This window comes from Alligator mississippiensis, chromosome 8 (assembly GCF_030867095.1).
Source record: "Alligator mississippiensis isolate rAllMis1 chromosome 8, rAllMis1, whole genome shotgun sequence".
NCBI classification, from domain to species: domain Eukaryota; kingdom Metazoa; phylum Chordata; order Crocodylia; family Alligatoridae; genus Alligator; species Alligator mississippiensis.
In genome coordinates, this window is record NC_081831.1 from 13275420 (window position 1) to 13551192 (window position 275773).

The following is a 275773-nucleotide window of genomic DNA, read 5'->3' on the forward strand; positions in this document are numbered from 1 at the left end:
TAAAACTTATGCTTTTGAGCCAGTATCTATAGGACATCAAGGGGTGGCTTTGTGCTAGGGGTAGAATATCTCAGCTTTGTCTGCTGTGGGGGGTGTCATCTTTTCCTCTGAGCCATCTGGAGATAGACATTATCAGGGAGAGGACAGTGAATGTGGTGAACCTCAGCCATGATCCAGCCAGCATGGGAATCCCTGTGTTCCATGTATCTAGGGTGTATATCTAGACAAACCAAATTATAGAGCTGGAAAGTGATATTCCTCCTCTCTACAGCTCTGATGTACCTCTGATGAATTACCTGTGCAATACTGTGTTCACTTCTAGGCACATCATTAGCAAATGTATTCCAGCAAAAAAACCAGGGATCTCTGCAGCTTTAGTACAACTGTATGTACCAGGCTGCGTTTAATTCTCCTCTTTACTGCCGTATGTAGTCTTGTCCTGAATCAGCAGAAGCGGGCATGTTAGCACGCATCTCTTCTGGGTTACGCTTCAGTTGGTCTGCCATTCAGCTCTGCCCTGGAACAGAACAGCTGCTTCGTAACATGGTCCCAACTGCTGTGTCAGCAACTGCGCACGTGCTCAATACAGAGATAGGGATACTTCATTGGCAGCCTAAATGGCTAAGAACAGTCAGTCAAATGCTGTTCCAAATGTGCTGGGATTTGCCCAGCAGTTTAGGCCAGGATGTGAAGAATCTCATTTACTTCACAGAGTGAGCAGCCTGTTCTGTTCTATGGAGAGTCTCATACTGGCTTCATCACCTCGTATGTCTTCTAGATTAAAGACTTGGGAGGAATGAGATTTACATATGTCCTATGTGGTTTCTTCTCTCTCTCTCAGCCTGTCTCTTGCGGGGAGAGCTGTTTGTGCAAGGGAATAATATATTTTAGCCGGGTGTTTTTTTTTGTCAGGTGTTCATAATAGAGCAGATGGGTGGAAGAAGTGCCCTTGGAATGGAAGGTCAGGAAGTCGGAGACTCAGTTCTTGAGGGAGTTTATTCCACAGGTGGGGACTGGTCCCCAAAGACAGCTCCGTCTCCATCGCAGATGAGTACAGTATATTCCACTGGGTCTGAGGAGCTGTCAGTCAGAGCCTTCATCCATATCTTAAGCTCTTAAGATATACTAGGTCCAGGCTATGAAGTAAATCCCATTTAATGAATACATGCTTATATTTATAGCTTTGAGTGTTCCCCCAGGCTCCTTCAGCTGGATATACACAGGCAGATCCCTGCACCTACAAAGAAAAGCTCTCTGCGCGGGTCCAGGATCTGGATGAGGATCAGTGCAATAGCATAGAGTGCTAGTGAGTTCACATTCACACAAAGAATGGCAACATTTGCAAAGTGCTGAGCAGGGTGGGGTGGTCCTCACCAGAGATCAGAGGCTCTTTCGTCTCAGGCAAGGCAGAAGCAAAGAGTCCTTTGAAAATAGGGACCTGATCTCCCTGTCCCTTCCTGCCCTTCCTAAGCCAGGAGAGGTCAGCAGAGCTGCAGGAATGGGGCCTGAACGATAGCTGGGGAACCAGATAATTACAGAAGATCTTGGCTGGAGATCATCTCAGAGACATAACAGTGAGCCATTCTTAACAGCAAGAGGATGAAGTAGTTACTCCAAGGATGGCACAAGATGGGATTGCCATTTCTTGAGACATTTGAAACAAGACTCATGCCAATGTCTGCAGAGGTGTCGTGGCTGGGAGATAAGAAAGCAAGGACAATGCAGCATCACTGGATCTCCAAGCTAGTGCTGGGGAAACTCTATTACCCTACTGAAGATTGATGTAGGAGCACAAGATACAGGTGCTGGAAAGCTGCAGACAACTGCTTTTTTTTTTTTTTATAGTCAGTATGGACTGTCCTAGGGATTGGGACAATCAAGGTGCAGGCCAGTTGTTTATATGCAGCTGCAGGCTGGAACAGATGAAAGGCAAGGAGTCTTTTCCTTGTACCCATTTCTTTTTTATTGTTCAGCTAGGGAGTTATGGTGGGATCAGTTCAATGCTGCCTGCAGAAGATGGCTGGGGCACAAAACCAGGGGTTTTTGTATAGCCCTCCAGCCCAGACAAATTAGTGCCATAAAAAAAGAAAATTTTCAATCCAGGTAACATTAAGGTTCTTCACCTGAGTGGAAAGTTGGGGGGGGGGGGCAGCCTAAAGTGTCTCACAAAAGCTTCACAGGGCATGAGATGAAGTCCTGCTCTGGACTTCTGCCATAGGCTGCCTGTAGTTGACCCAGCTGTGATTTGCAGCTAGTCATTCATGGTGGGAGTCAGAAGTGGCTGGACGTGATGGTCCACATGATGGTGGCCACATCCCTCCCTGCAACACCATTTACAGTGGAGAGTGGTTAGCTTGGCTGTGGCACACTGTATGGGCTGTTTGACTTGGATCATCTTTGGGATTTTGACCTGAGCAGGGTCTCCTTGCATGTAGGAGGAACCAAATCCAGACTGAATCCAGGGCAGAGCTGTGAATGAAACCCAGGAGAACAGCTGCCTCCTCCAACACCCCAAGCTCTAGACAACACCCCCACCTTCAGCTGTGGGTATAGAAGTAGTGTATGGGATGCCATACCTGAGCAGAGGAGTGGGCAGGAGAGTCAGAGCCTCTACCACCTGCTCCACATCACCTTGTCTTCAGTCGCATTGCACAAGCATTTTTGAGGCAACACTTGTGTCTCTCCTCTTCTGGATGTCTCCCTCTCTCTTCTCATCTTTTAGGAATAAAAGAGAACAAATAGATCAATTTTAGAACCAGATTTAGAAACAATTTGGGCCTTGAATCAAACCAGCCTCATCTCCGAAAAGGGCAATTATTCCCCAAACTCTCTTTCTCCAACAGAACAATGACAAAGTACTCAGAGATGGGGAAATCGATAACATCCAGTCACAGAGGCTGATAATGGAGCTATCTAAGTCCCATTAGTCAGCTACTTGACCATAACTCACTCTGAAACCTGACCACAGGGCTGGATCTGTCTTACACTGGTGAAATGATGGTGTTACTCTCCTGAAGTCAATGAGAGTTACTGCAACCAACCTAAATCTGCAACAGAGATGAGAATCCAGTCCATGGTATTTGATGCCATCCACCCTTGTTATCTTCAGCCTCCCTTTTTATTTCAGCCATCTGCCACATCAATGGCAGCCCAAAGAAACAGCATTTTGTTCCTTGATGGGGTCGCAAATGGACTTTAGTGGAGATTGGTAGGGGAACATTAAATGCACAGTCTTCAATAAATTACTCTGTGTAGGGCACAGAAAGCAATAGAAACTAGGCTGTTTGCTTGTTGGGTGCCACTTGGCAGCTCCAGATTTGCATTTAGCTCCATTATTTTCAAGGGTTGGTTCAGAGTGCTTTCAAAGAGAGACTGATTCCCACTATGGGCACTTGCACTGCAGCCACATTTGAAATTAATGGAAATGGAAGCTTGGAGTAGGACTGCTGGACACTTGGGCACTGTTGCTATTCTGTGGGCATTTCAGCTTTTTCCTCTCTGTTATTAGTTAAAGCATCTTGTGTTGGTTATTTGAGGTCGCTGTGTGTTTTTGCAGCAGAGCAACTCTGGCATTAATAAGAGTGTGTCACCGGGGCTGATTGTCTAAATCAGCTGCCAATGAGAGCAAGGCAGTTCTAAAATCTCCCATGTGGCACAGTGGCTGCCAGCAATCAAGGGTAATAGGAAATCTGCTTGAGAGAGAAGCCACAAATTACATCTATGCAGCAGTGTCAGAAGAGACTCGAGCACAGTGGAAAGGCCCCGAGCTGGCATGAGGACTGAGAAGCAGGGCAAAGTAACCAGCACCTAGCTCTATCCTGCTAGACTGTTCCTGGGACCCATGCCATTTGAATTAAAGCTAGCTCTGCTTTGCCATGAGTCACTAGGCTGGATTTAAAAGTGACCTAGCAAAGAAAGGCAGTGCATGTCACTGACAACCCTCCCTTTGGAGAGGCTTGAAATAAATGCAATTCCTTCTCCCAGTTTCACCAGAATCAAGCCCCAACTCCCAAGGTATGTAACCTGCTTACATGCCTTGGGATCTCTTCATTATCTGTGGCTTCTCTAATTCAACTCACATCTGCTATGGAAGAGCAGAAGGCTGCAGGGCATCAAAGGCAGCATGATGCAGTAGAAGAAAGCAAGATCCCACATTCTGATCATTTGGTTTCTTCTTGTCTCCATTTCCTCTCTTGAATGTCCAGCTGTGACCATTCCCTATGCCATGCAAATGTCCCACCCAATGTCTGGTTAGTGCTGATGTGAAATGGATGTGGCAGGTCCCAGGCCAGTTCCCACTGGGTGCGGATATTTCCCACTAAAATCCCCTTCTGAGGCTGGTGTCTCAGTTGGGGCCTTGCTGAGCAGAGCAGGGCTTCTTCTGAAATGGGACATAGGAAATAAAACCCTTCATGCCTACAGGTGGTGCTTCTGAGTTATGATGGAGTCACCATGGCAAGGCAGAGCATGGGCAGTGTGTGCTGCTGTTATTGCTGCCCATGCCAGACCAGCTCTTATTAATGGTTATTGGTATTGTGATAGCCCCCAAACATTTCATCCCCACTGTGCTCTACTTCACAGAGACCTCATGAAGCACTAGGGAGTATGCTGTTGCTACTCTTGTGTTACATGGAAGGAGGACCAATGCTAGGGGAGCAGTGCCAGCATGATACCATACCATGGACAGGTAGAGACATATAAAGGACAGCCCTGCACCCCAAAGAACTCATGGTCAAAGTAGTGAAGGGCCTTTCTCTGGAGAACTGTCCCCAGCAAGAGTCAGAGAAGTCTTTTGTTTTAAAAGCACTAATTGTCGCTCTGCTGAGATGAGGCAATTATTTATTTTTTCCATCCATCTTTTGCATAAAAATAAAAAAAATTGCAAAATCTCTCTTTTATACGAAAAGTTAACTCTCCCAGGGTTGCAGGTGCAGCTGAGCTCTCCTCATGCTGTCTGGGAGGAAGTGTTGTAGGAAGCTTTCTTCAGGGTCTCCAAAAAGAACTGTTCATCTTCCAAGAAATCCCGGTCCTGGGGAGAGAGAAGGGAAGGTCCACCACCAATTGTGCCTGGAACTTGTTGAGGGGAGACTCTAGTTATCCACAGACCTAGCAGCTAGGGGTGGCTGGGTAAAGGATATGTCAGATGAACATCAACAAAGCAGCCAAACTCAAACCTTGAAAGCTGAATGCACCAGAAAGAGCAGCTACTTATCTGAGGGTAACTGGGATTCTGAAAAATGTCGTCTTCATGAATCCTGCTGAGGGTGCTCACATGTGAATTTCACATGTGTGAGATGCCCATGTGCCTTTAATGGGATCTACACAGACAAGGACTCTAAGGGTGTTCCCTCTCCCCCCCAGAATGAGTGAGGCTTTTCAAAAGGGTCAATCCAGAACCCTGATTAAACAGGGAAGCTGATGGAAGAGCAGATGAGTGAGTGGAGAATCTGGAGGGGACAGACACCCCAGGGGATCACAAGGACAGGAATGAATTACCTTTACCCAATGGTCTGAGATCTCGATAGAGGAACATCCCTTCCTTTGTGGGGCCAATGAAGTTATCAAAGGTGACTATCAAAGGAAGCCCAGCTGGAGCAAGTCAGCTAGTCAGTAGCTCTGAAGACCTGGCTGTCTGATCATTTATAGCTGCAGTGGCTTTTATTTGTTAGTTTGCTTCTCTTTGAAGCATACTGGGAAACACTGCATATCTGCCTCTCAAAAGACCCTTTCCCACTACAGCACAGAACAAATGGGTTTACTGCCCAGTCATGATCTTAGAAGAAAACCCAGCCAATAGTTTGTGGCCTTGGGATCTCCCTTCATTCCCTCCTCGTACAGGCTTTTGAGCATCAGCTCAGTAGCATGCCCAGGGCTGGTGTCCCTTTTCCCATTGGATTGGGCTCTGTGGAACTGTGTTTACCCGCTCAGCTGTGTACTTAAGCAGCATCAATCTGGCATACAACTCAGAGGGACCTGGTCCTGCGGTGCCCTCAGGGATTCCTGTCTGGCCAGGGTTGTGCCTAGGTAACTGCATAACAGGAGGAGTTAAATCTGTGGAGAAAGCACAGTCACACCGATTACATGCTGTTAGTGACCTGCAACCTCCTATGTTCTACACAGAGAAAGACTAAGAGATGGAGGTAGGAAACCTGGTCTCCAAGCTTGTCTGGAGACAATAGGTGCCCCAATGTTTCCATACAACAGTAGCATGGAGGACCCTCTTCCCAGGTAGGGATGGAGGAAATTTTGGGAACTGATTAATAATGAATACATGTAACTTCCACAATTTCCTGAATCTGAAGGTCCTAGAGCACTTGACAGCCTTGACCATTTGTCTGGTCTCTCAACTACCAGTTAGCAGATGGGGCTGGTAAGAAGAGGTATCCAGCATCCCCTGTGTCTATGCAGCAGGTCCACAAGCAGAACCAGGACTAGAATCCAGGAGCACTGACTCCCAATCCCTTGCTATGGCCACTAGCCTTTGGGAACAGGATAAGAAGTTATAGGCATAAGGGAGATTTAGGTTGGATACCAGGCAAAACTTCCCAACTGCCAGAACAGATAAGCACCGGCAAAGACTATCTGGGCCAGGTAGGCCTTGGACTACTTAACCTCTCAAGGTGTCTTTCCTATTTTCTCATGATTCTAAGCTTGTTTTCCCTTTGTGAGGAAGAGGCTGCATAACCGAAACAACTTTGAGGTTTACATATGTGGGAGAGCCAGAGAACAACCCCCCTGACCCGAAAACACGAGGCTGATTCCCCTTCATGTTGTTTCCTTGCTGGGAAGTGTTTCTGCTCACAGCGTGGACAGGAGAGGGTCTTGGCTTGAGCACCTGATTTGGGCAGTAACAGCATTGGACTGTTGGGAAGCTTTTCACGCAGCTGTTCGAGCTGTCTCCTCTGATGAGCCAAGTTCAGGCGCTCCTACTCCATCCCCAGAAAGAGAGAGGAGGAAAGGCCATGTGAATGGGTTGTGGCAGTTGACAGCAGAGAGAGAAAAATGAGAGGGGGGAAAAGGGAAGGATCTCATTACCTGGTGCAGATGCTGCTCCTGCTGCTTCAATCGCTCCATTTGCTGTTGCACAACGTGCAGTCTCTCCTGATGCTCCGACTCCACCTTCCTGGCCTCTAGCAGGGCCCTCTCCCCCTCCTCGTACTTCTGCGAGGACAGCTGTGGGGCACAGGGAAGCCTGTGAGGACTGGGTGGGGAGGGGCAGGACGGCATACAGCTGGGGGCGTGCATATGGGCACCTACCTGGTAGGCCCTGCCCTGTGCTCAGGTAGGAACATGTACACCAAACAAGAAGGGTTTCCATAAGCCTGCCAGTCTCTCTCACCTTCTCTTTGCCCACCAGACGAGCAGCAGGGCCAGCTACTTCTCAGCAACCTGGGTCTCAACCTGAGCTTGGAGGGATCTCCCTTTGCTCACTGTGACTGAGTGGGTTGCTCTGTATCCATGGCCACTCTGCCATGGTGCTTTACTCCGCTGATACTGCCATCATTTCACATGGGGCACTGATGGTACCAGATATGAATCTGAGTGGAGGTGCAAGGTCCTGTTTGCCATCCTCAGCTCCTCTCCTTTCCTCCCTCCATAGGTCCTTTTGCTTTCACCCTGCTCCCTGGATCTCTTTAAAATGCTCAAAGTCAAGTCAATTCACTTCAAGGGCAAAGAACTCTCATGGCTTTTCTCTATGATGATACTAATACTTTGGGTGATGAGCTATAGGAGTTTAAAGCATTTTGAGGTCTTTATTGAGGGAGGAAGGGAGCAATCAATGCCCCCCTCCTCCCCCTTATGGACAGGGAGCCAAAGCAGAGAGAGAATTAAGTGACACACCCAAGGTCATTCAAGGAGTCTGTGGCAGAGTCAAAACTGACACTCCATTCTCAAGGCCCTAGACCACTGCTGCCTATTTCCCGCTTTTCATCTCCTGGGAGGGAAAGGAGCATGGCTCTGGATGTCCAAGATGCAATGTGGGGAGAAGGGAGGGCAGGAGGTCCTTCCTACCTTGCTCATGCTGTCAATCTCCTCTGCCCTCTGTTTGATGTTCAAGGCAGCAGTGTTGACTCTTTCTTTCTCAAGTCTCAGCTCCTGCCTCTCCTGCTCCAGCAGTTCCCTCTCTCTTGCTAGCTGCTCCTCCTTGGCTCGCAGCTCGCTGGCTCTGATCTTCAGATCTGCCTGCTCCTAGAAAGAGAACCACACATGTAGTTCTGTAACAACTTGTCCCACCTGAATGCTCTCCCCAGGGAGATTGGGGATGAAAGAGACCCAGTTCCCACATCCCACATTAACTAAAGGTCCTAGATCTGGGTGGCAGAGAGAAGTTTCCAGCTAATATGCACAGCTTCCATTTACACTGCCCAACAGAAATCTGGGCCAAGCAGAGGAAAGGTGGTGAGGTTTCCCCTTACCCCTATTTTCTTCAAAGCCCTGTCTTCCCCATGCTGCAGGGATACAAGCTTCAGGCCAGAACTGTACATATCCAGTAGCCAGGGGGGTAACCAACATCTGCTAAGACTGCAGAGCTGCTCCACAACCAGCAGCTAGAAGGATAACGCAACAGGCTATCCCTCAAGTCCTGGATAGAGAGAACATGCATGAACACCAGTGGCTAATGATACTATCAGCAATAGTGATATTAATCCTGGATTGCCAGTCCTCTTCCCCAAGTATTTATAAATAACCTGCTTTTTGGCTGCTCTAGCACTTGTGGGGGGGCAAGATTTCTGTAGGGAACAGAACTAGGACCATAACTCAAAGGATAGGGAAAGACTATGTTTTATTGTTGCCATGTGAAATCTCTGGTGGGGTGACCTGCCTGGGAAGCTGTCTGTCTGATTGTCCAGCTGCTTTATTAAATCAGTTGCCAAAGCTGAATTCAAGCCCTGCAGTGGGACTGTGTTTTGATACTGTACCTTGGCCAGAGTCATAATGGTGCCTTCCCTCTGGGAATCCATCTGCAGGGCACGGTCCACCTCCCTCTCTGTGCGCTCTTTGCTTAGCTTCTGCTGGGTGTGGAGCTCCAGCCACTCTGTGGAGAGCTTCTGCCGCTCCGCTGCACACTTCTGCATAACCAACTTCTGCTCTTCCAGCAAGGCACTCTGACAGAACACAGCATGGGGGGGGAAGAGTCCTCCAGTGAAGGGAGATGTAGGTATGGTTGGCTCAGGGTCATAGAGACTGTCATGACCAAGGAACAAAGCCACAGAAAAACACATGTCTTGCCCAAGAGGAACAAGTGTGCCTGATGTTGGTCTCAGCTTCTGAATAACATGATTTTGTAGCATTGTGGTCTATCACTAGAGTTCCAGGCACCAAATCTCAGCCTAGTACCACCTCTTCTCACGCCAAATATTCCACTCCCATTAGCTTAATAACCCCATGTGACACTGAAATCCACACAGATTTCACTCTGGGCTTGCCTCTGTTGCAAGTAAAAGCAATCCTGGCTCTGATACCATTGGAATTAATGAACTCCTGGAGACCACTGTTTGGGTTAAATGCCTCACCTTTGCCCTCTCCAGTTCTTCTCTCTCCATGGCGAGCTGCTGGGTCATGACCCTCCTCTGTTCCTCTAGCGAGCGCTGTAGAGATTCTACTTTGGATTGCTCTGCGGTGGCTCGCCAGCGTTCCTACAGTATGGAGACAGCAGCAACATGAAGGGAGCAATGCACGGGCTGTATGTGCCCATGGTGGGATTATGCCTCGAGCTGACGTTAATGCTTCACCACCACCCTTTTCTTGGGCTTCCAAAACTCCGAGGCCTGGGTTTTGTTCACCACCTGGGAAGGTTATTTTCAAACTCTCCCTTCCCCCACAAACGGCTGTTACAGGATGGAAAATGTGATTGTTCCACCCCTGCCTCAGGTCTTCTTGTTCCACCTGCTACTGGGATGTTGAGTTGTGGCTTTTTCACACCAGGTGGTCACAGTTTCCCCATTCTGTGAGAACATTATGAGAAAAAATTCCTTGAGTCTTCAACGTAGGAGTGGTTAGGACTTCATTAGGCCATTCAGAGCAAAGCATTCTTGTTCTCAAATACAGACAGAGCTGGAACTCATTTGACACAGGGGAAAGAATGGAAGCTGTGGAGCAAGAAGCCCAGACCTGAGGATGATGATGTTCCTGCCTTGGTGGGAGCCCTCAGGGAAATGTCTGCATTATATACAGAGGGGGAAAAGGTGCAGGCTCCTCCACCAGAGCCAACGCTGAATGCAGGACATAGACTGTCCACCTAAGCTCACCTGCTCCAGGAGCCGTGTCTGCTCCCCTAGCCTGGCCTCCATTTTGGCAATGACCCCTTGCAGCCGACCCCGCTCATCTTCCATATCTCTCTGCTGCTGTGTCAGTCTATCCTGCAGCACTGAGGGGGGGAAAGAGTCACATTAGGGAAGCCTACAGGGGTTCCCAGAGTAATATCATGGTCTACTATAAGGCACCTCTGTATCCACTCTAGGGCCAGAGCCTTCAAGTGCTGTGAATTGGTGTCTATCCCTTGACTCCATTGCAATTGGGTTGGTCTGTAACTTCTGAGGAAGTGTCCCTCAGTCTGAACAAGCTGGGATGGCACCTCCAGCAAAAAGCCTGTGTATTTGCAGCATGTATGTGGAGAAGCTGCTTTAAGCTTAGAACATCTTTGGCTGTTGCATTCTCATTTACCCTTGGGCATAATCCTTGTTGAGCTACTGCCATTTTCTGCAGAGAGGTCAACACATTATGAAGAAGGACACCTGATTGGGATGTAGCCAGTCAGGATTCTGCTCCTGACTTTCTCGCAAGTCATTCCATTTCTCTCTGGACCTGTTCCCAGCCCGTAAAATGGAAAAAGAACCATCTCCTTATTCTGTGTTTGCACAGCACCTGGTATAAAGAGTGTCTCGGTTCATGACAAGACCTTTGAGACACTACAGTAATCCCCACACCCAACTTTAAGACTATCAGCTGCTTGGGGCAGTGACCATCTATTGCTGTACCTGCCTGCCTTGCCACTACAAGTTGTGTTGGGGTCAAGGAGGATCACATAATATAAATAGTACTAATGGCTGTGCTAGAGAAGAAGGCTGGTACCACGGAGTTGCTCATCTCGCTGCCGGGCTCCAACCTCAAGCTCCTGTGATGTGTTCTGATGTGTAACCTCCACCTTGTGGGAGAGGTCACTCAGGTTACTGGAAAACTTCTCCATCTGCTCAATGACACCGTTCAGAGACCTGAAAGAGAAAAAAAGGCAGCGTCTTGGTCACATGGTAGCTGCATAGGTTCATGTTTTTAAAGGTGACTCTCACACCAGGAGGGCTAGGAAGATCAATTTTGAAGCAATGAGTCAAATTCTGAGTATGGCTCTGGGGAAAAGGGAGATCAGATTCCTTGGGCAACAAATTTCAGCAATTATAGCTCTATCCTGAACCTCCCCTGGTCAGTTGATCCTTATTTCTCAATGGCAGCAAATGAGAGTGACTGTTTTCTCCCTGGGGTCAGGGCGAGACCTTCAGCTTTATGGGCTGTGATAAATTTGCAAGTCAAGATCACCTTGGTCATTGAGCCAATCACTCCTTTTCAGATGCCCTGCCACATCCCCAGCATCTCATGTTCTACTCCTTGTTGGGGTCCATCCTATGTTCCAGCCCTCCAGTCACCTACTACCACCACTCACTTTGGGGACTGTCACTCAACAGCTCAGGAGGACATGATCCTTCTTTAAGCACCCTCTGAAGGGTAGCCACCTTTAGGGAAATCTATATGATACCAGCTCCAAAAAGGAGCTCTGCTTTTGAGAGACTCCCAACACAAAGAGGAAGGATTAGCTGAACTCCTTGAGAAAAGGAAGAGAAACTGAATCTCCATCACACTCTGAAAGGGACAGGGACTGGGAAAAGGGGGAAATCTTGCCGGAAAACCAAAGCTAGGTGGATGGGGTAGATGGTACCTGGTATGGGAAGTGGCACTGGTGACTGCATCAATCTCCTGATCTTTCAGTCGTTTTAGCCTCTGTAGCTGCTCTTCGTGGTCTTTGCACATTTCCAAAACGGATACCCTGTAGGACCCAAAGGGAAGGACACCTTTACCAACACTTTGCTACTTATGTTCCATATGAAGCAGGATAAAGAATCACATGGTTCTCACCACCATGGTCTGAACCCAGGTAAACGGACAGCAAAAGCTGAACTAAAGCAGCTTTTACACTGATCTGTTTTCTGGCTCCAGGTGAGATCAACTGCAAATGGTCACTGGGTAACTCCAAAGAGACATCTCATTCCCAAAAGAAAATCTTGGGAGAAATCTACTGATTCTCACCAAAGGTATGAAGAGTAGAGGAGGATTCCAGTAGAAAGTCATGACTGAGCAAACCCAAAGGCTCTTTTTGTGGAGGGAAGTCCCTGTGATTTGGAGTCCTGGCTAGAGCTGGGAGAACATTTTTGGATGAATAATTTATTCACCAAAAGATGCAATTTTGGGTTTACTGAAACTATAATAAATGTTTGTGCCGGATTCAGCCAATTACTTCACTTGCAAAACGGAAAAAAATTGGAAAAATTCCTAAGATTTTGCTTCAACAGCTTTGAAATGAGGCATTTTGATCTTTCATTTTGAAATGACACTTTGAGACCAAATTTGCCTAAATTAGTTTTTTTAAAGGTATTGAAAGTTTAGAAAACAAATCTGTTATGGACAACTCTAGTCAACGTGCAAATAATTTTTTTTGTTTTCCATTCTTCATTTGCCTGAGAAAACTGAACCAGTTTCATGTCAGGTTGACCCCAAACAATTTTCATTTTTATTTTTATTTTTAAAAAAGGTTTTTCAGGTTGCGTTATTCACATAACTCAACACCAGGCCCCAGGCCACACGCTGCAGACAGCACAGGCCAGATAAAGGCCATGCCAGGTGAGAGATGCCTCCTCAGCCTCCTCGCATTGAGGGCCAAATGCTCACAGGTAACTGCATAACCCATAATATGGGGAACAAGTGCTATAGGGCACTGTGCAGCACGGCCGATGCCGTTACTTATACCGTCAAATTAGCCTAATATTTCTTGGCCCCAATTGAACCCACTTCCGTCGGCTCCACCATTTTTTCAATCCCTTTCCAAGAGTGTTGACCCCTGGGGGATGTGAAGGTCAGGCCCTGCCCCTCTCCTCCAGGCTGGCTGCCTGTCCCTTCCACAACCTCCCTTACCGTTGCAACTCCCTCAGCCTCTCCACCTCTTGCACCTTCTCTTGCTCTAGCTCTGCCAATCGGCGCTGATGCTGGGCCAGGAGCTCAGCCTTGGCCTGCTCTGCACTCTGGCACTGGGACAGGAGTCGTGTTGCCAGCTGCTCGTTCTCCTGCCGCAGCCTCTCCTCGCGCTGACGGTAGGAGTCTTCCACCATCTTCACACGACTCCTGAAAGGAAACCCCTACGGGCTGTGGAAGTTGTTCCCAAGGTACATGGGCACTAGTAGATGCTTAGGGCTTGAAAAGCCTGGCTTAAGGATCTGCTTTTAAATGCAGAACTCAAATGTGAGTGCGAGCTTAGGAATCTGGCTGCTGATTTAATGGCAACATGCAGCTCTTGCCAAGGGTTTAACCTCTGTTGATATCGAAGTGCTTTACAAAGAAGACTGGTACCATTAGCTTCATTTTACAGTGTGGGAAAACTGAGGCATAGGGAAATTTAGTGAGTGATGATCCAAGGCATCCACTGGTTGGTGGCAGAGCTAGGGACAGCAAGCAACAGCACTGCTATTAATTTAATGATGCCCCTTCCATAGGAGGTCAGTGTTGTGATTCCCATCACAAGATGGGCCAACAGTGGCAGAGGTTACATGACTTGTTCAAAGTAACTCAGAGAGTCAATGGAGAGTCTAGAGGTAGCATTTTGAATGCCCACTTAATGGTCAATGCTTCAGCTACAGAATCAGGCCAGGTGCTGTGCACAGAGCAGGGAACTGGGGACTGGGCAGACTGGGGATACTGTGGCAAGATCCATGTGGACAAATGAAGGTAGGTGGACAACCGTGATACCTATGCGCGTTCTCAATGAGCTCCAAGTCTTCTTGGTGTCGCTGCTGCAGACTCTCCAGGAGCAACTTCTGCTGAGTCCTCTCCAGTTCCAGTTTCCGCACCTGAAAAAAATCAGGCATACACAAAGGAAAACTTCTTTTTCCTGCAGTCAGATCCCCCTAAGACACGGGTGAGCAAAATATGGCTTGCGGTCTGGATTCGGCCCACAGAGGGGCTTTGTCCAGCCCACAGTGGGTCCCTTGGTTCTACCTGACCCCAGTGCCACCTGGCCGTGGCACATCCTGCCGCCCCCTGGGCATACAGCGGGGCTGGGGCAGCTCTGTGGCAGGAATGCCTTTAGAGGCAGCCCGGGCAGCGGTGGCTCCTTTCGGTTGTTGCTGCCACTGCCTCCAGCCCTGCTGTACCCCTGCGTGCCCGGGGGTGGCAGGATGCACCATGGCTGGGCGGCACAGTGCAGGTCTCCACTGGTACCATGAGGCCGGGGACACTGGCAACGGCAGATGGAAGGAGCTGTTGCTGCCCGGGCTGCCTAGAAAGGCAGTCCAGCTGTGAAGCTGCCCCAGCCCTACTATGTGTCCGTAGTCAGGACGTGCCACGGCGGGGAGGTAAAGAGCAGGCACGGGGCACGCTGGGGCTGTGCGCTGTTGGCGTTGGTGGGGAGGCATCGCTGGGTGTGTGGACTCCAGGCTGTTGCGGGGTGGGTGCTGACTGGCTCAGGGGGGGCACGTGCACAGGGGGGCTACCATGCCCACCCTACCATACCCTCAAATCCTTCCCCACAACCACACCCTCCCCCACACACAGTCACATACCTCACAAACACCACGTCTTACATCCTCCCCCACAACCCCCACTCCCCCCACACCCACGTGCCTCTGGGGGGAGCCCCGCTCACTGCTATCCACACACACTCCACCACACACATAAACCCCCAGCCACCCTCCCGCTCCACACACCCCACAAACCCCATACCCACCCACACACACCTGCACCCCGCCAATATGTAAGAATAAGATTTTATTTTGAGCTCTTATGCAATCACCTCTATATACACAACACAAACACACACAAATCAGGACAAAATATTTTTTTAAATAAAATTTAAACATATTATTGTGGATGTTTGATTTTTAGTAAATAATTTCAGGTTTTTCTCCGGTTCCAAGATGGCAAACCCCCTTCCTAAAAGGGGTACTTCTGGAGACAAAGGGAGGGACTTTTGGTGACAAAAGTCAGGGGTTAGGGACAGTTTCAAGATGGCGACCAGGGGGTAGGGCACTTGTCAAGGGATGAGGCCACTCTTGTGGCCTTTGACAGCTCACCAAAACTCATTAAGCAGCCCTCCAGCCAAAATAATTGCCCACCCCTGCCCTAAGAGCAAATCACTGCCTGGATCACTCCTGGGATAGCGACAGGTTGGGAGGCAGGTGCCAGGAAAGCAGGAGTTGAGTTGAAAGTCTGAGGGTGGGTATCTATTAAGGTGTCCAGGCCCACTCCCTGCTGCCCTCAATGGACTTGTCACCTCTGTGTGACCCCCCCTGGACAGGAATGAACCACATCATTCCATGACTTCTACTTGGGAGCAAAATCTTGCCTTTTGCTGATACCCAGCCCAGCCCTTCTGGGAAAGTTGGTGTGGTATGAAGAGAACCATTCCTGTCTCGGCCTTCCCTGTGGCAGGCCATATGCCTCTCACCTGGCTCTCCAGCTGTGCCAGGTGAGTCTGGGTGCTGAGCAGCTCTGCTTGGTACCCTGCCACGCTCTCCCGCAACTGTGCCTGCAGAGCCACCAGCTTCTTCTCGTAGTCCCCAGTGTTCAGCAAGCTCAGGGCCAGAGGCTCGGATTGCATGAGCTGCAAGGGCAATGGAAATGAGACAGCCCTCTTAGAATGGCTCTGCCTCAGGAGGAGGCTACATCCTCACCTGGAGGAACTGTATGCTGTCCTCACCTGTTGCTGCAGTACAGCCTGCTGGAGAGAAGCCCCAGATGCGACAACCTGCAACAATAACCATAGAAAGAAAAGCTCATGTACTTCTTCTGTGGGGGAACATCTCAGCTCTGGGAACAATACCTGGATGGCAGCCATTAAAATTCTGGCTCCCCCATTCTGGGGCTGCCTTCTCTGATCTAATCTCACTGCCCAGCTGGATGCTCTCTTCCAAGAAAGCAGTTCCAAAGGCCCTGCCTCAGAAGACAGGATGACTCCCCACCTACACCCATACAGGCAAGGTGGGCTGTTCTGTCCTGTCTCATTGCTGCAGAGGGACTTGGGAATGATAAGCCTTATTCCCTAACACAGCAGTCACACCACAGCACAGGATGCAGGGAAGCCTCGATGATGAAAGCCAAGCAAGACTTGCTGGACACACACATATTTAAAAAAATGGATAATTTTTCCCTGAAATTGCTAAGAACTCTCTTATGCAAAACATCTAAATAGTGAGAAACTCGACTATCAAACTGCTTTTAACTAGGATTCATGTCTCATTATTCATGAAAAAATATAATATTTGTATATTTATATTGCTGAGATTTTCCAGGTAGGACTCAAAATATCTCAAAGATGTAAAAAATATTGATTGCATCCAGTTAGGCAGTGGGATTAGACCAGCAAAGCAATTAGCTTGATTAAGATAATTAAAACCCACAAGCTTCTTAGGAAAAAAAGAATGCCTTCCTCCCTTCTAATGATAAAGAAACTGATACACAGTGCATGCAAGTGACTGGGCCTTGAGTCACTTAACAAATCAGGGAGGCAGCAGGGACCATAACTCAGGATGCTGACTCCCATTTCAGCTTGTGTGCTTTAGTCCCTGCCCCATGGCTGTACAGCCAAGGGCACACGTGCTTAAGACATGTGTTTTCAGTGCTGTAGAGCTATACTCCTACCTGGGTCAGCATGGAAGGGCCAAGACCCTCCTGATGTCCTTGGGAGGCAGCTGCAGGGCCTGAAAATTCAACACATGTGAAGTTCAGATGTGGCAATGAAAGCAGGCCACTGTATGCAAGGACAGTGGCACAGGACTCCTTGTCTGACCCAAGAGAAATGGAGCTCTCCTAGCTTTGACTATGCCCTACTTCAGTCTTGGGAGGACCAGGCTACCATCATATAAGCTCCAGCCAAGGAAGCCAAGTCACTCCTGTCCCTACAGTCTGCATGATCTGTGAGAAACCAGGAGGTTCTCTTGGTCCAAGTGCAGCACTTCCCAACCTTTTCCTCAGCATCACCCCATTTAAACACTAGAATTTTTTTGCAACCCCAAAATGATGCAGACAAGATCAATGCCCCCTCCCCCTGTGGGCAGCACAGCTGGAGCAAAGCCCATGGGGGTGCGGGGAGGAGGATGCAGGCTGCCTGCTGGAGGTTCAGGGCTCCCTACCCTGCTACCCACCCCCAGGGGCCTTAACAGCCCAGTGGGCATGAAGGCAGCAGGGTGGGGAGTCCTGAGCTTGCAGCAGGCAACCCGCATCTACCCCTGCTCAGTGCATAAATCTTGGGGGCACATTCCCCCCCGCATGGCTCTCTTCCACGGAGTGCATGCAGCAGCAGGGAGCCAGCCTCCCTGATGCCCCCTGGATGAGCTGCCTGTGGATCCATCCTGTTCCCAAAGCCGAGTCCCACATTCCCACCCTGGCCCTGGGACCCATGCACTGGCCCAGCTGGTCAGTGCCCCCAACCCCACCCCTCCCTCCTTCATTGTGGGGCCCTCAATCTGCCCTCCCCCACCAAAAACCTATCTGGAGGGAGCTGCACTCCATGCTGCCTGGCTGCCAAGTGCATGTGTGCACACGCACATGCACGTAGCACCCCCTGCCTGATCACCCTCCTCCCACTTCCTCCAGCCCCGAGCAACCCCTTACAGGCTGGGTCTCAGCCAGCCTGCAAGGGGAAACTGCCGTTTCCTGCTTTTTTCTGTGATTTTCATCATAATTGATCAACACTGTCGAGTGTCTCTGCAAGCCCATTTTTTATTGTTGCGACCCCAAATGGGGTAGGAACCACTGCCTAATAGTTGGGCTGATTTGGGAGACAAAACATACCAGCACTGCTGGTATCACCTGAGGATGCCATTCTCCTGGACTCAGATGCAAGAGACAAGTCATGTTTTGGAGCGGTCAGCCGTGGAATGGGATAGCTGTGGGATGGATGGAGATAGATGAGTGACTGGGTGCAGCATCACAGCCCCAGAGCAGGATGTGTGGGGAGCAGAGAGAAATTAAAGGGGCATTTTCTAGTTAGCCTGAGAGACTTTGTGTTTCCCCAAGTTTAAGCCCCAATGACATGGCACAACACCAGGCCTATCCATTCCTCAACACAACAGTGTAAAGGGGCAGAGGTCAGAAATAGAGCTGCCAGAGGTGCTTTTCCTTAAAGTTGCTGCACCCCATCTCACTGTTCATGAAAACCACAGCTTTACAGAGCTCAAAATCACAGCTTTAAATGCTTGTGTTTGACACCAGGCATTTCCATTCACTTTAGTGGTTTCTATGGAGAATGGAGATCAGCAGCAGGAAGGAGACATACCCAGGCTCTTCCACCCTGATAGGCTTGTCTTCTGATGCAGCAGGGTGCTGGGGTCCTTTTCCTGAGGCATCTGGTTGGCTGAAAACAAACATCTCTTCAGTGGGAGAACACAAAATCTTAATACTAATGGACAACACCAGTGGTGGGGTCTAATCTCCCATTGCTGGTTGCAAAGGTATTCTCTTACCTTGGTGATAGAGGACATGGACAAATGTAATATCCACCAGTATAAAAAAAGGAAGTAGGCAAGGAAAACCCATAACTGAGGTAACTTCACCCAATCCAGAGAATTATCCCCCTGGGAAAAATTAGGGTTAAAACACCAGAGGCCTAAATTACACTGGTTTAGGTTTTGTCTTTGTGTGTCCATCCTTGGGTAGCCTTGCTAAAAGCTAACAGGCTACTATCTGCTCTTTTGCTGCATGGAGTAATAGCCGCCTACTCTATGAGCTACTTTGGGATAGCTGCACATTGGGCCCTTCTTGATCTCAGCAGAATTTACGTTGGTTTATATATCAATGTAAATGATCCCAGAATATGGATACATCTGTCTGGGACCAGAGAATAAAGGTCCTTTCCTTCATTTGAAAACAAACTCTTTATCCCAGCCCTGGCAGCCCAGTTATGGGAGTGATCAGCAGTCACTCTCTTCAAACCATTCAGCTGCACAGACAGAGGGAGCAAAGGCACCCTAGAGGAAACCATGACGGCATACAAAGAGGACGCTTCACTTCTAGCTCATCTGTTGTTATGCCTGAAGATAAATCCGGCCATAGCTATACATTTGGAAAGAGTTCTGTCAAGGAACCAACTAAGGTATTTTGCTATAACTCGCACTCAGCTCACTGAACAAGGCTGGATCAATTTTGCTTATATAACTGAAAAGCCCCTGATGAAGTCAATGGGACTTGACTCTGAAATGCTCATTGGGGTGAGGGAAGGGGATTCTTTACCTGGGGTGAGAGATGGGGTCTGCGTCTTTGTCCTGCACCACAGGGCCTGAGGGCCCAGCACTTTCCTCATTGACCTTCCCCTGCACCTGGGCTTTCTTCCGAGACAGGGCGTTATTCAGCCAGTTATCTTCCTCCTCTGTTGGAGCAGGTCTAGCTGCTGCTTCCTCTGCTGCTGGCTTTGTCCCAGATGGGGGCTGGCTGGCAGGGCTGGGTTGCTTGGCAGCTGTGAGGCTTGATGGCACATTCAAGGGGGATGCTGTGGAAATACCTTTGGCTGAGTCCTTAGTTGGAGACAAAGGATCCAAATCAATGAAGTCCTCATCTTTCAGCCCCAGCCAATCAGCCCCATTTTTGCTGCTTCGCAGGGGGCTCCTGGTAGGTGGAGTAGCTGGTTTGGACCTTTGATCAGTTTTCAATTCACTGATATTCTCTGACGAAAACCTGAAAACAGAAAGACTCGCACACTTGCACCCCTGAGAGAGGGTTTCAGACCCCAGCTTCCTGTTGTGGAGGCAGCATGTCTAAGGCATCAGACACGGGTATTTCTCTATGAAAATGATACCTGACAGACTGACGTCTTGACTGGCGGCCTTCTGGGGTGGAGGCCAGGGTGGGTTGGTAGGCACCAAAGGTGAAATCCTCCTCTCCCCAAATGTCTTCCTTATCTGTTTAGACAGGTGTTTGAACATCAATCTCTAGGGGTAAGTAGGCAGCACACAAACACACAACACTCACAATCATCCTCGTGTGCTCTTTCTCCTGTTTGGAGCCTTGCTAGTATTCCCTCAGGTCTTATCTCCACTAGGAAAGCTTTGAGGTAGGGCTGTAACTGGAACAGCTGTGCATGGGCACCAATTGGAGAGTATGGGGCAACTCTTCCCTTTCCCCTAAACAGCATACCCATCTTAACCACAGTTGGCACAGAATACTACTGGCAACGCCAACACCTGCCCATCTAAAGGCTTAAGTCAAACTCGGGCTGAGCGACAAGGATGGCAAGCCCTCCTAGCACAGCCATGGCTTAGCCTAGGAAAGAAAAAGTGCTTTTACTGGTATACTGATTTTCTGAGTGAAATAAGTGCGGAAGGACATTCATACTGGTATAATTTGAGATGCTGATTTTTACCATTGTAAACATACTATTATAAATATTATATTACCATTATAAAAATACTACACACACAATTATATCCCTCATGACACTGCTGTAGTTCCCAGAGTAAATCTTCCTCACCTGGCTGCTTCTGGTATTTCTTATCCAGTTTGAACTCCTTTGGTTCCCCCGTGGCTGGTCGCTCCAGGAGTTTGGCTGAAGTCCCTCGTCCCAACAACTCATCCAGCTTGGAGCGGGCAGGGCGGACCTCTTCTCTGCCAGAGCACCAAGAGTTACACACTTCTATGGCACGGGATGCAAAGGGCTGAAACACTACCTTGTGGCAGGTGAGTTAGGATGCATCAAGGAGCTGGCGGGACATTGACATTCTCTGCAGAAGCTAAGCTGCTGCTGTTGCTTTATTTTTCTCAAAACCCTAAGGGCCAGACACAATTCCACCTGCAAGGTGTTTAATTGGATGTGGGTTTCTATTCCACCCTCCCAGAGTCCCTGAGAAGCCAGCAACCTTACATACTTCCGTAAGGTGCTTTCCGGTCACCAAAGCAGCAAGGACTAACCCAACTTCTGCATGAGTGACTGCTCAGAGACTTGAGCAGGGTGGGAAAGGATCATATTTAGGAGGCTAATAGGTGGAAGAGGATCTTCCCCCAAATTTCTGCCCATATGATTTAAAAAAACAACAACTGTAACTCAACCCAACCAAGTCTGCAGTCAGCCCAGAACTGTAACTGAGAGGAGCAGACAGCCTCAAATATCTCGGCCAGGTTACCTTTTTGATCCATTTTGTAAGGAACCTAGCACAACGTGGCCCTGTACAAAGACTTAGTAATGACAATGACAAATGGGAATACTGCTAACTATTTATTTTAATAAATCAATCCTGCTGCTCTGAGATAGTGAACTGAACTCCAGTATTTTGTCATCTTTTACCCCATTTCTTCCTTTCCCCCTGACTTAGAGACAACTCCAATGAAACATCAAGGGCCCTAGCAGGGGTTCATGCCTCTGCACCCACTTAGATGCGAGGTAATATAACAGAGTCTTTCTAGCACTGCACTTCATGACTGGAACCAAGCCTCACTCCCACAGGAGTGTTTCAATGCTTCATTTCTATCTATAGCCTTGTGTACAGAAGGAAGGGCCTTACTCTTCCCCTTTCCTCTCCTGCTTCAGATCTCCCTTCAGACTCTCGCCAAACCCCAGGGCACTCATGAGGTCATCAGCATCATCTTCAAACATCAGCTCTTCCTTCTTCCGCATGGGGGCTGTTGTGTGGCCAGGCATCGAAGAGAGTGATGTCTCTGCTAAACGGAATCAAGAGCTGTTGTAGCAGTGACAGTCATGATTCCAGTATGAGTTTATCCTCCACAGGGCACTAGGCACAGTCTGGTGGGGTCCTCTACATGGTTATGCAGAAATGATTCTTCTGGGGCCAGAAACACAAATCAAAGGGAAGTGACAAAGCAGGAGGTCCATGCTTTTATTTATTTGGATTATCTGTCTTCTGGAGAGCTTGGTGAGACATTTTTAACAGCCCCTCAACTCCCAATTTGTAGAGCTCCAGATATCCTAGAAGCCTCAGCTTTGCCAGAGCTTTTCACTCCTGAACTGTAGTACTCCCTGGGACTGGCTCCCTCCACCAAGGTACATGATTGGCAGCATTTCCTGCTATAGGAATCCTGGATGTTCTCCCCTGACACAGCTCTACCAGCTAAAGCACAAACTTGACCTGTGGCCCTAGGCACAAGGGCCCCTAACTCTGCTAATCCTGAATCTCCACAGAGATACCAAATGCGCCCCAACTTGCTAATGTGAAAAAGTACCCGTCTGGGGCTAGAATAATTGCAGAATTTGAACCCAAGTCCTAGGAGACGAAAGACCAATTTTGATCCAACTGAGCAACTCAGACCTAATTCAAGGGACAGGGTGTATTTCCAGTATTTCCAATTACCTTTCCCTTTGGCTGGCCCAGTGTTCCTTTCAGGGCTAATTTTGGAGCCTGATGGAGGCAGTTTCTTGGCAGCATCTTCCTCTTCATCTGACAAAAGCCCTGTCAAAGGATCATCTAAATCTATGAATTATCCCAAAGGGAAAGAAGAAGGGAAGAAAAGACACGAGTCATTTGGAGGAAGAACTCTAGCTCTAAGAAAACAATGCACCAAGAATGGACAATCTATCATCTTTATTCTGGGGATCCTGTACAAATTAGATCAGGGTGGGCAAAATGTGACCTGTGGGCCAGATGCGGCCCGCCAGGCCATTTTATCCAGCCCACGGGGCCCCTAAAAAATATAGAAAATTAATATTTATCAGCCCCTGGCTGCTTGTCATGCGGCCCTCAATGGCTTAACAAAACTCAGTAAGTGGCCCTCTGCCCAAAATAAATGCCCGCCCCTGAATTAGATTTTGCTTCTGCTCGAGTCAACAGCACTATTTGCTGGGAGCAAGTCTGGTCCCCATGTTTATATTATAATGTAGATATATTAATATATACACACTAGCCAATTCCCCATCAAGAATGATGGGGAGGGGGTGGAGCAGGCAGAGATGGAGTCCTGTGGCCCCCCCATCCGGGCCCGCTCCCCTCTTCCCTCCTGCTGCTTGGGGTCTGGGCCTACTCGGGGGCTGCAGCATCACGGGGAGGGCAGAAGAGGGCTCGGAGCCGACACAGGGGTGGGGGATGAGTGGACCCGGGCCCGAGGGGTGGAGGTAGCCCGCTCCTCCACTCCCCCTGCCGCTGCCATGTCAGGCCAGGCTCGCGCCTCCTTCCCGTTTCCACATTGGGCCCAGGCCCACTCCTCTCCTCTCCACGTCTGCCCATGTCCACTTCCCACACACCGCCACCGTGGTGCGCCCGCTCCTCCCCACACCCCCACTGTGTCGGCCTGCATCAGTCCTGTGGTGGTGACGATGGAAGTGGGTAGGGGTGGGCCAAGGCGAGCGCTGGTGGCTTCACCCCTCCCATGGTGTCCTGACTCCATCCCTCATCCCCGTACATGGCCACCTATTGACCTGATCCAAAGCCCATTGAAGCTACTTAAGAGGCTTTCTACCCTTTTCAGCAGGCTTTGTAACAGGGAGCATAGTCTTTTGGTTAGAGTAAAGAACTGGGATGTCAGGAGACCTGGATCCCATTCCCACATCTGTGACCTCTGGCTGCTGTGACTCATTCTTGTTAGGTGTAAAGCAGATATAATCTTTCCCTCCCTTCCTCCTCTGCAGGGATGATGGGAAATTAGAAATTAATGCTTGTAAGGAACTATCCTTCTAAAACATATCCCTGCAAAGATCTGAGAGAAACTATCAATTAAAAAAGGTCTGAGGGAACATAAACCCAAACACAGTGCCCACAGAAATCGCACAAGAAGATAGCCCCAAGGCAGGCTATTTTTAAATCTGGGTTTTCTAATTACTTCCTTATTCCCTTACTTGGTTGCTTTTTAGACTCATCCTCTGCTGTGCGAATAGAAGGGAAGAAGGGACAGAGAAATGAACTAAAAGAGATCCTCACAAATACACACGTACCACCCACTTACTCTCTGGCACGTTTCTTTGGCATTTCCACGACCAATTGGTACACTCTCTCCTACCTTAGGCTTGCTGATATAATTCGGAGGCATTTGGGCAATGTATAACATAGGACTTAATTCAAGTGAATTTGGTGCTGGCAAATGGTGCCTGGAAGCTGAAGTCGGCTCTATTATGACAGCAGGGATAACAGAGGAGTCTTAGCTGCCCTGTGGCTTTGACACCTGACGTGGAGAGCCTCCCTGGAACAAAAGGGAGCTCAGGGCTTCTAGCCTACTTAAGGCTAGACCTCTCTGTCACTAACCTGATGAAAACATTTACACTGCGGACGTATTAGGAACTGCTGAAGGAGACCAGCAACTCCCATCACACAGGTACCTTCATGGTACTTTGACCTGGCCCAGATTTGAGCTGAAGACCTCTCTGATTCCTATTAGCCATCTACTCCTCCAGCAACCCTATCACTAAAGGGGATGCCTCCCTACACCCTTCCCCTTAAATTAGGGTGTTAAACAGTAAGCAAAGAGAGAGCATAGCTGCACCTGGCAACTTGGGCTACAGCAAGATCTTACCTTCAAAGGAAAACTTCTTATATTGCTGTCGGGTGGTCGGGGGAGTGGTAAGAACTTTCTTTTCAATCCTAGTTGCCAACTCTGCCACAAAAGGGAGGCCATTGACACGGTCAGAAATGGGGTTTCACATACAGGCAGGCATTAAGCTATATAAAGGGATAGCAGCCTGGTGAGGCAGTACCTGTGTGTTAAGAGGAAGACAGCTACAGTCCTCTAAAACAGAGTTAGGTGAGATCTGGGCATAACCCTTAGCTGGGCAAAATGTCAGGGGGGGGACTCTTATTGGACCACTCTGTGCTACTGAATACAAAGGGCAGATTCAAGAGAACTGAGTTTCTAGAGGGTGAGGATTGCCACATCCAAGAGACTTGGTCATGGACTAGCAATGTCCCTAAGTGTGATCCACTGACCATATTGGAGGCCCTGCTTCTAGGTAGCCAAAATAATCTTTCTACATAGGAACATCCATGCCACTGAGGGTACTCCATGTTCAAAGTCCCAGTGCACAACAGCTTCAAGCCAAGTCAATTGGAAATCAGTTGAGCTGTACAGAAAGAAAACTCATAGGCGTCCCCACTTACCTTTCTCAGTACTTGTTAGCTTCCCTGCTGGTTTTATTGGGTTTCCTGATGACTCAGTCTTCTCAGGACTCTTTGCAGTTGTCCTGCCAGGCCCAGAACCAGGCTTTTTTATGCCTAAGAGATCAGCTTCCATATTGTCCATATCCTGGAGATAAGCAGAACATTCAGGAGCACAAGGAGCTGAGCCAGGGCTCTGGAGCTCAGCCAGTAGAGAACATATGAAGTTTTGCATGATCATTAACATAGGTCAAGTAAAACCAGGTCTGTGGTATGTGATGCATTTTTTATATGCTGCCCAGGGGTGGAGACCTCAAGGCCCTGCTCTCTGCCTGGGGAGGATTTACCCAGAAGGTGGTAAGTGGATCTTCACTTCAGGCCTATTTCCCAGTCTGGCTCTAGTTCTGCTCCTAACCAGAGAAGCAATGGTAGCATGCTTGATCCCAACATTACCTCACCGGGGTGGCCCCAGGGAGAGCTAAGGGTCATGCCACAAAAAAAGCTTCTTCATGTCAGCTTCAGCAAACATGCTGGTCTCCCCAGTTTTCAGTGACTTCCAGGCAGGAGGTTTTTTACTGGACACAGATGGGAAAGCAAAGATTGAGGCTGCAAGCCTTTCATGTATGTTACATTTCGGTACTTAAAACTAAGATGCAACCAAAGACACAACAGTGTTGCCTGTGAAGAAAAGATCTGGGAAGACTGGCTGCCAGTTAAACCATGGTTAGGAGAATCAGGAATACAGACTGGGAGAGAAGTCAGAGGTTAGTTTCAACTCAGCAAAACTCTGAGAATATCAATATTTTACTCAGTTACCTTCAGGGTTTCTAGCAGAGCTTGTGGATCTGCATCCGAAACATCAGATCCCTGCATACCAGATAAGGAGAGAGAACAAACATGGGCATTTTCAGAAGCATATGGCACTAGAAGAGACTCCAACAAGCCCAGAAGACAAAGGAATGTTTTATTTTTTGTTAAATATTTTCACTTGATACAGAAAACTCCATCCTTTTTAGGCACCTATTATTTTACACCTGCTGTTCCATAGCTAGCTGTTGTCTAGTCTGAAAATGAGCAAATGAATCAGACAACCCAAGTCCTGTCCACATTAAAACAAAGTATCAGGGAGTCTGTCTGATGTGGTAACAGATAAGGTGATGTGTCTACAGATGTTAGGCCAGCAACACAGCAGCTAAGAATCCCAGTTCTGCTGCTGATTCACTGTGATCCTGGACAATTCACATCAGCACTCAGGACTTCTAAATTTCTTCAACTTGTAACATAGGAATAATAAGATGTGCCTCACTACTCAGAGTACTATCCTTGTTTACTGTTTGTCAAATGCTTTCATGAGGCTTGGGTATTTTTCAACTCTTTGAGAGAATGAAACAGTTATGGGGAAACTCTTGATCTGGGGAAATTTCCTTGATGAACTCTGGCTGTAATTCATGGAAACAGTACTATCACTTTTGCTTATTTATTCTCACTATAAAGTGTTTGGAAATTCTTTGTCTGAAGGACATTATATCAGACTAGACTATATTGTTATGCAAGTCACCCTGGTAGCATCAGCCTCATTTAAGGTTTTTACTTCTCATTTTCTCATCATCAACCCATGTCATTCCTGTTTTAGAACAATTAGAGGGACATGTGAAAAAGCTCTTCAGTCAGTGAGATTTCTACAGTCAGATTCATCTCTGGTGCGCTGCTGTTGCCTCCAATGGAGTTGTACCATGCATGACTCTGGCTCTATGTGTTCGCTACATAGCCTGTCCTCCAACCTTCTGCCTCACATACACTAGAAATCTAGAGACCATGAGGACTCTCTCCTGAAGGACACTCACCTCTGTAGCTGCACCTTCCTCAGCTGCCAGCTTGCTGAAAAAGTCATCCTCAAAAAGGGATCTGCAAGGGACAAGCAGGAGGATTAGGCACTTCTCTTCTTGCACTTCATTACTCCCAACACAGAAGGTCAAGATGGAGGTTGCTGCAGAAGTCATCTGTGGTGTGTGAAGCACATCTGACATTTAAAGTGGGAGAGGACTGGAAAAGGCCCCTAAAATGAAGGATTTATTCAGACAAGCTAGTATTTGGATGGCTGTTTTTTCTATGTATTGTTCTAGTGTTCCCTGCCTAACCCAATACAGGAGTCTTACTACATCAACAGACAAGGGGTTAATCAAGATCACAGCATGGCTCATCATTTTTAACTAAACAATATTCAGAATGAGATTTCCAGAAGTGTGAAGGCAGAGAACTGCCCAGTGCCTACTGAAATGCAGAGGGAAGAGGGCCAAATGCCCTTGTTGATCCTTAAAAAAACCATTCCCCCACAGTGATAATTGTAAATTCAGAACCTAAATTACTAGTACTAGGAAGTGAGGCCTGGGAAATGACTGTACATCTTACAGGGTGCAGACAGACCAGCATGGAGCAAGGCCTCTTTCTTCAATCACCTATTTAATGGCACAATTCAGATGTACTCACTTGTTGTTGGTCCTGGAGCTGGGTCCCCTGGGTCTCCCTCTACTGGCCCCAGAAGGCTGGGAAGGTCTGTTAGATCTAACAGGGATTTCATCTGGAAACAAGATACAGGCAGTTTGGAATGTGTGGGTGAAAGCTTATCCTGGACCAGTGGTTCCCAAATAACTCTGGGGTCACATTTCCTTCTTAAGTTTGTCCTACTGCTGTGTGCTTCTGGGATTCTGTTTTACAGAAAATAAAATGCTGATACTTCATGTCAGGACAGCCACACTGTAACCGCTCAATCAGACACTGCAGAGTTGGTCTTCATTATTTCTTTTGTTCCTTTTCCTGCATGCCTATTGCCCCTTTTCTATTTCTTCCACTAATGAGCTCTCTAGAAGTTTGTCTCATACCCTCTAGAGATTGAACAGGCTGCATGGAAAGTGAGCTGTCCTTCCAGCCCTAAAGGGGGTGCCTATAGGCCAGGGTAGAGACAGCATGGCAGGGAAAATTTGTCTGTAGGAGTAACCAACAGCATAGCTGCTCTGTGGATAAGATGATAGCTTTGTTTTGTTTAGAGAGCCAGCATCCTTCACTAGTTCCCCAAACACATGGAAAGACTACAATATAAACAGAGTTTCCTTCTCAATGCCAAGGAAGATGCGTTTACCATCGTCTCCAAGGAGGTCACCAAGCACATCACTGATGGAGCCTAGAGAAAATAGAGTAAGGCCATTGTATCAAAAGAACTGGCGACACAAGAGACAGAAAAGTTGTTTTCTGTATATTGAGATGGTTTGGATGTTTAAAACCTTCAGACTCAGGGATGAAAATTTGAGTGTAAGCATCACTAGCAAGAGGTCCTAAGTTCTCATGGCCACCCAAACAATAACTTCCACTGATGTCACTGGGAGCAAGATTTTCTCCAACCGTAACCACCAAGGCAGTTTTCCTAGTCTCTGGGGATAACCACTTTCCTAGTACGGGATATTAGGCCTGTGAAAGCGGCTAGTATTCGTTTCAGATTTGGCTGATTCGGGGGACAGTGATTTGATTTGGTGATTCAAAACACTGTCCCAGTTCAATTTGGCCGAATCTTATTTGGAGATTCGGCTGCTGCCGAATCTCCGAATCAGCCAGGTCCATCCCCTGCCTCTCTCCCAGCCCGGCAAAGGCTACCTCAGCTCCTGGCACTTGTTAAAAAAAAAAAAGGCCTGGTTCAGTGGGTGCTCCTGGGCGGGGTGTGATTCCCACTCTCCCCCACTGTGTGGGGGGCTCTACATGAGCCCTCCAACCTGCCTCTTGCTCCCTCAGCCCCCGCATAGGTGCCCCACCTGGACCAGCTCTGGTCCTTTTAGAATAAAACAAACAAACCGAAAAACCCCCGGACTCACCGCTTCTGCCCGTGAGGGGCAGGGCGATCCCCACTTCGCCCCTGCTGCCCTATGCCACGTGGGGGTTCTGCATGAGCCCCTGAAGCCCCGAGGGCACTGCAGGACTAGTAAGTCCCGGGGCTTTTCTTGGCTTGTTTTTTTCCTTAAAAGGCCAGAGCTGGCCCGGGCAGGGCACCTATTTGGGGGGGAAGGGGGGGAGGAGCAAGCAGGGGCTGGCAGGGGTCCCCCCATGGTCCCCTCCCCTGCCCCTAGTACTTACCAGCTTGGAGTCAGCTGCAGCTCCCTCCTGAAGCCACCAAGGACTGCCTGAATCATCAATGCTCTCTGAATCTTTTCCAAAGATTCAGAGAGCTTTGAATTGATTCAGTCCTTTAAATTGGTCCCCTGCTTCAATTTGGATTCGGAGATTCAGCCACTGAATTGGGCCGAATCTCCTCTGAATTGAATCACTATTCAAAGCTTTGCACAGCCCTATGGGATACTACTCACAGAGGTAATTTCATAGATTTCATAGACATTTGGGCTGGAAGGGACCCCGGAGGATCATCCAGTCCAGCCCCCTGACCCAGGGGCAGGAAGTCAGCAGGGATCATAGGATCCCAGCAAGATAAGCATCCAAATGTGTCTTGAAGGCGTTCAAAGTAGGTGCTTGAACCGCCTCCGGTGGCAGTCTATTCCAAACCTTGGGTCCTCGGACAGTAAAGAAGTTCTTCCTTATGTCCAGCCTGAATCGGTCGCAGCTGAATTTGTGACCATTCAATCTTGTCATCCCTTGGGGCGCTCCGGTGAACAGATGTTCCCCCAGATCTTGATGAGCACCCCTGATAAATATATAGGTGGCCACCAGATCACCCCCGAGCCTGCGTTTTTCCAGGCTGAAGAGTCCCATGGCTCTCAGCCTCTCGTCGTAAGGTCTGTTTTCTTGACCCCTGATCATGCACATGGCTCTCCTCTGCACCCTCTCAAGCTTCTCCACATCCTTTTTGAATTGTGGAGCCCAAAACTGGACGCAGTACTCCAGCTGCGGCCTCACCAAGGCTGAGAACAACGGGAGAATGAGGTCCTGGGATTTGCTTGAGAAGCATCTATGGACGCAAGCCAGCATTTTGCTCGCTTTACTAGCCGCCGCATCACACTGAAGGCTCATGTTCATCTTGTGGTCAATCATGTATAGTTAATGTATAGTTAACCTCTCACTTTCTTTTCCAGTGGGAACATCTTGGCTTTACGCCCACTTTATGGAAATGGGGGACTCCTCCCTAGCTTGCTCCTGCAGCCATGCAGATGAGGGCAAGCAAAACTCAGGGGCAGCCGAACCCCAAGCCTCCAGGTGCGGGCCTGTACATAGGATGCCTGCCAAATGATTTGAAAGCATCTGAAGCTCCAGGTGGGGGCGGAGGATATTTACCAGTAGTAGGGCCACATATGGTTCTTGAATGACTCATGGATTTGGAATTGATTTGGCTTGGAACATGAAAAATGTTACTTAAAAAAAAAAGAAGAAGGTTTGGGCTGAGTGGGGCTCTATGGAGAGTCCTGCCCTCACTCTGCCAAATGGGGAATTCCTTCTTTATTGCATCTCCAAGATCCTCCCATCAATCAGTTGCTGGTCACATACTGAGATTAAAAGAATCTAATGAAACTCTATACCCAGGGCATATTGAAAAATCCCAAGGGCTCTCTTTAAATCCCCACCTACCTACCTAGGCCAACTGCAATTCTGCAGGGGGGGGGCAGCATGCAATGGCCTCTGCCACCTAAGTAGGTTGATGTGGGAGATAGTAAGGTGAAGTTGACAAAGACATGCTCTCCTCTGGATCAGCATAATTCCCCAGGGCCCTTTTTATATATTACATTTATACAGCAATTAATATGCTAATCATGGCATAAAAATGGTAAAGGTACTACATGTGCACCCACTTTAAGGTGCCATAAAATGACAAACCTGCACTAAAAATGTGCTACATATAATGTAACACATTTTTAGGGCTGGTTTGTATGGCATCTTAAATTGAATGTGTAGCAGGTTGGGGCAGGGGCTGACACTCAGCTGACTTTGTCAGCTTCAGCCAGGGACCACAGTGGGGTCTCAAACCAGGCCCGATGCAGCCTGGAATCTGTGGGCGACCAGCTTTCAATCTGCCAGTGCAGAGAAGCCTGGGATAATGATGTAGAAAGAGTGCAACTGGTAGCTGATCCCAATCCCAGAATCATGCCTCCTGCCATGCACGTGTGGCATAATATAGTTGTTGGGATTGGGGATCAGATCCCAGGACAACTTTAAATTAGTATGTGACAGGAGCCTAAGAAAAGGCATATCCATCTGATTTGAGGGGTAGCTCAGAGGTTTCCAACCAGCAGGCCATGAAGGGTTGGCTGCCGGGTCACGGCATGAGCTTTAACCACTGCTAGCAACAGTTCTATGCCCAGGCCGCACCCATGCCCTGATGACTGGCTGGGCGAAAATATCCTCCGCTTGGCCAATGACTGTGACTTTAGATTTTGAAATTGGACCGTGGTAACTGTGGCTAGTCACTTCCCTATCAGCGAGACTGTTGTAACCACTAATGTCTGGCTTGTCTCCTATGTGTATCCTCTGCAGCTAGGTAGCTAACATTAGCCAGCTAGTGATGTGTACGTATGATTTTTGGCCATTGTCTCCCTCCATGTAAAAAATAAATTTAAATATGTAAATTAGATTGTTTCTATACCCGGTTCGCCAGTATTCTTTGAGTGAGTTTGCTGGTCTGCAGCATAAAAAAGGCTGGGAACCACTGGGGTAGCTGACATTCAATGCTGATTCAGCAATGATTTGACTCAAGCAATACTAACACTCTGCATGTCTGACATGGCTTTGAACCAAGGAAGTGAATCATTAGCCAGGATTCACCACCTTGGACTTCTATGATTGTCAGGAGCACCCCCAGTTTTGACCCACCTATTCTCAAGCAGACTAAGGGTAGTGAGGTGCAGACGAGGGCTCATACCTTTTAAGCCTTTCTTCGGTTTTGTAGCCTAAGGAAAAAAATAAATTTTGGCTTGTTACAAAAATAATAAGCACCGGAAGCAAGACACATCCAACAGGACTTTTCCTGCATGATGATCATAGGGCTGGAAGGGGCCTCAAGAAGCCATTTAGTTCAACCCCATGCTCAAGGCAGGATCATCCCCAACTAAACCAACCCAGCCAAGGGTCTGCACAACTTGCTCTTGAAAATTTCCAGGGATGGAGTTTCCACAGCTTCTCTAGGCAGCCGGTTCTAATGCTTGACCACTTTCACAGTCAGAAAGTTCTTCCTAATCTCCAAACTAAATTTCTCCTGCTGCAGTTTGACACCATGCTCCTAGTCCTGTCCCCTACAGCCATGGAGAACAGTTTATTCCCATCCTTTTTATAATCATCCTTCAGTTTTTGAAGACTGCTATCAACTCCGCCACCCCCCCTCCCAGTCTTCTCTTCTTCAAGCTAAATAATCCTGGCTCTTCCAGCCTTTCCTTATAAGTCATGTTACCCAGGTCTGTAATCACTTAGTTTTGTTGCCCTCCACTGAACTCTTTCCAATTTGTCCACATCGTTCTCCAAGTGTGGGGCCCAAACCTGGACACAGTACTCCAGGGGAGGCCTAACCAGTGCTGATCAGAGCAGCAGAATCACTGCCCTGTTAATTCTCTGTATCGTAGAACCACGTTAGATAACTCAGTCTAGGCAAGCCAGCCCAGATGCAACATTATTGTTATTGTCATTATTTAGATGCATGTCCCGCACTATCCAGAAAGCCTCAGGGTGGCTTACGATACCAGGTATGACACGTCCACCACGATCCCTGTTGTTTACTGAAGTGAAAGTCAGATTTTCTTGTACAATCCCGACACAATATGGGAAAGCTTCCCAGGCCAATTGGGACATGATGCATGAAATAATGGAATCTGTCCCGCATACTCCTGAAGATTACCATAAGTAACTGTAGCAAGCACAGTCCCTGCTCGGTGCTAACTAGACAGCCAGGATTTGCAAAAGTCTAGTGGTGCATTCAATCATCGCTGCCTTAGGACGGTGGTTCCCAACCTTTTTTATACTGTGGATTGGCAAACTGTGGACTGGAAGTGACTGTGGACCAGCAAACTGCGTACCGACAGCCAACCCTTTGTGGCTCGGTATTGTGCCATGGCCCGGTGGTTGGGAACCTCTGCCTTAGGGCATCACAGCAATGAAGTCTGCCCGTTTCTGTTTCTAGTTTTCATAACTCTTTTCTACCCATTGCCCCTTCATGTCACACTCACCATCTCACGGCTTGCAGGGGTCCTTTCTTCCGTGGGCTTCTGCTCACAGTCATTCAGTCTCCACCTCCAGATACGGTTTAACAACGTAATCCCGCGACCCAATCGATTCAAGCCCGGTTGGTCTAAGGAAAGAGAGAGCAAGATTTCCTGCTTCAACCTCCACATTCAGCAGGATTGCTGCGCAGCCGACTTCCCTTTCTACCCAAGACCTTTCAAGTTTTCCATCTCACCGCTCTCTATACCAGCGGTTCCCAAACCGTGGGTCACGACCCCCAGTGGGGTGCCAACAGCAGTGGATGGGGTTGCGGGGGTGGGGAGCTGGGAACGAGGGGCCACGCTGAGGAAAACGGGGTCATGCCGAGGTGAAGTTTGGGAAGCGCTGACCTAGACGGAGGCAAGGGCAGATTGGTTTTAAAAAAAAGAAAGAAAAGCGCTTGGCACTTGCAGCGAGTTGGATGGGACGACCCCTGAATGTTTCAGAGACATTGAGACGGTCAAATACCCCCACGAAAGGGGTAAGAAACACCATCCCGGTTTCAGGCGGACACGGCTGTTTGGGTGAGTCTGATATCTCTTATTAGACCGACTCAAATCGCTGGAAAAATTCTTCTTTGCAAGCTTGCGGGTATAAATACCCCTCGTCAGGCTGAGGAAGCTCTTCCTGGAGGGAACGAATAGTAAAGAGGCCGGCGGCCGGTCTGCACGCCAGGAAAGGCCGTCGGTGAGGATGTAAACTGAGGAGTGGGGGGATGATGAACTGCGGAGAGGTACCTGCGGAGTCAGGTTATAACGTGGCATAAATCCAGTGTCCATGATTTTCTGCATCCAGCAGGCTGAAGGGAAGCTCACCCTGGGTCAGTGCTGCCAACTGAGGCTCGAGGCCGGGACGTGAATGGTCCGCGGTCGGTTTTTGTGTCTTAATGACTTGTCAGGCCCAACTGCGGACCCAGGACGAGACGAAGGGAACGGTGCCGGGAGCGGCGGGGGCAGGGAGAAAACCCCGGTCTCCTGCGGGCGGAGGCTGCAGCCCGCGCCGCGCACCCCGGCGGGAGCAGGCTGAGCCGGGGCGGACCCGCGCGGTTGCCACAGCAACTGCTCCCACCTCGGCGCTCAGCCTCGAGCCTCCCGGGAGACGTAGTTCCTCCCTGAACTACAACTCCCAGCACCCCTTGCGGGCCCAACCGGATGTAGAGGCAGGTCGCGGGCTGAGGCAGGTGATTGGCGGGCTGGCATCCAATCAGTGGTTCAGGCGTACTGCGCATGCCCGGGCCCCTGGGCGCATTAGATCAGGCGCCCGTGGGGGCTAGGCTGGCTCTTAGCACCCGTGCAGCTGGTGATAACTGGGACGGACAGCTTCCCTCTGCTGTAGTCACCGCATCCACCGGGGAGCCCCTCCCCCCATACAGAATTGAAGGCTACTCCAAACAGCTGAGCAAATCATTCAGCAGCCTGGGCTGGAGTCCTGCGGGGGGGAGAGGCTTGCAGGGAAGCTGGTGGACAAGGGGCCACAGTCCTCCCCCTTCCTGGCTGCAGTGGGTGAAGCATTTCTTCAGACTGGGGCATCAGGGGCTGCCTGTGTGTTACCCCTAGTAATCCTGGGACATGTTAAGGACTTGCAGAGAGAAAGCGTGGTCTTGAAACGGGTGTAGGTTGTAGCTGTGTTAGTCTTGAAACAGCACCAGAGCTGCCAGGGCAGTGCTTGAGAGGCAGGTGTTTACTTCAAAAGACAAGGAGCCAAACTTGTTGCACTGGCACGTGGAGGAGCCGAGCTGGAAGAGCAAGAGCTGTCAAGGCCCAGTAGCCTTATGCAGGGCGGAGCTCTTTGTTCCTTGCCCATGTCTTTCCTCACAGACGTGTGAAGGAGGTTAGTTACGCAATCCCCCACCTGCATTCAGCACACTTGCTCAGGCATCTGAAGCTGGTTCTTGCTTCTGTTTTGGATCAATCTGTAGGGGTCTGGGCTCTTCCTTGGAAAAGGCCCAGAGGCATACACCCAATGGAAGGGACAGGCCATCACCAGGGAGGACTATATCTCCATTGCTCAGGATTGTAAGGGGGCTGTTAGGAAGGCCAAGGCGGAGATGGAACTGGGACTAGCAACCCGGATCAAAGATAACAAGAAGTCCTTTTTTAAATACATAGGGAAGAAAATGAACATTCCGGGTAACATGGGGCCTCTGCAGGACACGCTTAGAAATCTGGTCATCACACCAGACGACAAAGCTAACCTATTTAACAATTTGTTGCCTCCATTTTTCTGAGCAGGGACCAGGTCATCTCCCCCACCGGAATCCCAGGGTCAGAGATGACCTAGTCAGGGAACTTCTGGAGGGACTGGACATGTTCAGATCAGCAGGTCCTGACGATTTCCACCCCAGAGAGCTGAGGAAATTACCAGAGGTCATTGCAGGACCCCTGGCGCAGCTTTACGAGCACTCATGGTGCTCTGGCGAGGTGCCAGAGGATTGGAAAAGGGCCAATGTGGTCCCCATTTTCAAAAAAGGAGGAAGGAGGACCCAGGAAATGATAGGCCTGTTAGTCTTACCTCGGTCCTGGGGAAGCTTGTTGAGAAAATTATCCAGGTGCATATCTGCAAGGGGCAAGCAGCGGAGTGTATGCGTAGGGGCAACCAACATGGATTCATCAGAGGCAGGTCCTGTCAGACCAACCTGGTGGCCTTCTATGACCAGGTCACAAAAATCCTTGGACGCAGGTGTCATGGTGGACATAGTCTTTCTGGACTTTAGGAAGGCCTTCGACACGGTCTCTCACCCCATTCTTGTTAAAAAATTAGGAGATTGTGGTATCGGTGCTTACACAGTCAGATGAGTCGCCAATTGGCTGGATGGCCGCACCCAGAGTGGTGGTGGACAGGTCTTTTTCAACCTGTAGGGATGTGGGCAGTGGGGACCTCCAGGGCTCGGTACTCAGGCTTGCACTGTTCAACATTTTTATCAGCAATTTGGACGAGGTGGTGAAAAGCACCTTGTTCAAATTCACAGATGACACTAAGATGCGGGGAGAAGTGGGCATGCTCGAAGGGAGGGACAGGCTGCAATTGGATCTGGACAGGTTACAGCAGTGCGCAGATGAGAATAAGATGGGTTTCAACACTGACAAGTGCAAGGTACTGCACCTAGGGAGAAAGAACCAGCAGCATACCTACAGGCTGGGGAACTCCCCTCTTGTCGGCGCAGAGGCAGAATAGGATCTTGGAGTCATTATAGACTCCAAGATGAACATGGGCTGCCAATGTGGGGATGCAGTCAGGAAGGCTAACTGCACCTTGTCATGCATCCACAGATGCATCACGAGCAGGTCCAAGGAGGTGGTCCTCCCCCTCTATGAGACACTGGTCAGGCCACAGTTGGAATACTGCATCCAGTTCTGGGCACAGCACTTCAGGAGAGATGTGGACAGCATTGAGAGGGTCCAGAGGAGGGCCACTTGCATGATCAGAGGGCAGCAGGGCAGGCCCCATGAGGAGAGGCTACGAGACCTGAACCTGTTCAGCCTCTACAAGAGAAGGCTGAGGGGATCTGGTGGCTGTCTATAAACTGGCCAAGGGAGACCAGCAGGCAATGGGAGAGTCCCTGTTCCCCCCAGCACTACTGGGCGTAACAAGGAATAACAGCCATAAGTTGACGGAGAACAGGTTCAGGCTAGACATCAGGAGGCGCTACTTTACAGTTAGGGCATCTAGGATTTGGAACCAACTTCCAAGGGAAGTGGTGCTTGCTCCTACCCTGGGGGTTTTCAAAAGGAGGCTAGACAATCACCTTGCCGGGGTCGTTTGACCCAGCATCCTTTCCTGCCCATGGCAGGGGGTCGGACTTGATGACCTGCTCAGGACCCTTCTGACCCTAGCAACTATAAAACTATGGAACTGTCATTAGTAGAGTGCACCAATAGAGAATTTTTGGGCTGATGCTCGTGGTCAATTTTTAACAAGCCGTATTGGCCAATACCAATCTTATTGCCGATATGCAGCCAGACAGCATGGAGAGCAGCATCTGGCTGGTAAGTCTTATGGGGAAGGGCGGACTGAGGTCCCCTCTGTGCAGCGCCTGCCCCTGCTCCAGCCCCACTCCCTCCCTCACTGGCGTAGCCTTGGTCTACCCCCCACATGGCCCTTCCCTCGCCCCTCTCCCCTTCCCCCACAACAGACTTGTCAGTCAGACCCGGCTGCTTTCCACTGCTGGGCTGTGCTTCAGGCTGCCTGCGTGGTGCGCTGCAGCTGTGCACATTCACAGGGCATTTATTGGCCACATTATCAGCCACATCAGCCAAAAAAAACAGACTGCCAATGCCGTCAATGTTCCTTATATCTGTGCCGATCTGATATGAGACCGATGTATCGGTGCACCTCTATTCATTGGATTTTTTTATTTTTTTTTTAAACTAAGCATTTCATTTAGATTTAATGCCCAGTGCTGTCCTCTTGTTGGAGGTGCTACAAACCCTCCCAACAGAAATGCTGCCTGAGTGCATCTTTAACATGTTCTAAAACGATCACCAGAACCAGATTCTCAGTTCTACCTCTGAACCACAGGACTCCGGCTTACCTTAAGGGGAGGTCCTGAACCTCAAAGCTGCTCTTCATCGATTGGGGGTGGGGAGAGAGGGAGTTTCTGTAGCCAAACAAAGTCAATAGAAAACAAAACCTAAGCAAGCTCTTTTTGTCTTTTGTTGCACAGATTCAGAGAGGAACACAAAATTCTGTTAAAAGCTAAATCTTTAATCTGTTAATACAGAAATCAACTGTGCAAGTTTCATTCAGTATAAAATGGACAATTTTTAAACAGATCAGAAGTACATGGGGCGGGGTGGGGAAAGGAAGCAGAACTGCAGGCACTCCACTTGAGAGAGGTTTTTGTTTGCATGCAACACCACTGTGGATACTACAGATAAAGCTGAATGGGGCAACAAGACCCAACCCAACCAATTCTTGTTCACAAATATTGGCTTTGTCATAGGTCATTTTTGCAAATTCCGCCAGCAAATGGTGACTTTTCACCACAAATTATTACATTAGTGTTTGTAAAATGCTTTGCAGCTAAGTGCTATGAAAATGCTAGAGATTAAAACGATGGCGGAACACCCAATAAATTGCTCCCAGCTGAAATCTGCCCTTACTTTTCTGTTAAAAAAAAAAGTATCACTGTATTCTCCTTTTTGATTAGCCATCAACTGGAAACCTCAAAGACTGGAGGTGCCAAGTGGATATGCGACGGGGGTGTTGGAAAGGCAGGGGGAGGAAGGAAATAATGGAATTTCCTAGAGAAAGCTTCCTGGATAGGTTTGATTGAGGCAGTGCTCCATAAGGGGGTAATTCAGAGATGCTGCAAGAGGCTAGAATTGATGCAGAGAAGGAAGGGTGGGAACTCCTGCCAGACAGAGAATGTAGTGCTCAGGCAGACTTGAGTCATGATGTGGGGATTGAAGTGTTAGGTGTCACAGAGCTACAATAAAAGCCCAAGAACTCTCTTAACCAATGAAGCCTGGTTCCAGACCAGGTCTCCTTGCAAAGAGCAAGAAACCAGAGAATTTAAACATCAATTTTGTGTTTACGTATGAGGGCACCAGGGCAAGAGAGGCTGGTGCTAAACTGAAAACAAGAATGAAAAGGGTTGTTTTTCTTAACAATAACAATGACAAAAAAAAAATACAAGACATATGTGCATCTCAGCTGCTATTGCCTAAACATAGTTAACTACTTAGTAGTAAAATCCTGCTACCTTTCCCTGATGACAGCAACTCCTGCACTTAGCAGCTTCACTCATGCAAGCCTTGTATGCCCCTAATGCTTTCCCAAATGTTTAAAAGGTTCATTTCTTACCATGATTATAATTGCACTTTAAAACAAAGCAAACAAACCAACGTCCAGTTCCTAAGCAAATCTTCCCACTGACTCTCTTCAACTGATTTAAACAAAAAAAACCCCAAAAGCAGAATGGATGGTTACAATTATTTTCTGTCTTATTAGAATTGGAAAGATTCAATTCAGGTGCCTGAAAGGAAGGGCAGTGACATCCAATTTCTAGACTTGGAGAGTCTGTGAGTTTTCAAACATGGGGCCGGTTTCACAGCTTGGCTTGCATCGGCTTCAAGTGTTTGTGGAAAGACTCATGAACCTGTAGGAAAAAAGGGAGATCAGATAAAAAAAAAAAGAAAAAAAATCAGGTTCTTATTTGTAATAAACATACACGAGGTATCTATACATGAACTGAAGCACTGAAAACATGGCCACTTCTGGGGTACAAGAGTAACATCTGAACTTGTACTGTGGCACCACGCACAATGCAGGGAGGAGGAGGAAATCTGTTCAGAACAGGAGTGTCACCCCATGCTACTTACAAAAAGGACCACCACATGTGTAATTTCTATAGAGAACAAATACACTTAAATTCCAAAGATTTAAGAAGGATCTCATTTGAGAGAGAGTAGCTCCCAGATAATCTTGGATGCGCAAAAGACTGAGCCGACTCCAACCTGCAGTTACAAGGAGGTTGGTTTTAGCCTCTGTTAGGATACTCCTACTTCTCTAGATCAAAATTAAAGCAAATGAAAGATGCATTATACTGGCAAAGGACTGAGTTACACTGACAGGGCAGGGTCACAGAAAAAGTAAGGCTGGAAGGAACCTCAGAAGGTCGTCTAGTTCAGTGTCTCACTCAAAGCAGGATCATCCTTGACTAAACCATCCCAGCCAAGTAGCTGTTCAACCTGCTCTTGAAAATAGGGAGAGAGATCTTCCTAATTTCCAACCTAAATTTCCTCTTTTGCACGTGGGGCCATTGCTGTTAGTCCTGTCCCCTACAGCTACAGAGAAAAGTCCATCTTTATCCTTTCTACAAATCGCCTTTCAGGTATTTGAAGACTGTTATCAACACCCCTCCCCCTGCCCCCAGACTAAAAAGCCCTAGCTCTTTCAGCCTTTCCTCATAAGTCATGCTTCCTAGGCCTCTAATTATTTTTATTTTTTGCTCTGGGCTGGATGCTTTCCAATCTGTCCACATCCTTTATGAAGTGTGGAACCAAAACTGGACATGGTACTCCAGGTGAAGCCTCACCAGGGCTGAGCAGAGCAGAGGAATCACTTTCCTTAATTTGCAAATGACACTAGTTAATACAATCCAGTATCCTGTTGGCCTTTTTTGCAACAAGAGCATACCATTGGCTCATTTTCACTGTAACCTCCAGGTCTTTCTCTGCAGTACTGCAGCCTAGTCAGTCATTCCCCAGTCTGTATTTATGTATGCACTTGTTCTTGTTGAATTTAATTTGGTTGACTGCAGACCATTTTTCCCTGCCTATCCAGTTCATTCTGGATGACAGCCCTACCCTACCCTCCATGGTGTCCAGAACTGCACCGAACTTGGTGTCAAATGCAAATTTGCTAAGTGAACTCTTTCCATATTCTTTCTTGGTTTCTGGCCAAGAATAACTGTTTCCCAAGGTAAAGAAACTGCCTCGGCAGGGTTTGGCAACCTATGGCCCAGGGCTGGATCTGGCCTGTGGAACCTTGCTTGAGCACCACAGAGAAGCAGCTACGGAAAAGCAACCAAATCCCAACCTGGTATATTCAGACCCAACCTGGTATATTTTGGCCTGCCACCAGGATACATTGTTCATGCTGATCTACAGCTCATCACCCAACTGTCTTGCTTTGCTTCTGTGGTAGCTACAAACAGAAGTCAGAAATGTAGCATCTGACATTCTCATACATCTAAGAAGCAACAATGTTCATTTATTTCCTCAAATTCATACTGTGACCTATAGGCACTTTTTTCCTGCAGAGTCCTCCAGCAGGATTTTCATGAATACCATTGATCTGACCCAAAATATTTGGTTCACAACAAGAAAAATAGGAGCTAGAAAGGACTAAAGTAAGGGTTCCTTTACCTCAGTTTTGTTTAGGGGGGATTTCTTTGCCCACTCAAACATGTTCTCATAGATGTTGCCATCGTAGCGTCCAAGCACAGATCCAAGATGGGAATCATGAAAGTCAAAGGAATCGACTAGTGCTACAGCATTGGGGCGGATTATAGCCAGGAGATCCTTCACATGCTGATGTACCTGAGTAACCTGTGCATCTGTCAAAATGCCCGCCTTGAACAAAAGCCAAGAAACCAAATCAGAATAGGTTCTTCTCACAGCCATATAACCTCTCCTCCCAGGACTATATGTGAGACTGGACTGCAGGCCTGCTCTCAGGGAGGGACAACTAGTTCATCACACAATATTAAATAATAACAAAATGGCAAGCAACCAGGCTGATAAGGACAGACATGTATAGGTTTGTTTTGCACAACAAAAAACACAGGACAGCAGAACAGGACAGGACAACCTGGGTCAATGAAGCCAGTCCCCTGCAGGAAACCATGTAATAGCTATTAGTTCCAAAATGTTTCAAAAGAACATCTGCTTCAGCTGCTCCTCACACCATAAACCCCAAATGTCCCCAAAATGCTTCAGTAATCTTGGGATGTTAGTAGAAAAAACAAAAGCCTCAAAAAAGGCATAATAACAAAAGTAGCTTCTATGTAAGAGAAGGACCATTCGCCTGCCAGGCTGTTAGTAAGGGAGCCTGTTTTTTTTAGAGTACCTGTTTTAACCCTCAAAGCAGAGGTACTCTTAGCACATGCCTTGTATCACGTTCAATTCTTCCAGTTTTTGTAATTATTTTTAGCAAATGGAGCAGGGAAGAACCAGAGAAAATGCAAGAAACCTTGTTGGTATAAATATTATTTTTTCTTGCATTTCATACACCCCCAAATAAGGTGTGTACCTGGTTTTTGGGAAGGCAGAATGAAGGGCAGAAAAAAATAAGTTATGGCCCCATAGATCACGGACAGAGCCTACATCTTCATCCTGCTCACCTTCCCTTCCCCAGAAAAAAGCAAGTTTTAACCCTTTCACAGCTACTGTCAGCAGTTCTTGGCTGCTTAGGAAAAATCTCAAACTGCAACTGCTATTAAAGGACTGGACCTCCATGGGCAGATCTGTGGTTTTGAAAAGTGCTAAAAAGGAAGTCTGCAGGGTTGTGAAATAGGAAAGAGCCGCATAACTAACAGAGGAAAAAACTGCCAAAGAAAGGATAGCTTGATTAATGGAACATAAAAAACACTGAAAAGGAGAGAGGGTCATTAACACCTGCGATGGGTAATTAGCAGGAAGCAAAGAGATGATAATGAGCCTGGAAGTCAACTGCCTGAACAGAAATGCCACTGATGCTGCTGGGCAGTTGATTTTTCACTTTGGGTGGAACAGGAATCAAGGCAGAGTGCGATTGCACCATTATCCACCCTCCCCACTTTGATCCGCCCCTCCCCTCCATGCAGCTTATGGAAGGAAGAAGAAAAGGCAGAGCAGCAGCAGCTGTCTTAGTGTCTAAATGCTTCTATGCTGGGCAGATCATCAGCTTCCCTGCTTAAGACATGTGTCCCAATTTCAGAAGGCTAACTTTTGGGAAAAAGATGTGTGGTGTATCCTTCAGCACTGTTGGGGCTGAAAGATAGGGTAAAGGCTTAGGGCAGTTCACTTGGAAACTCTCACCAAGAGACATGTAGAAGGCAAAAGGTTTGAAGACCACTTGTGTTTATTTGTAAAATGGGGACTGCCCTCATTAGCCAGGGTCATGATGACACATGCATTTCTGCTGCTGTTGTCCTGCTAGTACACACCCTTTCTTTGTCACTGATCTGAAAAACAAGATAGGCCTGAACAGATGCATCTTCTACCTAACAGCCACCCATGTTTCTGGCATATGCCAAGGGCAAGCTAGTTCTATCAGACCTTCCACCAGAACAGTTCTGCTACATGACTTCTGGGATTTAGCAGTGGAGACCACAAGCTTGAGCATCTTTGTTTCACATCTATAGGACAGGGCATTTTCTCTTGTGATCTGAAAGGGCTGGAGTGAGACACTAACCTGCAGGAAGTCCCCCGTGTGCTTACTGATTCCATGAAGAGCATACAGGAGACACAGATTGGTCATGACAGCACGAACAGCTGCATCACTTATCTCCGAGAGCTTTGCTGTGAAGAGCTTCACCACCACATAGTGACAGTGTGCCTGAAAAAGAGGGATTCAGGGTTGAAAACAGCTTATGCTTGTTTGGATGCTCCCACAACTTGTTTATTTGGGCATTTCACTGACCTCTGAAGCTCGCACCAGATCAACAGAGGTTCGGTTCCAGGCATCTTCCTTGCTCTCCCTATGGTTCAGCTCCCCTTGCAAGTTCTTTGCTGCAGCTTCTACAAGCCTGTTCCACAAAGGATGAGAAAGAGAAGCTGTCTGCATCAAGGCACCACATCCTTTGTACTACAGAAGGTTAAATTTACAGAAGCCTGTGTTTTACTGATGCATTAAGCCTGGAATTACTCAAGCTCTTCCCTTAAATGAATGCAGCTCCAGAACTCACACCCATCCTGTTGTAGGAAAGGTGCAAGGACACAAAAAGTAAGGAAACAAGAATGCGTGTAACTGTTTGCGTAGATACACTCATGTATCACCCGTGATGTTTTGGACCGCCTTAGTTACCGGACTTATACAGTTTACTGGGGATGTTCAGTCCTAGTATTAATTTCAATGTTGGTAAATTTTAATATGGTTTAGATGTCAACTGAAAGAACTCAGAGCTCCTGCCAAAGGCACCATGGGGTACTTAGAATAACAGAATCTATAGAAAAGTAAGGCTGAAAGGGACTTCACGAGGTCATCTAGTCCAGCCCCCTGTTCAGATCAGAATCATTCCCATCTACATTATCCTAGACACGTGTTTAAGTGCTCTTAAAAACTTCCAATGAGTGAGATGCTACAACCTCTCTAGGTAGCCTGTTCCATTACTTAAGCTACCGTCACAGTGAAAAGGTTCATCTTAATATCTAACCTACATTTCCACTGCTGTAATTTAAGAGCCTTGCTCCTTGTCCTGTCCCATCTTAGCACACTTTGGTTGTGTTGACTGAAACGCTAAGAATCCAAAAATGGGCTGAACTAGCAGGAAGCAACATTTCTTAAAGACAGGCAGATGCTGGGCAGAAAAAAGGGGCAGAAAAGAAAAGCTCTGTAGATCACAGATTGAGAACTGCTGCACCAACAGAACAGCACAGCTTTGTCATGTATCCCCTGACACATGCATTCAAGATAATTTTACAAGGGCATAATCCAGTACACTGAATGTGAACTCACCTGGATGCCCGTACTTTATATGCTTCTACTAGGCTGGCTGGATCATTGATGTGCACGGTTGTGGGTCTTGCAGCCACTTGCTGTGGTTGGATGCGTTGCCCTGAGAGGTCATTAAGGTAGGATACCATTCCACTAACCAACTGGCCCGAACTAACCTGAGCATAACATTTAACCAGGAACCTGAAAGCATTAAAGAAAAAAGTAACTACATTGCATGATTCATTTCGAGAGAAAGAGAAGAGACATTCATTTCAGGATACAATCTACAGGGCTGCTAACAAACATGCAAGCAGGAGTCGCACACGCTTGCTCTTCTAACAGAAGCCACAAAAACACAGAAATAGAGATCAAATAGAAAGAATACTACAGGTCTGGTGATGGGGTGGTGGGGAGGGATAAGGTCTGTGCACCCATCTAACCCTATCTCCAGAATACACGGAGTACTAATGACAAGGTGGAGAGATCTCGAAGGAAGTCAGTTCACCTAGCTGTCTGCAGCATCATGACAGTGTTTTCTCCTTCGTACGTACAGGATGGAGTGAAAGTGACATAGATATCAGGAAGGCCGCTGCAACGAGAGTAGCCATGCCCACCACATGCCATTCGACATTCCTCAATGCCAGCATTGGCTATCCATGAAGTGAATGCCTTCAGCCCTGCAGTCAGTGCATGGAGCTGACAGAGAGAAGCAGAACAAGTTAGTAGCTGCCAGTCGCATCTACTGTATTAACAAGTGGTTTCCCAGGATCCCATTGATTTGTATTTCCTTCATTACCTCACAAACATACTTGCCTTCAGCTGAAGCTTGTGGAATAAATATTGTGTACTTTACACCATCTACCTGCTACACATCAGCAAAGGAAAATAAACACTAAAAACCACAGAGCTGGAAGGGACCTCAGGACCCTGGCGCCTATACACAAGCACCAAGGCTGCTCCGATGCGCTGGAATTCCAGTGGGTTGGAGCAGACTTGATTAATCAAGCCTGCTGGAGCATGGCAATTGAAACGCTTGAACAAACTTTAGTTCCAGCGTCCTCTGCCGCCATTTTTAAGTACAGGGACAGTGAAACACAGAAGACACGGAAGCACACCCTGGAGCACATGTAAAAGTGCCCCTAGAGTCCAGGGTCATCCCTACCTAAATCATCCTAGACAAGTAATTTGTCTACTCTATTCTCCAGAGCTTTGGAGAAGCTACAACTCACACAACTACCAGGCATAATGCCCAAAATAATCAAAAGCAATTTTTAACTTGTTACAGGTCAAGTAGTGGAACAAAGGCACTATCAATGACTAAAAAAGTACTTCCTGGCTTTGCAATGACAAAAATAGACTCGAGTTCCAAGGAAGAGCACCATATTCCCCACTCCAGAGGAAAGCCCAAACCCCCAGAGTCCCTGCCAATCTGATCAGGGGTTAAATTCTTTACTGACCCCAAAAATGGCAATTGGTTATTCAATTATTGTTTACTTTGTGAGATAATTTTTGTTGAGCCCAATCATACCTGAAACCTTAGTGCTGGTAAATGCCAATTTAATCATCCAGTACGTGCCTCCCTGTACACACAACGGGATTCTTTACAGTATGTACCCAAGTGCTCTGCCTAGTTAGGAAGACTAATTTAGAAAAGACTGGAGAGGCACTCTGATACACAATGGAAGAAAAAGCAATGTATTTTTCCAGCTGAACCATTAAATGTGACCTGGAAGTTGTTATATCTTATCACCCAACTGCTTCCTAATGAAAGGTACTGGCAAACTTGACACTGTTCAATGCTAGTTAACTGGAAACATAGTTCAGGCACTGCAGCAAGGGAACTGAAGTCAAGGCTCTTTCATTACTAACATTCTGGACAAGTCACTTGACTTCTGAGTGCTGGCTTTCTCATTGTAAAATGGGAATAATTCTGTTCATTTTTTTTTCAAGTACAGGGCAATAGAGAGATGAAATTGTAATGGTGTCTCCAGATAAGTCATCACCCTGGACTGAAAAAGAGCCTAAAAAAGAATAAGCCTTTACTGCTTGTGCTAGAAGGCCTGGTCTACTAGATCACAGACCACGATAAACTTTATAAACAGTGTTAAACAATGCAAAGATTTTCAAAAGCAGGATGAGTACCTCTGGCAGCTGGCTCAGGTCTCCCTCACTGATGTCTCCTGTAATGCGAAGATAAGTTTCTTTCATGTAAGCTCCAACAAAATGAAAGGCATATGCAGTTGCCAGGAGAGGAAAGAGTTTGTATTGTTGAGTCTGATAATCCAAGATCTGGGGCTCTGGCTCCCTGTGGCAAGAGAGAGAAGAGTTTAATTGCCACAACTGTCAATTCTCCTAAGAAGTTTGTTAGGAGTCCAGTAGAACTGCTGCTTCTAGTGGGAATATCTGCATGTATTAATGTGAAAGTAAAGACATGACTGAAATAAGAATGAGTTTGGAACCCAAGCATGCTGGGAGGAAAAGGGCTTTCTACTGGAAAGAGAGTTGGGTCTGTGTATTAATCAAGGTGTCCAGCAGAAGTGTCTGGCAGCTGGAAGCGTGTAGGGGCTAAGTACATGTGTGGGTCTGCTTCAGTCTCATAATTCAGAAGGTCCCCAACTTTCACTAAAGTCCTTACACTCACCCTGGCTTCAGCTCAGACTGGTGCCTTACTGCACTGTAGCGAATAGCAATGGTGCAAGCCCTGGACAGGGAGCGAGCAGAGTCACCCACGATGATGGATCGGATGAATACCATTGTCCCATAAGTCAGCTTGTCATTGAGGGGTTTCACATATGTACCATCTGGTTCAACCTAGAAAAAAAATACTGTGTTGATCCAAGACAGTTTCTCCCTCATAAAACTTTCAGTACTGCTATTTTGCTGCAGAACAGAAGACGTGTCAATTTAGCTACCAACTGGCAGTCCAACTTCAAGAATCTTATAAAGAGCATTCAGTATCATAGACTGCATGCTTCCCTTGACCCCATTTCAAAGCTTTTCTGACAAGATGAAGGCTGGAGAGACCAACATTCATTTCACATGCCTTTCAGATTTTAATAAGGAGGGGAGAACCAAGCCCAGATGTACTTCTAAATATGGTCAAACTCATTTCTATAGGTCTACATATTTTGGCATTTTCATTTATTCATTTATGGTGAACCCGAGAAAAGACGCTTACAGTTTTAGGGTATCACTGATTAGGTTGGCAATTATTGAGTCTATTGCAGCGTGGGCTCAAATCTCATTAAGTCAAGCTATGGTCTTGTCAGTTCTCATATCAGAAATTTGTCAGGAAAATCAGGGTGTTGTAACAAATATTGCCAATGCAGTGGGTGGCTCTCTTCTTAATTAGCCCTCAGGTGCATTCTAGAGGCATGGCTCAGCCTTATAAAAGTAATTCAAGACCTCACAGCATATCTCCTGAAAGGTGGGGCTGCTAATTCCTGTGACTGGCCATACTCTAACTTGGCTAATTCCACCTAATCTCTACAGTCCCTCTACAAGTTTGTTTGGTGCTTATGGTGTGTACATGGTACAGTAGCTAAACAACTGTCAGGTCCACCTCTATTGACCAATGTGACTGCATTTCATAGAGCAATGTGGGATAAAGTGCAGCTATGTCAGCAAGAAAACATACTGGAGTCCATTCTTAAAAACCACTGCATGCAAGCAGAAGGGGATTATTTAAAACAAGAAAAACTGCACAGGATACCAACTACCATTTACTAATAAGATATCTTTAATGAACATTAGATAAAACTTTGGAAGACAAAAAAACATTTTTACTACTGGCCTCAACATACAGGGTTGGTAGGGCTGTGAAGGTACCAGAACTAAAGGCTGCTATCATTTATTCCATGCACTATTCAATAGCAACGCTGGCCAAAGGAGAAGAGTTGAATCAGGCAGATGCTTAAATTAAAGGAGACATTTTGTTCTACACAGCAAAGTTGGTAGCTGTCACATAGGATCTTAAATATGGGGAATGAAAAATAAGAGGATTCCTAGCATTAGGGGGGACACTGTGGTTAGAGTTGGCTGATTAACCCCCTTACCTTGGCATACTTCATGAGCATGTTTTCCCGGGGGATACGGAAGTTATCCATTTTTAAGTAGCCATTATCCATTTCATCATAACCAAACTTTGGTCCGATGTCACCCACAGTAATACCTGCCCCAAACCAAACAATTTCCATTAGGAAAGGAGTCAGAATTAATAGACAGGCATGAGGCCCAACCCATCAGTAAACTGACACTGTAGATTTCTGGATGCTCCTGGTATTCTGATGGGAATGGCAGCTCAGGAGTAGATTTCACATGACCTTGGCTGGAAGGGCAAGGATGGAAATCAACTGGGATTTTTATAGTCCACATACAATTCCACAATAAAGGGACTGGGGTAGCTCCTTCCAAAATGAGGGTGCGGGAAGCTATCTCCACAGTACGTACAACCTGGGATTATGGGAACAAGATCAGACTGCATGCTAGCCTGCACTCTGGGGTCACCAAGTCATAAGGTAGAACCCAAACGGCTTCCAGGACCACACAAGGCCTATCCATTCATATCTGGGAGCTCCTCATTGCACTGCTATCTGAATTCAGCCTGGATCATAAGCTATATGCATTAGTAATAGTTGCCCAGCTCTGTGGTCACAGTGAATGACTCACTGTATCCTTATCCTTCCTGTACTCTCGCTCAACCCAGATTCTTACCTGGCAAGGGCTCGTGGGTGCCCAATTGCCGAATGGGTACAATGAAGGCATGCAACCCTTTGCATTGCCCCTGAGTGTAGAGCTGAGCCAGGACTATGGCATGGTTTGAGGTCTTTCCGACTGCAAGAGGAGTGGGAGGCAAAAGAGAAAAAACATTTCAATATACAGAAACTCTCTTTCCCGTACAGCAGCATCTAAGATGACATTTATTCTCCCATGCATTAAGAGAAACCTATCTGCAGTGCTAATTAAGGGTTTGATCTTAGCACTGGTTTACCAATAGGTCATTAACAGGGATCTGGGTCTTCTATTTCCAATGGAAAAAACAGTAAACCGCGGATTTTACCTCTTACTGGAGGCAAACACAGATTTCTCATTTTACCCAAGATACCTGTGGATTTTGCAGTTTTGCAACGAGCTTGCTGCAGGCTGGCAGAGTTCTAGCCTGCAGGGGACTGGGGGAGCAGGAGGAGGGTGGTTAGGCAGGCAGTGCCATGTGCATATACATACAAATGGCCCCAGGCAGTCTGGAGAGCAGCTCCCGCAGGTAAGTGCAGGGGTGGGAATTGAGGCCCCCGTAGTGAGGGAGGGAGGGAAGGAATTGGGCAGTGCCTGGGGCTTGGGGCCTAGGACCTGGGGCCACAATGCACTGCCACAAGCCCCCGGCAAGAAGTGGTATGTGGCTGCTGGTGGCTCATCCGGGGGTTGCTGCCAGGTCCCCACTACTGCACACACTCCCAGAGGACAGGGGGACCCATGCCTTCCAGATCTGCACATGGGGTGCATGCTGTGGGCTTGTGCTCCCCACCCTGCTACCCTCCCTGGGGCATCCGCAGCCTGGCCTGTGCAACTGGGTGCTACAGGGAACAGTGCATCCATGCAGGAAGCTGCTTGCCTGCAAGCTCTACACTGCCCGTGTCCTGTGCACACAACCCCACAGTGTTACCTCCACTGCAGCTGCGCAGGCAGGAGATGCATTGCCAGGGCAGCGCGAAACTTACAGCGGCAGGCAGCTTCCTGCGCAGTTCCACTGTTCCCTCGTGTGCCGGGTCTCACACGCTAGGCTGTGGAGGCCCTGGGGGAGGGCAGCAGGGTGGGAACCCACAGCAGGCAGCACACAACCCCTGCCCCATGCACATATGTGGGGGGCACGGGTCCCCCTGCCCCAGGGGAGTGCGTGCCGTGGCAGGGAGCAGCCACCCTTGCCCAAGCTCGCAGCAGGCAGGCAGCGGGGGGGAGCTGGGCTCTGCTCTGCTGCAGCAGCTGCCGCCTCCTGCCAGGGGCAAGGGGCTGTGGACCCAGGTCCCTGGCCCTATAGCCCTGGCAGCTGGGGTCCCCTTGGGCAGGGCTGGGGGAGCAGGAGCTTTGGGTCGGGGGATCGAGGGGCATCAGCAGTGCCAGGGGGCTGTGGGGAGTGAGGGGCACAAGCAGGGCTGGAGGACTGTGGGTGGGAGAAGTGAAGGGGAGGCCTGTGGGGGGCTGTCATTTTAATCACAGATTTTGAGGTTTTTAATCAGAGAATTTCCAATTTTTATTTATTTTTTAATCAGGGAAAACCAGGATCTCTGACCATTAATATCACTAGTAGCTGCATGTGGAGCAGCTACAGAATAGTCTCAGGAACAATGTACAACGTTCCTGCTTTGGCAGGACTTCTACTGAAGCAAAAGAGAGTTCTGCCTAAGTTAGGAAAGTAGGCACTTCAGGTATGAGCAAAGATTGTAGATGAACTTTGATACATCTTAGCTGGCTGACAGGTGATACAGACTGATGCGATTTCCCTCTGTGCCAATTCACTACCAGCCAGATGCAACATTTGTTACGTGGGTCTTGGATCACCACCACCTCCAGAAAGAACAGTTCTCCATTTAGTACCCAAGTTCAAATGCAAAGCACTTTCACTTACGTCCACCAGGCCACCACTTAATGGAAGTCACAGTGGGGCTGTTGAGAATGAATTCCTGGGTAGCTGGGTCATAGGTGGCAGTGGTCTCCAGGCCTCGGAGATGAGTTCCTGTAGGCATTTTGCAAATTTATTTTGACAGACATTAATCACAGCACAGAAAAAAGGAGAGAATAGTACAGCAAATCATTGAGCTCCAGTAGTGATGTAAGTTACATAACCCAAGTGGTGAAAGGAAACACTATGCCACAGTTACAAAACAGCAAGTACACAGACTGGTCATACTATGGGAGCCGAATCTAATTCTCCAGAAACATACCAGTATTTCAGTGTTCCAAGCACCTCCAACCTGACACTGCCTGTCTTTTTTTGCAGCACCAGGAACATGAGAACTTCAAACACTCCACAATATCCTTACCTGTTTTTACTGACACTGCAATCTGACTGTAAAATGAAGCCACATCCAATAAACAAATCACACACCAAGTACTAGTCTCATTACTTTATCCCTGGGGTGGGGAGGGGAAGCTGTATACTCCAGCTGATGGGAGCTGTTTCTTTCAAACAAAATCATTCATAGCCCCAAGTGAAAGCACGAGAGCACACCATGGCAGGCAGCTGTTAGATGGATAGAGACATTTCATCTAGCTAACAGTTCCATGAATTACTTCCACTGTCACATTACAAAATCTTAATTTCATACATCATTCAGGCTGAAGGCTGCTGCTGTTCCTATCAATGCTATTTTTCCATGAACAGGTATCCAATCAATCTAACAAGTCAGTTGTGCTCATCCAGCACCAGGACCTACTCAGGTGTTTCAGGCTGGCTGACTGTTACAGAGCCAGTGACTCCGCACACAGTATTTCCAAAGCTTGGAGATTTGTGGAGCACCTGCCATCCTTTCCAAAGATGGAAAGCAGCAATAAGGCAACCCTGACCATATAAAGCCAACTCCGAGTGAGAAATGCATGGGTACAGAAGACCTTTCAATCTTTTGACTGAGAGTACATCGGAGGAAAAAGAAAAATAAGAAAGGATTGATGAAAGTGTGGGTGGTGAATGTGAGTTACCCACCAGTTCTCTGATCTAGGAGTCTATCCCAAGCGAAAGAAGAGTTGACTCATTCCTTTACTACCTCTTTCAAGTACTGTACAGCTCTGTACTCTTGCCTTCAAACTGAATGCCAAAAAGGGAAAGGTGTAAACCATTCTGGAAAGTTAGGTAGGTTTACAAATAAATGAGCTGCCATGTGCTGAAATCACCAGACCCACATAAAACAAGGTATTTTCATTAATCAGTCTCCATGGAAGAGGAGCAATCAAATACACCCAGATACCAAAGTGAAGGGCACCATAAAACCATAAATAAAAGGACAAACACCGAGTGGTATAAATGTACACCTGAATTGTTAACATTTCACTGTGAAGAAACAAATTCCCCAGTCAGAGCTGCATGTGAACAGACTCTGAATAGCACACACTATTTTCTCTGCGAGGAGAGCGATCCTTCATGCAGAAAGCCACCCGTGGTAATAGATTCGAGGGAATGTACTGTACCATGGCCCATCTCGGTCTGTGCATAAGTGCCTATGATCTCCAGGTTCCAGGCCGGCATGAAGAAGCGATCCTGTTGTTCCTGGGTTGCCTGGGTGAGGAGGGTAGGAAGGAACATGCCCAGGTGAAGATCCAGAGGCTCAGGCCGTCCATGATGAATAAAGCTGTGAAGAAATGCCAAGATGGGGGGTGGCATGAAAGAAACATTATGGGATGAAGGCAAGTGTGAGATTCAGAGTGGAAAGTGAAAGAGAGAGGGGGGGGGGAAAAAGTTGTGTGTGAGTAAGAATTTAGCAAGCGTGTTTCAGGAAACCCACCAAAAACACTTCTCAAGTCTTATCATGAGAAGACTGCTTACTCTAAAAACCAGACATGCTGTAGCATGTTTTGTTTTAATGATAAGCAGGGCTGCAACTGCAACATGCCCCTTTTTGGTTTCAGCCACAGTTTACAGAGAGCAGCTTATATCTTGGAGTCGAGTTGGATGAAATCAGACTGGGGCTATTTTGGCACTGGATTACATGTTTTCATTATCCAACTGAGGTTACAGGAAGAACTGAAACCCCTTTCCACCTGAAGACCCTCTGGTCTCAGTAGCATGAGTTATGCCTCCACTTAGATGATCTAAAAACTATGCCTAGCACTTCAGTGTCATACACATCCCATTTTTTGAGTCCAGGATTAGGTTAGAATCTTATATTATTGATGTAGCAGGTTTCTTTCCATAGAGGTCCAGTGAAGAGCTCCTCCTCCATCCCTCCAACTATTCATTTAAGTCTTTAGGAACCTTTTAACAAACCAAGCAGTACTCTGCACGTGCAATCAGCCAAAACCGTGAATAAACCACAGTTCTGAGAGGAAAGCCAAGGTGTATCATTTTAGGGACCACCAGTACAAAGCCATCCCCATGTTATAACAACATGGGCTTTTGCTTCATCTAGCTCATGCCAACTTCGGTCAGGTATTAATTGACCAGGGAACTTAACAAGAACCTGTTCAGGAAGCTTTAAGTCTTTGGATACCAACACATTAAGATGTATTAACACTAGTCTCAATAGCTCTGTCTACTTACAGAGAGCTATTTTTCTTTGATCTTCACAATTCCTAGCTATGGCAACCTATGTACTGAGATCTCACAAAGCAATTCATCCACTTGGGATTTCTTGTGAGAAATTTCACGCAAGGGCATCTTAAAATAAGATTCTAATAGACCTTAAAAACAGCCAGAGAACAGGATTAGTTCTCAAATACTTAAGACTGGCTATCCTACACAATGGTTATCACAAAGCAATAAAGTAGACAAGATGTTGGTGTTGCAGAAGCATTGACCTTAAGGGTCTTCATTTGGTACCTCTCATTTTACAGCCTCAAATAATGCAGGCACCCTCTCACAAACCAGTTCTTGGTACAGTTAGAATATTTATTACATTATATAGTTCCCTGAAAGGACAACAGAGTGAATCTGGATGGCTGACAGAGCACTAGAGCATTTTAGCAGATCTAAATGTACTTCAATGGAATGCTCTTTTATATACTGTGCTTCCTTTACTTGGTTGTTTCCATATCAACCATCTAGAAGATGCATTGACAGCAATATTTTCAAAAGTCCTATGCCTTATAGTAATCCAGAATTAATGATTAGTTATCATTAGAAACAGGCTTTTTTTTTCAAAGTGAATTAAGTGCTGGCGAAAGGTTCCGACTTGACAATCAAATACTGAAATTCCTATTTACCAACAGAATAGGTACAGGATGGGTAATGGCAATACAGTGTTTACAACCACTCTTCCAACTGCCTCAACACCATGCTGGAGGAGACCTACTTTAGGGGAGAAACGAGAGAGTTTTGCTTTTGTTCCAGACTCACAATTCATCCCATATATAGCGGGACTTAAACAAATGTTTATTATGAAATGGACTGAAACCAATTCACAAAACGGTCACTTGAGAGTAACTACCACCAATCTAGGGTAAGAGTGAAGCCAGTAACCTATAGCTTGAAGGGTCTTTTTCCAAGACAAACGACAAACCACCCAACTTCAACTAAAAGTCAAGCTTGAGAACAAAAATAAAAACAAACAAAAAGACCCCAAAACATGGTAAGTGGAGCGTAGTAATTATGGATGCAGCTTGTGTGACATTAGAATAATTACCCAACAATCTTAGCAAGAATTTCAAACAGCTATACATATTATTGATCAAGAATCATTCAATTTGGAAGGCATGCTTGCTGTAAGACACTACCACCTGTATTAGTTTGTGCATGATTTCTTCATCAATATTCTGGTTAGTCACAGAGTACCGTGAAAATTACAAACACAGCCATTACCAAGCACGGAAGTGGGATAAGGTAAATGAATCATAAGCAAAGAAAAAATAAATCCATCACTTCTGTAGGAGAAAGGGAGTGAGTTCAGTGGCCATTATTTCCACTGTGTCTTCTTGATTTCATACCTTCTTTTCCTGAGCTAGTAGTTTGCTCTAGAGCTGGAGCCAAAGTTTGCAGAAGCAAAGAATTCTGTCAAGTGACTTTTTTGCATTTTTTGTCTGATGAGTAGGAGCAGCAGCAGCTGCCAAACCGCTGAGGCCCAGCCAGGGTTTGTTGTTACCTGATCCAGGAAACAATATCACATTTTCCAAGTTTGAACTCCAACAACATAGACAGCGCTGTCACCATTTGATCATTTACTGCAGCATTTCTTGCTGGGATGTGCACCATATGCAGTTAAAGATCCTCTGTGGTATGAGACGGCCCACAAAAATTCTCCTGATTCAGAATAAATTCTTGTGTTTTGACAACAAAGTTGCAATGGAGATGCTTCAGAAACAAAGGGTGCTTTGGGCAGGGTGTCTCAATAACTTGAGCTGTCACACTACACTTCCCTGCAAGCTACAGTGTTTCTAAATAAGCTTTGCTTCCTTGTTTGGGCAGTCCATCACTGCACTAGCTAAGAACTCTGCAATGTCCACATCCTAAATTCAGACAAAAATACAATTGCTGGCAGTTCCTGGTACCATATTCAATATGTAAGTCAAGTTCCTAAGGGGAAAAAACAGCTTTATCTTAAAACAAAATCAACAATTAGGAGATCGTTAGGTAGGCAGGAGGTGCTTCGTGATCACTGAAATGGTAAGAGAGGCAAGGCAGTCTCTTGCTTTCAGATAAAGCATCACTGGGCATTAACAGGTTTGTGTTTTTTTTAAGTTATAGCTTTATTTTAGTCTTTCACCCTTTAGATTTAGTTATGGAGCATCACTGATTTGTTAACTGGAGTCACAGAACAGAGGGTACCGATCAGACCCCACAGGGAACTAACCATGCCCCATTTCAGTCTGGGCGTAGGTGCCAATTATCTGCAGTCCAGAGGCGGGAGGTAGCCATTTCTCTTGTTGGTCAACAGTGCCCTGGTTCTCTACGGTGTGTGTAAACATGCCGAAGTGGAGATTTAAAGGCCCAGCAAAAGAGCCCAGGCATATTCTACAGGAGAGAAAGAGAGATTAAGGTCTTAGTTTTCTTTTACCTATGCCCCTGGAAGTGGTACGCACTAAACAGCTGCATCTTTCTTTACTGCTGATGGACTTTCATTACAGACCAAGATCAAATCCCAGTCATGTTGAAATCCTGTGCAACACTAATGGGAAAGGAACCAACATTGTTAGAATTATATATAGCTACATATAAGCTGAAGAGTAAAAGTTGTGAGTCATGAGGATCCAGTCCCATCACTGGGTTTTAGGTTCAGGAAGTGTAGCCATCATGATAAGGCTACTAATTAGGATGACTTCTGGTACTGGGAAGAAAGCAGCTTTTTCCAGTGACCCATTCTTCGTTCAGAAGTTATCTTTATCTCACATCCACCAGCAGCAGGATCGTGAACTTTATCATTCCCCTCGAGTCAACCACTCCTTCAGTGAAAGGTAAATGTTTGGAACAGGCATCCTTCCACAAAATGAAGCCTAATATTTCACTAAGCTGAAAGCGATTGAGAGGCATCTGGTCTGGAGGGAAAGCAGTATAGGCATATTACTGCAAGGGTGAGACGCAAGAGTAGAACTGCATCCTAACATACAGAATTCAAACAAGACAAAAAGTTTTAGTTCACAAGTTACACAGCATGGAATATTTCAACTTTCTCTTTGAGGCTCTAGAGAACCTAGATATACTGCCCAAATATGTTCAGCTGATACCCCAAACCTGGAATGACCAGGATAAACAGATGCACAGCACTCTTTTGATCTATCAGTTGCAATGCCTAGAATTTAGATAAATACTTAGGATGAAACTAGGCTTTCTCCCCCGCTATAATGTACCTGCAATGGGAATACTCCTTGGACCCAGATATGCCCTTAACACAGGGGTGGGCAATTATTTTGGGTGGAGGGCTGCTTACCGAGTCTTGGCAAGCCATCAAGGGCCACATGACAGACAGCCAGGGGCAGATAATATTAATTTTCTACATTTTTTAGGGGTCGTCCAGTCCCGTGGGCCGGATAGAACGGCCTGGTGGGTTGCACCCGGCCTGTGGGCCACATTTTGCCCACCCCTGCCTTAACATATATCAGTGAAGTCATAGACAGCTCATGGGAATACAGGCAGCCATACTGAGTCAGATCCCTGATATTTAGAGATTTTGGGTGCTTGTACAGGTTTTAATCCACATTAAATTAAATACATTTATAAAATTTTAAACTTGTTTATTTTGGAGCATCGCATCAGTGTTTTCACGCACTAGGTTTTCGAACAAATGAAGCTTTGGAGTGTCGTATCTATGTTTGCATGCACTAGATTTTCGAACAAATGAAGCTCTGTCCCGGGGGGGGGGGGGGGGGGGGGGGGGGGGGAGGAGAGGAGGCCCACCCACTCCATGCCCATTGCCCAGCTAGCAAACCGGACAAGAAAATAAAGAAAACTGGAAGAAATTTGAAAGGGAAAGCAATTCAAATGGGTAAACTGCAAAATAGTCGCAACACCATCTGGTGGAAAAAGAAGCTCATTACACATCTATGAGTGCCTTTGTGTTTGCACGCAATGAATTCATGGACACAATGGTTTAATTCCTGGTGAACCAAACTAAATGATGTCTGAGGAGTTTTAGTTTAATGCACCAGAAAGGCTTTTAAAGCATCTGGAAAGCCTGCCTGTGCAAACAGTCACAGTTGCAGCGCAAGAAAGGGCAAAAAACGTGGTGTGTACAAAGGCCCTTTCAGCTTGCCTCTACAATGCAGCTCATCATCAGCACTCCCCACTCACTCTCACTAGAATGAATGAGAGCAGGGCAGAAGTCTGATGTTTCAGAACTGGACCCCAGCATTATAACCAAGTCCCAGCATCATACAAAAGACCAAAAAAACCCTTACTATTAGTGATATACAAACAAAAGCAACTTGTTTTTATTTGCCAAAAGAAGAGATGATAGACAGAAATCAAGATAAGGAGGCAGAAGAGAATGGACAAAGCAAACAAGGAATATTCAGGGTCTTTAATGTCCCTGGCTGGCCAAAAATTCCTTTTCTTTCTGACTGTGCTGAACAGGACCTCAAGAAGCCCTAACACTATATATAAGCTTCCACATTACATTACACAGATGCATGCCAAGTTGAGCTATTAACCAATCTTTTTACCATTCATATACAACTATTTCTAGATGAAAACACTCCCATACGTCCCTAAATTTGGGCCAAAGTAAAAGCTGACATCATTCAACTACTGGTACTGTCCTGAACAGAAAAAGCAAAATCAGAAATGCCTAACTTTGTAAAGTCAAAGTGATCCTCATTCTGAAACAAAGAATAGTGACTCATGTCAGAACCATTCAATAGTGTACAGCTGATGAGATGAACCTCAGACAAAAGGCTGTGTCATGGGGTACAGGATGAACAAGGTGCATGATCTTGGAGAAATGGAGTTGCAGTGAGTGACAACGCTGCTCTGGTGTTAAAATCCATACCCAGCTGTAGTCATGGTGTGGGAAGTGATGCAGGATATAGAGCCCCCTCCCCTCCCACTTTTTTCCTTTTAAGTCTCTTGAAGGGATTTTGCCTCTTTAGAGTCTTAATTTCACCTCCCCACCTGAACTCAAAACAGGTGAGCAACCATCTTAAACACCTGCATGTCAGACGTTCTGGTCCCCAAAGCATCCTTCACCGGATTGAAACTGCTTGAATGGAGAATTCAGCTTTCATCCCCATAGCACCAGCTCATTAAGTACATGGCAGAGATGGCAGGGGCAATGGAAAGATAATACAGCATGCAAACTTATATTCACCTCATATAACATTCTGCAAAGGAGTAAACATAGTGTTTATTGATATCTGGTTGTTAAACAGATCAGACAGGAGTTCAAAACTGGTCTCATAGGACAGGGGACACAGGTTTCAAATAGGCATCACACAGCTAGAAGGACATTTTCTGATTAGAACCAGAGTTACATGAAAGGCATCTGAACCTTCTCTTGATCATGAGCACCATCACCATGCAACTCCACACAGGTTACTCATTGATTAACTGTGACCCATCTCAGTCTGGGTGTAGGTGCCTGTTATCTGCCATTCTCAGCCAAGAAAAAGCTATTTCTCTAGCTGGGAAGCATTGCACTGGCTCTCCAAGGTGGGAATAAACATGGTGTAACGAAGGCTAACAGGCTCAATATGAAGACCTATACAAACTCTATGAGAGAAAAGAAAGGGATCAGGTTCATAATCGTGCAACAGTGCCTCCTACAAGATTTTTTTAGCTTCAGCATTCACAGACAGCACCGTATCCCATACCGTTCCCTATTTGTGACCTTCGTCCTGGTCCCAAAAGGACAACTCTAAACAGAGCTGAGAGCAATGCCAAATTAACCAAGTTAAATAAGAACCCTGGTTTAGCTTAGCTCTGCTAAACACAAGCTGATCTTTGAATGTTGGTTGTCAGAAACCACTGAAAGAAAGTTATGAAAACAAAGGGGTGGATTATGCAACTCTCAGGACACTACCTCTGATCTACCACTTTATGCTGAGGCCAGTTCTGCAGATTTACTCATCTTAAGGGCAAAAACTGCACTTTGGACTGCATACCACTGAATGCAATCAAAACTGGTAGGTAGCAACACCTTATTCCTGGATAGCACCTTTCCTCTTATGATCCAAAAGCTCTAACAAAGTACAAAACATCCCTGCCAGACAGAAACATATTGCTACCTATTTCACCAGTTAGCAAATGCACCTAATGTACACAACTTGTCTAAAGTCACTTGTCAAGATACTGACAAAACTGGGGTTAAGGCACTTAAGTCTGCAACCTGTTAAGAGCAGAAATTTTTAAGTTGGTGGACTGGACATCAAAGCAGCACATCAGCAGCAGTAAATACATTACAAGGCATTGTTCTCTACTGACAACCTAGCTAAGCAGCTTTGCAATGCTATATCATTTTGGTACTACTAATATTAAAGTATTTTAATAAAGGAACAGAAGTGCTTTCAAAAACAGGAGAAAACCTAGATAGCTATGGGCCTGTGTAGATGAAATGGGGACCCTAAATTGAAGTGGTGGGTTTTTAAAAACACTGCTTCAACTTAGGGCCCTTTAGACCCCTGTGTTGTGCACACACCCAAACTTACCTGCCTCTCTGGTGGTGGGAGCGGTCCCTGAGCTGCAGGGGTGGGGTGGTGAGGAGCTGATGCTTCCTTCTGCAGCAGCAGCACCTCCCCCCCACCGGCACCTGCCCAGAGGCATCCAGCTTGGGCAGTCCTGGGGGACACCACTGCCATGGAGGGAAGCACCAGGCCCCCGTACAGCTCAGGCAGGGTCCAGGGGAAAAAAAAAAGAGATCGGGTTCGCTGCTTTTCTTGGACGAAGCCTGCCTTCCCGGGTGGCTGCCAGGCTGCTTGCAAGGGCTTCCTGCAGAGCCCCTGAGCTGCATAGAGCCCAGTGCTTCACTCTGTGGCTGTAGGGCAGCAAACTAAAACTCCTCAGAAGAATTTTAGTTTGCTGCACCACAAGTCATTTAAGGTGCATTATGCCGCTGAATTCGCTAAAGTGGCTGGAATTACTGCGCAATACGCCGCTGACACATGCAAACACCAACACCATTAAAGTGGTGCAAAAGCACTTAACCCGCTTTAAAGTGTCGCGTGCACATGCCTCTCATTTCGTCTACACAAGGCCTACCCTGCTAGAGCCAAGAAAATCTAAGCAGCACTAAAAGTTGAAATAAAATGAAAGGGATGAGCGAGGGACTGGACAGAAGAGAAAGATGAAGAGAAAAAAATTAGCTGATCATTTGCTCAAGAAATAAATATTTTCTGGACAGGAGAAACGGGTATCAACTTAGAGGCTGATTTTCTGGAGACAGCATTAGTGACTGGAAAACAGGCAGTGTCATGATGAGATACATACCCTTTCTACCCTTGTGTTTTCCCTCATCTTCCTGTTGCAGGCCTTCTGTTTTTCAAATTCTTCTGCCCACCATAAATTGCTATCAGTTTTGTACAATATTTCTGTTCTTCATGGATTAACTGATATAACAGTTAAAATGCATTCGCATCTAGGATTGGCACATTTACCAACTAGCACTGATCTGTTGTCCCAGGTGAGACCTAAAGAGAAAGTCAGTCTGTCACAGCAGACAAGCATAATTATGAGAGCCACAGATGAACCCTGCAAGGTGAACTTTCATCACCAACAGAAGCAAAAATCTACCCTGTTTTATATGACACTCATGGGTGAACGCTAACAAACTCAGGCACATTTCTGTTAAAGAAACCAAAAAGTAATTAACTCTCATTCTGAAACCTCCCAAAAATGCCATAACAAGTTTGATGCAAGCGTCGCATCCATGATGTAAAATACACTTTCACTTATGTGTCTCATAATTGCTTCTACAAAAGACAAATTCCACCCATTGTATTTAACCTCCACCATTTACTTTGTCTGAAAGGAGAAGCTTCAAATAAAGACAAGTGAATACTTGGTAAGGGTGGGAAGGGAACGATGGGCACTTGGGGTTAAGAAATCATTGTTCATATAAAAAGCATCCTAAAGCACTTTTCAAATTATTGCGAATGGGGTGACCACTAACCATCAAGAAACAGACGGTTTATAAATTCAGCAACAATTCTCATGAAACTGGTCATTGCATCTTAAAGGTCCTATCCACAACTGATGAGAGATTCCTTTTCATTCAGTTTGAAAATGCTTTGAGAGACAGAAACAAGACCTTCAGAGACTGTTATGCTGAAATGTGGGAGACATCATGGATGTGAAGAATATTTTAAAAAGAAAACAAATAAAACAAGCCTCTTGTATCAGTGTTATAAGTCTAGTGTAGCCAGGATCAAACTACGCTTCGGATATTGCCCTGGTCTAGTTGCCAAGTATCAAAGTTAATAATATCCTTGATATACCTGTGACCTCCATTGTACCTTGCTCATATCTCTTGCAAACACTGGGAAAGAAGCAATTAAAACAGATATCCAGAACAATAAAGGAGTTACCCCTCTCCTCCATCCAAAGCAACTAGATATCCTGGTTTGAACCCACTGGGCATGTCCAGATAAGTGCGGATGTTTGGTTTCCTGGGGACAAGTAGCAGCGGTGCACCTTGTGCCTGCTATCTGTCCTCAAGCAATGCCCATGCCACATGCGCTTTGGCACATGGCAAGTTACCCCAGGGACGGTAGCACTGGGCTGGCCCCAGCAACCTTACCTGGGGTCCTGGCAACCTCCTGGGGCTGCAGCCTCGGCGATCCTGCTGTGTGGAGCCTGACCAGCAACTGCAGTGTGACTCTGGCTCTGCTTTTCAACAGCACATGCTATCCAAGCGTGCACTGCTCCATTTTTCTTTCCCATGGGTTTTTTTGACCCCTGGATATCTTGCACACCCTTGCAGCGAGGCCTTGCAGCACGGAGAATACCAGACAGTGCAGTATGTGGTGCCGCAGACATGTTTGCGGCACCACATACAGCACAGATGAGCTCATCTGGATGTGCCCACTGATGCCATCCAATACAGTCTTCTTATGCCTTTAATGTAGCCTGACTTAAAGGGCTGGTTTGCTCTCCCTTGACTGAACAGAAGACAGGAGTCTCTGGCAGGGAATCAGGTCAGAATAAAGAGCTGCTGCACCTTTTTCTCTACCTGGGTATCTTCCTGGTAGACCTACATACGTGTAGACTGGTTGTTGTTGTACATTTTCCCTGTGATGCTCTTGTCACAAAATAGATAGTGCTGGGTTTTGTTAGCTAGGCACCAGCCAGCCTTCACAATACTACTGTGCTTAAGAAGGTGAAGTAGAAAGTCTGATTTAAATTCAGCCCTTCCCAAGGCTTGGGGATCCATCTATGATTAGATGGATTAAATGGATTAGAGTTAAAATCTTGATCTTAAAAAGAATAGAGATGTGGGACCCTAGCCCCAAAATTGTTTTTTGAAGGTTATAAACTTGTACAGGGTGGCCTGGAAGTTGCTTCAGGTGCATCAGAGGTGTAGTTGACAAATAAGATGGATCAGAATTGCAGTTTGGTGCTGGCTACCATAGACGCCAAATAGCTTCTGATGTGGTCAGTAGAAAGCTGAGGAGTAAAAGGATGATACTTCCTAGCACAGACAAAGCCTGGACAGGAAGTTTATTCAGAAACACTGTTCTGAAGAGTATCCGAGGATCTTTTACCTTTTGCTTGATAGCTGAGTACTCATAAGTAGCTAATAGGAGCGTTTGTGACATCTTAACTTCTAATACAGCACTAAAGTATATGAGGGCTCATTCCATACAAGTGTAAACTTAGTCGTGAAACCCAAGTCCACGGTCTCCTAGTTCAAAAAGGAGTGTTACCAAAGCAAGTACCATGGAGACCACTTTGATGACGGGATTTTTTCTTCCTGCTGGATGTGAATGCCACCTCCAACACTTTCCACTAGCAAATTAATGAGAAACTGATACTGTCCAGTTTCTGGACTAAACAACACGGGTTGCACAAAGCATTTCCTCACTGCTGGGCAGGGAGAGAAGAAGAAAAAGCAAGTTCTTTTCCAACTCAGTCTTTGGTAACATAGATCTTTTCAGATTACTTAGCAATCACTAACCACTCACACAGGAAAATGCATGATCCTGGTATATTACCAGAAATTACTAAACTCCATATCTGGGAATAAAATACAGTACAAGCAAGGTCCTGTATTTTCATGTTCACAACCATAAGAGAGACTGTGAACTCTCACATTATGGGATTTTAGATTTAGTTAGAATAAAAACACCCCGACTTTTCCTACTCGTGCAGCTCTCAGAACTCTGTGAATGATGTAACGACTTCCTCAGCCTGCAGAGATCTGGAAACAACACACCTGAGATGCGTGCACGGATGTCAATATGATACCGATTCTGAAATGTGTCAAACAATTTACATTTCTGCTAACAAGATCAAATGGAAAAAGCCCATGTATCACATTTCTGCTGAATACGTTAAAAGACACTGGGGCGGTTGTAATTGAGGTCACAGAGCAGAAATCTATGCATTGCAGGCAGTTTTAGGCATGAAAGGTACAGGCAGAGACAAGATAGCAAGTGCACACATATGCTATACTCATTAGTACTGCAAATGTCTACCCCTGCCTCTAGTCTCTTCTTTCACTCCACACCAATTTCTCTAACTGATGCTCATCTCTTACATTTGCTTCCAATTCCTGCATGTCATCAAGAATGAAAAGTCTGCAGTTTGGTCTGCCAGACACATCAGTTCCAAAAGCTCTCCTAGCATTTCTGTTCTGTGATGAATTCCAGCAACAAAGAATGCATCCCACTGTGTCAAACAGGATTTCTTTCAGATTTAGCTGTCAAGGGCAACAGTTTTTGGTTAATGTTGTACAGCACCATGTACTTCAATGGCATTATGTAACATAATTACTGGAAGATGAATAATGGTACAGGAAGGAGACAAATATTAACAGTCTCAGCATCAAGTACAGCAGAGGCTGCACTATGATATACAGAATATTTAGCGAATTTGTGGACCGAAAGCAAGTTCTACAGCACTTTATGATATATTTTGTGCTTTTAGAGTTCACAACATGCCAACAACAGAGGGGCAGCCAGAGATCTTGCATTTACATGCTCCAGGTAGCCACACAAAACATTCAAGTTAAGTTTCTCTCTAGATATGGAAAGGGCTTCTTACACTTTCCTTCGCAGTGTACGCCATCTTAGAAACGCTCACAGATTCTTAAGTGAGGGGAAGTAGCCTTTAAGGTATATAATTAGAAGTGCCTACAGAATTTAGAAACTTCCATCTAACTCATATGGTGCACCAAACAAATCCGCTCAGTACTACTCATGTACCTGCTGTACATATCCAGAGAAGCAAGTGCAAAGTCACAACTTTCTCTGGCATTGTTTGTGGCTTACTACAGGGCAGACAAGGTTTCTTAGAAGACAAGAACAGAAGATGATGAGAGGACCGTTAAGTCTTTCTAGATGAGCTATTAGATTCTACAAAGCTAACCCTCCCTGTGATATCACTTGGAAGGCTTTAGGTCTGTTACATGCAAAAAAACCCAACCCAACAACCTATCAGGTTATTGTAATTCAGTATTAAGGTGGTAAAATTAGAACGGAGTAAGGTAAAATTAGAGACAGTGAGCAGTAATCTGCCTAGACTCCTACATTAAATCCTATTAATGCAGCTTTGTGGCAACACTGTAAAATTTGCCAGTTGTTTTTTTTAGAAACTTAAACCTACAGAGTTAAAGTTTTGCATTCTGTGATCCCTTTTAACAGACTGTTTGCATTTCATCTTGCTTTTAAAATGAGAAAAAGGAAACTGTCTGTTGATTAAACATTAATGTTGTGAGTGTCGCATTAAAATTTCAAATTCATACCTTGGTGAAGTGAACAAAATACACAAACAGAGTTCTGTATGACTGAACAGATGATGGCAAAAAATTGATTCATCACTCCCTGTTACTGCAGATGCTGCTGCTGCCTGGAGACTTCTTTTCAAGGATGGATTAGGATAGTTGCAGCAAATCAACAACAAATTATTAAAGTTAAGGCAGAAGTTGCCAAAACAAAAATCAAGGGTGCAACCCAAAAAAGTGAAGAGGTCCTTAATTTTGACATGCCTGTCTTTTTCTTCAGTCTCTAAAGTCAAGGTGTCCAGGTACAGGTGATTTTTCCAAAGGTGTTTCACAGTAAAATGCTTACTTTCCTTTCATATAAACTGGCATAAGAGAAGGGACTATGCAGGTCTCAAAACATATACACTCCCTTCCCTGATTTCCCAAAGGACTTTGTTAGGCTCTAAGGCTTTAAAAGGCCCACTGAACCACTGAATACAAGTTTAGAAGCCACATTTTGCATCAATTGTTATCCCAATAATTCTTCATCCTCCTAAGTTGTGTCTACACAGTGCTTATTACTGTGACCACAGTTAACATGGATATAGCCAAGTCAATTTGCAGTTAGCTAGCTCAGATAATGCAGCACGAAGTTCATCAAGGGCTGCAAAAAGCTAGCTACAGTTAACTGGGGTATGTCTGCACGAGCTGTGGTTGTGGTAAGGACTGCTGTGTAGACATACCCTCAATATACACAAGCAGGTGCTTCTCAACAAGGGCTGCTCACATACCAAATTCAGAGAGCTTGCCATTTTTCTTTTGCATGAAAAAGCTTTCTGCAGTTATCATAGGATATGTGAGCTGTGGCAAGGAACTTCCTCACATTTCAAGAAAGCATGCCATTAAGTGACCAAGCACTGACAGCTTAGCTCAGCAGTTGGATAACTTTAAAGTGCCAAATGTCTGAAAATCGGGTGTTGTAAATAAAATGCTTTCATCTCCCTTACTAATCTTTCTACACGGCAAACGCAATAAAAACAGGACTTTTGTGCTTAGATATCAGAGTGGGCTTGATTTAAATCAGATCGATTTAAATTATGTTTTAAATCATGATTTAAATCATTGGTCAGGAAGCCTCGATTTAATCACTGTGGTCTACAAAAAGTGCATTCTTATTGTTTGATATCCTTTATTCATAACTTATTGAAACTTTGCACTTTTACAGAAAGGTAAGGGCTTGACTGTGTATACAAAAACTTGCAGAGACACGACAGGGCTGATGGGTAGGTAATCAGGTTTGTTCTCTCTCATCTCCATATATTGCTGTTAACAAGGATGTTATCTCTGGAGAGACAAACCCACAGTTTAAGAACTGAAACCAAGGATCACAGAGATGCTTCATGGGATCTTCTGGACTGAGCACAGAGTCCCATTGCGGAGAGTGGTTTTCTTTAATCTTTACTAATCTAGAGAGAAGCCTCTTAGGAACCCCATAAAATCAGGCCCCTAATATAGTCTATGGCCTGTTATGACCCATTTATAAACTTTTCTTAAAAGGTTACATGAATATATGGTCTCAATTAGTTTATAATTTGAAGTTATAATCCCTATTCCATGATGATATCTTTGAGCTTTAACGGGTCTTAAAATGACCTTTATATAGGTTTATTTTTTAAAAGCATCTTTAAAAAATAAAAAAACATGATTAAATAAAGATTTTGATTTTTTATAGGCTTTTTTTTAAAATGAAAAATAGTTTATTTTTATCCACACTGTTAGATGTGGAGGATCTCTAGGTACTCGTTAAATGAACCCTCACAACACTGTCATCAAGGATTATTTTTATATTATATGGAATGTTTTATTCAACATGATATAACCAATTAGTACCAGAGTCCCCACCCCCAGTCCTATGAATTAACCTCTGGCCTAGATACCCATCTTCCCTGTCTAACAGGAAGAGTCTTGAGTCTTTAGGTATGTGACAAATGAAAGGTGAAAAAAATTCAGTCTGCCCAGATGATTTCCTGGACTTTGCTCTGTTTTACCTGAATGATAGTTATTTATTATCTCAGATACAGAAAAATAAACTTGACACAAATTTCATCATCAGCTCTTATTTGTCAGCTGTAAAACAGGTCCCTTGATTCTTTCTACTAACGCAAAGCCAAAACCCTTATGTAATTATTGTACATTTATGCAATATTTGAGTAAAAAACAGAAATACAAATAGAGCTACAAATTCTACAGTAATCTCATTCATACATTAGGCAAATATAGCAATGAACTCTCTTAATGTGCACGCAGTTAATACAGAAAATTTATCTGCAAAATGTGACGAAGTTATGGCTCTCGCTGTTACATTAACATTAGAAATCCTTAATTTTACTGTCAGCACCCAGTCCCAACCCCTTTATATTTAAAGGCTTTCTACTGACTTGAGTGCTTATTCAAAAATCCATTAACCTACATACCACAAAAACAGGCCTGGTGGAGGGTTTCAAAACAAAACAAACAGACAAAAAACCTTCCTTTAAAGAGCTGACATTTTATATATTTCTGCAAATTGTACAAAAAAGGGTATCTTATGAAGAAGAAAAAAAAGACAGAAATATATGTACAAATATTATGTAAATTTACACATCTGAATGATGTTCCATATATAAAATATTGGAACATCATTCAGATGTGTAAATGTTCATTTAAACCAGGGTGCAACAACCTATGGCCCCTAAGCTGGGATCTGGCCCACAGAAGTGTGGTCTTCACTATAGGTACTTTCCCCGATACTGACACAGGGATGAACAGAACAAGCAGCCAAATTCTAGCACCTGCCCTCCGCTGACCCTGAGTGGGTTATTCCAGTCCACAGCTGGAAAAGGTTGCCTACCCCTGATTTAAGTTAATGGGTTACCAGACCTCAGATTGACTTATATATACAAGTTTGTACGTAAAAGAGTAACTGTGTCTTATGTTTAACACGTTATTGAAAACAATCCTTCCTTTTTCATAAAAAAAAATGGTCAATAACGGTTACCAGTGTACAAGGTATTCCAGGTAAGTGCGCAGTTTTAGTACAAAATAAAGGCTATGCATTTCCCTGAACTTGACTAGACACAGGGTATACTAAGTGGTTGTACCTCATTACTAACTAGCCATTCACAAGGGAACAGAATAATTAATCAAACAGCTGTTCACACTTCCTTAGCAGCTACTGTGTCAGTGCTGTATAGCAGTGCTAGCACTATGGCCATAGTTTTGGAGTTGACAGCTGCTAACGAGTTACAAAAATGGAGTACTAAGTACAAGTGCAATAGGCAGTAAACAGTGTCTAAAAGATGTTACACAAGTTACGTACTTAACCAAAATGCAAGTAGACAATATGTATGAGAATCTAAGCCAGAAGCAAAAAACTAGGCTCATATTATGTATTTTAGTGGATTTATCCAATATCCATTAACAAAGTTGACTGTATTTACATCCTGCAGACTTGTTAGCTAAGCCACAAGAGCTACTAGCTGCCATTTCTCCATTAGGATGGCTGAAACTGGACTACACTATAAAAACATTTTCATTTTAGGACAAGCAAATGAATGGTATTGGCTGCACAATGCCTTATAGTTTGCCAAGGGTTGTATTTGTGATCAATGTAATTGTAAGCCAGATCTACATTCCAGGTCATTTTCCAAGTGGCATCTAAATTGAAGCATTTCTCCTCGGAACTTCTACTGATGTTAAAAAAGATTTAGAGTCCACCAATTTCTCCTGGGAACTACTACTGCTGTGTAGGCTGTGTGTAGATGAAACGAGAGGTGTGTGTAAACCACACTTTAAAGTGGGCTAAATGCTTTTGCACCGCTTAAACAGTGTCAGTGTCTGCACGCCTTGGCAGCATATTGTGCATTAATTCCAGCCACTGTAGGAAATCTGGCGGCATAATGCGCCTTAAATGACTTGGGGCACAGCAAACTAAAACTTCTTTGAGGAGTTTTAGTTTGCTGCCCCTACAGCCACAGAGCGAAGCACCAGACTCCATGCAGCTCAGGGGCTCTGCAGGAAGCCTTGCAGGCACCTGGCAGCAGCTCTGGAAAGCAAGAAACCCAAGAAAAGCGGAGAGCCTCTGATCCTTTTTTTTCCTCTGCATCCACCCGCTCTTCCAAGCCTGCCAGCCTGCCTGAGCTGCACAGGGCTTGGTGCTTCCTTCTGTGGCAGCAGTGCCACCCCACCCCCGCCAGGTGCCTGCAGGCGGGTGCCACCTGCGGGGTGGGGCCACAGCAGGAAGCACCAGCCCCCCCTGCAGCCCAGGGACTGCTCTGCCCCCCACCAGCTCACCCTCCCTTCCCTGCTGGAAAGGCAGGTAAGTCAGCGGGGTGTATGCACGACACAGGGGTTTAATCAGCCCTACACTTCAATTTAGGGCCCCCGTTTCATCTACGCATGCCTGTAGTTAATGAATTTGACCCAAATATCTGGTCCAGCCCCCTCTGAAGCCAGTGGATTTCTAGAGCTGCAGAGTCATTATGTTAAGAAGTTAATGGAAATCTGCCTCAAACATTTTGTGTAAAGGAACTTTATTGAGAAAATGGGTCAAAGGTGCTTAGTTCCACTAGGAACTGCATTTATGACGAGCTGGAAGCTGTCCAACTTGATTGTGAAAGGTGCTGTTTGCTCACCATTGGGCAGATTTAACAAGGGAGAAATAGAAGAACAGACAACCCCAAAGCTATTCCACTAGTCACAGTCCCTCTCTCAGTTACGAGGACAGGGGAACTCTAATAGGCCTAAGTTCGATCTGAAGTAAGGAACTTCACAGAAGTGCATTAAGGCCAGAGTCCTTGCGTTACCCCTTCTACTCCTGTCCCTGTTTTCGTTAGTATTTGTCCCAAGTAACCAGTAACACGTCACTATTGGCCCCCCCATACGAAAGGAGGCTCATAGTTTCCTTGGCAGGCCTGGTCCTGCCATATCTCTGATGTGTTAAAAGTCCCTGCATCGCCCCATTAGTCATCAACCTGTTTAAGTGCGGGACCTTTACTTCTTCACGGGGAACTGCAGTGCCTATACGCCACATTGTTTTCAGCCTTCTTACAAGGCTTGGCTCTGAAGAGGATAGTTCCTGTTGACAGCTCTATAATCAGCACAAGGACATACAACAGGTTTTACCCAAGACGAGGAACTGAACCAAAGTTCACTGAAGACAAGATTTCAGTGGATTTTGGGGCAGGCGGTCAGCTTGCTTTGACACTTGACCTGCATCTGATGAAGGGAACTGAAGCTCATGAAAACTCGGGCTTTATATATCTACTTTGGTTAGTCTATAAGATGCAAAACTACCCTGCCTTCCACTTGACCTGTAGCCCAGACAGTCCCAGATGGATTTCAGGTCAACCACGTGCCTTCCTATGGCTTTTTCCTGATGGCAAGTGTTTCTCTGCCCTGGCTGTGCAGCAGGTCAACCCCATGCCTCCCAATAGGGCCCTTTTTTTTTGCTGGAAAGGGGGGCTCTGAGCCCCAGTCAGGCCGTAGGTCAGCCCCTGTGAGGGGTTTCCCTGCTGGAAAGCATCCCCAAGCCCTGGCCGAGTACCAGCTCAGCGCCCCTGTGCCTCAGCCCACCCTGAGGACAGGCAGACGCAGTTCCAGGTACCTTTTGAACCAGTAGATCTCATCGGGGTCGGCGATGCCGTACTCGCGCAGCTTCATCACCATGAGGGCGCTCTTCCGGATGGCCACCTCGTAGCGCTGGCTGCGCGACAAGAAGTTCAGGTCCTCGTGCTGGAATTCGGGGTCGTTCAGGACCAGCGCCTCTGCAGGGGGGTGAGGGGAGAGAAGCAGGGGGACCCCATTACAGCACTCGGGGCTGCCCCAGCCCCCGGGGATGGGGGGACGTGGGGTCTCCCAGGCCAGTGTCCCCTCCAGTAGTGCGGGGGGGCAGGGGGCGGGGCCCCCAGCAGTGTGGGGGGCAGGGGGCGGGGCCCCCAGCAGTGTGGGGGGCAGGGGGCGGGGCCCCCTCAGCAGTGGGTGGGGGGCCGAGGGGGCGGGGTGTCCCAGGGCATGTGGGAGGGGCCTGGGGGCTCGGGGAGTTCCAGGCCGGCGGGCAGGGGCTCCCACTCACCGATCTCGCGGCGGCGGCTCGTGCGCTCGGCGCCGCCATCCAGGACGTGGGTGAGCAGCTCCGGCTGGAAGGCGGCCGCCTCACGCTCCCTGCGCAGGTCCGGGTTCATCGTGATGGCGGCGGCGGCGGCGGCGGCTGTGCGAGCTAGTGACCGAGCCGGGAGCGACCTGCCGGCCAGGCCCCGCCCCCTCAGCCCGCACGTTGCGCCGAGCCGCCGTCACGTGACGCTCGAGTCCCTCCTTCCTCCGCCCCCTCCCCCCCGGGGGCGGGGCGGGGACGCTGCACGGAGGAACCAATCAGGGGGAGGCTCTGGCTGGGCGAGACCCGCCCCCATGTGGCCGCTGCTGAGGGGCGGAGCTCTGGGTCCCGGTCACGTGGGAGCCGGAGGCGGCGGCGATTGGACGCGCTGGGAGGCGGGAGTGGAGGTAAGGGCGCGGGGGAAAGATCCCTCCCCCAGAGCTGTGCAAGGGGGGAACCTATTTCCTTGCTATGGGTTCAGAGAAGCTGAAAGCTTTACTGACCGGGGGTGGGGTTGGGGTACATTACGTTACGTTACGTTACGATGTTGCAGAGTGAAGTAAAGATGGATGTGACGTCACTGGAACGAACTCAACGTCACTGGTTCATAGTGAGGGTGGGAAGGGACCGCAGGTGGTCACAGCTAGTCCAACCCCTGCTCCAAGGGGGACCAGCACCAACTAGCTCATCCCAGCTAAAGGTTTGTTCATCTGGGTTTTAAAAGCCTCCAAGGAAGGAGATGCCACCAGCCCTGTGGGGTTGCCCTTACCAGTGCTTCCCTACCTTCCTAAGGCCTGTATGTGCCACAGTGCTGGGTGCTTTCAAAAGTACCTGGCACTGCATTGCATGCATTTGTATAGATGGTGAAATGCGCGTCAGTGTTGAGGAAGTAGCGGTGGCACTCTTTTGAGTTAAAATACATTGGAGGTATTTTTGTTCAAAAGCCACGCTGCTGCCATTTTCTCAGCAATGATGCATATTTCACCATTTGTACAAATAGATGCGATGCAGCGCTGGGCACATCAGCTCGCATGCTCCGCAGACTTGATTAATTGAATCTGCTTTGACACGCTGGATTTCCCCGGTGTTGGAGCAGACAAAGATACGTGTATAGATGCCCCTAATTCTTCCTCATCTAATCTAAACTTCCCTTGCTGCAACGTGAGCCCATTGCTCCTTGTTCTATTATCTGTCCCCACTGAGAGCAGTCCAGCTCCATCCTCTTTTGATCCCACCTTCAGGTAGTTGAAGATTGATATTAAGTCCCCTCTCAGTCTTCTCTAGACTAAATAAGCCCAGTTCCCTCAACCTGTCCTTATAAGCCATGACGCCTTAGATTAAAAAAACGCAACTGGCTGTGCCAAAGTAGTCCAGAGATACCTGTGTTCTTAGCCCTGTTGGTGTTATGGTTTAACATATGTTTCTCTTTTGGGCGCCGGAAACGCACTCTACCGTCCCTCAGCTTTTTCACAGGGCAGCCTACACGTTGCTGTTGGTCATTTCCACACCTGAGTGAATATTTGCCTAAGTTAATGTTATCCCACCTGAGTTAAAGCTTTTAGTTGAAACTAGAAATGGACAGTAGGGCTGTGAAGCAGAAGAGAGGTTATCAGGACTGGCCAGGAGACACCAAAACGACAAAAGAAAGGCCAGCCTGATTGGTGGACCATCAAGAGCAAAGACTTTCATTATATATGTGCCTCTCTTTCAGATTCATAAAACAAAATCAAGCCTTCTTGAGCATCTTAATGCATCCAGTGCTTCACTGAAAGTTATTTCCACACCTGAGTTAATGTTTCCCACTAGAGTTGAAAGCAGTCTGTGGGAGCTGCGTTACTAGAAGTGGCTACAGCTAACAGACAGCAGGATTGCAGAACAAAGGATAGCTTGATTAGCGGAACCATTAAAAATCATTCAAAAGGAGAGAGGGTGGTTCACACCTGTAGAATGAAGAGTTTAGAAGGAATCAGGTAGATTTTAATGGCATATGAATTCAATTGATGCTCTCTCTGCTGCCTGAACAGAAAAGCTGCTGCCATGGCCAGGCAGTTGGTTTTAAACTTTGGATGGAGTAGGAATCAAAGGGGGCATGCACCAGTGGATCCACCCCTATACCTCGCTGTCAATTACTTCTACACCTGAGTTAGTTACTACACTCAAGTTAAGTTTTTTAGCTGGAGCTAAAAGGCATCTGCAGGGCTGTGAAATAGAAGAGACGTTACCAGGAATGGCTAACAGACAGCAAAACTGCAGAAGAAAAGATAGTTAATTATGGAACATAAAAAGGGTCCAATACTTATGAGAGAAAAAAGGGTCATTAATATTTGGGGAATGGAGAGAGATTACCAGGAAACGGGGAGGTGATAATGAGCCATGAAGTCAGTTGACTCCATGAGCCTCAATAGAAGTGCCACTTACCCTCCCAGACAGTTGGTTTTAAAGTTCAGGTAGAGAAGGAGTGAAAGGGTGTGGGGTGCAACTGCGCCCCGCTGGATCTGCCCTTGCCTTCCAGCCTGTTTGAAGTATTTTGCTGTCTCTGTCTTGATTAAGGTCTTGAGTGGATATGAGGGAAGCAGAGACCTTTATGTGCCCCTTCAAGCCTGGGTTGCCGAGCCAGGATTTCCACTTACCTTCCTCAAGCTCTCCAGGGATGGCATCGAGATCTTAGCTTCCTCTTCCTCCAGCCCACAACGATGTTGGCTTCTGTTTCCCATTGTCTCAGGCCTGGGTCTCTGAGGCACCTGCTCTCAGGAAGTGCATATGGGCACTGGAACAGCAGAAGGGGATCTTGGACAGAGAGATAAGCTCTAGCTTAGAAGCCATGGGGCTTTGATCTGTTGTTGGCCTTCATGGCTTTGATCTGTTCTTAGAGCAATTTGAATCAGAGCTTGAGCTGAGGAATAACTACTCCATAGACTCTGGGCTCTATGGCCCATTGAGTCCTTGTGTTGATTTAGGATAGGCCTCTTGGAGAGAGATCTCTGCAAGTCTTTGTAGAGTTCTTAAATATTGTTATGGAGCCTGACTGCCATAGATATATATTGAAGCAAACTACTTCTGACACCCTATTTTTCTCTGGATACATTCCTTATCCCTTGGAAAGTTGTGATCCAAATAATGATAAGCCCCTCTTCCTGCAGCACTGAAATGGGACAGCCCTGGAAACAACAGATCTGGATGAAGAGAGACTGTCAATGGCCTTTTATATCTGACACAAGGCTTTTTAGTGGGGAAGCCAGCCAGCAGTACTCCCTGTGACCCAAACATGGCCTGAAAAACACCCAGTGAAAATATTCAGAATTTGGCTCGTATTGTAAGCTTCATGCTGTGCCACCTGAGCATTCACCAGTGAGCCATGTAGTCAGTGTTGCATTTACATACTTCAGTGGGTCTTCAAGATCTTTTGAGAGAAGCCACAATCTAGAGGCTTGATAACAGCAGTGGGACCCAAAAGCTCATGAGTTCTTTAGCCTTAGCTTTTGTGACTCCTTGGAGGCCTCTGGCAGCCTCAGTCTATCTTCTTCAGCTTTGACACATGTAGACCTGGAATAAGTATACTTGTATTGTGCGGCTGCTGAGGGGATGCAACGAAGTGTGCAGCACTTTGAAGATACTTATTTATAGTTAGAACTTAGCAAAAATGAATTAAACATGATATGAAAGGCAAGGGTGGACCTTCGTTGTATGCATAAGGGGGACAGTTCTAGGTAAGTGTGGGAGTCAATAAAGGGAATCCTGTGAACCTTTGAACACCTGCCTTGAATTTTGTGTGTTTATAGGACTTGCAGCAGCTGTGCAAGATGCTGCTCAATCCTGGCATATATTATTTCCCTTGGGAGATAAATTCTGGACCTGTCCGGGATGGGGAAACACTGAGAACATTTGGCAGGTGAGTGCTATTCCCAGACTCCTTCCAGGCCATCTCTTTCTTTCCATAACTTCTTCCTCCCCTCAGCATTTCCTTCATATCCTGGGTGTCTCAGCTTACTTCTGAGGGCTGCTGCAGCTGAGTTTAGCAAATCAATTGTTTTCAGGTTGCACTGCTATGACCTGGCCCAGTCTGAAGCCGTCCTCACAGCCCAGCACAACTCAGTCCAGCACCAGGTCCGTGTTTGCACCAAATTTGTGGAACCATTCCAAGCCCAGCTTGGGTTCCTGTATGTGGCCTTGGGAGACATGGAACAGCGGGATGGTACGTTTTTGTTTGCCTTGTACATGGGTAAGGAACTGTTCATTTGGCACTGGGCAGGTCTGGGTGAAGGATGACCTGCCCAGGTCTAGAAGTGCTGCCAGCATGAGGGGAGAGGGGGGAAGGGTCACTTGATGCATGCTCCAGTTTAGCCTCTGGCTTATTTTATTCACCTTTTCCACCCAAAGCAACTATCCAGTCCCCCTGCACTAGGCAGGAAAAGACATCTGGGGTCCAGTGACCCCAGTGAAGAGACTGTCCAGTCTCCTTTTGAAGATTTCCAGGGTAGGTGACTGCACCACCACTGGAGGGAGTTTATTCCACAGTCTGGACACCATGACTGTGAAGGAGTTTTTCCTGGAATTGAGCCTGAAGCGTCCTTCCAGGAGTTCGTATCGATATGACGGAGAAGGGGTGGGGGCTGTGCTACCACAACAAGGAGTGGACCCCCTGCTGCTCCCCCATCTGCCTCTGGCATACCAACATCTTACAAGTTGAGGTTGGGGTGTTTTTGGCACTTTGCCCAAAAACGTTAATCTCTGCTATAGTATAATTTGCTAGGGTGCCCTGAGGATAGGCTTAGCTGTTCTCTAGAGAGAGTCTTGGAAGGGCTGTAGGGTTGCAAAAAAGCAACTGGGTGGCTTTGTTCCAGGTCTGTCAGGGAACAAATAAATCAATCACTGGATTTCTTAATTATCTTGTAGGACACTTGGAGATTTGCATTACATAAGTGACTTGCAATACAATACTACTCCGTCTGGCTTCCACCAACTATCTTAAAACACTTTGCAAACACACCTGCTTTTAATTGCGTGCTGCCATTGCAAATTATCCCCATGCTTGCAGATACGGAAATGGAACAGTCCGAGAAACTGGAGAGTCGTGTCCAGCCTGTAAGGGTCAGAACCTACAACTCTGGGTCAAGCTCCAGTTGCTTCTGTATAAAACTGTGTCCTTGGGCATCTCTGCCTTACTCTCCATGGGCTTTCCAACTCTAGCTTTCATAGATTTCATAGACATTAGGACTGGAAGGGACCTTGCAAGATCATCAGGTCCAGCCCACTGCCCAAGGGGCAGCTTTCTTTCTCCTGCTTTATGTACTTCCTGGAAGTTGCTCCATAACATTTTTCCTGTAGAAAAACTACGTTAGTTATTTTCTGTTCGCAGGTGAAGGGCCCGTGCTGAAGGCTCGAGTCCTGACATGTGTGGAAGGGATGAATTTGTCTATGCTGGAGCAAGCCATACGGGAGCAGAGGAAATATTTCCAAGACAGACAGGGGCAGGTGGAGAGCAGTGCCTCTTAGCATCCTGCTATTGCAAGGAGTTGCTGCTGGGCTGGATCCTAGCTTTAGGCAATATATCTAATCTAGCACCTGCCCTCTGTCCATAAGTTTTTTGTCATGTAAGCATCACAAGCTCCTCATCTGATTTTTGAAGTCACTGTCTCTTCCCAATCTGCTGCATGTTCTCAGAGCACCCAAAACTTGGACTTGCCTTTAGGGATCTTGTTCCTCAGAAGGTTGCTTTTCCCTACCCCCCCTCCCATTATATTCTCACCTCCAACCTTTTGTGGGTGACCAAAGTGGAGGATAACTGTGGCGTAAGCTGGTTTGTCCCTCAGATCTGCCAATACATTTCACACTGGACTGGAAATGCTCTCTGCTCTTCCAGCCTTGGGCTCACATGACTCTGTTACTGTATCACAGCCCTGATTCCCAGAACTCTCACTGTTCTGTTGTTAAGTTGGTCTAGAAATAAGATTGTAGAGAAAGAAAAACTGCCTTTCCATTCAGGAGGCCAAATGCATTGTCACCCAAGATCTGAATTAGAATTTGAGCCCAGGTCTTCAGGAATAAGTGGCCGATGCCCTGAGCCATAAATTGCAAATACAGAGCTAACCTGTATAAAGTCATAGGTGATGATCTATTTTTAGTGCAGTAGAAGTGTGCCTGGTACATTCAAGATGTACCTGGGGTAGCTCATGTATGTATCGCAAATTTGTATCAGCAGAAATTTTAGCTGTCAAGTATATATCACAGAGCCAGGCATACTCATACACCAGATGCTGCTGTGAGTTCACTGCTATCAGGATTCAAGTCCGCTAGATTAAAACTGACTCGGGTGTGCCTGTGTATACTACAAACACCCCTCTGGACTGCAGTGTAGACATAGCATGAGAGAAGAGTGGCTAGTCCTTGCCTCTGAACAGCAGCCAGAGTCGCACGCATACCCGAGGAAAGAATATGCCCCAATCCATTCCAAAACACACGTTTGCAATACCCCTGAGACAGAGTTTAACCAGTTGTTTGCCTCTAAAGAACTACAGTGGGAGAGAGTGGTATGGGGGGAGAAAAGGGGGCTTTTCTTTTTAAAAAACCAAATCTGGGGGTTTTTTTTGTTATTGTATTTCTTATGTTCTGGACTGAGATTTTCATAAATAAAGATGAAGAAAGCGTCCAGCCTGCTCCTGGGATGGATTAAAAAACACTTTTTCACCCTAGGGTGTCTGAATCTGTCCCTGCTGCATCCCCGGGGATGACATGGTATATATCGGATGGGCAATTATTTTGCGTGGAGCGCCACTTACTGAGTTTTGGCAAGCCATCGAGGGCTGCATAACAGGCAGCCAGGGGCAGATAAATATTAATTTTCTAAAAATTTTAGGGGCCCCACAGGCTGGATAGAATGGCCTGGTGGGCCACTTTTTGCCCACCTCTGTGGTAGATTGCAACCCTGCATGGGTTTTTCTTTTCAAAATAATGGGTCCATAAAAGCGTCTTTCAAGGGGACTGGACTTTGAAAGAGCTACAGCAGGAGGAGGACATGAGAAACCATCAAGGCCTGTCTAGCTTCAGGACGCCCAGCACAAACCACCTGCTTAACTAAAGCCACCCTTTTTATAAATGACAGAAAAATACTAGTAGGGGGTGGGAGAGAATAGGTCTGACTGCGAGAGAGAGAAGATCCCAAGCTGTGACAAGAACACCAAGGTCTGAGGTGAGCTAGAAAGCAGAACACACTGTAGAGCCCAATGCAGAAAATTTTGTACTCTCAGTTATTTCTTCTGCTCATCACTTCTGGGGTGAATATACAATAGGGGAAGTTTCCCAAGAAGGAAGTCAGAAGGATATTGGGGTATGTTGTGTCCCATGATACAAGCTTCCTGACACTGAGTGCATAAGATTTACCTTAGGTTTGTATGGATGACATTTCCTTGCATTTTTCTCCCACATAGTAATTAAACTCCCACAGCATTGTCCTAGCATGCTCCAAGTTCAATCTAAGCCCAGAGACAGGTTCATTATTGACTCCAAGATCAATAATAGGCCAGCAGTGGAACAAAAGGGCTTGTTTCGAGTCACTCTTAGTGTGTAGTCTTACCTTCCATGCCAAAAAACTCAGGCGCTGGGTGGGTCGTACCAGTCCATGTAGAGCAGGCCATCCTACAAAGTTAAAGGAGCATGTGAGAGGAAGCCAGAACCCAGAACAGCTAACACAGAAAGTGAAGATTAGAGAGGCCTGTTTTCAAGGCTTTACATAGGAATTGAGCCTCTTGAGACAGATTCATCAGCATTTTCCATATCAAAGGCCACTGATTTTCAGGCTGACCAATAGAGTTATTCCCCCTCGCCCCATCAATCTCTTCAAAATGTCAGAGAACGCAGCTGTACCTAGGCTGGTAAGTTGTAGATGTTAATATTTATTAGTATTGTGATAGCATCCATAATACCAGGAGCCTGTTGGGCCAGGTGCTGTAGAAACCCAGAACAAAACGTCTGGGTTCCAGAGAGCTTGCAATCTGCAGGTCTCAGTTGCTCCTTGCCAGGGAGACCACATTCATATCCTTGAGAATATCACTTGATCTTCCACTTTTTGTACTCTTTAGTTGACTATTTCCCACAACCTTTAAGTCCATAGAGAGATTGATCTGGATTATTGGAACGATGAACTGCATTGATACCACATCAGAATCTGTTTCTTCCGCTGCTGCTCACCTCTTTATGCCTTTCCCTTCCCTTCCATGCCAGCCGGCACCTGGAAGAATGCAACATGACTTTGCTGTACAAATTTCCTTCCTTTATGGGGCAGCACTTAGGCCCTCTATACTGTATTGCTTGCATATCTCCCCCTGGTGGAGAAATCAAATGGGGGTGTGAGAGTCCAGATGAGTTTTGACCCTTTAGGGACTCAGTAGATGGGAGGAAGGGCACATGGCAAGCAGAAGGCCAGTGCTGCCTGCAGACCTGGCTGGGGGCAGCTGCGTTGGTGCTGCGTACAGTGGCTGAACAGGCAAGCTCCAGGCTGCCCACGGCATTACCCAAGCAATGTAATTCCCTCGATAGCTTCTTGGGCAGGCAGATGAATGCAAATCCATCCCTTTTACAGGCTGCGGGGCCCACTGTCCATGCAAAAATTTTAGACATCAGTAAAGCACAGTGCTGTCTTTACAGCACTGGGGAAGTTAAACAGTGGTGACTGTTTTCCATAGGCATGAGCACGGACTTTAGGAACTTCGGTACAGGGTTAGTGTGGTTGGGAAATGGGTGCACACATGCACAGGCAGATTTTGCATCATAAGAAACATTGGGAAAAATAGCCAATACTATTGAACTGGTGGCTGGTAAGGAACAATATTGTGTAGGACATGGAGGCACAGAAGGAGTCTTGGGTGAAAAGCAATTTATGGGCAGGGGGAGGAAAAGGAGATGACATGAGGCAGGATCAGTTGAGGCTTTTGGTATCTAGACCCGTTCTCCAGCATATTTATCTTATAAGAACCCATTCTTTGATCAAAGAAGGGAATTTCTATATACCAAGGCATGTATTCAGAGCCCAAACCAGAGCACATAACGAATTGCAGGTATATTGGATGGGCTGCATGCATTATTTATTTGTATAGCAGCACTGCTCTAAGTGCCATTGGACTGGGAAGGCATTGTGGCATGTTGAGGCCTCATGGACTTGTCAACTGGTTATTGTGGGAGACGTGCAAGAAGGGTCGTGTATACGTGAGGCTCTTCTGGGGATATTTTAACAATGGGAAGTTGATCTGCAGGGGTTGGGAGAGGTTTGATGAGGGTATTGCGGTGGCAAGGTTTTAAGGCAATACCTTTGCTTATCTAACATTATGGTAGAGGTACAGGAGCCAGGACTTCCTCCCCTTTAGAATGCAATGCTCAGGAAAAAGGGCAAAGGGGAACCCCTACTAATGCATCGAGGGCATGTTGCAGATCCAAGGCAGCAAGAAGATACATGGACACGTTCCAGGAGGTGTTCCAGAAGGTGGAAAAGATTGGGGAAGGAACCTATGGCGTGGTCTACAAAGCTAGGAACAAGCAGACGGGGCAGCTGGTGGCTCTGAAGAAAATCCGTCTCGATTCGTGAGTGTCTTTAATCCACTAAGCGGAGACCCAGGCCACGAATTCTGAGCTGGAAGCCAGAAGATTGGGTCACCCGGTGGTAGGGCTGGGAGTGGTTTTCAAAATGCAGCTCCTGCTGTAACGTGGTTATGCAGAGCACCTCGCAGTGTGAAGAAACCATGAGAGTGCCCTGCTGGGATTGTCTGTGGCAGGTTTGGACACGTAAAGGGGGGGGAAATCTCAGTCAGTGAGAAAGCGGCAGCTCAGTCATACTTGAAAGCAATTATCCTAGTCAAGCATAAATCAAAACTTAGAGCTAGGATCCAGCCGATGTCACGTGTGGCGCATTATTGGCAAAGATTGAAATCCTGGTTACAGCCCCCCAGGGTCATCAGTCCAGCATGACTGATTGGTACTACTGACTAAAAGCTCCTAGACAGCGACAAAAAATGTACTTTAGCCTGAGAGCAACCAACCGACCTCAGATAGCCACAGAAACTGCAGGGTTTTACACTCCTTGTTGCAAGATTCTGCCTCCTCAGCCCCCCTCAGCAGGGCTTTTGCAACCCCAGTCTCACTGGTGTGGGTACACGTACACTACGTGCAAACCCTGTTGACACGCAGCTGAGTTGACCCCATCCATGCCAGTGGGACTAACAGACTCCCTTTAATTGGTCTAAATAAAGGCCTGGCTTTCAAGAGAGCTCCTCACCCAGCAAATCCCATTAGTCATTTATGGCTCTTTTTGGAAACCTGATCCCAGCTGGGTGGCTCACTCATCTTCAGCTGGTCTGACCCTCTAAGTCTGAGTCAGGTAGATAGAGGCTAATGGAGCTCCTAAGTCAAAGCACCTTATGATTTATATAGTAAGTGTCCACCAAAAAGAAAGGCTAGAATGGAAGACACCTGGGAGTTACATCCATCGGCGTCTCGCCAGTAATATACCTGGAGAACGATGGGATTGCAATGAGTGTACCATGACACAGAGCCTGTCTTCCCCACAGGGAGACCGAAGGTGTTCCAAGTACAGCAATCAGAGAAATCTCACTGCTCAAGGAACTTAAGCATCCAAACATAGTCAGGTAAGAGTGTTGCACTAAAAAACGGGTTTTTAAACCTAGTGCTTTAAGAATTGACACAGCTGATGAATAGCAGAAAGGCTTGCTTTAATAACTGCCAACAAGCTACAAAACTGACAGAAAAAGACTCTTTCCCAATATAAAATGAGGTATTAGTCCTTGTATGATCTTAGCTGCAAAGAGACCTTTACCCAATGCAGGCAGGAAGCAGTTCTTGTACAGCCTCACAGCCTGGATCCTTTGCTTATCGTTTCATAGTTTCATAGTAGTTTGGGGTCAGAAGGGACCTGAACAGATCATCTAGTCTGACTCCCCCACTGGCAGGAGCACACGCTGGTATCACACGACCCCAGACAGGTGTTCATCCAACTTCTTTTTTAATTTACCCAAGGTAGGAGCGAGGACCGTTGGTTCCAGATCCTAGCTACCCTAACAGTGAAATAGTGCCTCCTAATCTCTAACCTGAACCTATTCTCCAGCAGCTTCTGCCCATTGTTCCTTGTCACCCCAGGTGCTGCTGGGGGGAATAGGGCCCTTCCTATTTGCTGCTGATCTCCCCTAACTAGTTTGCAGGCAGCCACCAAATCCCCCCTCACCCTCCGTTTGCTGAGGCTGAACAGGGTCAGGTCCCTCAGCCTCTCCTCATAGGGCCTGCCCTGTTGCCCTCCAACCAAGCAGGTGGCCCTCCTCTGAACCCTCTCTAGGCAGGCCACATCCTTCTTATAGTGCGGTGCCCAGAACTGGACGCAGTACTCCAACTGCGGCCTGACCAATGTCGCATAGAGCAGGAGTATCACCTCTCTGGACCGGCTTGAGATGCATCTTTGGATGCACGACACGGTGCGGTTGGCTTTGCTGGCTGCGGTCTGGCATTGGCGGCTCATGTTCATCTTGGATTCAATAATGACTCCAAGATCCCTTTCCGTCTCTGTGCTCACAAGGGGGGAACTCCCCAGCCTGTATGTATGCTGTGGATTCCTTCTCCCCAGGTGCAGCACCCTGCATTTATCTACATTGAACCCCATCCTATTACCAGCCGCCCACTTCTGCAGCCTGTCTAAATCTAATCGCAGCCTCTCTCTCCCTTTGAGCGTGCCTACCTCTCCCCACATCTTGGTGTCATTGGCAAACTTGGACAACGTGTTTTCCATCCCCTCGTCCAAGTTGCTGATGAAGATGTTGAACAGTGTGGGCCCCAGGACTGAGCCCTGGGGAACCCCACTATTTACATCCCGCCAGGTTGAGTACGACCTGTCCATCAGCAGCAAGGCACCAGACTGCCATGCGTAGACCCTGAGGTGGTGCAGAGGCACTTGGAAGAACTGGATGCCTTTAAGTCGGCAGGCCCGGATGAGCTCCATCCGAGGGTGCTGAAGGCACTGGCCAACGTCATTGCAGAGCCACTGGCGGGAATATTTGAAAGCTCGTGGCGCACGGGCCAAGTCCCGGAGGACTGGAAAAGGGCCAACGTGGTCCCCATTTTCAAAAAGGGGAGGAAGGAGGACCTGGGCAACTATAGGCCAGTCAGTCTCACCTCCATCCTTGGCAAAGTCTTTGAAAAAATTATCAAGGCTCACATTTTTGAGAGCCCGGCAGGACAAATTATGCTGAGGGGAAATCAGCACGGGTTCGTGGCAGGCAGATCGTGCCTGACCAATCTAGTCTCTTTTTATGACCAGGTTACGAAACACCTGGACACAGGAGGAGGGGTGGATGTCGTATACTTAGACTGCAGGAAGGCCTTCGATACGGTATCCCACGCCATACTGGTGAACAAGTTAAGAGGCTGTGACTTGGATGACTACACAGTCCGGTGGGTGGCGAATTGGCTAGAGGGTCGCACCCAGAGAGTCGTGGTGGATGGGTCGGTTTCGACCTGTAAGGGTGTGGGCAGTGGGGTCCCGCAGGGTTCAGTCCTGGGACCGATACTCTTTAATGTCTTCATCAGTGACTTGGACGAGGGAGTGAAATGTACTCTGACCAAGTTTGCAGATGACACAAAGCTATGGTGGTGTAATTGCATAACAAACTGACACTTGAATTCTAGGAAGAAGCTAACTGTAGAACAAGCCTATTAAAAACATGTTTTTTTTAAAAAGTAAGTTATGAACTTTTTTACCAGATTTTGTATCAGATTATTGAGAAGTAGAAAGTAATTTAAAAATATTTAGAATTTGTCTATTGGAGACTGACTTTATATCTGTGGTTCTTGGACACAAGTAGTAATTTTGAGCCACGCACATGATCAGAGGTCAGGGAAGCAGACCCTACGATGACAGGCTGAGAGCCCTGGGGCTCTTTAGCCTGGAAAAGCGCAGGCTCAGGGGTGATCTGATGGCCACCTACAAGTTTATCAGGGGTGACCACCAGTATCTAGGGGAACGTTTGTTCACCAGAGCGCCCCAAGGGATGACGAGGACGAATGGTCACAAACTACTACAAGATCGTTTCAGGCTGGACATAAGGAAGAATTTCTTTACTGTCCGAGCCCCCAAGGTCTGGAACAGCCTGCCAACTGAGGTGGTTCAAGCGCCTTCATTGAACACCTTCAAGATGAAACTGGATGCTTATCTTGCTGGGATCCTATGACCCCAGCTGACTTCCTGCCCTTTGGGCGGGGGGCTGGACTCGATGATCTTCCGAGGTCCCTTCCAGCCCTAATGCCTATGAAACCTATGAAATGGGGAGATGTAGACACGCTGGAGGGCAGGGAACAGCTGCAAGCAGACCTGGATAGGTTGGACAAGTGGGCAGAAAACAACAGAATGCAGTTCAACAAGGAGAAATGCAAAGTGCTGCACTTAGGGAGCAAAAATGTCCAGCACACCTACAGCCTAGGGAATGACCTGCTGGGTGGTACGGAAGTGGAAAGGGATCTTGGAGTCCTAGTGGACTCCAAGATGAACATGAGTCGTCATTGTGACGAAGCCATCAAAAAAGCCAATGGCACTTTATCGTGCATCAGCAGATGCATGACGAATAGGTCCAAGGAGGTGATACTTCCCCTCTATCGGGCGCTGGTCAGACCGCAGTTGGAGTACTGCGTGCAATTCTGGGCGCCGCAATTCAAGAGGGATGCGGATAACCTGGAGAGGGTCCAGAGAAGGGCCACTCATATGGTTAAGGGCCTGCAGACCAAGCCCTACGATGAGAGACTAGAGAAACTGGACCTTTTCAGCCTCTGCAAGAGAAGGTTGAGAGGCGACCTTGTGGCTGCCTATAAGTTCATCACGGGGGCACAGAAGGGTATTGGTGAGTATTTATTCACCAAGGCACCCCCAGGGGTTACAAGAAATAATGGCCATAAGCTAGCAGAGAGCAGATTTAGATTGGACATTAGGAAACACTTCTTCACAGTTCGAGTGGCCAAGGTCTGGAACGGGCTCCCAAGGGAGGTGGTGCTCTCCCCTTCCCTGGGGGTCTTCAAGAGGTTAGATGAGCATCTAGCTGGGGTCATCTGGACCCAGCACTCTTTCCTGCCTATGCAGGGGGTCGGACTCGATGATCTATTGAGGTCCCTTCCGACCCTAACATCTATGAATCTGTGAATCACCACTCTCTGGGTGTGCCCAATCGGCCAATTTTTGACCCAACCAACTGTGTAGGTATCAGTGCCACAGTCGCTCAATTTATTAATGAGAATGGGGTGAGAGACAGTGTCAAAGGCCTTCTTAAAGTCCAGAAAGACTACGTCCACGGTGACACCATCATCCAGGGATTTAGTTACTTGGTCAGAAAAAGCCATCAGGTTGGTCTGGCAGGACCTGCCTTGAACCCATGTTGATTTCCCCTGGGCATGATCTCCCCTGCTGGCCCCTCACAGATGTGATCCTTGATAATTATTTCAAGGATTTTCCCTAAAACTGATGTAAAGCTTATGGGCCTATAGTTTTATGGGTCCTCCTTTCTCCCTTTCTTATAAATGGGGACCACATTAGCTAGTTTTCAGTCTCTGGGCACCTGGCCCGTGGACCACAATCGCTCGTACAGCCGGGCCAAGGGCACAGCAATGACCCCCGCCAGCTCTCTCAACACCCGTGGGTGGAGTGCATCGGGGCCCACAGATCTAAAAACATCCAGCCCTTCCAGAAGATCCCCAACTACATCTGCACAGACCCGAGGCCTGGCAGTGCTATCCCCAAGGTTGCTCCTACTTGTGGTGGGAGTGCTGTCCTGGTCCCTGACCAAGAAGACAGAGGCAAAGAACTTGCCTCTGTCTTCTCACCCATCGTCTGGGTGGCAGGATGGCTTCTTGGTCTTCCCTGGACTGCACACACCTTGCTGCAATGGTGATGCATAGGGGGTACATGGGGGTGCACATGCACCCCCTGAGAGTATCAGTGCCCCCCCTGCAAGCACCGGCTAGGGAGTGGAGTGCCACTGTGCTCCCAGAAGTGGCTGCAGCCACTCCCAGAAGTGGCGCCCCCCCCAGCTGCAGCAATCAGCCCACCCCCCCTCCCCCGGTCAGCAAGATTGGCCGTAGGGCACCCCCAGGAGGTCATCAAGACTGGCCACGGGGGACCCCCCCCTTGCCTCCCGGTTGCTGACTGGTCGCTGGGGGGCACATGCTCCACAACCCCCCGACTAAGGCAGCACCAGTTGCCCATGCCTTGTTGGCAGTTCTGTCTTGCTTTATACTGTTTAATTGTATAGCTTCAAAGCATTTTTCCTTGATAGTTGGCTGATTAGAGTCCGAACAAACAGGAAGGAAAAGGGTGACCATCGTATTACAACTGCTAAATTGCCTGGCTCCTGTTTTGGATTTGCCTAGGTGTGAAAACTTGTGTGTCTCTGCAGCCGCTGCAGTTATAGGTTAGTTACAGATGATGGGTCTCGAGTGGTCAAACAGGATGCTTAGAGGCGTTACCAGACCTGTTTTGGGGTATTAGTTTATCAGTGGGGCAAATTTGCAGTAGCTTGTGCTGGTGATGGCTTGTTTACCAAACTCCAGACATCCATTGAATGGTTGAGACATTTGTAACGCCTTAGACACTGGTTGCCTGTTTTGAGAAAGATGAGCAAGGTGCATTTGTCACGTACAGGGCATCCTTCCTGTACCTTTTACAGGTTTCTCTTGAGATGCATATTTAGTCTTTTGTCTTCTTAGTCGCTAGTTCAATTGACATGCATATGTAGTTTCCTTGCCTTCTCTGGCTCAGCTTTTTCTTTGGCTTTTTTAGCTAGACGCATGTGATGAGCGTGTCAGGTCACTGCCAACAACTTTAACCATCACTTTTATTATTTTATGGCAGGGGTCTGGTATTGGGTACCACAAGCACTCCACTGTCTCGACATCTAATGGGTTGCAAGCCATTAGCGGAGTTTGATTTTCTTGCAGCAGTCTTGTTACCACAACCCAGTCTTGCCCCAGCCGCTGTCCTGCATTATTATGCAAGAGACACTGTCCAATCTTTCACAGTTGTCATATACTGCAAGAGAAACACTGCGGGGGTCTGCTTATGGCATTGTGTTATTTGGGCTATGGCAATGAAATTTCCCTACTGCTGATTTCATTCAGTTTTGTTAGGCAGGACACTGGAAGTGGTAAATAGATGACCCCCACCTCCTGCATGTCAAGTAAAAAGGTTTGTCTATCAAATGGCAAGTGCCAAGACATTTTCCCACCACTTACAACAATTATTTTCTATTCAGTCTACCTATACAATGCATGCAATTATTTTTCAAGTGATAAAAGCACCTATGAAAGGCCCTGGGGGTTATAGGATCGTAGAAATGTAGGGCTGGAAAGGACCGCAGGAGTTCACGTACTCCAACCCCCTACTTCAGGCAGAATCATCTTAGCTAAATAGTTGTCCAGCCTCCGCTCAATATCTTCCAATAATGAAGAATCTCTCTTGGGAATCTGGTCCAGTGCTTAATCCCCCTCAGAGTTAGAAAGTTCTTCCAGTCATCCATTGTATAAAACCTTGTTGCAATCTGAGACCATTACCTCTTGTTCTGTAGGAACATTCCCGTGATACAAGGCAGTGGAAAAGCTCACAGCTCTTTTTGTAGCTGGGGGGTTTCCCGGAGGGGCAAGGTTAGAGCTCTGTTGGCTTAATGGGTTTCTTCTTTTTCCTTCTGCAGTTTTTTCCCCTCTATTCAGAATCGTAATACAAGTTTCCATCCTTCCTGGGAATTTCCTTGAGTTTTTTTGTCCTTCTGTTAACGCAAGTCTCCTTGCTGAGATCATGGAGAAAAAAAACTGCACCTCAGAAAGCATGGCTGGGAACTACCATTTCAGGACCTGTGGCATACAGACACTTCCAGATAACTGTAATCAGGGGTAGCAATCACAAGGAAACAGAACACCCTGTTTGTCGATGGAAGGCACCAGGCTCCCAACCCACAGGGCGCTGGGAACTTGCCAAAATTACCCTGAACTGCCTGGCCACAATCCTGTTTTTCTGACCTAGACTCATTTATTACTTAGAGGCTTTTCCCAGACAGTTTCTCTTCCCCCCTGCTTGAAATACAAGCACTAGTTGCTGCTCTGAGATTGACCTGCTTGGACTGCAGCAGCTTGCTGCTTCTGGGTAATGCCCCTTCCTGCTGGCTTTGTTTTTGCCTTCATCAGGCTTTCCCTGTCCTTTTCAGCGCTGTCCGTGCACCTGGCAGGAATGGGTTGCAGACCATTCCTATCCCTGCCCTCCAATCTTGCCAGCGACTGCTGCCCAGCTCCTCAGTTGCTGCTTACCTGGCAGGGGAAACACCCTGTATCTGGGTCCAAGAAGGCAGTTTTTCTTAAGCTTCCCAGGGATAACTGTTCTTCTGGCATGGTTTAGTACCCGCCAAGGTGTTGGGGCTTAATGCCTGTTTTATGGAAATGGGAGGCTTCTTGCTCCTTGTTCCTGTGGCCGTATGTATGTCTGAGGGCAGGTGAAACTTGGGGGCATCCAAACCCCAAGCCTCTGGGCTTGAGCCTTTACATAGGATGCCCGCCAAAAGATTTTGGAAATATTTGAAGCCCTTGGTGGGGGCAGAGGATGTTTGCCAGTTGTAGGGCCACTTATGGTTCTGGATTGACTCATGGATTTGGACTTGATTTGGCTGATTTGACTTGGAGCACAAAAAGTTTCTTCAAAAAAAAAAAAGCTCCTTAGCTGCTGCTCCGTCGCTGAATCCAGACCTGTTTGCACCTCTATTGGAACTGGCCCTCTGGTCTCATGTACAAACCAGTTGCTGCTACTGGAAGATGGAAGGGTTAGAGAGCTGCCAGGGAGATGCTGGGAAAACCAGAACAATTGTGTTATGGTCAGTCACTGAAGAAAAGAAGCTGAAAGAGAAATGATATAGATGATTTCCAATGGCCTTTTCTACAGCAGATGACTTCAGTTTGGCTCCAGTGGCTTAGATGTGTTTGGACCATTACTGTTCCATACTTACCATTGCTGTTATTTAGACAAATCCATGCCTGCTGGTCTGCATAGGGAGGTGAAAGAATGCAGGTGCCCATGCGGTATGTTGAGTGCAGCCAAAGGCAATAGTGACCTGCCTGCCTGAAAAAGGATCTACTTATAAAAGGAAGATTTCATCCCCTTCTCTCTCTAGGAATGTCACCAGAGTCAATGTGAGAAGCAGGACTTAAGCTCTGCTCTTCAGGCAATAGCTGTGTTTCATTTCTAGGCTTCTGGATGTACTGCACAGTCAGAAGAAACTGTATCTGGTCTTTGAGTACCTGAATCAGGACTTGAAGAAGTACATGGACTCGTCTTGGACAGGAGAGCTCCCGCTGAGTTTGGTCAAGGTACAACGTTCCATGAAGCTGGAGCGCTCCCCGGGCAAAATGCTTGTCAGCAGTATTGAGACTTGCTGCCTTCTACCAGTGAGAATCAGAACTGCTTAGCTATTTGTTAGATCTTGTTAGAGCCTTTCCTTAAGCTCCCAGCATAAGGGACCAGTTCCAATACAGAAGTCACTCAGAGCTGCAGTGTCTTAACTCGGCAGGTCAGACCCAGGGTGACTAAACCTGGTGCATCTTGTAGGGGAGGAGAGGAAACCCTCTAGGCATTGCCTTTCAGTATATTAATTTTCCCAGCCACTTCTGATCCTCTCAGCTTGTTTGACCACAAACTGAAGGTGGAAGTGTATTCAGGAGAGCTGCTAATAGTATGCTCAGCATTGAAATATTGGTTGTGCCTCTGGTATCACCACTGAAATTTGATTCCCTACTCCCCATGTAACAAGTCTGACTGGAGTTGGACTGACAGAGGTTGCATTGCTATAATGCAGTGTTTTCCAGGGAGGTGCTGCCCACATGTTTAGAGGACTCCCCTGTTTTAAGGATGCTAATTTAAGACACCCAAGTCTTCCACAATGTCCAACTACATCTGTGTCTGGAATCTCCCCTCTGTAGAGCTACCTGTTCCAACTGCTGCAGGGTGTGAACTTTTGTCACTCGCACCGAGTCATTCACAGAGACCTGAAGCCGCAGAACCTGCTTATCAATGAAGTTGGAGCCATCAAGCTGGCAGATTTTGGTCTGGCAAGAGCCTTCGGAGTTCCTTTGCGCACTTACACACATGAGGTAATGTTAGGGTCCCGTCCCATCAAAGGTGCCTCTATCTGTCCTCTTAGCTAATCTGTTTTGTTTAAATTCTCCAATTTTGTAGAAATTCGTAGATTATCCTCCAACATGCCTATCGTTAATTACCTTTGTGTTGGGCATTTAAATGCCATGCTCTGATTGCACAGTTCATGTGTCTGCTGACCCTTTATGTGGATGGAGAGGACATAGATTAATGCTGGAATTGCCCATGCCAAACGCAGGGAACCTTGCTTGCCTGACAATGAAAATTGGTTTTCTGCAGGTAGTGACCTTGTGGTACCGGGCCCCAGAGATCTTGTTGGGATGTAAATACTATTCAACTGCGGTGGACATCTGGAGCATTGGCTGTATCTTTGCAGAAATGGTACAGTGTGTTTAACTCCTAATGGTTCAGTTTATACCTTTATCACTGTCCTGGGTAAGACAGAATACACTCTGTTCACAAGAAAGGCAACCAGGAGGGCAGCAGCCTACACATGCAGCCTGTGGTGTGGGGACAGTACAGGACTGAGGTAAGGTGACCACCCGTCCCTAATTGGGGAGAACAGTCCTGCAATGGGAACCTCAAGTCATGATCCCAGGCTGCATGACTCCGGGACAGCATTTGTCCCAGATTTGCAGCCTCATGCAGGGATCCACGGGAAATGACGGGTTCCCCCTTTCAGGCTGGCAGTGTTCCAGCCTATAAGGGGCTGCTGGGAGCGGGACACAGGAGACACCACAAGCATGTGTGTGCCCACAGACATGCACATGGCTGGGAATACAGCTGGGAAATGTGGAGAGCAGCTCCCTGCAGGTAAGTCTATGGCAGGGGAGGGAGTATTGGGGCAGGGGCATCTCAAGGCCCCCACAGTGAGGGAGAGAGTGAGGCAGGGGCTGGGCATGCTGCCCATCCAGGGCGGTTAATGGAACTGGGGCAGGGAACAGGATGGAGATCTTCAAGGGGGTGGGGGGCATGGGGGGCACATGCCCTTCCAGATTTGTGCACGGGGCAGGGGCAGATGCCTGCCCTGCTGCTCTCCCCCCAGGAGCCCTCTGCTGGCTGTGCTGCCATGGCAAGGTGCCCCCTGCCCACCCAACAGCATCAAGGGCAGCGGAGTGGATTTGTGCCCCCTACTGCCGGGTGGACAGGATGTGCGCAGCCAGCATAGGGCTCCCAAGGGAAAGGCAGCAGGGCAGGTAGCCCTGAGCCTGCAGCAGGCAGGCTGCATCTGCCCCCACCCCACCCAGATCTGGTCCGGCACTGCTGGGGAGAGGCAGACACGTGTCCTGCCTTCCCCTTCTGAAAAGGTGGTCACCCTAGACTGAGGTACCACTTCAAACCCCAGGTGAGCTCTGTGTCTGCCTTCTGAGCAATGGTGGATTTCATTATCACTGCTCAGGTACCTGCTCCTAACAGCTGGCTGCAGCAGGATGACTGCATTAGAGAGATCCAGTTTCCCTGCGCTCATGGTTGTCACACCATAGCCTGCAGAGAGCTGGAGCTTCACCCACATGGGGTTAGTTCTTCCTGCTTCCATAGATACCCAGGTTCTTCCTGGCAAGGCCTGAAACAGGGAGTAAGATGCTGCTACCGCTAGAAGGTGCTGTTGTGTAAGAGAAGCTGGAGCTGTCAGGGAACAGAGTTGTCCATGGAAGGCAGCTGCCTTGAAGGAGTGCTGGGGACAGAAGGGGACCAGGAGGAGTGTGTGTGCGTGCGCACACGAGTGTGTCTATGTGCGCATGTGAATGGAAAAGAAGAACAAGTGGAGGAGAAATGGAAAGAGGAAAGGCAGGCATAGCCTTCTTTCACTCTCCCAAACTTACAGCACTGCTTTCAGGGTCACAACATCCTTCCTGAGTTGTGAGCCCTCACAGCAGGGGTATTACCAGCATCCCATCACAGCTGAATACTGTTCTGATCAGGAAGCTGCTTAAAGGCAGCCACAGGCATGAAGGAGCAATGCGTGTTGTTCCCAGGTCACTAGAAAAGCCTTGTTTCCAGGTCACTAGAAAAGCCTTGTTTCCGGGAGACTCCGAAATCGACCAGCTTTTCCGGATTTTCCGCGTCCTGGGCACGCCCACCGAGGCCGCATGGCCAGGGGTAACCCAGCTTCCTGACTATAAAAGGGACTTTCCCATATGGACCAGGAGAGAGATGAAGGAAATCGTTCCCAATCTGGACCGGGATGGAAGAGACCTGTTGGCGGTGAGTGGCAGGGTAAAGGGGTGGAGCAGGTGCTGATGTCAAACCTTTCAGGTATGGGAGAAAATAGAATTTCAGGCTGAAGTTACACATATGCAAATTGTGTTTGTGGGTTTCCCCTGCCTCCAGTTTGTGCTGCTATATGTTTAATCTCTTGGCCACAAAAGATGCAGTTTGGGAAACGGGATTCATTCTACTAGTCTGCATACACAAGTCACTGAGTGAAGGGCTATGGTCTGCATTATGCAGGTGGTCCAATTAATGCTCATAAAGGTCTCTTAATCCTAATCTCATAGATTTCATAGACATTAGGGCTGGAAGGGACCTCGGAAGATCGAGTCCAGCCCCCCACCCGAAGGGCAGGAAGTCAGCTGGGGTCATAGGATCCCAGCAAGAAAAGCATCCAATTTTCTCTTGAAGGTGTTCAATGTGGGCGCTTGAACCACCTCCGGTGGCAGGCTATTCCAGACCTTGGGGGCTCGGACAGTAAAGACATTCTTTCTTAAAATCTTAAAAATCTATGAATCTCTTCTATTAAAATTATTTTACTGCCCATCTCCATGCACCTAAAACCTAAACCAGGCATCTAAAACCAAAGGTCTCAAAAATGTTAGAATAGCAGTGAATTTTATCCTCTATAGTCCCTGTTATTAAGGTCACTATAGTTCATGCATTGGAAAATGCACCTATATTTTTTACCTGTATAGAAGTTTGTTCTCATCTTCAGCAATCAGAGCTATTGCCTTAGGTTGCCAAGTGTTACATTGCAATGTGTTACAGGAAGGCTGCATTTATCTCAAGCTATGGTCAAGAGATTTTTCTCCCTCAGGCAACATACAGTAAGAGAATCCTACACCTCTAAAATTACCATCACTTAGTGGAACCAGCTAGGTGACCAAGTGGGTAAACCAGTTGGTGTTCTTTTGTCAGGTATTTTTGGATGGAAAGTCATGGGGCTATATAGTGGGCAGGGATGTATAAAGTACTGATCAGTGGTCCCATATAGTAGAACAGTAGCAACAAGGCCTACATGTGTTTATCTGGAGCAGGTTCTTCCCCTGCTTGTGCTCAAGCCACACTAAAAGGAACACAAGGTGCCTGGTCTAATTAAACTCAAATAGGCAGAGGCCATAGCTCTGGTCCATAGTGGGCTTTCTAATGTATCTATTTTTTTCCAAATACTTGGGAAAGTGTGCTTTGATGGTTGGGAATTCTGTAGAGGAACGACTAATTTAGGTTGTTTTCCACACTGCCGTTAAATTATCTTATGCTAATCACTTACCTTCTCTTTCCTCAATCTGTAAAATGGGATATCAGTATATCTGACTCAACTGGAATTTTACCCCATTTGATTAAGCCTATGAAGGCCTCTGGGGTCATCAGATAAAAGGCTACCTACCCCCTTTTGAGGCTGGAGAAGTGCCACAGGCTTGCAGTACTCAAGAGCTTTCGCATTTAGTATAAGGATGTTAATAATCTTGTGATAATGTTAAACATTTTTTAAAATATCCTCTTGGTTTTCTTTTGCAGCAATTGCTCCTTTATGACCCCAGCAGGCGCATTTCAGCCAAAACAGCCCTGAATCACCAGTACTTCTTTCAGCAAAGCCCTCACAACATCAAAGACCAATGTGGGCTGCAGAGACGCTACAGATAGATGTGTAGGTGTGTAGAAAGCATTGCATCTTAACGCAGAGCTCTTTGTGTCAGTACATTTGCCCTCTTTGTTGACTTAGCAGGGAAAGTGCCTAAATTTAAAATCTGCGTTTTACAAAACCCCAAAGGGAGAGGTAGTTCTCGTTTTTGGATGCTCTCAGCCTGTTGCTGAGCAATGTTGGTCTAAGTTATGTTAGTTCATCTTTGTGAGGTAGTTACTTGTGATGGGGACAGATCTGATGGCACCATCCTTAGGAAAACAGGAGACTCACAATAGAGACTAGCTTTGAAATGCTTGTCCTCCTTGGCCAGCAATGCCCGGTGCAGTGTAGATTTTCTCTCCAGCACCTGTTTACAGCCCACTCACTACTGTGGTTCGGATATTGCAAAGAGATTTGTTGGCTTAGTTTCCAAACATCAGGAAGTCTCTGACCTCAGTTCAGGGCAAGTGGTCCATGCACACCACCATTTACCGCTATTAATAAGGATGGGCTTCATTAGTATTGATGAGTCGGTGGGTTTAAATTGTTAGGAGTTTTAATTCCTTGTTAAAATAATCTAGAATGACCTTCCACTTGCTAAAAGGGGTAGTCAAAAGCATTTGAAGAGTAGGAAAAGTCAAGTAATGCCATTTTGGAGAATCCTCATTTTCCTCTTGCTGTTGCAAGATGTTCCATATGAAACACCACTGTTTGGCTTTGAAAAGTTCTCACCATTCTCCTTTCAGAAGAGATTTATTGTTAACTTTGGATGCAGTTCTGGGAATTCCCTTCTGCATTCGAAAAAATAAAAACTTGGGATTGTTCAGAAATGTTATTGAATGTTTCATTGACTCCTCTGTTGGGTTAGTTGCTCACATGGGCCAAGGAAAAAGAAGCCAAAGTTGGTCAGGTCCTGTATATACTGTCACCTTCTCCAGTCACTCTTCTTTCCCCTCCCCAACCCCTTTGTGTTGGTAACTGCTGCACTGTCATCCATATTGTGTTGTACAATGACAGGAAGAGGCTACCTAAAGATCCTTCTGCAGGACAAGCAGTTCAGCTGCAGGAAGGAACTAGGTTTCTTTGCAATGAAAACTAGTACAAGCCAATGAAGATTGAAATCTGATTTACTGAGACACACTGGAGACAGATGATTTCTTTGCTCCGTAGTTTGCTCTTTCCCCTTATGAAGGGGACCAGAGAAGCTCCAACGAACAAATTCAACAGCAAAAGTCTTTCTGTAATTTCCCTCTTTTGCAACATTTTTCTGACTTACAACAGATGCCTGGACTGCAGTGATACACCAGGAGGAGCTATTAGCCATCTTTCTCCAGTGAAAAACAACACTGAACAACTGACCTTTTCCACATAGCCACCCATAATTCTTGTAGTTACAGGGGGGATTTAAAAGCCAGTGGGGATGCCTAAGCCTTCTCATTTCCAAAACTAGATTTTTAAAAAAAGCATTATTGTTAGAGAACGTCAAGGAAGCAGCTGCCAACATTTCAGGATTATACATTTCAGTCTATTCTTTGTTAACAAGAGGGTGATGGCCAAGTATTTCCTGCAGCTCTCAAAACTCTGCAGCTAAGCTTGTGTTACATAGTTGGGATTTTGCTATAATTCAGTGACATCTCCTCTATATACTACCAGCTTTTTGAGGCACAATGCTCAGTAGATAGGGATGAATTGTAGCAAAAGGATTCTTTGTAACCAGGACGTCAAGTTTTGAGCTCTGTTTGTTTGGACAGTGCTCCGTCTGCTTTCCATGGACATTTGAACAATCACGTTTTCCTGGTAAAAATTATTTCTTTGAACATTTTAAAGATGTCCAGAAGCAGAAACAATACCACTGAGAGTCATCTGGCCAGTCATAATCAAGCAATGCAGCTTGACAGTCAAACACTTTCAAGTAGTCCCCCTGATAGACAGGGTGATTGGCAGGTTACTCTGAGTGGGGAACCTGAGAAGCTGTTGTCATGCCCAAAGAGGGTTTCAGGAATCAAGACAATCTGAATTTTCCAAATTAGCCATTCTTTCTTGGGGCAGTTTACACATGGTTTCCAAGTCTTTAGCTGCAGGGAACTTGTGACCCCACGGAAACATCTGAAGTGCTAGTGTGAGGCTGCTGCTTTTACTCTGGTTCCACAAGCTGTCTGCTGCTGATTGGGAATGCCTGGGGTCAAGAGAGGCCTGCTAATAATGAGCTTCAAACCTACCCTTGCAAAGGGGACTGAAGACAGCGTCAGTCAGCTTCAGCACACTGCCTCTTTGTGACCAAACTTAAGTCAAGTCCCATGACTTCCATCCCTAAACCCCAACTATACACAGCAATTAATTAAGGATTTACTACCTAATTAACAAAGTTTGCGTTCACTTAATTTCACAGTGTTCCCCAATCCTACTTAATCAACCTTCATGGAAAGAATAATTGTGTGACACCCACATTGCTTTAAAATAAATACCAGTTGAGGCATGCTCCATCAACAAGCCACTGTAGGAGCAGGGTAGAGGCGAAGAGAACAGGAGTTTTTAGCTCCCTTCCCATAGGTGAACTGAAAGAAAGGCTGAAGGTAAACTCACCCGGCCAGGACTGTTGAGAGATGATGGAGCAACTGCAGTGTCCTTGGAGAAGCAGTCTTATGATTAGAAAGCCCTGTAAGGCAGCTGAGAGAAAGGTAGTCACCCTAACGCTGCTTTAGAAAGGGAACTGGGTCTCTTATAGCCCTGCAAGTTCCTAGCAGTCTTTCAACCAGCTAATCAAAGCCAGCTAGAGAAACATGTGGGCTTGGGCTGAGGTAGAAGCTGACTGAAAAGGAGCTGGTGTTAAAAGAGTCTTAAAACCAGTGTCCAAGATGAGCTCATTGGGGTTGGGGTCATTTAGCACACCAGTATCCCATTTCATTCATTAAATGAATGCCTATCAACTGCTCTACCCCATCTCTCCAGTTCACAAGACTCAAGCACTCATTACAGTAAAACCTAAGGAGATATCTGAATCCAAGCAGGAGCTTGTGAAAGAAGCAGCAGAAAAGGGTCCTTAGCTGTTGGCAAACTGTCAGCTTCACCTTGCATTGCCACCTTCCAGCCCTGTGTGATGACAAGTTATACTCCCCTCCCCCCCCCCATGCCAAAACACTGCTAAAGAGTCAGTCTCCTTTAATTGAAATCAATTGTTTTGGGGAAGAACTAGATTAAACACAAGATTGGTGGAGAGTATGTGGGCCCATGGTGTAGATGGGAAGAAGAGTAGCCCAGCTGAGGGAAAGCCCATAGAAGCCACAGGATTCTTGCACACGCAGGACAAGGTAAGAGCAGGTCATTGTCTCTGGATAGACAAATGCAAAAGAAGGGATTCTTTCATTTTAGCAGAGGCTGAGCTTTGCAAGTGGTACTGACAGAAAGCCAATGGGATTTAGGAACCTAAATCCTATTTACAAAAGGGACATAATGCAATCAGGCTCAGATTTTCAGAGCTATTTTGGCATTGATTCAACGTTGCAAAGTCTAAATCCCAGCGACTTCACTCTCAAGTGCCTCAGGCCCTTATGAAAATGGTACCCATGGCCTACAGTTTTAAGGTGAAAAAATACTATTGAAATCATTAGGAATATGGTGCTTAAGATGCAGGGTTGCCAACTAGCAGATCTTTGGTTGCCAGCCCTATGCTGAAGGATAGAGACCTTTTGAGTTTTCACAGATAACACCAATGCTGGAGACAATTTCTAGTTTTATTGCATGCATAAGAAATGGCCAAACTTGAAAATGCACTGATATGCGTCCCCACAAGCTGATCTGAAGTCAACAGATCTGAAGCTATCAGAAGCATATTTTCTCTAAAGAGTCACCTTTCCTGGCAAAACAGCATCTAGAGGCTGGTGCTAGAACCCTGCCACCCTGATGAACGCCGGCCTCCTTGCTATATGTTAGGTTGCCCCAGTCACTGGCACCCATGAATAGCTAAGTATAAGACTGCACACCCTTAAATGCTAGGCAGTCTGTCCATCTGTGAACACTACCATCCGAACCGGGACAGTTTTGGAGAATGGCTCACTGAGCGGTAAGACTGAAACCCCTCAGAGGTGGCAGGGAGGAGCAAGAGGCCACTCCGGGCATCCTTCCGGCAGCGGGTCATAGCTTCCTTATAATTTATCTTGTCTTTGGTGATGGGGTCGACAAGATCCTTCTCGTAGTTAGACTCGTCACGGAGCATTTTGGCCAGGTCATCGGTAATCATACCTGTCTGGGCAGCTTCTGGCACTGGGATGCGACCGGTTTTCTTGGGATCGATGAGTCCTCCGGTTAAGTGCTGTACCTCCAGGTAGGGGAAGGCGCTGTCCTTGGTCATCCATCCTTTCTGAACTGCTTCTCCAACTGAGAGCCTCCGCTTGGTCACTGGGTCTTCGATGCCTGTGAAAGCCTTTTGGGCATTCAGCAGCCTCTGCACATAGGTTCGGTCAATCAGCCCTTTATCGATGGCTTTGTGGACAGAGTACCGATCCCGCGAAAGAAGATCGATGATGCCCCCGGTCGCTGCCTGAGCTTCAAGAAGCTTTTGAGCTGTCATGGGGTCCAGCACCTTCCTGGTGACAGCAGTTTTTATGTTGTACTTTGTGTCTGTGGTAGTGTCATACACCCCAGCGATGGGAAAGTTGTCATCACAGAAGCTTTTCTGTGGGTTTGGAGGAAAGAAGGTTTGAGTTTGCTGGGTGGTTGGTGAGGAGAGCGGAGACTTGGAGATAATGGAGCCAATTGACAGAGACTGGAGTGGCTTGGACTCCCCTGCTACAAGCAGGGCAAACTCAGAGATTGGGATCTTGCCATCTTTGTACAGCTGGTACTCTTCCTTAGTGATCCTCCTGGACCTCAGAGCATCCTCAATGGAGTACTGCTTCCCACTCTTCTTGTCAAGGAGGACAGAGACATCACCACTGGGGCCAAGGGTAGTGATTTCCTCCCAGTCGCACTCCAGTTCTTGCAGTTGGATATACTGATTCCTGTCTATGATGCCTCTCCTGTAGGCCTCATAAGGAGACATGTCCTTCCCAGTCTCAGGGTCCAAAATGGAGATTTTGGTGGAGAGATTGGTCTCCCTCATCTGGGTCTCGTGGCTTATTTCCTCCCGGTTCACCCTGGACTGCAGTTCTCGGAGGGACCTCTCTTTTTCATAAATCTGGTCCTTCTCCCTCAGGATATCCGACTCCAGGAGGGAAACCTCATGCTCCAGCTGCATCTTCTTCTGCCTGTCACTCTCTGTCCTTTGGCTCAGCAGCTTGGACTCCTCTCGGAGGAAGAGGACTTTCTGCTGCTTCTGCCTTTCCAGCTCCCTCAGCTCACCCTCCAGGGTGGTTCGCTCTTGGATTGCCAGGTTCCGCGCTTTCTGGAGCTCTGCTTCCTCCCGTGCCCAGGTCCTCTTCATGCCTTCAGCTCTCTCGATCCTCTCCCTGAGCCTCCGTATCTCCTCTTCTGCATTCTGCCTAGCTGTCCTCTCCCGGCTCAGCAGCTCCCACACCCGGGCACGTTCGTTCTCTAGCACTCTGTCCTTCTCTACTCGGATGACCTCCTTGTAGATGGTCTTCTCCTGGGACTTAGTTTTCTGCAGAATATCAACCTGCACCTGCAGGCTCTTACATTCTCTTTGCAGGTTCAGAACTTGCATCTTCTCGTCATCCAACTCTATCCGCAGGCTGCTAGCGGACTGCTCAAGAACGGGATCCTTCTCTAGCTTGACCACTTCTTCCATAATGATCTTTTCTTGCACTGGCGTGGGGCTTTCTTCCAATTCTTTTATTCTCATGGTTATCTGCCTCATCTCCTTTTCCAATGCCAGCCTCTTCTTTCGATCCTCCTGAAAGTTAAGCAACCTCTCATTCTCTTCCACCACTGAACGGAGCTGCTGCACCTCCCGTTCCAGGTGACGCCGGTTGCTTACTTCCTCATCCAAACTCCTGCTCAGCCTCTTATGATCTTCTCTGAGCTTTGGATCCCTCTGGGTCAGAACCACCTCCTGCACCACGACCTTTTCCTCAGGCTTTCTCCTCTCCAGCAGCAGGTACATACTCTGTAGGTCATAGATGGTGTCCTCTGCTGCTCTCCTCTTCTGAGACATCCTGCGAACCTCTTGGCGGAGGCGTTCAGCCTCTTTTTCCAGGAGTGGGTCATTTTCATAGTGGATGACCTCCTTGTTGACCAGCTTGGTTTCGACCTTGGACCTCTCTCTCTTCCATTCATCCCTTTCACCCTGAAGTCTAATGAGCTGTTCCTGGGTCCTGCCATTGGTGTTCACCAGCTCATTGAGCTGTTCCTTCAGCCGGTCAATTTCTCTAAGGATCTCTGGGCTCTTCTCATGTTTCACCACTTCCTGGATCACCTCCTTATACTCCACAGTGGGTTTCTGAGACCGGAGGATGTTCAGTTCAGGCAAGACCTCTTCCACCTCCTTTTCAATCCTTTGTCTTTTACTAGCAGCCTCCTGTAGTTCCCATTTCAGACGTTCAATCTCCTTCTCGGTTTCTGGATCCACCAGGAAAATCTCATTGACCCTCTCCTTCACCTCTACTTTAGGTTTTTGCCTCTCTGCAATGCTGTATTTGCTTTGCAGCTCAGCCAGCAATCCTGTTAGCAGCAGGTTTTTATTCTGCTCTTCCCCAATCAGAGTTCTAAGCTGAGAAGACTCTTTCAGCAGCTCTGGGTCCTGTTCCACCTTCTTCACCTCCTTTACAATGATTTTGGGCTCTGCTGTTTCAATCAGCCTTTCCAGTTCATCAGTTCTGCTCTTCAGTTTGATTATTGCATCCTCTGCCGACTTCCTCTTGAAGGTTTCCTCTTCAATTTGCATCTGCAGTGTCATGACGGCTTTCAGCATCTCCGGATTCTTCTCCAGCTTGACCACCTCTTTCACCACCACTTTCTCTCGGATTTTGGGCTGCTTCTGTTCCAGAACGTACAGGTCTTTCCTGAGCCGTTCCAGTTCAGAGGCAGCCACAGAGCTCCCCTTTTGGAGGCGCTTGATTTCTTCATGGAGGCTGGCTGCCTTGCTATCCAGAGCTGGGTCCCTCTCGATTTTGGTGACCTCTTTGGTCAGCAGCTGGGCTGTGATGGCCTTCCCCTCCTCCTCCATCTGGATGAGCTTCCTGTTCATTGTCTCAATGTCTGCCTGCAGGCTGTTCCTCTTTCTGCTCTCCTCTTCGATCTGATGCTTCATCTTGGACAGGTCTCTCTCCAGTTTTGGGTCTCGGTAATATTCCACCACCTCTTTTTCTTCCACCCTTTCAATGGGCCTCTGAGTCTTCAGCATCAGTAGCCTATTTCTATGTTCTTCCAGATCCTGCTCCACTTTGGCAACTTTGCCCTTCTCTTCCTCCAGCTGTGTTCTCAGTAACTGCGATTCTCTGGTTGATGAGGCCAGGTTTTCTGACTGTTGCATTTGTTCTTGTACTGCCTGTACCTCCTCATTTACTTCCTTCTGAAAGAAAGAAAACAAGCAGATGGGAAGACCAAATCAAAAAAAAAAAATCACTCTTTGAGCATAGAAACAGTGACCATTCCTTGAACCCTGAAGTCCCCCAAATGCTGGCCAGTTGGAGGCTGGAAATAGAAGACAAAATTGGTATAGAAGTCTGCATATGTTCTAATGACAGAGCCATCTAAAATGGCACGTAAATATTTGTCAGTCGCACTGAATTAAAAAAATAAAAATAAATGGTTGCAATGTGGGAGAAAATTCCTCAAATGACTAGAAACTAGCATGATTTTTACCATGTTTGCATGGGGTTGTCTGTCCAAGTGGTCAGGCCATGACATGGTTCTCTCTCAAGCATTCCTAGGATCAAAGCATGGTTTATATTTGGGGGATGCTGGTCAACCTTCATTCAGGATGTTCTTTTCCTCCAGAGAACAAAATATTTCTTAAGAAATTGCAGCTTAAAAAAATTTGGGGTTGAAGGGGACACAATGATCAGACAAATATTGTTTTAAGCAGAAAAATAAAAACCAAGTGGTGAGATGTCAAGTGAAATCTGGAACACATCTGATCTCTGATCTGCTGGCCATCAGATGGGCCTTCTCCTCATCAGTTCCATGCATTCAGGCAATCACTTCTCATTTATAAACATTTACACACATTTATATTTAAAGCACTGGGCAAATATGACTGATTGAACAGGCTGTGAGTCTGGAATCACTTTGAAGTGCAGAAGTGAAACGCCATAGCTGGTAACATTAAGCAGCAGTTTAGCGCAGGTAGTTAGGAATCCAGCATCTAGTGAAAACTGTAGCAACAGTTTGGGGTGATCACATCCTGCTAACCCAATTTGGAATTTGGCTGGGAAAATGAGTTTAAACACCCTTATTCATACCTAAAATGTGAAGAGGTATTTAGTGACCAAGCAGTAGCAGAGCTTCTGCTTTACATCTCTCCTGAAAGATGGCACTAGCTCTGTTTGGCTGTGTAGCGCCCTGCATGCCATCCAGAGTTCATTGCCACTCTCCAGAGGGAAAGTGCCAACTCGTGTGGTTCACCAGAGCTGCTGCTTGCCCTGCAGTGAATTTTACCCCAGTGCCTTCCTTCCATGGTCTCTGTCCCCTTTAGCTTCTAATCCTATTACCTTGCCTAACTTCTGAGATCTAGTGAGATCCCAGCTTAAGGAGACATGCTGACAAATTCTGCATTATGTCCTGGAAAGATGCCAATAAGAACCTGCTGCCTCTCCCTGGGGGTGATGACTGGCGGAGGAGAACATGCAAACCACAGTCATTGGAAAAAAAGTGTTGAGGTGATTATACAGACCTTCTCCATAATCTTCTTGGCAAACTCCAGCCGGCTGAGCTGCTGCTTGTTTTCCGCTGCAAGCTCCGTGTACAGTTTTGTCACATCATTTTCCTAAACAGAAACAGCAAGAGCCATTCAGGCACTCAGTCCTGCCAGGCACAGTCCTCAGATATCTTGCTTTATATCATCTGTGCAGCAGCTTAAGCCTATGGTCTCTAGGCACCTCACAACCTTTAACTAAATGCTATAGTGAGGTATCACCCTTGGTTTTGTAGATGAAGAAGCATGAGTCATGGGGAAGTGGTGGGCTAGATTTGTGATGGTGTTTAGGTGCTTCACTTCAATGGACTCTGACTCCAAAACACTTTTACAAATCTGGCACCGAGTGACTAACCCAAGTTCACACCGCCTGACCGCAGCATAACTCAGTTGAACAGAGGATCCCCAAGTCTCAATCCCATAATTCAGGCAGGACACAATACTCTCCCACTATAACCAGCCACACAGCCATAACACTCATTGATTACAACAGGATGTTTTAAGCAAAAACATTAAAGGTCATGTACCCACAAACTGCAAGCATAAGAGTTTGGACACTGCCATGCCAAAAGGCTGGAATGGGTGAGAGAAATGCAAACTCTCAGCAGCCATATGGAGAAAGCTGAGAAGTGACCTGCTCCTTCTCATTTCTTTCTAGAGACAGTTCAAGGCTTGAGTAGATAGTTTGAGAAACTCATCTGAACCCACTTGGATTGGATTTTTCTGTAGAGCAACCTGAATCCAAGCCACATTCATCTCTGGAGACAATGTCAAATCTTAGACAGGTCTCATGAAGTAGTCATAATATGTGCTATTCTTGTTGGCATCTTGCTGCATGAAGTACAGCAACTGGGAAAATAAAAATGTACATCCATATTCTGCCCTGAGAAATAGCCCATTCAACCTCTTCCCTTTCAATATGCATCCTAATTAACAACATGGTAAAGAAGAAGCCATCAGGGTGAAGAGCATTTTGACATCACTGAGCTTGTTGTTGCTATTCAGATCATGGGGAGCTGAGAAGTGGATGTGCTGGTGGATTTCCTGTCTGCCCTGAAGAGGAGGGTATATCTGTACACCGATACTTCCCCAACAACTTTGTCCAATGTTATTAGAAGAAGAGATCAGCATAGCTCATGCTTTGGAACAGGATGATCACTGGCTGGGGTCAAGAGATGAGAATGAGAAAATGGCAGAAGAAATCATGTCCCCTCAGAGGAAACAAGAGAGGCTGTGGGCCAATTTCAGACTTGGTGTAACCAAATATAACCGCATACAAGGTACTAGCCCTGCACTGGTATAAACCAGGTACCTGCAGAGCAGAAGGCTTTCAGCTCACGGCCTTACCTGGGCCTGGATGCTCTCCTGCAGTGGTGTGACACGCAGCCTCTTGGCAGCAGAAGCGCTCATGGCTGGATCCAGAGAGGAGCAGTATTTGCTTGCCTGAAGTTCATAGTCCTGTCAGAGGTGGAGACAGAGAAGTCACTTTGGGTCTCTGCTGGGTAAGGCAGAGGGGAAGAGCCACCCAGCAAAGTCCAAACCTACGTTGAGAGATGACTGCACATTCTGGGATAGCTTCATCACTGAGCTCTTCTCTGGTTCCTTGCCCTGGATCTCCTCCACCAGCCTCTGCAAGAAATGAAGAATAGGACATACGGGAATGGATGACAAATTACATCCCAACAAACCTCCCAGTGAGAGCAGGTCCATGTCAAACAGCAACTGGGGAGGGGAAGCCAGTTCTCCAGGGGTTACCACTGTGAGAGCAACTGCGAGGTCTCAGTCCAGCAGGCAGCTTTGCTCCTGCTTACTGGTAGCATGTACTGAGCCATCTCTCAGGAAGGGAGCCCAGACTCACTTGGGGACTCCAAACCATGGGGATAACACCAGGTCAGAGGTGACTGATGTCCAACCTCATGTGCTAGAGTGAGAAACCAATAAGCCCAGAGACACTTGGGGTCTCTTTCCCCTGGGCTGATGGAGCTCAGGTGTTCGTGGAGAAGCTGCCTCAGACCAGCTGGTGCTTTTTGCCCACAGGGTCTCATCTAGATGTTTCCTCTATCCCTAGCATGGTGAGACAGCCTGTGGCTACACAGGTCAGAAATCAATTCTTGGTACTGCCTGCAGGACTCAATGGGTCCTGGGACCCGTCGCGTGGCTCACCTTCTGTGCCTGCAGCTTGTAGTTGATCTGACTTGGCCCATCTGTGGTCTTGACCTGGTGCTTGGGCAGGCTGTTCATCCAAAACATCAAGTTCTCATTTGAGTTTTGGAACTGCTGGTAGGTAAGGCTGATGCTCCGGAGGGTCTTCTCCCTGGGAGATGGGGAGCCCGGGGAAGGAAGGAGAGTAGGAGAGAGCTCTGTGTGAATTGCTAGAGGGGCATGATTGTGCATGTCACCAGTCACCTCTCCTGGCTTACATGGTGCCAGGAGGAAAATGCTAGTGCCCTTCCCAGCTGATTCTGAACAGAGGCAAAGCCTGTCATACACACAGGAGGACTGAAATGGCATTGTACTACTGAACACAACTGACCATGAGCTACACCAGCATAGGGGTTTGGAGTACTGGGATAGAGAGGGGACCAGAAGATCTGCCCAGAGGGCTCCAAATTGGTCCTATATAGTTAAAGCAAACAGACCAAGTCTGAACTGGTTTGGCGGGGGGGAGGCCCACAACTCCCCCTGTCGCCACCCCTTAAACTCCCAGCATCAGGTAGCAGATGGTGGGCTGCTCACCGGTGATCCAGCTGGTCAGCCACGGCATGGTAACGGTCATTAAGAAGCTGCACCTCCCTCTTCTGCCTGGGGAAGTCGGGGCAATACTCCTGGAAGTTGTTCTGCACAGCGCTGCAGCTGTGCTCAGTGTCCTTGAGGCTGCGATTCAGCTTCAGCAAACAGTCCTCTCGGGCAACCAGTTCCCGCCTCATTCTCTGTGGGGAGTAAGGCCGCCGGGTTGGCATCAGCCTTTCCACCCGCACTCCCTGCTGAGAACCCTTCCCCAGCCCTCTCGTGCCATCAGTGTCCCACAGGGAGGGAGACACTGGCTGAACAGAGTGGGAGGGAGCTCCTTTTTCTACCCAAAAAACCACTGGGATTGGAGAGGACAGGGATGGATTCATGGTGGGGCTTCATGAATATACCTTTTGCCTGAGTGTGAGAGTAGCATGGAGCCATGAATGAGGGAGGGAGGAGGGGGATTCAAATAGTTCAGAGAAGAGATGGGGCAATGAAGGAGCTGATGGTGCGTGGGAAGCAGAAAGAGCTGGAGGGGGTTTGGAAGAGACAGAGACATTGTTGTGGGTAAAGGATGAGGGATAATTGTGATGCAGAGAGGTTGGGAGTTGGGACACCGAGGTAGCAAGGGAAGGGAGGGCCTGCGGGGCAGAGTGCGGTATGTTCACATTGCTTAGCTCCTATGGGTAGGAGTCTAGCTGGAGGCCTCCAATGAGTGGTAGGGTGGCCATCAGAGAGGACATTCCAGTTTTCTGCTACTCTGTCCTCTTGATATGAAACCTGCTGCCTTTATGTAACCCGCAGAAAATGCTCAAGAGAAAAACAGAGGACATAAAGGCGTCAGGTTTCGTATCAATAGAGGACAGAAGACAACCAGACTGGCCTCTATGATGGCCACCCTAATCAGTGGCTGTAAGGGTTGCAGCCTTCTATCAACCAAGCAATAACTGCTGAATGGGTGGTTATGCCTGTAAACACTGTGGAGTATCCTCTACAGGAGCGAGTCAGGGTGTGACCACACAAGGCTCCTGTGAGAGACTACGCCCAGGTTAATGCCCCACTGGGAACTGGATACATCTCATGGCTAGCCAGAGGCTCCCTCACCTGCAGCTCGTTGGCACGATCCTGCAGGGCATTGGGGGAGGCAGGGATGGTGCTGTCCTGAGCCAGCTTGGCCTCAAAGCTGCTGATGACCTTGTCCGTGTTCTCGATCCGATTCTCCAGGTTCAGGGCTGCCTTGGCTCTGAGGAGGGGGAGACGACAGACAGGATGTGAATGGCTGTGGAAGGCCTGAAGTGTTCCCCCTCCCTTCAGACTCTGTACTCTGAGACTTCTGAATAATGGCACTCAAGATCTGCAAAGCCCATTATAAAGATGGCTTTAAAACAACAGCTTTGCCTGTGACACAGGCCCCTGAGCAGCACACATGCTAGGAGAGGCCAGGGCATGCAAGCCTACCTGATTTGGGGCTGTTCCAAGAGAGACTCCAAGCAACAGCAACCAACTCATGTTGCTGTGACCTTAATAAAAAGAAAACCCTTCCTGACCCCACCCCTAGGCTCAATCTGGGCTGTTATCCCAGTTCACCAGAAGCCTGTATCCTAATGGTTCCTTTATGGTTCCTAATGGACTATACCGTACCAGCACAATGACATCTTCGCCTCAACTGAGGTCTCTATGGCAAAGATGCATATCTACCTTACCTTTTGAATGCAGACAAAGCCAGCAATACTAAAAAAGGTCAGGAACTTGTCTTATTGCAGCAGTTCTCAACCTTCTTCAGACTCAAGACCCTTCCCCACCGCAGAAAATGCCAGTTTTTTGCTTTCACTCATTTCTTGGCTATGGAAAAATAGGGAAATTCTTCTGGTGCAAAGAACTCAGAAAGCCCACAGCAGGACTGAGCGTTTTTGACACTGCAGATTCCTATTCGAAACCTCTGTTTTTATCTTGCCACTCATGTGTTAATGCATTCACACCTAACAGTGCTAATATTGCACGGCACCCTTCAAAGGATCTCACAGTACCCAATTGAGAATTACTGTTCTATTAGATTATGATCTTAAAACTGGCTCTATTTTTGCAAAGTCCTATTTTGGGGATTTTTCCACTTGGAAACAGACCTCCTCTTTTCCAGTGGAAGTGATTCTAAGGATCCTCTAAAATCTCCCAGGACAAAATGGTCTGTGCAGGATTTTGCAAAACCCCATTCATCAATTCATGTGGCTCCTACTGACTGCGCAGGTGTCACTGTCACCACTTACTTCTCATTGTATAGGCTGGACAGCATCTTGACATCATTGTACTTGTTTTTGAAGTTGTTCAAAGTTACGGGAAGCTGAGAGGCAGAGGTGCCCACGGGTTTCTTGGAAAGGTAGGCCTCACACTCCTTCTGCAAGGCATCCTTATCTGCTTCAATGTCCTGAAGTCTCTTGGTTGTTCCCTAAGACATGAGGGGATGTAGGTGGAGTCATTGCAAGCAGCTGCAGCAGCTCAGTGCTAAGCTGATCTGATACAGTAGGGTTTGCTGAGAGGCCTTGGCAAAGCCTGGCTGGGAAAGAGTCTCCACAGCACCAAGTGGTTCATGGTAGTCAGAGATAGAGAAAACCCATTAGACTGAGTCTGTCCAACTGCAAAGGCATAGCAGAGACACTGCCCCTCCCCACCCCCAACAGAAAATGTAATCTGCGCTGAATGGATACTGGACCAGATCTTAGTCCAAAGGAAGGGGGGGAATCTCAGGGTTTGTAACAAGAGCCCAAGCCCACATCTATACTGTTCATCACTGTATTAATCATGGAAATACCAGTATTCACCCCTAGATCAGACCTTTGAGATGTGTCTGTAGGGGCAGCAAAGCTCTATTTCCTCTTTGGAGGGGATTGCTAGCTCCTAGGTAGTTTCTATGTCAGCTCAGTTCTGGACCAACAAATGTGGAAGTGTTGGAGGGCCGAAGGGTCATCCAGCCCCTTGCGCTCCTCAGCACTTACCTCCTGGTCTTTAATCCTTTTGGTAAGGTCCTCTATAGGGTCACTGTGGTTCACTGGGGACCTCACCCGGTTAAAAACATCCTTCTCTACTTGGACCAAGTCCCCACTCAGGTTATCCAGCTTATTGAGGAGCTGGCCAGCTTGGGAATCATCACTGGCAACAGTATGTGTTTTAATTGGAGCTGCAACGACAATCAATATTGTCTCCCATTTCCAAACTCTCAGTTGTGCAGCTTCCATGACCGGAAGCCTTAATGTGCAGGTTAGACAAACATTTGCCTGAGAGGGTGAGGCAGAGATGATCCTGCCGTGACCACCTAAAGTCACTCCCAGAGACACTTTCTATCACTCTTGGTTGAGCAGACCTTACACCCTATCTCTCTGATGGACAGATCCTACATCTGGGTCTTCACCTTCTCTTCTTCAGAATGATCTCACATACAGACATCTGTTTCCATGGGATTATGCTGGACTAGATTTAAACCTATACATGGGTTTTAACATAAATTGTGAAGCTAGGAATGTGAGTTTGGGTTGGAGCCCTGGATTCCACCTTGCAGTCCCTAACGCACTGAACTCAGTGTCACTGGGGGGTGGCTCACATTCCCTGGGGGGCTGCTCATGACCAAGGTAAGAGAGTTATTGACTTTACGTGGCTTAAGCTACGTGTATCACCCTGTGTGTCCTTCTCATTCTCCAGTCCAAATGAGCCCCTTTGATAGTCACTGAGTAGAGTTGGTTGATGGAAAAAGAGCCGGATAAACTAACTCTCCATTGCTGACCTGGCTATAATGTGGAAAGGGTTACTTATGGAAGGCCTTTCTGTACATCAGCTCAACCCAAGGTCACACAGCAAGTCAGAGCCAGTGCCAGGCACAGAATGCAGGACTCCTGCTATCCAGTCTATTGCTAAATCCGAGACCACAGTGCATCCATGTGCTAAGGAGTGTTATGCCTCCGAGTGTCCACATGTAAGAATGGGGCATCCTACTTAGAACCCAGATTTCAAAGCTTCACCTATAGCATAATTACTGTTTCACAAAACAACAACCCCACAAGTAATAACCTGAGACCAGAGATCGTGCTTTGGGGTGGAGTGTCTTAACACCCCACTTACCTTGGTGGCTGGGTATAATCGGCTCCTTGCGACTGTTTCTCAGGGAGTTCTGAACTGACACTCTCTTCTGCTTCATTGCATTCAAGTCACCTTCAAGCCTACAAGCCAAACCAGGGAAGCCAGCAGCACAGGGGTTAATACAGGGATTGAACTCAGCAGAAAGCACACCCACAAGGATGCCTGTGTAGGGCCTCCTAAACCCAATGGGGACTCACCTGAAGACACAGACATTATCTGTTCCAAGCAAGGGGCTGGCTTTACTGGCAGCCTGACTATACACAGTGTTGCTACTGTTTCTACCCTAACATCTGGAAATGACAGGATCCTCCCTTGCAAGGATGATGAGACAGACTGAACTGAGAGCTGAGTTTGGGAGTGCTGGTGTTCAGAAGGAAAAAGAACAGGATGGCTGAAATATGGCTGAAGCATGTGGGCTAATCCCTGTTTCTCCAGACAGGCAAATTAACAAACCACTGCAACACTTGGAAAACCATGATCTTGAATGTTTCCCACACAGCATCAGATATGGAATCCTTTAATATCTTCATAACTACAGTATAGCAAAACCCCTGCTGCAGAACCATGCCAGCTATTTTATGGGATATTCCTTGGTAGAGAAAGGTTGTGAACCACACAGGAAACCAATACAAATCTGACTGGTTTGCAAGGCTGTAGGCAGGAAGGCTACCAAACACCCCTAAAGACATCAGTAAACCAAGTTGTGAGAGAAGGCTTGAAAGGGGAAATATATTCTGTGGAGCAGCCACTTTGTGGTTTCATCAAGCTATGAAACGTCAGCATGCTGCAAATACTACAGATCAAGCACTTGTTACTGCACGTTAAATTCATGAGCACCAAGGAGGGACAGGAAGGATTTAAGGAGGCATGAAAGAAAGGCTGAGGGTGACCTTTTCCAAAGTGCCTAAGTGACTTAGGCACTTTTGAAAATGGGTCTTTGGCCCCTAAGTCATATCTGAAAATAGGACTTAGGGGCCTTGTCTAAACACACCAATTACCTGGATTTATTTAAATCTGCTTAGAAATTTTAATCAGTTTAGGTTCAATTGGCAAGGAATCAGTTGAAGTTGGAGTCAGTGTAAGGTACTCGTAAACTGATTTAACTAAGTGTACAAAAGTGAGGTGTGCTAGGTGCATTAAATATGTTTCTAAAAGGATTTAGTTAAGTTGGTGAGACCTATAGACTCCGACAAGACCAAACCTCACAGAGAAATTAAGGCCTATCTTCAAGAAAGTCCTCTTGACCATGACATGTGTCCATATGGAATACTGTTGCTAAGAGAGTTGTTAGAAACTACGTGACCAGGGCATTGATACTGGACAAAGCCCTAGAATAAAATAGAATAGGAAACAATAATGCACTGGCTGGAAGAAAAACTGGGAGACCTTTCCCATCCCTGATTTCTCTGGGACACAGCAAAGCCAATAATACACGCGCAGTGAACTCACTGATGCACTCTGTCGATGGCCTCTGGGTCTGGAGGAGGGATGGAGAAGCAGGCAGCAGGTGCCGTCTTTGTCACCCCTTGGCTACTCTGCACCACCCAGTTCTCTTGGTTGCTGTTGTCTTTCAGAGTGTACTTTTCACCCCTCTTGAGCTGCACCTGGGAGAAACGGGGAAGTGGGTTGATTTTCCAGCACTGGCTTTCCATCTTCTGTATTTTCAGGAGAAAACCAAACTCCTTGCATTTGTCAGGGATTTCAGGTCTGGTTGCCCTCAAGGGGCCTCAGTCTTATTTCGGGAGCTCGGGTGTCCAGCACCATCCCCTGACAGAGAGCACTGCAGTAGTACGAGGTAAGAGTATAAATTGGATTTATTCACATACTGCACATCCCCAACTAAGGCACGCACCTTATTTTGGGAAAGCAGAATGGAAAAAAAAGATATTTCCTTTTCCTTTTAACCAAACTGTTCAGAAACAGTTCTCTCAATTAAAGACAGATACCGCAATTTTCAATCACGAATTTTGGGGTAAAAGCTGTGTGTGGTCGGCGAGTTAATAGGGTACGCCTGCATGCATGGCAGAACAGGTATAAGGAAGATATTGCCTTGGTGGAAATGAACTGGCCTGTATCACCAGGGGGGTGGATCACTTCCAGTTAGGGTTTGGCTTGTGATCCTATAATAAAGCAACAAACCATCCTGGATTTCGTGGTTGTGTCTCTAAGGGCTCCTTAACAGGCCTGTGCAAGCGGCTAGCATTTGCTTCGGATTTGGCCAATTTGGGGGACAGTGACTCGAATCACTGATTGGGTTGAATCTGATTTGGAGATTCGGCTGCTGCCAAATCAGCTGAATCTCCAAATCACACAGGCTCATCCCCTGCCTACTCCCCCAGCCGGGCAATGGCTGCCCTGCCCGCCCCAGCTCCTGGCACTTGGACCAAAATAAAATCCCTGGCTCAGCAGGTCCTGCCGGGTGGGGGGCAATCCCCACTGCCCCCCCAATGCCCCAATGCCACATGGGGAGGCTCTGTCACAAGCCCCCAACCCCCGCCCGCTCTCCCAGCCCCACCTGCCCCAGTTCCTGGGCCTTTAAACCCCCCCACCCCGACTCTCCATCTCCTGTCCAGTGGGGGGGCCATCCCCGCTGCCCCGCGCTGCATGGAGGGGCTCTGTCACCAGCCCCCCGAAGCTGCTGCAACAGGCCGAGTCTTTTTTTTTTTTTTTTTTAAAGGGCCAGAGCTGGGGCAGGCGGGGGAGCCATGGGGGTGGAGCTAGAAGAGTGGGTGGGGTTTGGGGAGCTCGTGGCAGAGCCCCCCACATGGTATGGGGCAGTGGGGGGCAGTGGGGATCATGCCCCTGCCTGACAGCACCTGGCGAGTCAGGGCTTTCTTTTAAACAACCAGGAGCTGGGGCAGCCATGTGGGGGCTGGGGGAGCAGGCGGGGGGCGCTCAGGTGATGGGGCCTGGCAGGGGTCCCCCCATGGTCCCCTCCCCTGCCCCCTACTTACCAGCATGGAGTCCGGGTCCAGCTCCCTGCTGCAGCCAGCAGGGACTGCCCGAATCACCAAAGCTCTCCGAATCTTTTCTGAATCAATTCAGAGAGCTTCGAATTGATTTGGACTTTTTCATTGGTCCCCTGATTTGATTGAGATTCGGAGATTCGGAAACCGAATTGGGCCGAATCTCCTCCAAATTGAATCGGCACCCGAAGCTTTGCACAGCCCTACTCCTTGAAACGGACCTTTTGTCCCTGGTATGGAAAAAAAACTGATTAAACACCAGGCACCATCCTGCTGGGTCTGCCGAGAGGATGCAGCGTGAAACTGCCTTGTGCCACCAGAAGTGGCTACACTGCCTCCACCTGGCGAGACAGCGATGGGTCAACGCTGAGCTGGAATCAGCACGGCCATATTCACTAGAGCTACTTAGTCTGCCCACAGTGCCACACTATAGCAGCTATGCTAACCAGAACCTGAAGTGGGACAAACACCTTCTGGCTCTCAACGTCTGTAGAGCACGCAGATCCGTGTTCTGGATTTACTCCCTGAATGTTGGTTGCTGGATCCTTTGAACAGGATCCTTCCACTCATGGAAGGACCATTACCTCTGGAGCAAGAGGGGGGAACAGCAAGTGAAGCCACCGAAGGACACAAGAATGAACCATGACAGAAACTGTAATAAGCCTTCTCAATTGCTTTAATGGACTAACACCATGGTGGGCATGTTTAGATTTAACACATGAACATCTTGCACTGGAGACAAACTAAGGGAAAAGTTCCTTTGTGCCCTAATGCCCTAGTGAGGGGCTCATTGGAAATCCATAAGTGACCAGCCCTGGGGGTGCTTTCCTCTCTACCTGGTAATACCATCATCTTACCTCACAGGCAACCCAGTCACAGAGGGTGTCCAAAGCAAGGGGTTGGGTGGGGTGGGACCGGCGCATTTTCAGAGGGCTGATCTCTTTGCTCCTCCTCTTCAGCTCAGTGATGCTTTTCTCTGCTTGTTTCACAGTCTTCTCCTCATTCTAAGTCAAGGGGAGAGGCAGAGATTTATGCCAGGGTCATGCTTGGGTGAAGAGAAACAGGATGGCAGCAGGAGTTTTACTATGGCCCAGATAGGGTGGGTGCACCACCGTATAAGCCCAAGCATTTCTAGCTTCAGTTCGGAGCTGCGTCAGGGCACTCACCATAACAAAGCTACATACAGGGAGGTTGTTTGCATGAATGACAGCTCAGACCTCCCCATCCATAGAGACTGAAAAAACCTCCCAACTCACCACTTGGTCTCCTGGAAACCTTTGTGGAGATGTGCACAAGCCCTCGCAGGACAGGACAGTGCAGCAGCTTGGAGGAAAGCGTGGAATGAAACCACCTTTCAGAATAAATGTCTAATTTCTGACCCAATAATAAAGTCTCCTGGTTTTGACCTTCCGCAAAAACACACAGATGGTTCTAAATCAGATCTGAACTGGGCATGGCCACTGCGGTCATTTGATGCACGGATAGTATTAGGAGTTCTGCAGAATGTGACTGTGGCAATCCCCATCAAACTATGGACCACATAACACTGCCCACTATACAAATTTGATGGTGACATCACAGAGATACATTCCCTTTTGTCAAGAGCATTAGACTTGTTAACTAACCTTAAACTGGGCTGATCATTGTTGCTCCAAGTCAGCCATATGAAAGAGGAAGAAGACTGAGGGCAGCATGTTGCCCCAGGTATATAGCATGTTTATACAAAGCCATGACAATCTGTTCCTGGTTAGGAGGCAGGGTGGGTTTGCACCCAATTTTTATCTGGTAGTAATACAAGAAAGGTGTCTAGTCTATGCCTGAGACATGTGATGCTGTGAAGTCTTATTAGCATCCACAAAGCCATCAGCGCTCCTCACCTCCAGTTGACACAGGAAGTCAGACACCATCCCCGGACTCTCCTTGTTGAAATTGTTGTATTTTGTATCCAGGTTAGACTTCAATGTCTTCAGTGACTGGTCTACTGCATCAGCATCATCCTGGAACTGAAGACACAAGCCAAAGAACAGTCAGAAGATGCTGAGTGACCATGAAAGATGGACATGGACGCTTCCGTACTCATTCCCTCATTCCAGCTAAACCCTACTGCCAGCCCCCAAAACTGAGCTTAGCCATGGTTCCATTTATCCCGGTGCATCTCAATGAGGGTGCCAGGGCACCCCAGGGCGCCTTGAAATCCTTTTGTGGGGGGCCTAGGGTGCCTCACAATGTTAACACTGTTAGGTGTATAAAATACGATTCATAAGATAAACAGACATTTCAAATGAGAAGCCATGGTGTTAAAAACAATGTATCATGTTGTAGTCTTTCCAAGTTCTTCGCAACAGAAAATCTACTCTGTCATTTTTCTGTAGCCAAGAAACAAGCGAAAACTAAGAGCTGGCATTTTCCGAGGGGTGCCTTGAGTCTAAAAAGGTTGAGAACCACTGATTTAGCCTAATATTTACAGCCAAATAGCTTTGATTATCAGCCACGCCAACCAACCAGCCCTGACCAACTGTTCTGCTTCTCCAAGCCAATACACCCAATTAATTTCAATTAATAATGACTTATTACTGTTCTAAGTCTAATTAGCCTCTCCCCATCATAGAAATATCAGCCCTATATTTTAGCAATCTTCTGCTCAATCTCATAAGCCACCACCTAGTAAGCCTAATTGACACTCATTAGCCACCTGCAATCAAGCCTCCATCAACTGTGAAGGCTCCTCCTCTGTTTTTTGAAGCCAGTTCCAAGCTGGGTACAGATCCATAGCAGATACTAGCTGACTATTGATGAGATGTATCATTTTAAGAGCCGTTCCCAAATTGACTCAGACCAGATGGAAGCAAGAACTCCCCATACTTTCTCATTTTCAAGAAGATCCCCGAGCTTAGTCCTGGAAGACTGGCACACCCGTTCCTACCCAAACTCCCTGCTAGAAGGCAGGGCACCCTTTTTCTCCATACCTTCTTATAGTTCTCCACACTCTTCAGGTGACTTTCTTGGCAGATGCACAGGTTGAGTAAATTCTGCCACTCAGTCTTTAAGGCTTCCTGGTGAGTCTGCAGGGAGACAGAAGCAGATCTTACTTGCATCTTTTCAGCATTCCTTCTGGATCCAAGTGAGCACAGCAGCAGGCAGCAATCACTGCTGAGCTCTGGCAGATAACTGGGAAAGACTATTCCTGGCCATATCATGCCTCTGGCACTTACAAAATCAGGCCCCATTTTTAAAAAGGACCAAAACTCTAAAGCCACTACAATCGATGCCTATTAACAGCAACCTATCAATGCCCTGCTGCCATGCATCTCATAGGTAGCTGTTGCTCTTATGGAGAACATCATCTGAACACATAATAGGGAAAATGTTTCCAGGGGAAATGTTTCTGGTAAGCAGCTGTTGCTGTAAAACTACAGTCAATGCCCAGTTGCATGTACAGTAAATGCAAGTGTGTTATTGTACCTGCAGCACTGGATGTTGCTGCTTACAAAGTAAAAAAGAAAAATCTGACTCTGAAAATGAAAGCCTGGAGTTTGAGGGCACTGCTTCTTCCAGAACTGGCCAATTTCCTTCAGCATCTTCCCCCAGGGATTTCCAAAGGGGTATGAGCATCACTTTCAGATCCCTGTGGTTTGGGACAAGCTATTAGTGCTTTCCTTCCTTGGAGGAGATGCATTGACAGCAACTGCTCAGTGACATGCAAGGGAGGAAATGGGATTTCCCTGGGGATATCAATACAGCAGCTGTGGAGGTACGTATGACTCCACTCTAATCAATTTATCATCTCTTTATTTATAGATTAGAGTAAACATTTCATTTCAGATAAAAGAGAACATTTCACATTGATCCAAAGTGATTTTTGGTCATTGTTTTTAGTTTTGCAAAAAACAGGAAAACTTTTCAGTTTTGGTTTGACCTGCACCAGCTTTTTCCCCGCCAAGTTTTTGGTTCAGTCATCAAACTGAACCATCATTTAGTTCTCATATCAAAGGGACTCCTATGATGTCTATGTATTCATCCCTCTCCTTCCGGCATCTCGTGTTCTGGAATCTAGAGACCAGGTTGGCATGGACTGGGTAGACAGGATACCAGCCTCCCATACCTGTATAGGATCAACCGCTGGGTGATTCAGTTCAATCATCCTGTCTCCATCATCCTGGAGCTGGTTCACAAACTCCTCCTGGTTGAGCAGCTCATTAGACTTGAAGTCCTGCAAGGGAAGGGAAAGAATTCAAAGGGTTGGGGAGCAATCACTCTCCTGGGTGCCTGAGTTAGCATGACAGAGAAAAGGTATCCAAGTTGCAAAATATTGGTGACATTTTCCTCATGTGAAAGTACAGTCACATACAGAGAAAAAGAAGAATGAATGAAGATTAAATGCTATAAGGGGAGCATAAACCTGGCCACACATGGTGCTGGGGCAGAGCTTATGTACCTTCCCCCAAGCAGCAACTGCCATTTATTTCCAGGTTTCATGTTCCTTGGTCTTCTAGTTGGGTTATTAGCTAATTATCTGGTTCGCTGTGCCAGGGCTATAGAGCTCAGCTATAAAAGAATATCTTCCCCTCCCTCCCCCAAACAATGATGTTTTGCCAAATTCCAGTCTTGGCAACTAGCAGCAATTAAGAGATTCCCTGTCCCATGCCCTGACATGCCAGATTGCACTGCAGCTCACCTCATACTCCCGGTGCACGCTCTGGGGATCAGCCATTTGGTCACTCCAGTCCTGCTTCAAAATTTTGTTCTGCTGATCTGCGAGGTACCCTAGCTCCTTGGTGCAGCACTGGAGGTGGTGATATAAGCTTCCCAGGCTCTGCCCTCGCCAGATGGAGGTTTTCTGTCCATACATGTTGAAGGTAGAAGGTATAAATATCTCGACCAAGAAGAACCCACCAGCTCTCCCTAGGTGGTTGTTTGTCCATTAATGAGTTCCCCCCAGAGGCTTGTTAAGGGTGGTTGTTATGACTTGTTCTTACATTAGGTAACTTTTTGCTCCCTTTACCCTTGTTCCTCACAAACAGGACAATTTTGTCAAACCGGACTATCAAGTGCAAGTTGATGCCTCAGGGAAGATTGTGAAATAGCCACAACTCCAAGAAAGATTTCCTCTACTTGCCCTTTCTCAATTCTAATTATTGGCAGAACTGCATGGAATCAAGACCTTCCTTAGGCTTAAACCTCGGAATTTGGATCTGGATTTTGAATGCCCCCATGTTTAGTTAAAGGCAAACTCCAGTCATACTGATGAGCCTCTGCTTTTTGGCAACATTGTCATCTCCAAAATGATAACTTGTGGTGTCATAAGCAGAGAATAATAGGTCCAGTCCTCATCTCATTCACACTTGTGTAGCAACTTTGAATCCAGTGAATCTGGATTAAGGTGAAGGGAGACCCTGTGACTTCAAAGTGCTACAGGTAAATGACATCTTCCCCATGCTTTCCTCTATCCCACATCCATGGGAGATTGATCACCCCATGCACTAACCATCCCACTTGGATTACCCAGGGAGCCTGTCTACCAGCGCCCCCACTAATCCTCTAGGGCTGACATATTGCAAACTTGATTACGTTCAGAGAGTCTCTTACCAGCAAATCCTTGTACTGATTCTTCAAATCATCTGAGCCCTGTTATTGTCCAAGCCAGCCAAAGAAAGAAAGATGGGCAATCAATAAAAGTGCAGTTTTGATAAACATGGACATTACCATTCACAGAAAGAGCTTCACAAACAGATCAGGATCTGTCATGCAGAGACTGGCTTCCTTACTGCTAGAAGCTTCCTTCTAGATTTCCTGGTGCAGCAGTTTCAGTCCTAGCATCAGCTGTGCTACCTGATGCTGCTAAATGCAGAATGAGCCCAGGTGCCACATGAAACAGCCCACTTCTACCTGCCAGCCTTTGGCACCAATTAGACATTCACAATTAGCACATCTACAACACTATGTAGACATTAATTAAATCCTGTCTCAGTAGCATGCTGTTAGGAGTACTTACTAATGGAGAAGCTGAGTATGGAGAGAAGTGACTTGCCCAGAGTCTCACAGTGAGACAGTGGCAGAGCTGGCATGAATGTGTGCCCCAAACAATGGACCACACCCCACTCAAAATGTGATAACACTGCTCATCTCCACAACACCCAGAGTCGGAATACAGTTATCAGGCATCATTTTTTTCATGGGGATCTTTGGTCATGTAGCTTTGCTGTCTTGTGACCAGTGGCACCATCTCGTGCCAAACCGCGGTGTACTGTAAAACTCACTACAGAGCAGAAGGATAAAGGAGGGCTGGAAAGAAGCTTGAATGTTTTGAATGCCAACAAACAATGCTTCAAAGTCTACCCAGGTACTGTAAAAAATGGAGATCCTTTTAAACGTGGTGGCCGCAGGGCAACTAGCAATGTACCATATTTTAATACAGAGGCAGGCAATTATTTTGGAAGGAGGGCCGCTTTCTGAGTTTTGGCAAGCCATTGAGGGTTGCAAAACAGGCAGCCAGGGGCAGATAAATATTAATTTTCTAAATTTTTTAGGGGTCCCACGGGCTGGATAGAATGGCCTGGCAGGCCACATCCGGCCGCGGGCCACATTTTGCCCACCACTGTTTTAATACAATCCTCTCTAGATTCTTGCCAAGGACTTCTGGAAGATCCTGGGCCTTTGAGAATCCATCCAAAGTTTGTGCTGGGTCCAGGGCGTAGCTTTGGGAGTCAAATTGGAGCTAAATGCCTGTTCACCTAGCATGCCATGATTAATAGCACAGTTGAAATATGTTATAGTCCTGAGAAGCAAGAAGAGAGCTGTGTTAACCTGGTGCAGAATCATAAATGACACAAGTGTTGACAGTGGGGGGGCACAACTCCACACTGCCGCCCCCGCTGCTGTCGGTCCCTGGCTCCAGTTGGGCTGCAGAAATTGTGGGGGGAGGCATATGCCATGTGTCATCTACGTGCAGAATGAAGGTGAACATGATGGCAGAAACCACAGATTGCCTACAGGCTCCACAGCAGAAAAGAGCCTAAAGCATGCGGAGCTGTGAGAAAAGATCATAGGAAAGGGGTGAGAGATGGCAGGGTACCTTACCGGTGTATGGAGATTCTTGATCTGGAGGCCGTAAGCTTCTATCTCTTTCTGAAGGATGTTGTGCTCTGCTATCTGTTTCTCCAGCTCCGACACAGTGGGTCCATACTGACCTGAGTTGACTTGCTTCTGCACACAAAAAAAGCACGTAATGAGCTACAGTGATGTGTTTTTCTCTAGGTGACATAGCTGCCCTCTCCCAAATTTATTTCTGCCACAGGCTGGTCTAAAATACATTACTTTAAATAGAAACTTTCAAAAACACCTTGGTGTCAGGACCTGGAAACCATTTGATACCACTGATTTCCCCATTAAGAGGGAAGACAACAGATGGACTCTTTCTAAGCATGCATGGTTATTTTTAATCCTTTCAGCTGTTGTATATCCAAATGCACAGGGATATGCAAGCCCTTGATAGCCCAACCATAAGAGTGGGGCTGGTTCTGCCAGATTATGGATCTGAGTTGAAAACATTTGTGTTCTACCCAGTTAATGGGGCTTGGCAGTGCTGAAAGGTGAAAGCTCCAAGGGACAATCAGATTTTCGAGTTAATTTAATCCTAGTCCTGGCATATGTCTCTGCTGAGGTCAATAGCAAAAGCCATTAGAAATGCTGCGTTTACCAGCTTCTGGTCTAGAATCTTGGCCCAGTCCACCTTGGGGCTCACTTCTGGAGCATTAAACTTCTCATAGAGATCTCGATATTTGGCACACTGATGCGTCACCCGGTCATGAAGCTGCTTGATGCTGCCAAAGAGGGAAGAGATGCATATCTCATGGTCTATTCAGCACGGCAAACAAAATAGAACAGATAGTGAAACTCGGACTGCAGAAAAGACATGGGGAGTGCTGCGGACTCAGGAAACCCCTTCCCAAGAACCCACTATGCTATGCCCTCTCTTCTTGACTCCTAACACTTTTGTGGCACATAGTACATACATACCATGGCGTTCTCTCCCAAGCATACCCCATCCATATCCTGCCCCCCCCCACCGCCCCACACCATGGATATGCTCCAAACCAAGAACATGGAAATCTGAAAACACATCTATGAGGACACTCAAACCCTGGATCTCCAGCAAACTTGATCACAGCTGTTGGGAAACAGCCCAGAACAGCCTCACTAGCATATTTCTGGATGTGGATTCCTGTCTGTGGGTGTACAAAGCATGGACAGGCCATGCTGATACCCATCCTGGCCATCACACACCACCTCTGCGAGATAGGCAAGACTTGGGCATCACATAAGCCCTCTGGAGCAGGGACTTCTTTTTACTCTGTATTAGGATAGCACCTAGCAAAAGGGGGTTCGTGGACTATGACTAGACCTGGCAACTCCTATGGTGTTACAGGTGCCAGTTGTCAGAGCTGGGATCCTGGCCAGAGTCTCTCAGCTATGAGTCCTTCAAAACCTCGTTCATCTCAGCCGGTTGTTCACTCAGCTCATTCTTGTGGGAGAGCCAAGGAGCCTTTTCTCTCCCCAGCGCTGCTGCCCCCTCCACACACACACACACACACACACACACACACTCACTCTTTCTCAATTTCATTGGCCTGGGGGTGCTTCAGCCGCGTTGCTTTGTCCACGTCCAGGAAGAGGTCCTTAAGCAACGTCTCTGCCTCTTTCAGACTTCTTGCATTCGCTTGCTGGAAGGCAAGTGGCTTGTTCTGCTGGTGGTTATTTATGTCCTGTAACCCACAAAAGCCATTGAGGATTTGTTTTAATTTGAGAGACCTGCTTCCATGCAGAGCTACACATGTCACTGGTTTTCACAGTGATGCTGTGGAGGCCTCTATGTTCCTCTCCACTGTAAGGGATGCAGGCTAAAGACCTTCACAAAACCTATGGCTGGATGCTATGGCCAAGTTTCAGTGCAGATCCCCCCCCTTACTATCACTGGTGCTGAATGTTCAGCATCTCACTGGCTCCCTTTATAAGGCCAAATGCTGAAGTCCTTACCCGCCCTGACCCCATCTATGGGTCATGCACATGTGGCTGCTCTCTCCTCTCAAACACCATGTACCTGCTTGAGCCTTGAATCCGTTTCCAGAATGTCCTTCTCCACCTGGTCAGCATTGGCCTGCATGCGGGAGATAAGCATGGCCAGCTCACTGGCTGAGGACCTGAGGGAGGGGAAAGTAGAAACAATCTGGGGAAAGAAATCAAGATGCCTTCTCCACAGGCAGGACTCATGCACTATGGAGAGCCCTTCTACATCACCAGGCTGCGGCTGGTTCTTCTGGCCCTCTACCCTCTAATTCTCTCAGGCTCCAGCACAATTGAGTCTATGCAGCTGCAAAAGTCAGTGGTCCAGAAAGCCCCCCGCTTTTGTCCAGCATTTTCCATGAGCCTTCTCTTGCTCAGTTTTCCCTCCTCTGCTGGATCTCTCCTGCTAGGACATGAAGCACAGGGAAAGAGACTGAGATACTGGGAGTCAGAAAGCACAAGACCCATGCAAACTCACATTGCCAGCTAGGCTACTGCCGCTGTATGGAGCCACAGGCCCTAATTCACCACTGCCTCACTCCAACCATCTGCTGAGGGACTGCCATAGTTTTCAACACACTTCTGTTGGGATGAAATTGGACTCTGCAGTGGTGGATGAGATCCACTGTGGTCATAACTAGACGTTCCTGCCATAGCCCCTTTGTACGAACTACCTTCTGCACTCCATGGGCAGGAGTGAGTCCCTAACATCAGATTTGAAGATACCATCTCAATGGGCCCTTATTGCCCAAGGGGGGATGCTGTGATTCCCGGCCAGATTGTCACTGTACAATTCCCTACCAAGATCCAGGATGGTACCATCCAGACAGAACTGGTCCCAAGATTTCCACTGCCCTGAGCAAGCCAGCAAATGCCTGCCTTCTCCGCTCTGCAACCATCCACATCCACAGTTGCTGAATGATTTGCTGCCCTGCCAGTGAGCACCTATTTTACCTCCAGGGTAGAGTTGATGCCTGGAGCTGCACTGCGAATCCACAGATGTGCACTTATAGAGGCGTACGCCATTTGTGCCATAGGCATGCAAATACAAGGCTTAATCAGGGATGTTCAAGGTCACACATGCAGAACTATTGGACACATCTGGGGCCAAGTTCAGCAAAGATGTAAATGGCAGGGCCAATTATACATCCCCTCTGAAATGAATTGCTTCATGCAGCTGTGACCTGGCACCCAGCAAGCGCTGGAAGCAGACACAGCTTTCCTGCTGAGGAAGTGGAAGAGTTGGCATAGGCAGAACAGCAGCTTGCAGGAGAGGGCAAGCGGAATTAAGAGGCTGCTGCTTCCAGGCTGGATTGTGCAATCTGCTCAAAACTGGCTGGGAGGGAGCTGCTGTCCCCTCTGGGGCATTCCCTGGGGAGTTATTACACCCCTAGGGTTTCCTACAGCTCCACTGCTTGGATAATCACTGGCCAGCTTTGACCCAACCTGTCAGACACCCCACCCCTGAATCTGGCTCAGAGACTTTCACAGGAATTATATCTACTTACACCAGGGCTCTGTTTGACCCAAAGGTGACACAAAACTTAGAGCTGTAGAGATATTCAGATACTCACACATGCATACAGGCACTTAGGACACATCCTTAAAGTTGAACACTGCGCACAAATATACAGTGCTTCCAGAAACATACACGGCGTCAGTCTCAGACATGTCCTTATGAGGATCTGTATAACCAACACATACTCTAACATATCTTAGGGACCCCCCACACACACTCATCACACATATATAAAGACAGATCTGCACCCCCAATGAAAGAAGTTGCAAACAAACTTTTAAAAAGGCTCAACAAACTTTAAAAACAGATTTTTCTTTAAAGGAAAAAACCATGGAAAACCATGGCTTTTCTCTTGCAGGCTGGCAGAGCTCCAGCTTGCAAGGGGCTGCTTGGGTGCCCCTCCTTGCCCCCCACACTGGGGGGCTGGGGCCTGGGGGCAGGGGGCAGCGGGTGGGTAGTACGGGGCACTGGGTCAGGACTGGCCATTGATGTTTACAAATGGGTCCTGGTACAAAAAAGGTTGAGAACCACTGATCGAGCTCAGTCCCATGCAATTGCTATGTGGATAACACCACACCATGGCACATTCATAAGATCGACAATATGTTCCTATTTTAATATATGATAATATATACATAGTATTAAAATAATATATAATTATCTTAACACTTTATATATATCCTTTCCTTCACATTTCCCTATCCTCTGTATTCTAATTACTTTAGTCCTTTCTATTTAATACCTCTGCTCTCTGCAAGCCCATTCATAGCATCTGATAAAATAGTGTTGCCTACAAAAGCTCATTCCTCTCTGAATGCATTAGTCTTCAGCGTGCCTCCCTGCCCTGCCTTCTGTCATTATATGCACAGCACTGCCCACATGCAACTGTACACATTTGTATGCCTGCAGTGACAAGTTCAGCAGATGTGTATGTGCCAACGTCAATTAGGTGTCAACTGATGAGTCAACATAAAGTATTGCAAGAAGCAGTGACTGGCTGTGTGCATGTCTCTATTTGTACAGGTCATACCTACACAGCGTATAAATGTGCAGCCTGTCTGTAGTAGTGAGGTTCATGGGATGCACTACTGAACCAGGGGAGAAGCTGTAGAAGGTGCAGCCATGAGCTAGCCCCCTGGGTAGGAGGCTGGATGGTGGGGTCTAAGGACTTCAGAGCAGCACTCAGCTAGGAGCCTGTCCAGGGCTGGTCAGTGCATGGATCAGACTGGAAGCAAGAACACTGGTTTTTCATTTCAGTCTCAGTTACACAACCCCCTCCCTCCACACTGACACCCCTGGCAGCTCCCCAGCCCTGGAATGAGGAGGAGCTGATAGCAAATACTTGTGCACCACCCAAAATTCCTGCCGTGGCTCCCTGCTCAGGGAGGGGAGCGTGAGTCACCGCCCTGTGTCTGCCCTGGCGTGCCGAGACAACGCCGTGGATAAGCTGTCTTATTCCAAGCTCTGCTTTTACCTTTCTGAGCTAGCTGATATGGGCTGGGCAGAATCAACATTGTTCTCCTGCTCTCAACACACCTCTGACATGGGCCTGAACTAGGCTTGCACAGGTGCCTATCCTTCAACTTGCGGACAGCCCAAATGGAGTTGAGTTTGTATTTGTCTCCTATATTATCCATATAACAGACCAGATCAACATCCAGACCTGAACAGCCCCTAAAATCAGGAAGTGGCCACCTGGATCTGAATGCTGCAGGTTGGGCAAATCTCTAATGAAAACCAATGTCCTCATGGACTGTGAGGTCTTGCGTTCCCTTCCTAACTGGTTTCTGAGTAGGCAGGAGTCACTAGGATGATTTGCTTTCGATGTTCATGAAGAGTTACCTCCAGGAAAATCAGAGAGGAGAAATCAAAAACACACTCCTTCCACAGGCAGATCCCACAGCCAGACTAACAGAAATTAGAGACTGAAGGGTCCTACATGTCTCTCTACTTTATCTCACCCAGATACCAGATCCCTATGATATCTTTGGGATTGCTTTGTTCCAATCTTGGGTATAATGTCCCAAAGCCGTGATGCTTTCAGCCTCTCAGTGTGTGAGCTGGCTTTTAAGGTGCTTGGGGTTCAACCTCACTCATGCCAGGTCTGGACAGACCTTCACAGGTGATGGGGTTTGAGATGAGGAATCTGGTAGTTGTTGGGAGGCAGGTTTTCCCATCAGACAAAGCAAGACTTGGAGGGCAGATGAAGGTCCCCGAAGGACTGTTCAGATCAGATGAGACCTGGGAGGACCTTTCCACATCAGCCCGCTATCCGCTGACAGGGTCTTTAGGAGGAAGAGTCTTTGGGAAACATCAGGTAGCAGGACCTGGTTGTTGGAAAGGGACTATCAAACTTAGCAAGGGTCAGAATGATCCAGACTCTAGGAAGGATGGGGCTTGAAATGGGTTGCACTGAACGGTACCAGCCCTCTGACATAGGATGCATTGGTGAGAAAGACGCATTGATGTGACCGCAATGGGGACCCCAAAAAGGGAAACTGAAACAATGGGCAGGGGTCCGATATCTAAGAATATACCCCACCTCCTCACAACCAGCCTTTGGGGAAACCATGCCATAATCTATCGTGTGTTGTACTATGCTACAGCATACTTCTGTGGTGACAAGACCCTTCAGACAGCCAGGCATTATGCTGCCCCAGAGTTCAGCCCCATTAGAAATCCACGTGGGTCTCTGTTCTTCCTCGTTTCACTATCCTCCTGGTTCTGCTAAACCTAGGACTAAGGATGCCAAGTGAAGTCTTGCCACCTTCCAGTGGAGTTTACCGTTTAAAATGCAGCTGAGTCGGGGGAGTCAAGGAGTCCTGTGTTTACGAATCAAAGCACTGCCTTTCTGACGCCTGGGTAGAGATGACTCGCATGGACTGGTGAACCGACCAGGACAGAAGCCACGAGCCTAAGTCCAGTCTTGATCAAATCGTTCAACCTAGGAACCTCAAAACGGCCAAATTGTTTCCTCACCTATACCCAAGGGATAATACTGAGCAGCCTCACTACTGGATGCCAAGTTAAAGTCTGTAACGTGCTTTGAAGGTGCCAGGCAGGCATTGTTATACTTAAATAGGTTGGTGCCCCCAATATCTCCACCCTTCGCCTTCTGAGCCCAAATTAGGACTCTGTCCTGAGAAGTGCTCAAGCCCTTTGCGCTCCACTCAACACAAGGGCCAGGCCCGAGACTATAGAAGTCCTTGGTGTAACTCCAGTTTCTTCAGCACTGTTGCATTTGGGATGAGTTTGGCCCAGTATTATTTACACAGGGCAACACAGACTCCCAAAGCACCATGTTGATACAGGTTTGGAAAAGCTTTACACAGGAGAAATCCCCCAGCTGGTGGGCATCTCTGTGGCTTAAACCAGATGTCTGAGGTTTCAGTGCATTTTGCTTTGGTTGATACAGATGAGGCCAAATAGCTTAATGTACATGTGAAAGAGACTGTAGAAGTGTAGGCAGAAATTTTCAAGCATGGGTGCCTCTGGGTAGATTTCTACTCAAGTGAAAGCAGGCCAAGCTTCAGAAAGACTGAGGCTTTGCTGTCTCCACTGGCTTCATTGTGAAGCACCTCAGGGAATCAGGCCATTGATCCAGGTGCCTGACCACAGAGTCAAGTGCCCGCAAGGGACATGCAAGTTTGGAGATGCTGGGCTTTAAGCAAGAGATGGTCACTTAATTTGGTTACAGGAGGTTTGGGGTTCATCTTCACTGACCAGCCAATCTGGATACAACCAAGTCTAAAGGCTGCAAGTGTGTAGATGGCAGGACCTGAGACCAGCTGTACCACTGCAGGGCAGGTTTCCTGAGTGGGCACCTTTGCAGGCGGATGCAAACTGTAGCAGTAACTATGGACGTTATAACCTGTGCATCCCTGAAGTATTTCTATATTTATAGCTCTCTTCAAATGACCTCTTCTGGGGATTTTCTCCCCTACAACCAGGCCAGGAGCAATGTTTGTAACCAAGCTCAACTGCTGGGATACCGAGCAAACATGACAGAGCTGAAGGAAGATAGAAAATAACCTTGAGCAGCGTGCTGCAGAGAAAATGCCGTCTTTAGAGGCTTTTCCTCTCACAGTTCTCTCTGTCAGGAGCCTTCCAGCTAAAAGCAATGTAAAGTGTCTCTTCCCCCAGACTCGCATCACCCTCAAAAGAGAATTTGGTGAAACCTCTCCACAGAGAGACTTAACATTGCTGCAAACCCTCTGGGACCTAAGCCACATACAGCCCTAAGAGGGGCAACCTTTGCAGTCCCAAAGCATAGCTTCATAAGAGAAAGGAAGCAAGGACCAGCCTGCAGCCAGGATGAACGATACCAACAATTGTACCCTCCAGAGCTCCATCCATCTCCTGTTTTGTTCGCCCGAGAGCAGGGGATCTCTGGGCTTAGTGCCAACCGGGCCCTGGGCTTTGTTTCCCTTCTTGAAGGCTTGAACATTTCCCTCCAGGTCTCTCATCTCGCAAGACAGAATCACCCCATTGCCATTCACCTATTTAGAAGTACAGTCCTGGGCCCCACAATCTGCTACATTAAGGGTATTCTCCAACCAACAGCCCAGAAAAACTTTCATTTATTGTTGCTTCCACGATCCAAGAACATCTTCTGAAACAGCCAGAGCCAGACGGTGCCTCTGGTATCACACCCTTCTTTCTGAACTCATTTCTGGACTGTCCGTTCCACTTTGCACATCAATGAAATACCTTGTTTGTCCCTAGTGCCTTACAAGCTAGCTGCTGTATATGACCCCAACTGTGCCCAGAGGGGAGTTCAACCCCCAGCCCATTCCCAATTCTCTGTGGAACTGCTTCCAAAGGACTCAACAGAAACACCTTCCCTCCGTAGCTCTATTCTGCACGTCCCCCTGTAGCCAGAGAAGACCCTTTCCCTCAGTCTCCTCTAAGTGATCCAACCCCAGATTCACCTGCAGAGTTGCACTTACTTGGTTGGCTTGATCGGAGAGCCTTTACTGGGGGAGACTTTGCCTGCTGCCTTGAACATCTCGGCAGGCTTCTAGCTCCTCTTGGTGTCCAGAAAGCTGTTCAGGGTGTTTGCCGCTCTGCTCCTGTCGGTCGAGATGGAATGACAGGACCCGGGCTAGGCAGATCTGCTGTGTATTAAGGAGCAGTTTCTGGGTGGCTCCTCCCCACGCTACAGGTGATCAAAAGCAGAGATGGAGGCTTATATTAAAAATGACTTGAAAAACCAGTTAGTGGAAAGAGTAGAGCCCCCGAGGGAGAGCGGGAATCCCCGCCCTGCCTTCGGAAGAATGTTTCTACACACTTGCACTCACCCTCCGGCAGTCAGATGCGGCTGCAGTCAGACTAATTTCTCTCGGGTGAAGGGAGAGAAACTGCCTTGTCCAGAGCTAAAAATGCCTAAAAGATGACAGTTCCAGAAAGTCCAGTGCAGTTAGCCAAAAATATGTTTGAAGCCTCTAATTAGCTTCCCTGCCCATGCATAACACCAGCCATCTGACATATGAAAGGAAAAGCGGCTCCCCAGTTATACAGTTATGAGAATGGCTCCAAAATGTGCTAGGGAAACAGTTTGGGTGGAAACTACTCATTTGCAGATGTCTCGTGCAAATGAGTTGTGTGTGTTGACCTCTAGGCAAGTCACAGGCAGAGTCTGATGGAAACCTGCCTTGTTCCCTACCAGGCTGTGGGGCATGAAGGTGTCCAGGGCACCAGGGCAGCCCCATCATATGTCCTGCCTAGGGGCTGGGAGCCCGGGCTTCCACGGATGGTGGATCCACAACAGCTCTTCTATGCAAGAAACCCCATTGCAGCTGGAAGCCAGAAAGTACTGGGAGTCCTGGATTTAGCAACAAAAGAGCCAGGAAGTCCTGAAAAGGCTTCTGGGACAGTCTCTGAGCTGGTGACCCTCAAGGTTTCCAGACTCTCAGAGCAGCTGGCTCTCGGTGTTGCTCGACTCCTCCTGAGCTGTGAAATTCAGCCCAGCTCCAGCAGCATTGGGGGTGGCAGCCCCAGAGCAGCTGGCATAGCAGTAATGCGCCAAAACCCACCCCTTGTGAGCCTCAGGAACTAATGACTAGAATTGATTGTCCTGACAGTGTCCAAATGAACTAAATTTCAAAACAAGTTTCCCACTCATCAGAAATCCAGAGTCTTGCCTAACTTCACCTACAGTAACTCTGGTTCCTTTCTGTAGCTTTAGCATAAGGAAAAGGAAGCATGAGGTCTGGGTGCTGTTGCTCCTCTCTCTGTCCCAAGCTCACTTGCATAGGCAATAGCCTACGTGCCTTGTTTTAAGAGTGGGTGGAAAAAGATGGAGATGGAAGGGTCCTCCGCAATCTTTCTAGTCAGGAAGAGAGGAGAGAAGTAGGAAAAAATAAATACGTACGGGACCAAGTTTCTTCTGAAGAAGCCATTAGTCCAGGGGCGGGCAATTATTTTGGGCGGAGGGCCACTTACTGAGTTTTTGCAAGCCATCAAGGGCTGCATGACAGGCAGCCAGGGGCAGATAAATATTAATTTTCTAAATTTTTGGGGGGCCCCGTGGGCCGGATAGAACGGCCTTGTGGGCTGCATCTGGTCCGCGGGCCGCATTTTGCCCACCCCTGGATTAGTCGCTATCTTTATGCACACTACAAAATCCTACGTTAGCATCTCAGCCTTGGATCCTTTGCACCATTGCTTGAGAACGAGCTCTTGCTCATCAGGTCATCTACTTCCAAACCCTACTTTGCATAAGGCTCACTGAGTCATCAGGGAACAGGTATCCCCTAAATATAGGATTGGCGGTGACCTGAACTCACAGGAGTGTCGAGAAACTGAAGTCGGTGTCTTCAAAGTACTGTAAGCTGAACAGAAGGATCATGATCCTAGCACGGGTCCCACAGCCATGTTTAAGGCAATGTTTAAATATGGCTCCTGTTAAAGCAGCTAATGACATAGCTTAGGTGGGTGCAGGGGTTTAATCTGCTTACAAAGCGTTTCCTGAGACACGGGCACTCGCATAAGGAAGTTATAAAGGGGATGAGCAGCAGCCTTGGTTTACTCGGGAGAGAAATTTGGTCTTGCTGAAGTCAATGGACATTTTGCCATTGCTGGGGCCAGGGCCTCACCCATCAGAGCGGAGGGGCCAGTGAAAACTGTTCTTGGTATTGCAGCCCTTATCTGAGCACTGCGGTCTTGTTCATTGAGTCTCCAATCCAACGTTTCTATATGTTCTGTTCCCAATAGTCTGCACAGGCCACTGCTTCCGGTGTTGGTGCTGTCAGATCTTGTGGAGTGCACTGTAGTGCTACAGGGCATCTCCGGAGATGATCCGTGGTTTCTTTCTCCTGACAAACACATTGGTCGGCTGCATAGAGGCCCCATGATTTCATGAGAAAGTTGCATCTTCTGAGACCCACTCTCAGTCTGTTCAGGCTCCACCAGGTATGCCATTATTAACTGAAGCCCGATGGCAACTCTTCACTGCGGGTAATGCCTCGCTGGCTCCCTTCAACAGCTTCGTCACCTAGTTTCTTCTATTCTTTTTGCCAGAGGGTAGTTGTGGCTGATTCTGGTGATGTGGTCAATGGTGTGGGAGAGGACAAAAAGCTATTTCTCATTGAGAGACAACGGTGCACGGGTCGATGTCCCTGCACACACCAGCACTGCAGTGAGACATAGAGACTCTCTGCTCCCTGATGGGCTCTGTACAGTAGGGCAGAAGGTCTCAATTGATTATGATTTGCATTACAGTAGCACTGAAAGGCCCCAGTGCAGGTTGGAGGTGCCGTACAAACATTAAAAGACTGCTCTGAAGTGACCACATCACTTGGAAACTGAAGGAATCTAAAAAATCCCTTAAAGGGAGAGATTCAGGAGTGTTTGGGGCCTGATCTCCCCAACCTGAACTTTGTGCAGACATTGATGCAGGCACAATATGGTTTCAAAATATAACTGGTTCCCCTGCAGCCTTGCTTTACATCTCTCCCTGCTCCCCCTCAGGTATTGTCATCATATTGGACAGGTGCTGTCCTTTACAACAAGCCAGGGGAGAACGAGGCCCCTAGAGATTTAAGGAGCAAAACTAGGAAGGGATAAATAAGCCACAGCTGAAATACCTGAAGTTGTACGGGCATGTACAGGATGGAAATGAGTCACAGAAAGGTGCCAGGTAGCTGTATATGCCAGTGGTTCTCAACCTTTCTAGACTTGAGGCCCCCTCAATAGGCCCGACGCCCCCTCAGAAAATTCCAGCTCTTCGTTTTCACGCGTTTGTTGACTACAGCAAAGCAACAGAGCAATTCTTCTGTTGCCAAGAACTCAAAGACCACAACAGGATCCAAATGTTTTTAACGCTACGGATTCGTACGTGAAATCTCTGGACTCATCTTGTAAAGCATGTGCATACACCTACCAGTACTAACTTTGCATAGCAACCCATGGTACCCTTCAAAGGATCTCAGGGCACCTCGGGGTGCCATGACACCCTGGTTGAGAATCGCTGGTATATGCATATACACACAGCTGCTTCCCTTCCAGAATACAAGCATCTCTAATCCATCAATCACTTGTCATTTTGACAAGCAGTACTGGGCTTTAACTCATTAATACGTGTCTATGCCTCTCCACCTCTCAGCAACCAAAACACCTTTGTGTAGCTTTCTCCACCGCTGGATGCAAACTGGAGGTTGATCAATCTTTTCAAGAAAGGCTATTGAAAAGGAGACTATTCCTGCAAGCATCTTTTCACTTCAGCAGCAGGAAGCATCTGAGAGAGAGAGTGCACAGGAAGGGAGAAAAAAGGAACACACGGCTGATCTCAGCATGGATTAAAAAAAAATGCAAGCATCTCAATCAAGCAGTATTTGCCAGAACATGACGCTGATGGAACAGCACAGCAAACATAGGGCTTTTGGGAGTTCGGTGGGTGGATACTGCGTTTATTTGCAGCGGCAAGGAGGGGGACCTGGCAACACGCAGCATGTCAGCGTCTTTCAGCCATGTGGTTACAATCCAGATGTTGATGCAGCAATCAAAACTGCATCCCTGCCCTCTGTGAATTCTGACAGCAGGCTCAGTATTGATAGAGGCCTCAGATCCTGCGTGAATAGCTACTGAATGTGTATTTGGGAAGAGGCCAAGAAAGCAAATACAGGCTAAAAGAGTGGTTCCCAAAATGTATGGGCCAACAGATCAGTGTCATGCTCCAGTATGCCTCATAGATCACCACGAGCCCTTATTGGTCATTAAAATCTCAACGAAAAGGGGAAAGATACTCAGTGTGATCCACCAGCTACCAGCTGTGGTGGTATGGACTATCAGTGATTCATGGATCACAGTTTGGGAACTCCTGGGCTAGAAGATTGGGGTGTTTGGACCTCACCATAACAAATACAATCAAAGAAAACCTGCTCATTCCAGGATAATATTTTGTTGTCTCTACCAAGGATCTCTAAGCACTTTGTCTGACAACAACCCAGGAGGTCTGCGTTTTTACCCCCATTCTCTGCTGGGGAAACTGAAGGTTAAGCAGTACTGTTGTGCATTGGAAAGCCCAATTCTTTCAGCAGCTGAGGCCTTGGGATGGTGCGGCTTGCTCCCCTGCTCTCCTGGGCCAGGCCAGAGGAGGGAAAAAGGAGACTTGCCTCCTCCACTTCACTTGGGTGATTTGTACTACTAGGAGCACATGGAAGGATGGGTCTCTAGAGGTTCCCAGACCTTGAGTGCAGCACACATGCTGAACAGCAAAGTTCTTTGCCATCTGACCACCTGTACCTTCCAAGTAAATCCGAAAAGGAACTAGGGTCATTTAGTCCCTTAAAACCTGATTTTTCCACCATTGTTCACAGTGAATTCCCATCAGTGGAAACTACTTGAAAAATGTGATGCTGCTCATCCTGAACAAGGGGTGGTAGAATTAAGCCCTGGACATCTTCCCCACACTGAATTTGTGCCAAAACTAGGACTAAAACTCAAGACCCCTCTCCTCTTATTCAGGTTTTAGTCACAAACCCACGTTCACTCACTGTATGGTCCCTCTAGTCTTACTTTGCTTCTGGTGCTAGATAAATACCTCTTCTCTTTGGCTAGCATCCTACATTAACAGATTCAGAGAAGAAAGGGTCATCATTCTTCCTTGCTGGTCTTCCTTGACTTTGGCCATCTAATGGTCATTGCAGAGTTCCTCTGTGAAATCTGATTGGGACTTGGGGTTCTCAGTAAAGCTGTGGCTAAAACAGGTCCTCATGAAAAAGGAAGGGCTGAGAGTAGCCGGATGGACCATGCATATTGAAAATGGAGACCAAGCAAGATTTCCTTCTACATTACTGTGGTAAAGGCCCTCAGAATCCTTTCCTGGAAGATGTTCTTCTATCCCAGTTGTAGGCCTGTTTGGACAGGGGCTGCCAAGAACCACGGTGTTTTTGTAACATAGCGTTAGGCCTTCTATTGACTAGGAATTACTACAGTATAAACCTCTACCAGTAGAGGATGGGACACCGTTCTGTTAGGGTCTATGACCACACAAAGAAGGGGATGTGCCTCAAGCTGGACCATCTATAGTGGAACAACTTTGCTTTTAATAGGGACTCAACTGGACCTTGTACCCACTTTGCCAAAGGCCAAGTGCTCTTCCCCACTGCAGCGCGGAGGGAATGGTCTCTCACTAAGCAAGGAACCAGCCGCACAGCTGACTGCTCTGCTTGGTTAACTGCAGGGAGACGGGAGACAATGCGTTTCACACTGATGGTTTTAAGTCGTGCTGACAGAACTGTATGTGCATAGGATGCCTTGGAGCCATAATCACAGCAGTACATTCTGGGACACCAATCCTGTCATGGGATTGTTTCCAAAGTGTGTGGCTCTGAACTGTGGGTGGAGTCAGAAAACTGGCTGAACTGGGGCACAATGAGCAAAGACTGTCGTAGACTGCAGTGGTTCAGCCAGACCCAGTCTTAGCCAGCTTATTCTAAGGGTGGCAAAACAATCCTCATTAACTGACCCAGGCCATGGCTGTATGTGGGTGCAAGGCATGGGGCAGGCATTGTAAGACTCAGCAGTTCCATCTCCAGTAGCTTCCTCTACTCCATTTCCCATTACAGAGACAGGGCCACAGAGATGCTCTCAGACCACCTGGAAAGTAGGGGTGTTTGACAGCAGGCAGTCACAGCAGGTTGGAGCCAGACACTGTCAGGAAAGTTCAAAAACAAATTAGGAAGCTGGGGAATCTTATATATGCATGACAGCCATGGCCATGGGTTGATCTAGGTTTGACAAGGAGGGGCAGGGTGCACAACATCACATATAATACAATACTTTTTTCTCCAGTTAAATTGAAGCTAGAAGCTTTACTAATATGCTAGGGGGGCTAGCACTATATTATTCAGTTTAAGATCAAAGCAAAAACCAAAAAAATATAATGATTGGAAAATGCACTAATTTGCTATATAATATATTAGGTTTTAAAAAAACAACTAAGCAAACAATAATCAAAAGGTATTGTGCCATTAATCCTGTAGTTGTTATAGTCATATGTAGGTCTCATTCAGATTCATAAAACAAAATCTATCCTTCTTCACTATTTTGACTCCAATACTTCACTACCAGTCATTTCTACTCCTGAGTTCATATTAGCACACCCCAGCTAAGGTTTTTAGCTGGAGCTAAGAAGAATCTGCTGGGCTCTGAAAAAGAAGAGACACACTAGCAGGAATGGCTAACAGACAGCAACATTGCAGAAGAAAGATACTTTGAATAGTGGAACGTCAAGACCATTAAAAAGGAGAGAGGGTCATTAACATCCGTGGAGTGAAGAGAGATTAGCAGGAAGCAGGGAGATGAGAATGAGCCATGAAATCAATCGACTCCCTCAGTGTTGCCTAAACAGAAATGCTGCTGCCCCTCCCAAACAGTTGGTTTTAAAGTTTGGGTGGAGCAGACAGTAAAGGGGGTACAACTGCACCCCTCCCCACCCTGGATCCACCCCTGGCCACAACCCTAGAGGAGACCAGACTTAGCAAACTCACACCAGTCAGACCCAACACAGTCAACTCTTGGTAGTCTTGGTAGCAGTGTTAAACGTTGCCCAGTATTAGAACTGGGAACATCTTCGTTGGCTGTATCGCAAGTTGTTGGGTGTCCAAACTCTCAGAAGCATTCCTGAAATAATCCCATTGCCAGCTCTTTAAGACACAGGACTGATATTTTCCCACCCCCATGCATGGGCAGAGGGATCTGATCTCTGGATTTGCTGGTGTCTTGATTGCAACCTGCAAACAGCAGGAGCCAGGTCTCTTGCAAGGGGCTCTCTCCCTCCTCCACAGCCATTGCCTTCCACGACTGCTGTCATGGTTGAACAGGACGCATATTTCTGCTCCTCTCCTGCCTAAACCTTCCTCTGCCTCTTGAGTCTCCTATCAGATGGCTCCCTGTTCGTCGCCCCCCAGCATGTTCTGCTCCTGCTGAGTTCAGATTTGAAAGGCTGGTTTGAACAAAGGTGCTCCTTAAAATAGGCCATCAGCTAAAGCTTAATGACCCTCAATGTTATTAGCCCTCTGCCAGTTGCCAAGAACTTCTCCCGTCAAGCTGCTGGAATCCTGATGGGGGAGACGGGTGAATTAGGGGGAAAGGGAGGAATTGGCAACGGGCACAAACAAATGCTACGCTCCACTCCCTGCTGGCTGCTGACTAACTGTTCTTTCTTCAGCCATCAAGGATCCTGGCATTCAAAGGGACTGCATAATCCATTGAAAAGGTAGGGTGGGGGAAGGAGAGGGAACATACTCCATGCCAAAGAGAAACAATGTGAAGTAGCCACACTTGACAGACTGAGACTGCAATGAGTGGGTTTGTGCTGTTAACTATTATAATTTCACGGCAAAGACCAGCTGTTAGATCCTGTGGTTGTACTGATTTCCTTTCCTGCATGTACTTGGCAACATAACGAACCTTTATCCTCTGACCTTGTACAGATGCTATAAGGTAACAGGACCTTAGAAGTCTGAGTCTAATATATGGACAGCCCCTTCTTTGGCAGTCTATAATCCAGTATATGGCAGAAGATGAGGATCTCTCTCTGACTCCAAACACTAACCCGGCCCCCAAAAACATCAGAGTATGATAAGAAGTTCAATGTAACCCAGCTAACAAGATTAAAGCAACTGCAACAAGCTAGTCACTGGGAAAGACAGGTTGGTAAGAACTGGCAAAACCGAACAGACCAAAGCTTATTGAGAAACACAGTGGGTTTGGAGGAGGGAACTTGACAAGGCAATGCAGGACGAAGTCTTGGGGATCCTCTCTGCAATGTAAATCAGAGGCAACAACTCCACTGATATCAGTAGCGTTACATCTGTGAAAACTGGAAGACTCTGCTCCACCTAACCTACAGGCCAGCCGATCAAAAATGCTTTGCCACAGGGACCTATTCGAAGTACCCAAGTGATTAAGGGACCTCCGTGATGTTCAGTGACAGAATGTAATTTTCAATTGCTAAAATACTTTGGAGCAGATACCTCCACTTCTTGCAGCTCTGCAAAATGGAGACATGGACAATACCAGACACACAGCATCCTTCCTTCCTCTGCAGTGCCTGTAATTTCCTCTCCATTTGAGCTTTTCAAGTCATCAGGAGCCTTTGCAAACACATTTGAAGTATAGCCAGTGCATTAAAATTGCTGCACCGCTAGGAAAATAGGACACCTATTTTTCTTTTCTCTGTGTCTCACCATGCAGTTTAAAGCTTCCAAACCTTCAACTTTTTTTCTATTTTCACTTGTAATAAACAAAAGGCCCAGAAGTAGCACCAGCACCCCGGAGAGGAAGAGGGAGAGAAAGAAAGAGAGAGAGGAGAACAGAGACCAGGAGATGGCAGGCTCCTTTAAGTGAGGTGTTTTTAGCACTTCTCTCGCTCTCAGGCTGTTCCAATGCTGAATTAGGGCACAACAGTTTTGCAGGAGGGCAGGGAAGTAGTCTCACTGCAAAGCAAACATTCATGCTTGGGAATGAATCAGCCTAGAAACTGAACTAAGTCCCTTGAAAGAAGGCGGTTCCCTGGGTAAAGTTCAATACCTCAATCCACTGAAGTAAAATGAAAGACTGAAATGAAAGGGCCTCAATTCTGCGTCACCCTCCTGCCGGCTCTCTTAAAGGCCTGTTTTCCCGCTCCCAGAAAAAAGCTTCTATTGACTTAACTAGGGCTCGACCTTTCACGTTAATGCACTCGATACAAGTTGCCATTGACCAGCAAGAGCCAGGTGCCCATTACGGAGATTTTTCCATAGACAGAGGGAGCAGAGTCAAACCCTGCTCTTTTAAGGTCTGCAGGTTCTCTGGCGTCTGCTGGGCACTTGTATGCGTTATGGGCTCTATGGGCCGTTGCTTTCCATCCCTCCCGCTTCAAAGCGCATGCTGGGAACCTGAGACTTGCCTGCACTGCAGGTTCTGACAGGAGTGGTGGCGCGCTTCGGGGCTTGCTGCGCACGCAGGATCCAACCTGCCTCAGTCCCTCCCTTTTCAAAGTTCACCGCACCTGAAAAAACACAGCAGAAAAATAAAGGCATGTGTGATCCGTCCGCTTTTGGATGCAGATTGGCTATTTCTCCTCCACTCCAACGTCTCCATTCAGTAGAACCACTGAATTGTGCTCCTTATTCTTTAAGGAAAGCAATCGTCTCCCATTCCTTCTGCCCTGTTTATTGGTGGGACAGTCCTACCTTCCTTGGCTGCTTACCTCTAAGCCTTTCAGGTATCAAAACTCCTGGCCAATTCCTCGCCCATCAGACCTCAATGTTCCTGGTATCATTCCTCAGTCTTTTCTCATCCTAAATCTTTGATCCAGTTGCCAAGGTGCCAACCTGTATTCGAATCAAAACCATTTCCGGTGGCATGGCCTGATTAGTACCCCATGGGATACCAGCAGGATTGTGACAGCACGGAACAAATCCAGGGATCCTCAGAGCTTCTACAGCAGCTTTCAGAGAAGGATCTCAAAACAACCTGGAAAATGTGTCCCGGTTCAAATCTTGGTGTCTGCAAACATCACCTTCCCAACCTTTCTCTGCCCTGTCTGCTGATGTGAATTGTCCTGTGAACAGAGACCAGAAATCGGCTCCAATCCAAGGCGTGGCCTAGGCCAATTACTGTACAAGAGGAAAGGTAATTAAACAAGGAGGCCAGGTGCATGTGCAGTCCTCACCAGTTAGCAGAACTGTTCGTGTGCCACTGGAAGACAAAGGTGAACGTGCATTTCAAAGGAATGAAAATAAGCGGTTCAGGAGGGAGTGGATTAGGTCATTTGAGGTGACATGAGAACTGGGCTTTTAGCAAGTACAATGCTTTCAGGGAGGGCTCTGCAGCAGAGAAAGGGTTAAGCATTCATTTTTATTGATACCCCCCCAGGCACCACGGGAACAGAGCAGCCAGCTCTGGGCTATGGAAGGGTGAACTCCTCCCCGCACCTTTTACCCTGGGCCCACCTACGCTGCAGGACCAACTGCATGTCTTAGACTGCACCAACCTACTCCAGCAACATACCACAGAGCCAGCATGTGCGGGGTCCTGTATGTTCTTCAATCCCTACAAAGCCACGTAACCAACTAAAACTTTTTAACATTCACTAAAAAAGTTTTTCAATAATATTGAGCAATTATAACAGGGCCACGAGAAAGGAGTCTTGTTCCCACCCTGGACATGTTTGATTGCAAAGAGAATGAAGACACGGGTACCGACAACATAGCTCCTGTCACCTACTTAACTGTGAGGGCACCTAGGCATCTGCATTGGCCAGTAACATTGCAAGAGCTGGTCATCCAAGGATGTGGCTTCCTGGAGCGGATCAGCCTTTCATAAAGCAAGGCACCTTGATCTGTATCCTGGTATAGTCAAAGAGACAATGAAGAGCCACAAGCTTAGATAAAGGGAAAGCACAGCATGATTGTGACTTCAGAGCCCACCATTACGGAAGGACCGACCCAGGCTCTGTGGGCCAAGACAGCAGTGCTGGCTCACCGAGTGATCGTCCTTTTTAACCATGAAAACAGGCCCTTCTTTGTGCAGCAGGCAGTTTTGTTGGCTGCACTTAAACACTGTGTGTGGCAAGAAAGGGAACAAGTGAAATTCCTGACATTCCTCACTCCCCACCACCAGCGAAAATTGCCAGTGAACAAATATGTGCCGGAGCCACTTTTCAAACCACTGACACTAGCAAGAAGCGGGAGGGGAGGGGAAGGGCAGCCCTTGATTACCTCTAGATGCTGGAGTTCAAAGGCAATTTCACGAGAGAATCAAGCTATTGCCAGCTTGGCTTGCTTTGTGCAGGGAAACAGCACAGATGAAGAGGATTACTTGCAGCGTCTCTAGGAAAACTCTCTTCCCCATTTCATGCTTTGCTGGGCAGGAGTCAGAAAAGGGTAACTCCCCCAATATTTTTGTGCTTAATCAAAATGGTTGAGAAGGTAGTGGCATGCACCGCAGAGGAACACCCAGCCTGTACAGTGTTGCTGGGCAGTTCCAGACACTGGTCATCTAAGAATTTCAAAGTATTTTCCCCAAGAGTAACTTAAGCCTCCAGAGAGTGATATCTCTATGGTATAGAGGAAAACCAAAGCTTCATTTGGTGAATGGATAGACATTTTAGAGGCTGTTACAGAAATTTTAATGATTGCATCCTGGCAGAGAACAAGAGACTCAAGCAGGCAGAGTAATTCTTCCCTAACTGCTAGGACTGCTATTCTATCAGATTTCAAGTTCATCTGATGGTTTGCCTGGGAACATGAATCCTTCCCCAGTTCCCCAAGGTGGCAAGCTGAACATGCAAGATGCACCTGCCTCCAGCACACCACCATTGCTGGGTCTTTGAAGTCCCTTGTTAGCATCATGGGGTTGGACTTGATGATCTACTTAGGTCCCTTCTGACCCTACATCTATGAGTGAATCAGCCACTCATCCCTACCACCTGCCTACTTTCCAGATAGACCACAGAGTTGGGAACAAGGAATTAATGAGTTCTCACTGCCTGGGTCTTGCATAGATCACCTCTCTCCCCCTTGCCTGCTGGCCCATGACAATCTTACCCAGTGTGTTGCGAGAGCTGCTGCAAGTCCATTCTTTTGCAAAGTGCCTGTTTCGGCCTCAATGATTGCCCTCAACAAGCTGACTACAGCAATGAATTAGGTTGTCTATAAGTGGTTCTCCCTGTGAAAGCACAAGGCACACTCTAGCATCCTGAATCAGCCTTGAATCAAGAGACTCGCAGCAAATCAAAGCTCTATCTATAGGCTTCGATGCATTTGGAGAAGTACTGAATTTGTGATCTGTCCTTAATGACACACTTAAAATCCACTCAGTGAATTGTGTCTCAAGCAAGAAAGTAGGCAGCTTTCCTCCTGGTGTGCACATACAGCAAAGGAGCAATTTTCACATGAAGCTGGAGAAGCAGATGGGGTGGGGTTGAGAAGCAAAGACAAAAACATCTCCCTCGCACTTGCCATTTTCAGGCGGAACTTGTGCTAGTGCTTCAACACTATCATTGGATGCTGGACGTTCAGCACAGGGGGCAGGAAACCTTAAGTGCCGATTTCAAGAACCCAAACAAGTACTCTACACTGCAGGGTCTTTGAAGTAAGGACTTAGCTATTGTCCAAACCCAACACACACACACACTGAGTCCTGACCCATAATTGGGCCTTCTGTTGCAGCAAAGTGTTAACCAAGAAACAGGTGGGGGCAGCTTTCTGTCAAGCTAGGAAAGCACACCTTTGTTGCAGCTCAGCATACAAGAACAGGAATTGCTTTGCTGAACCTGTTTTCTTAGGCCAAAGTTATAGCACCCTGAATCAGGTGGAGCACATGGGAGAGGCTGCATTTCATAAACCTGTTCCACTGCTCCGCTCCCTCCACATATTTCCCACTGTTTTGGTTACCGCTTAGAGGAGACAGATGTGCAGTAGGAGAGAACAAAAAAGCCCAAGACTCATCCCATGAACATACAGACAATGGCTGCAGGTGCATCCTCCAGCCACTGCGCTCCATTGCCATGGACTGGATAAGGTACTCCATGTGGAAGCCTCTGTAACGGGGAGGGGTCGGCAGGCTTGCTCAGATGAGTACCAGGAGAAAGTTGAGATCCATTTTCAAGCTGCTTTGTGTGCCCAATTAGTACTCCAATTTCCGATCAGCTGGTCTGGATCTGTGCTCCTGCAGTGATCAGTGCTCCCTGGTACCCACTCCACTTTCTCAGTAATGCAGAAGAGGGAAGGGAAGATGGACAACTCACTCCAGTGCCTGGAGACGGTTCCTTTTCTTCTGCTTTGTTTCAGGTGCATAGATTGAGGGAGCCCCTAGAACCCCCAAAAGATTACTCAAGGGGGGCAACTGCTTTCCACTTCCCACAGCAGATTAAACACCCATAGTATGAAGGAATCAAATTCCAATGCAGTCTTTTCCTTCCTAGTTGGATAGGCTCCCAACAATTCAAGCAGGTTTAATTCTTCCACCCCTTCTTGACCAAAGCATATTTAGGGAATCAGAAGTGTCACCAATGTGCAGGCACTTCCTTCTCTTTTCAGCTGAAGGCAACATAGATACAGAGGGTACTTCTTTGGAGTATTTTGGACAACAGCTGACAGCAGCTGTGCTGAACCAAAGCCCTTCTTTTAAACAGAAATTAGTTTGGCAAAGGCTTCTGGGCCTGGGAATGATCTTCATGGGTTAATGAAGTTAACTTCTACAACCCATCCTTTGGACTATAGCTGGTGGGTGCATCTACACCTGGGCATGTCAGCTGTTACATGCAACAAGTGAAACATTTTTGGAACATGTAGATACTTGACATAAGTGAGGATACAATGAAGATTCCTTTGCCAGCCTTAAGAATCTTTGTCCGGCTAATGTTTTAATTTTAGTTGTACTCAATGCTGGTTCTGCTGGAGTCTGTCTGGGAACTAGACTGTACAAGAGTTGTCACTCAGTTACTGGTAAAGCTAGTAAATGCTTCAAAACAAACACTACAGCATGAGCACAACTCCACCATGTTCTAGACTTGGGTCAGTCAAGCTCCTGTGATGAGAACAAAGTTTAATCTACAAGCGTAGGACATGTATCTTGTGTGTAGATTACACTTTGTTTTCATCACAGGAGCTTGACTGCCTCTGGTTGGTTATCTGAAGGCCAAGGCTACATAACAGGTTTAGAAATAGATGCTAGTTTGATACTTTGCCTTTGGCTGCCTAAGCATGATGGTAGGCTGGCTATTAACGATGCAGTTGGACCCCTGTGTAGACACTCTGGCCTTCTGATGAATTCTACCACTACTTAAAACACACCAAAAATTGCCAAATAGATTTCCTACATTGTTAGGTGTTACAGCAACACATTCAGTGCTAAAAATCATCACATTTTACAACAATCTGGTTTCCATAAAGCAGGCAGCTATAAGCTACTGAATTAAAAGCAATAGCTATTTTTACTATTTTCGGATTTTTCCTGGTGTTTCATCAGTTCCTTCCAAATTATTCAAGAATGCAAATGACAAGACTGCTCATAAATCTTGGAACAATTTTTTTTGTTAACATGTTCTTGTTACAGGGAAAAGAATAAAGTTACCTCTAATAACAGAGCATATGTCAAAGCTTCAGAGATGGTTCTTTACTCTCCAAGTGAGGATGGTCATCCCCAAAGAGTTCGGCCTCAGAAAAGACAGGGTAAGATTGAGAACTCAGGAGGTAATGATTGCTCCATGGTTCCTCAATGCTTAATATAAACTCCACGCCTCACAAGTCAGGAATAAGACTTTATTGTTGAAGGATTTCTTATCTGTGTCCAGCTAATCAGTTATGTGTCACAAGAGGTTTAACATAGAGGCTAACTGCTTTTAACCATTTGTAACAGCAACCAATTAGAGAAAGGCTGCAATATAAGATTCATCAGAATGAGTCCAAGTTCCCACAGGTTTGGAGCAGGACAAGGGGAACAAGACCCTTCCCAGAATCTAATTTGCATCCCAAAAACAGGAAAACAATTCTCAAAGTGGTTTATTATAAAATCTGAAAAAGAAGGAGACAGAAGTTCAGAGCAAAGTACAGTAAAAAAAAAAAAAAAAGCCAGCATGAGGCAGATCAGCTACGAAAAGGCCCTGTCAGCATTAATTGCCTGACTTTTGTGTAGTTTCTAAATCAAACAAACAGGCTTTGTGGAGAACTGACAAATCATTGTGTTCCAGGACCCCATTTGTTTAAAATTACTTGATAAATAGGTCTTCAACATTAATTTTTCTTCATCATTAAAGTTCATTTTCTGTAGAGAATTCCCTCCCCAGTTGGAGGCTGCACTGAGGATTCAGAATACCAGAAAACCCATTTGATTTGCACACTGTAAAAATAAAAAGAGGACAAGAAGTTCCCTTCTCCCTCCTCTATCCCCCATTAAAACAGTCTCTGAGCACAGTCCTGTTCTTGGTACCTTTCAGAATTAACAAATTAGATCCATTTGTAACAAACACCAAGCATACAATAAGCTTAGAAATCTAGAAGCTATTACCTTCCTTCTTGCTCTCTAACCTGATCATAAAAACACCTTTTAGGGCAGGAGTTGGCAAACTTATGACCCCCCAGCTCTGGTGACAGGGGGCTTTGCACATGCTATAGTCAGACAGCAGGAGGAAGCAGCACCAGCAGCCAGGTCTGAAATCCCAGCTCACCTTAGACCCCAGTTGGATTGTTTTGGCCTGCCACTCAAAAAAAAAAATAAAAATGCTGCTGACTGCTGTTTTAGGGAATACCTCAAAAGTTGGGCAATGCAGATCAGTTCAAGCCAGAGTTTCATCTGTTTTCACCATTTTAGTGTATACCAAGGATAATGGTGAAACAGGGTCAAGCTGACAGCCAAGACCACCTATAAGGTAGAGTTTAAGGCCATCTGATTGAACTGCTGCATCTCAGCTTCTAGCTACAGCAAACTCAGTAAAAGACCCCAACATGGATCATGGAAAAACTTCCAAATACATTTTTATTTAGGAACAGTTCTGTCCATGAGCTTTTTAAAAATGAAAACATAATTATGAAATTACCCGCATTTTGAAAACATTTATCACCATAGCATCTAGATGCTTTTACAAAAAAACAAAGAAGAAAAAAAAACGCTGCCTAGTACAAGGGATATGATCTTTATTGCTTAAGAATCCCCTGTACACCTGTTACTTATTCCTCATCTTTAGTAACAGTTTTCCAAATTACAGGATGCCCAAAGCAGGAAATTGAAGATGAGGAATAAGCAGGTGGGGGTGTACTCGAAATAAAGATCATCTTTTTTTCAGGGAAATCAGGGAAGGAAACTAACAACCGAGAGGCTTGCAGTTTAATGAAAGCGTGGGTAGCTCCTTTTCAATCCAACCATGAAAATCAGTTGGTTCACAGGAGCAGCCTTGCAGGAATGGATTCTAGTGTATGTAGGCTTGTAAAAGAGTGTAACAATGAGGACGGACCATACTGACCCCAGCAAAATAAAAATTCAGGCAAGACTCCACGGTAGAGTAACCATTAAAATTTGAGAGTGCATTTGCCACTCTTAACACAAGAAATTCAGCTTTGTCACTTCTGAATGAAACTTTTCCTTTTTAAAAAATAAAGACAGACTTCTCTTTACACAAACTATATATATTTTTTAAATCGGGGAGTACAGCTAGCTGTAAAGCAGCCCCTCAGCTAGTGTTTGCTCCTCAGCTACCTTTTTCTTGTGTCCTCCCCACCCCTGCGAGGGGGGTTTTTATTTTTCATTCTGAATTACAGTATTGAGTTGTGTTGGCCGTCAATGAAAATCAAGTTATGTCTATGCCTGGTCCATTACAAGTGTGTACTGACTGAACGGGCCACTGGTCAAAAAACAAGCTCCAACTTTTCAGAGGACCAAATAAAATTTCCTTGAGCTCCAGATGTCAGATTTACATAGTACACATCCCTGGGGGAGACTGCTTTCCTCTAATAGACTGGTAAAGAATGCAAGTGCACAGACTCATACACAGAACATAGGGAAGACGATGACAAGAACTTCCCCTTGGTTTCAGATGCAGATATCCATGTTCTGGAACCTGCTGGAGCTTTTCCACAATACAGAATTAAACCTGTGTTCACTAGAGAGGCCCTGGTTAACTTCTGAATCCAAAGATGCCCTTGATATATCCTGTAAGACCGCTCTTTGCCTTCTGCTCCACCTTGTCCTCCAGAGGTGGGAAGGCAACATAATTGAGGGCCAGGTCAAAGAACAAGGGCTTGCATGGTATTGGCAGGAACCCAGGAGGGAAATGCACCAGACTGGCTTGCTTGCTGACAAGAGAAGGGTCCAGGCAGAAGGTCTCAAACCGTTCAGAGAGAGGCTGAAGAAAAAACCCAGACATTAAAATTAATCAAGTTTACTTTACATCACTGTTGGCCCAATGACCAAGCAGTAGCAAGGCACAGAGGAGGAACAGATGCACTGAGCCAGCTAGAGCTGAAGTTAAGTATGGCACTGAGGACCCTTTGGAAAGGATGTTTTGTGACACTCGCCCCACCCAGCTAGCTCAAGCAGCACTACAGAATCAATGGGCAATATCTCAGCGCACTGGGTAGGTGCAGTGAACTACAAAGGAAACCCCAGTGAAAACCTTCATGTACAGCCTTAGGTGACCCTACACAAAACCAGCTCAAGTCCTGCAGTTGGCAAGGAACCTCCCCTCACACTATCCACCCTCAGTGCTTTCCCTCTTTCCCACAAGCAATCTGTCCATGCCATTCCATGACCAGACCATATTATACAACCCCAAATTATACACCTCAGCCTAGTTAAATTTAGCAAATACACAGGCGAACACTCAGGTTACTGGAAATAACATTAAGCTTTGCTCTTCTTTCATTAAAAGAAAATGACAGAAAGCAAGCTGAGGTGCAGAAGCTGTTGTACTAATATAGTCCCAAATTGCTGTCATCTCACCCTCTTACCTTGCCATCCTTGACTTGAGATGGAGATTCTGCCTCACAAGTGTCACTTGTATCTGAAAGATTCAGAAGGGCCATAAGAAAATTCAGACAACTATTAAGAAGAAATTAGCTTACTCGTATCAGAACTCAGATGCATTCAAAACTCTTTTTGAGTCATGTTTTTCCAACCTGTAGAAAACAAAGTACTTCACAACAGAGATGACTTGCTTAAATCTCCAAATTGTAAAGGTTATGGAACCAAATTGATTTATAGTTGATACTTTCCCTCCTTAAAGAGGGACATATCAAGGTTACAGCAGAAGCGAAGCACTAACAATTGTATGTAAACCGAGAAAAGGCAAAATACTTCAAACGTCCAGTGTTTGGATGGGAGAAAAGCCAAATCCATACATATGCTGGTTTCCTAAAGCATACAGGCTAGTTTATTTCACCAAACTACACAGAGCAATTGACATTGAATGATGTCTCAGTATATCAGTGCCTAGGATAAAAGTTAACATAAAACCTCCCCAGTGTCTCCTGGTTAAGGCAGCCCCAAGGAAAACAGACTCAGGATAATTCAGAGCATGTGCTACTGCTCTAAAAGTTCTATACAGCAGGGGTTCTCTCAACCTTTTTCTTCCTTAGGCTCCCCCTGCTATGCTCTAAAAGCTCCATAGCCTACTTGTGCCACAACCACTGCCTGGCTCCCCTGCCCCACCTGCATGGCCCCAGTGCAACGGTTAGGGTTCTGCAGCAGGGAGCCTCACAGCCCCACTCACCTGAGCAGCAGCAACATGGAGCCTCAACCACCCACCTGCAGCACCGCCTGCAAGATGGAGGCTGTGGGGGTAGGTGGAGTGGACATGCCCCTTCCTCAGGACTTGTCTCAGGCCTTGGGGGCTGAGGTGGCTCCTCCCCATGCCGAGCCGGGTGGACCCACTGAAACCTGCTCGCATGCCAACCCCCAGTTGAGAACTACTGCTATACAGGAAGCCATTTTTCTTGGGAGAGCATCTTATGCAAGCCACTAAAGCAAGGACAAGAGTTCCTCAGAAGTCTTTCATACCTCCCATTAGGAAATATTATGACAAAGCCCCTAGACACAATATATACACCTTCTAGAAGAGGCCAGACTAGAAAAAAAACCATCTTTCTAATCCCACCTTGCTTCTTCCTGTATTTTCTTGATCCAAGAAAGTATTTTAAATTTAACACTGAAAAGCCATGGCTACCTGAATTTCACAAGTGCCTAGTACTCCAACAGATTGTGTAACTCACCTAATATGGCTGCTGCCTGCAAAGAGTATTTCTCTGCATTCACTTGTGTGATCAACTCCTGGACATCAGGCAGCTCCTAGATCATTCAATTAGAAGTGGTAAACATTAGGACAAAGTTTAGATTCTTTACTTCTGGCAGACTAGAAAATAGGAGAATAAGGGTATGATATGGCCTTTAAGCTATATCAAATGGGAAATCCCCAACACGCAAGGGACAAGGCACCTGTATACAATTCTCTCTGCACTAATGTGAATGAACACCTTGGTGCTTGAACAGACACTCACATAAAAACACTTGTTGAGGAGATCTAAGCTCCTTGCTTCCAAAAGCACGTGGTCAGTCTGAGGGCTTAAAAAGAGCAATGCCTGCATAGCGTGCATCCAGCAGGTCTTCAGCACTGTGTGTCATAAGACGTTAACTTTCTGACTCTTTCCACCAGCTAAAAATCAAAACTGGTATATACTGGCCTAGTATTTAGTTACTCCTTTAGTGCTTCTTCACAAAAATGAGCTTTTCTGTGCAGTGAGGAGGGTTGGGGGTCTTACCTTTAAGCTGTTCTTATAAGCTCCAGCCTGGGACTGCACTTCATTGGCGTATTTCAGCACTCTGTCATATAAGACAAGGGCTTCACTCCACTTCTTCACCAGGACATAGGATTGTGCAATGAAAAAACACCTGGCATAGTGGGGAAAAAGCCAAAACTTTACTATGATCACACTTTGAATATTTTATGCAGGTTCAAATTATTGCTAATACTAGAGCCACTAATCTGGTACTAGCTCAGAGTTTCCTCAGCTTGCACTTCCTGACCTGCTCATTAAATGACGTTCCTACAAGAGCTTTGGGGAATCCTATCACTTACTGCCCACGAGAAAAAAACCTTGATGTTCTGTCCAGACTTACCTGTAAGCCTTGTACACCAGCGTCTTCAGTCCTATCTCCTGCTGGAAATTCTTGTCCTCTTCCAAGCCAGGGAGCTGTGTCAGTTCCACCAGATTCTGTACAAAGTATTACAAAACAGGAATGTCACATCCAAATGTGTTCCCTTAGTGTGCTAATGAAGAAAAATGCCCACTTTGTTGAGCTGGCACAACAGTACCTGCCTAAGGAAACAGTTTTCTGATTACCAGCGTATTAACTTTTCAACTGGTGTAAATTTACCCTCAGTTGAGGATTTGTGGTTTCCTGACACAAGCATGCATTACAGCCAGTGTTTTCAGACTTTCAGGGTAAGATTCTTCTACTGGACATCTCCATTCTATTGCCCAGACCACATGCTCCCAAGCAAATGGAGCATCCATGTGACAATTACAGCTACTGATTACAAGGGAAAGTTATTAGGGAAGTCTTTAGTGTTATGTTTAGCTGTAGCTGCAATCTAGAAGCTGGAAAGTGAGCTTGCATTGTGGTGGTCCATAAACACTCTACACTGAGAACTAGTAACAACATCAATCTTAGAAGCATTTAGCGATGCTTTAAACTTCTTTTCCCCCCACACAAAGTGGGTACTGGGTACCACTGGCTGAAAAAATGCAGTGAAGTCAATCACATTAAGTGTGAATTGGAAGGGCATCTTCAGGAAGTTAGCCTTTTACATGCCAGACTGGCTGTCTTAAAAGCTTTCTTAAAAAAGAGAGACTTAGCTTGATTTTCCTTCTTCAACATTACCTGCAGGATTATATCATAAAGGCGAATCAGGTCCTGAGGTCGTGCTGTGTGCTTGCCATCATCTTCTGTCCGTTGCTGCTGTAGTAGTGCCTTCTGCAAAGCTTTTGCCATGCTCTCATTGCGCTTGATGGCTGTTGACAGCTTGATGTTTGTCAAGTAACTAGAGAACACCATTAAGAAGCTTTGAGAAATCGGGCACAGGTGATGCATAGCAGCACTTGGAAAACCCAAGAGATAATTTCTACAGCTAGCTACCAGCAGTTCCCATGTAGGGAACACTGGGTGGGAGGGAAGGCAAAGAAAGACAAGGACAGGCTACTGAGCTGAAGGTTCCCAGAAGTGCCCCAGGAGACTGAGATTCTCTTCATCAGCTGAGTGCAGAACACTAAAGACTGCTGTGGCCCAAGAAAGGATTCTTGAAATCCACAAAAAAATGTATTTCTTGCCTAAGTATATGCATGTATACCAGTGCTTAATTCTTACCTGTGTAGATACTGAATATTAGACACCTTCCCAGAATCCACTTCCAGAGAATGTTCCCGTTGTTTCTGCAGAAATTGGACAAAACCATGCATGATTTACTTACAATGGTTACTAGGGAAATGAAGAAACATAAGCAACCCAATGGTTGTACGATATACAGAAACAGATAAAAGTCTGCATACAAAAAAGCCTTGAGGCATGGTCAAAGTACCTAGACATAGATTAAATGAGAAGAGAACCCTAAATTACTCTATTACTCTCCTACTAAAGCAACCCAAAAAAGTCCCTCCTGCTGCTGGTTTGTACTTAACTGAGGTGCATAAAAAACATCAGATGATGCGAATACAGCGATTGTGGAAGTAGCAGTATCCATCTACACTTACAGTTTTATATCTTACCTGGTCTGGTTTCAGCTCTTCACGAACAGCTTGTATAGCATCTCTACACTCACTGAGTAAAGACTCAAACAGACGTTCTTTTGTTTCTTCTTTTTCTGCCTAAACAAACACAGGAGAAAAAAGTAAGCATTTCTGAAATGCCTGTTTCCAGTTAGCAACCTGGTGGTCTAAAAGACGTGTTAATTCAATCTTCCCTTCTCGACAGATCTTTCCAAATTTTCCCCACACTGTCTGAAAAGAAGTTTTGGTGGCCATTAAGTGAAGCTGAAAAATGGACATGCTCAAATCAACGCTGAAGAGAAGAAAAAAAAAGACACCTGTCCCACAGAACCACCTTTTCCAAAATTTAAAGATTTGATACTGTTCTAAGATAACAGCCCTGGAAGGCTCAAGCCCTGTCTACAAGAAGGGTGTTAATACAAACCCCTGACTTAGAGATAGCCTAGTTCCTCTCACATTTGTAAGCTGCACACATTTTGTGTCCAACTGGCCTAGCTAAGCCACTCCTCCCTTAGACACTCCCACCCCAACCCTAGGCACATTTTAAATACCCTTTCTGGTGCTAACTGGGACTTCGTGACAACAGCTGAACTGGCTAAGTCTGAAATATTAAGATGACAAAGGCTGGAAAGTGAGGGCTAATCTACTGCATTTCTGCTTCTAAGGGAACAGAGGAAAGACCTATCCTTATTTCCCCTCTCCTGCTCACAGATCCTTAGGGCACTGATAAAAACAACAATGCACTGAAGAATTAGCCATCTGACACGAGATGGAACACACTAAGAAATCCAAAGAAGAGCACATGCTTTGACTTCTTTTGATTTTTAGCTTCAATAGTGGTGAAAATTTCCAGCATAAGGTACGCATCTTGGTCTCTTCCTCTAATGCCGATCCTTTATATAGCATTTTAAGTACCACAGAACATCCTTTTAAAGTGAAAGCACATTTCATCAGCAAGCAAGAACAAAGGAGAAAAGTTCCATATTATACCAACTTGTCAGAACCATTGTTAGAATTCAGATTCTTGGCTCCATGCCCTATACCCAACGCATAAAGAGTACACCATTTTGAATCATACAAGTAGGAGCCGTCTAAGCATTACCTAATATCCTGACATTCTGTGCACCCAATCAAATCACACACCTGTATCCCAACTTCATTTCTGATTAGCTGACTATCAAAAGTCTGATGAAAAGATTTAAACAGATGCAAGCCATACTGACCCAGTATGACAGAAAAGTGACTGCAAACAAAAGCCTTGTTTGGGTTTAGAGACGTAGACTGCTTTTGGGAAAGTGGCGTGCGTTGCCTTCTAATTCCATGCTGTTACCTCCTACGTTAGCAGCTTTAGTCTGCTATACAAAGCTAATGATCTGCCCATATCCAGACATAAGGAGACTAAAGGTTTTTAGGAGTGGTTAAAAATAGGACTACATTCTCCTAATTTAGATTTACATTCTCTTGGACTAGTTGTTTACCCAACTCTATTCTGCTTCAACGTTTAAATGAACCCAATAAAGAATGCTATCCTTAGCCCTCCATAACAAGATTCACATTTGTCAGCTGAAGATAAAAAGTTGTTTTTATTTGAAGAATTTCTGTATAAATATTAAGGTAGAACCAAATACTGTGAATAACTAGAGAGAAATAAGACAAGTTCAGCTGCATTCTTAACTCCACCTGCAGAAACAGTGTGATTTCAACAGATAGAAAAGAAAACAGACAACCAAATAGATCATCAATGATTCAAGTACAAATAAAGGGCTAGGCAGGACAGCAAGATAAATGCTTTCCTTTCTGACTGAAAAAAATAAAGGCTAAACTCTGGTATACTTCTGTAACACGTACCATAATCTCAAGAGTAGAACATACAAATAAATATCCAAAGCCAGTCTAACAGCTGAGTTTGCTGCAGAGGGGCACAACTGCTACAAAACTTGGTACTAAGATTCAAGACTGAAGTAAGTTAAGAGAACAGAGAAAGAAACTGGCATATTGGTTAGGATACATATACGTGCTATATGATTCTTAGTCAAATTCTGTATCTTCAATTCATGGTATCAGATAGCAATAGAAAAGGAACTCAAGTGAGCCACGGTCAAATGGTCAAAATGTCATGTTAGTGACTCTGAGTTTAAAGCCTTTGCTTTGCTTCCCCCCTAATCACAAAACAACTTGGAAGTACAACAAGCTGAGAAACTATTTTTATTTACTCAGTTAAGGGACCCAAGTGAAAAGCAGCCATGAGAAATCTTGTTCTCACCATCAATAATTGAAATAAGTGCAGACATGGTCCCTTATGTATAACTTTCAATTTAGCAGTGTCTAGCACAATAGGACTTGAGCTTCTGGTACTGTCAGAATAAAGAGTGGGACTAAAGTCCTCTAAAAGAGCAGGCTAAAAGTGTTTGGACAGGAGCTCCACTCATCTCATTCAAATATTGAAGCTTTGACTTTGGAAACTGCTCCAAAATCACTGTACTCTCACACTGTCTGCAGCAATAAAGATAGCAAGTCTATTGTCATGCCACTAACCCATGAGAATTTTTCAATAATTTAAGAACCAGCTAGAAACAAATTTAGTTTTCCATTCTGTCATTGCTCCAAAGACTGTTCACGGGAAGACCAGGGGTAGCTAGTCAAAGACCAACACAACCACTAACCTGCATCTATAAAGGAACCAAAGTGAGAATGTTAAAGGAAAAGCTACATCCCCACCTACTGGTGGAACTATTGTATTACTTGCACAGATTTTCCCTGTTCAAGAGAACCATCATTTTAACTCTGCAGAGCAACCAATAGCAAGCAAGCAACAGCAAATAAGGTCTGTTCTAGATTCTACTTAAGCTAGAATATGCTTTAAGGAAAAAAATCTGTAGGTTAAATTGCAGAAGTATTTTGGACTAGTAACCAAATCACTTTCATTTATACATTTTCTCTTATCTGAAGACTTCACTATGATCTATGAATCACATTTACTACTAAGATTATAACACCCATAACTGAAATGCAGCTTTCTTTGGGTCCTAGAAAACACAACAGGTACTTAGCAGAAACCAGAGAATAGTGGTGTAAGATGCAGACTATTCAGATCAAACAACAGCTGATAGGTTAAACAGAAGCAGGACTATTAAAATACTGACACAGGAGATGCAGTGATTTCTTGGTTACCTGAGCAATGGCTTCTTCATTATCTGCCAACCCCAATAAGAAGATCCTCACTTTGTCTATCTTCACCGGGACAGTTCTCCCCCTCCACTGCACCTCACTCATGGTGGCTGCCTGCTTTGCACGAGTCTGGGTGATCAGTGCCTGCAAAACACAGACAGAGGTGAGTGACTGATAACTTAAACATGTGCAATTTTTGAGTATTAAACTAACTTTACATTGACTCCAAAGTCTGAAGTGCTTTTTATGGAACTGCCTGGCCATTCCCCTTGTAAGGTACTAATGCTCCTGTCTTTTGTACATGGACATTTAACTTAAAACACAAAATTGAATACCAGTGTGTTGCAAAATGTAAACATGCAATAAAATTACCTCCAGTTTTTCAGCAAGAAGGCCCTCAGTGCCACCAGATCTCAGTCTCATCTGCATTAACTCATTGATAGCAGACTGATCACCTGAGAGAAAGAACCAGCACATCAGATATGAGACTAGACTCACATGAATTTGACTCAAAGCAAGATCAGTCCCCACGTTTGTGAGAACAAAAGTAACTGAGAAGCAGAAAAGGGAAGTTACTTACTATGCCTCTACTCCAAGCATTTATGTCATTCCCTGTAAAAACACGCTGACGGTTGCAGAACTTAATAGTAACATTAGATTAATGTTGGAGCCATTAAGGTAATAGAATTAGGAGAGGGAATGATTTTTTGGGGTGGTATCTTTTACCAGGCCAATTGTATAGTTGGGGTAAAGTTAGACAAGCTTTCAAATGCAAAGTTTTCTTCCTCATGTCTTCAGGCGAAAGAAATATATTTTGCATTTGGAAGCTTGTCTAACTTTACCCCAACCACACAGTTGGTTCAATAAAACATAAAACTCAAACAACCCTTGGCTCAAAAATTAATATAATTTCCATGTTTTAAGCTGAAGTACCTTGCCAGTCGCATGTATGAGTCAGCAGTTGTTTGTCTAAAGCATTAATGGACTCTCCTATGTCAACATCTGCCCACATTTAATACAATCAAAAATTAAGAAAGGCCATCATTTGTATCCATCCCCCTCCCAGCAATCATTATATTCAGTTGAACATTTACGTTTCCTGTTTTACTTACCAATATTGTAGGCACAATAGCGAATGTTGGGCGAGATCTCCTCCACACGTTGGTTATATAGCACAGCCTGCTCTTCTGTGAAAGCATTAGCCAGTTTTTCATATATGGTTCTGTAGCAGAAAAGTAAAAGCTTACAGTGTAACAACAGTTTCCCACAGAGCGCTAAGACACAAAGAAAAACATTGTTTCTGAACATTAAACCATTACCCTGTGGGAAAGCATTTCGACAACATATTTCAGTACATCACTATAAAAAAAAGCCAGAAATCCATCAGACACTAAACTGGGATTAAAAAGAACCTCATGTAAACTTAACAGTACTGCCTTCTCTTCATTAAGTGAAAGGTATTTAACACAAAGCAGAGAAAATAAACTCACTTGCATTTGTTAAAAGCTTCCATTGCTGCCTTCCACTCCTGGTGCTCAAAACGCAGCATCCCTGTGAGGTAAGCCATGTATGCCTGCAGAAAGAGAACAGGAGTAGGTGAGTCAATTACTGCAAGGACAATGGGGCTATCAACAGAAAGGCCACTAGTACATCTAGGGCCTTTATTAAAAAGCCTAACCTTGTGGTTTTGGTTATTTATGAAAACCATTTTGATTTAATGCCACCACCAGCATGTATTTGGTAGCTTAAGAAGTAAGACACTACTTGATTCTGTGCATTTTCAGGATGCTGCATTCAATCAAATGGGAGTACACATTCATTTTGTAAGAGTTAGGTGCAGTATAATCATCCTTGCCCCACCATGCTTAGCACACATTTGCAGTCTTAATTTAATCTGAGGCAAGGAACATTGCTCAATTCATTTATACAGCATCCAACACAGCTCAGCCTTAATCCACACTGGAGCCTTCAGACATTACTGGAATGCTTTTAATAGCAGTAGCCCAGCCACATTTCATTTAAAACAAAAATGTAGATTTGCTAACTAATTGCCAAATCAAGCTATTCTCACCAAACTCAATGACCAGTGAGCAACCATCAACCTAGACATTCTAAACTTAAGTGTCACCGCAGACAACTGAACGCCAGTTTGTAGCACAGGATCCTTTGCTCAATTCAACGTAACCTGAGCTTCCAGCTTTGTCTTGGCATCCACCCGATGACTTTCGCACAGGCGCTCCAGCTCCTCAGCATGCTTCACAGCTTTGCGCAGACGAGAGAGCAAGTGAAATCGCTTACGGGGTTCTGTGTTTGCTTCCTGCTTAAGCTGCATGGCATAGCTCCAGGCTCTCTCTGCATCCATCAGGATCAACAACAAGTACCTACAAGACAAAAGGAAGGCTATGACAAAACAATCAAGTGCACACAACTTTTTTGTTCCTTTTGATCAGTTGATCAGAAAAACCTTTAGCTGTAACAGTTTAGACACAGACAGACAAATGCCTTTAATTCTAAAGGTAACTCTGAGCTTTTATACCAGATCCCATAGCTTTGATTATCTTTTTCACCACATAGCTTGTTACTGAATTGCAACTATACCAACATGGCAGGGAAGTTGGTACTACTCTACAGTGTCAAATTTTGGGGAAGATGAGTAAGGGCAATGCTCTTATATGGCTTTTCAGGATGTTTCAGTAAAACTACATACTCAAAATATATCTGATTCTAACCATCAAGCAACCAGATGCATTGAGAACATTAACAGAAAACTGATGGAAAGCAATTCTGTGAGAAAAAAACACTGTATTCTTCCCCAAAAGAAAAATAATAAGACAACAGACATTCAAGTGTTTCAGCAGCTGGGAAATGAGCTCAAGACCCTGGATCCTTTCCAGGTGTTCTATTTCAAAACCATTCTGCTGAATTTTGAAGGCACAAGGAGAAACTGCGCCTAAGTGTTTGTTGAAAGGAAAGAGATCATGTTTCTCATCTCTTCCTTGTTAGGTTACAGCACTTAGCTTGACTATGCTCAGCTGGCTCTCCCACAGATGTTCTGACTAAGCACTCCTCCTCAAAAATATCTAAGCCAACTTTACTGCTCATCAAACCAGGACCAACAGCTGTGACCAGAATCAGTGAGTGAAACCAAGAACTGTAGTCTCCCCTCTCAAACTCAATGTTGTGCTTCAAGCACAAACCATAGCAATGTCCCTTTTCCCTGTACTGTAGTCTGAACTTAGGTTTTAGGTTTCACAAAACCCATCACCATGAAAAGAAAAAAAACTGTACTATAGTTGTTGAGGACTATTTTAACATGTTACTTATGTGTAGGTAAGTTACCTTCAGGGGTGAAAAGAATGATTCCCTAGGGAACTGAACGCTCATCTCTCCCCATAACCAATACCTGTTGTCTGAGAGAATTTCCTCAGTTACTTTCTTCCCTGTGAACTTGTGTCTATTTCCCATCTTGAAGTTAAGAGTTTTGCGGAGCCGTCTCAGCCTGCGGGAACAATAACCCCTGGAAATAACCACAAAAAGAAAATCAGTTCTTCTGAAGAATGATCTTGCTCCCATTTATTCTCCTTTCCACTACCAAACCTACGTTGAATAATCAAAAGGGTACGCAACACATAATATATCCAGTTTTACAGATTTTGAACCTCTTGCACTAAAAGGGACTATACAACACAGCCAAAAAAAGCCTACTGAATGTGGGATATCAGACTGTCAAAAGACAAAATGTATGAATAAAAGGACAAATAAATGGCCATAACTGCCACTGATCAGGAAAAACTACACTTTCCCTGTCTTCAACTGACCTAAATAAATTTCAGATGGACCATCATTAATCCAATAACAAATCCTTATAAAAGACAGAAAACAAAAGCAAATGACAAATTTAAGCTCAGTACCCCAATGGGGGTAGAGCACGTTAAGTATATTAACAGAAAATGGATACACGGGTTTATGGTAAAACACCTACCAAATCTTTATCTGGCCACTGCTTTTCACACCAACTACCTCATGCTGACAGCTGTGGGAAGCCAGCATTTTAAAAGCACTGAACTGAAGTGCATGGTGAGCTCTGCTAACAAGGGAAGTAAAAAAGATGGCAGGGCAGCATGGGAAATCAAGGCTTCATTCCAAGGCATTTTACATAATATACTAACCTGTATCTCTGGAAGTCTCCATGCCGCAAACCATGCTGTTGCTGGGATTCCTTAACAATCTGAAGGACTGGAATTTACATTAAGGAAGATATGACAGTATACAAGGAACTCTAGAAAGTTTTTTGTTCTTATGCTAATACATACTAAAAAGTTACTGATCCAGTAAATAATTTAGGTTTCACAAAAAATCTCTTCAAATGGATCTGTAGAGCCTTCACTCCCATATTTTATTTCAGAATGCTATGGATATAAATTAAAGCAGGACTACACTTAAGTGTCACTGCAAAAGGCTCCAAGTATAAACACTCATAAAAAGACTCATCAGCATGGCAAACAAAATAAGCTATACTAGCAGAAGTAATTATGCTAGCAGAAGTATTTATGCCAGAATGACTGACTGTATACCAAGGCTTTTGCTCAGGTAGCTGTTACAGGGAAAAAAACAACCCTAAGAAACACAGCTATGCCAGCAAAATTTAAGTGTAGAACCAGGCAGGGTAGATCTGCACTTTACAGATTAACCAAATTTAATCTATGTAGATCGGGGGGGGGGGGGGGGGGGGGGGGGGGGCCTGCAATTGAATTGGTGTATATATGTGAAGTAATCAAATTAAGTAACACAAGTTGGTGAGCTTTAGCCGGTGAAAGCACATGCTCTGCATATCCAGTTTGTTTTGCTGTATGGATTATAATGGCCATTTGTCAGCTTCCTAAATAGTCCTTAGGGTATGTATAGTCTTGTTAACAAACAAACGTATGGAAGTATTCAGTATCCTTGTGCTAAAAAGCAGCTCAAAAATAATGTATTCAGTTTCCTTCAGTAGTTATGTACTCCAGCAAGAAATACATGTTTTTATACAAGACTGCCATCTTCTTTGGCATCCTTATTCACTGGTTTACTTGTATATGCTGTACCTGCTTCACTCTTGACAACTAAATGCAAGACACTACACAAAATAAAGCTTCCCTGTATTCACTTGGATGATCAGTGTTTTTACGCGTTTCCCTCGTTTTATGCGGGTTCTGTATGTGCGAATTCACTGTTATGCGGTGACCCTTTTTTATATCAAAAATGTGTTATACCTGAGGTGAATTTACTCTTATGCAATCGGTGTGGTAGAAGCCTGCAGTCAGCTGCTTTGTGCAGTGCATTGTGGGAGTGATGCGCACCGAAATATAGGTCTCCCATGTGGATCTGTGTTCCTTGCTCACTGTCTGTGACACGTGCTTCTGTAGTTGCATCCCACTAGCTCGGGGTGGGCAAAATGCGGCCCGCGGGCCAGATGCGGCCCACCAGGCCATTCTAGCCAGCCTGTGGGGCCTCTAAAAAAATTTTAAAAAAATATTAATCTGCCTTAGGCTGCCTGTCACACAGCCCTCAATGGCTTGCCAAAACTCAGTAAGCAGCCCTCCGCCCAAAATAATTGCCTGCCCCTGAGCTAGCTTAACGCCTACCCCTCTCCGTGGTCTACCAGTGATGTGGAGTCTGATACTGAAGGCCCTTCACCACCCTTTCTCCATACCAACAAAATTTTCACCACCACCCTGTGCTTGTGTGTACTGTCTGCTGTTGGCAAGTACTAAAACTGTCTAGTAAAAGTGATAGAAATGGGCCTGGGGGTCAGTACAGTTGAGGTCTTGGAATGTATCCCCATTTGTTATATTGTAAAGTGGGTTCCCTTTATGCGAATTCAAGCTGCACACCATTTTCCAGGAAGGCATGTACAGCATAAAGCAAGGGAAACCTGTATTTATGTCAGGATGACCAGTTAAAAAAATAATACTGTTGGACAGAATGTTTAATTTAGCTTTAAGAACTATGTTTTTCAAGCCTTCCTATAAATCTACCAGCAATAAGCTGGACATGAAACCTATCAAAAGCAATACCAATTACAGTAGAGCAGACAATTACCAAACTGAAGTCCATGCCCTTTCAAGTATAAGAAGCACCTTCATATAAAAACCCAGCTTTTACAGTCTCAGCAGTAAAAACTGCAGCATTGATCACCTGTTCACAGAACCAAGCTTGCATTTTTGGAGCAATGGCAAGTGAAATGAAGAAAACCCCAACCTCTAGAGAAGTGATTCTCAACCAATGTTGGGGCACCCTGAGGTGCTGCATGCTCTTTTTAAGGATGCAGCAAGGTATGAGGAGATAAGGACAAGCTTAGGTTCCTCTGTGCTTGGCCACTGCCCTGCCCCTTTGCAAGGAGGTAATCACTGTAACAAAGTAGTTTTTGAACCAGGGTGTTTCCAGTCTAAAAAACAGTTGAGAACTACTGCTCTAGAGTAGACCACCCAAGCTGTACTTCCTTAAACCTCAGCATTTCTTTTTGAGTGTAAAATGCCTGTTTTAGATCATCTCTCTATTTATAAATTTAATTCTTACCAGCTGTTTACAATGTGGTGTATTAGATGCGTCTACCACCATTGGATGCACGTGATGGTAAGCTTGCCAATTACTATACTCATGACTACAGCCATATGTTAAGTTGCAACTCGTGCCCTTATTCCAATTTGCATTTCTTCCCAACTGAAGATAACATTCAGTTTCACAACAGCTGTGCAGCTGAGCTAAATTTCACACTAAAGACTCTGCACAAAAGCCAACAGCTTTACAAGCCTGCAGAAAAGTCAAACATTTTTCAGATCTGAACAACACAAACTGTTGCAGCTAAATGTACTTGTCACTCATTTTATCCACTATAATAAGTTCTTGCTTTTCTTGCAAAGGTTTGTGTTACTAAGATTCAGACTTCATGCTCCTACTGCATGCAAATAATCTGGAATGCGTACCTGATGTACAATCTGGAATAAAAATATACAGCTTGGTGATATCTGTTAGACTGCATGTGAAGATGCTACTCAGAGAGGAAGGAGGTGATGAAACTAGTTCACAGGCAGACTTTACACCCCCTAATCTGTACACTGATGATTTCTACAGGACTATGTAGGTCTTGCAGATTATTTCCAATCACCTATGACAAACATGACTAAGATATCAGGGCACATCCTGGTACAGCTAATATTGCCCCACTTGCTTCTTCATGTTCTAAACCAGTGATTCTCAGTCAGGGTGTCTGGCATCCTTTCAAGGATGCTGCGGGGTGCCAAGCCATGTTAGCACTGTTTGGTGTGCAAACAAAATTCACAAGGTAAACTAAGAGATTCTGACCTGTTCTGGCCCTTTTCAGTTCTCTGCACCTCTAGTATTTTTCTGTAGTAAAAAACAAGAACAAAAAGGGGAAAAGCTGGTGTTTACCATGGGGGGGCTCAAGACTCAGAAGGCAGAGAACCACTTTCCTAAACACTACCAGATCTCATGCTCCTAACCTCATTTTAGCAAGGCTTCTACTTCATGCTAAAGCACATGCAACTGAAGTCCCAGCTTGAGTTAACCCCAAGAGCAGGGAACCCAGACTACCAACATGCAACAAAAACGCAGCATGCAGATAAGCGAGGTCTTAACCAGAGATTTAAGTACAGGACTGCCAGGCTAAAAACAGGCAACAGGCTCAGTTGAGAGGCAAGGATTTCTGAGGGTGGTATCTTTTATTGGACCAACTACATAGCTAGGATGCAGTCAGACAAGCTTTTGAAGGCAAGACAATCTTCTTACATCCGAAAGCTTGTCTAACTTTATCCCAACTATATAGTCAGTCCAATAAAAGACAGCATCCTAAGAAATCCTCACTTCTCACAAAGTTAGACAAGCTTCTGAATGCCAGACATTCATCCTCAGGTCTGAAACTGGGACCTCAGGAAGAATGTCTTACCTTGGAAAGCTTGTCTAACGTTATCCCAGCGACACTGTAGGTCCAATAAATACAGCACCCTAAGGAAGCCTTGCTTCTTGCGTAATTCCCAGACAATGCCAGCCACAGCATTTTTCTTAAGTTAGGGTGTGAGGGGCTTGGCCCACATTTGAGTGCTTCATCTCCCAGCAAGCCCCGGCCATTAGGGATAGGGACAAGCCCATAACGCTACCTATCAGTGATTTGAATTAACACTTTGCTGGGAACCATCCTGGCTAATTGCCATGGAAACCTAGTGTGCAAATGACTGGGGCCAAATCTGGGGCTAATCAGGACTGGGGCTCATCAGGGCAGCATCAAACCAGGGGTCTGTGGTCCAGCCACAGGGGGATTATCCCTGGTGCCCCAGACGCACACCCCAGGGAGGGCCCGGCCCTTCCTGCCCCCCACGCATGAAGCGCGGGGACCCACCCGCGGGGTGCTGGCGGCTGGGCCCGGCGCCATCAGGCCCTGCTTTTCTCTCAGCTTCGTACCCGCCCTAGGCACCCCCACTCCCGTGACAGGCGCCCCCAATGGCACCGCGCCGGGCCCTGCGGCGGGCGGGGCCCGGGCCCGGCCTCGGCCTCCCCCAGTCGCGCTGACACGTCCGCACTGGCCCGGCCGGCGGATACTCTCCAGCCCCAGGCTGTCGCCGAAGCTCTCGGCCTTGGGCGCCGCGGGCTTCTCGTTCTCCTTGTTCTCGTCCGCGCCCGCCGCGCCACCGCCTCCGCCACCTCCTCCCCGGCCGCCGCCGCCGCCGGCCACCTGCCGCTCCGCCGCCATCTTGCGCTTGTGGCGCTGCCGCGGCCGCCGCCGCGCGGCATCATGGGCCGGCAGAGGAGAGCCGCGCGCAGAGGCCATGGCTCGCGGGCGCGGGGGGAGCTGGGATATCGGCGGACCCGCCAGCTCAGAGTGAGGCTGGGCCGTTCTGAGAGGCGACCGCTGCATCAGGGCTGCTATTTAAGCCCTCGTCGGCCTCGTTTTGAGAGAGGCCGGACTGGCCCATTCGACACGGGGCGCGGGGGGGGGGGGTAGCGCACCCCCGCCTCTTAGCTAAACCCCGCACTTGGTTTAGCCTCGATCCCCCCCCATGGAACGCCGCAGTCCCTGCTCCCCTCCTGTTGCCAAGGCCCCAGGGATCTCCATGGTGACGGAACCCCCTCAGGCCCGGGGCTTTCCCCTTAGCAGAGCAAGGGCCTGCTGTGACGTGGCGCCTGCCTGGCCACGCGCAGGGGGACGGGCCCACGTGGTGCCTGAGCCCCTTGCTTCAGCTTGGGATCCCCCTGAGCCCGGTGCCTGCCAGGGCCCTGCTACACATTACATACATCACGCTCTTCGCTGGCCCCGCGCAATAAAGTTAGAAGGGCCGCACTCCTGTCATAAAACACCCGCCCACCTCTACAAAGAGCCCACCGGTCACAAAGTTTGCATTTGAAAAATGTGTGACCGCTCTGGAGCTGGTTTGTCTCCAGCGTGGTGTGGCCGGGCCTTTTAATGGCAGCTGTGGCACCTCCATCCCAAGACTCGCCCCTTGCAGGGCCTTGCCACAGCTTCAGAGGAAAGCTGGATGGAAACCGGCTCTAGGCTTGTTCGGGGTTTTCAAGCATGAATTGTATACGGGGCGGCTCTTTACACAGCTGGACGGATGTTTTTATTGCACGATAATTCGCATGTGTGGCTGGTTAAAATTTATTGCGCTGTTCACCCATGAACTGCATCATATACGTTATGGGTATCAGGAGCCGTAGACTAACCAACATGTGTGTGTGTGTGTGTGTGTGTGTACACATATACACATACAATATACATACACAAATATAAATACAAAAATGCACATACACACATATATTTATATATACACACATAGATATACATATGCACAAACACATGCACACATACATGCTCACACATCTATATATACACACACATAAATATACATATGCACACACACATACACACATAAATATACACACACATGCACACATATAGGCACACACATACATACTCACACACACACATACAGGGGTGGGTCCAGGGGGGTGCCCTGGTGTGCTTGCACCCCCTCTGTTTCTTGCTCCACCCAAAGTTTCAAACCAAGGGCCTAGCAGCAGCAGCGGCATTTCTAGTTGGGCAGTGCTGAGGGAGTCATTGACCTCAATGGAATAACACAGCTTTAGCACCCTAGCATGTTAGTAAAGCTTCTAGTTTATTTTTAACTGGCGAAAAATCAGTGTTGTGTTTTATGTGATGATGCACGTCACCATGTTCACCCCCCTTTTCAAAATTCTAGATCCGCCCGTGTAGATATAGCACAAGTTTTCATGAGCTGAAGCCTAGGTAACTATGCATCTCTGTCTCTGCTGCGGATGCCTTCCATTTACTTTACATGTAGCCCTGCATTATTTACTTCTTTGAAAAGCTGGAGAAAGTTAGTTCTCATTGAGCCTTGTGCTTCCCATGAGTTAGCCCCTTCCCAAAACACGAAGTTTTAAAACTTTCAAGGGTTTTTTTTTAAATTATATTTCTGGGCTGCTTTAATAACCTTTTCATTTCTAAGCATATACTGGAAATTAATAATATAGGATAGGATATAATAGGATCTTGTTTTCAAGCCTTTTTTGAAACTATGAGAGCTAAAAGTATATGGAAAGTATAGAAGTATGGTACACTGGGCCTTGGCAGATTTGGGTTCAGGTCTCTGCTCTATCACAGATTTGATCTTTGACCTTGAATAAGGCACTTACGACCTGATCCAAGAGAGCAATTATGTGCAATATAGGTGTCCGATCCAGGAGTGAAATCCTTAGTGAACCCCCAACCTGTGTTCCTACTTATGAAGTTCCCCTCTCTCTATCTGGTCTCACAGACTCAGGGGGCCTATAACCTCCTTAACTACAGCCTTCCATATCCACCTATCCTGCACAATCACCTTCCACCTTGTTGTGTCTTCACTTATCCCTTCCAGGTCTACCTCACTGTCTGATCCTCCCCCTCAGTTTTCAAAATCTGCCTCATATGCCTTCTCTTGGTTCTTGCGATATGCCCCCACCAGTTAATTCTCTATGCTCTTATCTTGCTCAAGACATCTGTGAAATTTCTCAGACACCAAAAATTTGGCTCCTGTCTACGCAGAGAACTGACTCCATCTTGTCAGTGTTGAGCAGGTTGGTACCTATTTTAGGCTGAAGTTTGATTGGGATCCATAAAGTAGGCATTTCTCTGTCTTTCTCCCCTGATCCAGTAGCTGTGTTCTGCGTATTTATTTGATGACTATTTTGAAGCTAAGACCATAACCCAGTTCTTCCCCTTCCCCTAATCATGGTATGCCAGAGTCCTTCATTCTGGTCCAATGATTCAAGAATTATTTTTTTCTCAGCAACATAACTTCACCAGGGGGCTTGAGAACACTGTCCCAGTAGCCTGGGTTTTAGGTTGCTCCCGAGAGGTGGCAGATATATGCCTGAATGCCCCTAGAGCATAGAAGCCAATAAATCCAGGTCCTCCACAACCACTAGTTTAAAAGTAGGTAGAACCACTTCCACTCCCTCCTTCTCTAGCATTGTTTTAAATCAGTGGTTGTCAACCAGGGGTACGTGTAACCCTAGGGGTACTTAAAAGGGTCGTAGGGGGTATGCAGAACTGATATGGCAATTGCCATGTGTGTGGGCACAGCACACGGGCAGCCAGGAGTGCAGCCCAGCCAGGTGGAGAGCAGCCAGGTCTGGCTGGTAGGTCTGTTGTGGGGGATGGGGAGTTGGGGAGGGAGTGGGACTGGGGCAGGGACAAGGGATGTTCAGCCTGGGCAGGGCATGGCACTGAGCTGTATGGAGGGGGGGTGGCTCCCGCTGCTATGCGCACCCCGGGAGGGCATGGGGGGGCACATGCCCCCAGACCTGTATACAGGGTGGGGTGGAATGAAGCTGGGGTGGTGCCGGGCTCTTCCTGGAGGGGGGCTGGGTCTAGTAGCACTCGGTCCGAGTAGCACTTGGAGTGGGGGGTGGTAGCAGCACTGGGAGGGGGAGTTGGGATGGGCTACGGTGAATTCTGGAGTGGCTGCAGCCACCTCCCTGTAGCCCTGCCTGTGCCCCATGTACAGATCTGGGGGCACATGCCCCCCTATGCCTATCCAGGGGTGTGTGTAGCGATGGGAGCTGCCCCACCTGTGTGTGGCTCAGTCCCGCGCCCTGCCCCAGCTGGGCAGCCCCTGCCCCATCTCCACGCCCTCCCCCAATGCTAGGGGCTTGATCTGGCTCCCCTCCCTGCAGCGGCAGCCCGACCTAGTCTTGCATGCAGATTTGGGGACACGTGCCCTCCATGCCCTCCCGGGGTGCATGAAGTGGTAAGAGCTGCTCCCCTCTCCCTGTGCCCTCCAGACAAGCCACTCGCAGCTCTGTCCCATGACCTGCCCCAGCTGCGTAGTGCCTGCCCCAGCCCCACTCCCCACTCAAAGCTGAAACTTTGAGACAGAAGGTGTACACTGGTTAAAAACTGTTGAAAATCCCTGCCTTAGAAAGCATGTGTATGTAGTCTAATGCACTATTCCGTTCAGATTCTCAAGTGTGTGTGTGCACGTGGGTAGATCACAGAACCTGCCTTGGGGTCACTCACGTGGTAATAGTTCCTGCTTGTGCATGTTCTTATGGGGTTATGGTCTTACAGTATGTACAGTGCAGCAGGGCAGAAAACACATTTCATACGTTCCTAACTGGAGATTCAAGCCCACTTTTCTCCAAATATTCAAAAACCAAGGGCTGTTTTCCAGCCAAACATCTATCTTCTAGCTTCTACTAGTGTCTTAAAAAATGTAGCAAGATACACTCTCTCTCTCTCTCTCTCTCTCTCTTCTGAAATACAAAGAAAACCCACTTACTCCAACTTGGCTCCATGTTTTAAAATTTTAAATACAAAGGAACCTTTTAATGACAATTAAAAATTAAATATAAATTAATACAATAGAGTTCATTCCTGGAAAAATCACAGATGGAAGAGTGACATTTTTAGCTAATTTTGCACAACTGAGGACAAAAAACTTAGAATAGAAATATTTAGGCCAAGGGTTCTCAAACTGTGGGTCGCAATCCCATGGGGGGTCATGAGCAACTTAAAAGGGGGTCGTGTTGGGGAGGAGTGTGGTGGGGGGCATGGTGCCATCACTCCACGCTGCTGGCTTTGCATCTGGCTGCTCACCATCCCCCCAACCCACTCTGTGCTGAAGAGCAGCTTGTCTGGGGCAAACAGGATCTGTGCACTGCCCAGGCTTGGCCCCCCAGCACCAAATTTCATTGCCTTTCATTTCTCCTACATAGTCCTAATGAAATCAATAGCTTTAATGGGGTGGGGCGGGGGGGGGGATTGTGTAAATGTATATATTATTTTATGAGGTCATGATATCACAAAGAGAACCCCTGATTTCAGCAATTTTAACAACATCTTTGTATGATTTGCGAAGTATCTTGCACAAAGGAACCCTGTCAGCTCTGAAGTATCAGGGCAATACTGCAATATATATATATTGAGAAATAAATATAATTTATTCTTAGTTTATCAACAGTAATGAATGAGAATAAAACTGCTTGTGGCTATTGCTCCAGCTCTAATCAAATCAGCAGATACTGTAATCTACAGCTAATAGGATTCTAATTCACCCATATATGGCCCAAACGGACATTTGCACAGGTTGCTGTTGTAATAAAGCAAAGAGATCAGCAGTTTATCTACTTGGCAGTTAACTACCAGCAAACATAATTACCACTAGATTCTTTTGATTCTGGTATCCTGCAGAAGGTCTTGTGCCCTCTTGTGGACAAAAGTAAGTGGAACTCAAAGTTACATCTGCTCATTTTAAGTGATTTAAATCTTTTTAGTATTCAGCATGTTTCCATCTGCTCTTCACAGTTTCACAATAGTAAATTAGATTTCTTGATCAAATTTAATATATATATATTCATTTCAAGCAGATAGGTGGTACTTCATTAATTCACTTGAATTAGGGAATGAAAAAAAAAAACACCTCCCTGTTACAAATGATTGATTCTTTCAATCATATATTTCCCAATAAAACAGCTGAATTGCAAATTTGATATGCACAGCATGAGCCTCTTTGGTCAAGGGAGTACCTTCTATTGATGAAGAATTAATGGAATTTAGCTCAAGCACATTGCTACCATGCCATCTTCCTCATCCTTACATAGAGCACTTGTATTTGCCAGGGGCTTTGAACCTCTTCCAAAGCAGCTCTGGATTTTGTTTAAGTCTGAGGGATAAAACTGTCAACAGCTGGCTCATTGCACAGATTTCATCTGCAAACCTGTGTCTTTTTCATTGTCTTGTGTTGCTGGGAGTTGAAAGAAGGGATGTGATGAGACTACAACATTGCATTCTATATGTATGGGGTGTGGGAGGGTGGCAGGAGACACTGGAAAATGCAGGAGATTGCTAATGATATACAGGACCTGATTTGTCTACTGGTGACACAAGGTGAAGAAAAGCAGTGAATTGAGACTCAGGTCTGGCATCTTGAGATACCCATCTTCAACCCTACATAGTAAGCAGTGCCCAAAAGATGTGCCACCTGAGGGTTCAGATCACTAAGCAAAATAGTTCTTGTGGTTTCAGTTCAGTGGATAAGTCTTTACCCCATGCAGCTCAGAGTCCTTTTTCCAGGCCTAAGACTAAGTGGGGAAGGAGACTGTGAAATTATCTTGCACTGAGGCATGCTTCTGCCAGAAGCCAAGGTCTACAGAAGGAAAGACTTCAGTTTTCAGGACTGTGACACCAATCCTTAATTCACAAATACAAAGATCTTGTGCTGTGCATGTAGAGCTGCAAATGACAAGGTCAAGCCATGCATAAAAATCAGTTTACAGTTACAACAGCATAGGGGGAGATTAAAGAGAGCAAGAGAAAGTGAGAGACAGAGAGACAGACAGAGACATTTTAGTTTGGAGCCAGACAGGGCAGGAGACCACCTTTTTCAGAAAGGTATAAACTGAGAAAACAAGACATGTGTCCTGTTAGGTTAAGGGAGTACTTCTGATCAAAGATAAATACCTGTCTTTATATATATCTTAGGAGATAGGACAGATCTTTAAATGTTAAATTTGTTATTAGCTCAGCTGGATAAGTTAAAAAAGCACAAGCTTTTGAAGGCCACAGCCTACTCTGTCAGCTGCTGTGAATGGACTGGTCATATCATCTAACAAAGTAGGCTGTTGCCTCCAAAAGCTTATACCTGTCTGAACAAAATGGTCTCTATGGTGCCATCCTGTCTTTGCCAGTAGCATAAAGCAGGAATATAAGGGGAACCAAAAATCAATAAAAAACAGGATCATTGTCTAGCAAAAGTTTTTTCATAATGGAAAGGGTTCTCTTACAGTAAAGTAGAGAAGCCCCAGCCAAGATTAGGGCTCAGTGATGCCACACACTATGTATACACCTAGTAAGGAACAGTCTGTGCCACAAAGAGCTTACAATCTTAGCATGAGACATACAAGGCAGTATTAGTATCCCCATTTTACTCATGGGGAAATGAGGCACAGAGAGTGTGAATGACTTTCCCAAGACCATACAGAAAAATTGTGGTTGACCTAGGAAGGGATCCCTTAAATCATAATCAAATCTCTTAATTCGTTTCTGTTGTTTTTAATCAAGTGACAGATTTGCATTGCTGAACCAGAAACTCAGGCAGTTACTTACTGCCAGGCTGTTTCTGTGATTGATCTCTACTCCCAGAGCTGTTAAAATATCACCCAGAAAAATCCTTGCCTCCTGCATGTCTCCAGGGCCATCACAGCTACAGCATCACTCCATTTTTATTCCTTGCTTTTTAATTGGAAACACTCTCTGAGAGCTCATCGCAGCATATTTCTCAAAATCAAGAGCTGAGTGTTTTACTCACAGTAACTATTTTATTCAATATATCGACTCTTTTTTGTAGGGCGATGAGCAAAATTGGATTCACCCTTGTGCATTTGCTCTCTGAATGGCAGGCTCAGTGGCTAGAGATGAAAGTATATGTCTGGGGGGGAGTTCAGGGTTCTAGCATCAGCTAGATGCTTTGCCTAGCTGTGGGGTTTTTATTGAAGTCACTTCCCTTCTCTGTGCCTCAGATTTTCCCATCAGGGTTGTTGTGAGGTTTAATGCATTGATGTCCATACATTCTTTTGAGATCCATGGACATGAAACAGGAAATACAAATAATTCTATTCATTATTATTACCAGTCACTACTTTCAAACCAGAGCAGAAAGAATATCCCCTGGATGAAATGCACTTGGAGAACCGATTTCATTTGACAATCTCAGCAAAATAATTTGGAACGGCACAGAACGAGGAGGGGAGGAATGCAGTTTTACAGCTGCCTGAAAGAAGAAAGGTGTTTAGGATTTGTTCCTACTACAAGTGGCCCTGCCAAATTTTTTTCCCCTTAATGCCCAGATGACAAAGCAGAGAACTCTTTTGCAAGGCAGAAAGCCTAATCTAGAGCGGTTTGGTCCCGCGTTGTATTCAGTACCAACCAACCAAGATGGAAACCTTAAGGGGACCTGGAGAAGCTACACGGATAGAGTATATCTGATAAGATAAATAATAAAATAAAAGCACTACTACAAACTACAAGCAATAGGAGAGCTGCCTGGAGACTATTCAACCGATGTTATTTTCCTGATGGCTCTTTGCAAACCCTGCGTTTTGCTCCTATAAACCCCCCACTGACTTCAAAGTGGAAGGGTTGAGGTCTGGGGGATTCTCCCCCGCTGGATTAGAAGAAAAAACCATGTAGTGAATGAAGCTAGCTCGCAGCCCCTGTTGCACAGAGGAGCAGAGCCGAGCGGATCCCGCTCTCAGCAGAACTTGGCATCTCATCAGCTCAGACCTTTGCAGAGGCACGAAGCAAACTCGCCTTGGCCAGATTTCCCTATAAAAAGATTTGGTGTTTGTTTTATTTTGCTGTGGGAAGGATTAAGGAGCTGTTCGCCTCCCCTGGAGGCAGCTGGCCACTCACTCTCCTTTTCCGCCTGAAGCGGACAGACGAGGCAGTGGATGAAAACGAGCGGGACTTCACTGGGGGGAAGGGAGGGGGCTGGGTTTCTATGGCCACCATTAATTTGAGTTTAGGCACTTATCTCCCTGGAAACAAGAGGCTGGTCTGGACCTATTTATTTAGTTTTGAGCCCCTGCTTCCCGGCACTCACAGCGCGCCCGGCTCCCGGCGCGGGAGGGACGGGAACAAAGCTGCCAAGAAGTTTGGCCGCGCTCGCTCGGATCCCCCGGCTCGCGGCGCGGCGCAGCGCAGCGCAGCGCAGCGCAGGGAGATCCCTGGGGCTGGGGCTGCAAGGGGCGCTCGGATCCCCATGCAGCGCCCGAAACTGACCAGCCCCGGGTGCAATTGACCAGCCCTGCCCTGCCCGGGGAGATGAACGGCTCGCTGAACACGTCGGGGGGCGGCGAGGCGGGCTGGCAGCCCGAGTCCGTGCTCCTGCCGCTGGTCTACTCGCTCATCTTCCTGGTGGGCACGGTGGGCAACGCGCTGGTGCTGGCGGTGCTGCTCCGCAACGGGCAGGTGCACAACACCACCAACCTCTTCATCCTCAACCTGGGCGTGGCTGATCTGTGCTTCATCGTCTTCTGCGTGCCCTTCCAGGCTACCATCTACACCCTGGACGGCTGGGTCTTCGGGCCCTTCCTCTGCAAAGCCGTGCACTTCTTCATCTACCTGACCATGTACGCCAGCAGCTTCACGCTGGCCACGGTGTCCCTGGACAGGTAAGAGGAGCCAGGGAAGGGGCTAGGGCTCTGGAGCTCCTGGGCTGCCCGGGTGTCTAGGGTGTTACCCGAGGTCCTCTGTGGTTGACGCCTCGGGTAGAGCTTGGTCCTGCCTCTCCGGGACTCGCAGGTCGCTCCCTGCAACTTTTTAGGGGTTCCTGGAGGAGCTGGAAGGGCGGCACAACCAGGGACAGCAGCAGCTGGGTGAGGTGTGGTGGAGAGGGCAGGACAAGGGACCCCATTCACACACACCCAGTTGGCTCACACGGGTTCTTGGCAGGGCTAAGAGTTCCTCTGCGCAGTCTCAGGCTGCACCTGGAGAGTCGCAAGCTCAGCTCTGTGCATTACACGTGGGAAGCAGCAGTTCAGAGGGAATAGGACTTGTCTGCTGAGCTTTGCAGTGAGGCTTTGTCCAGCTGAGCTACCGCAGGGCAATTCCCTTGGCAGGGTAACTGGCACTCTCAGAGCTGCAGTGAAGGAACTGGTCACCCCTGGAAAGGAGCGGAGGAACTTGTGTTGGGCTCATGCCTAGGAGCGGGACAGAGAGAACCAGGAGCACTTGCTGGGAAGTGTCCAGCTTTGCAGAAGGGAGCTCGGAGCCAGGGCTCAACTCTCAGGCTACTTGCTGGACCTGATTCTCTTCTCCCAGGGCCAATCTCTCCTCTCTCTAAGTGTAAATCGGGAGTAACTTTATTGAGAGGAGAGGAGCTAGAGTAAAACTAGTGTAAGGAGAAGAGAACCTAAAGAGAAACTTCCCCAGTATCTCTTTAGTAGGGCAGGGGAAAGGCAGGGGGGGGGGGACAGGGCAGGGACTGCAACTGAAGTGCTGTGGTTTAAGTAGTATTCATGTAGATCCTTTCCAGCACAAAGATTAGCTACAGGAGAAACCTATGAATGCAGCTCTACACTGGTACATCAGCATTTAGGATTTACACCACAGCTGGAGCACAAATATACAATGCACTGACATCTCTGCACAGACTCTGCATGGAGATTGGTAGAGTGCTTTTGAATGTGGAGTAAGCTATTTCCTCCTTAGTGCTTGCTGGGCGCATCATGATCTACACATGCACTTTACTGTAGAGTTGCACAATTAACTCCACAGTAAAGCATCACAGTTTACATATGCACTCTTATTAGGGTGCAGTAAATTAATTAATTCTGCTGTAGGAGAGTACTGCCCATGACAAGTACTGTCCTACAGCAAAGTACTTATGTGTGCTGAAACACACTTGTTGACTGTGACCAGGGCTGGCTGGGGCATGAGAACGCTTCAGTGTTGGGGCTGCCTGCCAGCTAGCTCTGCACTGTAGCACCCTCACGCCCCAGAGAGCCCTGATGCCACTGACTGCCACCTGGAGCTCAGGGCTGATGCTAGGCTACCTGCTTCAGGGCAGCTGCTCCCAGGAGCACAAGAAGATGCTGCACCCGGGAGCATCTGACTCTGGCACAAATTGTGCTGGAATTTATTAAGGTGCATGAATTGTTCATGTAGATATGCCCCCTGAGTCCACACTGGGAATTAGTCCAGAGCATCCAGTGTGTTGTAGGTTCACACCTTAGCTTATTACACGGTAACTTCCCTGGAGACAAGCCCTCAGGATATGTCTGCACTACAAATAAAAACTGCAAATAGACTTAGCCCAAGTTAAAGCAAATTCTCACAGAGAAGTAAGGCTGGAAGGGACCTCAAGAGATCATCTAGTCCAACCCAGGACAGAACCTGCAATCTTGATGTTATTAGCACTATGCTCTAACCAACTGAGCTAGAAGTTAAAATCCAAGTTAGGACACAGCAGTTGTTCTAACGCAGCTTAGAGCTGAAATCTAAAATCTTTACCTCTACACCTACTGACTCATTCAACTACAATTGGCTTGTCTTTTCAGGGGTTTAAGTTAAGTAAAGAACAGACTTCTTTCAGTGAAATATCATTTACCAATAGTTACACAGTTTGGCATTTCCATAGCATTGAATGCACCAAACTAAAGACAGATGCATAAGGATGTGAAGCATATAGGTCAAACTGCACTAGTAACCAAAGAGAACTACATCTGGATCAGGTACAAATCCAATGAAAGCATGGCTGAAAAAGGCAGGATCACTCATGAAAAGCAAATGGGACCTCAGTACATGAGAGTGTTCATTAAATTTAAATGGAGGAGCAGAGTTCTGTGGATGCCTCAGGTCTTGTGGCAGAATTTATTCAGATCATCAGAATGAAAAACATCAGCTGAGAACGCAGCTGAAAGGATGACAGCAAAGGAACTCCATAGGACTAGTTTGCAAATCCGTTGTTTCTGCTGATGTGCAGTTACTTACGGGATTAGGTATACATGCTGGCCGCTGCTGACTAGCATACGAAAGACGTTTGCAATCTGGCCCCGAATGATCAGAAGCTCATCAGTTTTTGAAATTGCTATAAGGACTGCAGAGCTAATGGGAAATACAGAAGGCGGGTGAAGCATTTTAAAAGAAACTGGGGCTATATTCTGATACATACATCTGGAGTGAAGCTGTTTGGTTCTAACTAATTGCTGTAGATGTATATTGATATAATGGGGTTAAAACCTGTCTTTGGATTGTTTTCACCAGCATTTGAGAACTGTGTTGGTTAGGTTACTAGAAACTAGAGAGAAACAAAGCTATTTACTTACTGTTAAGTGATCCTGTCATAAGAGGTTCAGGAGCAGATGCAGTAAAATAAGCTGTAGCTCCTGGATGAGTTAAGGAACTACTAGAGAAAGATTATTTGCATTTTGATATGCTGCAAAACAAGCACATCATTTAAAGAAGAACAAGCAAATTAATTTTAGTAGACTGTTTCTCCTTCCAATCTAATGCCCTGTAATTGTGTTACCTGAAAGGCTCTCTCTCCAACATGCCAAGCTAATAATAGCAATAGCAACGATAATAATATAATCATATATACTAATGACAATGGGAACAATACAGTGACTATTCCAATTGGGGCCAGGGGCACTGGGTACAGCAGACCTAAGTTTGCTTTTCCATTAAAATCATCTTACATGCCAGCAACCTTTGCAGGTGGAGCCATCTCTAACGAAGGCAACCTGCAGCTTCTGACATTTACAATCTCACTTTGCCTGCTGCTGATCTTGGCCACCAGTTTATCCTTCCAGTGGCTGGGAAGTAATTAATTTGCAGCAAGAAAGAAAAGTGACTCTTGAAGCTATTCTATTGCATTTTTTATTCCTGGAGCTCAGGGTACTTGAAACTGGAGAGATCTTTGGGTCTTAGGAACCAAGTGAAAAAGAATCCCAAACTCCTTTGTGTAACACCCTGTCCCACAAAAGCAATTTTAGAAGAGAAACTAGATACAAAATTGGCTTTACTTTGCCCTTAAGAAAGCAAGATTTTAACTGGTGTTATTGTGCAGTTTAGTATCTAGCGTGCACTTGTCATGGAAAGAGCCCGAGATGGGGGTATATAATTAAAGCTGATCCAAGACCCAGTTTTTCTCTGACACCGGAGTAAGATCAGGAGTAAGTCTGTGGAAAGCAGTAGAGCTACATGCATGCAAAGCTATTGTAAAATAAGTGAGACAAAAATCTGATCTGTAGGAGTGTTATCTACAGACAGGAGATGGCAGAGCAATAATTTACACCTTTACGTGATCAGGGTGTTCCCGTTATCTCCCATTATGGGAAAAAAGCAATGGGACCAGTGCGCAAGATCAAAGCAAGCACATCCTGTGCTTCTCATCTCCTCTCTCTCACTAATTCATCACCTCCAAACAGCAGCCTCCTCACCGATGCATTTTAATGCTTAAATACACTGAATCACACCCGCCCACAACTAGCAATCCCCATAATGGAGTTGGCATCACATACCCTCCATGAAAAGATGGACCACTTTTTCAAAGAGGCACCATTTCTTTTCATTTTTAAGGCACTTCTCCGTCATCAGATCTTGTTGCATGACTTGCTGCAATTCCAGGCTTGCATTTGAGCAGGATAATTATATTTGCTCACCTTCCTCAGAAGCATTGGGTATTGGCTGCAGCCAAGGCCGGGGATTTTGACTGGGGAGTGCTGATACTTCTAGTGGGAGTGAACAACCCAAATGTTCTTCGTTAGAGGGTCTTACTCCTTTGCTTAGGGCCGGATCGATCATCACATTTGGGATCAGGAGGGAATTTTACCCCACAGCCAGACTGGCATGGGCTGTGGGGTTTTGCCTTCCCTTGTATGGCAGGTGAATGGCCCCATTCCTTGCCACTCTCAACTAAATTTCAAACTACTTCCTATCCCTGCAGTGGCAGCACATTGTCAGTTCCCTCATGCCACTGTTTTACCTGTGACAAGTTAGGATGTTCTTTAGTTCGGAGGCATTGTGCCTGGTATTTATGCAAAGGGGTGTTCATGAAGTTTTAATAAGTTGGACCACTGGCGTTCAGCCTTCTGGCCCTGCCGGTCCATGGGCCATGTGTGAGGTCACTATACAGGCCTAATCTAGCATAGGGATGACATGTACTCCAGTTGCTAGATCAGGCTACTGTCCTTCACTCTTGCTGTTATTGTTACCCACGCTAGCTAGGTGAAGCTAGTTTAGGTATACTGCTACATGGTCCCATCACACCTATATTTTGCTGTGTAGTCATACCCTCAAAAACAGAATGAGACTGAATTAGAAATTGTACTAGGAGGGTGAAGTTGAGCATTTCAGCTGTTTTTCCTTGTGCTCTCCCCAGATCCTCAGGTTTTGCAAAGTTCTCTCTGCTGTAAAAAGAACTGTAGTTTTGTTTCTCTCTCTCTCTCTCTCTTTTTCCCTTCTAGGTATTTGGCTATAAGATACCCTCTGCACTCCAGAGAACTAAGGACCCCCAGGAATGGTCTCACTGCCATTTGCCTCATCTGGGGTCTTTCCTTTATTTTTTCTGGTCCCTACCTCAGTTACTACGAGGAGTTCCAGACAGCCAACCTCACTGTCTGCCATCCCATTTGGAAAATCTCCCAACGCAAGATCATGGATCTCTGCACATTCATCTTCAGCTATGTTATCCCAGTGCTGATCCTAAGCCTCACCTACATGAGGACCATCCGTTACCTCTGGACATCTGTGGACCCCATTGAAGACATGTCTGAGTCCAAGAAGGCTAAGCGCAAGGTCACAAGGATGATCATCATTGTAGCTGTCCTCTTCTGCCTCTGCTGGCTGCCCCATCACCTGGTCATCCTGTGTGTCTGGTTCGGTTACTTCCCTCTCAACCATAACACTTATGTGCTTAGGATCCTTTCACACCTGATCTCTTATGCCAACTCCTGTGTTAACCCCATTGTCTATGCCCTGGTCTCCAAACACTTCCGCAAGGGCTTCAAGAAGATCTTCATCTGCCTCTTGCACAAGAAGGTGGCCAACAAGGTGCATGTAGCTCAAGTGAACAACACGGTCAGCACCTTAGAGGCAGATCTGACGGAAGTAACACACATCAGCGAGCCTCCACATGCCAGGTCCTCCACCTGCTGCCAGCTCCCAGCCCAATCATGGGGGGAGGCAGAACTGGTTGGACGTCCACAGAAAACAGCCAACTCCTTCATCACCTTCAATGTTACCTAATGGAATATTATTTCTTTCAGACTTTGAAAGATCTTCTGAGTCCAGGACGGTTTCATGGGGACCTGTACAGGATTTTAGGCTTAAATAGACCTCATATGGCTCTCCCCATTTTCCATTAAAATGCTCAAGTAGGTATTTCTCCCTTAGACTGATGCTGGTTTCTAGCCTCTCAGGCAAGAGAATGGCCAGGACTTATACAGAGAATATGGTTTTATGGATGTCCTGTCAAGATCATGTGGCTCCAGCAATCAAAGTCTACTTTCTCCAAACCAATTTTCATGTACAATAGGATATTATCTCCTGCCTTGTTTTAATGGTCAGTGAGTGGGCTGTTTTTTATTTTCTATTTTAACCCTCCCAGTAAGACATGAGTGATTTGATTTCCTTCAAGGATTTTAAAGGTCAGGAATAATTTTGCTTTTTCAATGCAGGGAAAGGGTTTATGGGAGCCATGTCTTAGTTCACCTGCCATAGGACTAGAATCATTTCTAGAGATCTCAAATAGAGATCTTCTTCCAGCTCATTACTGGATTGGTAAAAGGCTTTTGGAAATAATGGCCAAAAGTGTGGAGGGGAGAGGGCTGCTTGCTGACAAGGATCTTAATATTGTCACAGAGAAGCATCTAAAGAAAGGCAGTAGAGAGTGACCCACAAGTCACACAGATAAAGCAAGAGGAAAAGAACAAGTTCTGTTGAAAACCTTCCCACTTTGACTAACATTTTTCGTTACTGTGATTTAAGATGGTCTTGCTGCTCTTGGCCTGCTTTCTTGATAGATATGTAGAACAGTAACTCTGGGCTGTGCTTCTAATTACCAATTACAGGACAGAGGCTGTGTGCAAGGCACATGCACAGAGTCCATGTTCAGTGGACCAATCATCCCACTGCTGCTGCTAGCAGGCATTGCTCTGAATTCAACTCGATGAAGAAAGAAAGCTTGGATGGAAAGAAAATGACTGAATTATTTGGTTCTCTTTGCTGTCTTTGGACACTTACGTATTTAAGAGACTCTCTTCACAGCTCATTGAGTTTCTCCTTCACTGAGGTCACTATCTTGCATTTATATGACATCAGTGTGTTGCCATGGTGTTGGCTGCAGTGTCACAAATTGAGCATTTTGAGTCCAGTTCTTCACTGCCAGGCTTCATGTGCGATCACTTATGCTTACGCAACACAAGAGCAAAAGGTGGCCTTTTATACCATTTTATTCACACTTTATTCAGGTGTAAAAAGCATCATGAGAAATGAGGGACAAACCTTTTTCAGTGGCATTGCTGAGGAGGATACCCATGCCTAAATAAATATAGCGTGCTGTAGTCTCCACTCCACTTGGGAATGAACCAGAACACCTGGAACCTAGGCAGACTTGGAAAGGGGTAGCATTGCCCCAGCAAAGGCAAATTTGACTTTTGACATGACATTGGTTCAGCTGGTTAGGGCCCAACTGAACAAATTTGCCTACTTGTTATAAATCCATTATGCATCAAGCCATGCGGTACATTGGAGTGCATGCCATTTCCTGAGAAATTTGTGGCCAATGCTTAGATCACTGCAGACCAGTCCCAAACTCTAGGCTGTGTTTGACTCAAATTAGGCCCCTTGTCTGTGAAGAATCTTTGAGCCCAGAGCACAGGTACTGCAAGAGTCTAAGCTGCTACCTCTGATGTGGGAGTTACTTGCAACTTCCCCTCACCATAAGGGCCTTTTCACAGCTAAGAACATGTGTGTCATACTGGGTCAGATCAGTAGTCCATCTAGCTCTGTACCCCATCTCTGACAGTGACAGCAGTGGCTGCTTCAGAGCAGTGGTTTTCAATCTGTGGGTTGTGGACATCTGGGGGTCTGCAGACTATAAGGGGTCCATGAAAGATGACTATGATCAATCAAAAGTATGTGAATACCTACACTTGTAATTCCAAGGGGTGTGCACCTCCATTTGAAGTTTTTTTTTTTTAGGAGTCCACAAATGAAAAAAAGTTGAAAACCACTGGTTTAGAAGGAGAGCATATGAACAGGGTATATCTGGTGTGATACCTGTAATACCCTCACCATCTTTGGTTCAGAGATGCATCCATGACTTTTCCATTTAATAAGTACTAATGGATCCAACTATCATCCATGAATTTGTCCAGTCCTTTTGTGAGCCTGTCTATACTATCTGCCTCTACAACCTCCTGTGGTAAAACTCTGCCTTTCCACTCTGTTCCACTCATCAGATTTCTTGGTTTATCATCTGCCATCTATTAATCAACCCTTCACTGTCCCCGAGCAGACTGATCTGAAAAGCACCTACCTTCCTCTCCTCTGCTACGATGTCTATAAGAAACCTGCTGGTTTATGATAGGCAGAGAGAAAAGTAGCAGAGATTAGTTGGCGTTCACCATAATACAACATATAATTGTATATACATGTACATTAAAATGATAAATATTTGACTGTATTTAATACATTTTTTTCTTTTTGGCTGCAAGCTCCTGGGATCAAAGATCATGTGTTGAAGTGTATTTGTAGAGCCAAGCACAATGGATCTTGAGGCTCCCTGAGTCCCAGGGGGCAATTACAATGCAAATGTTAAAAAAGTATAAAAAAGATAGATGTTTGCAGAGCACCTCTATCGGCTGGAACCACTTTGGACATATGGGTAGCACACACCCTGGCTCCCATGACCCCGACTGCCTGCAGTCAGATTTTAGGTTAAGTTCTGTCTGTGCTTTACGGGCTTCCCACAGACTGAAGCAACTAATCATTTCCATGAATATAAGAGATGCGAAGGTTGGCCTGGTCACGGTCTGGATCTCGAGGCATGCATTCAGCCTTCCTGAAAGTGATGGCCTAAGTGCTAGAGCCCTGCAAGAAGGGTGCCCAAGGGAAACAAGAGACCGATTTTGAGCCAGGAACTAGATGGATGATACTATTGATGTGATAGTCTGCGATAAGATGAGTGGGCTATCCATATATGGGAGCATGGGGTTTCTCTCTGCAGTGGGAATAGAGCAACACAGACTCTCACATGGTGTATATACCTGTACTCACTACCATATTTTGTTATTTCATACACTGCGTATATAGTACTGCCTTTAATTTCCATGCATTTCCGAATGCTTTGCAGGATGTTCAGAGAGATCACTTGATCTCTAAGCTTGAAATAGGGCCATCTTTAGAGTGAAGAGAGCCCTACAGAAGACAGGTTGAAAGAGGAAATGACAAATTACATAGCCAAATTACCTTGCCCTAAACAGTCTGCCCTTAATATGATGTTTAATCCCACAAAAGGCACCTTGATTAGTTCCCAACATGGGGTACTGGTTTAGTACTGACTCACTGAGAAGAGATATCTACTGGATTACCATTTCTTTGCACCACTAAATGTTCCTTGGGATGCTCCTATCCAAATACAGACTTGGCCATGTAGCATAGCCAACAAGGTATTCCATGAATACTTAGTCCAGCATATGACTGATACTGTGTTGTGACACTAGGCAGCACAAACTGTATTAGATAGCGTGGGAACTGGAGGGTGAACCATATGATCTGTCTGCATCTAGCTGCCTCAATAAAGAATCACCTTTATATTGATGATACCCAATCTCCTTGTTACCTTGCGATATGCTGTGTTCTACCCTGCTTTCTTTTTGTAAAGTGGACGGAGAGTGGCATTGCTTTTCCTTCATGAGGGTCCCAGCTGTCCTCTCAACAGACTTAAAGGATACAAGCCCAGTTAGAAACTAGTTCTGTTGATAATAAATACTTCTATATGCTGTGGGGAATGTTGGCTTATCTCCCTTTGCCTCTAAAGCAGGCATCTCTTGGTAAGTGTGGTCTCCTCCCAAGGGGGTGGGAGAGGCCAGTATGCATAACAGGGTCTGTGCATGACCTTATGGGTAGCAAAAGATACCTTACATGAGAAGCTAGTGAGCAGATCTACCCTATGATCTGTTGTTCCCCATCAGCCCTTGAATGCAGTTGGCAGATTTCAGCCATGATGTAAACAGGAGTTGCATCTATATACGTGAGCCCTGAATTGGACTTGTATTTATGCTCTTTGAACAAAAGGCCTTAGGACCTGAATCTGAACCCAGTCTATGGACTTTGGTTGAGTACTCAGTTTGAAAACCATTGCAAGATGGATGGGGTTTTGACCTTGACAGGGTTTCATGAAAATATGCTTCAGAGCATGAGATGTAGGATCCTAGGAAAGCCATGTAGAATTCCTTCCCTAATACCTACTCTTAGATTGAAAACCAAAATGTCTTGCTCCTTTGTTTATGCAAAAAAGTTCAGCACAGATCTTGAGCTGACTGGGTTTGGCCGTATGGGTTATACAAAAACTTTGGGGAGTGGATTTCCTTTTAAAGGCACTGACACACTTGTAGGCAGTAGACATAAGTTATTATAATCGCTAAGGGTGCTTATACACATGCAGCGAGGCTGTGCCGACGTTTTGTAATTACAGTGCATGGAGCAGACTTGATTAATTGAGTCTGCTGGAGCGTGGTAATTACCATGTTTTCAGCAGACTCCAGTGTCACATGCATCAGCATCCCTGCACTGAAAAAAATGGCAGCAGGGGCGCTTTAACTAAAGCTCATTTGACGAGCTTTAGTTAAAGTGCATCCACCATCACTTTTCAGTGTGGGGACTCTGATACACATGACATTCCAGGCACTTTAATTAGAGTGGCTTTTGGGCATTTATAGCTGTGCTTTGGGAGCGGGCAGGCGGTACGCTTTAAATTAGAGCAGCTCCGAGAGCTGCTTTAATTAAAGCTCCTGGAATGTCATGTGTATTAGCCTCCCTGCACTGAAAAATGGCAGTGGGGGCACTTTAACTAAAGCTCATTGAACAAACTTTAAAAGTGCTCCCGCCACCATTTTTCAGCGTGGGGATGCTGATACACATGACACTAGAGTCTGATGAAGTGCAGTAATTACCACGCTCCAGCAGACTTGATTAATTGAGTCTGCTCCAATGTGTTGTAATTACAGCACATCATAGCAGCCTCAATGTATGTATATAGGTGCCCTCAGAGCTGCTTAAATTAAAGTGCATGCCCCCCCCCCCCCCCCCCCCCCCCCCGCATCTATAAATGCCCAAGGATGCCGAGACCTAGACACACCTGTTCATTTGCCCGTTAACTGGAATCAGGTATCATTCAAAAAGAACCATGAGCCACAGAGATTAGTAGATTTTTCTTCAGGGCTCTCCCTTGCTGCCATATCCAGGGGATCCTTACTAAGGCGGAACTTCCCTGGGAGTCATGCTGTTGAGTTTGATGGATGAAGGATCAAGTCTTGAATAGTTAATTCAGAATTGGGTCCTACAGACCATCCAAGACACAAGGATCAAACCTAAGTCAGGATCTGAAACATCCCAGCAGCCAGGATGTTTAGCTCTGCATTTTGGGTTCAAGGCCATGTCTACTCTAAACACCCAGGAGAAAGCAGCTCTATTTACAACAAGATCCTCCTGTTCCAGTCCCCATTGCTTTGATTCCTCCTGAGACTCTGAGAAGCTCTTGACTGTCAAACATTTTATCTTCCCCATTAAGCCTTATTATAACCAGACCCAGCTACCCCTATAAAGAGGACCATCAATTTCCCAATGCCTCATATCAATAATAATTATATTTAGTCTACTCATGCCTGCAGCATGTCACAGACATAGATTATATAAACAGTTCCATTATTTATCACTGCATTTGTGTCTTAGAGCCAAGCCTTTCCCAGCAGAGAAAATACTTAATAAGCATAAAAACAGAGCCTATATTATCTGACTCTACCTCTCATACTTTCTGTTTTCTCCCCTATCCCTGTACTTGAGGGAGTCTGTTGGCTGATGGCTAGCTCTCTTACCAAGCTGCATAGGTTTAGAAGAAGGATTTGTTTTTGTCTCAAGAATGAGTGGTTGAATTAACTTAGCCACACGTGCAAAAGCTCAAAGGCAAAACAGAAAAGACAACAAGGGATGCTAAGAGAAGCCAGGGTTCTCCCCAAAACTAACCATTCCTCAGCTAAGAGGTCAATCAGCAGAAGGGTATTTCCATATCAAACTCTTAGGAGCACAGAACTGGAAGAAACCAGCTGGGTCATCACATCCAACCCCTGGACAGCTCAGGCCATCACATAAAAAAAGTTTGTCTAAACTACTCCAAAAGAACCTCCACTCCAGCCCTTACTACACACCACAGCCACAAAAGACCCCATCAAAATTAAGACCTTTAGCACAAAAACTTTTAGACCCTTCTATAGTTCAGATGATCAGGGATCAGAAAGGGATCCAGACAGATGAATCAATCACAATACAAGGCACTAGCTAGTTTCATTGCACATGAAGATATGAAAGTGGTTTCCTTCATTGGGAACCTCCCTACTAGCAAATTCCCATCGTGTCACCTTTACATTTGCCCTTTGGTTAGAAGTCTGTTTCTGCATCTTCTTTCTAGTGCTGAGATCTACACCAGACTCTGTTGTCTACAGGTTAGTAACACTTTCCATCTCCTCTCAGACTATACTGCTCATTAGCTGCTCAGTAGCTTGACCCATCAAGTGACTTGATGGAAGTCTCTCTTGTTAATGTGGCTCAAATTGGAATGCCTCCAAACTTCAGCGCTGCACAGGAGGGGCACAGAGGAAGGTGCGAGACATCCACCGCTGAGCTTCTCTAATGGAGCTTACACTAGAGTCAGAGGGAATGGACACTTCATTGGTTGACTCACCGTGGCTTGAGTCAGATGCTTCCAGAGATAGAAGCCTGTGCTGTTATGACTTGAATTAAGGCTTTCTAGCTGGGGCTGTGACAGATGCACTTCCTCTGGGACCACTCTTATGAACTCACCAGTGGATGACCTATGCAGACTACGTTTCATGGCTTAGTCCAGTTGGTAAGGAAGGAGGCTGGGAGTCAGGCGGTCTGGATTCTTTGCTCCATGCTGCCAGCAACTTATTGTGTGAGCCTGGGCAGGTCACTTCACCTCAGAGCTTCAGTTTCCCCACATGTAGAGCAGAGGTAATGACCCTGATGTTCCTTTTTACAATGCTTTGAGATCTCCCAGCTGACAAATGCTTTATAAGGACCAGGTATTAATATGAAACAACTTTCATGTCGCTCTAATAAGCATTGGCAGTAAAAGGGAATGGGAAAAAATATGAAACCCATGTATTTCTAAGCTCTCCATCTACATCTTTGCAGATGATTGGAAAGAACAGCATGGGCTCACCACCAGAAGAGCTATTCTGGGTCTAGCTATAATTACATGCCAAACTAGGGTGTTAAAAGAACATAATTAAAAGTTGTAAAGTCAAGCGCTCAGAAGTTGGGATATGGAGAAATTGAGGTTGCCGGTGGAAAATTAATTCGGCTCCCCTGTGTGTCTGCATTATGATCCATGCTTGAACAATAAGATAACCTCACTATTTTTCCCACCCTGATTTATTGGGTGCACACTGAGTGGGTCACTATTTAAAATGTCTTTTTAATAGGGGAAAAATTGTGCCATCACATCATTAGTACATCATAATGCAAACCCTTTCAAAGAACCCCTGCTTCTTGCCCTTCTGCAACCAGTTCCCCCTTCTCCTTCATGGTGTCTGGGCACCAGCAGGGAAAGCTCTTTTCCATCCCTACAGCCTTGGGATGGTGCATGCTCAGTATGCTCAGTAAGGATGGCACATGAAGAATGGGGCCAGTACTGGAGGCAGGGCTAGGGATGGAGCACACCCAGAGAAGGCCTGTATATTGGAGGACTTTAGCTGATAAACACTAATAGATACAACTGGACATTTTTCAGAGGCTTCTCACGCTGGCCATTTTTCCATGGATGTGGCAAAAGGCACATCCCTGATGTGGCAGGATGACACTCTAAATTTCAAGAATCTGCTCCAAAAGTATGGCATACTATGGCTTAATGAATCAGGGTTACAATATTCTTACAGACAAGCTAAGGAAGTATGGGCTGGATGAGTGGACTGCAAGGTGGATACAAAACTGGCTGGAGCATCGGGCTTAGAGGGTAGTAGTCAATGGCTCGATGTCTAGTTGGCACCTGGTATCAAGTGCAGTGCCCCTGGGGTTGTCCTGGGGCCGGTTTTGTTCAATATCTTCATCAATGACCTGGAAGATGACAGAGTGAACCCTCAGCAAGTTTGCAGATAGCATCAAGCTGGGGGGAATAGAAGATATGCTGGAGGGTAGGGTTAGGCTTCAGAGAAACCGTGACAAATTAGAGGATTGGACCAGAAGAAATCTCATGAGGTTCAATAAAGACAAGTGCAAAATCCTGCACTTAGGACAGAACAATCCCATGCACAAATACAGGCTGGGGGCTGACTGGCTGGGCAGCAGCTCTGCAGAAAAGGACCTGGAGGTTACAGTGGACAATAAGCTGAATATGAACCAGGAGTGTGACCTTGTTGCCAAGAAGGCTAATGGTGTACTGGGCTGCATTGGTAGGTGTGTTGTCAGCAGGTCAAGGGAAGTGATTATTCCCCTTTATTCAGCACTTGTGAGGCCATATCTGGAGTACTGTGTTCAGTTTTGGGGCCTCCATTATAGAAAGGATGTGGAGAGAGTCCAGTGGAGAGCAATGAAAATGGTTAGGAGGCTGGGGTACATGACTTACGAGAAGAGGCTGAGGGAATGGGGCTTATTTAGTCTAGAGAGGAGAAGACAATGGGGATTTAATAACAGGCTTCAACTACCTGAAGGGAGTTCGAAAGAGGATAGAGCTAGACTGTTTTCAGTGGTGGCAGATGACAGAAGAAGCAGCAATGGTCTCAAGTTGCAGCAAGGGAAGTTTAGGTTAGATATTTGGGGAAAAAAAAAAAAAAAAATCTCTCACTAGGAGGGTAGTAAAACACTGGAAAAGGTTATCCATAGAGGTTGTGGACTCTCCATCTTTGGAGGTTTTTAAGACCCACTAGACAAAGCCTTGGCTGGGATGATCTAATTGGGGATGCTCCTACTTTGAGCAGGAGGTTGTACTAGATGACCTGCTGAGGTCTCTTCCAACCCCAATTTTCTATGATTCTAGGGGTAAGGCTTTCTGTTAACATGGGACAAATTGTTTCCTTCCCCTAATTTTATTCTTGGAAATGATGGACCTGTTGCACATGAAACTTTCCCAAAATATTCAGCTGCAGACAGACACCTGGTGTGGATAATTTCAGTCTGAATAACTATGTTTGGCAGCTGAAAGCAGCAGGATCCTATAATGGGAAGTGTCAGACAACCTTAACTAATTGGTAGCACCAGCAGCCCTACCCATAGAAAAGGGGGTGCCTTTCTCTCTTGGCTGCCTCGTGGAGCATGCCAATACACGTGCCTTCAAGCCCACTCATCCTGGTTACATTAGGATTCGCATGCACTGCTGGTGGCTTCATTATATTCCATCTTTGCAATTCTGATGAACAAGTTGCTTGGCAGAGGTTTGAATCTTGTCACAGACAATCTATCTGGCAATTAGGCCATTCAGAACTACTTGAGCCTAGAGCAATTTTCTGAAGCACTTAGGAATGAAATTTTAGTGTCTATCACTTTCCTCCTGTTTGAGCCTTTCCATCTTTCCTCTCCCTTCCCTTCCTGAGCTCCCTTCAGTCTTTTTCATTCTCTCAGGCATCTGGTGCCCTCAGCTTATGACTGCACTATAGGAGCTGTTATAGTTGGACATTGGGCTGCTCCAACAAGGGGGGAGAAGAGAAAAAGTCTTCCCTTTTTCCTATTACCTCCATGGGCCTCTGGCACAGGTCTGGTCTTTATCTCCCTCTTGATGCAGGGACTATGCAAAATGTTATTTTGTAGGCCTGTGCAAATAGGGAACTATTTGATTCAGATTCAGCCAATTTGGATGCCAGAGATCGGATTTGGAGATCCGAATCATTTTTCCAATTTGATTCGACCGAATTACTTCAAATCGCTTCGGAGCTGATTCAGAGCAAAGCTTTGGATCATGATTTGGATACGGAGGTGATTTGGATGATTTGGAGGCCAAATCTATGAATCCAAATCAAGTTGCTGGAAGCTTTAGGCTTTCTGAAATGATTCGGAGCTTCCAAATCAATTCAGAAAAGATTCAGAGCCAATTCGGAGATTCAGCCATAGAGTATAATGAGGAATCAATGAAATATCTGTACCTTGTTATCTTTTGGCTGATTCAGATGAAACTTGCAGGGATGGTAGCCTCTGCTAAGAGCACGTTGTGTGCCAAATTTCAAGGTGACAGATGGAGGGGTTTCTGGCAAACTGCACCCCAACATTCTGAAAGCAAGACAAATGTCACGTGTGTATGTTAAGCCACAGTGGAGTGAAAACTGCAGAGGTGGGAGCTCTTGCTGAGGCCACAAAGCCTGCCAAGTTTCAAGGAGATAGGTGCACAGGGTTTGGGAGAAACTGCACCTCAAGCTGCTGAAAAGCAAAACTCGTGACATGGGTGACAGTGTGTGTGTTACGGCGCAGCAGGGTGAAAGTTGAAAGGCCTGCCAGTCCCTGCTGAGGCAACAAAGTCTGCTAACTGTCAAGGAGATCGGTGCAGGGGCTTCTGGGTTCTGGGGCCCTGCATCTCTAGCTGCTGACAGGCAAAACTCGTGACATGGGTACTTGTGCAACTGACTGTCTCTGGCTTGGGCAGAAGAAGTTCCTGGCTCTGTATTGATTCTCCTTAGTTTGTGGTTTTGTAGGTGTTAATCCTTGCTCATTAACTTGTTATCTAGTAGCTAGCCACTGTGTATTGAGCTGGTTCCTGAATGAATCATGATTGATTGGTAACACAGTAGCTTGGCAGCCAGGCCTGTAGTATTCCCCACCCCCCGGTGCCTCAAGACAGTTGCACAAGCACCCATGACACGAGTTTTGCCTGTCAGCAGCTAGAGGTGCAGGGCCCCAGAACCCAGAAGCCCTGCACCGATCTCCTTGACAGCTGGCAGACTTCATAGCCTCAGCATGGGCTAGCAGGCCTGCAGCTTTCACCCCTCTGCGCCTCAACACACCCAATGTCACCCATGTCATGAGTTTTGCTTGTCTGCAGCTTGAGGTGCAGTTTCCCCCAAGCCCCTGCACCTATCTCCTGGAAATTTGGCAGGCTTTGTGGTCTCAGCAAGAGCTACCACCCTTGCAGTTTCCACCCCACCGTGGCTTAACACACATACACGTGACACAAGTTTTGCTTTCAAAATTTGTGGTGCAATTTCCCAGAAATCCCTGCACCTATCACCTTGAAATTTGGCACACATCATGCTCTTAGTAGGGGCTACCATCCCTGCAAGTTTCATCTTAATCAGCCAAAAGACAACAAAGTTATAGAAATGTCACTGATTCCCCATTATACTCTATGGCTGAATCTCAGAATCGACTCCAAATCTTTTCCAAATTGATTTGGAAGCTCCAAATCATTTCAGAAAGCCCAAAGCTTCCATTGATTTGATCTGGATTAATAGATTCAGATGATTCGGAGGCTGAATCATCTCCAAATCCAAATCATGATCCGAAGCTTTGCATGGCCCTATAATTTTGTACCCTGAAGCTCTGGCAGCATTATAATTCTGCAACAATAAACCCAACAAATGTCTGGATCCACCACCTTCTTTTCCAGGCATTTGGCCTTTCCATTTTGCCAGTGAGACTCAACAGGAGATGTCTTTCTCGGTACAGAGAATCACGATTTCCAAGGGGAAATGATTTATATCCAAGAGCATTTCCAATATAATCACTGTTTCCACCTCAACTCACTCACCCTGTTCCCTGGTTTCTTCAGAACAACAGTGGAGTGTTTAGTTGAAGCAAGACCAAACTCAAATACACAATGTACGTCTTAGCGAAGAGCAGAATACCATGGAGAGATGAGGAAAGGAGTTGGCTGTTTGCAAGTTAATCTATTTAGAGTATGTTTCCCCCTGAAAAGACACTAAATGAAGTGCAGACTCCCGAGTCAGACAGGCTAATGTAAACCTATGTGCCGCCTCCTTCCTGGAGAAGAACTATAAATCCCATTTTAGAGAGAGAGATACAGAGAGAGTCTGTGTTATTTAAATTTTAGAGGGGAAAACAAGGCCAATTTGTACCTGGACATTTGTTTTTATTGCCTGGGACACCTTGGCTGCTGGATGGAGAGACTCCTTTTTGGGAATCAGATGCAGAGCTTTTAGGCTGTTAAGTTGGGACCCTTAACTGACACAAGTTCTCATAACTCCACTAACTTCAGGAGACGAATTGGCTCTTAGCTGTGTACAGTCATCCTTTGTTACTTTTCCTTCTCCTCCACTATCAGACCTGGTCAAACTACATCATGTTGGTGGCGTAGTCATATTTACATGGCAGTGAAAAGACCCTTTCTGCTTGCCGGATCTGGATGTAGCTGTGTCAACAAGAGAGGGCCTCTGCCAGCTTTGTTGTTCCCCTTTAGGGTTGTGACACGCCTAGGCAGTAGGGCTATGCGAAGCTTCGGGTGGTGATTCAATTCAGAGGAGATCCGGGCCGATTCGGTAGCTGAATCTCTGCATCCAAGTCGAATTAGGGGTCCAATTTAAAGGTCCGAATTGATTTAAAGCTCAAAGCTCTCCGAATCTTCGGCAAAGATTCGGAGAGCTTTGATGATTCAGGCAGTCCCCAGTGGTTGCAGCAGGGAGCTGCAGCCACTCTGAACTGGTAAGTATTAGGGGCAGGGGAGGGGACCATGGGAGGACCCCTGCCAGCCCCCCTGCTTCCCAGCCCCCTGCCCACTCCCCCAGCCCTGCCATGGCTACCCCCCCTGCTCCCTCCAGCTCCGTACTTAAAAAAAAAAAAGCCCTGGTGCTCATCAGCTGCTGCCGGGTGGGGGTGATCTCTGCTGCCCCATGCTGCATGGGGGCTCTACACGAGTCCCTCAACCCCTGCCTTGCTCCCCTGGCCTCCCCCCCACAGCTGCCCTGCCTGCCGGGCCTCTGGCCCTTTAACAAAAACAAAAAAAGCTGAGAAAAGCCCCAGGACTTACTGCTCCTGGGGCAGCCTCAGGGCTTTGGGGGCTCCTGAAGAGCCCCCACATGGCACAGGGCAGCGGGGATCACCCCCCACCAGCAGCAGCAGTGAATCCCAGGGTTTCTTCAGGTTTTTTTTTTTTCTTAAAAGGCCAGAGCTGGCCCTCATGGGGCACCTGTGAGGGGGCTGGTGGAGCAGGGGGTGGGGTTAGGGGCTCGTGCAGAGCCCCCCATGCAGCGTGGGGCAGTGGGGGTCAGCAGGGAATCGCCCCCTGCCCGGCAGCACCTGCTGAGCCAGGGCTTTTTTTCCCCCAAGTGCTGGGAGCTGGGGTGGGTGGGGGATGGGCCTGGCCTGGATGATTCAGAGATTTGGCTGGTACCGAATCTCCAAATCAGATTCGGCTGAATTGAATCAGGACAGTGATTCGAATCGCTGTCCCCTGAATCAGCCGACTCCGAATCCAAAGCAAATACTAGCCGCTTCGCACAGGCTACTAGGCAGGCAAAGAACCTCCTTCCACTGCCCATGGCATGTCACTATGAGGAGGCTATTCCAGCACAGCTATGGCAGCAGCAGCCCCATAATGCAGACATGCCCTAAGTTACTGATCTGGATGGACTTCCACCACCTGCCCAGACCTCATAGTCACCATCATTCAAGTCAATCAGAAAAATGCCCAGGTACTTGGTGGGCTCTGGTCAAATCTGTGGAGCTGTGGTACCAAGTCATTTTCTCCAGCAGCAACACACACCCTCTTCTACACACAACTTCAAGACTGAATCCTTTTGGCAGCTGAAGTTTCATGCAATAGTCCTAGCTGTTAACCTGGGGTCTCTCCGTCAACTTGGGTTCAACTCTGGCTTGGGTAAGCTGTTACCATACCTCCCTCCCTTCCCATGGTCATGCTACAAACCAATGCATAAGGGGATACAAGGGGAGGTCATGTTTAACCAATAGAAAAGAAAGCCTCAATATGCTATCAGAAGGATCATCCGAATACGGAAAGCCTCAAATCAAGCCCCATGAGCAATGACCGAGTTGGCCTTTTAAAAGCCTTGCACGCAGCAGCCCAGGTGATTCTGCAAATGGGGCAGCTTAACAAGCACCACTGAGCACCTGTTCTGTCAAGGTGCTGGAGGCTGTGTGTCCTCTCAGTGCTGTCTTCCCCAACTTCGGAGAGAAGCAAATGAGTTTCCTCCCACAGCATTTTCTTAGATCCTTTGAAGATCAAGCAGGTTGTCTCCGTCAAAAATAGTCATGAGATGAGACTATTCTGGTTGACGACAACCCCCAGGTGACAGCCACAAAACGGCCTCTTCAGTTATTGGGTCATTACATGTTTACCTATCCCCATAATTTACCGAGAGAATGGAGTTCTGAATACTCTGAACAGTCAGAACAGCTGAACCCATGCCTCAAAGGTCCTGGAAAATTAAGAGAAATGTTTGGTATAGTGCCCTCCCAAACAGAGGAAGGGAGGGTTGGAAGGAGGAGTTAACAGAATCTCCCTAGAGCCTGCAGCTGCCAAAAACAAATGTATTTTGATTCTGCCTCGAGATTAACCCAGCATGAAGGTTATAAATGTGACCAGTGTATGGTGTCTACCATAACAAACCTTCTTAGACGTCAGAGCTCTCTCCGTAGCACGTGTGTGTAATGTGGTGGTGGCAGCGTGGATAGAATTTCAATTCTCCCCCTTCCAAGCAAGGGAAAAAAAAAAAAAAAAGGGCTCTACAGCATGCCTTAAAAGAGACTCTCCTGACAGCAGTATAGGATCTGTGACACAGCAGCCTGGCAGGAAAAGGTAGACAGCAACATTTACCTGTGGTTTGCTATCACCTCTGTACCTGCGGTGTTTTACTGGATCCAGCCATCCAGTCCCTGGGACCCTTACAGGTCTGAAAATATGGTGATGAGGGTGGGGTAGCAGCAGTAATTGTCACTGGGACTGGATGACAAAGCTCCCCCATGCCAGATCACACCAGTGTGCAGGGCTAGGCTGGTTGTGGGATCAGTTTGCAGCTGGATCTGGCATGAGTTGCCAGGCCAGTGCACTAGATCACACTTGTGGACTGACTCCATGCTGGATCTGGCCTGTGGAATGACCCTGTGCGTGGGATCTGGCACATGGACCAGTCCTGCAGCACTCATGTAGCCCAGGTACAGGGCTGGATAGATTGAGCACCACTGGTATCCATCAATGCAGATAAGGGACACAATCTAGATCTATGCAGATTAGCAGCTCCCCTGCCCAGTCATCTGGCTGACCTGCATTACTGCAGGCTATGGTTGGTGCAATGACCAGCTGGTCTCCAAAACCCTTTGGCACAGACAGTTGGAGTCAAGTGCCACTGGGTAATGCCAGCTCTGGCTCTCTTCATTTTGTGAGCCTGCACCCATTTGCCCAGGGCAGTCCTGGCTTTGGAACACCAGTTCTGGACAGCTGGTGCCCTGGGCAAATATCCATGATTGGTGGTAGCACTGAGAACCTCCCCTTCCCCTTTTCACTCCAGGGACAAACCAGTGGCTCATGCCCAGAGGAGACACTTCCTGCTTTTGCAGGGAAGGGCAAGGCAGGGAGTACAGGGGTTTGAGATGTAGCAGGAGAACCTTCCCCTCCAGGTAAACCATGCACAGGACAGATCACCCTTCATCCCCTCACCTAGCAAACCTATCTTCCCTACCTCCTTTCCAACCCCCTCCTCTGACCCAAGACTCAAAGAACTCCCCCTTTTTCCTGCCCACCTCTCCACATTCAGCGATTCCTTCTCCCGTCTCCTCCAGACCCTTCCCTTCCCCCAATGTTCACATCCATCTTCTAAGTTCAGACTGTTTGGACCCATCTATGCCCCTGGCTCCATTCCACAGCATCAGATGAAACGAGCTTCGGCTCACAAAAGCTATAAAGTGCAAATCTACCCTGCTTCTACTCAACTTCAGACTAACATGGCTAATCATGTCTATCCATTCTCTGGGCAAACAAAGAAGCCTCCTTCATTCTCATAGCTTGCCAGAGAGATGGCTAATCGGCTAACTTCTTTGGAGCTGTGCCAAGTAGGGAACTGTGCCAAATAGCCAAGCTCCTGCTGCTTTACTGGGTCATTTTACAAGTACATGGAGTTTCCTTGCTCAGGTCCCCACCTGCACCTGCAGGTTGATCCATTTGTACCAAGTAGTAGCACAGAGCATTTAAAAGCAGGCTCAAGAGCAGGAAGTATGCAGCACTTGAAACCACAGCTGCTGAAGTCACCAGGTGCCAAAGCTTCAGGCTAGTTAAGCTGTTACCGCACAGACTGAGTGCGCAGCTCAAACTTCTTTGCAATAAGTCACAAGCAATAAGGGGAGCAAATAGAACATGATGCGGCAAATTGCTGCTGTCTGGCCCCTGCATTCTTGGTAGCCAAGGGAACGGCTGCCTGACAAAAGGCTGCTAACTTCAAGAGGAAATTGTCAAGGACATTTTCTTTTTAATTGATTCCTTTCTGCCTTAGGGGCTGCTGAACAAGGTGGAGACGATGAAGTGTGATAACATACACTCTCTCTCCCATTAACTGGTCAGGCTTTGCCATCTGTTCTGGAAGGGACCTTGCTTCTTTGGGCATTTTCATCAGCATCGGGGGAATTTTTACAGCCTGTTGCACGGCTGGCTTCAAGGAGAGGCTCCTGTGGGTCTCTTCTTTGTTTGTTTTCAGAGGATTGGTAGATCCACTCTGCTTTCCTGCTTGAGTTGGAAATTGTATGTGGAGTGGAAACAAATGCTCGCCGATATGATGCTGTGAGCATCACTAAGTACTGAAGAGTCCTGTTCCCTTGAAGTGACCATTTAGATATGTATGTCTTGCTGAAATTGTTCTAGGGACAAAATTGGCTTCCATTAAGTTCATTAAAACCATTACAGATAATGGCTGCATGGTGCGCTCTTTGCTCACTTTTGTGTTGGAATCAGCTGGGTGCAATGCATAGACCTGCAGAAGCATCAATTAATGTGGATAAGCTTCTTGGAATTATGATTTTCACCACAACCCTCCCCTCTCCTCTTATGTAATTCTCATAGTGAGATGTGTGCCCTTTCCAGGAAGCTCACATGATAATTTAGTCACATCGCTGCAAATGCCCCTGCACAGCCTATATCTGGGTGATGGTTGCTGCTGCTGTATAAGAGGTTGGAGAGAGGCTGTTCCATAATGGTCAGCTGCTTTCAGAATTAGAGCGTGTGCAATGAGATGCTGTATCTTTGTTTTCCAATTATGTGGCTTGACAGTTGAGGTCATCTTCCATTGTCACAGGTGGGTAGATGAATCAAGAAATGCCGGAAGGATGCAGCTCACTTACCATGACTTGGTGAAACTTAACGGGATACATTGGCTGATAAGGAGTTGATGCAGAACATACTTTTCCAGGGATACACCTGATGTTTCTTCATAACTTCCCATTTAAATATCACCTTTAATCCAGGACTCCAGAGTGCTTTTCAGGTGCTAAGCACCTTTACAATAGCTTTGGGAGGTATCCCTCCATTTTACAGATAAGGAAACTGAGGCACTGACTTAGTAAGCAATCTGCCCAAGATCACCTGGCAAAGCAGTGGTAGAACTGGGAATAGAACCCAGGAGTCCCGATGGCCGTCTGTTTTTTCTCATAACATGCTCTACTTTAGCCTGCAAGCCTGTCCAGTCATTAGCTGGCATCCCTGGCACCCTGACAGAGGTGGAAAAACAGGAGGGATCTAAGGGATGTATAATGAAACAGGAGGGATATGAAAAACACAAGCAGCTGCCTGGTGGTGGAGGAGTAGGCCTAGAGCGAACGTCTTTTGTCTTCCCTCCCACACAGCACTCCATGGACACAGGTGGTTCAGTTCCGGGATGGTACTTGAGAACAGGCAATGCTTCAAGTGGCTTAGAGTCTCCATGTCATTCCCATGCTGATTTGCTTGCAGCAGGCAGTCTGCATTAACAGTCACTTCTCTTTTCCCCTTATTTGCTAAGTGATTTCTCTCTTTTCTTGCATCATTCCTCTTGTATGATCTAGAGTTTTAGCCAGCGTAAGTCAGGCCCATTGCTTGTATCCTACCCTACAAAGTTTAGTGTTCCACCTTCATTAGGGCAGTGTCCAAATGCTTTCCCGAAGCAGTGGGACTAAACACCGTCACCCAAAGTTCACTCTTTCTTTGTCTTTCCAGGGGAGACTTCTCCATACAGTGGAATGTTGTGCTTTTAACGTCCACCCTCTTCAGATCACAAGACGTAGGTTGGAGATATCACCCTCTGATCGGCAGCTTCAGACTCTTTTGCAGTTGTTAGTTTAACCTCATGGTACACTTGTGAGGTTATGTCCTCCATTTCATAGAGAAGGGAATGGAGGCACTGAGACAGTGACTTGTCCAAAGTCAATCAGTGGTAGAACATGGAGACAGTAGAAGCTGAAGATGTTTGTTTGTGATGCTCTTTAGCTCTGGGGGAGGTCATTCTGTAGTCCTGAACTGCCCCCCAAGAGGCTGTCTTCTCTGCAAATGAGCTTGCAGCTTATAGCATAAAGAAGTTATTGCTATGCTACCTTGATGGGACTGGATCCAGCGTTCCATCAGGGAATTCCCTACACCCTCAGCCTGGTTCTCTCCCCCATGTCCCCTTTATTTAAATTAATACTCCAGGTTGCAGAGGCACAGTGGTAGAACAGGTAAAGTGCTCTGCTAGGACTCTGGAGGTGCAGACTGGGGGTGTGCTTCCATACTCAAGGTGGAGGCACAATTCTGCTGTAGATGAGTGTCTGGCAGCCCAAGCTGGAGAATCGGAGGAAGCGAGACATGATTCCACATCACTTCTTTATATGCTTTTGGCTATGGAACCTCACACACTTGCTTTAACATTAGGGTAATGAGCCTAGGTTCAGGTAGGCCATGACTGGCTGGTATTAGGCTCCAATCCTAGAGCCAGATCTGCCCTTGACAACTTGGAAGGGTAGCGATTTTCAATTAATTTTCACTAATGTCATTGACCACATGAGGTATAGGACAACAGAAGGATCATGGCCTTGGCATGCAAGTGATGGCTCAAAGGACATAATTTGCACGCCAAGGAGGGGGGCATGTAATCCAAGTACTGTGAATGAGCATAATTGAATGAAGCCTACTACCACCATTCCCTAAAACAAGTCCATCTCCAGGAACAAAGCAGCTCAAGAACACTAAGGACACACACGGGGACCCGGAGAGGGAGAGAAGATACAGACATGTCAAGAAGATAGATGGGAATGGGAACAAAAAGCCCTGACAGAACTGGATGTACTTTGCCATGAGAGCTTGAGAAACTATTCAGTGCATATTAAACAGAGACTAAAACATGTTCTGTGACATAAGAGCAGGGGCAGATGTTGGCAAAGAAAAGAAAACATCTGGAAAGGTACACAGGCTCCCTTCAGGAGATCCTTCGCTGGTGCATTCAGATGCTGCTGCAATTCACCTTTATTCTGAACAGAACGGGGCGGACTGTTTGCTTCTTCCCCTCTCACCAGTCACCCTGTTACTGAGCCTCAGCAACAGCCGCCATGGAGCCTTACATTGGAGACCTCATAACCTAGTTCAGCCTTTGAAAAGACATTTTTTTATGGTATTCCCTATGTCTATCCAAACAGCAAGGTTGCCCAATTTCTCTCCTCTCCTTTCCTTTCCAGGGTGAGCTTATTGCTTGCATGAGGGAGAGATGAATTATCTAGCTACAGCTAGGGACATGAGACTGCCCTGAACAGTAGGCACCATCTGAACTTGGCACATACAGTTTTGCTAATGCATTAAGTGGTAGGGTGGGACACTCAGGTATAGAACCAATAGCCCCTCCCTCCCACAGTCATTTCTGCAGCAGTTAAAATGCCAGTGGCACAAGACCTGCTCTCATCTCGTCAAACAGCAACAAAGCAAATACAAGACCCCGTCTCAGATGTGGGACCCCAAGGCAGAGCAAGGTGTGGTAGTCAGCCTACCCTTGGGCCACTCCCACAAACCAATGCAGGAAGGGAAGTGGGAGCTCTGGGCTGTTACACAGCTGTTCTACCCCCGTCTACTGCTGGTGTTGAAATCCAGCCAAAAGACTGCGGACAGGTTCCTTACCTCTTTGTTCATAGGAGGCAACCAACTTTTTTACCTGCAGCAGACAGGCTTCACCTGTGCTACATTTTTCTTCAGATTTTCCAACTATACCTATTATTAGTATAGACCTAGTACTGGTGTGTTTAAGCAAGATTAGAGCATATCTAGATGACCCCATAGGTTGTAATGCTAGCAGCGCTCTGTTTATATTGGAGCCCCCACTGTTGCCACTACCAGTGGAATAGCACCAGTGAGAAGTCATTATATAAAAAAAAAACTCACGTTAAGCAAAAAGTCCCAAGAATCCAGTCAGTTCAGAAACCAAGGCTGCATGCCAGTGCTTTCACAAACAAGTCACTCATTTATCCCAAATCTCATAGTCATTGGCAAAAGCGTAGGACACAGCAATAAAACCCAGCTATTCCCAATGTTCTGGAGTTCTCTGTTCAGGCAATGGCCCAGAAAAGCTCTGGCTGTTCACAGGGATGCCCTCATAGCTATGGACAACGATCAATCCCCATCTTGCCTGAGGGATCTTCAGCCTTCCCCAAAGTGGACTAAAAGGGTCCTACTTACTTACCTGGTTGGGATCTGGAAACAAGAAGGTATTGTCAACTGGTCACAGGGACTTGTAACGGGCACATGCTCCTGTTCCTCTCTGTGTGGAGTATGATAGGAATCTAGCTTCTCTACTCTTGTTAATGCTGCATACATGGAGGAAAAATACTTAGAATCATAGAAAATGAGGGTTGGAAGGGACCTCAGGAGGTCATCTAGGCCCAAAGCAGGACTAGCTCCAACTAGATCTTTCCAGCCAAGGCTTTGTTGAGCTGGGCCTTAAACACCACGAAGGATGGAGACTCCACAACATCTCTGGGTAACCTGTTCTGGTGCTTCACCACCCTCCTAGTGAGAGAGTTTTTCCTAATATCCAACCTAAACTTCCCTGGCTGCAACTTGATACCATTGCTCCTTGTTCTGTTACCACTAAGAACCACTGTCACAACAGAGAACTTAGATATTGCAGCCTTCACCACCACAGCATAAAGCAAGCTTCCACCTTCAAATCTCCTTTCTCGCTCTTCAGAAGCTCAGCTGTTCTCTTAACCTGGGGGTGGGGGAGAACTAAGTGAGAACTTTCTCCATGCCAGCCACTTCTATTAAGAACTCAAGCGAAGTTTTTTCAGCTCGGTGTCTAAATCACCTAACCAAAGGACAGTGAGTTTATGCAGCCAAGATATGCCTTGCAACAAGCAAGTTTTTTTACGTTAGCACGTACCTGCTGTGGCAGGCCAGTAGGGGATGATCCTGCATTGAGCCACCCACCTCACTGCATCCGACCACCTTCCAGGCTCCGAGTGCCTCCCTGGGGGTGCCTCACGTCTAGCTGTCCCCCTTCCTAGAGCACACTCGCTAGCCTGGGGCTTCCACTGCCACCACCCAGGGCTCTGGACTGATTCTGGCTCTGCGCACCCTGGGAAACACAGGTCTAGTAGCCCTCAAAGGTACTTGATTCACTTCAAGAAGCTGGGATGCTTCCCTCAGTCAGAAGCACGAGTAGTGGTCTCCCTTAGTCAGCTGAACCAAGGGGACCCCGAGGCATAATCTAGACCCACTCCCAATAAGTCTCCCACACTAGGTACAAAGGAGAACTTTATTGGTTACAAGAGGTAGGGTTGGAATAGGGTACAGGATAGAGCAATATCAGAGAAATCCCATAGAGCAATCTCCCCTGGCTGGGTAGCCTTTGATCTCGCATCTGAGTTACTGCAAGTTAAATATCTAGTTAGATCTCAGAGAGCTTACTCACAAGTATCATCCAGAGGCAGGTGGAGACTCCCTCTGGAGGCAGGCAGTTCCTTGATCATGAGTTTTGAGAGAGAGAGCAAGCTCTTCTCTGTCTCTGAGTCTTCCTCATAGCTACTGCCCCCTCCTCCTGGGCAGTCCTAAACTTATATAGCCCTTGCGACCTCATTTACCTGGTCCAATGGAGGCCAGCACCTGTTGGCTGTCAGCTAACCAATCTGAAATACATCACTAGTTGCTGGGCAGACTGGCAGTCTCTAGCCCATTAGGGAGGAAGCCCCTCACCCAGGTATGTGATGCCAGTCACATAGGCAGAGGGAGCAGGTTTCCCCCCTCCCTCAGGAACGTATCCAGCTCAGGTTACCTAAAGAGAAAGGGTAAAGGTGTGTCTCCTCTGCTGGGCCCATCCTAATCAAATTGTCACAGAGCAGTTTTTGGGGATAAACAAAGGTGGCCTTCTGCCACACCTGCCTCCATGCAATGAACACTTTTTCTCATTATCAGGCTACCCTGCCCAGAGCCAAGACTTTTCCCTATGTACTGAAGGAAAGATTTAGTTCACCACAGCTGGCCTAGCCCTGTTGCCCTCCCAGGACCTAAACTTAGGAGCTCAGGTTCTTCCCCTGCTCAGAAGAAAAGAAGAAAGAAGTTAGCCTTCTTTTGTCAAACTCTGGGTAGGTCTCGTGTGCAAGTACTCCTGACCTGTATGCTCAACCCTAGGAGGTGAATGCTGTGGGATGCTTAGCAGAGGTGTGCCTGCACCTTGAAGAGGGGAGAGGTTGACTCTAAAAACCTGTCTTGAGGTCAAACCGGGTGAGGTGTTCTTTGGTGCAGCTGCTGGCCATGGCCATCTCAGTGGTAGGTGTATAACTGAAGCCCTCCCCACAAACACAGACAACCATGCGAGTTGTTTACAGCTCCGAGGGCTGACAGGTCTTTGGTGATCAATCGTGCTCCAGGAAGCCACTTTGCCATTCAGTTCTCCCGAACGCCTTCCCTGGCTCAATCTCAACGAAGGCTGCTGCTCATTTATCGATTTGCTGTAATACAGAGCAACAAATGTAGCTTGCTGCATGCTGCCTCCCAAGCAGACCCCAAAACTGCCATTGCCATAACAACCACATGGCGAGAAAGCCTGTTCAGTGCATCCTGCTGCCTCCCACTGTCCTGTTCCCACCAGCCAGCCAGTGCTTGCACGGAGAAGCTCAAATTTAGTTTGGGTGCGAATGGATTTAGATCAATAGTAGGAGCTCAGTTCTACAGTTGCTTAAGATTTTGAAAAGTCCAAGACGCCCCCCCCCCCCCCCCAACCTACCTCTTTAGGTATCAAAATACCTTTAGAAACCTGATCGGCTGCTACTTTAGATAGTGATGCTAGTTTTACTTTTGCCCTTAGGAGGATAAGTAACCACAGCATGGACCAGACCCATTCAGCTCCGTATTAGAGCAGAGGTGTCTAACGTATGGGCCCATGAGGCTATAGGGCTTTTCACAGGCTGGACTACCCACCTCTATGGTCTGTATTTAGCCCACAGGGCTTATGTCATGGCTGCTAGAGCTCCTGAGGCAGTGGTGGTAATCTCTACAGCTGCCGAAGCTGCCGTGTTCACATGGCTCTGGGACTCAAGGAGCTAACTCTGCTCATCTCCCACTCCCTTACCTGCTGCCAAAATGAGTGTTTTTAGCCACTCCTGTCAACTAAAATTACAACAGGGGAAAAGTGTGGGGAGCACGAGCAGCAAACAAAAGATCCAGCAGCCACGGGGATTAATGCCACCTCTCCTCAATGGTCATTAGACTGCAGAAAGACCCGTGGTCTGGATCCATCCTGCAGTACCGAGCAAGTCCAACACCCCTACTTTCAAAAGGGAACTTCCTCCTTCCTCTGTAGGCATCTATGGAGCAATCTGATCATGGGGGGAGTTTCTTCTCGATTGCAGATGTGTAGTGGCCAACTCATTCCCTGAGGCATGAGGATTTAGATCACCTATGACCTTTCATTTTGTCTAAGGTAATTGTGGACGTTCTTAGGCATGTTGCTGTTATTTTTTAAAACAATCTGGTTAGGCTTTTGGTCCTACTAATATACCCCAGCAGTGAGTCCTACACGTTAATTGTGTGAGCATGTGGGGGGTGGAGGGAGAGTAATATGTTCCCAGTCAGAACCATTTAAAGTTGTTTTTCTCCCCGATGGGTTTGGGGGAACAGCTGAGGGAAGCTCTCGGGAAGCATTGTGCACAGTGAGGGTGCCAGGCTATGGAGACCCTGCCTGGTTTCAAGTAATCAAGGACTTGACCCCGGGAGATTTTCCCCAGCTGTACAAGCCAGAGTAGTGAGGGGTGGCTAGACACAAAGTCCAAGCAAACTCATGGAGAGAGGGCAGGAGAGCCTACAAGTAGCATGGGAGGTTATCCAGGACCCTGGACAGGGAATTTAGGGGCAGGGTGCCCTTCAAAAGGGTTGGGGGAGTCTTTTGGTTGGAGAAAAGTTGAAGGAGGAACAAGCCTTTTGCAAGGGCTTGTTTCTTGCTCAGACTCCCACATTGCTGACTGGGCCTCTGGAGTGCCAAAGAAGTGCAAGGCCTTTGGTCAGAGTTGCCATGCATTCACCATGGGAATTGCCTAGCTTGTTTGGGCAATCTTAGTCTTTGTGATGATAACACTCTGACTTTCATCCTCATGGATGCCTATGAACATTATTCCTCACAACCTCCCTCCCCCCATCAGAGATAGGAAAACACGACCTTCCTGCCTACAGATGGAAAAACAGAGGCACAGAAAGCCACGTTTCGTACTTGGGCAATCTTTGATGGGTTGTGAAATAAAAGTGGTCTAATATGTTCTTCAGTAGGAGCCTGCCAACAAAAATACTGAGGCAGCTCCCCCCTAAGATTACCGTGAGTAATGAACTCTTCCCCATGCTCTAAGACCTTCCAGCTGAACACCTCGAAGCACACTACAAGGGGCCCAAATGCTGCAAGGCCTCCTCAGTATTATGGCTGCATCTATTTCCCCAGTCAGAAGGAGGGCATGGGGGCACAGCAACAATTACAGTTGCTCTGCCAGCTTTTACTCGGGGGCCTTCTTCTCAAAGAACAAGCCAGCACCAGCCTCAGGAAGGACAAATGACCAAAAGGCTTTGCCACCTCCATTGGTTACTGAAGCAAAAAGCTAATCATCACAAAGATGTTGACTACCAGACTTAGCTGACTAGCCTCTAGGCCTCCGACAACATTGTAGGCAGCTGAATATATGCACTGCATCACCTTCCTATAAATATCCCTAGCTGAGGTGTTAAGGTAGAGGCTGATGAGGTCTCCAGAGTTAAAGAGAAATTGTCATGCAGCTTCTTTCTCAATGCCTGGGTGTGCTATTACCACTCACTTAACATCAAATCAGGGAGGGAAGTGTGCTGCCAAGGCTCCTTGAAACATTGGAGAGAATTCCCTGGTGATTTAAAACTTAATGTGTAGCTGCATCCCTCAAACACGGAGTAGAGCAATGGGACAAGCCAGTAATCAGAGGCCCATCTGCTGCACTGCCTCGGTGCTCCAGTCAGAGTAAGGAAGAGCTGGTCATAAGAACATTTGCCCCAACATGCTCCATGGGAAGCCTGCATGTATCCCTCTTCCAGCACCCTCTGTTCAGTCTCTCACTTCAATATCAACCCATCTCTATCATAGAGACTTTCCTAGCCCTCATGGCTCTAATACCCAAGTACCTGCTACCGGTCAGATCAGGATTGATGCATGAAGGATAATGGACTTGTACAAGAAGGAGGCTGTGGTGGAGCAGGGGGAATTGCACCCAGGTCCCCAGCATCTGCAAAAACTCTGACTATAGGACCATAGCCTCTCTCCTCATATCAGGTGCAGGAAGACGCTACAGGGTTTCCAAGGCTGATGTCAAGTTGCCAGCATCAGCTTCCTTTCCTGACCAAGAAATGGATCTGTGTAGGAGTGCAGCTTCCCAATAGTGCTGCCACGTTCTACCCTAGCTTGGTACAAATCCCGTGTCAGCACAGCCCTGGCACAAAGGGAGTGGATGTGCTGTTGAGCAGCAAGGGCTATTCTGATGCCCCAGAGGAGCATGAGCAAGCTCACCCACTGGCCAGCACATACATGGACACCTGCAGCAAACCCTGCAGCTGAGGGCACATGCCAACTTCACCCATCATTATGCTGCACAGTGCAGCCCTTCACCCTGTCCCCTGTGGGACTCCCCAGCACTGAAGGAGCTGCAAGAAATGTAATACAGACCCTACCTGTCTGGCTAGGGTGCAGGGGCAGAATGGTGATGGCATCTTGCTGGGGCTTCCCAGGCCTGAGTGGGAGCCCTGTTCTACACTCCTGCTGCAGGCAGCTTCCTGCCAACCCAGCTATAAACAGGCACCTGCTCACTGAAACTTTGGAGTCAAAAGGCAGCAGGATGTGATGCCAGCTACATTGCTCTTTCATGCCCCACCAGCAGTAGAAACTGGTGTGCCTTAAGCATGGTAACCTCAGGGACTGGCTGGACCTTTGGACTCCGCTACCCATATGAACATAATCATTTCTTGTTGATCAGGCAGGCAAGGGCCCCTATACCCTCCTGTTCTGGCCCTCACCCATTCACTGAGTGCTGGATCAATGGGGGGCTAGGGGCAGGCTGGGGATATGCTACAGAAGCATGAACCCTTCTTGCCCTGGAGGAGTTCAGGCCGTATACAAGTTCCCCTCTCTCTGAGGGATGGGGAGGAGGCATGATTTCTTTTCTTTCAAATTTGGTTGAATAAAGACAGATAAAACACCCCAGGGTTTGGCTCACCCCATATTTTTCAGGAAGAACCCAGCGCTACAGGCATTTGAGAGATGGACAAGCTGACCTACCCTGAAATAGAGCAATCACAACAGCCAGTGCTGTGGTACACGTTGTTAAGTCACAGGAAATCACTGCTGCCCTCTCAGTGGCTCAGCTTAATGAATCAATAGCTCCTATTCACAGAGGCAGGAACGCTCAGCCTATTTGTGCAAGTCTCCTTTTCGCAGGTTTCTGAGCTTGGAAAGGTTACCCACATTTTCCCCATGAGTTTCAAATGAGAAACAAAGTCATAAAAACACATTTAGTTAATAAGGAATTTTATTTCACCTGGACAAGAGATGCATAATAAGACTATTGTTTAGAAAAAAACGTCAAGGCTCTTCCTCTCTTGACTACACATAAAGCAGATTGCTGCTTAATCCTTACCTATGTGATGGGGCGGTTGAAGGCGGACTAGCAGAGGAAACTATGGGAGGGAGTCATAAGGGAAAAGTTAAGAATAGCATAGAGTAAGAAGGGAAAGCTGCCATAAACCAAACAAATCATTTGTCTCCTCGTAAAGGCAGCGGTTTGTTTTAGAAGGTCATTTTCTAAAGCCGAGGGACTTTGCAGAGAGTTGACCTCTCTTTTACTAAAGGTCACTGGACAGTGCCATGGGGTCTGAGGGAGGAGCAATATGATAGTCATTGGGGTCAGTTCAAAACCTGCCACTAAGTTGCTGCCATTTTAACCTAGGTGTGAACAAGCCCCTGTTCTCACTCAGCTTGCACTCTCAGCTAAACACTTGGCACTAGCTACAGCTATCCTAAATAGTGTAGCTCAGGGGCACAGCTGCAGTGCCTCTGATAATGCCCAGCTAGTGAAAAGTCAGAGCAGCCCTGGGGTTGCTCTGATTTTTACCAGTAGCTGACCTGGTTCCCAGCAGGGGATAACAAAGGCAGGTGTACATCCACATTTCCCCCTACCTCTTGCAGAACCACTGCCATCCCAGTAGGCTCCCTTGTCTCTAACAAGCCAGCCCCCAGATGACTGGGCTCTAGAGACATAGGCAGTGGTTACTCCAGGCCTTAAAGGTTTGAGGCACATGTTAGGCATTTATGATCTATTATTGAGGAGTTGATTTCTCTTGAGAGCTGTCAAACCAGGCTCAGCTCTAAAAAATAGGTTGGTTAAAAAAATAAAAAAAATAAAAATCTATAATGGTGGAAGTTACAGCCAAAAAGTAACAAGAGCTGTTGAGTGATGCTGTTGTTGTTTAGCTGATGACACTCAGATTCAAGCATCTATCTAGCTACATGTGGGGAAGGCAGCTCCAATTCAATCAATTCTAGAAGTTTGTTTTTAAATGAGCCCCATTGAAAGTTCAATCATGCTATCTGGCATTAAATAAAAGCAGATTCAACTTGGAAGGGAAAAATAAATAGAATAAATTAATTTTCCATCAGAGTTTTGAGAGACTCAGTCTGGGAAAGGTCATTATATTGGAACTGCACTTTAGTTAAATTCTTTTAAGGGTTAGAGTCTCTTTCGATTATACAGACATGTTATATTCATTGTACCAAATTCCCTCCTTGATTTCATCGCACATTTATATTTGAGGACACTCAAGGACCAGGATCCTCTTTTATTTAAAGTGACTGAGAATATTTTAAGATGGACCAGAACCCAGGGATGTCTGAATTGAGTTTCCCAAATTCAAACCTACCTCAACAGGCTGACTCTTTCTCCAGTGTTGAAATGGAAATAGGGTAAGCTCGTTTCTTATTGGGAAGTGGGAAGAGTCTCCTAAGGCCAATGGACAAGGAAAAGCAAACAGGACAGCTTGCAAGAAGTTTGCTGGGAGCAACAGGAGGAAGGGGAAGAGGGACAAGGCACCAGAGCCTGCTCTGGGAAGGTGAGCGAGCCAGAGTTGCCTGTGTGGTTGGCTTGCTGAGGGTTGGTTGGTAGATTATACGCTTGGGTCTGTGCTCTGAGCAGCTGAGTGGGCTGATTGCTGATTGATTTCTGCCTAGGTGTGACAAAAGGCCTTAACAAAGGGGCCTAAGCCAGTCCAGACCCAGGAGAGGTAGACAAGGAGACACTCCAGACAACCAGGGAGAAGCAAACAGGACAGTTTGCAAGCAGTTCACAGGTCAGTTTGCTGCCCCGGTCTTTGAAGGGGAGCCTGTAAAATAAGATTCTTTTTTTATGTGCAATTGAGACCAATATACATAGTTTTATTACAGACCCCCGTGGTTTAGTGGTAGCATCTTTATCTGCCACACAGGGGACCAGGGTTCAATTCCTGGATGCTTATACAAATACAGCCATGGAGGCACCAAACTTTGCACTCAGTCTGGCCTTTGGATCCTGCTCAGTGGCCTAAAGGTCTGGGCAGCCTCTACTCCTCCAAAACTCCTGCCTAGACATATGCATCAAATGTCTAGGTCAGGGGTTTTCAACCTTTATGAATCATTGTACCCCCCAGCAGCTGGACATGGAGCAGCACACCCCCGGATGCCGAGCGGGGGGCGAGGGAAGAGTGGCGTGCAGCTGGATGCGGAGCGTCAGGAGCTGCCGCGTGTCCAGCCAGGTGGGTGGTGCCTGCGCGGCGTGCGGGATAGTGTGTGCCAGTGCTCCGTCCCCGCAGTTGACAACCCTTGGTCTAGGTGACCCCTCATGCAAACATCATGATCCAGAAGGATCAACAATTGCCAAACAGCTGTAATTTTAAGCAACTAAAACTCAGCAGCTAGACCAATACTTCATCCCTTTGTTTAACTAGAGTCCACAGCAAGGGGGAGTTTGCGAGGGAGTTTTCTTGGAAACTTTCACACATTCCTTCACTGTAAGCTTGCCGAGAAGAAAGGCATTTGCAGGAAAAAGAAGCCTTCAGGATCAAGGACCAGCAAACAGGCCAGCTACAGAGGAGTTTGCTAGGGAAGGTCTGTTCTGGAAGAGAGGCAGGAAGTGAGAGGCAGCAGATTAGAAGACCCAGGGAGATGGCTGGAGGACGTTACAATCCCAGAGCCACTGCCACTTCCAGCCTCTTCCTCTGCTTCCACCTGTGAGGCGTCTGTCCAGGCAGGACCGCACATCATCAAGGCTTCCACCCAGGTCCTGGTTTGGCACTGTGCAGACTGTGACTTGCAGGTTCCTTCCAGCGTCAGCCGGGTGGCAGCGTGCCTGCAATGTGAGTGGTGCCTTCTGGTTGTGTCCCCCAGGGAGAAGGCAAGAGAGCTACAGGAGGAAGTAGCAAGGCTCTGAAGCATCCTCCACCATGGGGACTTCATAGATTCCATGCTGGAGGAAACCTCCAGGACTGTGGAAGAAGGTCTGCCAGAGGTGGTGCTAGAAAAGGAAAAGGGCACGGACCCTCAGGAAGATAGAAGCCAGAAGCTTGTGGCCCCTGGCAGCAAGAAGTTGTCATCAGTCCTCCTGCAGTGGTAAAGACCACTGCCACGAAGAGAAAGAAACTGGTGGTGGTGGTTGGAGTTTCCCTTTTGCAGGTGACCGAGGTATCTATCTGCCAGCCTGACCTGTTGTCCTGGGAGGTCTGCTGCTTGCTGAGGTCTGAAAGCAGGAGTTCTGCTGCTTGCTGCCAGCATCTGAGCTATCATGGAAGGATTACTGCGATTCGTCCAACCCTCAGACTACTACCCCATGCTGCATATCTTTGTGGGCACTAATGATACTGCCGGGGTGACCCTGAGCAGATCAAGAGTGACTACAGGGCTCTGGGTGCAAGGGTGAAGGGGATGGGAGCACAGGTGGTGCTCTCAATCCTTCCAGTCAAGGGGAAGGGCCCAGGCAGGAGCAGGTGCTTCTTCCATATCAATGCATAGCTGCACAGGGAGTGTCAACAGCAGGGATTTGGCTTCTTCTACCATGGGATGTTGTTTCAAGAAGAAAGATTGCTAGGAAGAGTTGGATCCACCTGACGAAGAGAGGGAAGAGCATCTTCGCAGACAGGCTCGGTAACCTAGTGACTAAAGGGGAAGTGGGCGACTTGGAAGAAGCACAAGAGGAGAGGGGCAACAGAGGAGGCCTCCTTATTCTTACTGAGAAAGCAGGGCAATCAGTTAGTTAGCTCAGGTGTCTGTACACCAATGCACAGAGCCTGGGAAACGAGCAAGAAGAACAGGAAGTCCTTGCAGTCATGGGGCTATGATGTGACTGGAATAACAGACATGGTGGGAGCTTGCATGACTGGAGCACTGTCACGGATAGGTACAAACTGCTCAGGAAAGACAGGCAGGGGAGAAGAGGAAGAGGAGTTGCACTTTATGTATAAAGAGCTGCATGACTGCTCAGAGCTCCAGTATGAAATCGGAGATAGGCCTATTGAAAGTATCTAGGCTAGGGTTAGAGGGGAGAGCAACAAGGGTGATGTTGTGGTTGGCATCTGCTATAGACCATTGGATAGGGTGGACGAGGCTTTCTTCAAACAGCTAATGGAAGTTTCCATATCACAGGCCTTGGTTCTCATGGGGGACTTCAATCACCCTGGCATCTGTTGGGAGGGTAACACAGCAGTGCACAGGCAATCTAGGAAGTTTTTGGAGAGCATTGGAGAAGACTTCCTGGTGCACGTGTTGGAGAGAACAACTAGAGGCCGTGCTCTTTGTGACCTGCTGCACACGAACAGGGAAAAACAGGTGGGGGATTTAGGAGTGGATGGCAACTTAGGCAGCAGTGACCATGGGATGATAGATTTCAGAATCCCGAGGAAGGGAAGAAAGGAGAGCAGCAGAGTAAGGGCCCTGGACTTCAGAAAAGCAGATTTTGACTCCCTCAGAGACCTGATGGGCAGGATCCCCTGGGAAGCCAGTCTGAGAAGGAAAGGAGTCCAAGAGAGCTGGTTGTAGTTTAAAGAAACTTTACTGAGGGCACAGGAACAAACCATCCCAATGTGCAGAAAGAATAGCAAATATGGCAGGTGACCAGCTTGGCTTAGCAGATAACTTTTTGGTGACCTTAAGCACAAAAAGGAAGCTTACAAGAAGTGGAAGCTTGGACAGAAGACTAGGGAAGAGTTTAAGAATATTGCTTGGGCATGCAGGGATGAAATCAGGAAGGCCAAAGCACAATCGGAGTTGCAGCTAGTAAGGGATGTGAAGGGCAACAAGAAGGGTCTCTACAAGTATGTCAGCAACAAGAGGAAGGTCAGGGAAAGCGTGGGTCCCTTACTGAATGGGGGAAGCAACCAAGTTTTTACCTTGGTCTTCACAGGCAAGGTCAGCTCCCAGATTATTGCACAGGGATGCACAGTTTGGGGAAAAGGTGAGCGGTCCTCAATTGTGAAAAAACAGGTCTGGCACTATTTAGAAAGTCTGGACATATACAAGTCCATGGGGCTGGATGCAATGCATCCAAGGGTGCCGAGGGAGTTGGCTGATGCGATTGCAGAGCCTCTGGCCATTATCTTTGAAAGCATGTGACAATCGGTTGGAATTCCTGGACAATTGGAAAAGGGCAAATAGAGTGCCCATCTTTAAGAACAGGAAGAAGGGGAATCCAGAGAGCTACAGACCAGTCAGCTTCACCTCAGTCCCTGTAAAAATCATGGAGCAGGTCCTCAAGGAATCCATTTCTAAGCACTTGGAAGAAAAGAAAGTGATCAGGAATAGTCAGCATGAATTCACCAAGGGTAAGTAATGCCTAACCAATCTCATTGCCTTCTATGACAAGATAACTGGCTCTGTGGATGCGGGAAAAGCAGTAGATGTGATATACCTTGACTTCAGCAAAGCTTTTGATAGTCTCCCACAGCATTCTTGCAAGCAAGTTAACAAAGTGTGGGTCGGATGAATGCACTGTAAGGTGGATAGAAAGCTGGCTGGATTGTTGGGATCAATGGGTAGTGATCAATGGCTCTAGGTCTAGCTGGCAGCCGGTATCAAGTGGAGTGCCCCAGGGGCCGCTTTTGTTCAATATCTTCATTAAGGATCTGGAAGATGGGATGGATTGCACCCTCAGCAAGTTCGCGGATGACACCAAGCTGGGGTAATAGAGACACCAGAGGGTAGGGCTAGGATTCAGAGAGACCTAGACAAATTGAAGGATTGGGCCAAAAGAAATCTCATGAGGTTCAACAAAGACAAATGTGAAGTCCTGCACTTAGGATGGAAGAATCCATGTACTGGTACAGGCCAGGGACTGACTGGCTATGTAACAGTTCTGCAGAAAAGGACCTGGGGGTTGCAGTGGACAATATGCTGGATATGGGTCAGCAGTGTGCTCTCGTTGCCAAGAAGGCTAATGGCATCCTGGGCTGCATTAGTAGGAGCATTGCCAGCAGATTAAGGGAAGTGATTATTCCCCTCTATTCAGCACTGGTAAGGCCACACCTGAGTACTGCGTCCATTTTCGGGCCCCCCATTACAGAAGGGACGTGGACAAGTTGAAGAGAGTCCAGTGGAGGGCAAAGGAAATGGTTAGGGGACTGAGGCATATGACTTCTGAGGCAAGGCCGAGGGAACCAGGCTTATTTAGTCTAGAGAAGAAAAGGCTGAGAGGGGATTTGATAGCAGCCCTCAGTTACCTGAAGGGGAGGGGGTTGAAAGAGGATGGAGCTAGACTGTTCTCAGTGGTGGCAGATGACAGAACAAGGAACAACAGCCTCAAGTTTCAGCAAGGGAAGTTTAGGCTAGATATTAGGAAAAACTTCTCTCACTAGGAGGGTGATGAAGCACTGGCATGGGTTACTTAGAGAGGTGGTGTAATCTCCATCCTTTGGAGGTTTTTAAGGCCCGGCTCGACAAAACCTTGGCTGGAATGATTTAGTTGGGGATGGTCCTGCTTTGAGCAGGGGGCTGGACTAGATGGCCTCCTGAGGTCCCTTCCAACCCGCATTTTCTATGATTCTATAACTACATGAGCAAGTGGCTTGTAAGATCATATTTGTCAATGGGGGATAATACCTGGGGAGGTCACCTTTAGAGACCCTTGGTGTCAGTCCCCTAATCCCACACGATAAACTTGAATACAAGCAGCAAAACAAACCTCAGTGCAAGCAGTTTCTTGCGCTTGGCTTTGCATAGGTCTTTTTTCCAGGACTGCTCCATCCACGTCCCAAGTTCCCTTTGCCTCAGATCCTAACATCCTTTTGCTCTGGGGTTATGGATGGTGGAACTCACCTAGTCTTGGCTGCCACAGGGAGTCAGCAGAAGAGTTCTGCCCATCTCCAAAGGGTTGTAGCACATGGCAGGATTGGTTTCGGACATGGAGACTTTGAATTAAACACCCAACTCACTCACAGGACAGTCATTGGTCAGTTATTATCAGACTTGATTTGAATCAAGAGACATATTATGGACTCTATTCTGGTCCATCAAGTCCCCTTGTAAGATAGGGCAGGGAAAAGTTGGACTCTGGTATCAAGAAAATCCCCAAAATGACCAACAAAGCTTTTTCATTGGTTCTATCTTATCCCAAGAGGTTTACTGGTAAAGAAAAAAATCTACTAGGGCACGGCTTGACCTTTCCTGCGTGCCACAAGCGTGTCTGATTAAGCAAAAGGAAAACCAGTTACTGAAAGTAAACCAGAGAACACTGTGCTATGCAGAGCAAACAACTTCTTGTAAGCAAAGGAAGGCAAGAAAAGGTCAATTCAGATTTCTAGTCCTGTTTGTCCATTCCATTCCTGGTACATTTCTCTGCTCAGTTTCTTCAAGCTGGCGGGCTTCCAGTTGCCCTATTTGTACTGCCTCCAGCATTAAAAAACTTATCAAAGTATAGATCACTTGAGGGAGGGGGGAAAAAAAATAATTGCTTGTGAAATCCAGTGCCTGCAAGTTACCTTGCTCCCAGCCTGGATCGCTGACAAGGCTGGATTCAATGACCACCATTCATTAGCATGCTTTAGCGCATGGAGAAGACATTCCTTACCTTAAAAGCCCAAGAGTTTCTGATGCAATTACACTGAGCAATGTTTGACCAGGCCTGAGCAATCAGGTCCATCTGCAACAGTCGGGCGCATCTCTCTCTGCCTCTCCTGCTCCAACCCTAAAGAAGGGTAAGCTTTGAACAAAGAGGCACTGCTGTTCTAAAAGCAGGTCTGGTTCCATATCAATATACACTTCAGCTGGCAGAGGGCTTTTAGGAATCTAATCCATCTACAGCACATTTTCCCCTCACAGTTAAACAGAGCCCAAGTGAAATGGGGGCTGAAGGGGGAGGCGGGGAAGTGAGGTTATTTGCTAGATAACCTTCAGGGAGGATTTTATAACAGCAAGGATTATGGAGAGGCCATTTCTCCCATCACGAACACATATATACTACGAACAGAAAATACGGTCCCCTGCTTTGTATTCAATGGCTTTGGTGTCTGGAAGACAGCTCCTTCCATGGGACAAGGCATCACTTGCCATCAACAACCTTCTGTCTTCCTGAAGTTTTTGTACCTGCTGCCCATCCTCATGGTATCAGAGCACAGAAGCTAGAACAGCTCTCCATCTCTCAGTCCCCTCTAGCCCTTCTGATAGGAACAAGGCTTGACATTGTTTAGTCTCAGTAACTGAGAAGAAGCCTATGCCACACTATTCACCTCGCATGACCAAGTTAGAATTTACACCCTGTCTTTACGCACCTTGGAATTTGCCCCAACAGGCCTGTGGGAAGCTGGCATGGTGCAAATCACATGGTAAGAGGCCAGGACAAAAAACACAGAATAAGATATACACAACCCACCTTTTCTTGCAGCTGCTCACGAGGGAGGGACACAGCACCTCTTGTTTTGGTCTTCAGGGCAGTCTTGCCCCTTGTCCATGGGACTTATCCTAGAAACTGGAGGCCACGTGCTCATCCACCAGTCTAGCACTCCCAACCTGAAAGGCCATGGCCCCTGATATCACCATAAGAGTTCATCAGACATGATGGAGTGCTACAAGTTAATGGATTAGACAGTGCTTTAGGACACGCAAGCTTTTAGATGCTTAGCACTTACTTTCCCTTTGATGCTGCCCACTCCAGAAGTCCTGCAGGGAAGAGCAGATGCAACAGTTTCTGAAACTTAAAAAAAAAATAAGCCTTAAAAACCACACGGCCTCATTCTCCTAGTGCAGTCAGTCCTGCCTTTTTTTTTTTTTAAATCAGAAAAAACAAATTGGCCATAAATCCATTTCACCTCATTAAAGATCACCTCTGAGGCTACTGCAAAACATTTTTTCCCCAGAGATTCATGATGGCCAGGTCCAGATTAACCAACCCATTATTGGGGCTCATAGGGCATTTATACATGCGCTCCAGCAGTGATGGGGGGGGGGGGGGTGCTTTAATTAGAGTGGCTCTCAGAGCGTCTCATGCATCAGCATCCCCATGCTGAAAAACGGCAATGGGGGTGCTTTAAGTAAAGCTCGTCAAACATGACGGTGGAGTCTACTGGAGCGCAGTAATTACCACACTCCAGCAGACTCAATTAATCAAGTATGCTCGGATACATTGTAATTACAGCATGTTAGAGCAGCCTTGCTGCATGTGTATAGGTGCCCTAGATGTCAGAGCAAGCATTTCTCTTGCTCTCCTCTCCTTGTCTCTTTCTTTGCAGCATGAGGCAATCATGCAGAGAGAAGCTGAGCTTGGCTAACCATCCAAGCTCCCCATCCCACCCTTCCTGCCCCCACAACACAGACCATGCCTACATAGCAGCACAAGTTGCTACCACCAACACCACAGAGTTTAACCCAGGGGTCTACAAGGTGCTTCACAAAGACCACATGTCAAAAAGCTGCTGTTATAGAGACATCAAGCAGGTGCAGCCTAACAAAAGCAGGGAAAAACAACAGTATCACAGACAGGAGGGTGGCCAAAAAATAACTGGCCGAAGAGCTCTGCTTAGCAAGATACATGCCAGTGCCACTCAGCTCTCCAGAATAAACAGAGAAGCTAAAATGCTAATCAGAGGGCACAGGGAGACCTTGCAAAGACAAGCACGGAGGCAGGTGAGTGCTGGGTCAAAAGGGACTGCAGCTCCTTCTGCTTTGGTGACATTGCAGCTGATTAGAAGCCAGCACCCCATGTACGAGGTCTGAATTGGGTCCAACCCAGAGAGTATCAGCTACCGAGTCTTACATTATCATTTGCTTGGTACAGAGTTAAGTAGGAACCACGCAAGTTCCTGGGAACTGACTGGCTGCAGCCAGGCCTGGTCAGGTGAATTAATGAACTCGTTGTGGGTGTTCCTGCCTTTGTGCCCAGGGAACAGAGGGTCCCCAGCACTAATGTGTTTACTAGTAGGGCAGGGAATGGCAGCCTCAAGTGGGTGCTTTGACATCCCAGCTGTACCTGCAATGAAAACAGCTTTGTTACATGCATCTATTCAGGTTCTGCTTCTCTCCTTGTACATCCCAGAGGTAAGGCGCCCCTGTTGTTAGGTCACCCGGCCCACTCAGGGTGTCCCTTCAGATGACAAAGACATTGTGACTTCCTTACCAGTCACGAGGTCCACTGAGAAACACAACTGTAGAGGCAGAGCTGGAGTCAAGGAGAGAACACGCTTCTCCAGCCCCAGTTCAAACTCTGATCCATCTGGGGGAGTGCATATCCACACCTGCGTATGACCTGGTACATCAGCACTCTCTCCCCCTAATGGCGCACCCCAGAGTGCCCTGTATTTAGAAACACAGAGCCCTTCAGGACTGGGCAGCCCCTCTAGCTGTGGTGTGTGAGAGGCTGAGGCTCAGGAGTACTGCCAGGAAGTAGAAACATGGCCCCGGACCTGGGTGTCCAAGACTCAGCTCACCTCCAAGTCCCGCATGACCTTACCACACTTTTGACTGCTTCATTCATCTCTGCCTCATCCAGCAATGAGTGCAAGGTATATGCTGGTGCTTCTTGTCCCTGAAATGTGCCTGAGGCATGAGGGAGAAAGATGTTAAGGAAGGAAATTGCCAACAGATTTCTTGGTGGACAGGCCCCCTCGCTGGGCACCAGTGCTCCAGCAGTTCTTCAAGGCTCTAATCTTCTCCAAAGAGTCTTTGCTTAAAGACTGGGATCTGCCTTTACCAAAAGCTTGTCCAACTCCTCTCCCAACGATAAAGTCAGTCCATGAAAAGATAGGACCTCACCTCAGGAGTCATGCTTCGTTCTCACTTGTTCCCTGGACTCTCACTGTTATACCACTAGTATTTTTTTCTCCTTAGGCAGGAATCCTGCTCCCTTTGAACATGGTCAGGACTTCAACTCAGTTCCAATTACTTTATTGGCAGAGCAGAGTCAGCAGGTGCCACACCCCCGGTAAAGGAGGAACATGGGCTTACAGTAGGGAAGATCCTGCCTCTACCATGGGTGAACAAATAGGCAGAGTGCAGAGACAACCAAATAGCCCTCCCTGCATACACGTGCATGCACACACACTTACCCTGTTCACAAACCTTGTTTCACAGCCAGCTACTCAAGAGCATAGTAGCTTGCTGGGCCACACCATCATCCCTTGTGCGTTTCATCAACTCTCATTTCACATTGACATGCCTCCAAATTAAATGCCAGCCTAATACTTCCTACACACGGTCCAGCCTCATTTCTTCTAAACCCACTTCCCAAAAGACCTCCTAAGAACAGCTGTCACTGTCAAAATTCAGCTTGCTCTCTGGGAGACTGGTAGAGCAGTGTTTTTCAACCCTTGGGTTGTGACCCAAAAGTGGGACACAAGAATATGTGAAGAGGGCACAAACAAACTTTAAAAATGGATTCTCCTTTAAAAAGAGAAAAATGTGGGAAACCATGGCTTTTCCCTTGCAGTTTGGCAGAGTTTCAGACTGCAAGGGTCTGCTTGAGACCCCCCCAGTCCTCCCCCACCCCACACACTGAGGGGTTGGGGCCTGGGGACAGGGAGCAGCAGGTTAGGAGTGAGGCATGGGGTCAGGGCTCGCCTTCAATATTTATAAATGGGTCCTGGTACAAAAAAGGTTGACAGAACCGCTGTGAGAGAACATGCAGCATAGGGGACCACAGGATCCATCCACAAATAAAAGGACAGCTCCATCATTTGAGCCTCACCTCTGCCTTGAGAGAACCCACAAGGATCTATCACTCGTATATTACCAGACTGGCACAAAGATATAAACCTTTCAATAGTGCAGAGCAACTGGAGCAGCCAGGTGTTACAGTTCTATTTACTATTGCTATTCAGTATTGCACTGTAGGTGCAGTTGTAATGCTTAATAACCCATTACACAGCTTGTAGGAAATGCAACCTTCCCCACAGCTACAAGGACAAGGGGTTAGAGAACTCATTACACCATGCTGATCACAATCAGATTGCTTAAAAACCCACCAATTATGTCACTGAAAAAAGAAAATGAGTTGTCAGGGTGTTCAGTGGTAGATGCCAACTCAAAACCCTTGAGACCAGAGCCCTAAACTTAGCCTAGAGTAGGAGCAACATGCTTAGTAGCAAAAGTCCTCTTCCTCCTCCTTTGGCAAAGCGTTACACATCTCTAAGAGGAATGGAAACTCCAGAGGTGGGAAAGACATGATGATTTTAGGGCCTCCTGGGGTTCACTTTGACTAGAAGTGATCAAGTTCAGAATAGCTTTAGCTCAGCACATGCCAATTTAGCCCGATGTAAGCCTGACTCATTTTCCTCCACTGTGCATGCAGAGTAAAGCTTTCTAGACTACAGCTGGTCCAGCTGAACCAAACCAAATGGGACCTGGTCATCCAAACATCTGAGATGGCTTTGAAATCTCAGCCTTGAGGCACAGCCAAGTTGAATAGTGCTAGGTGCAGGGCCCTTCTGCTCCACTGAAGCATTTAAGATCCTTCTGTATCTTTCCCCAGAGAAAAGTATTGCCCTGGAATTTCTACCCCCAATTCTCCTCCCTGCACTGTTGAGGGCTGGGTGGCTGCTGCCATCCCGCATCAGAGATGGATGTATTCTTGGGCCACAGTACACAAATAGCTCTTCATACTGTATTCCTTGCCAGCAGAAACATTCAGAGAAATCCATGGGAGCTTTGCATCTGCAAGGAATGGAGGCTGTGGCCCAGTCTGTCAAATGCCTTGGGATCCCCTTGGTATTAGTGAAGCATGGATTATCAGCAGTAATCACTACTCATTTTAAAATATCCTCTGTTTAAACCAGGCTTGTCCAACATACGGCCCGCAGGCTGCCATGCGGCCCACCAAGCCGCTTTCTGAGGCCCGAGGTGCTGCAATGGGAAAGGAAAGTAAACACTGTACTTTTGTTTCGGGGGGGTGATGTGATACCGCTTCCTGTGAGGTGTTTGGATATGGCTCGCCGGCACACTGGGTGATAAGAAGTTCATGATCCGGCCCCACATTCAAAAGGGTTGGACACCCCTGGTTTAAACCTTTTCAACATCTACCTGCACAGACCAAGCCCACCACTTAAGGTTACCTTCCATGAAAGAACCACTGGAAGTCAACGAGGCTTCAAAATGGTATTGCAGCCCACCTGCTCGAACATTTCAATCTTCACAATCCTTTCAGGAGATGCCTGCAAGAAGTGCGATGAACAGATGGGGGAAGACATTCAGCAACTGAACAAACAAGGGGAACACACACGTCTGAGCCTGTACACGATGCATGTTACTAGGATGAGGCTTCCCACCTGAAACAGACACCACAACAGGGTGTAGCTCTGATGGCGTGGTCTGGGGACGCCCAGGCACAGAAGCCAGCTCTAGCCTCGGTTCTGTTGTCGATTCAATGCAAAACCTTAGACAAGTTACGGGGAGCCACGTTTCCAGAAGTGACGGCTAATTTTGGATCCATTGATTCTTAAACTCCAATTTCCCTCCCTGAACTGTTGAGGCCAGGGTAGAGACTGCTGTCTTGTTGCTGGCTGTTGTTGATTCAATAGCCAGGTGCACCCACCGATTTCTAAACCTCTGAAAGTCAGGTCCTAGCAGTGGTATTTTCAAGCTGAAAATGATGAAGTAATATAATCCACCCTTCAGCGCCTAAGCAACATTAGCTTCCAGAAAAAGCAGCAGGATTATACCGACTTAAAATGGAGGCCCAGCAGGCATTCAAGAAGGATACTTAGTCCTTGGTTACTCAAACATACACAAGCAAAAGCCTTTCCTTGTTCAAGATGCCAATGAAATAAGTCATCCTCTAATGTGGACTGCACACCCTCTCAACAAGAAATGTGTAGTGTAAGCAATTTATAAAGTCTCTGGGCTTGATTTATTTTATGTACAGAAATATTCACTGCTTGTCCTTTATGCTCCAGCTGCATTTACCTCCCATCATTTCTTAGCTGGCTCCCCGATCAGCCAGCACCATGTGATGGAGCTACCAAATATGCTCCTCTCTTCTGGCTTGGGCAACCTTAACACCTGCCTCCTACCTTTAATGTTACAGGATCCAAGGAGGGTGAATACACCAAGGATTTTTCCGAGCCTGCTCCTGTCACTGCGTGGTAGGATACCCTTTTGATCGGGGCTGAAGAACCTTGGACAAGATCAAGAATCAGAACAAGCACACAAATGAAGTTGTCAAAGACAAGCGCAAATATCTCGTCACAAATGTGAGCAGCAGAAGCGCAGGAGACGTGTCCTTCCCCTACTTCAAGATGATGGTAAGGAGGTTACTGCACTTTAACTTCCCTTGGCTCTCCTCAGACAGAAGCTCTGAGAAATTAGCAACAAGAGCGGACATGGGAAGAGAGATTTTACACTGGTTTGGTGCCTATTTTGCAACATATTCCACTGAATTATAGTCGCACAATCTTGGCCTCCTTCCCCTGCGCTGACCTTTCCACTCTGTGCTCAGTCACCTAGGACACAAAGATCTGAACCCAGGGAGATGGGGAGAAATGACCACTTTGTGACTGGGCTGGGACTCGAGATCTGACTGCAAATTCCACACCTACTACAACCTCCCGTGCAAGTGCAGCTACTCAGCACTTGTGTTCTCCAGCTGTAAACAGGAATAATACTTCATCTCACTGGCTGAATTAATTCACGCAAGGTACTCAGTTACTATAGTGATGGGGTCTGTAGAAGAAGATTGTAAAGCAAGCACTGACAAACATGGCTGGCTTCATCATTAGCCTTATTAGCTGGTCCCAAGGGAGTTAAGTGGCCTAGTGAAAACAGTCAGAATATAGCCAGAGTAACTTAAAGAGCATAACGCTGTGACCTTTGCATGAAGGATGGGAACCATTTAGTACGTGCAAAGCAATGTTTCAGCTGGCAAAGCAAGGTTTCCTCAAAACTTAACACATTTTAGTTCTGTCGAGGGCAATTCAATTCAATACCAAAGCGAGGCCTGAATTTCACGATGGGAAAAGAATCTCAATCTCTCCCACCAGTCAAAAGGGGTGAACTTGGCTGTGGCATCTGTTTCTCTTTTAGAAGTTTTCTCCATGGGTGTTTTTTTGTAGTTCCCCATCATCAGAATGCCAGCCCACTGGCACACAAAATTAATAGCTGTTAGGGTCGGAAGGTACCTCAACACATCACTGAGTCTGACCTCCTGCCTAGGCAGGAAAGAGCGCTGGGGTGAGATGACCCCAGCCAGATGCCTATCCAGCCTTCTCTTAAAGACCCCCAGGGTAGGGGAGAGCACCACCTCCCTTGGAAGCCCATTCCAAATTTTGGCCACCCTTACCGTGAAGAAGTTTTTCCTGATATCTAGCCTAAATCTGTTCTCTGTCAGTTAGTGACCATTGTTCCTTGTTACCCCAAGAGGCACCCCGGTGAACAGAGCATCTCCGATCCCTTGCTGCGCCCTCCTAATGAATTTGTAGGCAGCCACAAGATCCACCTCTCAGCCTTCTCTTGCGGAGGCTGAAGAGGTCCAGGTCCTCTCACAGGGCTTGTCCTGTAAGCCCCGAACCATACAAGTGGCCCTCCTCTGGACCCTCTCGAGTCTATCAAAAGCCTCTGCTAATGCATGATAAAGTGCGGTTAGCTTTGCTGATGATTTCGTCACACTGACGACTTTTGTTCATCTTGGAGTCCACTATGACACCAAGATCCCTTTCCGCTTCTGTGCTGCTGAGAGGGTCACTTCCCAGACAGTAGGTATGCTGGATATTTTTATGCCCTAGGTGCAGCACTCTGCACTTGTCCTTGCTGTACTGCATCCTATTGTGTACTGCCCACTTTTCCAACCTGTCCAGGTCTGCCTGCAATCGTTCCCTACCCTCCAGTGTGCACTTCACCCCACAATTTAGTATCATCTGTAAACTTGGACAGAGTACACTTTACACCCACATCCAAGTCACTGATGAAGATATTGAAGAGTACAGGTCCAAGGACCGAACCCTGTGGGACCTCACTACCCATATTCTTCCAGGTTGATACCAACCCGTCTACTACCACTCTCTGGGTGCGACCACTAAGCCAATTTGCCACCCACCCTGTCACAGCCTATTAATTAATTTATGAGAATAGGATGAGATACCGTATCGAAGGCCTTGCTAAAGTCCAAGAAAACGACATCCGCCTCTACTCCTGCGTCTAAGCATTTTCTGACCCTGTCATAAAACAAACCCAGATTGGTCAGGCATGATCTACCTGCTACAAATCCATGCTGGTTTCCCTGCTGCATTATTTTTCCTGCTGGACTCCCACAAATATGATCCTTTGTAATCTTTTCAATGACCTTTCCAAGGATGAAGGTGAGAGTGACTGACCTATAATTACTCAGATCCTCCTTCCTCCCCTTCTTGAAAATAGGGACCACATTGGCCCTTTTCCAGTCCTCCAGGACCTGACCCGAGCGCCACGAGCACTCAAACAGCTGTGCCACTGGTTCTGTTATGACACCAGCCAATTCCTTCAGTACTCTTAGATGTGGCTCATCCGGGCCTGCTGACTTAAACACATCCAGTCCATCCAAGTGACTCTGCACCAAGTCAGCATTGACAGTTGGTGGGCTGGTGTCCCTCTGATGCCCAACTAAGAACTATTAGGAAACTTATCTTGTGCCCTGTTCAGGAACACCGAGGCAAAACACCCATTCAAGAGCTCAGTCTTGTCCCCTCTTTGTCACTAATTGCTCCTCCATGTTCAGTAGAGGTCCTATGCTGACCTGTGCCTTCCTTTTACTCCCTACATACCTAAAAAAAGACTTTTTGTTGTCTTTAATTTGTGTTGCCAGCCTCAGCTCTGTAGTTGCTTTGGCCTTTCTAAATGCCTCCCTGCAAGTTGGGCAAAGTAGGTATACTCCTCCTTGGTAGCTTCTCTCTGCTTCCACCACCTATATGCCTTTTTTTTGCCCTCAGGCTCCCCTGGATTTTCCTGTTTAGCCACGGAAGTTTTTTGGCTCCTTTCTCCCTTTTCCCTCGTACTGGGATCGTCTTCCTCTGTGCCCAAAGAATTGCCTCCTTTAGGAGTGACCACCCTTCCTGGACTCCCATCTTGCCAATACTCCCATCCTGCAGTGCATCATTGACTACACTCTGGAGCACATTGAAGTTAGCCTTTCTAAAGTCAAGCACTTCCACTCTACTAGTTATCTTACTCACCCTATGCTGTATGGTGAATTCGATTGATTGGTGGTCACTGACCCCAAGGTGACCACAAATCTGCAGCTCCCCTACCAGGTCCTCCCCTGTAGCCAACACCAAGTCCAGTAAGGCATTTCACTTAGTGGGACCGTATACCTCCTGCTTTTGGTGAAGGCCCTGCACGCAGGCTAAGAACCTATGCGAATGACTGGATTTGGCTGACTGCTCCTCCCAGGAGATGTCAGGTAGGGCTGCGTGAAACGGAAGTGTTCTGTTTCCATCAGCATTTCGACAGAACAGTGTTTCGTTTTGACTTTTGTTTCGAGTCAAAACAGCTGTTCCGTTTCGTTCTGTCGAAACATTTTGCCGTTTTGACGGTTCGCCCCTAGGATATAATGCGGAAGGTCGAAACAGGCTATAACTTTGTCACTTCTGGCCAGATTTGGATGAAACTTGCAGGAATGCTAGCCCCTTCTGAGGGCATAAAGCATGCCAAGTTTCAAGAAGATAGGTGCAAGGGGTTTGGAGAAACTGCATCCCAAACTGTGGACAAGCAAAATTTGTGACATGGGTGACACTGTGTGTGTTAAGATGCAGCAGTCGAGTGGAAAAGGTAACTAGTAGGGTGGAAGTGCTAGACTTTAGGAAGGCTGACTTCAGCGAGCTCAGGCGTTTAGTCAATGATGCACTGCAGGGTAAGAGATTTGGCGAGACGGGAGCCCAAGAAGGGTGGGCAGAAAACAATAGAATGCAATTCAACAAGGAGAAATGCGAAGTGCTGCACCTAGGGAGGAAAAATGTCCAGCACACCTACAGCCTAGGGAATGACCTGCTCGGCAGCATGGAAGTGGAAAGGGATCTCAGAGTCCTAGCGGACTCCAAGATGAATGTGAGTCAGTGTGACGAAGTCATCAGCAAAGCTAACCGCACTTTATCGTGCATCAGCAGATGCATGACAAACAGAGCCAAGGAGATGATACTTCCCCTCTATCGGGCGCTGGTCAGACCGCAGTTGGAGTACTGCATGCAGTTTTGGGCAAAGCCCTTCAAGAGGGATGTGGATAACCTGGAGAGGGTCCAGAGAAGGGCCACTCATATGGTTAAGGGCTTGCAGGCCAAGCCCTACGAGGAGAGACTAGGGCACCTGGACCTCTTCAGCCTCCACAAGAGAAGGTTGAGAGGCGGCTTTGTGGCTGCCTATAAATTCATCATGGGGGAGCAGAGGGGAATTGGTGAGGCTTTACTCACCAAGGCACCCCTGGGGGTTACAAGAAATAATGGCCATAAGCTAGCAGAGAGCAGATTTAGACTGGACATTAGGAAGAACTTCTTCACAGTTCGAGTGGCCAAAATCTGGAATGGACTCCCAAGGGAGGTGGTGCTCTCCTCTGCCCTAGGGGTCTTCAAGAGGAGGTTAGATAGGCATCTAGCTGGGGTCATCTAGACCCAGCACTCTTTCCTGCCTAGGCAGGGGGTCGGACTCGATGATCTATTGAGGTCCCTTCCGACCCTAACATCTATGAATCTATGAAAGTACACCGAGGCAAGCAATCCAACTCACTAGCGTCTGCGTAACTGGGATGTGGCATGACCCACACAAACCATTTCATTTACCCACAGATCTTGGCAAATGCCCACATGGGTTCTTCAAAGCTGAAGATAGAAAACACAGGCATGCAGATCAACCCATGTCTCATTGTACCAAGTGTTACTCATGCTGGTGGCCTTCTGTGGGTTTTCTCCCTATCCCAGACAGGCTGTCTTACATGGTCACCTTCTTGCTGGCATACTTGATATTCCACACCTCCCTGGCTGATTCCCTGCCAGGGTCTTCTTCCTGTAACCCTCTGCTCAGTAATTACAGACAGTCAGCTGCTGGCAGGTTGTAAGCAGCAGACTTACAACCAGAGATTATTAATTGGCCTCTCAGCCTCCAAGGTTAGATACAATACCCAACCTGTCTTCAGAGCAGAGCCTTCATTATGTCCCCACTCCCTGCCATCTTTCACTGCCAAATAACCAAAACTACTGCAGGACTCAAGCTGTGATCCAGCAACTGTGAAGGGCTAAGTGATTTTGACTATTTAATTAGAAAGTGGAATGACGCTACAGCCCAGAGTATTTCTCAGGAGTGAGTTCCTGGGTTGTGACAGATAACCAGTCTCTCCTTTTCCCACTCCACAGTGCCTAGACACTGAAGGCCTCAAGACAAATTCACCCCCAATGATGCCACTGAAAACATTGAACTTACACAAGGGATTCATTTCTTCTAATTCTCCTATGTGCTCTATTGAGTGTAATTAGAAAACAGAGACTTGGAGCCACCTTCCCCAAGCCTGGTGCAGTCTCCCGTTTTATAGAACATTTTAAATAACATTATAAAAGTTAGTTCTTCTTAAGGCTTCTAGAAGTTTTATGCTCATGCTCAGAAGAGCTAGCTTTCATGGGGATCTCTCCTCAGTTTATGACTTCAGTGGCTGCTGATGTTACTGGTCATTGCCACAATTGAGATGGTTATGACAACTTGCCTGGCAGCTGAGAGTCTACGCGCCCAGATAAAGATGAAGATTTTGGGGTAAAAATCTCCCATGCCTGCCCAAGTCAGCCAGAAACCAACCAACAGCAAGACAAAAGGCAGGAGATTACAAGGGAGATTATAATGCATAGGGGGCCCAGAGGACCCTGAGGTCACTGCACAGGGAGCATTAGCCTTGCATGGCTGGAAAGCCTATATAGGTCTGCAACATAGGATAGGATAGCAAAGTGGGCAAGGGGAACAGAGGGTAGTGTAGTCCCTAATCAATGTTTTCTCCCTAAGAAAACCGCCAATTTAAAAGACAACTCCTCCTTAAAGCCCTCTTTCTTTAAAAACCCTTTCTGGGACAAGCCTGACTGACTTCCAGCCATACTTGTCACTGTTTCCTGCACTGTCTTCAAGAGTTTGATTGCAAAGCTCTCAAGACCAAGACTTGGTTACATAGCTTCTTGAAGTATCATCACGCTCACCTTTCCACTATTTGCTCTTGGTGCTTTACCCTGCAGACACTGGAGAGAAGAGGAGACAAAGCAAAGAAAGGAGGTTTCAGTGGACATTAATAGGCTCTTCTTTTTCATTTACTTAGGCCTGGTCATCGTCTTCCATCTCATATTTACTGCTATCTGGTTTGGTTGGAAATGTGAGTCTGATCAGCCACCTGGAGAAGTTTACCAACTCAAAGATAAAGGTGGGTAAGGAGAATGTTACCGTTCTAGACATCAAACATCTACAGTGCCGATGTCTGGATAGCCAATTCCACCGTGATAGCAATGCTAGGCAACCAACGCTGATCTGTCACGAGTAGTATTCTATATGTTGTGTTCTTCAAAGTTGCAGGGGATACATTTGTGATATGAAATTCAACTGTCCTGGATTCATAATTTTGGTTAGCCCTCAAGGCTAAGGGGAGAGAATGTGTTCCTCATACAGATCTTTATACAATTAGCTCTCATTTCCTCCTTTCCAAAGGACAGTCCAGTACATACACCACCAGGATGGACGTTAGGAGACCTAGAAGATATTCCTAGCTTTGTTTCTGACCTCTCTATGCCAGTGTCCCTTTATATAAAAGTGGAATATGTACTTATTTTTTGCACAGTGCTTTGATTTCCAGATTAAAGGCATTCAACTCAGCAGCCATAAAAACACCTGAGGGTGTTGTTTTAATGGTTTTAAAGCAATTATTGCCATTTAATTAACTATTATTTAGAATCTAGTATTATGTAAGCGCACCCCAGAAACATATTGATGGAATCCTGAGTCTCTTCTGAATTTTCCTTTGTCATCCCAATACAAATGCTACAGGAAAATAACTTCAAAAACAGAACTACAGGGATGGAGAGTGCTCTCCCCAAGCTAGTTCAACCCTGCTGTTCTAGGCAGAATCATCCCAGACATATACTCCCAGACAAAGAATTTCCAATGACTGAGCAAGAGCTATTAATGAAATTGCTGTTTACAACTTGTGGTCTGATTTCTTGATCACCTGGAAGCCACACACCTCACATGGCTATCAGCACTAGAAGGCAGCATTGACTACTGGAACAGGCACTAGTAGTCTGACAAAAAGACCTATCTTCTAATTCTGGCTTTGGCAAACTGTAGTGTGACCTTGGACAAGATAGTTCAGGTCCATGCATTTCTTCATGTTTTTTTCCCCTTAGAATGATAGAAAATTAGGGTTGGAAGGGACCTCAGGAGATCTAGCCCAACCTCCTGCTCAAAGCAGGACCATCCCCAATTAGATCATTCCAGCCGAGGCTTTGTCAAGTTGGCCTTAAAAACATCCAAGGATGGAGATAACACCACCCCTCCAGGTAACTTGTTCCAGTGTTTCACCACCCTTCTGCTGAGAAAGTTTTTCCTAATATCCAACCTAAACTTCCCTTGCTGCAACTTGAGATCAGTGACCCTTGTTCTGTCATCTGCCACCACCGAGAACAGTTCGGCTCCAACCTCTTTGGAATCAGCCTACAGGTACTTGAAGGCTGCTATTAAATCCCGCCTTGGTCTTCTCTTCAAACTAAATAGATCCAGTTCCCTCAGCCTCTCTTAAGTCATGTGTCCCAGCCCTCTAACCATTGTCGTTGCCCTTGGCTGGACTCTCTCCAACTTGTCCACATCCTTTCTGTGGTGGGGGCCCAAAACTCGACACAGTACTCCAGATGCAGCCTCATCAGTGCAGAATAGAGGGGAGTAATCCAGCTGGAGGACTAAAAGGGAGGCGTACAACCAGTGGAAGGGAGGAACTATCTCCAAGGAGGATGGACAAGTCCAGCCCCATGGACTTTTACCTATCGAGCTTTTCTAAATAGTAGGGGTGCACTGATAAAGAGATTTTGGGGGCCGACACAGATAGCCAAGTTTAAAGGAGGCACATTAGCCAATACTGATCCGATTTCCGATACAGCTGTGTGCAGCTGGTAAGTCTGTTGTGGTGGAAGGGACGGGGGGAAGGAAGGGGGTGCAGATCAACACCCCCCGTGATGAGGGAGGGAGTGGGGCAGGGGCTGCCCAGCCAGGCCATGGTGGGGTGCAGGATGGAGCCACAACTCATCCAGGGGCGTGCGGGGGTGCGGCTCCCACTGCTGTATGCACCCCAGGAGGGCACAGGGGGAGAGTGTGTCCTGGATCTGCATGGGGCGGGCTGCAGATGTAGACTGGAGGCAGGCTCTTCTCACTGGGGGCTGGGCTCGGGGCAGGTGGTGGTGGCGCTGGGAGTGGGGGCTATGGTGAAATTTGGGGCGGGGGGGATTGCAGCTACCTCATAGTCCCCCTCCCAGCAGCGCCACCACCTGCCCTAATCCCAGTCCCTGCCAAGAAGAGCCTGGCGCAGCCCCAGCTCCAGCCTGCCTGCCCTGTCCCACCCAGATCCTGAGGCCCATCCCCCACCCCCCCCGTGGCGCAAGCAGTGGTGGGAGCTGCCCCCCACCCCCCTGGTGACCCCTGGATGAGCTGCAGCTGTCCCACACCCCGTCTCACCTAGGCAGCATCTGCCCCTGCCCCACTCCCTCTCTTACCATAGGGGGCATTGATCTGCCCCTCCCCCATATCCCTTCCCTGCCCCTCTCCCCTTCCACCACAACAGACTTACCAGCTGCACACAGCTCTCCATGCTGCCGGGTTGTGCTCCTTGCTGCCTGCGCGTGTGCACGGGCATTTATCAGCCAAATTAATCAGCCGTGTTAGGCCAATTTCTGATACAGCCAATTTTCTTTATATCGGTGCCGATCTAATAATCGGACCAATGTATCAGTGCATCTCTACTAAACAGTCCCTAACCTGTTCTTTCACCACCTTTATATCTTAGTTATACTGTAGACAGTGAGTTTGTACATCACTTAATGCAGCAAGAGCCCAAATTTCTGAGGTCCATAGGACAAATCTACAGACATACAAGTAAATGTTACTTTTGGCACTGAACACAACAGCATGCCATCGATGAAACCTACCTTCCCAGAGCCTACAGATGGACCCAGTACAACCAACACTCTTTTTTAACAAAGTAAAGGAAAGCCCTGTTGACACATGCACTGCAGCAGTGAAGGGGTTAAAACACAACCCTTCCGGTGCTCCACGATGCTTTGTTCCCTTTATTGTTCTCTCACTCCTCTTTATACCAAGTTCCGATGTCACCCCCTCCGCCCATTACCAATTCTCTGCTTTCATCGCTTTGAGCATTAACACAATGGCTGCTCCATTGCTGAGCTACCCAATTAGATGCTAGCATATATTAGTTTCTGTAAACATGGATTTGGTCAAATAATGAGTTTGCTCCCAAACAAAACCCTTATATAAGCACTGAATATTGCAAATGCTTTCAGCTCTATGGAAACTCTATATTTATAAAGTTACCATGGGCAAACAATAAAGGCCACTTTCTAATTCAGCAAGCAATGGGAGTTCAAGAGGAATCCAGCTGCAATATAAGAAATGAGGGTTAACTAAGAGGCAGAATTACATGCACATCCCAAAGCATTTAAAAAGTCCTAGCTTGAAGAGGATCATTTCCAGCAACTGTGGGGGAAGGGGTGCATGACACTGGAGAAAACCAAAAAGAAAAGCCCATTGCTGGTAAATCTAACACTTTGCTCTTTATTCCCATGTCCAGTATTTAGGCTGTGTGCAAGGGAAAGGGATGGGTCACAATGAACAGAAGGTATGGAAAGAGAGGGGAGAAGGCTGGGATAGGAGGATCACATTCTCCACAGAAAACATGCAAGGCTACATACATCACCCTGCTCTCACAATCACCATGTTCATGTCTATGTTCTTACAGTGGTAGATAGGCCAAGAAAGGAAATTTCAGAAGCCAGCGTGGCCTCAACAGTCTCCTGTGATGAAAGGGGCAAGGACCCAAAAAGGAATGAATAGGATGGAGGTGTCTTCCTTGTATCCCTCCAGTGTATTTCAGCAACCCTCAAAGCAGCAGGACATTGGCCAATGTTGTACCCATGCCATACCTGTGGCAGGTTTAGAGTGATATGGGTGCCTTGCAGTTGTGTTACAGCATTGACTGCACAATTTTACTAATAAATTAGACAATGGATTGGTAGAGGATAGTTTGGATAGGGATAATCCTGCCTCTGGCAGGTGGCTGGACTAGATGACCTCTTGAGGTCCCTTCCAGCTCTGTCTGTGTGATTCTATAGGCTGAACAGGAAATCGGGGCCCAATTTCCTTGAGGCCCCTTGGAAAATCCAGTGGAAGTTCGGTGGTTCATACACCTTCGACCACTGTAAAGTCTTACATAATAGGAAGGCTGGCTTGTATTTTTTGTTTCATTGTTTATTTTAGTATCCACTGGAGAAAGCTTCCTATTACTAACTGGGCTGCAGTGGCTAAACAGTTTCACATCAACACAACATGGGGAAACATCCAACAAGTTCTAGCAGTAATAACCTGCCTCTTCTTCACTCATGCTTTCAAAGATGTAATGATGCATTTCATAAAGCCAGACAATGACTCAATACTCCATCTCCCATTGCAGCTTGTATGCCCCACAATATCCGAGCCCAAATGTAGACACCACAGCTCCTTTCAACCCCAGGCACCTCTTCTTACAGGGGATTAACAGAGTGCCACAGCTGTTTGTAGCCTTGCCATTCTACAAGGGGGACAACTGAAGAGGTAGTTGTGTTAATCAAAGAACAAACCTATGTGACATAATCAATGTTATTTTAGTTAGTCCAATAAGAACTGGAAACCTCAGGGAGCTGGGGAAAAGGCAGAACTCTTCACTTTTAGGTCACCAATTGAAAGCCAGCCAAGGACAGTAGAAGTCAGGAATTGCGGCTATCAGATGGCTCTTTGGCAGCCTACAAAAAGAAAGCCTAATTGGTCTCAGTCCAGATATCTGCAAACGACTAGCAAAGTTGACAGCCTCAGCAGTATCACTAAGACCTCAGTGAACAGAGACCTCTATTTTAGTAAGTAAAACAAGGTCCATGTGGGATAAGGAGTGTGTTTGTGCAGAGAAGCAAATGTCCATCCGTGACTGTTTTGTAAACAGAGGATATCAGTCCTGATTTCAGCAACTCTACCATACAGTCGCATGTACAGCTTAAAGAACATCTCACTAAGCTTCCCTTGTCCTAGTCTGGGTCTTTCCATTCCAAACAGCTGTTAAATACTGGCAGGAAACCCACAACACCAGCAAATTGTGCTCTCTCCCCCACTCCAATATTATAAAAGCCTAAGTCTGTCTGTCCGTAATGCTTTATTTGTGCTCCAATTGACTGACAAACAGCCAGAGTGCAAATCAGCATTCCAACAGGAGCTGGTGGGGACATAGGGGGGGCGGTGAGGCCATGGCTCTGGCCTTGGCCTGCCCCCTCCTTCCATCGTCACCGCCTGCAGGGCCTGATGCGGTGATGTGGGGAGGAGTGGGCCTGACATGCATGGCGGGAATAGTGGGCATGCCGCGGCAGCAGTGTGGGGAGGTGGGGGAGGAGTGGGCCCAGGCCCAAGTTGGGGGGGGGGAAGAGGCTCGCTCCTCCCCTCCCCTAGCAGTTGCCGTGTCGGACTGGACCCGCTGCTCCCCCCCACTGCCGTGTTGGGCCGGTTTCTCCCCTAGCTCAGGCTTCCTTCCTACCTTGGGCCTGGGCCCACTCCTCCCCCCTCAGCTCCAGGCCTGCTCCTCCCGTTCCCCCACTGCCACTGGGTCAGCCTGGGCCTGCTATTCCCCCCGCCATAGCAGTCCGGCTTCTCCCCACCCTCAGGCCCAGTCCTCCCCTGCTGCAGTTGGGAGGGGGGGAGTGGGCCTGGACCCCAAGAAGGAAGTGGTAAAAGGGGAAGCGGGCCCAGAAAGGGGTTTGGGGGGGGGGGAACGACACACATGGGGCTCCATCCCCATATGCTTCCCCACCCCTGGTTATTCCTGATGGGCAACTGACTAGTAATACAATAAGTGCCATCATCATAATGGAACGGTATAAGCCTTACCCTACATCCTGAGATCTCCAATCACTTGGCAGTAACTCAGAGAGCAATCTCTCAGGACTCTAAAACAGTGTTCTTAAATCCTCCCTGACCAACACATCACATTGGCCCACGAATGCAGTAGCGGGGGGGGAAAAAGCATCCTTTGGGATCCAATAGATTCTTCACGGTAAACTTTAATACCACAAACACACATCACCTAGCACAGCAGGAGCATATCACGGAGGCAAGCAAATCCATACATGCTGCATGTGAGCGCAAACACCTTTCACTTAGAGGAGAGATGGTGTTCTTACCTCTTGCTTCTCCTCTAAAAACTGCACAAACATCTGGAAAAGCATGAGTGTAACAAAAGCCCCACTGCCAAATTTTCTGTCTTAAAAAGCCATGTCTTCCCTTGCAATCCACTTTCAAAAGGAAAAGGTCAGACAGGAGGTAGTGTTTTCACATGTTTATAAATCTGATAAATACAAGTATAACCCCTGCCCACCAGAATGGGGCAGAGAAAGGGTCCTGTGAAGACCAGGAAAGCACTGACTTGCAGACAGGAGTGGTCAAGAGGGCAAGTGGTTCAGGCCGATGTGTCAAACAGCTTGTCAATCATCTCGCCCACCTGGTCAACTTGGTACTTGATGTACTTCTCGGGGTTCTTGGTGAAAGGCACATTGCCATACCTGCCAGGGGCAAAGAAGAGAAGCCTGTGACCAGCAGCAGGCACTACATGGAGCCAAGGTTACAGGACTTGGCTTTCTGGAGAGAGGCTGCCTTGCTTCCCCCTGCTCCCTGTCCCTTCCCAGAGGGGTAACAGACAGGCTCTGACATTGCCTCTTTTAGTATGACAGACATCTGATGGAGTTCTTGGCAGCAAGGATAACCATCATAAGCATGGTTAAGGGCAGATATTCATATTAATGGGGAGACCCCTCAGTGCAACCCAACTTTCCACTAGCTAGAACAGGGCTGTCTAACTGGCAGCCCACAAGCCACATGCAGCCACAAGGGGTTAGCAGGTGGTCTGGCGGCTCCCGCCTGGCTGCCCCTCTGCCAGGGAGGTGGGGGCACAGTATCTGATCTGGTCATACAGTGTGCAGTAGGGGGGGGAAGTTGGAGTACCCCTTCTGTGGGCAATGGGGAGCCTGGGTTGCCCGTGTGGCAGGGGGTGGGGCAAGGTGCATCCCACCTTGCAGTGTGTAGCCCACCAGGTAGGTAACCTCCTCTGCTCACAAGCTGGAACATGGCTGTCATATATGTTGTATTAATAAAGCTACTCATGAATTCTGCTGCCCCCCCCAAAATATCCCCTGGGAACATCAACTGTGAACTTAGCTCAGCTCACAGAATCCACACACTCAATATGCAGTAGCTGGAGATGGTTTTGGAAGACAGCGGACTGCCTCTGGTTTGCATGTCTGCTTTTGGTCCAAAAAAAGACTCAGCACTTCCCAAGAGGAAATGAGAAAGGAAGGACTGGGCACCTGCAAGAGGGTCATCACCTGTTTAAGAAGGCACCGTAGGTCTCTTTCACAATGGTTTTCTGAGCCCGACGGATTTTGTCCCTCTGCTCTGTATCAGGGATAGCCCAAGCCTTCTGGATTTTACACAGCTCCTCCAAGCCATCATTAAATCCCTTTCCATGACAGAAGAAAACGGTTAGGGACATGACTGAGCAAGACACACATGGTGTCTTGTGCCTGAATAGTGAAACTCAGTGTTATTTTTGAGCAAAGGTGAGTTTTCCTGCCATCCAAGAGCTCCTTACCTTAAAACGCTCCTTGATCATCTGCCTTTCTTTGTCCTTGAGCTGCAAGAAGGAAGAAAAGGACATTGTATTTGTCCTTCCCAGTATAAATGACAATATTGCTGCTCACCTGCTAAAATTCCTGTTTAACTTATGTGAGGCAAAGATTTCTTAGATTTCTTTTATCAGACCAACTACGTAGTGGGAAAGAGTTAAACAAGTTTTTGAAGGCAGGATGTTCTTCATCAGACATGAAACTGAAAGCCAGCAAAGCCCTTAATTTGCATGTGGAGCACTTGGATATTCTCGACCTGGAGTGACCAGCCTGCATGGGCAACACTCAGGGTCTTGTCCTTAAGAACTTCTAAAAGGCTTTAGGAATCTCACCATCCATGGGGCACCATCTTGATGCCCACTCACTGGTTCCTACCTACCCCCCCCACCAAAGTTTGCCTCACAAGTCATTTTTTAGGACTCCTCCCAAAGGAGAAGAAACATGTCGGTGACCAGAGTATCCAAGATTAAGTAAGTGTCACTCACCTGAAATATTATTTGAGAGTAATGTTGGGGTTTGGACAGGTCATTTGATAGAGTACATCAATGAGACTATCTCCGAGTTTTCCAATAGTGAAAGTGTCATTTGTCCCATCTTAGAGATGGGGACACTTGAGACCCAGAATCACGAAGGAAGTATGGGACAGCAGAGACAGAACCCAAAGACTGATTTTCCAATCTGACGTACAAACCACATTAACTCTCTCTTGATGCTTTGTAGAGAATAATTCTCTTTAAAAATCTCTCTGCAGAGAGGAGAAAATGATTTTGCCCACTTCTGTTATATCAAAGCCATCCTTTGTCCACCCTCTCACCTTGACTCCAGCTTGAAAGACAGGCAGACTTTTCTCTGAGATGTAATCTGTTACCTTTAACCAGCTACAATTGATAAAAGAGGGAAGACATTATGGACAGCACACTTTTGCCAACAAGAAATCTGACAGACATGTACACAATACCTTTTCCAGGACTAAAAAGCAAGGAGAACCCCAGCTCCATGGAGACCCCCAACTCCATCCATTCCAACGTTCTGCCACAATGAACCTTACACCCATGTCTTTCAAATAATTATTTTTACTAGTTTTTTAAAAATGTTTTCACCCCGTCCTCTCCCACCACCCCATTAGCTCTGGACGTTAAAAATCGGACAGTCTTTCATTACAGCTTGAGAGACTTGGACAAGGACAAAAGGAGGCCACCTAACCTGTCCTGGTAGGTCTGGATCTGCTTCTCAATGAGCTCCCTATAACAATTTTCTGCTGCCTTTCGAGTCACAGCCACCAACTGGATTAGCTCAGACCTGACAAGAGAGGAAAAGATCAGCTAAGCCAAACACCCATAAACCAGCCCTGCTTCTCTCACTCAGTGATGCCAATTAAGTAGCAAGCCTTCCAACCTTCATTAGTAAGACTCGTTATCCCCGTTATAGTTAGTGATAAAAGCTTCTTCCCTTTTTCTTCCAGCCATGCCACTTCAAAACGAACAAACCTAGCGGTAGAAGCCTTTCCTGGCTGAATGCTTTCAAGAGTTAGAGTCTTAGGTCTGAGAAGATGAAAGATGTTCAGTACAATCAAAGGCCTCTCCACTGCTTTGATTTCTCCACTCTCTGGTGTAATATAATGTGTTTACAATAGGACAGAGATGCTTCAAAAGGGCAGTTTTCGAAAGGGAAAGAAATGCCAGAGAGGAGAGAACTCACTAAGTACATGCACTCAGCATACCAGAGTTTTGTTTTTTTAAAAGTCACAATCCCAAAACTAAGCCCCTTCCAGAAAGAAAATTCAGTCCCCTTGAGAGCCAAGAGGATTATGAAGAGATGCACTTACTTTTCAAGGGATTTAAGGATGTAATTGTAGTTGTTGTGCAGGAAGATGGCTTTTAGAGCTGGGTCTTCATAAACCCTGACTTTGCTGAGAAGGTTTAGCTGCAAGTTGCCCAGCACTTTGCCTTGCAAAGAAAAAGGAGTAAAGATCTTTATTGAGATCACAGATGATGGTGGCTGCTATTGATGATAAAAAACCAACATGGCCCTAGTTTCAGAAGATTTAGGTGCAAAATTTAGGCCCACCATGGGTAATTATGCATGCACACTACATGCATATTCATAACTAAATGTACAAGTTAGACATGTGTTTTGCAGGAGTGCTTTGGTGTGCCAATGTGCATGATACTTGTACACCATTTTCCTCATAAAGTAATGGAGGTTTCTCTCCTATGCCATTTCCTGTAGCAGTAATTTTCAACCAAGGTGCCACGGTGCCCTGGAGTATCTTTCAAGGGTGCCATAAGGTGCCACACAACATTAGGACTGTTAGGTGTGTAAATATGATTATAAGATAAACCCAGAGATTTAAAATAGAAAGCCACAGCTGTGGTCGCCTTGAAATCTTTGCAACAGAAAAACTGCTCTATTATTTTTCTCTAGTCCCAAAAAGGACTGAAAGCTAAAAGCTGGCATTTTCCAAGGGGTGCCTCGAGTCTAAAAGGGAGGAAAGACCATTATCCTATAATGATGGGCACTGGAGGAGTTAAGAGGTATGCATTTTGGGCAGCCATTGATTCCATCACCAGCAAAGACTGAAACTTGGCCCTACTGTCAGGGAGATGCATCTGCTCATGCCAGAGCTCAATTTGGGCAATTTGAAGAGAACTTCTGGGCCAAACATCACACCGACATGCCCCATCCTAGCGATTGCTGCACATTATATTGAGCCATAAGCTGACACTCCAATGCCATGCTAGGTTACCAGGAGAGTAACTTCAACAGCAATTGCAACAGGTTATATCAGGCATCTGAACAGTCTTAGAACATGCCAAGCAAGGAAGAAGCAGAGGCAGGAGAGCTGTGCTTGATACTCACAGATGTAGGTGCTAAGCAGCCGTCGGCTGAATTCTGAACTGTAGCTACTAGCCGAAGAACTGGTCTCTGAAAAGAAAAGAACCTTTAGCCAGTGAATGCGCCGTCCTGGGAGGCTTGTTTGGTTAATCTGCCTTTACTCAAACAAGCCATTTTGTCGTTGCTATGGAATTAATGCAAGGTTCCAGTTGCCAATGAAATTACCTCCCCCTCTACAACCCCCAGATGCATGTTTATTCAGCACCAGGGAGAACAGCACTGCACTCCACTTGAACCCTATATTTGTACCAACTGCTGATACTCTTTGCTGCAGGAGGGTAATCTCTTCCTTATTATCTCCAAGATAGAAATGATAACACCCCCTTCCTAAGATCTGGAAGATACACTGTTAATCAGATGCTGAGCAACAAAACCCAGCAAGCTTCTCTTTTTTAGCGCTACAACTTCTCCAACATCACAGGAAAGTGATTGTTTTTAATGGCAGGCATTTACTGAACTATCCCAACAGCATTAATCCAAACATGCACAAGGGCTCTGGAAAGTTTCAGCTAATACCACGTGGTACTGATAACAGACTTCTCAAACTCTGCACAAGGACTTTTTCAAACTCCACAACCTGCTCAAACAGGTGATGGGGCTGGCTTACATCATTTCTAGTGCCTGGATGCAAAGAGAGATCACTTCCAAAGGGTCAACCTCCCACAGGCCAAGCTCACTCTAGTCATACTTGTGACAACACTGGATGTGCTCAAAAGAGAAGCCATGCTTCAAATGCTTGACCCATACGAGTGTCGTGGGGTTGCAAGCAGTACTAAGATCACTTGAAAGGTGGGGAACCCACATTGCTTATGAGCAGAGGACCGGGGTGGCTGAAAGCTGGGAGCATCATCAAACAAAGAACTGTACGTGAAACCAAGTGGGGCAACTCTTCTGGAAATAGTTACCTTCATGGAGCATCCTAGAGATAATCCAGTGCATTAAGACAGTCCTCCACCCCCACTCTTGCTCACGTGGCATCCCCAACCTAAACCCTCCCAAGAAGGCAGCTACATCCACATGCTAGTAGTTGCAAATATACCTCCTTTTCTCCCTCCCAAGACAACTTTTTTTTTTTTTTAAATGCTGGATACAGTCAAAGGCAATATAACCGGTTCGTGTGGGCAGGACACACGCTGCTTACCTCTGGGATCTAAAGGAATATTGTATGTGTTCCCAAGAACTACAGAGTTTAGGGCAAGATAGAAAGAGAAAAAAGGGAAGGGAGGAGAGAGAAAGAAACGTAAAGTGCAAAAAGACAGGTTAGAGACCACCATCCCTTCAAGAACAAAGCAGATATTAAACACAGAGCAGCCACATAACAGGCAGGTTTACTCCTTCAAAGACCACAGACCGAGCTGGATATTAAGGAAGAACTGGGTAGTCTGTGCCAGCAAAAAGGATTGAGTGTGCCCATCACCCTCTCACAGCAAGTGTTACCAAGGGCAGTCAGACCCTGTCCCATCAGTGGCAATTCCCATTCCCATTCCAATGGGAGTTGGGTTATTCCGTCAAATGAACTGTATTACTGGAAGACTATTCAGTAAGACCTTATGCCTGCAAGTGCAGGCTAAAAGCTTCTTGTAAGATACAGAAGATGTTTTGGCTGGCACAGATTTTGCTAGAAATTGTTGAGTGCACAGCAAGAAATGGTGTTCATACTCCTGTTCTCGTGTGCTTTCTTTTCACAGGTAAAAACATTTCTACTTGAGTGGAATATTTCACCAGAGGCAAAAACCCAACTGTCTCACCAACCAATCATGTGGAACAGCTGGAACACAATATAATACTACAAATAACCCTGTGCTATCAAGGCTGGCTGCTCCCTGCATCGGACTAGATACCTGTAGCAGCAGGTCTAGTTTCCTGGGTTCAGCTCCAGAATTCCCTGCTGTTGCCAGCTCTGCAGGAGAAGACTACTGGCAAAAGGTGAGGAGTGTGGATGACCCTGACAGATCCTGGATGTCTAATGACAGCAGAGAATGTGCTTTATAATGCTTCCTCTCACATGCAGCTCTGAGGCAATAGGTGCCAACTTAACTTACCAGGCCTAGGTATGGTCATTATCCTGACCTGGTATTTTTATACTAAGTAGGCTGCGAAGATGCATTTCTTTTGCTGACTTTTACCATCAAGACGTTCCTACACCTAGTGGGACAATTCATTGCGTCTAACACACAGAGCAGCCTGCACTCCAACAGTTTGCCTTACAAACCTCCACAAAAAGCTTACAGCAGGCTTTGTAATGATATTCTGCTCTGGTCCTCCACCACACAGCCTGGCTGCACTTTCCAGCCTTGGGGTAAGTAATGAGGACCTTGCCTTTTAGACAAGTAGAGAAGAAATTATCAGTTTCCTCTGAAGCTAAAAGCTGCATTGTCTCTTTGGTCAATGAAAGAGTTAACTCTGCAGATACTCTAACCAGACATACAGTTTAGCAGGGGAGAAGGGGGACCGTTAGAGGAGGATGATGGGAGGCAGCGGAAGTAGACAAAGAAATGGAGCAGACTCCAGTGTGGGTGTTTTCACTGCTGTTAATGAAAGGAGACTGGGTGAAAGGTACACAAGACAAGTCAAATGCAATTCATTGTGATCAAACCTCTTTACCCAATAACTCCACGGGACTGACTTGTATTCATTTGAGAGATCAGACAGCAGGAGACAGCAGGTGCCTAGTTTATTTATAGGATCTCTGCCTGGTTTATTTATAGGACTTGTCAGCTGCATCTCCCTACCTCATTGCAGAGGCCGACAACTAAAATGTGTGCCAGCTGGCAGCACATCTGGAAGGCCAGGCAGAAGCCAACTCTTCAGCCCTTTGAGACCTCCAGGTGATCATCATCATTGTCATGGAAGATAAGGCAGATCATGGGGTGGGGGCCTATGCAGAGTACTTGTTAAGGAGGTTTAACCTTGTTAAGGGGAATGGCTCAAGCAGTATGGGGAAGACACTGCAGCAACCAGGGAGTCCTGTGTATGTACCTTGAGATGCTAGCATGGCACCTGCGGTCTCTTGGAAATCCAGTAGTTGTTGCAGGAAAAGAATGGCCTGCAAGAGAAGGGATGAGTAAATCAAAAGCAATTCAGCTGGGTTTCTCTTTAATTACTAGAAACATTAGAAGATGCCCCAACAACAAGTCAGTCAAAAAAATCCACTGGAAATACCACTTCAGTTGTATTGGAGCTTCTTCATGGTCTTGAACCTTCTCGGATTTTAAAGCACTTTATGAACCGACAGACAGGTACCAATTATACAAAAGTAACCTGCGAAGCCGCCACCTCCATTACCCAGACTAGGACAGCAAACCAAGAGGAACAACGCACCCACTGGAATGGTTTATCTACACTGGGAAGTTTATTTGGAGGAAGGAAGTGGGTACAAACAAATTAGCTGTTCCTGATTAACTCCCTTGTGTAGACACTTTTATTTTCAGAATAGCAGTACATTAGACCACGTGTCCATACAGGGAGTAGTTAATGAGGAAGAGCTATTTCAACACAATTCTGAAGGTAGGCAAGCTCTTAACTACATCCTGCAACCAAGCTTTAATATTATACCTGGAAATTTAGTTGAGATGCTGGGTTAACCCTTTCCCTTACAGGAGCAGCCACTGAACACACAATGTAAGAGCGAGTAGGAGTTGGGTTTCAGTCCTTATGAAAGGAAACAAGGCATCTCCCTCAGTAGTGTAAAACCCTTAGCAGCACGCTAAGGCACTGACTCCATAAAAATTCCCATCCAAGTTTTGATCAGGCCCACACACTGCTTAAGAGAATTATTTTAGCCCTGCTAACTGCTGGCTAAACGTATGTCACATCTCCGCAGTCTCTCAAGTATTTGAAGTTCAGGTGTCCAAGTTCTGGTCTGGTATTGGCAGACCCTCAAACAGCTCTCACATGCCACAACACTGTCTTACGACCCTGGGAAAGAAGCCAAGGCAGGAATCTAGAAGCTAGGGAATCTCACCTTTTAATAGAATCCAGTCAATCCTTGTACCAATATCAAAGACAGCCTCATTTAAACGCATACATTTCTCTTGAAACAGAGATTTGCTCTCTGTAGGGCTAGTGCCAACAGTGAAAAAAAGAGACGTGAATTTTACCCAGGGATGTTTCAAATCACTCACGTACATTGCTAGTGAGTTCATGAACTGTCCCATCTTTTGGCATGTTATACTCCTTGTCTGGATCGTTCTAAGAAGGGAAGAAAGTGAGAAATGCAGAGAGATTGTTTAGTGGAGATAAAAGGCAAATGCATATACAATGTAACTCTTCTTCAGGCAAGTTTATTACAGGGCTGTGTTTCCAACATTTCTCAATCATGTCCTTAGCTTTAAGGTTCACAACCCCATCTACTGGTTATCACAGGCTACAGCTGGTATCACAGTAGCAACAGCAGGAAAACGCCAGCTAAAAAGGTAGTTAAAGGTACAACTTGCCTGCATATAACCTGGCAGATTTAAGATTGTTACCTGATTCAAGGCTTAATTAAATTTGTGGATTAAACATTCATTTAGCCATAACTTTCCCTTTAACTAGAGACTGTTTAAGAATTTTGATGCAAAGAAAGTGTCGCCTTGGCAATTTTGCGTTAAAAAGAGAATCTCAGATGGCATCTTGAACATGCATTCAGACACAGCTGCCTCTGTAAAAGGACTTGCAGACTGTACTGGATATTTTGTGGAGAACTGCATTATGTGCAGGCTTGGTTATAATATTTGAGAAGTAAGGAATGAAAGAGCTACCAAGTGAGCACTCGGGAATCTGCATTTCTCTTGTAGCTGAGGTGACAAAGCGCCTGCTCCACTTTGAAGGCCATCAAGGGAGCCATCTTAAATACCAGAAACAAAACTTGGGTCTTTGCCTGCTAATGCAATAGCTACATGGCTTAGTTTAGAGCTTGTTTTAGGTTACTGACAGGGAATCTTACCTTAATGTTGTCCGCAAAGTCTTCCAGTGCCTTAGCCCCTGTGGTCTCCATGGAGGTGATCAGTCCTGGAAGTTTGTTCTTTGTGCTGGCTGCAGTGCCCTGGAAGAGCCCAGTACATAAATGTGACAATGGATGCTGCTACCTGCCCTTTTGCCTACTAGTCAATAGGCCTGTGCGAAGTGGCTAGTATTCGCTTTGGATTCGGTGGACAGCGATTCGAATCACTGTCCTGATTTGATTTGGCTGAATCTCCGAATCAGCCAGGCTAGACCCATCTCTTGCTCCTCTCCCAGCCCAGCAATGGCTGCCCTGCCCGCCCCAGCTCTCGACACTTGGGGAAAAAGAGCCCCGGCTCAGCAGGGGCTTTTTTTTTTTTTAAAAAGTACCAAGCTGGGGCAGGCGGGGGCAGGCTGGTGTCCCCCCATGGTCCCCTCCCTTAGTACTTACCAGCTCAGAGTGGCTGCAGCTCCCTGCTGCAGTCACCAGGAACTGCCCAAATCGTCAAAGATTCGGAGAGCTTTGAATCGATTCGGACCTTTAAACTGGTCCCCTGATTCGATTCGGAGATTCAGCCACCGAATCTAGCTGAATCAAAATCAACACCCAAAGCTTTGACAGCCCTACTAGTTGACTGCTTTCATTGTACCTCATTCTCAATTCCTTCAGTGCTGGGACTTTGCTGGAAGACTATTTACAGTATGAAGAGTGGGCGAGACCTTTGGTTTTCATCAGATCAACCAAGTGCACTGTTTAGTGGGGGAAAAAGGGTCTCAAGTCCTGGATAAAAGTAGAGAACTGGATCCATACCGTATCATTTCCCCTATTGCACTTCCTATCTATGAAGCTGCACAGTGTGGCCACCAAGTGCTGGAGTAACTCTGCTCAAACTGGATAGTGGGGAGTGGCCCCTTAACACTGCTGCTGAACCCAATGCAATATGGCACCTACAGAGCCTCTTAAAGACCAGCTGCACACTGGATGATTTTAAACCCATCCACAGCCACTGTAAACAAACTTAATCCACTAACCTCCTACTTAAACACCTTAATCTACCAGGCCAGTCATTGGTACAGCTATCCTTTTGATGACACAGGAAGAATCTCTTTGAGAAGCGGTCCTAAATTAGATTAACAGTATTGGAGTTCCATTATTTCAGATCCCATGGTGATGGGCACAGCAGAACAATTTAGCAGGCTTGACGAGCTATCTGTCTATTTAAGCACCACAGTATCACTCTAGCTGGAGAGAGCTAGTACTGAGAGATGAAGGATGTTTCCACCTCCAAGGATGGGCATTCTGGCTCTTCATCCTTCCTAGCTAGTTCAGCCAGGGGGAGAATGGATTGCATTCTGGGTCAACTGCACACAACACAAGCATGAGGCCAGCCGGCTTTTGTCTGAAGGCTTTAATATTCTTTGCTCTTGTAGGGATCATGCTTAAGAACTGCCCCACATGAAAACTGTGAAAGCTACTCCAGTTGTTTCTCACCTACCTGCAAGACCTGATCAAATTCTGGCTTCATCTGCTTCAGGTGCCTCAGGATGGGGAAGATGGTGAGCACAGCTGAGTAGTCATGCCGTATAATGGCTTTCCGGGCTGCTGAGACAATGTTGTCTCCCTCGATCATCAGGTTATCTAGCGACTCCTGCAACATACCAACAGCCAGAATGAAGGGGTAAGACTTTCACTGTTGAAGCACCAGGGAAATGGGCAGTGGTGGAGAGGCAGGGGAGACGGAAGGGAAGCAGGCATAGAAAGGGATTACACGAAACATGCAGTGCAAATTAAACCAAGAAGAGAGGCTTTAGGGACCTGAATGAGGGAGTCAAAAGTCTTCTTCTGGTGGTGCTCTGGGATGATCTCTGTCAGGATCTGGTACTCGCTCTGGGCCAGTTTGACAAAGGCGCTAATACAGTGAATGTAGGCATCAATCTCAATGTCCAGCACGTCGTCCCTCCCTGCGGGAACAGCACAAGCTTATGAACATCTGGGACGTGCTGACCCTTCCAGTGACATTTTGCGCTCTATGACCTCAGTTTATACAATGATTGTTTGGTTTCTTCTGGAGTGGACAGTTCTGGTTTTGTAGGCAATTTTAAAGTGAAGAGGTGACCCATTTGCATCCTGCACCATAGGATCAGCTCCAGAAAGCTGCACACACCCGTGGTAAGTTTCAGTGCATGCATTACTCTCAAGCTCTGGAAATGGGCACATAAGGTTACCTCGTGTTCTTTACCAGTATCACAGCAAAGCAAGCGTTGGAGAAGTTTGCTATCAGGACTTCAGACTTGTGACAACATTTAGCCAGGGGTTTGAACAAGCTGTTCTAAACTCAGTGAGAGATGAGAGCTGCACTGAATTATTCAACACCCCCCTCCCTCCATTTTATTTTTAACTTAATGGTCTCCATCTAGCACACAGATGAACTACTGCCATTCTGAAAGAGTATTTCCATATACATAGGCCTGTACTAGACTAGGTTTACTGCTCAAAAGACAGTAACTCAGTATTAGAAAGCAGAAGTATATTCAACTCCCATGATCCTGGGTCTTGTGATTTTCTGTAGAGGGCTGGATGGCCAGGAACACTCTTAAATGCTCCACAATTTTGAAAAACAGGAGTTGCATTTTATCATATGCTATATACTACTTCATTTCCCCAAGTGTCTGCAGTCTGCAATGCATCGCTTCTTTGGCATAAGATAGAAGTCTCTCAAGTCAACCTTTACCCGAGCTCTTCAAAGTTGGGCCCAAACGTGATAACATGGCTCATAGACCAAAGCACGGTACTGCACACTGTGACCCGCAGCATCGCTCACTCCATTTTACTGAAAGAGCCAGTGGTTGCAATCTACTGCACGTTCTACAAATCTGACAGAACCCATCAGGATAGACCTTTCCTATTTTCCATTTGGCAAAGCTTAGGTGCCCCCGCTTTGGAGAGCAGGATGTATGCGATTGAATTTGTTTTAACTAATCGTTCGGGCAAGAGCTTTAAAACTGAATATGGCCCACGTTCCAGGACTATCCACCTAGAAGGAAGGTCACTGGCTAAGAGACAACTGTGAAACACACTGAAGAGACAGCACGTTAGCCAGCGTGTTATGAAGAGACAACGCGGTACTTACCAGCAGCTGGCCCATGCTTGTCGCTCAGGGCATCGGAAAGGTGTTTAAGTCGTAAATCATGCTCATGACCTAGTGAGATGTCAGCCGGCACAAACAGAAGGCGCAATTTATCCAGGGCGGTTACAGCAGGGAGGGTCACGCAGGCCAGAAGCCACTTCAAGCTTAGGTTATTTACACTCTATCAAAAATGTCTGTATGCATACTGTCCTGGGAATGCTGCCCTACCCACATCCCCTCTCTGGATGCTGCTGTGGTAAGTAGCCCTTTGAAGCCTGATGGGAAGTGTGAACCATAAGCATCACTTGCCAAGCCCAAAAGGTCCTTCAAACCTCTTGGCAGAAGCTCTAGGTGGGTCAGTTGGACAAGGGAAAGCCAAAGTGAACATGGGCTGTTAAATGCCAGAATTCAGCCCTTCATACACTACAGATGTTTTTCATGTAGCCATAGAGGTAAATCTCCATAGCTATGCTGACTAAAAATGTCAGTACAGAAGTAGGAATTGCAATGCTTTTCTTTATGCTGTTGGAACTGAAAGATCCCTCAAGAGGCTTTAAAGCCAGCCATCTCTCCACTTACCCTTTGGGCGCAAACCCCACAAGCACCAGGGCTGGTATGATATAAAGGGAAAAAAAATGTGCATGTGGCTGCCCCCAGGATGAAGGGGGCAGTAAAATAGGTCATGGGCCAGCTCTGATGTGACACTTCCTCATCAGGTTTGGAAAAGCCACTACAAGCGTGAAGCTACCATCAGGCAAAGTGAAGCAAGGACAGAAACACCAAAGGGTTGTCACCATGAGCAGAGCACAGCTTCCATTAGCCAGCTGACTGTATGGCAGATTGACTTGCCCAAGATGGGTTGGCCCAGAGCCAGCTGCAGAATGATTTGCTCCCCTGGTTTTAAAGCTCTATTCCTTTCCCTTCACCATATTTTGAGTCTTAGCATCATAAAGCCTCAAGACAGAGGCTGACAAAAATCCACTGAGAGCGTTTGCAGGCTAATGGAAGCCCTGCCTGGAGGAGTAAATCACAAAGGCGGCCAAGGCGCAAGGGTGAAGGAATGGGAGATGTGGTTACCTTCCATAGGAATGAGGTTAGAGGCCCCCTTTTTCCCATCTAGACCATGCTGAGAATATTGTTTCAGAAGATTCTGAGCCTTACGGATCGTGCCTGTCACCAGAGCCACACAGAGAAGAGACAAGAGACCTAGGAAATGAGTGAGAGAGAAAAAAAAAAAACAAAAAACCAAACCACCAGCAGCCCTCCACCAGCACCAGTAACCCCAACCCAGTGAGATGAGGTCTAGCAACAGTGAGTATGCTCAGTACACACCCCAGAACCGCAAGTTGGGTTCCAGTGGCACCTTGGCAAAAATCTATCCAGCCAAAGATTTTCTTCCTGTGTGAAAAACAGGAACTCAAATCACAGTATCTATGGGGAGGTCAAGTCTCAGCCTGCCGCTGAGGTCCTGCGGATGGAGGAACAGGTGAACTTTACAGAGCAGAGATGCAATACAGCACCCCGCCAATAACAGGAGTATTCCAGAGGAACAAGGGCACGTGGTGCTTGAGATGTCATGGACCTTTCATGCGATGTGCAAGCTGCATTTACAGTCAGCTTATGCTTTTACATTATCCAGTGCTGACCGATGGTCCCCCAGCCATCCAGAAGTATGAAGTGACCTTTGCTACACATCAAAAAGCCCAGTCAAGCAATTAAAACCACAAAGCCGTGTGCCCTCTCTGGGAAGTATTTTTGAGCATGCTCAGTGTCAGTCAATTTAAAACAGCCGAGGTGAAGAAGAAACTCTGGTCTTGCAGCGCAGCCTCAGGCAGCAGCAGCCAGTCAGTGATTATTACAGCACAGACTCTTCTACCACAGAAGGACAAGTTTTGCTTCTCCCTGTAGCCTAGCTCCGGTGTTATAAGGGGCAAAGGGTCAGTCTGAATCCCCAGGACATTGTTTTTCTGAAGAACCGACAAGTCAATCACAGAAAATAATCATATGAGGCTTAAAATAAAAACATGGACAATGTTAAACAAAAAGCTGATGAAGGACACAGCAACTAGGAAGCACTGCAAACACAAAACAGAGAGGGTTAAACCGAAAGCCAAGCACAGCTGACATGTTAGAACGGTAGCATTCAGCCCATTAGCTCAAATAAAACTGCCTGAGCCCACCAGGCCAAGCTTGCTTTGCTGCTGCGAGATGTCAGTGCAAAATGAGGAATGGAAAACTATGGAAAGGCACGAGCAGCTATGCGGGGAGTGGTCCTAGGAAACGCAAATGGATCAACTTAAAAGAAATATAAACCTGGCCAAAACGTAAAAGAAATGTTGCACTTGCGCTTAAAAAAAAAAGGCAGAAAGTGAGTCAACCCCAACTTCTTACCAGCAACTCTGGCTGTCACATCACAGGTGCTGCTAGCAGCCCTGGAGAGCATGAGGAGGACTAGCTGTAACACTACATGAACAGTGAAAGTTTTAGTCTAACAGTGTGCCAAAATTTCACTCTAGAAGAGCATAAGGGGGTGTATGGGTGTTACCTCTCTTTCAGCAGGTAGAAGTGGGAATGAAACCTGAAGGTGCTGAAAGAAAGGGCTGTATAGTAGAAGAGGTAGGAGAGAGAGAAGGGCAAGCTCCAAACCTGGTTGTGACAGAGGTGGGTGGAGTCCCCAGACTGTTAATTAACTGCAGTCTCTCATTAGAAGCACCAACCCACAGGAAAAATGCTTCTTCTTCCAACATTTCCTTTTTCAGGTTCATTCCACCAGTTTACAAAAGAAGTCCACTTCTTAAAGACAATACCCACATTTGATTCTGTTGTTTTATCACTTCCTTTTTTAACACATTCTTCCATGGGCTTGGAATGATCCTATCCACCTTGACATTTACACTTCTCCTTCTGGCACATTCCCTCTTCTTCCCCCTCCACTACCCCCCTTCTCCTGGAGCAATGCTAAAGCTTACTGGCTCTTTTCATCCCAGCCCTTCCACACACTTTCAGAATTCGTACACCCTATACAGTTTACTGTTATTGTTTCCATTAGCACTTATAACAACTCATGTAGCACAGAATTTTTTTTTTTTTTTTTTTACTGGTCTCTGGCTTTGTAAGCATTTTGGCATAAAAACTTGAGTGGCTCTCTAGCTCCCGCCAGTCTAGCTGTTGGTGGAACCCAGGTAAGGCAGCACACCTTAGGAATCCCTCTTCCTATGGCCCTAAAACCTCCAATTTGCTCTTCCCAGATAAGAGTTGCACCATCTGGGATGCTTTTTTTTTTGTATTTGCATTAGAACAATTAGTTGCATTTACATTCAGACACAACAAGCGTTTACCGTTATTATTTCAATGCTGTTGCTGGTACTTAGGATCATAATTGGGCCTTAACAGATTATTTTGGAAGCCAAATGCCTTCGTTCCATGAGTATTTTCCTCCGTTAGGCAGCTTGCAAACCAAGTGGGACCCCACGGCAGCTACTAACGAAGGCATCCAATTCAAGGGCTGTTCAGAGATCAAATAGGGGAAAGCAGAAACAGGTACTTCATCCAGCTGCTCAAGGCTGATACAGTCTTCCTTGCTGGATCACCTCACCGCGAGGTGAACTGGAACAGGACCAAAATAACAAACAGCAGCATGTGCTGAGGCTAATGGAAGATGGCCAGTACGTTCCTAAAGGACTATCAAGGTGACATCAGGAAACTAAAAGCCTCTTCCCTCCTGCTTCTTTCCTACCTGCTGTAGCCTTCCTATACATCCGTATAACAGACTGTTCTGTCATCTTTTCCCACTTGGTCCATGTCTAGAGGGCCTCTGGAGCAAGGCTGAGAGATAATCCTCACCAACTCATGATTGAGCCCTTAACTGCACAGTGTAGACCACACACCAACAATGCACTCAAGTTCTCCATATATCAAGTACACTCAAACCTATTTCTGAGCCATTGGCACTACTTAATTAGCAGACCTGGGCACGTACAAGCGTACAGGAGGTTTTTTGGTGGTGCTCTCAGCCTTATTCCAGAAGTTGGGTGAACATACCTTTAGTTCCCCTTCCTCACAGAAGTTGTGGAATGCAACCACAGGTAGGTAGGCCTGCTCCCTAGTTTCTTTGGCAGGGGCAGCAGGCATCTAAGAAACTGGATGAAATGTTATGCCCTCTGTAGAGGAGAAATCACATCAGCGTGATCTTAATGGCCTCTTAATGGGAGGACTTAACCCATATGCCTGACTTGCTAGACCTTCTCCTCTTAATTATTTCAAGTTTTGGAGGGAGATTGCTTTGCTTATGAAATCTATGAATTTTCAGCACTTCTTGGAAGAGATCTTCTTAGTTAGCTGCTTCTACTGCCACCAAAGCACTAATCAACCTGCCAGGTGTTGGTGTAGCACACAGAATCAGTAGCTTTTTAAACACTCGTTGGCAATAGAGTGTTTCTAATTTTAAGGCTGCTACTTAGAACAGGAGGATCTCTCTCATCGTTCTGTAGCAATCACTGGTTTGGACAAAACCATTTCAGAGCCTCAGCTATGCTTATCTCCTTAGAGGTATTGCTCAAATTTAGAAGCAGAAAGCAGCCCATATTTTGAAGATGCTGTAAAGCCTGACACCAATGCCAAAACATGCCACAATGCATTTTACTCATTTGGCAGGAGACGGTTTCATCTGAGGCCTGTTTTATGAGCATCTCCCTCTCATTGGGGATAGGGAAGTATCACTCCCCAGTTTTGGGAACCTTGCTCATTCTAACCATGCCACAACAGGCCAGTCGTGAAAGAGATCTGACTGGGGGGCTGCACAGGCCTTGGGTGTGATGTTAACTCAAGAGTGCTGAAGAAGTGTGGGGCACAGCTGCAAAAGAAATGAGGGTGGTAATACACAAATGCTTTGAAATAACAAACAGTTACTGAGAAGTGAAAGCTCCCCAGAATCCAGCTGAGTCCTGCTGGGGTCTCTGGCTTATATCCCCATCTCTAATACCTTGCCATCGTTTTCAGACTAACAAGCTCCTTTGGACTGTGCTGTGCAGATGAAAGGGCAATAGCACATCAGAGATTTTTAGCCATTATTTATTCTTGCAACAGGTTAAAGAATTGAGGGTCTGCGCTGGGATATTCTTTCATAATAGGGCTGGGGAGGACTTAACCCACATGTCTGACCTGCTAGATCTTTTCCTCTTAATTATTTCAAGATCTGGAAGGAGTTTGCTTTACTTATGGAAACAATGGCACCGAATACAGTGATCACAGTTGAAAAGACAAAGACTGAAACAGGGGACAATTAAAGTCCAAGACAGTCGTCATTATGGAGACAGTACTGGCTGAGATCTCCTACAACTTCACCTCCAGAACTGTCCCTGAAAGCTGATAGGCCTATGGAAAAACAATCCCAGGAGAGGATATAGGAAAGGCCATGAGAAGATCTTGTTTCTGTGTCGCTGTAACAGGGGCAATAAATAGACAAGCCATTAAGAGTTTGAGCTGGGGTCAAAGACAGTTTCTCCAGCTGAAGATAATAAAGATGCAGTGGCTACTATTACTTTTTGCATTTGGCAATACTCTAGTATACGAGTTGGGAGCCTCCTAGAAGTCGGCTGAAGCAATGCAGCTCAGTCTGAGCTGTCCGGCACTTCCAACCAGCCAATGCCATTACGAGCACTGCCACTTCTCCCCACTGCTACCATGTGTGTAATTCAGCAAACCCTCCATGAAGCCCCCTACTGCCAAACTGCTGCCAATACCTGGGCTGGATGAAATTTCTCAGCAGGCCTGTGGGGCCACAGATCCCTGCTCTAGCTGCCTCTTTGCTGGTCCATGTTTCATACTTGTAGCACCATCTCTACATGCTCAAAGTCTGTATCTTGGCTAGAAGCAAGACCCCCTCTGCCTGACATCACACAAATGTTCAGGCTAAGTATAGATTGAAGCCAATTTTTTCAAAACGTGATTTGGAGTACCCAAACTGCTGTGCATTTAAGGAGCCTGATTTGGAGAGGATGAGTATTCACTGCTGTATGAAAAACCATGTTCTTTCCAGGTATCTGAAATTATGCATCTTAAGTCAGAACCACATACAAATCACTAATCTTTTTTTTTTTTAAATGTTGGCTCTAATCTTTATGGTGGGAGAATGACCAAATATTCAGTGGTGGGAAGACAGAGCTTGTTTGAGGCACTGGGAACACACCTCTACTTAAGTTCATTACACTACTTGCTGAGTCTCTTGGGTTAGCAACAGACTAAAACGAAATGCCACATCTCAAGCCGAGATGATAACTGAAAACTGGTGGCAGATCCTCAGCTGGGGGAAAATTAGCTTGGCTCTATTAAATCCAAGTCAGCACAACTTCAATGCAACCACACCAATTTACAGTAGCTAAAGATCTATACCTGGCTCTCTGTCACGGGGCATAGGAGGTATCTAGCACAGAAGAGCAATTTTACCAGATACTACACTAAGGCAAAGAGAATTGTTTTAAGTTTGATACAGAATAGGCTCCCACCAGGAATACAGAATGGACTATAACATTTAGGAGTTGAATGACTGGCTGTATGAAACATGGGAAAACCCCAGTCCCCTTAGCAAAAGACACCTCCAGTTATACCCATCCTTATTTCTGGATGGAGTTTTACCCAATCAAATCCAACCTACAAAATTTGGCAGCAATGTCAAGGGACAAAGTGGACCTGGCAACAGATGAAGGGTTAAGTGCCATACTCCATTGAATTTAAGGCGCACCCAGATTTTCCCTGACATGTTAAGGGGAAAAATCATCAAATAAAGATGCATTTGCAAGAACACCACCTCAACAGTGGAGATGGAGTATAACAGTCCACTTTTTTTAAAACCTGAATTTAAATAGTATGGTATTTCCTCACATATAAACAAACCCTGGGATAAAATGCACATCTTGGTTTTGGGAAAGAAGAAGGAAGAAAATTCCCCCCCCCCCCCCCCCCCAATTATGGCTGCATAAAGCAAAGAGCTAAAAAGTCTGCAGGCCTGTGAGGACAGAGACCAGCATTAACAAGGAGACAGCAAAACTGCTAGAAGAGTAAGCCTGATTATTAGAACATCAAGATTAGAGAGATGCAATTGTTAACAACTATGGAGTGAAGGACAATGAGCCATTAATCATCTGACTCCCTCAGCTGCCTGAAAAGAAATACCACTGGTTTTGGAGCAGGAATCAAAAGTGGGGAGCCTCTCTTCCAGGCAGAAAAATCAGCTTCCCCACTTAAGACATGCACCCCAATTTTGGAAAGGGGAGGAGGGTCTGATTTTTTTTGTGGGAAAGGTGCATAATATATGCGAAAAAATGCGGCGTTTCGTTTTAAGAAGTGTCTTATATTCAAAGGAATATGGTATGACTCACAAGGTGATTGTAGCTAATTATCAGAGTCTTGCTAAGTTCCTTGGCATCACAGCACTCATAACCTTCAGCTTTCAGGAACAGCTCCAGAGCATGGGTACAAGTTTAAAATTACCTAACTGGGGAGGTGGGAGTCAGTTGTTTTAAAGATCTCCACTAAAAGATTTTCCCTTAAAAATATCCCAGCTGCAGCCTTTTTGCTCAGAAAGTGGGTTATTAGACTTCTCTGCACATTAAAAGTGAAGAGGACCTGAAAAGCCTGAAGGCACACACAGACACACAAAGACTCTTTACCTGGAATAAGGACTGCCATTCACAGGGATTATGAAAATAAACACAGCACAGTTAAAATGGATAAAAATTCCTTTTTCTGCTCCAACCTTTCCACCAATTCCCATGCCCAACCCACTTCCTGCATTTTTTCCCCACCCAGAAGAAAAGCATTTGGATGATCTCAGAAACACCCAGGAAAGCCTTTGTTTGAAATTATTTCTTTTTCAGACAAGTGAGAGAACAGAAGTCTCCCACCTGCCTTATCTCACTTATTATTTTGTGTGTCAGGGGTGTACTTAGTAACCATGTTGGTCTGAGACATGAAGACATACAAAAAACTAGAACTCTTGGTTCCAAAACGATACCTTTTATTAGACCAACTGGGAAATTAGACCCAGTTGGTCTAATAAAAGGTATCATTTTGGAACCAAGAGTTCTAGTTTTTTGTATGTCTTATTATTTTATAATATTTTTGATGTCCTCTACTATGTATCTCTTTATAAAGTAAAGTAATCAACCCCAATCTTGTCCATCTTTCTTCATGAATCTTTGAAATCACCCTGGGAGGCAGACTGGGTGAGCTAACACACTGAGAAATGGAGGAAGGCCTATGATCTAGGAGCTAAACTCCATGAAATTCCTAATTAAGTGGAAAAGTGTTTGTTCTTCAAATCTATTCTGCTGCCTTCATAAAGACTTAGGACCCTGAGGAAATGGCTAGCCCTGAGGAAAGTTCTGGTCAGAGGAATAAACCCATTATGAACTAACAAAACAATATGCTGGGGAAGGGGGATGTATTTTAGCATGAGAGGTTGACCCTTGGCATAGGACTCACCTGGTCTCTTGATGGGCTTTTTGGTGGGAGTATCCTTCCTCTTGTTCTGGATGGCAGGGGAGTAGGGGACCCCTGAGGAGGAGCTGTTCTTCCGGAAATGTTCTTTCAGCCCTTTGATGGATCGGTCAAGCTGGCTAGAGCGGATTTGGTAGTAAACGTTCATGAAGTCTAAGGAGACAAGACGGAAGTTAGATTGGGACCAGAAATCAAAGTGTTTCCTACACTGCGAGGATGTTATTGCTGGATCTTTTTCCAAACTGTGGTCCATCCATGAGGGACCCCAATCAAGAAGTCAGTTCCCTTCTGAAAGCCCCTGTTTACAGATCTGCTAGGTGAGACTTGACACTGGAGAAAATGAAGATAGTTGATGGGAAAAATACACTATTACCATACCCCTTTGGCTCACATCAGGATGGACAATGTGACAGTTTAACCCTCTGAATTATTTGTCTCACACAGCCTGTGAACACGCTTAATGCACTGCATGGTTGCAGGTTTGCAACCAATTACCAAGTTAATAAGGAGGCAGTTAGCTGTATTAGTCTTTACATTGACACCGTGCCCTACCTTCTGCTTGACTTCAGATTACATGGTTCAGAGAGGCATAACCTTTTTACAGGTAACAACCTATTTGGTCAGATCAGACAAAGTAGGTCATTGCCTATGAAAGCTCAAGTTCATAGGGTAGCCAACAGGGGTGTGTGAAGTGGGCCCTAATCGATTCGGATTTGGCCCGAATCAGGGACAGTGATTCAATTAGTTGATTCAGATCACTGTCCTCAATTCGATTCGGGCAAATCCGAATCTGATGATTTGATGCCGATTTGGACCTAGACACAGCTTTAAAAGCTTTTTCTACATACCTCGAGGTACCAGCAATGCTCATGAACGCTGCTATGCTGGGGCATGGAATGTCCCACAGGAGCGTGGGGGGGCCCTCCACGTGCTTGGCGGCAAATCTGGAAGTGGACCAGAATTACTTTGGTCCCCTTCCAGGTCTGTCAGGGAGTGTGCTGGTGGGGGGGTCCCCTGCACCCTCCCGACTCAACAATCAGCTGCAGGGGGACCCCAGGTGCCCCCCCTGACCCAGGAGGCACCAGTCGCCAAGCCAGGTGGGTGTGGGGGGCCCCCTGTGTGCTCCCTGGAGGACCCAGAAGCGGACCAGGAGTGCTCCATGTGCCCCAGCATCGCAGCGTTCATGAGTCGCCTGCTACCTTGAGATATGTAGAAAAAGCATTCTCTATGTCCGAATCTTTGAGACTTTCCGAATCTCTCTGAATCAATTTGGAGGGTTCCAATCTGATTCAGAGAGATTAAAGGGTCCTCTGATTCAATACAGATTTGGATATTCAGCCGCCAAATTGAATCAGGGACTGAAGCTTCACACAGCCCTAGTAGCCAAGCCCTGTTATTATGTTGGCTTGGAAAATCCTGGCTTAGAAAAAAAAGGTGGCGGGAAATAGAGATGTTTAAAGGTGGCAGAGATGTTTAGAAAAATCTTAAAATTAGCAACATTGAAGGGGCCACTTCTTCAGTTCACCAACTTCTGCAATGGCACATATGCACACTGCCAGTGTGAAGAATGGGGAATGGAGTCCAGCAGAAGAGACTTTGTCAGCTACCAATGGCAGCTACCAATGGGGCATTAAGTACCTGAGCTGCTGCAAAGTGGCTTTGTGCGCTATCCTCCAACCCACTGTTTAGCTGCACCCTTGTCTCCAGACCCCAGAGATCTTTTCCCCATCCCTACCAGAGTTCTCTTTTACAACACCCTGCTGGACCTGGCTGGGAATTGCTCCTCTCCAAACAAACTCACCTCTACTCCAAGTACTGGATGTGCCTTGTTCTCTCTTCCCTGAAAACTCCTATTCAAGTAAGTGATTTTACATATGTGAATGATTTGATACCAGAAAAAGATAAAAACAAAAACCCCAACTATGTACATGTAACTAAGCAGATGCATGCATCCTTGCAGAATTGAGGCCTAAGCTTCCAATTTCTCTTAAAAGAAAAAAGACACCAGGGCACTGAGGAAGGCACCAGGACTGATCAACTGCATAAAAAAAGTCTAAGAATATATTTAAAGGGCTGGATTCTGAGTGGAGGGAACGATCAACTGTAAGCTTCCCAAGGGTTACTATAAATAATATACAAACACAGAGCTAAATGAAGAAAAAGAGGAGGGAGGAGGGTTTATAAAGAATTGGATCTAAACTGTTCCCTAAACATGCCTCCAAAAGACTAATCCCAAACTTTGTTTTGCTGCCTGCAGTTCTTTGTCAGCTACCAACGGCAGCAAGATCTCTTGGCTCTTTAGCTGAATTACCATGAAATACAGACTTGCCTACTGAGATGTGACTAGGGAGACCATACATCCCAGGCAAACCAGGATAGTGCAGGCTTCTGTACTCCAATCCCAGTCAATTGGTCAAAAGTCCCGGAGCAGAGTCCAGCGGGCACACGGAGTGGCATGCCACACCAGGCAGGCAGGCAGGCGGGCAGACAGACACCACTGCTGCTGGGTGGGAGCAAGACGGGCGGACTGGAGTGCGATGGCCTACTAGCTGGCTTTAGGAGAGACATGGATTACCCTCCACTGGGCAGGCTCCAGGACCATAGCAGACATCGGTGAAGGAGACCATTGGAATGATCAAGAATGACATGCAACTGGTTCACTCCATGGTTAGCTTTAAAATTTACCTTGGTTTCTTCCAAACTCCACCAGCCAGCGAGAGATGCTGATGACGTCTTTCAGGGTGTTCTCAGGGAGCTGATTCAACGGCATCTCTTCCTGCGTTTCAATCTCATCATCCCCACCGAGGTGGTCCAGGATGAGGATGGGCGGAACTGGCTTGGTGCATCGCGTCAACTGATTGCGGAATTCCGATTCCAGGGATTCCTTCCCCCTCTCAAACAGGGATTTCTAAAGGAACAAGCAGTGAGGGAGAAAACAAACATGATGCTTCTACAACCGCCTGTAGACATTGGAAAGATCTCACAACTCAGAGAAACTCCAACACCCACCTCAAAAACCTAACGGGGCCTGCTGTGATGAGAGTTGCAAAGGAAAGGCACCGAATAAAACATCCAAATGTCACACGGCATTCCTTTAGCTGCTAGAGCTGAAAAACTGAACAGAAGCTGAAAGGCAGCACCTCTTCCATGGGAATGATCAAGGCTTTGACTTGGAGAGGGCACTCTGCTCTCTCACTGCTACAAATCCACTGAGTTGAGTGTGATTACATGGTTGTAACAGCAGAACCTGACCCCTGAATAAAGAAGTCATGACATAGAGAAGAAAAGGCAGTGGCTGCGGCTGGTACAATTTTCCATCCTTTTCTTCACATCCCATTTCTTTCTGATCATTGTAACACTGGGATAAACTGGTTCTGAAAGTGTCCCACAGCCCAGGCAGTTTAAGAGACCAGTCTGCCACTGGGGAAGGGAGAATCCAAAATATCAGATTTAAAAAAAAAAAAAAAAAAGTTTAGTTCCTTCCTTGGTTCCCAGCAGTTCTTCTGCTATGTCAATTTTAGCAGCTGTGGTCTCAAAATACTTGAGTTAGAGATTAATGCTTCACACCAATAAAAGCCTGGATTGGAAGCTGCTTTCAAATTTAACTGTTCTTGAAACAGCAGCTGTTTAAACAATGCCAGGGGCCAGAGCAGGAGAATTGGGGCTAGCAGGACACCGCATTTGGGATTAATTTAAAGTTTGATGGATACTACAAGCTGACAGGTTGAATGCCACCTGCTGTACTAACTGAGAGGAAGGCAAATACTGATGTTCCCATTTGCAGATGGGGATGTGAGGCCCAGACTTCATGATTCATCCAAAGTCACTTGTGGTAAATGGAGTCTGGGGGTACCCAACCCAGGTCCTGTTAGACCATCCTTCACATGCATATTAAATGGACCACTAGAACTACGGGCTAAGCCAGTGGTGCTCAAACTTCTGGTCTCATGGGGTTGGTTTGTGGGTCAGAGTCTGCAGGCCAGACCCAGCATGAGGTTGGCACATGGGTCAATCAGCAGGTGTGACTAAGTAAACCAACCTGGCCCTGCATCCTGGATCAATCCTCAGAGTGACCCTATGCCCCAGCATGAGGGGCTGCATCGCTCCACAGGGCTCCCTCCAAGAGTCTGGAAATTTGGTGGCGGAAGTTTCCTGAACGCTCCACTGCTGCCAACATTTCTGAACCCAGGGGGAGCCCATGGGCTGGATGGTATTGCCCTGTGGGCTGGATTTGGCTCACGAGCCTTAGGTTGAACATCACTGAGCTAATTCATTAGGACTCAAAAGGCACCTGGAGGATTTAAGCCCTCCATTTACATCCTGTGCAAACTCAAAGCACGCCACTGCTTGGACACCTTGGCAAACTTCCTGTGCTTTCTGAAAGATTGCAAGTCTTGGATTCTGTATTAAGGAAAATGTTCTGTCCTTGACAGGAATAAATACACAAGTTAGCTGAAGACAAGATACAGGATTTCAGCTACCACAGGTCTTCCCAATACAGGATGCAAGAGCAAACCAATACGGTGCTTCAAATTTGGGCTAAGCAACTGAGGAGGAATCTGAAACACTGCTCCTACAAGCAGGCAGCCAATGTATCTCCCTTTGCCAGCAACTGGCAGGTGGGCAACTGGCAGCCAAGTATGTATCCATATAACCTGCCAGGATCTGCCAGTGTGCTACGTACCACTCGGTTCAGTTCCGGGCTGTCAGGATTGTTGTCTTGGAAATACTCCACCGCCTTCTGGATTTTGTCCAAACAGGCCAAATACTCCACCAGTCTCCCTGCAGGGCTGCAGTGGAAATTGGGCATGGATGAGAGGAGGAAGCAAGTGCAGACACTAATGAAGAACTGGACAATGTTTGGAACAAAAGCTTCCCACTGAGATGAAAGGGGATTTTGCTGTTACTGAGTGTTCCCTTTAAATGCACAACTGGCATGCAGCAGGGCACTTACCCCAACTCAGTGTAACCAATGCTCAGTAATTACAGCGCACCCTGCCCTAAGCTTTGTGTGTTCATTAAAGGTCCTGCCCTTGTCCCTTAGAAAACATTACACCTCTAACAGCAACCTTGGAATTGGCAGGACTTAGTCAACCAGCTGCTTTAGAAGCCTTTAAATTGCTGGCTCCTAGTTGGTTTCTTAAATTCTGCAGTTAAACAGGATACAAGCAGTGGGGGTACCACTGAGTTTTTACAAGATTAAGCTGTTTTGGCCTTTATCTGGGGCCCCTGACACATAGTAACACTGAAGATGTTAAACTTGTTAATGTGTCTTAAGTAGCGACATGGGTGCATGTTCATTCCATTGACGGTGTTATAAAACCCAGAACAAGCAAAGTTATTACACATATTTTATGTAATAACTTTGTTGCTAGTTCCTATCATGTCTTTAATTGAACAGGTGGCCAGTGCTTCCAGTCTCTGGAGTGTAGCTGGGAGTACTGGTCCACTGACCGAGCGTTCCAGCTGGGGAAGCCTTGAACTGCTGACAGAGCTGCCAGTTGTGGGAGCTCAGGGTGCTCCTCACCATGGCTGGGAGTCCTGTCAGTGTTGGGAGCTCCCATCCATAGGGTGCACCATGAGCTCCCATGGCTGGCTGTGCCATTACCTGATGGAGCTCCCACATACAGGAGCAATGATTGCTAGGGCAAGACAAACCCAAGATCATGATCCTGGGTTCCCCCTACCCTGAAATATGGTGTGATGGGATCTGATGCCTGATCCCACAATCACCTCCTGCTTTGCATGGGATCGTGCATGAGATTCTATCACACCTTATTTTTACTGTCTGTCAGTGGCCCAAGATGCATAAAACTGAAGTTTGCTACAGCAAAAGCAACAGGTAATAAATCGGGATTGGCACTGTCATGCCATGAAGCAAAACAGTGCATTTATCTGAGACATGCAAGTGCAGTACACTATTCCTCTACTGTGTCCTGATACCTATGCAGCTCTCTCAATAGGCATTTTGGAACAGCTGGCTTTAAAAGATCCAGTTCACATATAAAATAGTGGGTAGCCTAACACTGCTGTAAGTTTTACTCTGCAATGCTACAGGAGATTGGAGCCATCAGTCTCTCCCCAAACCAGCAAATGATGAGAATGCTGAGTAAGCAGAACACACAGCTTCTAGCAAAGAGGAAGCCGCGCATATCACACAGCTGCATTGGAACAATAACATCTAAAAGAGGAAGCAGAGTCCCCAGTCCAACCTGCCTAAAAAGGCAGTGGAGTCTCCAAGGAAGCTAGAGGTTTTGTAGGAAATGTGAGGAATGGAACCCACAGTCTGGCTTCGAACTTGGCCTGGGGACCAAGTGCAGAATCTGTATGAACAGCATGGAGAGAAGAGCAAGCTCTTTCCCTCAGGGGGCACTGTTGATAGGTCTGGCTGACATGTCTGCAGCATGCAGTGGGAAGAAGGTCTTGGAAATGTGTAAAAGAGTACTGAGATCACCAAGATCCTTGTGGGATCCAACAACTCCTACTCTTCTAAACAGCAATGAGATCCAGCAACATAGCTGAGGACAGCAGTGTACTGCAGCTGTACTCACCCTTCCTTTATGATCTTCTCAGTGTCCTTTGCCACATGGTAGTAGCTAATGACGTGATCCAAGCAGGACAGGGTCTTCTCAACATTCTCCTGCAGGCGCTGCAGATTCTCGGTCTGCTTATGCACAGGGATGATTGAGTTCTCCAGTCTCATCAAGCGACTCTCAAAGGAGGAAAGGATGGAAACCTACAAGCCAAAGGAAAAAGGGGAACAGACAGCAGCACTATGTTTTGGCTTAGCAATTAGAGAAGGGAGCAGGGAATCCTGAACTCCCAGCCTCTATTCCCACTCTACTATGGATTTACTACAGCTCCCTAGGCAAGTCACTTAACCTGTCTATCCTGATCCAATTCATCTCCTCTTCTCTACACGTAGGTTTCATAACATCAGCTGCATCGCACTGGAACCATGAGACTGGCAACCAGTCATGGAAAGGCTCACAAGCATAGGAAGACAGATCTTTAAGGAGACAGACCTCAGCTACAGAACTCTTGAACAAATGAGTTAATAAAAAGCCACAAAAATCACTGTATTCAGGACTAAGTGCAAGACTCAACTCTTCAACCCAGCTTGCTAATAAATTCCTCTTTAACAGTTAAAAAAATAGAAACAGAAAAACTCAACAACATAAGCTTGTTGCTGACTAGAGAAAGTTACTTATATTTCCACATACATGGGAGACACTCAGATGAGGGGAGATATACAGGAACCTAGAGAGACTACAGCTTCACAAACAACAGGCTTCTAACCAACTACCTTTATCACCTTTCCTCTTTCACCAAGAGGTCTAATACATCACATATCTTATAACTCTTATATCAGGTACCAAAAACTGCATCAGTTTCCCCAAAAAATCCTATCAAGGTATGGTCAGACAAACAAATTACTACCCAGTAAGATAGCGTACAGGTTGACAGATCAGCTACTGCATGATAACTGCTTATATGCATGCTACAACCCTGCAGCAAATAGGACATGACCCTCCACGGAAGCAGGGAATGCTTCTCACATACTGCAAGACAACAGCACACACATGGGCAATTACCACAGAGCACCTGAAACATTATAAATTCACACCCCAATTTATCTCTAGGTAATTTGTTCATTGGACCATTGTTTTAACAATATAAACAAGATACTAAGCAAACTATACCCTTCCTTTTTTCACTGAATTCAAGGGATTTGACTTACCATGTTTTTTGTGAGCTGATCACTTTTTTCCAGGCTCTCCTTTATAAAAGACAGTGTTTCTTCTTCCTGGTATTGGTATAGAAAGAAAGAAAAAAAAAATCAATTCTGCAGCACAGGTGAACTTCCAAAGCTCAGAGGCAAAACATTTCCCAGCATTTCTAACTCCTCCTAGAAGGAACATCCTGGCAAATCATTCTAGACCTAGTATTTAGGTTCTACTTAAATGTATTTACCCCAAAGAAAGCAACATAATCAGTGTGACCTAAACACACAATTTAAATAAGGGAAGGTTTTCTCCTTGGGCATGATGAGCCTCAATGCAACAACGTACAGCTTGCAGTCCGGAAGCCAGAAGCAAAATCTATGGTGCAGGTACAGAGCGCAGACACAACTTTGGTCCTAGTGTCTGCTTCCTACCTATGTTGCTCACTCCGTGTCTGACATGCTCCAAGTTCAATTTAAACATGGCTCAGCAGTTTGCCTTGTGCCCACCAATGGACGCAGCAGGTACAAACCGAATGGTAGGATAGGTTTGTGCCAGTCTGGCAGGGCACCGCATACAGTGCATACCCTGAACTAACCTGTCTGCTGCGTGCAGTGGGAGGAGCTGGATTCAGACCATGCACCGCGTGCAGCACACACAGCCAGGGCCAGGGCCAAGGCCCAGACCCAGACCTGCCCTATGCAGTGTGTGCAGTCAGTCCAGGGATCCATGGGCTGCATCATAGGGCTCTGTGGGCCGGATCCAGCCTGTGGGCCATGCTTGACAAGCCTACGCTCTCCCTCTCTCTCTCTATATATATACATTCACACACACACATCTACATATATGCTGACATGTGTGTGTGTGTGTGTGTGTGTGTGTATCTACATATATAGATAGATCTATAGTTAGACATCCATAGATAAGATATATATCTATATCTAGATAGAGATCTCTATATCTATAAAGAGCTAGATACGGATATAAACCTACATGGAGAGATCTCTATATCTATCTACACATACAGGTATGTTTTTGTGCACTCTCGCTCTTCTCCATTGACCATAGGCTTTCTTTAGGACACACAAATATACACACGTGTGTGCACACTCGCTCTCTCTCTCAATATATAGATAAGAGCGAGTGAGTTCCTTTCTATACCTAGAGAGCGAGCGAGCGCATGCATGTACATGTGTATATCTACTCGTGTCATATAACACACAGAGACAGATACATGTACAGCGCACGAATACGCAGACATGGCACATATGTGTACAGACATGTAGGGAGGGTGGGCGCACCACAGCTGTGCAGCTCCCCAAAGCTGGGGCTGCAGTGACTGCATTTGGTGCTCCTCAGGCTGCAGCTTAATCCGGATCAGGGTGCGGGCCCCGGGGCAGGACGGGGGTGCAGCGTGGGGTGTGCCAGGCCTGCAGCCGGGAGGGTGTGCTTTGGGGTGGGTGTGTGCGCCCAGGCCCGGGGCGGGGAAATTCCCCCCCCCCCCCACGGCAGCCCGCCCCGCCCCCCTACCTGCTTGAGCTTGCCCTCGATCTCCCTGCGCCGCGCGGACGCCTCCTCCGTGGGGACCATCCCGCATTACAGCCCGGGCCGCAACAGCCTCCACCGCCCACTTCCGCCCGACCCGGCCGCGGCCCCGTCACCGCCGTGCCGCCATCTTGAGAGTGGCAACCTCCCGCCCCTTACGGCATTGGCAGCCATCTTGGGAGTGGCGGGAACCGGCGCACAGGTGCGCTGCATAGGGACACAAGGCGCATGCGCGCCTCCAGGGAGCGGCCATATTGGGAGTGGCAGTGGCCCGGGGAAGGCCACGTTGGGAGTGTCGTTGCTTTCCAGGAGTGTTGACTGCATGCATCTCTAGTGATGAGTAGGGAGCAGATGAGGAATGTGGTGCGCGTGCCATGCCATGCCTTGGCTGTTGTACCTCTTACTGCCTCCGCTAGAGCAGTGTCAGGCAAAATCGAGGTTCACCTGCATGCATCAAGGGCCCTTCTCTCTTCTCGTACCCCATGTGCACGATCCTCGCTGGCCCCTGCATGGCATCTCATTGCTGGGTGGCAGTCCTCGACCCGGGAGCGCAGCACCTCCCTCTGCGTTCTGCCTGGGGAAACTGAGGCACAAGGCGATGAAGTACATTTGCTCTCCCGTCTCCCAGCAGGCTGCTTTGGGCCCAGGCTCTCCCAGTCTTCCGGTTCAAGTGACCACGTTTCAAGGAGACGCTTCTGAGGCCCACAGCTGGCTAATAGCAGCCCTGACCTTGGCAGCGGCTGGTCAGCTTCCGGGCCTGTCCAATGCTGGACCTGATCCTATACCGATCTGGGCTTCGCTGTTCAAATTTGGGGCTTGCATCCCACGAGAGGGAGTCCTGGAGAACTCTGGGACAGCCTGACATTTGGCCCTGGAAAACCCAGGACTGCTGATGGATAAAGCACCTCATATTGTGCCTTATCCACAAGTTTGTGATGTTGACTAGCAGGGAATCAGGAGTAAAGGCCCCTGGTTTCTTTTTGCTAGTGCTGCTACTGACTTTCTGGTTCAATGCTGGATAATCTCTTTATCCCATCATTTATTCCTCTCGCTCTAAGCGTGCCTGAAGATGCCATTTACCAACCTCTCAGAGGCATCACGAAGATTAATGCTTTCACATACTCTGCAATGCTTGAATGGGAAAGGCCATAAAAGTGCTCAGCCCTGTTAATGGATGTCACAGTGCCTTGTGCTGCTGCTGCCACTAAAAAATAACTGAATGCCAGGGTGACCATTCTCACCTCAGTGCCTGACTAACTGCTGCTGACGCACAGAAATGCCAATTAGCCCTAATAGGTGCCGTGCACTGCTCCCCCTGCACGTGGAGATGAGAGGAGGTCCCTAGACACTCCCTCTCATTTCAGGAGTTCACATGAGCACCCTGACCTCGTATACCTTCCTCCTGATAATTCTCATCCCGATGCAGTCTTTTCTTGCTGCAGTAGAGAGGCTCTCAGGTGCTACGGGGAACAGGGGCACAGAAATACTTTGCTAGATTGGAAGTATGTAAGAAGAGATAGGCAGCATCCCCTGGGAGCCTCTAGCTGCCAGCAGGTCTCAGTGTGACCTGTGCCTTCCAAGTGGAAAATGCTGAGAGAACTGGAAGTCCAACATCATGACTGTGATCATGAGGATGATGGCAGGAGAGTGACAGCAACGTGATCAATTCCCAGCCCTGCTCAAGTGCCAGAACTGTGCAAAATGCAGCATGTCCACCAGATGTCCCCTGGCACCAACTTTCCTTCTCTACATCCTCAAGGGGGGAGAGTTAGACAGCTAGAGAGGCTCTGTGGCTAGCACCAACGTGAAAGAACTGGAGACAGGGACCTCCAGTAGCCATGGAGCAAAACTATTTTAACAAATGCAAAGTATCCAAACTGCCCCTTTCTCTCCCCGCTTCGCCATACGCACCTGCTATTTATCTTTAGTGTTCATTTGCAGTGGGAGAAAAGATCTCGATGCTGCCGAATGAGTTGAATATCATACCATACTGAGAACAGATCTGCATACAATTTAAATAGATTTGCGTGTGATAAAGTCAAAAAACCAAGAGGGAAGGGGGAAATGGACAGCTTACCGGGGAGTATACTGCTTGTGCCTAGAAACCTGGCATAAAGAGAGGAGGAGGGAATTTCCCTTGCTGGCTCTTTGCAGCTGGGATCCAGCACTACAGTAGGGAGCAGCATAGGCATGAGAAGAAGGAAGCTTGAGGTGATGCTTGTTAATAAATCAGAGCACCAATCATTTGCTATGTAGGCAGCACCAAGCACAGTGGGGCCAGAGCTGATTTAGGCGACACATTGGTCATAAAATTAAAGCAACTGGATTTTGCCCTTCCAAAGTATCTGACCTGTCAACGGGCTTTCCCGATAACTAATGGCATCTCTGAGCTGCTCTGCTGGGTAGGAATGATCAGCCTTATTTTACTGAGGGAGAAACAAAAAGGGGCTTGCCTGGTGCCCCATAAAAAGGCAGTTATAGCTATGAGGCCAGAAGCCAGGAATCCTTATCCAGTTAACCCTGCTCCAGATCCATCCTGCATAGCCTCTTGAGGAGAAAGAGCACCATGCCCCTTGGTGCATCCATCTTCTGTCCCCTGCTGGCAGCTAGGGACAGGATTTTAATTGCACTGCATCTGGCACTGACTCTTCTTGCAGCCTCTTGTGCTGCTCACAGCAATCAGGATTGTTGCAGTTTCTGGGGTGCTGCCCTTGGCTGAGACCCCATCCCATTACTCTGGGTGGCTTGATTTTATTTGCTATTGGTTAAGCCCTCCTGGAGACTTTGAGTGAGAAGGGAAAAGCCCCCTCTCACTTGTCTTCCCTTTGGCACACATTGATTATTCTCTCTCCCTGTAGCTTGGTGGGAGCTGAAATTAGCCTTTGTTCAGTAACTTCAGTTTCTATTGCAGAAAGCCTTATCATGTGGCAAACAGCTGTGTTTGTGCAACTGCCTCTTTGAATGGGGGGGCATATAACTGTGTTTTCTGCATGCAAAATTGCTGGCTGGTGACTGCGTTAACATATTTATTTCTCAGGCTCAACTGAGGTGGCAGGGCTGGAGAGGTCTGTTTGACATATATAGATAGAAACTTCTTCAAGTCACCTTCTTCTTCTGCTGATCTGGTGCCTGCATCCTGTACCCTATTGCCGCAGCAGTGACATGCTTTATCTTAATGAGATCTGAGGCGTAAGCGGAACCACAGCAATATTGGAATTGTTTCTTTCCCCCCAAACTGCTGCTGTGTTTCTGCTGTATTGCTGATCTGGCTGCATAAATAGTGTTTTTTTCTGTCTTAGCTTGCAGGCTTGTTTAAGGGGTCATATAGCTGAAAGGGGCATTAACCAGAGCTTCAGGAAATCCATCCTCTTTCCGCAGGATGGAATTACTGTGCGTGTTTGCTCCTCCTGCTGTCCCACTCATCCACTATAAGGTTTGGATGCTAGAGGTGCTGCCTAGACCCTGCCCTTGACACCATCATATTGTGTGAGGGTCTCCTGAATAGGACTTGATGTGTAAAAGACCAGCAAAAAGGCTTTGCTCACCCCCTGTGGGATGGCTTGGCCCACTGACGGAAAAAGGAGGAGCTGGGGGAAGAGAACCATGCGAGCCATTTCTCAGGCACCAACCCTTGTCTCCTGCACCCAACCTCCCCTCACTGTTTTCACTGGAGCAAGGAACTGAATTTATGTTGCAGAAGGTCTTGTGAAGGGGCAGGGCTTGTAGTCTCTGAACCAATCTTCTTGTCTAGGAAGCACCTGCCAATAATCAGTTGGTCACATAATCAAGCATGTACTATAAATAAAAACCACAGATAAGCATCAATCTCTGGTAAGGCACCATTCACCCGTACAGCACCAGACCAAATGCAAATCACTTTCATCACTGCATGAAAGATAAACTGTCAGACAGAGCACTGATTGCTAATAAAATGCAAAGGGTCACCGAATGAGGGTCTGCTAAAGTAAAAAAAACAAACAACCCAATATTTATTTCCAAAAGTAAATGAAAAAAAAGACTGTAGGATTGTGTGGCTCTGCCACCGATGTGCTGTTAGGATATTGAGCGCTTCATCTCCAGGCCTCCAGATTCAAGCCATGCCACACTGGTAATGGCTGGAAACAGTCACCCGCTGATGACTGTTCAGTAACCCAGGTGAAGGAAATGCCCACAGAACAAAAGAAATCACTGTTATCCATCTCAGCATGACTGCTGACTTCACTCCCTGGAGCAGCAGTCTCCCTATGTGAAGGTTGAGGCCTGCCGGTGTGTTTGGGCAGGAGCAGCCTGCCCTGGCATCACAGGGGCAGAGGACATTGAACTGTGGGCTTGTCAGTGGTCTCATCTCCACCTGTGGGACAGGTCTTTAGGTCTGGTGGGCTTTGCTTAACCTGTGCCAGGATGGAACCAGGCCTGTCCTCACCTGAGTGACAGCCTTTGATCCTTCCAGTGTCCCTGATACCTAGACCTAGCAAGAAATTCCTAGGAAGAGGTTTTGCATGCGATGGTCTACCTGACAGGCCTGGACACCAAACTTTTCCATCTGAAAAGCCAAATGGGTAGGGACAGCCACAGTGAAAACTTCCCCCATGCTGCCTTATCCATGTCCCTTCCCAGGCTGCTGTCGAAGCTGAAGAGGAGTGGGAGCAGAAAGGGTACACGGCTCTCCCCAAGCCAGGGCCTCTAGCAGGTGAATGGGACCCACACTGTCCTTGCACCTGTTTAACACCCGCTCAGCCCAGATCTGCAGTGCAGGGCCCCACAGTGTGTGCAAGGTAAGTCCAGTCACCAGGCCCCAGTTGGTGCTTAGTCCCTGCTGGTTCCTTAGCTAGAAATTAAGCTTGGTCCAACTTCCAAGCAAGGACCCTCAAAAGGTGGGAGAGGAAAGAGCACGTGAACCACCCTGTCCCCTTGCCCTGCCATGCCCAGCTTTGGTCTCCAGCTACTTACGTGGAGCTGCACAACTACACAAAAGGGCGATACTTCCTCATTGCTACTTGACCGCGAACCTCTGAGCCCTTGGCCAGAGAGAGATGGGTGGAGAGCTGAGACTTGTTGTGGGAGAGGCCAAACCGGTTTGGGGCCAATGGTGTCCACTGGGTCAATGCCTCCCCTCCTGAGTGGGGCACGGCAGGTACTCAGGTGAAAGGGGAAAAGACAGCCAGGCTCATATGTTACCTGCATCTTGAATGAGGAGGAAATAAAAAAGGCCAGATTCCTTTTGGTGCCCTGTGTAGGAGCCCAGCAATGAGCCTATGCCACTGCAGGAAAAAAAGACACAATGGACTAGAAGAAGACAAAAGCCGGGGAAACCAATTGTGCCATGTTGACATCTCAGTAAAGTCACAGAGAAGTTGCTGATCCTCTACAGCAAATCAATGTGCAGTAATGGCCTCTCTACACAAACCTCAGGGCTATTTAGAAGCCAGAAGGAGCTAGTAGCTTTTTTCAGGTGGAGCAGTTAGCTCTTTCTTGGCTGAGCACTCAGCCCTGGTACGAGCTGTACCAGATATGACCACACGGGTGGCAAAGGCCACCACTGGAAAGCTGGAGATGGCAGTGGGAACATCCGTTCTGTAGGGCGTTCCAGTCCACTCTAGGGGCCAACTGGCTCTGGGCACAGCTCTGGAGTTGATCCAAATTTGAGGGTTACTGTCATCCCGTCAGCCATGTGAGCCACACTACCAACCACTGGGAGTAAGAGCCATGGTGACCCAACTTCTTATAGCACTGTCTGTTGAGTCATAGCTTCGTCCTTTGTCCAGAGAAACAGAAGCTGTCTACAAGCACTGCATGGGGAGATGGAAGACAGCACAGTGTTCAGCCACGGTTGTAGTGTGATTTGCAACTATGCTAGTTCGGGATGTAATGGTCAGTCCTAACTACTATATAAGGACCCCAGGTAACATGCATTGCAGAGCTGTGCCCTACACACAAACAGTCCATGCTTTAACCATATCCCCGATTGTGATTCCTTGGCTAGAATCCAAGGAGCAGACTCTCTGCTATGACCCTCCAGAGGCTGAGCCCAGAGGTGCCCATGCCTCCCAGATTCTGCCTTGCTCTGGTGGTCAGGCCTGCTGCAGCATAAATTAGAATAGCTGCAGGAGCTGCTTGATGTACAGAAGCATGAGCCAGCTGCAAAGGTCTCCTTGGCACCTCAGAACTGCCAGACTCCCCCCACCCCCAGCCACTGTGCCCCCACTAATCATACACCTGCTCCCAGTTCAACCCTCAAACTGGGTACCATGGGGCAGAGGTGCCCTTTCTTACCTAAAGGATCACCAAAAAGGGGACCTTACAGGGAGGCCTCAAGGTTGTAATATCCCAGTTTGGATGTGTGGTTAAAACCCGTTCCCCACTTCAGTTCCCTTCTGAGCTATGATTATTGGGCTGCAGTCAGATCCCTGCCTACGACTAGGAACTTTTGAATTAGTCGACCAACTGGCAGCACACACGCGGCACAGAGTGGATAAGGCCTAATAATTTGTAGGACTTGGTGCCCACCCTCTTGTGCATACTAATGATGTCCACTGAGGCTTTTCTCCATAATTACTGCTGTTGTTGGAGGGTAGGTCAGTAAGTACCCATAAAAATTATCCCTCAGTTATGCGGAGTGGGCCAGGACTTCCTCAGGGATCTGCTCCAGCCTGATAGATGAATACAGCTTTTCCTGCTGATATGGCTTTGAGAGGAACCTTTCTTCAGAAAGGCTGAAAAGAGGGGACCTGAAGAGTCAGCCGTGGTCAGCTGAAGTCAGCACAGGGGCTTTGGCGGAGGGCTGAGTCATCAGTTCCATTCATTGTGCAGAAAGCCCCCTTCTTACGAGTGTGATGGCAAGGGGGGGAATGCAGACCTCATTACTGCAGGAGTCAGGGCAGACTAGTCCGATTAAGTGAAACAATAACACTGCAGTGCCTCGGAGGGTGCTTGATTGTCGGGAGGGAGGAGGAGAGCTTTTGGAGTGGCAAGACAGGTGTACGTGCTCATTGCTCAACTCTAGCAGCAGGAACAACATTCAGGAACAAGAGGAATTAAACACTGGGGGGGGAAAACCCCCCTCTCTGAACTGGAATCTGTTCATCAGTGGTGGTTGGCTAGGGGTATCTGTTGTGCAACGGTAACAATTTTGTTTGCAGTGGTTGCTGAACAAAGCCAGCTATGATAACCTCAGAATGTCACAGCCATCAGACCCGAGCTCAGTGGCTGTGAAGATATGGTACAGTAAGAGGCATTTACTGCTAGCAAGCCAGAGACAGCTTTTCAAGGGGTAAATAAATAGCAAATATCCTAGGCATGAGGAAGCAGCTACAGCTTGGAGCACTGCAGTAGTTTGTTTGTTTTTTCCTTGGCATTAAAGGCACTTGGCAAACTTTTCCGAAGTCAGTCTCACAACACATGGGTAAGGTCAGGCAGTTCTGCTCTCCAGGTGGGGAAACTGAGGCCTGGAGAGAAGTGACTTGTCCAGGGTGAGATCATGAGTCAGTGGCAGAACTGGAAATAGAAACCACAGCTCTCAGACTTCTTGTCATGGGTTTTAGCTACCGGACCACTGATACTTAGCTAGGGTGCTGCAGCACCCTGCTGTGAGATCCTTTTAAGGGTTCTTCAAGGTGCCAGGCAATATTAGCACTTTTAGGTGGGCATACTCCTACACTTGATTCATATGAGAAACCCAGAGATTTCAAGTAGGTATCCACATGGTCCAAAACATTTTGTACTGTTGTGGGGTTTCCAAATTCTTTGCAACAGGGGAATTGCTCCAGTATTTTTCCGTAATCAAAAAGCAAGTGAGCGCTAAGAGAGCCGAGCATTTTCCGAGGGGTGCCCTGAGTCTAACAAGGTAGAGAACCACTGCTTGGATAAGTACTTTTTTCCAAGTATGCAAGGGCTCAAAGGATATCACTTTGACTAAATTCTGACAAAACCGAGCCCAAATACCAGCAGCTCAGGAAACTAATGGTTTCCTTCCCCTCCCTTCTGTTTAAAGAGCTTCTTAATGCCACAAAAAGATTCCTGATTAATATTGGTCCTCTCTCTATTGCAAAATAAAATAAGTCCCAAGAACCCTTGCCATTAGGGTAAGTCTTGTATATAGAGCCGTGTAAACCCCCTGAGACCACAGAGGGTACATGCACGACTCTTGAGGTACACGTGACATTGGATCGTGGCCTGCAATGCCAAGTTTTGTGGTAAGCTACAACGTAAAAAGATTAGTGTATCAAGAAGTCTCCAAAAGGCTTTGCATTTGATGTGGGAGAGAGCACGAGATCAGAGCACGGAGGAGCCAGGATTAACATAAAATTACAAAACCTTCATTATTGCTTGAAGGGACATCCCAGACGGAGAGCCCCTCTCCCAGGTCCTGCCCCCTCCCCCCCATGTGACCTCATGGTGCCCTAGAATGATAGAACGCGTGGGAACAACACCCGCCCCCCCAATACCATCAAAAACACCTCCTCCCCATAGCCCTGTTTCACGACAGACACACAGTCTATTATCCATTTCGTTGGGTCATTCAGATTTCAACAGCAATTAATCTTTAGCCAGAAAATCATGAGCTCAGATCTTTGTAGAAGTTCACAGGTTTCATTTCCAGGGTTAAAATAAGACAGAGAGGGTGACAGAGGGAGAGCGCACGTGCCCATTTGCGTGTATGTGTGAGCAGGTATGTATTTTGATGCCCATGGATTTGAAGATGCAAAATATAAGAAAGGGTCCATTATGGATTTCTCCCTGGAAAAACCTCAGTTGGAAGTTGAATTTCTATTCAAACCACTTCTGGCCCGTGAAAAAGGCCTTGATGAGGCTAATATTGCAAGGTATTGCAAGTCCTTAGTGCCTGTCAGGATTTGGCCCCCTGCCACTTGATGGCTAGAAAATGGTATTTAGAGGTTTGCTTTTGGGAATTGGCTTGTAGGTAAAGTAGATATGCATTACAATAATGGTCCAGGGCAATGGCAAGGGTTAATTGATTTCTAAAGGCCTATTTGTGCGAGTCTCCTTCAAGGTCCACTGTGTCTGACAGGCAAGTAGCAAGCAGATACACAGGCTGGCAAATGGAAGACATGTACCACGCTGGTCCATAACAGAGATAAGGGACTCAGCAGCATTGGCACAAGGACACAGTGCCCAAGTGCAGAGCCTTTGTGATTTCTGGTTTTGGTAGATGAACCAAATTAGGAGAACAACGGAAAGAACCAAATTAGGAAGTGGGAATGTGATGGGTTTGCGAAACAAGGAATATACTGACAGGGCAGAATGTAGACAGTACAATGACCTGGGTTCCTGGTTTTCCCTGATAAAAAATGGCAAATTCTCTGATAAACAGTCACAAATTCTCTGATAAAACCCCCAAAATCTGTTATTAAAATGAAAGGACCCCCACAGCCCCCTGGCCCTGCTGGTGCCCCTCACTTCCACCCTCACAGCCCCTGCTCCCCCAGCCCTGCTGGAGGGGCCTCCAGCTGCCAGGCCTATGGGGCCAGGGACCCAGGTCCACAGCCCCCTGCCCCTGGCAGGAGGTGGCAGCTGCTGCAGCGAAACAAAGCCTGGCTCTCCCTCCCTCCATCTGACTGCTGAGGGTGCTCCCTGCTGCTGCGCGCACTTCCAGGGGAGGCAGGGGGATCTGTGCCCTCAGGTCTGTGTGCAGGGTGGGCACAGGCTGCTCACTGTGGGCTTGGGCTCCCCACCCTGCTGCTCTCCCCTGGGGCCTCTACAGCCTGGTGGGCGCGACTCAGTGCTGCAGGGCAGAGCATGGTCACACAGGAAGCTGCTTGCCACTGTGAGCTCTGCACTGCCCTGGTGACACATCCCCTGTACACGTGGGAGCAGTGAGGGGCACAACCCCGTGCTGCTGCCCCCACTGCTGCCGCACAGGCAGGGGGCAGCTCACCAGGGCAGTGCAGAGCTCACAGTGGCAAGCAGCTTCCTGCATGGCCCCGCTCTGACCTTCAGCGCCTGATCGCACCTGCCGGGCTGTGGAGGCCCCAGGGGAGGGCAGCAGGGTGGGGAGACTGAGCCCGCCCCCACCCCGCACACAGATCTGGGGGGCATGGGGCCCTCTGCCCCCCTGGGATTGTGCACAGTGGCAAGGAACCAGTCCCTCCCCTCTGCCCCCCTGACGAGGTGCCCATGGCTCAGTCCTGCTCCCCAAGCCCCATGCACCACCTGGCTGGGCAGCAACCCCAGGCCCAGCCGTGCCCAACTCATTCCCTCCCAATGGGGGCCTCACTCCCCCACACCTTCCCCACCCACTTATCTGTGAGAGCTGCTCTCCAGGCTGCTTGGTGGCCATGTACACGTACATACACATGGTTCCCCCTGCCTGACCACCCTCCTTCTGCTCCCTCCAGCCCTTTGCAGACTGAAACTCTGCCAGCCTGCAGAGAGCTCCTTGCAAAATTGCAAAATCCATGGGTTTCTCTGCTAAAATGAGAAGTCTGCATTTTTCTTCATTAAAGGGGGAAATCTGCATTTTACTTTATTTTTCTGTGGGAAACAGAAACCCTGGATCCCTGTTGATGACCACAGAGAGACCAATCTGCAGTGCCCAAAGATGAAGAGTCATCCGAGGAGAGAAAAAAATACGAAAGGAGGGATTTTAGAGGAGCAAAGTGTCCCCGAGAGGGGAACCCAAGGCCACCATGGACAGAGGGCACACTGCCAGAGTGTCTCACCCACCCCACTGGGGTGGGGTGGGGAGGAGTTAGGCCTCAGCCTCCAACCTCCAGGCTGCTGACATCTGACGTTCAAGAGACAACCTCAGAGTGAAGCTCACCTACTGGCAGACACACCTTCCCTCTGATGACAGCCCTGGGACTGGTAGATATAGAATTGTTTGCATTATTCTTATCTGGTATCATTGTGTATCAATAAAATTCACCTATTATCGAATGGAGAGGTCATGGTCCGTCTGAGGGTTTGGGTTAAATGGCACCCCTGCCCCTACTACCTCCTTCTGGGGACCTGCATGAGAGCACAAAGCCATTTAGACCGGTAGAGGTGGCTTTCTAGGTTGGCCTGGATTTCAACTTAGGAGAGGGGCTGTGCCTAATGATGGGAAGAGCAGGATTGTAGGGCTTTGCTTCTCTTTAAGGCCTAGCTGGCAGCTTTTATCTGGTCTGAACTATGCAATAGCTATTAGTCTCACATATTTGCAAAGGCTGCACGGATGGAAGAGTGTGTGGTACCCTGGGTTGCCAGTAGGATGACTCCCTCACCATTGTTCAACACAGGGGACAGAGACCCTCAGCAGAGAAGCACAGACTGACCCTTGCCACCCTTGAGAAGGAGCAACACTTGGCAGCAGTAGTCTGCTTTTATCCCTCAGTGGACCTGCCACAGTTAGACTCCTGGTGCTGAGGAATTATGCTGGCCGAGGGACTGGCTGGGATGCTGAGATGGAGCCAAAAGTCCCTCAGCCAAGGGACTCGCCCCATTCTTATCAAAGTTAACAGTAAAACTTCCATTACTTGCAGGATGGGGCTTTCTGTTTGCAGGGGGGACAGCTCTCCTATGACAAAATGCCCTGGGCTGGCCCTGAGAAAAACCTTGGGCTGATATCCCAGAATGAACCACCTCTAGCTCACTGCAGTCACAAACTGTGGTCTCCCTCCCCCATGCTTTATTTGCCTAGGGAATTAAGGTCCTGCTGAGAAAGCCTTCCCCCTGCTCTGATAACTGCCTGCATAGTTGGTCTCTAAATGGCCATTTGTAAATGAATGATCAGGATTAACTAGGCTACCCTCTGCAATGTTTACTTAGTATCCAGCCCCCTGCCACTCTGAATCCTCCAGCTCTGCTGTCCAAGGTTCAGGGGCACAGACAGAAAGAAGGATCCCATCAGCAGGAAGAGATTTGGGAGGCCAGAACAATCCAACCCCTCTTCTCCTCAGAGCCTGATTTCTGCCAGGGTGCCTTGGACCACCAAGAAGCCAACGCATGCAAGAGAAGAATGAGATGCTAATAGCAGCCCCAAATCCCTTGTGCACAAGCCAAGAAAGGTCTGAAGGTCTCCAATCCAACATGTAGTGGAATTTCCCAGAGTGGAGAGGCTGATAAAACAGGGTTGCCTGGTGATTTGGCCAGGGTGTAGGGCTGCTGAAGTGCATGGTGCTTCCTGGATTGTGTGTTCGGCGAAATGAAGAATAACAATGTCTCTCATTGTCCAAATCTGTGCAATGCTCCGAGGTGGAGACCCCAGAGTGACCTTTCTAACCCCAATATCTATAGATCAGGCGCATGTCTGCATCGGACCAATCAAAATCCAGACAGCTGTAGAGAAGGGCATTTATTTCCCAAGCACCTGCAGTTTTCAAATAATTTGCTAAACAAAGTGGGGTCCAAAGCAACCAGTCCATTTTATTTCTCAGGTCCTGCTTAACCTCTAACATACCCACCACCACCTGCTACCCGATGGCTGATAAATCAACTCATTATAACTCATATCATAAATCAACTCCCCAAGGGAGTGATCCTTGGGGCACAAAAGGAGTCTATCCTCTTATGCAGGAAATGGTGTAAGGGGATAACCCCCCTGCCCCCCCCCCCGGCTGAACAGGGAACTCCAGATAAGCCTGGGGGCAAAGAAAGAGATTTATAGGCAGTGGAAGTGGGGGGCAGCCACCAAGGAGGAATATACCTCCCTGGTGCGCTGTTGCAGGAAATCAGTTAGGCAGGCCAAGGTAGGACTGGAGCTTAGGCTGGCTACAACAATTAAGGACAATAAAAAGTCCTTCTACAGATACATAGCAAGCAAAAGGAAGGCGCAGAGTACCACAGGGCCCCTGCAGGACAAATCAGGTCAGTTGGTGGTTGAAGCAGGGTAAAAGGCAGAGCTCTTCAATGAGTTCTTCGCTTCAGTATTCCTGAGTACTGACCAAGACAATTCCCCCACCTTGAGCATAGACAGATGTCCAAAAGGCACCAGACCGCCAAAGGTTAGTGCTGACTTAGTTAAGGAGTACTTGGAAGGGCTGGATGGGTACAAGTCAGCCGGCCCGGATGACCTCCATCCACGGGTGCTGAAGGAATTGGCTAGTGTCAGTGGCTGAGCCACTGGCACGGCTGTTCGAGCACTCATGGTGCTCTGGCCAGGTCCCTGAGGACTGGAAAAGGGCCAATGTGGTGCCCATTTTTAAGAAGCAGAGAAGGGATGAACCGGGTAACTTTAGGTCAGTCAGTCTTACTTCTATCCTTGGGAAAATACTGGAAAAAATCATCAAAGAGCGCAGCTGTGAAGGCCCAGCAGGGGAAACGATGCTGAAAGGAAACCAGCACGGGTTCATCACAGGTAGATCCTGCCTGACAAACCTTATAGCCTTTTATGACCAGGTCACACACTGCCTTGACACAGGAGATGAGGCCGATGTCATCTATCTGGATTTTAGGAAGGCCTTCGACCCAGTTTCGCATCCTATTCTCATACTGAAACTAGCAGGCTGTGGAGTGGACGCTTATACAGTCAGGTGGGTGGCCAACTGGCTTAGGGACTGCACCTAGAGAGTGGTGATGGACAGGTCATTCTTGGCCTGGAAGGAGGTGGGCAGTGGGGTCCCGCAGGGTTTGGTCCTTGGACCGGTGTTATTTAATATCTTCATCAGCGATTTGGATGAGGGTATGGAAAGCACCCTCTCCAAGTTTGCAGATGAGACCAAGTTATGGGGCAAAGTTAACACACTGGAGGGCAGGGAGTGATCTGGATACGTTGGATCAATGGGCAGAACAAAATAGGATCCAATTCAACAAAGATAAATGCAAGGTACTCCACCTAAGTAGGAGGAATCCCCAGCACACCTACAGGTTGGGGATGATCTCCTCAGCAGCTCAGTGGCTGAGAGGGATCTTGGAGTCATAGTTGACTCCAAGATGAACATGAGCTGGCAGTGTAATGAGGCCATCAACAAGGCCAACTGCACCTTGTCGTGCATTAGCAGATGCATGACCAACAGATCGAGGGAGGTGATGCTCCTCCTCTATGCGGAATTAGTCAGGCTGCAGTTGGAGTACTGTGTCCAGTTTTGGGTGCCGCACTTCAAGAGGGACAAAGAGGATCTGGAGAGGGTGCAGAGGAAGGCCACTTGCATGATTGGTGGCCTCCATGCAAGACCCTACGAGGGGAGGTTGAGGGATCTGGATCTCTTCAGCCTTCACAAGAGATGGCTGAGGGGAGACCTTGTAGCCACCTATCCGTGTATCAAGGGAGGACAACAGGGAACTGGAGATGTGCTATTTACCAGAGTGTCCCTAGGAGTAACTAGGAATAATGGGTGCAAACTAATGAAGAGTATATTCAGGTTAGACATTAGGAAGAAATTTTTTACAGTAAGGGTGGCCAGAATCTGGAATGGGCTTCCAAGAGAGGTGGTGCTATCACCTAACTTGGATGTCTTCAAGAGAAGGCTTGATAGTCATCTAGCTGGGATCATCTGACCTCGGTCCTCTTTCCTGCCAGGGGCAGGAGATCTGACACGATGATCCTTTGTGGTCTCTTCTGAGTCTACAATCCATGATTCTATGACCATTGATGTGGCAAAAGGGTCCAGTTGAAATATTACTGCCTTGAGTCAGGAGTTCTAACTCGGGCACTGCCACTGACTCATGCCGTGACCTTAACTAAGTCATTTTACCTTTCCAGGCCTCTCTTTCCACCTCTGTAGTAGACAAGGACAGGTTGCTGCATAGATTCCTCAAAAATCATTAAGAAGGAACAGTACTAAGTACTCCCCACCTTCATCCAAGTCACCTTTGATACATCTCCTGTGCTTAGAGTTTGCTTTCTATTCAAACGTGGCTGCTGGATCCAGCCACTACAGCCTGAACTACAGGCAAACATTTTACTGAGTTAACTCAGTTTGCAATGCCTACCAGACTCAGCTAAATGGAGATCTTGAAGTAAGACGCTGAGTTATGAATGCCCAGCCAAGGAGGTGGCATGGATTTAGCTACATCAGCTGAAAAGCTGCCATGCAATTTTTGTGGTTAGATCAGGCCCATTAATCAGGCAAGGAGAGAGCAGGCAGGATGCAGTTGCTTAGAGCTTTGTAGGGTGAAAATCAACCTCTAAGGTGCGACTTTCACACTGGATCAAGGCCCCATTGCAGCTCTCTGGAAGCAAAA

At 46.9% G+C, this 275773-nt stretch overlaps 8 protein-coding genes and 1 long non-coding RNA gene across 29 annotated transcripts; 3 read left to right on the forward strand and 6 right to left on the reverse strand.

Annotated features, from left to right (window-relative positions):
• Nucleotides 1-4822: 4822 nt before the first annotated feature.
• FBF1 (Fas binding factor 1) lies at nucleotides 4823-34510 on the reverse strand. 8 transcript variants are annotated; one of them, XM_019494353.2, is made up of 31 exons: nucleotides 34268-34508; nucleotides 33419-33540; nucleotides 32125-32152; nucleotides 28414-28455; nucleotides 27765-27855; nucleotides 27122-27182; nucleotides 26094-26144; nucleotides 25281-25425; nucleotides 24700-24780; nucleotides 22551-22670; nucleotides 21747-21903; nucleotides 20720-20853; nucleotides 20048-20150; nucleotides 19486-19926; nucleotides 18533-18610; nucleotides 18049-18143; nucleotides 16897-16955; nucleotides 15956-16003; nucleotides 15704-15859; nucleotides 14008-14108; nucleotides 13180-13386; nucleotides 11930-12037; nucleotides 11074-11213; nucleotides 10251-10369; nucleotides 9516-9638; nucleotides 8922-9107; nucleotides 8014-8190; nucleotides 7036-7173; nucleotides 6836-6926; nucleotides 5921-6051; nucleotides 4823-5029 (listed from the first exon to the last, which is right to left on the reverse strand). In XM_019494353.2, exons 2-31 carry the CDS (start codon nucleotides 33419-33421, stop codon nucleotides 4946-4948), a joined length of 3498 nt encoding a protein of 1165 aa, XP_019349898.2. In that variant the 5' UTR covers nucleotides 33422-33540; nucleotides 34268-34508; the 3' UTR covers nucleotides 4823-4945. The 8 variants fall into 8 exon arrangements, with proteins under 8 accessions (XP_019349898.2, XP_014457482.3, XP_019349899.2 ...); XM_014601996.3 differs by having other exon boundaries at nucleotides 21747-21900; nucleotides 34190-34508; XM_019494354.2 differs by having other exon boundaries at nucleotides 18067-18143; nucleotides 34190-34508.
• Nucleotides 34511-38135: 3625 nt separating this feature from the next.
• Nucleotides 38136-71804, reverse strand: ACOX1 (acyl-CoA oxidase 1). Of its 3 annotated transcripts, none has more exons than XM_006269238.4 (14): nucleotides 71691-71804; nucleotides 71223-71382; nucleotides 52770-52930; nucleotides 51214-51321; nucleotides 49308-49427; nucleotides 48650-48765; nucleotides 47236-47405; nucleotides 46737-46899; nucleotides 45100-45290; nucleotides 44616-44795; nucleotides 43581-43686; nucleotides 43353-43496; nucleotides 41324-41530; nucleotides 38136-39552 (listed from the first exon to the last, which is right to left on the reverse strand). In XM_006269238.4, the coding sequence occupies exons 1-14, from the start codon at nucleotides 71797-71799 to the stop codon at nucleotides 39502-39504; spliced, it is 1986 nt and encodes a 661-aa protein (XP_006269300.1). In that variant the 5' UTR covers nucleotides 71800-71804; the 3' UTR covers nucleotides 38136-39501. The 3 variants fall into 3 exon arrangements, with proteins under 3 accessions (XP_006269300.1, XP_006269301.1, XP_019349788.1); XM_006269239.4 differs by lacking the exon at nucleotides 52770-52930 and adding an exon at nucleotides 56084-56244; XM_019494243.2 differs by lacking the exons at nucleotides 71223-71382; nucleotides 71691-71804 and adding an exon at nucleotides 55221-56056.
• TEN1 (TEN1 subunit of CST complex) lies at nucleotides 71804-78354 on the forward strand. 2 transcript variants are annotated; one of them, XM_006269237.4, is made up of 4 exons: nucleotides 71804-72115; nucleotides 75488-75597; nucleotides 75743-75900; nucleotides 77065-78354. In XM_006269237.4, exons 1-4 carry the CDS (start codon nucleotides 71804-71806, stop codon nucleotides 77199-77201), a joined length of 717 nt encoding a protein of 238 aa, XP_006269299.2. In that variant the 3' UTR covers nucleotides 77202-78354. The 2 variants fall into 2 exon arrangements, with proteins under 2 accessions (XP_006269299.2, XP_019349791.1); XM_019494246.2 differs by lacking the exon at nucleotides 71804-72115 and adding an exon at nucleotides 72167-72408.
• CDK3 (cyclin dependent kinase 3) lies at nucleotides 75810-95540 on the forward strand. 3 transcript variants are annotated; one of them, XM_019494244.2, is made up of 8 exons: nucleotides 75810-75900; nucleotides 81129-81278; nucleotides 82262-82339; nucleotides 89963-90083; nucleotides 90693-90863; nucleotides 91147-91248; nucleotides 92869-93072; nucleotides 94600-95540. In XM_019494244.2, exons 2-8 carry the CDS (start codon nucleotides 81151-81153, stop codon nucleotides 94723-94725), a joined length of 930 nt encoding a protein of 309 aa, XP_019349789.1. In that variant the 5' UTR covers nucleotides 75810-75900; nucleotides 81129-81150; the 3' UTR covers nucleotides 94726-95540. The 3 variants fall into 3 exon arrangements, with proteins under 3 accessions (XP_019349789.1, XP_059588126.1, XP_014457392.1); XM_014601906.3 differs by lacking the exon at nucleotides 75810-75900 and adding an exon at nucleotides 79673-80224; XM_059732143.1 differs by lacking the exons at nucleotides 75810-75900; nucleotides 94600-95540 and adding an exon at nucleotides 79647-80224 and having other exon boundaries at nucleotides 92844-92962.
• Nucleotides 95541-98418: 2878 nt separating this feature from the next.
• Nucleotides 98419-129049, reverse strand: EVPL (envoplakin). 2 transcript variants are annotated; one of them, XM_014601904.3, is made up of 22 exons: nucleotides 128867-129049; nucleotides 122436-122535; nucleotides 121946-122100; nucleotides 121035-121158; nucleotides 120416-120541; nucleotides 118925-118963; nucleotides 118014-118175; nucleotides 117441-117548; nucleotides 116305-116400; nucleotides 115216-115341; nucleotides 114196-114342; nucleotides 111822-111976; nucleotides 110355-110452; nucleotides 109238-109419; nucleotides 108512-108690; nucleotides 107352-107490; nucleotides 106251-106444; nucleotides 105678-105828; nucleotides 105060-105143; nucleotides 104862-104972; nucleotides 103494-103586; nucleotides 98419-102167 (listed from the first exon to the last, which is right to left on the reverse strand). In XM_014601904.3, exons 1-22 carry the CDS (start codon nucleotides 128923-128925, stop codon nucleotides 98721-98723), a joined length of 6075 nt encoding a protein of 2024 aa, XP_014457390.2. In that variant the 5' UTR covers nucleotides 128926-129049; the 3' UTR covers nucleotides 98419-98720. The 2 variants fall into 2 exon arrangements, with proteins under 2 accessions (XP_014457390.2, XP_006269297.3); XM_006269235.4 differs by having other exon boundaries at nucleotides 98419-102170.
• Nucleotides 129050-143660: 14611 nt separating this feature from the next.
• On the reverse strand, nucleotides 143661-162701 carry SRP68 (signal recognition particle 68). Of its 2 annotated transcripts, none has more exons than XM_006269234.4 (16): nucleotides 162428-162701; nucleotides 158002-158068; nucleotides 157236-157349; nucleotides 156018-156213; nucleotides 155323-155405; nucleotides 154945-155054; nucleotides 154205-154287; nucleotides 153836-153976; nucleotides 150665-150763; nucleotides 150267-150331; nucleotides 149784-149943; nucleotides 149019-149113; nucleotides 148661-148790; nucleotides 148115-148190; nucleotides 146855-146907; nucleotides 143661-146250 (listed from the first exon to the last, which is right to left on the reverse strand). In XM_006269234.4, the coding sequence occupies exons 1-16, from the start codon at nucleotides 162654-162656 to the stop codon at nucleotides 146023-146025; spliced, it is 1929 nt and encodes a 642-aa protein (XP_006269296.2). In that variant the 5' UTR covers nucleotides 162657-162701; the 3' UTR covers nucleotides 143661-146022. The 2 variants fall into 2 exon arrangements, with proteins under 2 accessions (XP_006269296.2, XP_014457415.1); XM_014601929.3 differs by lacking the exon at nucleotides 162428-162701 and adding an exon at nucleotides 161177-161557.
• An 8104-nt stretch (nucleotides 162702-170805) lies between these two features.
• On the forward strand, nucleotides 170806-180710 carry GALR2 (galanin receptor 2). Its single transcript, XM_006269233.3, has 2 exons — nucleotides 170806-171556; nucleotides 176354-180710. The coding sequence occupies exons 1-2, from the start codon at nucleotides 171207-171209 to the stop codon at nucleotides 177132-177134; spliced, it is 1131 nt and encodes a 376-aa protein (XP_006269295.1). The 5' UTR covers nucleotides 170806-171206; the 3' UTR covers nucleotides 177135-180710.
• Nucleotides 180711-204065: 23355 nt separating this feature from the next.
• On the reverse strand, nucleotides 204066-219235 carry LOC132252095 (uncharacterized). The gene is made up of 2 exons (XR_009463837.1): nucleotides 218062-219235; nucleotides 204066-217203 (listed from the first exon to the last, which is right to left on the reverse strand). It is a non-coding gene; the product is annotated as an uncharacterized LOC132252095 (long non-coding RNA).
• An 11350-nt stretch (nucleotides 219236-230585) lies between these two features.
• Nucleotides 230586-260746, reverse strand: EXOC7 (exocyst complex component 7). 7 transcript variants are annotated; one of them, XM_059732145.1, is made up of 21 exons: nucleotides 260639-260746; nucleotides 259126-259191; nucleotides 257936-258120; nucleotides 256069-256174; nucleotides 254070-254292; nucleotides 251370-251537; nucleotides 250556-250567; nucleotides 243966-244058; nucleotides 242892-242960; nucleotides 241577-241722; nucleotides 241257-241409; nucleotides 239765-239863; nucleotides 238966-239028; nucleotides 237817-237883; nucleotides 234802-234867; nucleotides 233768-233888; nucleotides 233146-233241; nucleotides 232757-232820; nucleotides 231909-231950; nucleotides 231643-231776; nucleotides 230586-230823 (listed from the first exon to the last, which is right to left on the reverse strand). In XM_059732145.1, the coding sequence occupies exons 1-21, from the start codon at nucleotides 260696-260698 to the stop codon at nucleotides 230721-230723; spliced, it is 2136 nt and encodes a 711-aa protein (XP_059588128.1). In that variant the 5' UTR covers nucleotides 260699-260746; the 3' UTR covers nucleotides 230586-230720. The 7 variants fall into 7 exon arrangements, with proteins under 7 accessions (XP_059588128.1, XP_019349826.1, XP_059588130.1 ...); XM_019494281.2 differs by lacking the exon at nucleotides 250556-250567; XM_059732147.1 differs by lacking the exon at nucleotides 243966-244058.
• Nucleotides 260747-275773: the final 15027 nt, after the last annotated feature.

What these genes read in the sequence shown, in the direction of transcription:
- FBF1 (XM_019494353.2), bottom strand. An exon ending in TAAGAAGTTTTCCTTTGAAG is followed by an intron (nt 22,671 to 24,699) that starts GTAAGATCTTGC and finishes GATAATTCATAG; the next exon opens with ATTTAGATGATCCTTTGACA. An exon ending in AGATTGACAGCATGAGCAAG is followed by an intron (nt 7,174 to 8,013) that starts GTAGGAAGGACC and finishes TGTGCCCCACAG; the next exon opens with CTGTCCTCGCAGAAGTACGA.
- ACOX1 (XM_006269238.4), bottom strand. Translation starts at nt 71,799, where the DNA reads ATGAACCCGGACCTGCGCAGGGAGCGTGAGGCGGCCGCCTTCCAGCCG. An exon ending in ACAGACCGAGATGGGCCATG is followed by an intron (nt 51,322 to 52,769) that starts GTACAGTACATT and finishes AAATGCCTACAG; the next exon opens with GAACTCATCTCCGAGGCCTG. An exon ending in ACACGGGGGACTTCCTGCAG is followed by an intron (nt 41,531 to 43,352) that starts GTTAGTGTCTCA and finishes CTTTTGTTCAAG; the next exon opens with GCGGGCATTTTGACAGATGC.
- TEN1 (XM_006269237.4), top strand. Translation starts at nt 71,804, where the DNA reads ATGGCGGCGGCGGCGGCGGCGGCTGTGCGAGCTAGTGACCGAGCCGGG. An exon ending in ACACTGAGAACATTTGGCAG is followed by an intron (nt 75,598 to 75,742) that starts GTGAGTGCTATT and finishes AATTGTTTTCAG; the next exon opens with GTTGCACTGCTATGACCTGG. An exon ending in AGACATGGAACAGCGGGATG is followed by an intron (nt 75,901 to 77,064) that starts GTACGTTTTTGT and finishes TTCTGTTCGCAG; the next exon opens with GTGAAGGGCCCGTGCTGAAG.
- CDK3 (XM_019494244.2), top strand. Translation starts at nt 81,151, where the DNA reads ATGGACACGTTCCAGGAGGTGTTCCAGAAGGTGGAAAAGATTGGGGAA. An exon ending in AAGCATCCAAACATAGTCAG is followed by an intron (nt 82,340 to 89,962) that starts GTAAGAGTGTTG and finishes TTTCATTTCTAG; the next exon opens with GCTTCTGGATGTACTGCACA. An exon ending in TCCCGCTGAGTTTGGTCAAG is followed by an intron (nt 90,084 to 90,692) that starts GTACAACGTTCC and finishes TCCCCTCTGTAG; the next exon opens with AGCTACCTGTTCCAACTGCT.
- EVPL (XM_006269235.4), bottom strand. Translation starts at nt 128,925, where the DNA reads ATGTTCAAGGCAGCAGGCAAAGTCTCCCCCAGTAAAGGCTCTCCGATC. An exon ending in AGATTCTAGACCAGAAGCTG is followed by an intron (nt 120,542 to 121,034) that starts GTAAACGCAGCA and finishes TTTTGTGTGCAG; the next exon opens with AAGCAAGTCAACTCAGGTCA. An exon ending in ACAAGCTGCAGGCACAGAAG is followed by an intron (nt 105,144 to 105,677) that starts GTGAGCCACGCG and finishes CATTTCTTGCAG; the next exon opens with AGGCTGGTGGAGGAGATCCA.
- SRP68 (XM_006269234.4), bottom strand. Translation starts at nt 162,656, where the DNA reads ATGGCCTCTGCGCGCGGCTCTCCTCTGCCGGCCCATGATGCCGCGCGG. An exon ending in GGAGACTTCCAGAGATACAG is followed by an intron (nt 157,350 to 158,001) that starts GTTAGTATATTA and finishes GGTTATTTCCAG; the next exon opens with GGGTTATTGTTCCCGCAGGC. An exon ending in AAGAGCTGAAACCAGACCAG is followed by an intron (nt 150,332 to 150,664) that starts GTAAGATATAAA and finishes CAATTTCTGCAG; the next exon opens with AAACAACGGGAACATTCTCT.
- GALR2 (XM_006269233.3), top strand. Translation starts at nt 171,207, where the DNA reads ATGAACGGCTCGCTGAACACGTCGGGGGGCGGCGAGGCGGGCTGGCAG. An exon ending in GCCACGGTGTCCCTGGACAG is followed by an intron (nt 171,557 to 176,353) that starts GTAAGAGGAGCC and finishes TTTCCCTTCTAG; the next exon opens with GTATTTGGCTATAAGATACC.
- EXOC7 (XM_059732145.1), bottom strand. Translation starts at nt 260,698, where the DNA reads ATGGTCCCCACGGAGGAGGCGTCCGCGCGGCGCAGGGAGATCGAGGGC. An exon ending in ATCAGCTCACAAAAAACATG is followed by an intron (nt 258,121 to 259,125) that starts GTAAGTCAAATC and finishes TTTGGCTTGTAG; the next exon opens with GTTTCCATCCTTTCCTCCTT. An exon ending in TTCATGAACTCACTAGCAAT is followed by an intron (nt 237,884 to 238,965) that starts GTACGTGAGTGA and finishes CTTCTCTTGCAG; the next exon opens with GCCATTCTTTTCCTGCAACA.